General features: G+C 40.4%; 1 protein-coding gene across 1 annotated transcript; it reads left to right on the forward strand.

Annotated features, from left to right (window-relative positions):
* The first annotated feature begins 133,438 nt into the window (after nucleotides 1-133,438).
* Nucleotides 133,439-222,487, forward strand: Fam13a (family with sequence similarity 13 member A). Its single transcript, XM_051202768.1, has 18 exons — nucleotides 133,439-133,702; nucleotides 150,982-151,023; nucleotides 165,422-165,463; nucleotides 167,270-167,446; nucleotides 172,283-172,469; nucleotides 181,821-181,897; nucleotides 182,874-182,913; nucleotides 191,111-191,258; nucleotides 198,936-199,140; nucleotides 199,601-199,739; nucleotides 200,489-200,570; nucleotides 201,347-201,567; nucleotides 202,241-202,324; nucleotides 210,307-210,402; nucleotides 212,206-212,289; nucleotides 215,958-216,142; nucleotides 216,924-217,025; nucleotides 220,679-222,487. The coding sequence occupies exons 1-18, from the start codon at nucleotides 133,674-133,676 to the stop codon at nucleotides 220,803-220,805; spliced, it is 2,067 nt and encodes a 688-aa protein (XP_051058725.1). The 5' UTR covers nucleotides 133,439-133,673; the 3' UTR covers nucleotides 220,806-222,487.
* Nucleotides 222,488-238,071: the final 15,584 nt, after the last annotated feature.

Below are 238,071 nucleotides of genomic sequence, written 5' to 3' on the forward strand. Positions count from 1 at the left end.
ATGAGAACTGAAAGATGCTGTTACACAGTGGTTTGTACTCACACAGTCAATAAATGTCCCCCTTCCCCTATATACATGCCAGCATTTGTTGTTTCTTGTTTTTTTGTTTGTTTGTTTGTTTTCCATCTTAGTGTGTGTTTTAAAGCCTTCTACACACACACACACTCACACTCATCTCATATAGGATGAGATGAAATCTCAAAGAAGTTTTAATTTGTGCCTCACTGATACCTAAGGATGTTGGATGTTTTAAAAACTGTGTTATCCACTAAGACTCTGTATAACCTAGATATTAACCATCTATAAGGTGTATGGCTGGCAAATATTTGTCCCATTCTGTGGGCTGACTCTTCACTTAGGTGATGGTGTCCTTTGTTGTGAAGGAGATTTTTCATTTCCTGAGTTCCCATTTGTCAGTTGTTGGTTTTAATGCCCCGATACCATGGTCCTTTGAGAAAGGCATTTCCTGTGCCTTTAAGCTCTTTCTGGATTGTTTTGTTTGGGGGGGAGGGGTAGCTTGTTAGCTTGTTTGCTGCATATGGACTTGCTAGTGTGAACTTCCCTCTTGGCACATAAGTGCAGTAACCCACAGACTGTTGTCACCTTCATGAGTTCCTAGAGATGCTTTCTTCCATCTTATAATTTTTTTCAGTTGTCCACTGTCTCAATTTTCATTCATTTGTATCCTTTCTATTCGTCTTTTTGGTTTTATTTTTATTATTATTATTTTTATTTTACTGAGACTTGATTTGTGGCCTAAAATGTATCTAATCTAGAAAATATTCCATGTTCTGATGAGAGGTAGTTTCCCACTTTATTGTGTTGCCTTTCCTCTTAGCTACATTAATATTTGATTTATGTGTTTATATAGCTGTTTCATGAATGTGCATTTACAATTTTTCTATATTCTTTATGAATTTAACATGTTATTAATATGTAGTGAGTATTCTCTTAATTATAGAATATTTTTCTTCTGGTCTGAGTATACTGATCCCTTTCATTATTTTTGTTTGTTTGTTTGTTTGTTTAAATTGTGATTTTCAGTGTCTTTACTAGTGAAGATTTTGTGTGTGTGTGTGTGTGTGTGTGTGTGTGAGCGCATGTTTACTAGTGGGGCCTGTGTATGCTCATCAAGTATGCATAAACAAATACACACACACACACACACACACACACAGAGTCAATAGCTGAGTCATTTTTTTTAAATGTATTTGGCCTCTGTGTCTTTTGACTGATGAATTTAATGCATTTATAGTTAAGGGTGTTATTTATAATCTTTCTCTTATCATACTAAAATTGTTTTCTGCTTGTTTTTAATTTTGTTCCTTTACTTCTCTTTTATTATTTACCTTTGTGATTTTTGTGGTTTGTAATATCATGTTAAGATTTGCTTCTGTCTCTTTTGTTTACTTATCTTTCTAGAAAGTTTTGCATATTCATGTATTATCCTGAAGGTGATATCATATTTTTGCTTCTAATGTAATTAGTCCCTTAAGCATTGCTTGAATGCTTATGTTGCTGTGGTCCTGTTGAGAAAGGGATTTCCTGTGCATTTAAGTTTTTCTTGGTTGCTTTGTTTGGGGATATGGGTTGCTTGTTTGCTTGTTTGGGACATATGGACCCATGTTTGCCATAAGCCAGGCTGAAATCCCTCAATCCTTGCTTATTTGTGAGATACTTTATTTCATCTCCATTGCAGGAGGCTTTACTGGATAGTGTCCTTGTTTGCCATGTTTTGCTTTTAGGACTTTCAATATATGATCCTTCTCTCTTGGCTTCTTTCTAGTGAGAAATCTGTAAGCTGATAGACCAGACCATCTTTATATGTGATTTGACCCTTTCTCTTGCTGTTTCAAATTCAGGTTGTCTCAGTTAGGGTTTTTATTGCTGTAAAGAGATACCATGACCACAGTAATCTTATAAAGGAAAAACATTTAATTTGGATGGCTTACAATTTCAGAGGATTAGTCCATTATCATCAAGGCACTGGAGAAGTAGCTGAGAGTCCTGCATCTTGACTCAAAAGAAGTGGTCTGAGCACTGGATGTGGCTTGAGCATATGAGACCTCAAAGCCCACCTCCACAGAGAAACACTTCCTCCTACAAGGCCACACATCCTAATAATGCCACTCCCTTTGGGGGCCATTTTCTTTCTAACCACCACACAAGGTTTTTTGTTATTGTCATGTGGAGTTTTGTTTGTTTGTTTGAAGATTTCACATTTTAACTATAATATGCCTTACTCTGTTTTGGATAGATCTAGTTGGGTTTTTTTGAGTTTCTTGTGTCTAGAAGCCTATGCTCTTTGAGAATTTGAGAAGTTTTAAAATATTCTCACACAAAATGGAATTTCATGGTCATTATCCTTATCTTCCCTTTTTGGATTCCCATAGTAGAAATACCTAGTTGCTCATCAGTATCTCATGGATCTTACAGACTGTCCTGATGCTTTGAAATTCTTTTCTGTTTGTCATCTGACTAGGTTCATTCAAAAGACATGTGCTCAAGTTCACAATTCTTTCTTCAGCTTCATCTAGTCTTGTGTCCTTATAACATCTCTGCATCCATTGTCTTGTTGAATCTCCCTATGTTTATTACATTGGCACCTTTTTCAGGCATGTCTTGATCTCCTTTTACTAGGATTTGCTTCTGAAGAAGAGTTCTTTTCCTCTGAGGTGTCCATTTTCTGAAGACTTCTTGTGTGTGTTGGTGCCTGAACATCTGGTGTGAGTATGGAAGGGCTTTCATTACAAAAATTTTGTTTGTTTAGACTGGGTAGCAATTATGTAAAAACTCTCACTTTGGTTAGAAAAGAGGTCAGAAATGTAGTATCGCTGTCATTTCATCTTTGCCTGACATCAGCAATATCTTTGAGTAGCTAAGTAGTCTATACTTAAGCAGTATAAACTCGGTATAGCCTCTGCCTCACAAATGTGTAGAAGACATTTCCAGAACGCTCAGGGTGAATGCAGGAGAGCTTTAGCATATGAAGCCAATAGTCATGGTTTTCAAGTGAATGGAAATATAATGAAAGTAGTTATTTCATTTTGCAACTGACATAGATTTCAAGAGTAGGGACTCATATTCTACACATCTGACATTGACACTAAGACTTAATTCTGTTTTCTGGTCCCTTGGGGTAAACCATGTGACACTATAGATGTCAGTAACCATGGTCTCTGTATCACAGAATGTGTAGAAGACTTTCCCAGGATCCTCGGATAAGCACCTCTGATAAGGATCCCAGGATAAGCACCAGTGATACAAGCATCTGTGGCATTGTTAGTCTTGGATGTGTGGTTTAAGAACACAAAAGGGACCTACCTTTGTTCTTTGGAGTGCCTGGCATTGGAGCTAGTTCTTTAGCTCTCTAGCAGGAGTGCAGGTTATACAAGGGCTTATGACCATGGCTAGCCATGTCCCTGGAACACTGTGACACTGCTGAGGCATTTCCCAGATTGTTATGAGCAGTTTTCCCACCAGCCTGGTCCCACAGCCATGCCAGCCCCCAAATAACACACAGAGACACTGTATTAGATATAAAGTTGTTGGCCTGTTAATAGCATTTCTTATTGGCTAGCTCTGTTTTAAATATTAACCCATTTCTATTAATCTAAGTATTTCCATGTGGTCTTATCTTACCAGAGAGAGGGTCTGGTCATCTTCTCTCAAGTCCCTACATCTTGACTGTCCACTACTACCTCTCCCAGAATCCTCCTTTTTTCCTAGTCCTGCCTATCTTGTTTTCCTATTGGCCAATAGGGCTTTATTCATTTTGGTAGAAAAGCATGGATGAAACTGCATTCTGCACAGGCAGCTAAAGTAGAGACAGTCCTCAGCTCCTACAGAGCTGTGCTGGTGGACTCAAGCATATGGCTGTGTCAGCCGCTGGTTATTCAACTGCAGGAACATGAAAGGCTTGTTCATAGGCTCAAGGCCAGGGAGCTGGCTGCCGATAGCTAGGCACCGTGTCTTCTAACTACCTAGTAGCTTGCATTTGGGGGTTGTGTGAGAGCAATATGAACTCTTTCTCTGGAGTAGAGAGTTGTTGCTATGGACTGTCCAGCTCCCTGGAGTGGATGGAGCCTGTGGGGCCATGGAATTCTCCCGCCAAGTAGACTGTCCATCTGTTGGTGAGTTTTTTTTTTTTTTTTTTTTATGTCCCACTTTCCTTTTATGTAGGACTGCATCTCCTCCCACCAAGAAGCCCTATTAGAGCCAGTTGCTCTCTGTGGCTCCAAACTCTGTGTAAGGTCCCTGTCATTTTCTTGTTGGGTTCTGGATCTCTGCCTCCATCTATGAGTCATAAACCATTATTATTATTGTTATTTTTTGCTGTGTTTGCATTGTTTTTGTATGGCAGAGATGTCACAGGCCACCTCTGTTTATCTGTCTTAGAACTTACTACCTCTAAATATTATTATAAGAGATCATCTTTGGTTTTGCAATATTTTGTCAGAATTGATGCTAAAATTCATGTCGATTTTCGATATGTTATGTTCAGCACAGCCAAGTGGTATGTGTCCAAGGGAGAACAAAGCAATTTCAGACTGAAAATTCACAGAAGTAATGAGAGTGTTTGAATACTTTTTTTTTTCAAGGAGAGAGTAGTTCTAGAAATCTAAAACAGTGCTGGTGCTCACTAAATATTTGTGGAATTAAAGGAGTCATAAAGCATCCTACCCTATTATAACCTAATTATCTTACTCTTTTACTTTTTTATTGTTTATGTAGGGACTGTGGTGTGCACATGAGTGCAGGGCTCACAGAGGCTAGAAAAAGCCAATGGATCCCTCTGAGCAGGAGTTATTACAGGCTGTCCAACCTGGGTGCTAGGATCTAAACTCTCATCCTTCTCATGAGCAGGAAGTGCTCATGACAGCTGAACCATCTCTCCAGCACTGCTGGGACAAAACAAAACAACAATAAAATCCCAGCACTGCAATCAGCTGTTGCTTTGGCTGCTGAAACTGTTTGTCTGGAAAGACTTCCAAAGGCCTCTCTGCTTAGCTTTTGCTGACATGCGCATTAGACTCTTGGAAGAGTAGACCTATGGTCTACTCGCACATGCTTGTTTCTCCTAGCCAACGGCATACTTAACTGCACTAGTCTTACATTTTCTGTCCCTTTCATTTTACCATTTAGACTGCTTTCCCCTTCTGAATTCTTAGCTTTCTATCTTCATGTTACCTTCCAACCCTCTCTTTCCTTTTCTACTAAGCTAACCAAAACACTTTTAACATCCCTTTTACTTACTTCCTTTACACCCCATGTCCATCTCAGTGCTTTCTCTGGAGGGGGGGTAGTCCTGTTGTAAGCTCCCTGACACTGCTTGGCACCCAAGTCTTCCATAAACCCAGTTTTCCTTTCTCTGTTCTCCTACTTCATGATCCTGTGGCTTGACAGTCAAAAGTCTAATTCTCTTCAATTTTTATTCCGCTTCTCCTTGACCCAAACAGCGTAAAAAACATGTTTATTTTATTTTATTTATGATACCAAATCTCTTAATACAGCCCAGGCTAGCCTCAGATTCATAGTCCTCCTCTCTCATCTTCCTGAGTCCTGGGATTGTAGATAGTTATCATTATGCACTTCATCATGCACATCATCCTCCCTTCATTGTATTCTGTCTCTGTCACATACATCAAGATTTTACAAGTTCCGATGCTAGTCTCTATATTACTCAGACTTAAGTGACTGTAAGGAAATGCCTGCAGGAAAGTGGGGCTTTGCTTATGATTTTAGAGATGGCAGTCCAAAATCAAGTGGCCCCCACATCTTGGGCCTCTGACAAGGTGTGGTGTCATGGGGTGAATGTGGCACAGCAAACTTTTCACCTCACCAGTCAGAAAGCAAAAATGAGGCTAGAATCCCATAGTCCCTTTGGAGGAATGTCCAGCAAACCAAAGTCTCCTTCCTGGAGGGACCCGGCACCCTCCAATATTGCCTTGGAACCAAGCCTTTAACCATAGTCCTTTAAGAGACATGAGCATCCAAACTAGAGCAAGTCTTTAAGACCTCTTGAAGTAGAATGTGCCAATGAGAATACAGAATTACCATAAAAGTAAACTGTCCTGTCTCTATCTTTTTTTGTGTGACTGCATCAGAGTTTCTGAGGCTAGGTTCTTTATAATGAACAGTTCTAGGGGCTGAGAAGGTCAGCATTAAGGACCTGTTGTATTTCTAGGGCTGTTCTGATATGACATTGTAGGAGAGAAGGATGAGGGTCAGGGAGACTGAGAAAAGAGGGTGTGCACTTTTGAATGAACTCACTCCCACAATAATGGCACGAATCCATTCTCAGGTAATCATGGCCTCATCACCTCTTGAAGGCCTTACCTCACCACACCCTGCACAGTATCAAGTGGGTACATATTTCGACATGCAGTTGGGAAGGATAAACCTTAAAGAGGCTCTGATGGTCAAACTGCACTGGCTTAGGATTTATCGACACCCTTACTATCTCCTTAATCCATGTTTTAGCTCAAAGTTAAGGTCTCATCCTATACAAAGCTTTTCCTGCTGACCTGCCTGTCCTGAGCCTTTGTCAGCTGATTGAAGCAAGGATCTTGTTTCACATGATTACAGTCTTGAAATCTTACATATTAAATATAGTGATTAGAAAAAAATATTACTTGTTTCAGAAATTGTTTCAAAAGTAAGCACATACAGATACTTTACATCTTTACAAATGTTTGTTCATGCATGGCAACTGTTACTTGAATACAAAGTAATTAGGCTGATTATTGTGTGAGATAGTTGAGGCTCGTGGTGAAGGCTATCCCATCGCAGTGAGAGAGAGGCCAAGCTTGGTGATAAAAAAGGGAATGAAAACATAGAAACATAAAAAACAGTTTTGAGTATCAGGTACCGTGTGTTCAGCAGGTGTCCCTGAACGATACTGAAATGTGTTATGACCCTTTATAGGGGACCTGGGGAAGGTCTTTGGGTCACAGGAATGTGCATTCAAAGTGGGCTGAGAGAGTTTGAGGAAGCCATAGAAGACAGAAAAACTTCCCATGTTCATAGGTTGGTAGATTTGGCATTGCGACAATAGCCATCTGTCTGGGTACATTTTCTATTGCTGTGAAAAAGCAAGATGGCCACCACAACTCTTACAAAAAGCTGGGGCTTGCATACAGTTTCAGAGCTTTTGTCCGTTTTCATCATGATGGGGAGCAAGGCAGCCCGCAGGCAACCAAGGAACTGGAGAAGTAGCTAAGAGTTCTACATCTGGATCCACAGGTAGCAGCAAGAGAAAGACCTTGAGCCTGACTTGAGCATTTGACATAGTGCTGGAGAAGGAGCCAAGAGTTCTGTATCTGGATTGGCAGGTGCCAAGGAGAGAGAGACAATAGGCATGGTTTGAGGATTTGAAACCTTGAAGCTCACCCCCCCAATAACATACTACCTCCTAACTAAATATAAATTATTTGACATAATTTCCTTAAAAGACTCACCTGCTTTCACAATTCAGTTCTCGTGATAACCAGTGATATGGCCTTATTGATACTGTATTTCGATTTGGTGTCATTTACAGTTTCCTGCTTGACTGTGCCCCAAGTTGCACTCTGGAATTCCAAGTGTTTCTTCACGCATTGCAGCTAAACTAAAACTACTGTTGAGAAGAATGTAGACACAGCCTGAGTGCCCTGTGACTCCATGACAATGAGCTTTGATGTCTATTAGATTTATTTTCTTTTGAAGCAGGATACCCAGCTGGCTTCTAACTCAGTCTCTGCCTGACTACCAAGTTCTAGGAGTATAGGTGAATAACATCATACCCAGGCAGATTAATTCATTTCCTTATTATAAATTATTGGCTTTGGACTTGCCTGTTATCTAAAGTTTTGAGGTCAAGCCTGTGGGAAGTATTCTTGCTAGTAATGATGACAGACACCATGCAATGACCGCCTATGATTTAGTTTAATGCCTAGCAGTCACTTATAGGAATCTTAGTTCTAGAATGAGCTTTAATTTGTATAGGCAGTATAATCTCCATTTGGAAGAAGGTAATTCAGTGAACAGCCTGGAGTCCCAGCACTGGTCCATTCAAAATGGTTTGAAATTTAACTTGCCTTTTGTTACATGTAGTGGTATAGACAAGCTTTTGTGACTTAATGGACTAATTCCCTGTTGCTTCATAACAGCTACTCCAGAACTTAGTAACTTAAAAATTATTCATTAGTTTTCTCTTACAGTTTACTTGTGTGAAGAGTGTGCATGTAGGTTAGCTAGGTGCCTCTGGCTCAAAGTCTCAGGACGTCGTCGTCAAGGGGTTAACAAGAAGTTCAGTTATCTCAGTGCTGAAGTGGGCCTGAAAGGTTTGCTTTTGGATGGTACAGTCAAAGAGCTGGGAACTCAATCTTGACCTCTCATTTGGGCCTCTCCAAGTGGCTGCTTGTGTTCTTAAAACATGGTACTGGCATCCCCAAGAATGAACAACTCAAAAAAAAGAGATGGATGGTCTTTTGTCATCCTAGATCCAGAATCAAATACTTTCCATTGCTTTATCTTCAAGAAACAGGTCATTCATATGGTCTGCGTACAATCAAGAGGAAAACACAGTCCATATCTTGAAACAAGATGTGTCAAGGTTTCTGGACAATTGGACATTGCCACACTCTCCTTCCTGCTTAACAAGACAATTATGGATATAGTAAGGGTTATAGTAATAAAGGTCATGCGTGTTTAACAAATACTAAGCCAGCATATCTTAATCATGGTAGTCTATGAGAATTACCCGGGTCTCCATCACTGGTGAGGGGACAGGAGCACCTGAATATTTAAGTCAGTCTCTTTTGCCCAAACTTTTGTATCTGTCTTCTTCCACCTTTACTCATGCACCCTGGTTTCTTGGTTATGGAAAGACAGGCAATTCTGCATGAATCTGTCCACATTTTTATTTTCAAGCTTGAAAGTGCTGTCTTTTCTTGAGTCTAACTTCCTTATGTAAAATTAAAAATAAATATTTTTGTACTATAGACAATTACAGAAGAATAATTCTGACTAATTCTGGGAAAGAGGCAACAAAAGGAAAAGCAATAGATTTCAATTGGAGATATAAAATACTTTTAAAAAATGTTAATGAAATTCTATGTGGTCTTTAATAGTTGTCAGAGTTAGTAAATTACAGAAGATGGAATGAGCTTTTTCATAAATGTTTTGTGACTAATTTTTGGATCAGCTACCAAGTATAAAAAATTTTAACTTTTTGTATTATGTAATTTTAATGACTCTCTAAATCTACATATGTGTTGAAAGTTAACTCATTGAGTGATAAGTTGCTTTCAAGTTATTAAATTGAGGAAGATATTAGTTTGAGTACTTTATTGATCCCATAGAAAATTAGGACATTGTCCTACCAGTAAGTTTACAGTTCTGTTAGGAAAGTATAGCATATATGTTAAGGGTCATGATACACAAAACAAAGTATGAATAAAAGATAGAAATCATTTCTATTTGAGGTGACTGAAAGCAATTTAAGGGAGAAGATAGCAGACACTTAAGTTGGACCCAAGCAGTGGGCCCTCTGAACAGAGCAGTTTGCTTACAGACACTGTGTATGTGTGTGTGTGTGTGTGTGTGTGTGTGTGTGTGTGTGTGTGTGTGCGTGTGTGCGTGCATGCACGTATGTATGTATGTATATATGTATGTATGCACGTATACTTGTGTATGAGTATGTAGATATATATATACATATATATATATATATATAATGTGTCTGTGTGCATCTGTGTGAATGTAATTGCTTGTTTATATTTAAGTAAAATTATTACTTAAATTATCAAATAATATCTGCACCATCCTGGTATTGGGAGAATTACCTGAATTTATGAATTTTGAGATCAGTTTGGGCAATGTGGCAAGATTTTTTTATGGTGAATTATTTTTAATTAAATTTTTAACTGAAAATTCATATAATATATTCTGATCATGGTTTTCCCTTTCAGATCCTGCCCTCTCCCCTCCCATCTAATGCCAAACCTTCTCTCTTTCTCTAAGCACAGACACATACACACAGCCCATAAAAACAAACAAACAAACAAAAACCCAGAAACTATAACATACCTGCAGCAGACCAGTAAGATTAAAAAAATGCCCACACAAAGCAATATGAGATAAAAATCATTCAAAAACACCATTGAGTTTCTTTTGTTTGGCATCTCCTGCTGGGCCTAGGGCTTGCCCTTAAGTGTGGTTTGTATACCCAGTGAGACTCCATTGGAGAAAACTAAGTTTTTTTTTGTTTTTTGTTTTTGTTTTTTTTTTGTTTGTTTGTTTTTTTGTTTTGTTTTGTTTTGCAAGAGATTGACGGTTAGAAATCACATCCTGGTTAGGGATGGGAGCTCATGCCCACTCTCAGCTCTGGGACCCTGTCTGGCTCAATCCTGTTCAGGTCCTAGGCATGCATGCTGCCACAGCCTCTGTGATTTGACCTCAGAAAACAGAACAAATAAATCACACACAGTTTCCTTAAGAAGAACAAAAGAAAAAGATTTCTAAGAACATCAGCAAGCTTCTACTCCACCATTGGCAGTTCTGTGTCTTTCACAGAGAAGACTGGGTTAGCTGCAGCTTTTGGTATTTGTGTTCATTTGATAACATAGCACTGTATCTTGGTCACTTGCAGACATTACCTCATCACTTATATTAGCAGTTGCATGTGTCACTCACTGCAGTCTATTCCAGTGTACTTATAACATGGTTATAATCTATGTCGTTCTTATGTGAATACATGTGTGAGCTGTATTGTCTAATGTGGATATTTGTCTTGTTTTCTAATCCATACAAATTTTTGTAAACTTACTGATCTACCATTAATTACCTGTTTCCAAAATTAAGAAATGATCTCTCATTTCTTTGTTTCTGAAGAGAATCTTCATAAGCTGATTTCCCTCCTATTCCCATCTGGAATGTTCTGTGGGGCATCCCACATTCCCTCACCTCTTTGCTTTTTTGGACATACTATTTCCTGAAATACATTTTATTTATACATTTAACCTTTTCATTAAACATTCAGTGAATCTTCTTAGCTTGAGAAATTTTGCCTTTTGGTCTTTACATTTTTCTTTTTGAAAAATTTATCTTATGCTGTAGTTGTTTCCAATGTTTTAAATTCTGTTTCGGTAAAAATTTCTTCCACTGTGTTTTCCAGGCTGTTTTTTATTTGTTTGTTTTTTTTTTAATTTTAAGTTTTTCCTACTTATCTTAATTTCTATTTTTGAATTTTTTAAAAAATCATTTAATATATGAATACTGTATATAGATCATTACTAGCCCCTGCTTTCACATCCTCCTGTGTAACCCCCACTCCTCCTCAAACTATTGACTTCTACAGCACACACACACACACACACACACACACACACACACGCACGCACGCACACATACACACACACACTGTATGGATTAGAAAACTCTATGTGTGTGTGAAACTTCCTGCACCAGTTGGTATGGCAACTGGCTTTGTAATTATGCAGATAATATTTAGGCAACCACACTGTTGAGACTTTATGAATGTGGCTTCCCTGTCGTATGTAGAAGACACTGCCTTGCTACAGATGTCCTGGCCCTCTGGCTCTTTCTGCCCTTTCTTCCATGATGGTCCTTGAGCTTTAGGTATAGGGTTTGTATAAATAGAAGTTTCCTGTCCTGGTCTCCTGGTCCCAGATAAGCAACTCAGAGGATGAGTATGAATTACAAATGCTTGACCAACAACTCACACTTGTTACTAGCTAACTCTTACATTTCAATTAACACATATTTCCATGTATGCTTTGCCCCATGGCTGATGGCCTGTTATCTCATTTTCTTCATGTCCTGCTTGCTCCCCGACTGGCTGGAGTCTCTCTCTGACTCTGCCCCTTCATTCCAGCATTCTCTCTGTGTCTGGCTGTATCACCTGTCTTCCTGTCTGGCTACTGGCCTGTCAGCTTTCCATTAACCAGTGAGAATAACACATATATTCACTGGGTGCATAACGATTATTCCATAGCAGGGTTGCATTGCTGGTGTGTCAGTTGGGATTGACCATCCCATAGTCCGCTGTTCTCTGCATTTTCACCAGTTGTGAAATGGCTATCATCTGCTGCAAAGAGACGCTTCTTGGACGAAGAGTAAAAAACTGCACTTCTCTGTGGGTGTGAGGATGAGTATTTAGAATGCAGTTAGTAATTATGCCAGTTCATTTAAAGTGGACGTAACATGTTCTCCTTTAAGATCATGACCTCACTAGCCACAGGTAGTTGTCTCAGTTTACAGTAGCAGGCATGTGTCCATTTATACGATATATTACATTTATTGACTACATATGTTGAACCCCTTCACATCTCTGTATCTAACCAACTTGAGGATGATGCATAATCTCTTTGATAAATACTTGTATATGTTTTAGTTTTATTTTATTATTGAGAAAATTTACATCTATGTTCATCACGGATGCTGGACTATAGTTTTTTCTTTCTTGTTATATCCTTACTTGGTCTTGATCATATAGTAATACTGGATTCGTTGAAGGAATTTCAAAGTGGTCCTTCTCTTTCTAATTTTAGAATAAAATTTAAGATGCATTATTTGTATATTTCCACAGAAAGTCTGTTAGAATTCTGCTGTGGATCTATCTGGTCCTGGGTGTTTGCATTAGTCAGAAGAGTTTGTTTAGTTTTTGTTTGGTTTTGGTTTTTTTTTTCTTGTTTTTTTTTTAATGTTTAATAAATCACAAATAATGTATCACGACAACTGTGTGACTGTGTGTGTGTGTGTGTGTGTGTGTGTGTGTGTGTCTGTCTGTCTGTCTGTGTCTGTGTTTGGGTGGAATAGTCTGTAGATATCTCATAGGTCCATTTGATATATGATGCTATTTAATGATGTTTCTTGCTTTATTTTTCATGTAGATGACATGCTTATAGGAGAAAGCAGATTATTGAATCCATTTACCATTACTGAGTTAAAGTTATTCTCTATATTGAAGTTCATAGGGCACATTTTACTTATTATTTGGGAATTTCACATAATGCATCCCAATCGCCCTGACTTGCCAGTCCTCCAGGTCTGCCCTCCCACTCTTGTGGCCTTTCCCCCAAAAAATATTTTTTTAAAGTCCAATTTGTGTTGCTCATATAATCACTACAGCATGATCAAATTTCTGGTGGCCAGCTCCTTGAAGAAATGTGAGTCCTTCCACTCCTACCAGTAAACGTCTATTGTGGACAGCTACATGGCAACATCTTTATCATAATTTTTAAGAGCTCTCTTTGGTTCCTTCCTGTCTAGGTTATTACTTTTTTTTCAGGGGGGAGGGTGGGTGTCACAGAAGCCTTCTATGTCTCCTTTCTCAACTGTGAGTCTACAGTCATTGATACCACTGCAGAAGAAGCTTATTGTCCTTTACAGTCAGCTGGAGCATGGATCATAGACTCCACATGGCCTCAGTTGGCAACACAGAGTATTCACATCTACATGGCTCCCAGGGAAGTCATGCATGGTCTACAGTCATCAGCGTAGCTTCTGGCATCAGCATAGACCTCAGCAGGGTCTCCATGACTGTACAGAACATAGATATCAAAACAGTTCTCTCTCTGCTGCAGCTTGGGCCATAGATAGACCTTGACAGCAATGCAGACCACAGACATCTGCATGGCCTTCGGTAGCAACTCAGACCAGGGACATCAACATGACCTCAGGTGGCAGTAGAGGACATGCAGATCAACATGGCTTTAGTAGCTCAGGCCTCACACATTGATATGATCTCCTCTCTCCTCTGCCACTGTGTAACAGTTTGTTCCTCCATCTTTCCCACACATCCATTGCAAATTTGTTAGTCACAGTGGCATTGGAAACTGCAAAGTACAGTAAGGTACCAAGCAAACTCTCCAAGGAGGGAAGTAGCCAACAGTCTACCCAGCTACATTTTCTATGAGTCATGACAACAACTAGCATACAGTTCCTTGCACAAATACTCATTGCCACAAGTCATTGGTCTGGTGAAAGGCCTCTAGTCTTCTGGGAAACATAAACACCCAACTGAGACTTATTCTTGAATATCCCTTGTTTGCCCAGAGCAAGGTTATCTTGTGACTAGGTGAGGGGTGTGTGTGTGTGCAGGATCTGAGCTCCAGACCACCACAAATTTCCTCTAAGAGGCAAAGACCATCTTCCAAAAACCCAACACCAAACATGAGAAGTCTTCACTAATCTTGTTGGTTATCATTGTTCAAGAGACTCACAAAACCTATGCTATTATTCTTTGCTGTCAGCTCCCAGATGGGAGATATCCTTCTGTATATATGTTTCTCTAATTGGTTGATGAATAAAACACTGATTGGCCAGTAGCCAGGCAGGAAATATAGGCCGGGCTACCAGACAAGGAGAATTCTGGGGAGACTGAGAGGAACCACCAGGAGATACCATGCAGGTACCGGGAAGATAGGATGCACCAGGCATTCTCTGGTAAAATAAGGCCATGCAAAAATATATAGATTGATAGTTATGGGTTAATAATTAAGAGAGCTAGCCAGTAAGAAGCCTGAACCATGAGCAAAACAGTTTATAATTAATACAACCTTTGGTATATTCATTTGGAGCTGAAGGGCGGCGGGACCAGGCTGAACAGAAACTCCATCTACAGCTCTCCCCACCACACACACACACACACACACACACACACACACACACACACACACACACACAGAGTGGTAGTAGGTGTGTCCTTACTAATGACCACACCACACACTTCAGACATAGGTCCCAGAGGACCCAATGAAAGCTTCCTCTCTGGGGACTGGCTTTCATAGTACAGTAAGGTACCAAGCAAACTCTCCAAGGAAGGAAGTAGCCAACAGTCTACCCAGCTACATTTTCTATGAGTCATGACAACAACTAGCATACACAATTATAAAGGCCAGTTGTGTCTTCTTTAAACTCCTAAATTTTGTGTTGTAGTTTTCATCTATGTAATTCTCATTAGAGAACATTTCTATAGCGCTAGTGGGTTTAGAGGAATCCATAAGGTCTTGGCCTTTTATATTGTGTTTTTGCAATATGACCTGTGCATCTGATTTCTTTCACTGGTTTTGTCTGATGGGAGAGTCTGGCCTTCCGCAGACTGGGTAAATATGGAACTGTGTGAGCAAAGCTAGGCCTGGGAATATGGAGCCTGTTTGGGAAGTCTTGATTCATTGGGAACTCTCCAAGCAAGACCTATGCAGGAAATGAATGCCCAAAGCTAGGCCTGTGTGTGGAGATGGTGTGGTCAGGCAGAGTTCTTGGGAAAACTTACCAGGAAATATTTGGACAGGAGCGAGGCTCCTGGCTTGAGAGTAGCTGGCAAGGTTCTGGGGAGCTCATGAAATAAAGCTTGTGTGAGACCTGCTTATATTTAATTTTTTTGTGGTGCTGAAGCTTGAATCTCAACTGTGGTGTTAGGCAAGCACTCATACACTGATATTCCCTCGACCTTCAATCTTTATTTTTAATATCGCAAATGATCATATATTCCAAATAGTTCAGAAACTATTATTTCATAGCATTTTACTATTATCTTTTGAGGAAATAAGATCTTGTCACGGATTTTGTCTTTCATTCGTTAGTATTGTCTGTCTATGGGTTTCATTTTGCTTCATTACTTAAGGTGTGATAGCACCAGAGACTGGGTTTGTCTGTTGACTTTACTTGAGTAGGTTCACTGGGCTACTTCAGATGTCAGTGGATGAAAACATTTTCCTCTTTAGCAATTTCATTACTCACATTAGGAAAAGGAGAGTTATGCTTGCCAAAGGGCTCCTGTTTCTTTGTAGATTTTTTAACAGTTCACATGTTCATGCATATTCCTCATCCTAGCCTTTAATATTTGGTGTCCAAGGTGTCCAAGACTCCTTGGCTACTTCTAGGTCACTTTCTTCCTGAGACCATGTTTGCTGAGTTGTGCTGGCTGCAGGCTTCCTGAATAAGCAGACTTCCAGTCAATATCTTCCAGCTTCTCTGTAATTGGGTTCCACCTTCTCGGCTGCTTTTTTTAACCTTGGGTGCTTACATTTATAAAGTTCAATGAGCTCACCTGTGCCTTAGCCTGGAATTTTAATTTCTTGGTTACGTGAGAAGCCTAGTTGGAGGTGGTCACATGGCAGCAGCTCATGCCCATTGTATCCTGGGCCATATGAACTGTTTGCAGTTAACTCAGTGGGCCTGCCTTGCAGGGTTCATCCCTGTGCAAGTAATGCTGAATATTGGATATTAGCTCTGTCCCTTGGGCATCTGAGTCCTGCAGAAAGCAGAGGATGAGTTTCTTTTACTACACACCCATCTCATTGAGAATCGCTTTTCCTTTTGAAACTTGTCAACTCTCCAAAAATGGTTTTCTATGAAAAATTATAGTAATTGCCAAGTTTAACATTTTCTTTTTGTATGCAATACTAATTAAATATAGAAGCTGATTATTTTTCCTAGCTAAATATTAAACACGGAAAAGAATTAAAGGGCTGACATCTATATATCTGCTCCAAGGTACCAGACAGTCAGAAATGCATCGCCCACGGCAGCAGCATGACAGTTGGCTTGCTTCCATCCAGATCCATGTGACTGGAAAAACCCTATTGTTTTTATAACCCCTGGGCCTCTAAACTTCTAGATCCTGATAACCAGATGATGTGTTCTTTGCTGAGTACACATGTGCATCTTTAATCTCATTGTAATGACATTTGATCCTTTGACACCGTTCAGAGTAGGGGATGAGGTTATCTAAGCTCGGGAAGAGAAAGAGCACAGTTACTCCATGAAAGTGTGTGAGTACGTGATGTATGCACAGTGCTGTCTGTGTGTGTTGTTCACCTGCTGACTCCAACTTCAGTGGTGGTGTTCTCTTTATCTGTGGGCTCTCATTTCCTTTAAAAAGTATCCTGTTTCCATTGCATGGTATTTGAAAGGAAAGTAGATGTCCCCATCGATAACTGAAACAGTCTGTCATTTTAAAGGACAGTTCTGACTTCTTTTCCCCATGCTCAAGTTTAAGCCTGGTGAACATTGGGTTACTGCTAAGGCATAGATTATCCAACAAGAAATTGATATTCTTAAAGTGTATAATTCAGGGGCTGATAGTATACTTATAGAGTGTAATCATTACCATTATCGAATGCTTAAATATTTCCATGATCCTTGCTTGCTTGCTTGCTTGCTGGACACCTGTTTTGTTGGACATAGTCTATTACAGAATCCATAAACAATTTATGTTCCTTAAGGTAGAGTTGTGGTGTATGGCTAAATAATTCTGGGACTTACGGTTCAATTCATAGGGCACCAAATTCACTTCAGATTCCTTTGCAGCAAAGAATTTGAGCCTAGAAAATGACTGAAGGCAGTTTTGTTTATTTTGCTGAAATTTCATATTAGTTATACTTTGCCAATTTAATATAATTCTAGCATTATGGATAAAGTCAAATTGTGTTAGTTAGGCTATGGCCAATGTTATTCAAGATTAGCATATGGTCTTGAAGAAGGCTTTGCTTTCTACACATGTGATTGTCTTGTCCACCTTCCTATTCACTAATTTTTGACAGATATATAAGTTGTATTCTTTACCTGTTAAAAGTTGTGTTTTGAGCCTTGGTATTTGTTACCAATTTTGACATGTATGCTATTCAGAATTTTACATTTTCTTGTATATTTTTATCTCTGCCAACTATCCCCCCTGGAAAGTTTGTAGCACCCGTACAATTAATACTCTGACCTCATAGCATCACTGTGTGTGTGTGTGGGGGTGTTGCTGTTCAAGTCAGGACTGAAGGTACCGCTGCTTCCCCCCTGCCTCCTTTCATAGAAAATACATTCTTTTCTCATGCAATACATCCTGATTACAATTTCCCTTCCCTCTACTCCTCCCAGTTCCTCTCCCAACCCACCCAGATCCACTCCCTATCTGCCTATCAGTAGAAAAGAACAGGCTTCGAAGCGATAACAACCAAACAGAACAAAATAAAATATAATAAGATAAACCAGAACTATCCCATCGAAGTTGAACGAGGCAAGCAAAAGCAAAATAGCCCATGTGAAGGCACAAAAATCAGAACCTACTTATGCATTCACTTGGGGGGAGGGGTAGAAAATACTAAACTGAGAGCTATACTACATATGCAGAGGACCTGGTACAGACCTGTACAATCACAGCTCTAACTACAATATCATCATCAACTCCCTCCCCTCAGAGCTCAGGAAACCCTGTAGAAGAGGAGGAAGTAAAACGTGTGAGAGCCAACGAGATGGAGGACACAAGAACAAAGCCCTCTGAGTCAACTAAGCAAGGCTCACATGAACTCACAGAGATGGAGGCAGCAAGGTATCACTTAGTTCTTTTCAGACATGGCTCTCTTTTAAATTTATTTTTAATTTTACATACTAACTCAGTTCCTCTCCCTCCCCTTCTCCAACCTCCCACTTCCCACTCTTCCCACCCTCCCATCCATTTCTTAGATGGGGTAAGGCCTTCCTGGGGTAGTCAGCAAAGATTGGCATACCAAATTGAGGCAGAACCAATCCCTGTCCTCCCCATATGAAGGTTGAGCAAGGTATCCCATCATAGGGAGAAGGCTCCAAAAACACCAGTTCATGGCCCTAAGATAGGTCCTGGTGTCACTGCCAGCACCCTTCCCCAACAGTTCAAGTCACATAACCGTCACCCATATGTAGAGGGTCTAGTTCAGTCCCATGCGGGCTCCCCAGCTATTAATCTATAGTCTGTGAGCTCCCTCTAGCTCAGATCAGATCAGCTGTATCTGTGGTTTTCCTCATCATGATCTTGACCTCCCTTGTTCATATGATCCTTCCTCCCCATCTTCAACTGAACTTCAGGAGCTCAGCCCAGTTCTTGACTGTGGGTCACTGTATCTGCTTCCATTAGTTACTGAATGTATGTTCTATGATGACAGGGTAGTCACTAATCCGATAAAAGGGGAAGGTGCATTCTGACAGCCTCTGCACTATTGCTAGGAGTCTTGGCTTGAGTGATCCTAATAGATTCCTGCTAATTTCTCTAGCACCAGGTTTCTCCCTAACTCCATAATGGCTCCTTCTATCAAGATCTCTCCTTCATTGCTCCCCCCCTCAACTCCTCCCTCAATCTAGTCTTCTTGATCTCTCATGTTCCTATCCCCCATCTCCTCCCCGTTTAACCAGGAGGTCTTAACTATTTTCTGCTCTTCGGGCCATCCATGTGTGTCCTCTCATGATCCTCCTTTTTATCTAGCTTCTGTGGGGTTGTGAACTGTAGCCTGGTATCCTTTGCTTTACATCTATTACATACTGTGAGTACATGCCATGTTTGTTTTATTCGTGCTTTTCTGTGTCTAGACTTCCTCACTCAGGATGGTTTGGTTTTGGGGTTTTTTGTTTGTTTGTTTGTTTTTGTTTTTGTTTTGTTTTTTGTTCCACCGATTTGTCTGCAAATTTCAAAATGTCCTTGTTTTTTTTTTTTTTTTTAACAACTGAGTAATATTTCATTGTTTAAATGTACCTCATTTTCTGTATCCATTCTTGGGTTGAGGGGCATCTAGATTATTTCCATGTTCTGGCCATTCCCAATAATACTGCTATTTGAGGAAAAATTATCTGTGTGGTCCTTTGGGTATATGCCCAAGAATGATATTGCTGGATCTTAAGGTAGCATGATTCCCAATTTCCTGAGAATCCACCAAACAAGTTTGCAATAGAGGAGTCTTCCCCTAAATATAACACCAGTACCACAGATCTGAGAGCAACAGTCAACAAATGGAGTCTCATGAAACTGAGAAGCTTCTGTAAGGCAAAGGATACAGTCAATAAGACAAAACTGCAGCCCACAGAATGGAAAAATATCGTTACCAACCCCACATCTGCCAGAAGGTTGATCTCCTAAATATAGGAAGAACTCAAGAATCTAGTCACCAAAACACCAAATAACCCTGTTTAAGTACGGGGCACAGACATGGCTCTTGAGGACATGACAGTTTCTTCTCCAGGCAAAAGCTAGAGTATCAGTACTGGATAATCTGGTTATAAATGTACCTGTGCTTTTGGAGTGGGGATGTAGCTCAGTGGTAGCACTTAAAGGCTCTAGAAGGGTCTGAGTTCATTGCCAAACACTGAAAACAATACACGTTTGCAGTTTGAAAAATTTCCCCAGAACAAAATGATTTTTCAGTTCCATTAATAATTTTAAGGAATAAACTGTTATTGACTGATTTTATTAGTCATTTTATATAATCTTGTCCTTTGGAAACTTTGTTACAGTCATGGGTTGCAAATGTCCATAAGAACATCACTTCTCCTGTATAGGAGCACACTAACTCCTTTAACTTTGAGTGGCCCCTGTGTTGCCTCCATAAACTAATCATGTAAACAGGTGAGCCCATTAATGGGGCAGGAGTCACAGAGGGAAACTCTGTCCCATCCAAGGCAGCTGGCCTTTTGGTTCCTCTTTTTTTTTTGTGTGTGTGTGTGTCTATTTAGAAAGAAAAATTACTCACATTTTATTTCTTATTATATAGTTTGTACAACATTTTCTGTCCAAAGATTTTTTAATTAACTTATTTTCTTTATTGATTTCATGTTATACACCCAATTCTTCTCACCTCCCAGTCTCCCCATATTCTACCCTCACCCCTGCAGTACTCACCAAAAGAAAATTTAAAATAATCAAACCAAAACAAAACATAGCAAGTGAACAAACAAGCACAAGAATAAAAAAAATTTAAAAAATAATCCCTCTTTGCTTCTCCATCTTTCCTGCCTCTCCAACACCCCTTCATTGGTCCTGGTAGCATTGCGAGCAGTGTGTCACACAGCATACTCTTTTTACTAGTCAGCTTTACTAGCAAATACTCATTGTAATGAGTCATTGGTCTGGCTCAAGATCTCTAGCTTCTGACACACCTCTGCCATTGGATCCTCACCAAAACTCCTCTAAGACCACCCCAAGTCATGGAGATCCTACCAGTATCATTCCACAAGACCAATCTCTTCATGAGCTCTGGCAGTTCCTAGATGGGGCAGATGTTGGGTGTTACACACACATTCTTACATGCTTTTGTTAAAATAGTGTCTCTTCCCTAAAAACTATCCAAAACCTACAAAGTCATGTTTTATCATAAATGAATTAGGATACTCCTCCTGCACTACTGATTTTTTTTCTTATTTCATTGACTAGGGGAAACATCTCAAATGTTTTCACATGTGAGGCACTGTCAGGAGCCCTTCAGGCATAATAGTAATAATAACAAACTGCTAGGTGCCTTAACTCTAAGTTTGTGCTATCAGGTCACACTCCAGGAGTTTAAATTCAGCTTAGCTATTTAGTCACTGGTGAACATGGACAGATTAGCCAGGGCGAATCAGATTTCTTTTACTGTTTAACAGAGTACCACTAATATTATGCCTTAAGAGAATTAATTCATGAATAATCTGTGATTATAAACTTACAGAACAATATAATTGATTTTCTAGTTATAACTATTATGGATCCATCATTTTTGGTGATATGGAAAGGGTAAAATCCACAGCTTCAGAATGGCTATTCTAATTACACAGAGTTTCAATGAGCTATCTAAATTCTGGCGTCTGGGTAATCTTGGTGTGTGATTCTTTTTCAAAGGACTTTTAAAATAAGTTCACTAAGATTTTTGTTAGGTAATAAATTTATCATCTCCTTGCTCTGTAGGTAAGAAATGTGAGTTTAGTGGGCCCAGCTGCTTTCCCAATCCAAGTCTGACCAGGTTAAATTCAATGTAACTTCTGGTCTGGCCTATGCCTGGGGGAGAACCCTTTGTCTGATCCTTCTGGGTCTGCAGTTTAAGTTCCGTGCAGTTGTGAGGGTGAAGTCCATGCTTCCTTGGTGCCCTTTCAAAGTCAAGGCCAAAGACTGCTACTGTCAGGCTCATGCCCGACGTTCAGCCTCAGAGCCTGTCACCGTTCACTGTCCTGTCTACCACTTTAGCGGGTTTCCTAATCCGCTGTGTGTGTCCTAATGATGACAGGAAAAGCTGCTGTAGAGAATCGGACACAAGGACGGTAAATATGTTGGCTTTTATTCAAACTGGAGGCTCCACTTTCACCAAAGGCCTGTCTTTGTCTCTTGTGATGATAAATCTCAACTTCTCTCCATGATACCGCCATGCCTTCAAGACCAGTACCACTAGGGAAATTGTCAAGTTCATCTGCCAGCACCAAGTATGGCGTAGGCTTACTCTGGACCACAACAAAGTCTTGATACAGTCTGCCTCACTTTGCAATTCTCCACTTGCCTGCACCACTCTTGGCATTTTTATCTTCCAGGTTCCCACACTGCACACTGAGCTCTACGCACTCAGTGGCTTTACCAGCCCAAGGTTCAGATGCTATCACAAGCCTCTCACAAACACATGGTCAGTACGGTCACAGCAACACCCCACTTATGGTACCAATCTTGGTCTTACTGTGATGGTTTGACTAGAATGCCCCCCACAGGCCCATACATTTCAATACTTGGTTCCCAGTTAGTGGGACTCTTTGGAGAAAGGTTTACGAAGTGTGGCCTTATTGGAAGAGATGTGGTCTTGTTAGAAATTGACTTGGGGTCAATTTTGAGGTTTCAGACACCCATGCCAGGGCCAGTGCCTCTCTCTCTGTCTCTCTCTCTGTCTCTGTCTCTGTCTCTGTCTCTCTCTTTCCCTGCTGCCTGTGGATCATGATGCACAGATATCAGCTACTGGTCTAGCACAATGCCTGTCTGGTTTCTGCCATGATGTCATGGACTAACCCTTTGAAACTTTAAGCAAGCACCCAATTGTGTGTGTGTGTATGTGTGTGTGTTTAATAAGAGTTGCTTTGGTCATGGCATCTCTTCACAGCAATAGAAGAGTAACTAAGAAAATTAGGGTTACTAATGATGTGATAAAACATCATGACCTCAATCACCTTGTGGAGGAAAGAGTCTATTTACTCTTACAGCTTGCAGTCCATCATCCAGGAAATCAGGGCAGGAACCTGGAAGGGGGAGCTGATGCAGAGGCTATGGGGGAGTGCTGCTTACTGGCTTGGCTCCCTGTGGCTTGCCCAACCTCCTTTCATATATACCCCCCAGGATCACCTACCCAGGGGTGGCACCACCCACAATGTACTGGCCCTTCCCACATCAATCACTAACTGAGAAAATGTCCCACAGAAAAATCTGGTGGAGTCATTTATTAATTGAGATTTTTCTCTTCCCAAATGATTTTAGTCTGTGTGAAGTTGAAGCAAAAGATAGCCTTTACAATAACTATTATTTACATCTGCAAAGTCTGCTTAACACTTTTGGACTTGTTAATTATAACATGCTATCTAATTTCTATTCTAATTTAATATTAGGTATGAGTTTATCACATCCAAATATGTTAATATGCCTACAAAGCATATTGTGACTTCTAAAGTCCTTTAAATTTTCATCACTATCTTGATGCTCACCAAAAAAGCCTTGCTTTTTGGTTTTGGGGTTTTGTTTTTGTTTGTTTGTTTTGAATCTCTGACTTGCCATATTTCCCAGTTGACCTTGACTTCCTGCAGCCCAAACAGTTTTATCCTCTTGAGTATTTGAGACTATAGACATGCACCTCTTGCTTCAAATGAACCTTTTGTTATCATTTAAGTGCAATTTATAATCCAATTATTACATACTAGCTTCACCCAACTGCTTCTATAATTGAACTAGGTTTTTCCACTTTTCTTCAAAGTACAATTGAAAAATAGGTGTTATTTGTTCCTATGCTAATTTATCAGGGAAAAAAATGTGCTTTGTTGATTAGAACAGTTTCTTGATCAAATCTAGGACCTGAAAATGAGTGAAAATATTCAATATTTGTCCAAGACTGACTTAATTGTTTTAACACAATTATCTCTAATTGAATCCATTTTTCTGAAAATTATAAAACTTTTTGACTAAAAAATATTCCAGTGTGTATTTAAATCATGTTTTATCCATTCCTTTGTTTCTGGACACCTAGGTTGATTCCACAACTTAATTGTTGGAAGTAATACTGCCCATGGACATAGATGGGCACTATCTCTGATGAGCTGACTTCTAATGCTATGCTGAGCTCTGTTGTAAGTAGACCTTTTGGACTGAGAAACTTGTCAACATTTTAAAATATTTTATTTTAATGCATTTCTTCTTTGAGAATTTCATATGTGTATATAATCTATTTGGATTGCACTGACTCTCCACTCCTCCCTCTTATTGCTCTTGGTCTGACTCCTACTCCATTTCCCAGCTTCAAGTTCTTTTGTTTAATTCCCCACTGAGTACAGTGTGTGCTCCTTTGGCATACATTCATGTGTGTGAGGCCATCCATTGGAGTGTGGTCAACCTGCAAGCAACCACACCCTTAAAGAAAATTGTCTCTTCCTCGGTTAGCAGCCTTCATCTGTCAATGGACAACCCATCTAGGGTTGGGGGTTGTGATCTCCTCACCCCGTGATAGAATGTTGACAACCACAGCTGTCATGAGTTCATGAGTGCACATATCCTGTCATATCCAAGAGATGCTATTTCTTACAGAGACTCTGACCCCTGTCCCTTATCCTTTATGTTGCCTGACTTTAATGGGAGGGATGTGATATAAATGTCTCATTTGTGGCTAAGTACTCCACTGAGATTTATTCTTGGCACCTTGTCCAGTTGTGAGTTTCTGCGTTGACCACTGTCTGCTGCACAAAGAAACTTCTCTAATGAAGTCCGAGAGCTGCACTAACCTATTAACAGAGCTACCACTGTGGACAGGGGTCTGATATTGTGTCCAGCTAGCAAAATAATAGTTGTAGCTCCATAATAGTTGTAGCTCCACCCCTGAGGCCTGCGAGCTCCCCAACCATGGCGAGATTTACAGTATCAGACATGTGTTTTCTCCCATGGAAAGGACCTCAAATGCAATCAGAAATGAATAGTTATCTCTCTAACATTAGTCTCACTATTGCATCCATATCATTATCACAGTACAGAGGATTCACCACTGAGTAAAATCTGTTTATGTAACTTCTTGTTCTTTTGTTTTGTTTTTCTTCCCACTGCCTACATAGCACCTTTCAACACTATGAAAGCTAGCCAGCATAGAAACTTCCTTATTAGTGCCAATTGACTTCCTCAAGTCCTATTTCCTTCAGCAATAGGTCAAGTTCTACTGAGCAACCAAGGTCAGTTGCAGTAGCTTTCATTACATGAAGAGCTCTCTGGGATACTCCTAACCAACACCTCATGTGGAGGTATTCCATACCTGCTACTGGGGGTTTTATTTGACAATCTGTGGCCTCTCTGTAGTATAACTCCAACTTAATTGGGTTCATTTGCTTTTTATATTACACACACACACACACACACACACACACACACAGACACAGACACAGACACACACCACTCTTGAGAGCTTCTGTGAAGGTCACAGGATAAATTGTGAGAACATGTTCCTTCCTTCCATCATCTGGGAGCCAGGAACCAAAGACTGTCAGGCTTTGTAGCAGGTGTCTTTACCTGCTCAGCCATCTGGCCAGACAACTATTTTATATATGTGTGTAAAGCTTATAAAATAGATTTCCATATGGCCTTTTCAATAATCCGTGTTAATTATTCTCCTCCACACACCACCTCTGCCCTATCCTTTCCTCTGCCATAGTACCTGTGTTCTACTATTTCACTACTCTCCTTCCCTTAAGTTATTTCTTTCCATTTCCCCATGGTCCCCCCTTTTTTCTGCAGGGGCTCCAAATTAGACATTAAAACCAAAGATTCTATTCTAGGATCCACAAGTAAGGGCACGTGGCTCTTGTCATATGGTAGACCTGTTCCTGCTCACTTTTTGAGGAACCGCCACTCTGATTCTTTTAGCACCTGTACCCATTTGCACTTTGACCAGCAGTAAATGAGGGGTCTTCTTTCCCAGCATCCTTGCTAACATTTGTTGCCACTTTTCGTTATTATTTTCAGCTGTTCTGAGTAGAGTGAGAGGCGATCTCAAAGTAGTTTAATTTGCATTGATCTCAAAGTAGTTTAATTTTCATTGATCTCAAAGTAGTTTCATTTGCATTTCCCTGATTGCTAAGAATGTTGACTACTTCTTTAAATATTTCTTAGATAATTTTATTTCTTCTTTCGATGACTGTATTCAGATATATAGCCTGTCTCTAAATTGGGTTATTTATTTCTTGATGTTTAGTTTTTGAGTTCTTTGTATGTTCTAGACACTAATCCACTGTCAAGTATATAGCTGTCAGAAATTTTTTAACGTTATGTAACTAACATTTTCTTTGCAGTAAGGGGATTTTTCAATTTGCTGAGGTCACACTTGAAGACAGTTGTACATCCAGGACCCCCGTTTCAGCAAGTTCTTGCCTGAGCCTGTTTTACAAAGTGGACTCCCTGCTCTTTCCTCTAGATGTTTTAAGAGTTCCGGGCCTAGCACTGAAATCTTTGCTTCATTTGGAATTGATTTGTATGCAGGTTGATAGAGACCCAAGGGCCATCCCTCTACATGAATAGAGTAGTTTTTCCAGCATTTTTCTCTAATAGGAGTTTTGTGTCTTTAACAAAAATCAGATGGCTGTACTTGCATGAGCTTGTATGTGAGTCCTTTGTTTTAATTCACCAATCAATGTGGCTGTTACTATGCCAGCACTATGTGGCTTTTACTACTATAACTGTGCAGTAAAACTTGAAATCAGGAATGGCGATATATGCAGCAATGTTTTTATTGCTGGAATTGTTTTGGCTATCCCAGTTCTTTTTACTTCTATATGAGTATTTTTTTTAAAGATGTATTTACTTATTATGTATACTGTGTTCTGCCTGCATGTATATCTGCTTGCCAGAAGAGGGCACCAGATCTCATTATAGATAGTTGTGAGCCACTGTGTGGTTGCTGGGAATTGAACTCATAACTTTTCAAAGAGTAGCCAGTGCTCTTAACCTCTCACCCATCTCTCCAGCCCATCATATGACTTCTTAAATTTTGTTTTGTAGATGTTTTAATTGAAATAGATTTACAGTATTTCCCCCTCTATTTCATCCCTCCAGTCCCTCCGAGTCACCCTCCCTCAAAATCCATGTGCTCCTGCCTCAAGTAGATAGCCTCTTTATTTTACTGTATTGGTTACATACATGAATTTTTAAGATTTCTTTTTAATTTTCTGTGAAGAATTGCATTGGGCATTGCATTAAACCTGTACTTTGGTAGGATGTCTATTTTTGCAGTATTAAACCTGCCAATCCACGGACATAGGAAGTCTTTTCATCTCCTGATGTCTTCATTTTTTTTTTTTCTCCAGTATTTAAGGTTTTTAGTTCAGAGGTCCTTCCTTAGGCCTATTCCAAGTTATTTTGGGAGTCATTGTGAATGATATTATTTCCATAATTTCCTTCTCATTTTGTGTTTCTTTAATGTAAGACCACTTATTTGAGCATACTTTTGTATCCTACTACTTTGATGAATTAGTCTATCTGCTCTAAGAATTTCCTGGTGTAGTCTTTGTGGTCTCGCATGCATAAATCATCTGCAAATTCCTTTCATATTTGGTATCCCTTTTATTTCCACTTTTGAAGTCTTACTACTCTAACTAAGTCTTCAAGAACTGCGTTGAGTAGGAATTTCATGAGTAAACACCACCTTTTCTTTTTGTTTCTACCCACCCCTCCCTGGCATCCTTGTCTTCTTCCTGATCTTGGTGGAATGCTTCATGTTCGTCTCCATGTAACATGGTAATGGCTAATGCTTTGTCTTGGATACCTTGATTATACTAAGATATTTCTCTCCATCCACAACCTTTCTATCTATCTATCTATCTTTCTTTCTTTCTTTCTTTTTTTATAACACTTTTTAAATAAAATAAAGGTACCAAGTCAAAACAAAAGTAATCATATATTATATTATATTATATTATATTTCAGGAATAAACTATTTCCCACCTTCAACTTCTCATCTATCCTACACGCTTTTTTAAATTTTTTTTATTTAGAAGCAATCATATTTTAATATCAGTCTCCTAACCCCCATTCCCTCTCCCTCCCATCCTCCCTTATCCCCCACTGACACCCCCAACCCATACCCCACCCACTCCCCAAGGATAGTGAGGCCTTCCATGGGAGATTATCAGAGTCTGTCACATCATTTGGGGGAGGGCCTAGGCCCTCCTCCTTGTATCTGGGCTGAAATAGTACCCTTCCATAGGAAATGGGCTGCCAAAGTCCATTTGTGCACTAGGGATAAATACTGATTCCACCATTAGAGGTCTCATGGACTGCCCAGGCCTCCTAACTGGCACCCACATTCAGAGGGTTTGGTTCAGTCCAATGCTGTATCCCCAGCTTTAGAACTAGGGTCCTTGTGCTCTCATTAGGTCAAGTCAGCTATTTCTGTGGGTTTCTCTAGCATGGTTTTGACTGATTTGTTCATTCCTCCTCCCTCTCTACAACTGGAATTCAGGAGTTCAGCTCAGTGCTTAGCTGTGGGTGCCTGCTTCTGCTTCCATTAGCTACTGGATGAAGGCTCTAGAATAGTAATTAAAGTAGTCATCAATCTCATTATAGAGTAAGGGTATCAAAGGCAGCCTCTCCACTACTGCCTAGATTCTTAGTTGGGGTCATCTTTATGGAATTGTTTACTGAATCCATCTGATCCTGTGCTTTTTTTTTTAGTTATGAGGGGTTTGTTTTGTTTTGTTTTGTTATTTTTTATTTTTTGAGACATAATCTCACTATGTAGGCCTGCCTGGCTGTTGAGGAACTCTCTACAGATACCATATAGGCTTCAGACTAACAAGTCACTTGCCTCTGCCTCCTGAGTACTGGGAATAAGGTATGTTCCATCAGATCTAACGTAGCTGAGAAATCTTTAATTACTGCTCATTGGCTATTATGGATCTATTTAAATGATTTACTTATTCTTGTTATAATTTTGGTAAGTCATGTACCTAGAAATTCATTTCTTTTAGATTTTCCAATTTAGTGGAATATAAGAAAATTTAAACTATGTCCTTGTGGAAATTAGATGAAATTGGCCCCCATAATCTCATAATCTCATAGGGAGTGGCACTATTAGGAGATGTGGCTTTGTTGGAGTGGGTGTGGCCTTGTTGGAGGAAGTATGTCATTATAGGGGTGGGCTTTGTTTCATATACTCAGGATATTGCCCAGTGTGTCAGTTAACTTCCTGTTGCTTGCAAGATGTCACACTCTCAGCTCCAGCAACATGTCTGCCTACATACTACTATGCTCCCCTTCATGATCATAACGGACCGAACCTCTGAATCGAAAGTGAGCCACCCACCGTTAAATGTTTCCTTTGTAAGAATTATCATGGTCACGTTGTGTCTTCACAGCAATAGTAAATCCTAACTAGTGTTATAATAAAGTGTGTGGGGACGTTGGTGGATTCCATGGCAGAAGAGGGTGACCAAGGTGGAGGGACAAACATTCCAGGCAGACAGAGCACAAGTGTGAAGTGTTCTTTAGAAAGAGAAGATGGGGGAGAAAAAAGTAGATAAAGAGACACAGACACAGAGACAGAAAGGACAGAAGAAGAACAGTGGGAAAGAGAGAGATAAAGAAAGCAGGAAATAGAGAGAGAAAGAGAGCAGGAAATAGAGAGGGAAAGAGAATGGAAGTGGGAGGATCCTTTCTTTTAAAGAGCCAGGGTACATTCACCTGCCAAGCACAGGTGGGTGAGAGGCGGGGCCAGGTTTGCCCGGATTAAACACTAAGACAGTCCTTATGATTCTCTGAGTTTCCTTTGTATTTACTGAATTGTTCTTCCTTTCCACCTCTAATGTTACTACTCTGTATCTTCTCTTTCTTTTCTTTAACTTGGCTAAGGGCTTATCAATTTTGTTTATATTTTCATTGACTCATCGATTTTTTTGTATTTGTTTTCATTTCTGCCTAATGAATTTCTACCAGGAGATTGAATTTTCTTTGTCTACTGCTTTTGGTTTATTCTTGTTTTTCCAGTGTCCTGAGGTTCATCATGAGGCTATTTGAGATCTGTCTGGTAAGTTTAATTTTAATGGAGGCACTTAGAATTATGAACATCCTTTTATACATGCCTTCACCATATTTCATAGATTTGGATATGTTGTGTTTTCGTTTTCATCTAATTCTAGGAATGTTTTTATTTCCTTGATGTCTTCCTTGATACATTCATTCCATGATGTGTTGTTCAATCTCTATGAGTTCTAACACTTTTTGAAGTGTAAGTGACCACTCCTGGTGGTCAGATAGAATACAGGATGCTGTTACAATTTTCCTTTATTTTTTTTTTGAGACTTGCTGCTTCTTGGGATTCTTAATAATCGAGATTCTCACTGGGGCAGGATAGACGTTCGATGTAGCTTTAATTTGTTATCCACTAACATGATGAACTTTCATATTTTTATTGACCATTTGTACTCTAGCTGTTGAGAACTCTGCTCATTTGATTAGCCCATTTGATTAGATTGTTTTAGTTCTTGGTTATTTAGATTTCTGGGTTCTTTTTATCGTCTATATATGAATACTCTGCCAAATGTGTAATCTGCAGATTATGTCTTTACTCAGTTGTTTCCTTTGCTATACAGAAGCTTTTGAATTTAATGGAGTCTTCTCTCTCTCTCTCTCTCTCTCTCTCTCTCTCTCTCTCTCTCTCTCTCTCTCTCTCTCTGTGTGTGTGTGTGTGTGTGTGTTTGCAGGCATACATGTGCCAAGACATACAGGTGAAGGTCAGAGGACAACCTTGGATGTCAGGCCTCACTTCCCTGTTTGTTTGACATGGGTCTGTCTTTTGTTGCTCACCACTGTGTAACTCAGGCTAGCTGCTGCGTAAGTCTGTGAGGATTCTTTCTTCTCTGCCTTATCTAGTTATACAAAGCCTGGGATTAGAGACACATTCTAGTGCATGAAGCTTTATGTGGGTTCTGAATATTTGAACTTGAATCCTTGCATTTGGACAAGTGCTTCATCCACTGAGCCATATCCCTACCCCAGCCCCGTCCTTCATTCAGTCACGTTTTCCCGCACTGCCTATGTTTGTTCCCCCGATCTCACTTTGCCTCATGAAAAAAATTGAGCAATAACATGTGCTCGCACATAGGCATCCCGTCTGTAGGATTCCTGCAGGCTGTCAGAAAAGGTGCTGTTTGTCACATATCTCTGGAAACAGTACAAATTACAGACTTTCAGGGTGTTAGCACGTAATTAGTGTGAAATGAGGTGAGGATAAACGTTGTGCTAATAATTTAAGGTCTTTACTCTGAATATATTTGAACAGAGATTCAGGAGGAATAAATATTTCAAAATTGTGGGTGGAGTGCACACAGATGGCTCAGCAGGTGAATATGCCTCACAAGCCGAATAACCTGTATTCAATTTCCAGAACCCACATAAAGGTGGGGATAGAAATCTCATTCCATCACCAAGTTGTCCTCTGACTTCTTCATAAGGCCCATAGCATGTAGGCATGCATGTGCACATGTGTATACATGCACACACATACACATGCAAATAAATGTGTTGGTATGGCATTATTGAAAATATATGTATTTTGTATATATGTCTTCTTTGGATTTCATTTTCTGGTCAAAGCTAATCCAAAGACTCTAATCTGTGCATTAATCTAGTTGAATCAATGTTTTAATTTAATGTTTTAAGCTAAATTAAATCTCCTTGATGCCTGTGAAAGGGATAGATTGTGATTCTTCCCGTATTTGCTATGAAAAATTTATATTTTCTTTGAGATAACACTGAAGCTGGCAAACCAAATGCCAAGGAAATGGGGGATGCTTCTTTGGTTAGCCTGTGACTCTTGGCACATCACCAGACATTCTGGGCTTCATGCAAGATTATTAGACTTTTGTATGAGAATCACATACCAAATTCTGAACTTCAGTCACCCCTAGGCCACTCCTTGACTTTGTGAAACTGCAACAAATAAAACAGTAGAGAATGCTATTCTGCTACTAGCAAGAGATTGCTTTGAGAGAATGACGATTTAGGTGTTACTATACAAAGTCTCGGCTGAAAGGTAGCTTGAAATATTAGCATCCTGGCAGTCACACTCTTAGACATATACCCAAATGATCCACATCCATGCAACAAAGACATCTGTTTAACTATGTTCATAGCAGCATTATTTGTAATAGCAAGAACCTGGAAGCAACCTAGATGGCCCTCAACTGAATGGGTAAAGAAGATGTGGCACATTTACACAATGGAATACTATTCAGGGGGAAAAAAACCAATGGAATCTTGAAATTCGCAGGCAAATGGATGGAACTTGAAGAAACCATCCCGAGTGAGATAACCTAGTCACAAAAAGAGGAACATGGTATGCATTCACTCATATATGGATTTTAGATATAGATCAAAGGATCATCAGCCTATAATTCACACCACCAGAGGAGCTAGGATGCAAGTGGGAACCTAAGGGATTTATACAAGGTCCCTCACAGAAGGGGAAAGGAACACAATCTCCTGAACATATTGGTGGGGGAGGGGCATTGAGTGGAGAGGGAATTAGGAGAAAGAAAAGGGGAGGAGATGAGAACATGTGGGACCAGGAAGATTGAGTAGGGGGATGAATAGATGAGAGCAAGGAAAGAGATACCATAATAGAAGGAGCCATTATAGGTTTGAAGAGAAAACTGAATCTAGAGAAATGTCCAGAGACCTACAAGGATGACCCCAACTAACACTCTGAGCAACAGTGGAGAGGCTGCCTTAAATGCCCTTCCCCGATAATGAGATTGATAACTATCTTATATGCTATCCTAAAACCTTCATGTAGTAACTGTTGGAAATAGAAACAGAAACCCACAGCTAAACACTGAGCCAAACTCCTGGAATCCAGTTGCAGAGAAGGAGGAGTGATAAGAAAAGGAGTCAAGACCAGGCTACAGAAACCCACAGAGACAGCTGACCTGAACAAGGGGGAGTTCATGGACCCCAGACTGATAGCTGGGAAACCAGCATTGGACTGACTTAGACCCACTGAACATGGGTCTCAGTTAGAAGGTCTGGGTGGTCTAAGGGACCTCTGACAGTGGAACCAGGATGTATCCCTGGTGTGCGAAAGGACTTCAGGAACACATTCCCCATGGAGGTATACTCCCTTAATTTAGAGATAGGAGGGAGAGCCTAGGCCATACTCCAAATGACTTGACAGATTTTGATGGTCCCTCCTGGAAGGCCTCACCGTCTCTGTGCAGTTGGGGGGGTTGAGATGGGAGGGGGCTCCCAGGGGCCTGGGAGGATGGGAGGGAGAGGGAACTGGGATCAATATGTAAAATAAGAAAAATAAAATAATAATAATAATAAAACCTCAAAAACGGAATCAAGTTTTAAATCTCCAGAGAGAAGCAAAATTCCATAATGGGATTTTTAACTCAAGAAGACCCTTCACTTTCATGGGAAACAGAAACACATGATGCCAAAGATGTTTGTAAAAGGCTGAAAAGATTGTTGACATGAAGAATGTGTGAGCAGTCAGCAGCAGGAGTGAGGCTGGGGGCTTACAAGGAATCAAAAGCAAGAAAGAATCGCTGGGGCTCATTTCAGTAAAATATACAAACTAGAGCGCTAAAAAAAGATGCCCAAGCTGACTAAATCACAAATTTCCTTCAAGGTTTTGTGCAAGGAGACCTGATCACTGAGTTTATTGTTCTTCTTGATAACGCAGATAGGTTCCCCTATCAAAGTTCATTCAGCCAATAAAGAGATTCTTGTATTTTACAAACTTGAAGATATGTATGAGGTGGAAAACCCTGCTCTTAAGTTAAAACCTAACAATTTTGAGGAATAATGCACAAAAATGAGATTCCTTGAAATGGTTTTATAGATTGAATAAATCAATAAATTCTTAGACATAAAAAAATAAAATGCTCAAGACTGACCTCAGCTTCTATGGATTATTTTCCAGAATAAAATGTTGAAATGTTTTATTGTATCTGCATGATTTTTCACATCTGAAACATACTTGAGAAATGTTTTATTTTTCTATTTCTAGAAGTCATAAACAATGCTAAGGAAAAGAGCTGAAGGGACTCAAGTGCTGCCACAGGCGGCCACTACTGTCTGCTCAGGTCTTCTGCCAGATCTTAAGGAAAGAAGCTGAATATCACAGCCACAGCTGCATGGAGGTCCAGCTCCACCCTCAGCTTGGGCCATTTCTCTCCAGCGAGTCAGGGAAGCTCTCCTATTCATATCACCATGTTCTCTTTTCCATTGCTACTTCTTTACATGGGTGCAGTAGCATCATGCAACCTAAAAATTTAACCAACCTATAAAATACTCTCTCCCTCTCTCCCCTTCCCTCTCCTTCTCTCCCTCCTCTTCTCTGTCTCTCTCTTTCCCTCTTCCTTCCTCTATCTCCCTCCCTTTCTCTTCCCTCCCTCCCTCTCTCTTCCTCCCTCTCCCTCCTCTCTCTCACACACACATACACACACACACACACACACACACACACACACACACACACACACACACACATTCCTATGTGCAGATGAAATGTGATTTCTCCATTTCCTGATTCCTGATGGTTAGGCCAGCCTCCTGCTGCCACACTTTTTCTGCTATGATGGACTCTATTCCTCTGGAATTGTAAGCCAAAATAAACTCCTTTCTAATTGTCTCTTATCAGTGTATCTTATCACAGTGACAGAAAAATAACTAATACAAAATTGTAATACAAAACTGGTACTAAGGTGATGGGGTTATACATCTGATAAGCCCTACCTAAACTTTGAACTAAAAAAGCTACTGAATACTATACATAGAGGTTAACAGGTCATTTTTGTAGAATATTGGAAGGCAGATAGATTGCTGAGAGTAATGCAAATAGTGGATGTCTGAATCATAAAGTCTCAGAGAGAAACAAGAACCCTATTAGACACCATTCATGGGATATTTTGGTAAAGAATCACTGGGTTATGCCTACACCTTGAGAATTTACATGAAGCTGAATTTAAAAGTAATGGGCTGATTTATATGGTAGAGGAAATGTCAAGACAGTGTAACACATAAATCTGTGGCGTTCCTTTTACTGAGTGCTCACATGCAGATGTACAGTGAAAAGGAGCAACAAGTAGGCAGAAAGAAATTTTTTAAAAAGGCAAAATTTGGGAGGAAAAGTGCACTAGAGAAGTTGATGGGTAAGGTCAAGCTGAAAGAGTCCCTCGGTTCTGCATCGGAACCACACGAGAACTGCTTGAGGAGGAGAGGGATGTAGGAACTTATTGGAGAAGTTACATCACTGGAGGCAGGCACTGAGGGTACAAAAGATTCATGCCATTCCTATTGGTTCTCTGGGAAGCGATACTCAAACATATGGCCCATGGAGTAATTTTCACTGAAACCACTACAAGTACTATATGAAAGACACTGCTAAATTCTGATGCCAGCTTGAGATGGTGCCTGTCCTTTTGGGCCACAGTTGCAGCTGTAACTGGTGAAAACTTCCCTACATAGTTGATTCCCAAGATCAGGAAATGCCTTGGTCTATTTGTTCAAATTGGAGCCTTAGCTATGTGAGTTCTTGCCCCGAAGAACTTTCTCAGGTTACCTTGGCTCTGCTAACTTCCCAGACCAACCTGCAGTCACTGGAGTCTGATCTTATTTTATTTTTTAAATAGCTTTGGGAACTGTGAATCATCTTGATAGAAGCCAGAAACTGAGCAGGTGGCTGGCTCTGTGTTTACTGTGCTTTAGGGTTAATTACAAACTAACTTACTAAATGATGGAAAGAAACAAAAGACTATTGATCTTGAGCTCATTTCACTTTTTAGTTTTTGTTGCTTGATAATATTCTTGGCACTTTATATCAAATTCATTGTGTTCATTTTAATTAGTTTTCATAACTTAAAATCATCAATGCCTTTAATCTCTAATGAAAGAAAATTTCGCAATTGTTGCTAACATGTAAAGCGTTTTGATCCAATGACGTTTCCTGCCTTTGCTTGCTTTGTGGGTGTATGTGTGAATGAATGCTTCCTCTTGAACAAGCATTTCATTGCTAATCAGTAGCATTGCACATGTTCCTGGAGCTTAAAGAGATAATCAGTTGGAGACTGTGAATTCATTCTTCCACATTTACTTCTATCAAAGATGATACAAGTCACTTAGTGCCAGAACCAAAAATATTTTAATAGTTTGTTTTCTTCAGAAGGGTGTCTTGCCCAGTTGTCCAACCTAGCACCAGACTTGTGATCTCTCATCTGTCTTCTGACTGCAGGACTTATGGACTTATGAGCATATACCATGATAGTTGTTTTCAATTTAGAAATGACTGCAAAATTCTAATATATGCCATTGATGACATGCAATACATTATGTTCTTTGTTTCTAGAATCAGACTATTCATATTGAGTGTCATAAGAGGCATTTTCCCGCTTTATTCTTCATTTGCCAATTTCTTGGGAAAGACATTGTCTTCTGCCAGAGAACTCAGAAAGTTTTTTTTCTAGATTCCACTATTTCAACTTAGCTTTTTACTTCAGGTAAATAGGGCTGAAAACTTTAATATCTCTATGTCTTTTGTCTAATAAAACAATATTTTTCTCCATGTATATTTTTCATACTTATATTTTTATGACCTTAAATTTTAGAAGCTTTAAACAGTACATAAAATTATGAAGTATGGAATAAAAACATACAAAATTATATTAAATAACTTTAAGTTATTCATCTGTAACTTTTGTTTTTGTAACTTCAAAACTTTGCCTTTTGTAACCCAAAAAGAAGATATTGCGGTGTTATTGACAACCCAAAGCACCACAGGCTACTGGTTGCTCTCCACAAGGCCCTATTACTAAATATGCCACTTAAGTCATCAGACATGGAGAACTTGGGCTGGTGCTCCCTAACAACTTTACTCCTGGTGACTAGTTTTCATTGTTGTGGAGTGATGCATGCTACCACAGGAGAAAGTTGATCACCAATATTACCCAGTAACAAACCCTGCATCCTGAAGCAGTGATGTACCTGGTGAAATGGTCACACAATTGTTATGGGAGTATGCAAGCACTCCTTAAAATTGGATTTAAGACCCTCTCCATAAGATGGAACTCATACCTAGTACTGTTACTATCTCTCCCTCGGCTCCACCTAATGTTAGGCTGTGAGTCTCTACATCCGCTCCCATCAGCTGCCAGAGGAAGCCTCTTTAGAATGCAGTTGGGCTAGGCGCCAATCTATGAGCATACCAGAATACCATTAGGAATAATTTCGGTCTTTTTTGGCGGGGGTGGGGAGTGGGGGGTGGGGGGGATATCCAACTTCCCTTGTGTTTTTATTTGGCTCAGCATTTTTCTATTTGCTTGTTTTGTGTTACTCTGTTTCTTTTTATTTAATATAGTTTTTGTATGCCTGTTTGCATTCTAACGAGAGGGGTGGGGGAGAGAGAGGAAGAGAGAAAGAAGGAAGGGATGTAGATTTGTGTGGGTCAGAAAGTGGGGAGAAGCTTGGAGGGGTTGGGAGAGGGAAAAGCATAATATGAATATATTGTATGAAAAAATAGTATATTTTCAATTTTTAAGAAAGAAAATAAATACTAAAAAAAGCACAAAGCTGTAAATTTAGTTCATATTTTGGGCACAGTGAGAGATTAACAACAATAGGTATTTTATTACAAACATTATTATATTATTCTAGTCTAACTATGTCCCAATATACTGTAATGAAGGATTGTACTTTGAGCCTATTATTAAGGAAAGCAAAGGTTACCTGAATAGGAATGCTGAGATACTGAAATCAATAACTGAGGTGCTATCTAAGTAACTGATGGGCATATAATGTGTGTGGTGCTATATGCTGATCAAGGAGTAACCTATGTCCTGGGACACCATTCAAAATTTATGAACTGTATACTGTTAGAATTTTCCATTTAAAGCAACTAGACATCAAAACACCAAATAATCCAGTTTACAAATGGTGCTAAAGAGTATTTCCCACCAATACTAAACCTAAATGGACCATTCTTTATAAAAAGTCTGGTAGGGAGGCTACCATAAAAGAGTTAGCAATGGAATATAATGAGATGTGTGCATTATACGTACTTTTTCACACATGGAATCATTTCCTTTGTAATATTGAAGAAACAGTGATCCAGTCTCTGTAGCCACAGTGCTGTGATGTAGGGTTGGTAAAGTGTGTGACCTCTTCTCAGGAATGTACCACTCTAGGGACTAACCAGGCTTAGTGGTCTAGCACTGCTGACTGGGGCCAGAGTCAAACTTTCTTCAGACTTTCTTATCCTTTTAAAAATAATCCCCTGAGTCCTCCAGTCTCGGTGGGAATGTGGTGACTAAGCAATATCTGTTCAGTAGCTAGTGATCATCTGATGCAGTGCAGGCTCTAGCATGAATGCAAGATCCTTTAAGTGAGTTCTTACTGAGAGTGCCCAGAGCACATCAATACTGCTCGAACGACAGTCTGAAAACTTGCACATTTTGCTCTAAACATGTTCTCAGAGAGCTTGTGCACACTTGATATTGATTCTGTGTGTCAGTCTTTGGAGGAGAAAAGCCCAGAAGATTCTAGTAAAGGCTGACACGAGGCTTTCTTTGGGCTGCCAACCAGGATCCAAATAAAGACATGAAAACTTATTAGTTATGAATACTCAGCCTTAGCTTATGCTAATTTCTAGCTATTTATTTTTTAAACACAATTTAACCTGTTTCTCTTCATCTATGCTTTGCCTCTGAGCTTTTTCCCTTTCTTTTCTTCTTATGTCCTACTTTTTTGCTTTCTCTATGTCTGATTGACGGGCTGGCCCCTGGTGTCTCCCTGTTTTTCCCTCGTTCTTTTCCCTCTCATTCTTTCAAGCCCAGATTTTTCTTCCTACCTATTCTCTCTTCCCATCAGCCAGCCTATCCCTCTACTGCGTAACTAATGGCCATCCAGCTTTTTATTAGACTAACCAGGTGCTTTTGACAGGCAAGGTAAAACACATCTTTACATAATTAAACAAATGCAACCCACATGTACACAGCTAAAGTAATATTCTGCAACAAGGCTCTGTGGAATGAATAGATGTTAGATGGATTAAAAAATTGGCTACAAGTAATAAAATTACATATGGTATCCAACTTAGAATTGCTTGACTTCTGATTTTACAAATTTTTGACTTTGTATAAAAATGCATTCAGTACAAATCTGAAATTTGAATTTTGATTTCTTCTGAGCTAATTTTCAAGCAGCTGTATGATAAAGGTAAGCAAGTCTTCCTCTCTGTGGTAGTCATTAGCTTAGGTATATTCATAATTTTGGCCCACAAAATCAGATGATCTCATCACTTAATGAGGAGCATCTCTAATAAGCAGGAAGGCAAAGGACAGGCTGTCGTTTGCTTCCTCCTTTGCTGAGTTTCCTATGGGATACACATTGCCCTCAAGAAGACATTTTCTAAGCTGCTACCTGCTGAATGCTACACTATCACTCTAGTACTGTGCTGCCTGTAGAATTCACATCCTTTTTTGTGTGGCTCATGCAGGCTTTGACTTGGTTGTTTAGTACAATGACTTGATGACTGAAGAGAGTGTTCTTTGCAGACAAAAAGGGAAAAATTGCATTTTGGTAACTCCAGCTTTCTTAGTTTTTATTACCTTTAAAAGAATTTTGGTATGAAAGTAAAATTATCTTACTTACATATTGTGGTTGTCATCTATAACTTAAGAATGAAAACTTCAGTGCAATGTGTCTGTTGAAGAATAATCTGGAAAACACCTCTTGACTTAAATGACTTTCAACATCATCCAGGGATAACAAATTGAAAATGGAGGCATGAACACAACAAAGTGTGTAAACAGAGACACTTACATGAACTGTTTGTGAAATCTGGTGGCACTTTAGAGTCTCAACAGGATACAAGGCAGAGGTGTGTTGCACATTCATGAACTCCAGAATTATTGTCTAACCACCCCACACCTTGACTTTTACCATCGCCTTTGTTTTCTATGGAGAGATTCTTACACAAATTCAGACTTGAGGGCAAATTTCCCTCTCTCTCTCTCTCTCTCTCTCTCTCTCTCTCTCTCTCTCTCTCTCTCTCTGTCCCTCCCTCACTCCCTCCCTCTTTCTCTCCCCCCAAGTTTTCAAGATCCCTGAACTCCTAGTTAACCACTTTTGTAACTCACAAATGACTGCATGTTTCTGAAGTTCTATTTCCTACACGCTGATATATGAATTGGTTTTCATCATTAAGACTTTTAATATAATTTCATTTTCCTGTAATTTTGTTTTTGTAAATTTCAAATGTTATTTGAAATAAACCATGTGCCAAATCTTAGCCAGAGGTCCGTCCCAGCCTCAGGGAGTTAATAATCTAAGGGGTTGGGCGGGGGAGAGTATTACCATAAGGGAAGCACTGTATTTGAGACCAGTGTCACAGTGATGTTTAAGGTAGAGCCTCCCCTCCCCTTCTTTTAATTCCAGAGTTTAATACAAACTGTTTGATCATACTGACTCACTCCCCCAGTTGCTACCCAGAACAGCCCCTCCCTACACAACTCTGTGTCATTTCTTTGTCTTTTTTTCTTTCCCCCACTAAGACCAATTTGTGCTGACCAAATACTTTTGGATGTGTGACCTTGAACTGGTCATCTCACCAGGGGCTGCACTCTTAGAAAAAAAAAAAACTTTCTTTCCCTCTCCTCATAGCTAACAGTTGCCAATAACTCCATGGATGTGGAAAGAATATTGTGCTTGTTGGCACTGGCACTTGTTTTACTACTGTCTAATTAGATAACTCTGGGCAATTCACACATCTTCTCATCTTGTCTTTCTTGGGTTAAGAGGTGATAAATATGTCACTTCAAAGGGTACAAGCTTAATAATCTTACAAGGTTAATATTTTTTAATAATTGACTGAGCCTCATTTATTTAACAAGTGCTTACAGGCAATGCTTTATATGGCAGGCAATGCCTTATATGGGTGATATGGTATCAAGCTCCTGGGTGACCTTTTCTTGAGAATTCAGAAATGACCTTTCTCTGTGGGTGACATTTATACTGAGATGGAAGGTATGAGAAGTAGCAAAGAGCTCAAAGATGAGCAGGCTAGGAAACATCCCTCGTAACACATCAGCCAGGCTCGGGGTTCTACCTTTATTCCCTGTAAGCCCTAGGACTGTTTCCTTCTCTTTCTGAGCCTCAACTTTCGATCTGTACAATGAGAATAGTAACCTTGTCTTTATTGAGATGGGAGGAAGAATTGGTGTAACAAGAGATGTATATGCATTGAAAGCACTCTGCGTTCATTTGTTATTGTCTTTATTGAGATGGGAGGAAGAATTGGTGTAACATGAGATGTATATGCATTGAAAGCACTCTGCGTTCATTTGTTATTGTACTTTTCTCCCAGTAGAAAGAACAGAGTAAATGTTCTGCAGATACCTTGGCATGTTTCTGAGCAAAGTATTTTTGGATAATGGTAGGAATGCACATATATGCATGCTCCTGCCACTCTTCCAATCAGAAGTGCTCATATTTTTCCATTGCCACCTTTTACCAAAACCCCTCTGCAAATGTACTGGGTAGCATCTCTCAGAGCCAAGTTGTTTTCCTAAAGCCACTTAAGAAGTCCTTCTTGACTACTCCTACATGTAAGCTTATTGTCCCTTGTTAGAAAACAAGCAGGAACCTGAAATTAAGGTCTACGTTAATATCCCATATCTGACACTTAGAGACTGTTATCTAGACAAACTATTTTTATAAACCACATTTTTTATATTTAACATATGTATTATGAAAATTATCCTCAGAGATGGACTTTAAGGATAGAATCAGATAAGCTAATGTGGAAATTTATCAGTTAGCACTTATCTCTAATACTTTATATGCTTCGATAATATGACCTCTTGCGGACAGACTTTTTAGTTGAGTTTATCTCTGCTTAATTTCCTTACAAATATTTCATATATCTAAGATGTATGCAGTATCAACATGGGAGGGTGGTTATAGCTTTCAAACTTGTTCTTTAAGAATTCCTTACATGTTTTGTTTATATTCGTGCCCACAACTCTTCCAAGATCCAACCCCATTGCCTACTAGCCCAACATTGTCTCCCTTTTTAAGGTCAATTTATAGTACTCAGATACTCTTGGATGTGCAGCCTTCCACTGTAGCATAGTTGACTCTACCCCTAAGAAAGCCAAGCTCCCATTTCCATGCTAGGATTTGAGCAGTATTGGATTTGTACAGGTATTATACAAGCTGTCAGAACTTCTTGGAGTTCAAGTGTGTAGCTGAACTGCTGTGTCTACAGGACACTGTATCCTCACAGTCATCTACCCTTTTCACCACCTCTCTCTCAATGATCCCCACTTCATTGAAGGTCAAGATGTGGTATATATGTTCCATTTATAGCTGAATAGTCTACAGACTCTTATCCTCCACACCTTGGACAACTGTCCCTAAGTTAATCACCACCTACTGTAAGTAGAAATTTCTCAGGTGAGAGTTGAGAGTTACATTAATCTATGGGTATAATAATAAATCATTAAGAGTTGGTTTAATATTGTACCCACTTAGCAGAGTAATACTGAGAGATTTTTTTGCCCTTAGGGCTTATGATCTGTCTAGCCAAACATTCTTGGCTGGTAATGGTGTCAGGTAAGAGTTTCATTGTATGGAGTGGTACTGAAACCCAGATGGTGGTTGGTTATTCCTGTAATGTTCATGCACTGTTATACTAGTGAATATTTATTCTCATACAAGTCATTATTGTAGCTTGCAGGGGTAACAGCCAGGTAATTCCAATGATTACTTTTCCTCTCTGGTAGCATGCATAGCACCTTCTAGTTCTATAAATGCTAGCTAGTAGGGATGAAGCTCCCAGGAGAGCTCTAGCTTGATTTCTTCATGTTCTATCACTCAGGTGTGTAGAATCTTAAGCAGTGGGGGTCTTACCATCAAATTCTGGAGGACAGCCAGGAGATCTGACATTTCCCCTTGAAAGTTCCTTAGCAAATTCCTGATCTCTATGGATATTCCAAATGGAGAACGTGTATCTGAAGATTCAATGCTAACACCTACAAATGAGAGAAAATATGTGGCATTTGTCTTTCTGGGTCTGGATTATCTTACTTGAAAGGGTTGTATTAAGTTCCATCCATTTGAGTGAAAATTTCAAAATCCACTTTTCTTAATAACTGAATAGTATTCAATTATTTAAATATACCACATTTTCATATCCATTTATAACCTGATAGAAATCTAGGCTGCTTTCATTTCCTGGCAATTGTCAATAGAGCCTCAGTAAACAAGGATGAGCAATTATAGCTGTAGTTGAAAAGGGCAGGATTCTCATGGATATCAACAAGCCTTGGCATATCAAGTTGCAGTAAAACTAAGCGTATCCTCTCCTATTAAGACTGTATGAGGCAAACAGATAGGAGGAAAAGGTCTCAAAGTAGTCAGCAGGTCAGCAGAGTCAGAGGTAGCCCCTGCTCCCACTGTTAGGATCCCCACAAGAAGACCAAGTTACACAACTGTAGCATATGCACAGAGGGCCTAGACCCTGGTTAGCGGCTCAGTCTCTGTGAGCCCCTACAAGACCAAGTTAGTTGAGTCTGTGGGTGTTCCTTGATTCCTGCAATCCTCCAAACACCTGGCTCCTACAATCCTTCTCCCCCATCTTCCACAGGGCTTTGTAGGATTGCTTTATTTTCGACGTTAATTTCAAAGATTTTCATCATTCTTTCCTGTCTACTCTTGGGTTTGATGATTTTTCCTAAATCCTTCAGGTGCATCATTAAATTATTCGCTTATTATTTATTAATTTGTCATCTTGCAATTTTTTTGGCATAGGTGTCAGTGCTGTAAACTTTTTTCTTATGTCTTAATTCAGTGTGGGTCATACCTTTTGCTTATGTTTTAATTTTCATTCAATTCTAGGGATATTTTAATTTTCCTAATTTTTTTTCCTTTACTCATTTTGATTGTGTAGTGTAGTGGTTAGCACCTATTAGTGCTCATCCATGGAAAGGATCATTCCTCAGGTCTGGGAAATGAGCAGAATTAGTGGATAGAATCTAGTGTTTATACCTAGATAGTGGGGCAGGTGTGCTTGGTAGGGATGGATGGAGTTGGCTGTGGTGGGTGGAGTTGGTGGTGTGAATCCAGACTCCCAGACTAGAAATATACAGGTTAGGGGATTCAGTGAGCATGGATGGGTTATTGGCATATAGTTATCTTGGGTTCCTATGTAAAGAGGGACTGAAATGGAGAAGGAAGGAAAGCAAGTGATACACGGTGGTAAAGCAGGTTGTGGGGATTATAAATGGTTCTAATTTTTTTATATGACCCCACGCATACCTAACATGATTATAAGCATTCTTGTTGAATAAAACACATAATAATTTGATGATTCATCAACAAAGTTAATGCCATTCATTCCTCTTTTTAAAAAGCAATTACTTAAGTTTATCCTAGATTTAAATAATAAATTCACTGGGTTTGGAGAAAAGGCCAGAAATACAATGGGAAAGGACATAACTTTAAATAAAGGAGAGAATAGGAACTTTCAAAACCAATAAATTAGAAATTATTAAGCAGGCGATTCCCCTACTATTAAGAATGAAAAATGCACATTCCTCAGACATATACAGAAAAGAAATGGGGAAATGGGTTGATAATACCTGTGAAGTGTCCCAAGTGGGAAATAATGTTTTATTGTACAGAAGGTGATCATTCTAGTCTCTTCCATCTAAGTCAGAGCAAAAAAGAAAAACATAAAAAGCTGGGTTGTTCTTTTTTTTTTTTTCTTTTTTTTTTTTTAAACAAAGTCAGCTTTCTCCTCTTGCTATATGAAATCAGGGATTGTGGTGCTCTGCCCCACATGCTCACACCTTGTTAGGGTATAAATGGTGGTTCTTCACAAAGTTGGATTCTTTACAAGCTAATAGGAGTAAGAATTTCTTTGGACGATGACCTTTGTTTGCAAGTGGGTGATGTGGCCAGAGCTGAGTGCAGTTCTAACACCTATGGTATTTGAGGCCCTGGTGCTGCTGCTTTGTGTCAAAGATAGTGCAAGTCAGTTTTTATTATTCTTCTGTATTGGTCATTGGGCATAGAGACTTCGCAGGCTCCCACCTTTAGTCAACAGTTCTTTAGCTGATAAGCATTCTAGATCCTGGTCCCCTGGAAAACAGGCAGATGTGACCCTGAGAGTTGACTACAGAGTAGGGAGCAGACACTCCTACAGTTTCTGCCTACTTGGTGGCAGCATTGAGCAATGCTTAGAAATGAGATACCTGAGGAGAAGAAGCATAAAGCTTAGTGCTATTCAGTGTGAACTGACTTGCAGTCTCCAGAAGAATTTCCCTTCCATCACTGGGGCCCACCTCCTAACTCCAGAGGGGGCATTTCATTCCTCACCTGGGTTTGATTACTGTGATGGTTAGTTTTATGTTAACTTAACAATAACTATAGTCATTCCAGAGGAGGGAACCACAATTGAGAATTTTTTCTGTAAGATTGAACTACAGGCAATTCTCTTAATTAGTGATTGATAGCGGAGGGCTCAGTTGATTGTGGGCTGGTGGTCTTGGGTTTTATAAGAAATCAGTCTGAACAAGTCAGGGAGAGCAAGCCAGTAAGCAGCACCCCTCCATGGCCTCCAAATCAGCTCCGGACTCTAGGCTTTTGCTGTTTGAGTTTCTGTCTTGACTTCCTTCAGTGGTTATGTGGAAGCATAAGCTGCATAAACCCTTTCCTTCTCAAGTTGCTCCCAGTCATGATTTTTCACCACAGAAATGAAAACCCTAACTGAGACTATTGGTTTTTCCTAAATTGCAATAATATAGTATTTGTCTCACCAACTTCTTCCCGCTGTTCTGTCGGCATCTGTGCTGTGTTATATTAGCCAGAACCCTGAGCATTGTCGGGAAATCTCACTTAAAACTTTGAGAGAGAGAATTCCTGACCTTTCTGAGGGACTCACTCTGTCAAGGAGAACCAGATTCTGCACTAGTGCACATCTGATGGGGAAAAAAGAGGATTCCTCCGCCCTTAGTGGGCTTATGCCTTGTATAGGAAAATAGACAAAATCACCAAAACATGGCCATGGCAATAAGCCTGGTATTGGTACTTATTCGCTGCCAAGTACCATTTATCAATACATTATACGCATTAATTATCGAAACTTATAAATAAATATACAGAAGTAAGTTAAGTGTCACATAATATTGGATTAGTAACATAAGGAATCAAAATTTGAACTTGGGCAGATGGCTTGGTGTCTAAATCCTTGGTTCTGTACTGTAATTACAAAATGCTATAACATCTGCATTATAAAACACTAGGGCATGGTGCTGAGTTAGGGGATACAGAAGAGAAACCATGACAATTTTCTAGCACATTAAGTGTTTAGATCCTATGTAGTTGCTATAATACGTGTGTGCGTGTGTGTGTGTGTGTGTGTGTGTGTGTGCGCGCGCGCGCGCACTATGTCAGAGGTGCTTAACACGACAATTCTTACCTTGTGAACTTTTTTCCCTTGTGGTTCCTAAAAGAAGCGTTAATGTGAATAGAAGTCAAGACACACAAAACATAGTGAACACTGACTGATTCTCAGGGATTCTACATCCTAGAGTTTAGATAAGATGGCAAGGAGTTTCTGTTAGGCATACGTAGTGTAGCTGAACACCTTTAGGTGAAAGGACAGTCATGGTTCCTCTACAACTATAACCTTCAAGTATGGAGGGAAAAGGCCAGAGGCAAGTGAAGACAGGTGAAATGCTAGGCTTGGTGATGTTCGCTGGTGTTATGCAATGCATAGTTCCCAATATAGCTGGCCTTCAATGCGTGTAAGGAGTAAGAACCGACAAGTGATCTGTGAATTTTTTAATAGTGTAAGAAAAGGCCCACAAGAATTTAATATTTATTTTGGAATGTAGCTGTAGTAACTATGTGACCCAATTATTAGTTCTGTATCAAGTACTATCTGTTCTAGGAGGCCTTTTCAGCATCATCCTCACCAAACACAGAATTCTTCATCCTTCTCATGGAAGGACCTACTGTGCATTAGCTCATATCTGTCTTATAGAAATAGTTTATTAGATGTGATGCTGATATATCACTCTTACTCTCAACCCATAGAGTAATCTCTGGGCAGTGTACTCCCTTGCTTTTATGCTTAGTATTCCCTGAAGCATTTCCCACCTGCAAAGAAAATCATAGGTGTCTGGTAAATGTATGTTGGACTGAGTTGAGCCCACTTTTGCATATATGTTAAATTAATTCTTTTGAATGTTCCCAGTCCTTTGAAAGATATATAACTCTATGCTCTTATTGCATCCTGTTGCTTAACTTTGCTAGTAAATACTTTCATTTCTTGATGAGTGTTCAGGAAGTTTTTGTTTATCTTGAGTGGAAGCCAAAGCTGATGACATTTTTTGGCACGCAGGAAGTTGTTTACAGTTTCTTTCTCATTGGTACTATTGTGTAAAGGGACCTGCTTGGGGAGTGTACTGTACACCACACAGTTTATCCTAGGCATTAGTTTATTCAGTGGCACACCTATCAGCTGACCTACTTACCACTCAGATGGTTAGGTAAGCTATGCAAGTTTAAAATGCTCTTAGTATGGTGCCACGCGGCAGAGTTTAAGAGACAGTTCCCTTAATGAACAAGAAACTATACAATATGAGCTACATTTCTCAGTTTACATGTATGAATTGTATATATTAAGGAAATCCAGAATGACATTTTCATGCAGGTATGTACTGTGCACTGATCGGATCTATCCACCTCTTCCCCATCCGTCCATTCCTGGTTCTCATTTAAGGATTAATCTTAAGTAAAACTATTTTCATTTCAAATGGACATTCTCTGTATCATTTTACATGTGAGAACATGTGGTACTTGATTTTGGAATCTGGAATTTTTTTAACTTAGCAAATATCCTCCAGTCACATCCATTCACTGCAAGTGACAGGATTTCATGCTTCATGGTAACAATTACATTGTGGATAAACATTACATTTTCTTTCGTGTGTGTGTGTGTGTGTGTGTGTGTGTGTGTGTGTGTGTGTGTGTGTGTGTGTGTTTGGAGACCAGAGGACAATCTCAGCTGCCGTCTTCAGGAATTCTGTCCACACCCTTTAGACACAGGGTCTCTTTTAGTCTTAAGCTCACCAGTTAAACTAGATTGGTTACCCTGCAAGTCCTAGGAATGACCCTCCCCCACCTCTCCCTCCCCAGCACTGAGACTACAGTATGAGCCACCATATCTATCTTTTAACAGGACTTCTGGGAATTGAACTTAGGTCCTTAAGCTTGGTAAAGAGGCAAGCACTTTACCAAGTGAGCTATTTCCCCAACTCATGCATTTTCTTCTGTCAGTTGATAAGAACCTAAGCTGGAACTGGAGCTTTCAGGAGTGTTCAACCTTTTGGGATTGTAATATGCCATTGTCATATATAAATGTGTAGGGCCTTGTTCTTACCTGTCCCAAGCTATATGTGAACCATGGGCCATACCTTGGAAACCAATGGTTAGCTCCTGTGAACAGTGGTGCCATGTATGGACACTATTTCCTTTAGATATGTACCCAGAAGTGCAATCTCTGGATCATATGATAGATCCCCTTTCAGGTTTATTTGAGGAATTTCCTCTATATTCTCATTGGCATCATATAAGAATTTTAGGGGTCAACGATGTAGCCATGGTAGAGCACTGCTCTGCCATGCACAAGGTCATGGATTCAATTCCATGCACTGAAGAAAACGAAACAAATAAACAAAAGGAATGCCTTTTTCTCCACATTCTTGCCAGCTCTTGCAATTTTTTTTTTAATAATAACCATTCAAATTGGAAGGAGATAGTATTTCCTTGCTGTTTTGGTTTCCATATCTATAGTGGTATTTTTCATGCATTTGTTGACCATCTGTACGTATTCATTTGAGAAGTTTCTACTAAGATTATCTGCTTGTTTTTTAATTTTTTATTGGTTAACAGTTCCATCTATTTACATAACGATTTTTTCATTGTTTCCCCTCCTCATTCTCTTTTCTTCTACTCCTCCCTCTCCCACTGGAAGACTTCCTCTCAACAGGTCCTCACACTTTCACAGATTTTCTATGTGTGACCCACTGAGTTTTCTTGCCCAGGTGTGAGTAGGGAGTTAATTACTTGAGCAATGCCAACCTATCAGTGCTGATCAACTGAATAAAATGGCATTGCCTATATCAACAACCTTTAACTGCCAGTAGTCTTTCAGGGAGGGGTGGGGCCTAGTGGCACCTCCTCCATCAATAATTAAATGTGGATGGGGCCAACCATGAGTAGGTCTTGCATGGATAAGCACAGCTGCACTCAGTTCATGAGTGCCATGGGTGGATAATATCAAGGAGTCATCTTTTTGTTGTTCAACTCCCCATCCTGTGGTTTGTACATTCTTTCTACTCCCTCTTGCCCGATCTCTGGAAGGACTCATATGGCTGAGCATTCATTCAACCATCACTTATTCTTGTTATTTTGATGAGTTATGGGTTTCTGCTTCAACTGCCACACACAGCAATAGCACATTTAATGGAGACTGGTTACACCATTAATTTATGATATAAGCATGAGTGTAAAGAAGGAACTTTTACAATATATAACTCTTAGCAAAATATTTGTAGTCCCCCATCCTAAAATACACTATGTCTTGGTGGGCTGATGGCTAGATTTAAAGAACGAAGCATGAGTATTCTCCCTAGAGTGGGGTACAAAGCAAATCAGAAAATAGTTAACTCCACAAATGTACCACTATTGCCTGGCAAGTCAGCCATTAATTTAGGTAGCAGTATTTACAGCTGAATAAGGCTGTGGATGACTTTTCTCCATGAACAACCTTCATAGCACCTTCTGGCAATGTGAAGGCTAGCAAACAGGGAGAGAGCCCCCAGCTCATGTCCGACTTGACTTCTTTATGTTCTGTGACTAAGTGTGTGGTGTCTTCCACAGTAAAGTCGTATCTTATATTTCTGATCACAACCAAGAGCAATGACAATATCCTGTATTGTGACCAGTGTCTTTCAACCCCGCCTCCCCTGCAAAACAAGGTGTAGGTAGGCATTTCACACCCTGCACTGGAATTTTCACTTAACATCCTGTTGTTTCTGGGAGAAGCATTACCTATCCATGAAGGGTTCCTCTGTCTAAAGTCTTTTGTTTTTCTCTTGGATTATATTTTTTAATATGGTTAAGAAATAATAGGTTTACATGTTTTGTTTTGATTTTTTTAATATATTCTTACTTTTAGTTTCCCTTATCCTCCCAAGCCACCCTTCATTATACCTTCTCATTCTCCGTATTCCCTTTCCTGTCCAATGTGTTCTACTGTACCCCTCCCTTCTTCAAATGACACCTTTTTTCTCTTTCAGATCCTGTTTGTGCTCAAAGGACAGCTTGCTATTCTAAAAAATTTCATAATGTCTACTTGCTATTCTAAAACCCTCCTAGTACAGAGGAGAACTTGTGGCATTTACTGCTGTTGTGTCTGGGTTGCCTCAGTATGTTTTCTGATCCTTCCATATTCCTGCTGGTAAAATTTCACCGTGTATATATATATGTCACAGTTCATTATGTGTTCATCCATTGATAGAAATCTGGTCCGTTGCCTCTGTATTGTGAGCAGGGCCACAGTGAACATGAAAATGCAGGCATCTCTGTTGTAGGATATGGATATGCAGTGCACAGGAGTGCTGTGGTTGGGCTGTGTGGCATTTCCACTTTGTAACTTTTTAAGCAAACTACACTGATTTCCAAAGTGTCTGAATCAGCTTACATTCACATCAGCAGTGAACAAGCTTTCCCTTTTTTCCTCAACTGCACTATCATTGTAGTCATTTTTTTTATAATAACCATTCTGATTTGAGTAAGATTAAATCTTAAAATAGTTTTAATTTGCATTACTTCAGTGACTAAGGGCATTGAACACTTTTTAAGCATTATCAAGCATTTGTGTTTCATCTTTTCAGAACAGTTTTCAGTTCCCTAAAGTGTTTTTAAACTATTTGCTTATTTTCTTGACTTATTTTTTAAGCTCTTCCTCTTTTCCACACATGAATCATCTGCTAGATGTATTTCTATTTTTTCCCATTATATTGGCTTCCTCTTCTTACAATTAGTAGTTTCCTTTACAGTATATAGGCTTATTATTTTTATATGGCCCTACTCAGCAACTGTTGACCTTATTCCCAAACTATGGTGTCTTATCTTTATCTACTTTTCTTACTTTATTTTTTGATTAATTTTTGAGAGTTTCATATATAAATACTACATTTACAACTTTGTTATACCCCAAATCCTCCTGTGTTCTCCCACTTCCTCTCAGTGGGAGAGGACCCCCACTGACCTCTTCTTTAATTATATTGCATATGTGTATAATGTATACAACAATATACATATAAAGCTTATATATATCATATATGCTATATATGCCTTTTGAGTCCATTTAGTGTTTCTCATATGAACAAATGTTTAAGACTGGCCATTTGGGATTGAATGACTTATTGGGGACTCTTTCTGGGGAAAACAAAATCTTCTCTTGCTCAATATGCATTAATTATCTGTAGCTCTTCATCTAGGGATAAGGCCTTGTAAAATTTCCCCTGTTCACATTGGGATTTCCATTGGTGTTGTCATCATGCATGTCTTGTTTAGACAACCATGTTGTTGAGCTTCTTTGTCATGTCTAGAAGACCCTATATCACTAGATGTCATGGTCTTCTAGCTCATGATATTTCTACTCACTATTCTTCAGTGTACAATGGGTTATATTAAATAGTCAGAAACACCACAAGCATATGACTTAATGATGTAACTCAAGAGTTTGGAAAAAACAAAAACCGAAAAATAATAAAAGTCAGAGCCAAGAATAAAATCAATGCAAATTTAAAATAGAGTTGCGGGTGCATTCAATCAATCCTAAACATCTTGGGTAGTTATAAAATTAATAATTATGATGAAAACTACATTTTAAACTTACTTTTCAAGTTTTTATTTAATTAATTTGTATTTAAATTATAAACACTCTTACTTTACATAATGATCCCAGTTCCCTCTCCCTCCAGTCCTCCCACTCCCCCCATCATCTCCTCATCCCACCCCCCATCAACTCCTCAGGGAGGGTGAGGCCCCCCATGGGTCTGTCACATCATTTGGGGATGAAACAAGAAGAACCCTAAGAGAGACATACATGACTGGGAGGCAGTGATTAGACAGGAGTGCCGGGGGCCTAGCCGGCCTGCAGATATAGCCAAATCCATGAGCTCCAAGCTCGGTGAGAAACCCTGTCTTGAAACCTATGGTGGTGAAGTGTTGAAGAAGCACCTGGTGTCAACCTCTGACCTCTGTGTGGCACAGGATTATGTACACACAGAAAGACACCCTAGATTTTGTCACTAACACCACAGAAGAAAACAAAAACAGTGGAAGAGAAGTTGCGATTGTGTTTCACGAAGTTCTCTAGTAGTAAAGAGAAAAATCACAGGCTAGGGTTGCTAAGATGTATGCTAAGGCTAAATCTTCTATATTCAACATTGTGAAGAAAGAAAACAGCCTGGGTAGCTTTGTTACTGTATCTCAGGTTACAAAAGTTTAAATGGTAGCATACGGTAAAGACTTTGTTAAGATCAAAGACATAATACATTTGTTGTTGGGAAATATGAACAGGAAAAAATGTTCCAATTGATAGCAATCTGTTAGACTTCTGTGAAGATATGAGCAAAGGAGTAAAGCAATGGTCTAAATGTGGGTTTGTGTAATCATCAAGCCATTTACTATGAGTGGGAGGTAGTTACATAGATTCAAGAGTAACTGCACCGTAAACTTTAAAACATAGTGCAGAGGTTGTGCCTACCAGTGAAAAAACTTCTGTCACATTTTTGACAAAGTTGAGGAAGTTGGTCAGGAGAAAGGAATACATCTAATGTACATATGTTGTCATGAGAAAGTTGTGCTCTTTTGGAGACAGACACCCAATAGAACCCACTGGAAAAGGACAAAGGGGGTATCAGGCCACAAATATGAGTGAATGGAATACCTTTGGCACTGTGTGGCAGAGCTACCAGGCATGTGGTAAAGCCAGATGTTGAATGCAGATAGAAGAACCCATACTCTCTCAAAAATAAGAACAAAAAGTATCTATCCCAATTCTGGCAATGTGACCTAACAATATGGATGATAACTATCTTGTTTACCAAGTCATATTTATCACTGCTTTATCCTTGAAGTAAAATAAATTCTGAAAATGAAGAGTTGGCATTGACAGGACTATTCACAACAGAGTACATCTGACAACCCACACTTTTATCATATTGGAAGTGTCAATAGTGATGTTTGATTTTTACCTTTATCTTTATTTAGCTCTTTCAGTGGGAAAATATTCACATTGTCAAGGCCACATACATCTGCTTAATATTTGATCACTTTAATCAGCAGTTGGTATAGATTTTAATCTGAACATAATACAGAGCTTAGAATTATGGACTGATTCACTGTCATTGGTACATTGTCAGCTTGTCTAAGAGTGTCTCTCAACAGTTCTTACTGCTTGAATAAGCTTGGGGGAAGAGGGACCTAGTAAATTCAGTCAGTTTTGGGCTCTTCCTGAACCCATTGAGTTGTTTACTTCCTGAACTCAGGGTGGCATATTTTACCTCCCTTACCTCCCTTTAAATGCCCTGTATCTTAATGACCTTCCTTCCAAAGTGGAATATTTTATATGAGAGGAGATTGCTACACAGTACTTGGCTATACATCCTTAACAGGCCAGTTAAAGAATGAGAATGAGAGGCAATATTAAATTTGGCTATATCAAAGAGGACATAGTGGCCCAGTGTCCTCCACAGGTCCATAATTGGGGTCCTGATATGAGATGTTGTTTACATAATTTTGTGGTTTGCTTTTTTTCAAGATTTATTTTTCAATTTTTATTCATGTATGTGTGTTTGTGTCTCTGTGGGTGGTACCTGTGTAGGTCAGAAAAGGGTGGAGTTGGAGTTTTAGGTCATTGTGAGCTACCAGATGTGGGTGTTGGGAAACAAACTTGGGTCTTCTGGAAAATCAGCAAGTGATCTTGAGAGCTATGTTTAGCTAGAAGAGAAGAGGTATGCATAACTGAGCAGTCATGGTCAAGCTGTGGCCCGTGCACATCATTGACCTATCATTGTTTCAGTTCTAGTCTCTTTGGGCAAATAGATGACAAGTGATCAGTGCTATGAAGTCCCTTCCTGGGAGTCAAGTTTGTTATCTGGTTAGCACCAGGTTTTAGTTTTTTCCTTCTCTTGGCTTGAGATTCCTATGGAAATTCCTATTCCTTATTTTTTTTTAAAAAAAAAATATTACATTTATTTATTTGTGGGGGATGGGCACACAGGTGATATGTTGAGGTCAAAGGATGACTTAGATGAGGTAGTTCTCTTCTACCATGAGTTCTGGACATTTGACTACCATGGCCTGTCTGGGCAGCCACATTTACCTGCTAAGCCATCTCACTGGATAAAATTCCATTTTCTTAGCTGAAAGGGAACACAGTGTGTCCTCAGAATATTCTCACTCTTGCCAGGCTAGGTTAAATTTTTGATTCTTGTTCTACCATTTGAGACATCCTTCACAGCTGGATGAAGGCAACATTCTTCTGTCAGTTTCACAGGGATTTCCTCCCACACTCCCATTATAAAACAGACATATCCATAGATCTTTTTAAAACAAAGGTCTTTGGCTTGTGAGAGAATGGTGGAGAAGCAAACTGTGAGATCTGCATTTAGCCACCTGATGAGGACCTTCTGTCCCAGGGTAACAAGACTTCAGCAAATGCTCCTCCTGTTTAGAGCTGGCACTGCTCACAGTGATCACTGTTGTCATGTGAAATGTCTGAGACTTTCTAATCAGGTCTATTTTCTTTCTGTAATAATTCTCTTGCTGTATCTCTGCTTCCACTTTACAACGGTGAGAAGAAGAAAGCAGGTGGCACTTTTGAAAACATTATTTGGGAATTTGTTAAACCACATGCTATGCGAGCTCATCCTAGAGCTCTGCTTCTGTGTACCTGTTGATCACACTCTCCCGCGCTTCCTGCCTCCATCAGGTTGAAGCTGCCTTCCTCCACCTCTGACAGCACTCACCCCATTTCCTGCCCAGTCTGGAATCCATACAGTCCAGGCAGGGTCCACTCATAGCTTTCCCTAGGGCATCTCCTCTTGTGATCCAGTTCCAAAGCTGTTCTACTCTTTGAAGTACTCCTTAAGGAACTACCCCATGCTCACATAACAGGTTCTATTAATGTTTTCTAAGAAACTGCCACTAACACAGTGGCTTACTGTGACTCCCTGTGACTTTTCCTGGGGAGACATAAACAGAGATCCATTTACCATAGATAATTTGACATCAACATACCAAAGAGATTGTTCCACCCTAGTGCAGCTTAATGAAGGATTGAATTCATTACAACAATACAGGGGAGGGGTTACTTACTGGAGGGAGCACGGATGACTCAAGGGCAGCTCCGTCACTGAAAACCCTATCCCAGCACTGGTAGAAACCCATACCCCCCCCCAAAGGCTACAGACTGTGAGCTCCCTGAAATCTTCAGGCAGCAAGCCAAATCAGAGAGTCCCATCTCCCCTGCAATTTTTAATAACTTTGGAGAAGGGCCTTGAGTACTGCAGATAGCTGGTTGTCTGCCCAAGACGTCGGGCTTAGTCACTGAAACATGTAAATGTTGCTTTATATAATGGGGCGAAAGAGCCCATTTCTTTTTTCGAGAGCAATGAAGATTAGAAACTTGTGGGGAGAAGACTAATCTGGATTATTTTGGTGGACACTAAAGGCAATGAATTGTATTCTTATTAAAAGGATACTAACTAAGAAAATACACACAGAACAAGCCACATGAAGACAGGGCCCAGGGTCTAATGGTGTTGACTTTTATCAAAGATCTGTGTTTCACAACCATACCCAGGGATACTGGCCACTACGCTAAGTGAGGAGAATCTAAGACTCTGTTCTTATGGTAGCCCCTCACTGGTCTGCCCAGCTGATGTTTTTTAGCCTTTGATACTAGTAATGCTGGTTTTGTTCTTTTGATCTCTAAAACTAAAAGATGGTAAGTTCTCTTGTTTTAAGCCACCCAATATCTGGTAATTTGTCATATCAACTGTAGAAATATAGTACAAATGACAGTAAATGACTCTAAGGGGCTAGAAAGACGGCTCAGCGGTTAAGAGGACTTGCTGCCCTTTAGAGGATCCAGGTTCAATTCCCAGCACTCATATGATGCCTCACAGTCATCTGTAATTCCTGATTCTTCTGGCCACTACAGGCACAAGACACACAAGATACAAAAGCATACACACATGCAAACACACACACACACACATACACGCACATACACACACACCTTTATTGCATTTTAAATGATGTCTAAGTGTCACTTCTTAAATTTGTTTAAGGGTTTCTCAGTGAGACTCAATGCTTCCATAATGTTGCTGACTACTCATGGTTCTGCTTGTGAGTTTCCCAACTGTTATCATCTTGTTCTTCTGGATGTATTCTCTTTCCTAGGTTAGTAAGTATTCCTTACCTAGTCTAACAGTATATAATAATCCTATGTTGTGCAAATGCTATTAAATAAGACACTTGACCTTCTGATTTCTAGCTTGTATTTTACTTTGTTAATGGTGTATTCTGCTCTCAGACTTGCTTTAATGTATTTTTGTCATGAAAATTTTAAATACTGAAATGGGAGAGACATATAGTACAGTAGACCTTTCCATTTCCCATTATTCAACTTCAACAACAACTGGTGTTTTTTTCAAGAAGCAATATTTTTCCTTTAATTATAATTTTTAAAGATATATTTTGGTGTGTGTGTATGTGCGTGCATGCATGTATGCATGTACACACATATATCTATGCACATACATGGGGTTGTACATAACCATGCACTCACATTTAGAGGCCAAAGGCTGATGTTGGATGTCTTCCTCTATCCTTCTCTGCCATATTCCCCTGAACTGTAGCCTCTCACTGAGTCTGAAGCTCACCAGCTTGGCTTGACTGGCTGAATTCCTAGCGCCAGAATCTGCTGTCTCTGCCTGCATCGACTGAGGTTACAGGTATATTTGGACAGGCCCAGCTTTGTTTTCACGTGAGTTCTAGAGCTAGAAATGCAGGTCTTCAATTTGAAAGCAACTTCTCTTAACCACTGAGCCGTCTCCCAGCCCTCCCCCCCTTTTTTATTCTTTGACAATCTTATAAGTGTATATCATAATGGATGACCCTTGAGAACGTTAGGCTGAGGGAAATAAGACAGCCATGGGAGAGCGAACCGTGCAGAAATGTACCTGAATGATGTTTCCCACAGCTTGATAGGAGCAGAGAGTAGAACCTGGCTTCAGGAAGATGGCAACCCAGGGTTGCTAGTCAAGAAGTATAGAGTTTCAGTTATGAAAGATGAGTGAGTTCTAGAGAGATGGACTTGAGCTCATAATACCATACTATCCACTTAAAAACTCAAGGGTAGAAATCATCTCATTTGTTTGTAAGACAATAAAATGTATGACAAACAAAAAAAAGTACTAAAATAGAGCTCATTGAGCTTCCAGGAGTAGGAGAATAATCAAAGGTGTGAAGAGAAGGATGGGTTTAACTGAAGCCTTACTTAGGCTTCTCACAAAACCTATTGAGTGCAAGCAGGAGGCTGGTATGAGCAGTGAACGGTTTTTTTCATAGGCTGTCTAAGGCAAAGGGTTGTCCTAATGTCTATTTCTGCCCAGTTGTCACTAGTCAGTAGCTGCTGCAATCATCACGAGACTTCATCAGCCTCAGCACAGACAGCTCCTTTTAGGACCCAGAGCAAGAGTGAAGAAAGAGTTTCCCCTGGACACTTTCAGCTACACTTCTGCTACCATTCTCTGGGAACTACAGTTTCTATACCTACACACCTACCCCCCCCCCACACACACAATATCACATGACACTACACACACACACACACATACACACACCATGCACATACCATACACACACCACATAATACAACAAAAACAAAATACATACACAATACACACACAAAATATACACACATACCACACACTGTGCACAAACCACATTATATAACACTACACCACATCATATCACACTATACATACACACAACATACCACACAAAACTATACACCCAATATATACACACACAAAATGCACATACCACACCATATACATACCACATTACACTACGCACACATGTGTGCACATGTGCACACAGGCATATATACCAGGTTCTGTAGTGTTTAGTCACATTTACTTGACATAGTTATTCCAATTAAAATAATTTTGGATGGACCTCTTATAACTATACAATTTGGAGTAGTCTACAGTCTGAAGAAGTCTAAAAATATATGTTTCAGCTTTTGCTTGCATTTGATCTGTTATCTTTATTTTCTGAATCTGGAAAATGCTTTGCATGGTCAGTATAATAGTCATTCTTTGTTTCACTCATGATGAATTTTCTGTCCTTTCATTTTTATTGTGTTGTAGGCTTAAGGAATGAATGTAGTTAGAAACACATTTATTGTGCCAAACTAGAAGTTTGTGACTATATTTCTGAATAATCAAGTTAAGAAAAGCATTATTTTTCAAGTTAGACATTTAACTGTCATGACTTCATTTGTCTGGGTGCAAGACACCTCTTCAGTTTCTATTTAGAGACGATTAAGTCTAGAAATGACACTGTTCCCTGTTGTCACCTAAGAACTAACAATATCAACGAGTTGTGCTGAATCACAGAAAATTCGGCAGCAAAACTATGGTAAAAATGGTGGATAGGAGATTATAAGGAGAATGAAACAAATACAAGAAAACACTGGGTGTCTACTGCAAGCAACAGTGTTGTAGGTACAAGGAATGAACAACACTGAAAATTTCTATTCTTGTCAGTCTTCACCTAATGGGGAAACAAAACATAGCAGGCAGGTTTTAACATGCCATTATCAGTATGGGGACACGTGCCACGGAACATGTGTGGAGGTCAGAGGACATCTTTGTGAAGTCACTTCTGACCTTCCACCGTTATGTAGGTTCTAGAGATTGAAATCAGGTTGCCAGGCTTGCACAGCAGCTGAGTTACCTGCTGAGCCATCTTGCTCGCTCCAAACACATATTTCAAAAATAAAACGTGCAGTATGTGGAGGAAAACAGAACAGGAGTGCGCCTAGTGAGAGAATGGAATGTCACTTATTTATTTACTGAGTGATTAAAGTACTTCACTGATGGGGGACACTTGTGCAGACATGTGACCAAGGGGAAGGAATAAGCCACATAACTCTTGTAAGTAGAACATTCCAGATCAGAAGGAGCACACAGAGTCCTTGAGTGGAGGAGGGCCTGGCTTGTTTGGTGAGTGGTGATGAGAGGGCCAGTTTGGGCTGATTTCACTGAGTCAGGAGGAAGTAAAAGGAAGTTGGAACCCCGAAGAAACAGGGCCTCAGTCACGTCCATCCTGAGGACACGGCCGGGACTTTGACTCTGGGTGACGTCATTAGGTGGCATTGGGTACAATAATTCGATGAACTGACTCATGTATTGGAGATAACAATCTGACTACCAAGCTGGAGGGAAAGAAAAGTAAAAGCAGGGAGGCCCCTAGGGAATGTATCACAGGCTATGGCAAGGCGTGAGTTGTGTCAGTGGTTGTGGAGAGTGAGCTGCCTAAAGAGAGGTTGTGTTCGTGAAATGAGTGATTACAGCAGAGGAGAAGCCATAACCGAAGAAGAGGAAGTGGTTGATGAGTGGGAAAAGAGACTACCAAAGTTTTAGAAATCTCTTACAGATCCTGAATTTACCCTGAGGGTGGCAGCCGTGCAGGCAGACAAGGTGACAAACAGTCATAATTATTCATTTTCTGTATAAATGATGTGTCAATTATGTAATAAAGTTCATGGAGAGTCTCATATAGGTTTACAGACCATAAAGTAATCTATTATATTAGTAAACATCTGTCTAGAAGTGTCTGGCTGAGCATATCCTTGTTCTAAATAAGCCTCTCATGAGTTGTCCTCGTAGGCTAGTGTTGCTATAGTTCACATCTGCAGGAATCTTCCAGAGCACATATTATTCCAGAGCACATATTTGTCTGTGTGTCACTGACTACAAAATCTTTGTACTTTGCTGCTTTATTTGGTTATGGGAAGTCAGCAGTAGTCATTTTAAGCACAGGAGATCAATAAGTTGGGGAGTGGTAATCAATTATTAACTTTTGGGTTAAAAAATGAAATAGAGCCATAAAATACTCACACTGACTTTCTTGTGTGACATATAACACAACTCACAAAGCGGTCATTGAAAAATGCTCTGAGAAGAAACAAAATACTAGAATGAGCCCTGATTAGTGTACAAGAAAAACTCACCTGTTAATGTATCATGACAAGATTATCTACAGTATTCAGTATAACTCATAGAACCACAGTCAGCATACAAACTGATGCAGCTCATAAATTTCCTAAGCCATTCCTCATCTTTGTTTCTTGCTCAAAATCATTGCCTGTATCTCCATTTCATTTAATGTCACGCCTTAAGCACAATAGAATTCAATGAAAATTTACTTTCTTAATGCAAAACTAGTCACTTCAAAGCATATGAGTGGGTGCTGGGGATCCTCGGGCGTGGGGGGGGGGACTTGATTCACCAGAAGCTGATAGTGTGTAACAAACATGGTCAGTGAAGATGCAGAGGGACAACATCAAGAAAGGGGCTTTACATCACAGAAAATTCTTCTATTTCTATTATCTCATGTACTTATCATACAAGCACTGTGAAAAGGGGGCTCTGTGTTAGTTACTCTTTGATGCACACAAATACCCAACAAGGGGCAATTTAAGGAGAAAGGACTTAGTGTAACTCAGTTTCTTTGTGGAGAAGGTACTGCGTCTATGGCTCTGACTATGTAGCAGAAGCTTGTAGCATAGTTATTGCACTTCCAAGGAGCGGAGAGAGAGGACAAGAAGCAGAGCCAGCCAAAATCTCAAGGCCCGAATTCCAGCAACCTACCTCCTCTAACTGAGATCTGTAGTGAGATATCCACGCAGCCAGCACCTGCAGTGGTCACACCTGCCCGTTTGGTCACAGGTGCAGACAATGTGATAGAGAGTGGGTTTCAGGTCTGGGGTCCAGACAGGTGGCGCTCTTGTGTCTGGTGCGGTCACAGGGAGCAGCCTGTGTGGATCCTTAGCGTGGGAACCTGCAACGGCCATCTGCTTCGTGTGTAAGTGAAATCTCCCAGAAATAAATTATATTTAGTCTATATTGAGCCTAATCCCGTGAATCTTTATCCGTGCATCCATAGAGATCTACCTCCTAAAGGTCCCAAAACCATGTTACCAGCTAGGAATCAAGTGTTCAAACACATGGGCCTATGGAGACATTTTACACCCAAATTTGTACTTTCTCCCACTGGTCTCCATCAGCTCATGGATTCCGATAATGCAAAACACACTCAATGTGATTCCAAAAGTCCCAGAATATTATGCACTCAATATTGTTCATAAATTTAAAGTCTTCTAAGAGTCCAGGCAATCTCATCAAGTCTCTTGAGTTCCTGTAAGATCACAAAACTAGTAATGTACTTCCAATATACAATGACCATAGAACAAACATTCCTATGAGAGAGAGATAGAGAGAGAGAGAGAGAGAGAGAGAGAGAGAGAGAGAGAGAGAGAGAGAGAGAGAGAGAGAGAGGAGAGAAAGGATGGGAGCACAGTAAGGAAGATTGGGCCAAAATAAGATGGGAAACACCAAATCCCACAGCTCAGTTTTCAACATCTATGACTGATGAGGACATGAATGGGCTCCAGGAGTTGGGTAACTGCTTTTCCAGCACTGTTGCCTATGCATTTGTGGCCCCTCTATATGGCCAGATCCCCTAGATGCATGCAGCTTTTCTTGTGAACATCTTATGATTTTGGGTATCTCCGAGTTCTTGGTGTTAACACTGAAATTTAGGTTTCCCCTTGTCAGTTTCAGGCAATTGGCCTCCTTGCATGGATTGACACTCTGCCACACATGATCTTCTCTCGTTTCTGGTTATTTCACAAAGTTCCATGACCCTATCAGTCTTGCATCTTCTTAAATGTTCTTGTGCTTCCAGAGGAATTGCTTTCTGGCGGGCTGCATCGCAGCTTCCCTTGCAACAGTGAGTCACAGCTGCGAGCTATCACAGTAACAGAGTTGGTGGCACAGGACAAGTAGCTTCTTCTCCTGTGCCTCTACTTCTCTGAAGAAGTAGGAAGTAAAACAAAAGGAAGGGTGTCGATAAAATACTATCATGGGGACTGAAAGTCAGGTTGCTGAGGTGCAGTGGGATTGTCATGCATGAGACAGAGTTTATTCAGGGTTAAGGGCAGATGCTTAATATGAAACTAGTCATTTTAGCTGCTCTATTTCCAACACAGAGAGGCATATAGCATTCATCCATGGTTGTGCTTCTGTAAGAGGAATGGACTATGGAGAGTGGAAAATGAAATCAGGGGGTTTTAGAAAAAAAATCATTAAGTGTGAGTTTTTTGATGGTAGAAGTAAAAGCAGAAGCAAGCAGAAAATTTGTGGAAAATCAAAACTGGGATCTTATTTATTCATTTAGTTTTCCTGTCAACAATTAGGCTCCTACTGTGTGTAAGACCCTCTTCTGAGCCCTCTAGAGGTGGCCATGGACAAGACTGACAAAATCCTCAAGAATTAAGGACAGGCAGACAACAACTAAAATACTATATCAAAAGTTAGCTTTTATAAGGAATATGGGAAAATATGGAATGTGTGGGAAATCTTAAGTAGCAAGTGGGATGGGAGCAGTGCTGATTGACAGGCAGTGTGTCCTGAGCAAGAGCCTGTCTCCAGGAAAATTGAACAGAGCCTGGAGAAGGTGGGGCCCCAAGCAGAGAAGAGCTGTAGAGGCCATGTGCTAAGCAGATGAACAAAGAATGTTGTTTTCTTTTTTGATGTCATGTGTGGTTGAATAGTATGTCCATGGACTGGATAGTTTTATGTCAACTTGACATAAGCTTGAGTCATCTGAAAGGAGGGAACCTGAAGTATGGAAATGCTTTTATAACATCAGCTATATACAAGCCCGTAGGGCATTTCCTTAATTAGCAGTTGATGTGAGAGGGCTCAGCTCATTGTGGGTGGTGCCACCACTGGGCTTGTAGTCCTGGGTTCTATAAGAAAGCAGGCTGAACAAGCCATGGAGATTAAGCCAGTAGGCAGCACCCCTCCCCCCATGGCCTCTGCATCAGCTCCTGCCTCCTGGTTCCTGCCCGGTGTGAGTTCCTGTCCTGATTTTCTTCAGTGATGACCATTGATATGGAAGTGTAAACTAAATATGCCCTTTCATCCACAACTTGTTTTTGATCATGGTGTTTCATCACAGCAATGATAACCCTAACTAAGACAAGTCACATGAGCCATAATGAATAAGATTTTTTTCTTTCTTGATTATGTCTTTAATTGATGTCTTCGTGATATTGTGACATAACTGGCTTCAGCGAGTAGTTGATACACAAAGTTATTAGAGTATGCAGTCAATTTAGTCAAAAATCCCCTTTAGCCAGCCAGATCATTTGCTTTAATAAATATGAACAGGCTCTGGCTGATAGATTCATTTTCAGTTTAGCTCTCTACCCTCCAGTGCCCAGTACTGGAATGCCATCATAACAGGTCTCTATTAATATTGGCTAAATGACTTTTTAATGCCCATATACATTGTAACACCTAAAAGCACAGGGCATTCCCCTTAAAACCTTTTCAAAGAAGTGACTTTTAACGGAAGAATTTGATTCCTCTCTTTGTTCTGGGAATATGGGCATTTCTTGGAATGCTTTTATAAAGGACTTAAATACTATGTGCATAGCATAAAATTCACCCTTTTAAAGCATATGGCTCATTGGTTATTAGGATATTCTAAAAGTTGTGCAACCATCATGATTACCTAATTCTAGAAGATTTTTATCTCCCCTGAAAGAACCCTTATTCAGAACAAACCCATTAGTAGTCACCCCGTGTCCCTCTTTCTTCTAGCCCTGGGCAACCATTGATCTGTTTCCTGTCACTATGTATTTGCCTGTCCTGACATTTCGTATAAGTAGCCATCCCATATGTGTCCTTTGTCCTTCTTCATCCCTTATTGAGGTTGAATAATATCCATTGTGTGGTTCTACTATATTCTGTCTCTCCATTCATCGGTAGATGGACATTTGAATTGCTGCCACTTTTAGGCTTCTCTGAATAATGCTGCAATTAGTATTGTGTGTGACTTCACGTGTGGGAAAAAGTTAACAGTTCTCTTAAATATCTACAGGTGCAACTGTTAAAGCTGTAACTTTTTTTCTTAAAATATTTCATATTGAAATCTACACTTTAAAGACTTTTTCATTTGTAATTGCCGTGTGTGTGTGTGTGTGTGTGTGTGTGTGTGTGTGTGTGTGCGCGTGTGTGTGCAAATGCCCACAGAGTTCAAAAAAGATTATCAGATCCAGAACATCTGGAGCTGAAGTTACAGGCAGTTGTGAACCATCCAGTGTGAGTGCCTAAAATCCATTTCCATAATCTGCAAGCATAGCAGTTCTCTTAACTACTGAACCATCTCTCAAGCCCTGTCTGTGTGGTTTGTTTTATTTTGTTTTGCTTTAATACCTGACGGTGTTGCCCATTATTTACTTAGGCTATCAGTTGAGTTGTTTAATGTTTCTACAGAATAAGTGTGTGGCCTCAGCCATCAAGCAGCTAGGCCCCGTATCTTTGCCTTTGGAGGCTCCTGACCTGCTGCCTGAGTGAGGGACCACACTGTCTGGTAGCACTCTGGGGACAGGAGTGGGAAGCCCTGCAGTGCAGTGGAGTCCTGAGCAGCTTGCTTTTATGTCCACAAATACTGCTTCTTTCTAGAGGAATCCTGAAAATGTGAACATAACAGAATTCTGTGAGCTCATCTAATCCAGCCCCTGTATTATTGGCATTGAACTAGGTCCATGAGACTTAAGATGATTGCCCAAGTACCCACAGCTGCTTTGTTAGAGGTTTGGGTTGGTTGCCTGGGACTAGGCAGTTTACAAACCGACATGTGAAGCAGTTTTCTTGGCTCAGTGTTCTATCTCCCAAACATTTCTTTGCCTGTTTGTCTCAACTTCAAAATCATGAAAGAAAGATTAAAAATCCAATGGGTTATATCCTCAGATGAAAGCTTTAGAGTGCTTTTAGAGTCCCATAGGGGGAGATTGGTAGTCAGACTTATTAGACATGGAGTGATAATAGGGTTAACGACAAAATACTGGTATGTGCCCAACGAAAAACAATGGGCATATTTAAACACAGAGGCAATCTTAAACAAAGGTTAGCTGTTCCTACAGACTGCATTAGGTGCTATCAGGTCCAAAGGAAACTCCATTTCTCCAAATTCTGAAAGGCAGAAAGGACAAATGGCTATGTGTAGTGCCTGTTAATATTCCGAAACACATGCCTGCTTCCAGGTGCCAATACAGTACTTGTTACACATTTCAGAGTCCATGCACCCTAGTTCTTTTTAGCTCCTCCCCTGACCTAAACTCCCTCCAGCTCACAGGCTTCCCTCCCCAAAGTGACTCCTTCTCCTTATAGCCCTGCTATTCCCTCTCTCTCTCTCTCTCTCTCTCTCTCTCTCTCTCTCTCTCTCTCTCTCTCTCTCTCTCTCCCTGCTTCTCTCTTGACCATGTCCAGTCTACTGCCCAGGTTCAGTCTACTTCTTACTCTCTCTGCTCTGAATTCTTTCCAGATGCTTCTGGCTGTTCCCTTTCTCCTATTAACAATATAAACCTTCCTCTTCACCATACCATTACATACCATAGAGCGGTCATGTCAGTTTATGCTGCAAATGTGTTTCTTTTAATCATATTTGACCATTTACTTACCAATAAAGGGGGTTCAAAAACTAATCATAACTATTTTTTCCAATTTTAGTCAAATTGGGCGATGGATTATGTGTTTACTCACCTGGCCTTCCGAGATGCCCTGATGGGAATAATTTATCCTGTAAGTGTCAGTCAGAAGTGGGAATGGATTCATTCACTATTTCCAGTAAGTGACTTGCCACCAGCAGCTGTTGTAACTGCTAAGAACGGGTAGCACTACAGCATGCACTTGTTTCTAGACCTCAAAAATGTGCCCTTAAGTCCTTGTGTAAGGCTGTAAAGAGAAGAGTGGCAGCTAAGAGAATTGGCAGCTCTCTCTCTCTCTCTCTCTCTCTGTGTGTGTGTGTGTGTGTGTGTGTGTATGTGAGAGAGAGAGAGAGAGAGAGAGAGAGAGAGAGAGAGAGAGAGACTGGGAATATGCTGCTCTCAACAGGTGCTGGGACAGAACCCAGAACAAGGATCAGTGATGTTGGGCATGTCTCAATGTAATAGTGCACATGTGACTCAGAATCCAAATCCCTTGTCTCTAAAGTGGCTCACTTGTTGACTTAAACAAACAAACAACAAAAGTCCTTTCGGCTTTGAAACCTGAACTTAGTGGTTAAGTTGCTATATAGGAGATGGAGAGGGTGGTATGAAGGTAGTTAGGATGCAGGCCTTAAGGTTGTGCTGAACTATATTTGCACCTGAACTTGGGAACATTTTGTCATAGTAATATATTGTTCCCTTTAGAAGTAAATGAATGTAATGCCAACAAATTTTAATCATATTGGCAAGTCTGTAGACCAAAATTTGTTTGAAAAATCATGCCTGAGTGTACCATAAACTTGTGAAGGGAAGCTGGTGGTTTAGATGACTGGATTTTACGAAAGACGTAAGATTCCAAAATAAAAGTTATAGAGCAAATGAAAGAACTCCAACATCATTTCTCCTTAGCTTTATTGCCTGTAATATTACTTCTATTTTTCTATGTGAATTCAAAGGAAGAATGAAAAGAATCACATTTGGAAAACTTGCCCAAGTTCATGGTTACTCAGAAGCTAGGCTGTCCACTGTTGAGAAACACACATAAAATTGTCATTCTTCTTTAATGTGAAATAAATGGGTGGTAAATCTACCCACATCTATCTGTCTTGCTTTCTTATAACTTCTAATATTGTTTTCATAAATACTATTTTAATATGAAGCAAAGACAAGAATTTAGTAATTGTGGGAAAAATACTCAGATATTTCCCTCAGCTGGGGAATTAGTACATTTCAGCAGTTTGTTCAGTTACCTGAAAGACTATCTAGAGAAACATTACCCATAAATGGAGCTGTGCGGTAACAATTAACTATTGGTTTCCCAGCCTACAAGCATGTGAGCTGTCTGCGAAAGGAAGTCGTTGGGTATAGAGAAGTTGTTTGGGGATGATCCACACTTCACTTACCTGCTCTTAACCTCAGTGTAGTAAAATGGCAAAAAGGGGACTTCCTGGTTCCTCAGCCTAGTGCTGACTTCTGATGTAAATGATTCCTTTAGGAATGATCTCCCCTCCCCCATGCCCACCCAGGGCTGATTTTTGTCTCCCTTGTCTGGGAAAGATCAAGTCTGCTAGGTGGACACAGCTCTCTGGGAATGTTTTTTATCAAAAGGCAGAAAAAGGGAGATGTGAAAACTGTCTCCAAAAAACCAACATGTGTTGCATGGCTCCGTGGCCCATGGTGGGAGGCCCTCTGCTTAGCTCCTTGGAACCTCTAGCCCCAGCTTCCATTACTTGCTCTGAACATTCTATTTAGAAAATTTAGTCAAAGTTCTACTCAAAGGGGGAAAAAAAAATTCAAGACATACCTGTTAGTTTAGTTGTACTTCTTTTGGAAAACAATTCTCTTCTGCTTCCATGTGCTTTCTTTATCCAGAGGAAACTGCCTGAGGTAAACCTAGTTTTAGGCTACTACCAAACATGCCATAAATACACAAGATGTATTTTCCTTTCTAGGAAAAGTGAAATATTCTATTCTAATGTTTCATCTTCAAAATAGAAATAACTGAGCCAGCAAGCTAGCTCAGTAGGTCAACATCCACACACACAGGATGTGGCAAGTACAAGCCCCCGTAATAACTTCATTGAATTTCTTCATAGTTGTAAAGACAATAGATTATTAGTTGAAAATGTTTGAATGAATCTTAACAAGATAACAATGATTACAGGTATGTTAGACTAAAAAATCTAATGTATAAAATTGTACTAATTAAGAAAAATCCCAAGTACAAATTATTGTTCTATCAGCAAAAAGAAGAAAAAATCTTTTAATCCAAAAGCATGTCCTGAAAACATCATCGCTATCACTCAGAAAAGTTATCATATGAATTTGAAGTCCCTTGTTTAGATTATACTTAGTGGTTATATGTGATATTCCAGACTAGGCCCCGAGACATTTATACAGCTGGGTTCTTTTTTCCAGTTCCAAGACAAAATATTCTCTAAATTTTCTTGATTGACTAGCAGCAACATTAAAAGGAATTCTTGTCTCTTGATGTTAAGTACAAGTTGCAATAAATTATGGCTTTATTTTCAGAGACAAACCAAGTGGAATATTATGCCATGATATGAAATATCATGCCAATGTTTTATTTATGGCAGTGGCTCTTTTAAAATAAAAACATGCATTATAAATTTGATCAACTTTGATTTTCATCCTCTTGTTACCACCAAAGGCTGAGAGGATGAGAATGCAGAGTTTCACCCACCCCCTCAGGGGCTGCAGCACGTGGGGAGAGCAGTTGCCATGCCTCCACTGGGCAGCACAATAGTGCTGACCCTGTTAGTGGGGGCTGGAGGAGCTGGCCCTGAGGGTGTGAGAGTGGGAGATCTGGTACTGCCCCCCTCCTCTGCCATGTGGTGATGAGGGGCAAGGGAATGATGCCCTTCCCCCTGGCGCCTGCTATCTGTGGCAGGTGAGGGAGTTGACCCTCCTCCTTACCAGTTATAACTCTTGAGAAATCGGGCTAAGCACCTTGCCTGGACAGCACAGTGCAGCTGACCCTGTTGACCAGGGCACTGGTAAGCAGGCCCTGAGCACATGAGCGTGGTATATCTGGCCTTGCCCCTCACCTGTCATACAGTGGCCTGGGTGAGGGAGAGATTCCGCCTCCACCCCATCCTACCGGGCACCTCTCACCAGCTGTGGCAGTCAGGAGAGTGGCCCCTGCATCTCCCCTGGTGGTACAGACTTGGGTGAACCAGCCCTGAGGATATAAAATCAGGAGAACAAGCCCTGCCCTTGCTCCTTGCTGCATAGGGTGAAGTAGCCTGTGCTATGCTACAGAGCTCACCCTGGTGGGGAGGATGGGGAACAGCTGGTGGGCTATACAACTCTGCAACTACCCAGGCTCAGAACCAGGGCTGTGAGTTAGCCCACCGAACGTCCACCCCATCTGTGATCTTCTGCAGCATGTGAAGAGGCTGGTCCTGCAGATCCAAAGCTGCAGGATCTCCAAAACACAGGGCAACAATAGAATATCCAAGAGAAGTCCTATTGAACTCCCAGCATCAATAGTGTAGAATAAACCAGAGGCCTTGAACTAGACCAATGGCTCTTTGCAATGAACACTTATAAGTAAAGATGGACTAAAAGGTAAAATCTGTGTGACTCATTGTGTCACACTACAGCTCAAGACAAAATTTCTCTTTTCTTCTGTTTTCCTCTTTTTTTCTTTTCTCTTAAATTTTATTTTGGGGGGGAGGTTGCAAGGGTAGATAAGAAGGGACAGAGAGATGAATGGGATTGAGGTGTGTGCCGAAAAAGACACAAAGAATAAAAGTTGATAGAAGTGGCATTCATGAAAAGGGGACTTGAAAACCTGGTAAGTAGGAAGTTGCTATTCTTATCTACCCATGAGCCCTGCTCATATTGGAGTAGTCACGTCAAGGATCAAAACCCTAGATGGTGTGCGATATGTTAGAAATTGTTGCAAAGAATTCTGTCACTCTCATTAGATTAGCCTCATTTGTAAAATGTTAACCATGTGAGAAATGGATACTTAATATGCCCTTCATATACTCCTCCATCTGTCAATTTGCATGGTTTATAACTCAACTAATTCACCAAAGAAATTATTCTGCATTCATTCTTTAAGCTGTGGTTTGTGCCTTTGGATCTCTGTAGACGTACATGATGGCGTTTCACTTTACATGCTCAGTGTAGAGGTGAATTCAGCCTTCCGTAATTCACCGAAGCATGTGGGCACAGAGGACAGATATGGAACTAACTCTGTCACCAAGGCATTCATTTAGTTGGATTTTAAAAGCTAAAGCTGAGAACATCTCCAAAATATGGAGTATATTCATTCCAGAGTGACTGTGAGCTACAAAAAGGTTATGTGTCCTTGATATTAGTGTTACCCATTTGGCTGCCACCTCTGTCTTTCTCAGACATCTCTAGTTACAGCTTGCCTTGGACAACTAAGTATTTTTGATCCCTACATGGTTCAGAGATATAAAGTGACAATCAAGAAAAAGCCTGGAGTTGGTGGTGCATACCTTTAGTCCTGGCATTTGGGAGGCAGAGGTAGGTGGAACTCTGTGAGTTCGAGGCCAGCTTGGTCTAAAGAGCTAGTTCCAGGACAGGCTCCAGAGCAATACAGAGAAAGCTTGTCTTGGAAAAAAAGAAAAGAAAAAGAAAGAAAGGAAGGAAGGAAAGAAGGAAGGGAGAGAGAGAGAGAGAGAGAGAGAGAGAGAGAGAGAGAGAGAGGAAGGAAGGAAGGAAGGAAGGAAGGAAGGAAGAAAGAAAGAAAGAAAGAAAGGACATTTATGCATTGGCTCTGGTTTGTCTCATAATGTGAGCTATTTGTCCCCATATGTATTTCCTCTACCTCCAGTTGTCTTTACCCTTGGGCAATAAGAAGGATTGTATTTCTCTTCCTTCCTTCTTTCCTTCCTTCCTTCCTTCCTTCCTTCCTTCCTTCCTTCCAGGAAAATCTCCTTTTGGTTTAAGTTCAAAATGATAAAAAAGTACATATAGTACACAATATCACAGCTTACTGGATAGGCAATGACCCCAGAACAAGTCCAAGGACATGCTCATACAACTGCCATGTGTGGAATATTCCTTTACACTCTGTAAATACATGTCACTGTGAGTGGATTCATAGAGAAACTTACTGGTCAATATCTGGACAGAATAAGATTAAGCCGGAGAACCAGAAAAAGGACACTGGGAAGAAGAAGGGTGGAGTTAGAGGAGGCACCAGAGACATGGAAAAGAAACAGGAGATGCAAGATGAGAGGTAATGCCTTTTGCAGAGTAACAGAATTGGGTTAATTTAAGTTGTAGGAGCTAGTCAGTAATAAGCCTGAGATATCAGCCAAGCATTTATAATTAATATTAAGTCTCCATGTCAGTTATTTGTGAACTGGAAGGTAAGAAAGAAAAGTCCACCTATAGCCTTGTTCAATACTGTGCTACCTATGGATTCAAACAAGTCGAATAAGAGATAGAAGAAAATAATGGTTTCTTAAAGAGATATAGACAGCAAAGGCAAAGACACAGTTCCTGGTAACCTGGTATGATCATGATTATTAGAGGAGATGAATTATATCTCTGTTAGAAACAAACTCTCTGAATTACTCTGACAACTCATATTCAGTACTCACAGCATCAACTTTGAGAGAAGACCAGCAAATTGAGGCAAGAAGCTCACCTTCCCTCTTACGTGTCTTGGGTCTGCTGTGGCCTACGCTTTGCTCATGGAAGTATCATCTAATCAGGGTAATTGTCAAAATCACTCAGTGGAAAGATGAAGGGAAATAATAAGAATGGCCTGTTTCTTTCCTGACTTGGATCATTGGGTTAAAAGAGTGATAATAATGAAAATTTCAAGTACATGATAGTTGTAGATTCTGACCAGGCTTTTCTAGATGTGTCCTTCATGAAGCTGGAGAAGTAGACTGCCACGTATGTGTGTGCTGAGGGTGGTGCATGTTGACTTCATATCTGGTAGACAGGCTACATTTATTTCAGGGATTGTGAATTATTTCAGAAGGTTCTCTTCAATGATAAAATCAGCTCCCATGGGCATATTATCTCAAATATTTTTAAAATATTATTACTTACTACTAACAGAAACCAGAAATTAAAAATAATCTAGGATCATATGAACTTCTAGTGGCAATATAGCTTCATTTTCAATGAACAGATGATTAATTGAGTCACAGTAAGAATTTGTCCAAGTTATTCTAAAATTATTGTAAGTAGATATTTCTTGCATTTTGTGTTGCTTTTATCAACATAACCTTTTTGGTCTGCTTTTTCTACTTAATGATATTTCTACTTGATGTCTCATATACCAGCCTAGTTTATACACCTGCTCCCTTATATGACTGAAAATGACAGTAACAGAAATAGTAGTTATGACAGCTAACATGCTAAAATCCAGGCACTTGTAGTTACTCCATCACACTTATTATCATACCTAATATAGCTCAGATTTTTGTCATGATTGGTCATTTTGAGTATCTGTGGCAAGTTTTAATTTGCTTTTGACATGAAGAGACACTATATCATATGAGTTAATAATTTTTGAATTTGAAAGATTATTTCAAGGCATTATTACCTATAGCCAGACAAAGGAATGTAGACAGTTTTCTGAATAATTTTCAATAATGTTTTATCTCTGCTCCCTCAGATAATGTTTTTAAATGAAATTTATCATTTCTGTGCATGTTTAGCTACCTGCTATCCATGTTATTTATGTATGATGTATATATTAAAGTTCTACAAGTTAAAGGTTTGTAACAAAAGAATAATATGTAGGGCTTTTCCATCAACACTTTCTTCCTACGGACAATCATTGTAAATATGGACTCCAGCCCTGTGTACAACAACTAAACAAAGGAGCTCAGATCCTTTAATGACTTTGTGGAACAGACACTTATGTCAATTCTCATGAAGTCTAGGTCAACCAAGAAATAAACTATTGTGTGATGTAACTGAGATTTTTGGGTAATTTGTAACTTCATCACAATCTAGTCTACCATTATTAATACATGTGGACATCTTTTACATGTGTTTGTGTTTTCCATACATTTATTAAGTTTTGATCACATGGTTTATTAATCTGTGCACTGCCTTCTCTTATCACTTGCAATTTCACTGTTAGGTTGTTTGCTCTTATTAATATATAGTCATTTCAGTAGTTGTCTATTGTAGGTACTTCAAATAGTCCCATTTTATATTGAATTTAGTGCTTTTCATTTATTAAAGGTTTTTAAGATATAGTCAAATATATCAGTCTTTTGTTTTCATGCTTCCCAACATCTGTCCTAAAATAACTTCATCTACCTGGAACTAATTAACAAAATCTTTTGTTGTTTTTCAGATGTTTTTTCAGTCTTGTTTCCCAGTTGTACTTGTCTTAATCCACTTGGTCAAGTAAATGAAAGTTAATCATCACACATTATAGGAGTTCATCTTCTCCACACAATCTGAAATGTCATTTCTGACGTATCATTGGATTTTCCTACATCCATTCTAAGTTGTCTTATTTGGTGGCTTCAGGAGTGATGTCGACAGCACAGGTCTCTATTTTTGTTCACTGATGATACTATCTGGGCCATTTTGATATTTGGCTTTCATAGTTAAATATTGCCAAGTTTTATGAGAATATTTTTTTGACAGGGTCACATGTTGCCCAGCCTGGCCTCAAACTTGCTTTGTAGCTAAGGATACCTGATAGCCTCTACACACACCTGGACATCCCAGGTGCTGTGATTACAAGTGTGTATCATCATGCCCAGTTTATGTGATGCTGGTTATCAAATCCAGGGCCTCTTGCTCACTAAGCTGAGCGTCAGAGCTGACTAAAGAAAATTTATTTAAAATTGACATTGAATTATTGCAGTTACATAAGGATCAGGATAAACAAATAGGCCGAATAGATGTTTATTCAGAGAGAAATAACTTACAACCTAGACAGATGGACACCAGCAATGACACCAGCAAGTTCCACTGGATGCTCTCCTCTCCATGTCCCACCAGCAAGAGAGCATTCCCTGGCTCCTCCTCAGACCTCCTTCCACAGGTCACTTCAGCCCCTGGCTCCACCCCCAATGGGCGTGGTCAGTGCCACAGAAGGAGACAATGTGAATATCCCACTACATTGAACCAATAGGTTTATTTTTTATGAGAATTCACTTCTTATTCATAGCTCATGTCTAGCTCCTCACTTGCTCAACTCCTCTTCAATTCAGGTGTGTGTGTGTGTGTGTGTGTGTGTGTGTGTGTGTGTGTGTGTGTGCATGTGCATATGTGTGTATATTATGTATAATCATCATAATGCCCCAAGTAATTCACATTTTTAGATACTATAAATGAATTCTTGTTTTCAAACCTCATTGCTAATATTAGTCGTGAAAATTATTTGTTATTGATCTGATATCTGAAAACCTTGCTACACTTTCATACATTCTAATAGTTTGATTATCAGTTATCATTGACTTCATATGCAACTATTTATGTCATATGGGAATAAAGAACATTGTTTATTTTTAAGCTCTTATTATTTATATATTTACTTGTTTTTTCTTTCTTTCTTTTTTTTTTTTTTTTTTTTTTTTTTTTTTTTTGTCTATTTTGTTGATAATGCTTCCAGAAGATTGAGTACAAATGGTAACAACATAACATCTTTTCTTGCTTCCTGGTTGTTTTGGTTTTAAGAGTGAGGCTTTTAGATTTTTTTTTCTTTATTTCTGAAACTCTCACACATATACTCATTTCTCTGCCCCCATTTCCCTACTCAACCTCCTCCTAATAATCTCAATGTCCCCCTCTCAAAGTCATGTTTTCTTTTACTTCTAACTTATATATTGTGTTCAGTTAGTAGTGCCACCCACATGTGTACAGATACTTGTAGTGGCATCTTGCTTTGCCAGTGGTGGCCATATCCTGGGTGTGGCTTCTGGTGTGCAGACATGACTCCTTATAAGGAAGAGGAGGGGCTGGCTTGCTCATTTGGGTTATGTTGAGAGCATCAGCAGGGCTGAGACTGCATCTTCAGGGGCAGGAAGACTATTTGCTATTATTTGTTCAAGTGTTTCTATGATAAATACCTGTTTATCATTTATCTTGAGTCTTATGGACTCATTTAAACCCCGTCTTCAGATACTGCACCATCCTTTGTAGCATGGAAATCCTACCACTGGCCACACCAGCTGAAAGAACTGAGTCTTACTTCTCCAGCATCTGTCAACTGCCAACAGCTCTTCAGTAAGAGGCAGGACCTAAGAAGATCCTCTTCCATCTACCATCTACACTGGAAGTTTGGCAGGCTTGACGTTGGGCAGACCTTGTATAGAAAACTATGGCTGCTATAAGTTCAGAGTACAATAGCCATGCAATGTCCAGAAGGCTACATTTCTTATTATTTCCCCACCCTCCAGATCCTGTATTCCTTCCATCTCCTATTCTATAAGACTCTCTGAGCCTTTGGACGATGGGGATGATATGATGTTCTGTTTAAGTCTGAGCACACCAACTGTTAAATAGCCCAGATCTGTATGTATAGAAAGCACGCATATTTAGAAAGCTTGATAACAAAATGACCACTTAGCAAAAAAAAAAAAAAAAAAAAAAAAAAAAAAACAACAACAAAAACAAAAACAAAACCCCAAAACTAAAGAAAACAAACAAACAAACAAACAATATCAGGTTTTAATTAAGGCCTATGACTTCTTAGCCTTTTGGTTGCTTTGCCAGCATTATGATACCTGTCATGAAATTCTTTCCTATGTAATAGGCATCAAATTCAAAAGAAAACTGTTAGTTATGCCATAATAGCTGCATGACTATTGCACCAATAGGCACATCTTGCCTGTCACACTGGTACTGTGTCCTGCAATATATAGTAATGGGTAAGAATGTTAAAATCTTTTCTCTCCCAACAGCCTGCATAACATACTTTGGCACTATACTATAAAAGCTGGCCATCAAGGAGGAATAGTTCCAATGAGTTTGAGATTGACTTTTCTATGTCCTACAGAAAAAGTGTGTGATGTCATCATTCGGTTCTTATCATGTAGGTAGAGTGCGTAGCTAAGAGCAAAGTTTGGAAATGACTGGTACCAAGCAATGCCTTGCACTGCAAATTTCCTTTAGTATCTACACAAGAACTTTAAGTGAGATTATAATTGTCTGTGAAGATGTTCTCCCTCCTCAGGCCCTAGTAGACCTAAATAAATAAATGACTTAAGTATTTCCTGTATTTGGTGTGAAACTGTATAGCATCAATATAGGTGTGTCTTCACCATCTTACTGTGAGGATTATGACATCGACTATAGATAGTTCATATGTTTGTCTGAATGTCATATTCTACATCAGTGAAGATAATCAGACAGTTATGTTACAGTTTTGTCTTTTGTTGCAGAAGGTTTCTTAATGATTCTCTTTAACCTTGAATCAATTCTACATCATGGGAATATACCAGTTCTGGGCCTGAAATTGGTGCATATTTTATAAAACTTGAAAGCAGCTGGGTATTGGTGGCAAATGCCTTTAATCCCAGCACTTGGGAGGCAGAGGCAGGTGAATTTCTGTGAGTTTGCTAGCCTGGTCTACAGAGCTAGTTCCAAGACAAGCTCCAAAACAATACAGAGAAACCCTATCTCAAAAAAAAAAAAAAAAAAAAAAAAAGAATACTTGAAAGTTTTGCACAATGGTCCTTCATTTCTGTCTCTGAGACCTGTTAGGATTCGAATAGCCGTTCTTTCTGTATTTGTCAAAGTGTGCTCACAAAACAGTCTAGAATGAGACTTATGGGTTCATTTGCTTATATTTGATTCTCCATTTGTGTTGATATGTTGTTTTTTAATAAGTGGTTGGATTTATTTAGTAGTTGTAAGTATATTCATATTTTATACTCTGAATTTACTTTGGTAAATTATATTTTATAGGAAATTTATGTTTTAATTCACTTAAACATAAGAAATATGTCAGTGATTGTTCTGTTTCTAAAGCCATAATTCAGCCTTTTCAGAAGAGACCTTGGATGGGCCAACAAGATGGCTCAGTGGGTAAAGATGCTTGCCACCAAGTCTGGTGATCTGAGTTCAATCCCTGGGACTCACACCATGGAAGGAGAGAGTGGACTCCAGCAACTTGTCCTCTGACCTCAACATGCATACCACAATATACAATAAAAATAGTGTAAAAAATTTTAAGGAATTTTTACTGCATTTATGTATTTGTGTGTTTATTTACTTGTGGGGTTGGGTATGTATGTCATAGTGGGCTTGTGGAGGTCAGAGTAACAACTTCTGGGAATTAAATCTCTCTTTTTACCCTGTGGGTCCAGGGGATCAGTCTTAGTGACAAGCACCATTACCTACTAAGCCATCTGGACTGTCCTTGTTCTGTATTTTAAAACTGCATCTTTACTTAGTTACAAAATTTCTCATTTATAATATTGTACTGAGACAGCTAGATGATTCAGGGGGTAGGCTACTATCCTATGAGTTTTTCTTTCCTTCTTTTTTTGAGGGTCTTGATTAAAGACATTGGAAACATCTGTTTTCCTTTGTTCACATGTCTATATTTATGGTATGCATTATGGTCATATGGGAGGTAATTATATACTTGCACATGCACATGAGTCAACATGTATGTATAACCCAAATATTGATGTTGAGTGTTTTCCTTGATTGCTTTCCACCTTACATATTAATAGAAGGTCTCTTACTCATCCCAACCTATATATTATTGGTAGCCAACTTGTTCCATTTGTCTGCTGTCTCCAACTCCCATGTATTGGGAATACATGTGGGACACCATACTTATTTAGTGTTCACACGGTGTAAAGGGATTCTGAACTCCTATCCTCACATTTTCACAGTGTATTTATTGTTCAGTTTGTAAACTAAACATAAACTACAGTCACCTGAGGAGAGGTGGCTCAATTGAGAAAATGCCTCTATCTAATTGGCCTGTAGCAAGCCTGTAGGTTATGTCCGTGATTCACAATTGATGTGGGCTGTCCCAGCCCACTGTGGATGGTGCTCTCCCTGGGCAGGTGGTCCTAGAGAATGTAAGAAAACAAACTGGCTAAGCCAAAGAAAGCAAGCCAGTAACTCAATTGACTCGGCTGGTTTTCTCATCTCTGAGCTACCTTTGGGCTCAACATCCTGTTGATATGCAAACCAATCAGATGGTTGCTTTAATTCTTGCCTAACCTTAAATGGCTCCTTACCCTCCCTGGTCCAGGTTTCCCTTATGCTCTCTTCAGCCAGGATCAACCCCAATGGAAGTGTAACAAAAACCCCATAATATCACAGGACTAATATTTCTTAAAAGCTTATATCTTGGTTTTTTTACATCCTGATTCCGGTAGGTTGTAAGTCCCAGACAACAAGCTTCCGAGCATAATTCACTTCACAATTTCTACCATCTTTCAACTGTGCCATTAAGGTGAAAAATAAGAGAGAAAGCCTGTGCAGAGTTCACAGGCCCTTTACTATCTCAGCACAGAAGTGACACTTGTCCCTTTAGTGACACCCTGGAAGACAGTAGCATTCATGAGAAATTGGGAATCGTCACTCTCCTGCATGCCACTGAAATTAAATAAGAGCTGGACAATAAATAAAATTGTTGTTGTCACAGCTTACCTCATATTCACCAAATACAGCTTTTTCCCCCCTATCCCTCAATTCATGAAAAACCCACACTCAGCTCTCCTGCACACACACAAAGGTTAATTACCAAAGAATGAATCAATCAATACAAGTAGCTCGTGCTCCAGCATCTCTGGGTATGCATAAATATTTCCTCTTGGCCTAGACATGGCTTCCTTTGGTCTAAGAATAAAATTAAATTGCCTTCCCCTCCTTCTGTACACACACCCATATTCAGAGGGACAGCACAAGCACGTTGAGTCCTGATCTCACTCTAGCACATACTCCAGCGGAGCTGTTGGTTAGCCCAACTGATTTATGTGAACAAACCCATTCTCTTTTCTCTGGCCACTGTCGTTAACCCCTGAGAATCTCCTAGTTGCTGTTATTCCCTGAACGTGTGTAGAGAGGTGTGTCTTGCCCAAACTATGCAACTTGCCTCCCATTCCTGAAAGTTGGGTGACTCAGGCATTGTTCTGAGTCTTGAACAGCAAGGCATGTTTAGTCTGGCTAGTGCTTTTTGTGGTTGTGATCATGGCTGTGGTTTCAGGGAGGCTGGTGGTAAATTCCCTCAAAGACGTAAGATTGTAATCCACCGCTAACCTTTCTGCCTTCAGTCAGGCCCAGGTGCCAGTTATAATTCCCAAAGAAGTGTTCCTGCTCCCCACCTTCCAAGTCTCATGGGAATTGTCTCACCAGAGTTAATTACCCAGATTCGTATAATAGGGAATGCAAGGAAATGAAGTTCCCAAGCCTTGTGTCCCTGTGGTACAAGTATTCCAACCACGTGGGATATCAGATGGTGTGCTTACCCATAAAACTGATTAGAGCCACCTTGGTAGAGATGGGACTGAACTTGAACTTGTGAAATTATTCCTTGCTTATTTCATCTACTTTATTTGTAAGTCCTTATATTCTATCTTCTGCTTGCAAAGAATTCTTTTGAGTTTGCAAGTTTGGTTATTGGGTTCTTAATTTCATCTTCATTGCAGTTTGAGTCCTTTTCAATGTTTCTCTTTATTGAATTTCATTCTCAAGTCCTGTCTTGTGCTCATCATTTCCGTCAGCCTCTTGTTTGTGTTTTCTCAGGCATGACTCGGGTGTTTATTCTTCTTATGTTCTTTTTCCTTGACTTCATTGAGCTGTTTCTGTGTCTTCTTTAAACTTCTTAAATTCCTTGATGAAGTTTATAATTGTTCGTTTAAATTAAATATTCTGGAGTTTATCTAGGTACACTTCTATAGGACTGGCAGGTCATGAGGGAAGGAGAGACTGACTTGCTCTTTCATATTTTTTTGTGGTTTTATGGTAAAATCTGGGTTTATTGGACATCTCTTGTTGATTTTCTGTCTTTTAGGGACAGATCAGGTTGAAGCAGAAGAGAGAATTTGTGGGTCTTTTGGCCTAGAGATTGGAAATGGCTCTAGTAGAACAAAGTGAGGTGGGCAGAGGGTCTGGCTTGGTGTACAGGATGTGCATCTTGATCCAAGTCTGAAGTGTGGGGGTTGATCTGACTGAGTAGAGAGGGCAGATGTGATATGGAAGGAGATAGTGGGTGTGGATGTAGGTGCATTGGGTCCTGGTAGATGTCTAGAGGGAGGCTGCAGAGCATGCAGGGGTAGATAGACTAGTTCAGGCACTGGATGTAGGACCCAGGCTAGATCTGGTAGGATAGGGAGAATGTATAGATGGGATGGTCAGGCAGATTCGCTCTGAAATTAAATTCTTGAAAAGCAAGGTTGGGCTTAATGTGGTGGTCCCAGCCCTCAGGAGGCTGGGTTTGAGACTAGTCTGTCTCAAAAAAAAAAGAGGTAAAAATAGGATGGAGACAGATTTCAATTAGGCCAGCCTACTGAAAGAACAGGAACTCTTGTGTCAAACACGCATGAGTAGAAAAGTTGTGGATAGAAATACTAACTTTTGGAAGATAGGCTGCAGCCAGCTCACAGATGGACTTCATCACTAAAGTGACAAGACTTAGGGAACAATCAACTGGAAAGTAAAGAAAATGGTTTGCCCATCTTTGAGAAAAGATTTCAGAACAAGAAGGTGCACTTATAAGTGAGAAGACTTTATTTGTAAAGTTAATTTTAATTTACTATTTTTTTTCTGATGCAATGCCTAAGTGACATATGTTTGGCTTCAGAGTCACCTAAATGTAACTTTGCTGCCTGATGGAATGTGTCCTGAGTCACACACACAGCAGGCTGTGCTCTCTCTATTCTCTCACAGAAAAGAGGAATAATAATACATTGACAGAGTGGGGTGACACAACCATGTGCTATCTGCACACTAGACTAAAATGTCCTTCTCACGCTGCTTCACTAGACCCTCGCACACTGTAGGATAGAGTGGCATCTGTCTTCCCTTATTGGTTTGTTTAGACTCCAGTAACAAACACTCTCACCACCAAATGACTTCTGACAACTTTGTTCTTGTCCCTACCACCTGTCCAATTCAAAAACATTGGTCTCTGCTTACTAAGGTCACAGGGTCCCAGCAGCCCATAGCAAATGTGACCAGTTGCTATGCCAGGAGATAAAGAGAACTATCTGAACTAACATTGAGGATTAATGCTCTGACCTAAAAGTAACTCCAACACTTAGCCGAAAGCTCATCATTCAGAAGGCATCATAATGGCCACCTCAGCTATGAGGGAACAGGAAGTATAGCCAGAATGTACTTGGAAGGGCTACCTTACCAGTACTTGGTAAACGTAATTGGTTCTCTATTATAATTATAAGTGTAATAACAGAGGGCTTGAGTAAGTCGCTGAGACTGTACGAGCAGCAGAAGTTTTCACCTCATCTTAGCTTCTTGCCTGCAGTCCTGAATGTCCTAGCATGCCACATGCTCACAGCTGTGAGCATTACACCTGATGCATTTAAATGGTATTATACTACCTGGGACTTTAAGGCAGATGGGTGACTCAGTGAGGGTTTCCTTTTGTTCTTTCTTATTTTGCTTTTAACTTATAATTTAGAAGACTGCTCTATTTTGGGTGACAGATACTTTTCTCTGTAATAACCATGGAAGTCAGTGAGATCAGTAACTTTAAATAAATGATGTGTATCAAGTCATCTGATTGAACACAGCTTTGTATTCCCAGTATGCATTCCTAAACTATTTTGTATGTGAATGAGGTGGCTGACAGACACTATAGGACTGTATCAGGATAACCTTTCAACTAACATAGACTTTGTTGGAATAGGCTAGAGATTTAACACCTTACCTACAATGCGATTGTTGTTTTTTTTCTTCCTTTGTATTTTGGTTTTTTTCAAGACACCGTTTCTCTGTGTAGCACGGACTGTCCTAGAAATCACTCTGTATGTAGATCAAGTTGGACTCAGACTCACAGAGATCCACCCACCTGTCTCTGCCTCTAGCGTTCTGAGATTAAATGTGTGAACCATTCTAGCAAGAGCATGGGAGACAATGGTGTTAAGAGTGATTTCAACTATATGGAGCTGGCTCCAGAGGGTTCAGAGGAGAAGCATTCTAGTATCTCTAGTTGCCTAGAGATTATTCTTGTGATATATTTTGGTGAATAGTGTGGCTACTTTTTGCCCGTGTCCAGAGAATCTGAGGCTAAAGTGAAGACATTGGGATTAATTCTGCCGGCAGAAGAAATCTCAAACCGGCCTAGTACAGACTATCATGTTGTTATTAGTGGTAAATCTAATGAAGATTTACAATTAAAAGGAGCAAGGTAAAATCTGAAGAGAAAAGAAGCACCAGGAAGAGGAATGGAGCTAGGGCTGTGTTAAAAGAGATAAACAGATTAAGAAATGGGATACAGAGAGTGGAGATGCCAAGGCAGTATTCTACCAGCTAAGTTTCCAACTTGTGAAAAGGAAATAAGAAAAGCTTAGAGTCAGGTTGGTGGTATGTACCTTCATTACCAGCACATGGAAGGAAGAGGCTGGTGGATCTCTGGTTTTGAAGCCAACCTTGTCTATATAACAACTTCTAGAACAGCCAAACTCAGGCAGTGAAGGACAGAAAGCAAGGGGGCCATATTCCAGCCCCAGCAAGTAGCAGAACTTGGCAGCTCCAGCCTCATGTTTCTGGAGTTAAGGATAGAAGAAGAGGGCTGTAGAATTTGCCTCCACAGCTAAGAAAAACCATTGAGGCCAAGCGTGACTCAGGGGTGTCCCTTAATGGAGACCTAGAGAGGTCATTAGGCAAAGCTGTGAAGTTGAAGCCTAGATTTCCTCGGAGTTCCCAAGTTGTTAGACATGCCAGAATGATGGGATACTTTCCAAGGAAAGCTGCTAACAGAGAATGGAACCAGCCCAAGAGAGAGAAGTGTATTGTAGTCAAAAAAGCTGAATGGAGTTAGAGATCTGAAGAGTGCTTTGGTATCAGACACGAAGGTGCAGAATTTGGAATTTGCCCAGTTGGTTTTTGGTCTTGCTTTAGTCCAGTATTCCTCATTATGTTCTCTTTCCTATAGTATAGAACAGCAATGTATATCATGTGACATTATATGTTGGAAGTATATGGGTAATCTGCTTTTTTTATTGTGATTTTACAGGGATTTACAGTTAAAAGATTCCATGAATCTCAGAAGATACTATGAACTTTAGATTTTTAAATACATTTGAGACTGTTTTAGACTACAGGGAGTTTGAAGTTGGATTGAGTACATTTCTGAATTATGATATGGCTACAAATAAGCCTTTGGGGACCAGGAAGTAGAATGCGGTGGTTTGAAAGAAAGTGGCCCCCAGTAAGGCCCCGAATAAATGCTTAAGCCACACCCAGTGTCTCAGTCCACTTACTGTTGCCTGTATGTCAAAATGGAAAACTCTGAGCTACCTCTCCAGCACCGTGTCTGCCTGCACAAGTCCACATCTCACCATGATGATAATGGACTGAACCTCTGAAACTGTAAACCACCCCATTAAATGTTTTCCTTTGTAAGAGTTGCCGTGGCCCTGGTGTCTCTTTACAATAGAAACCCTAACCAAGACACATTTTACTAGTTTGTTCTTTTTGTTCATTGTTACAAATTTATTTAGTGTCTTCACTGTCAGCTGCAGATTTAGAATCTATTAGGTCCTCTAGAAACTTATAGAAATTTAGTTGCTAGAATATACCTATTATTAACCCAAATTATTGCTTATATTTAGGATATATACTAGAAACCAACATTGAGTGTCTGGGTTTATTTTGCATACCAAATACTAGTGAAATGAATTTTATTTTGAAACCATTTTTAACTTTATTTATTACTGTGTTACCTCCTCCTACCTTTGTGTGGACCCTAGATATAGAACACATGTCTTCAGGCTTGGATTGCAAGTACCATTACCCACAGAACCATCTTGCCGGCTGGGAAATCAAGTTTAAGTAAGAAAGCAAAGCTCTTCGTGTGGAATATAACAACTTATTTAAATTAATTTTTAAACAAATATACTTCCTGTTAGGAAATAAAAAGTTAATTAGTCATTATTTTTAAGAAAAGAAAAATTATTGGGATAATGCTCCATTTATTTTATCTAACTCCAACATCTGAATTAAATATTTTTATGGAGTCTAGGGAAAGCCCCAAGTTTCTTCAGTTAAAATATATCACTTTCTAGATGGATCAAGCTAGAAAGTTTCAAAGAAGACTGAATTTGTTCATTCAACCAAGTGCATTGAGAACGAGCACCTGAATGGATGGTCCCCCGCTCAGGCTCTTGTTATGTGTTGAGTTCAACACACAAAGGGTAAGCCTGAGATAAGAGTCAAGGAGATGGTGGAGGTAGACTGAGGAGGACTTTCTCAGTTAGACTGATACTCACAGATTTACATCTTACTAAATACAGTAGGAGAAGTATATGGTAGCACATGCTTGTGAATCTAGCACTGAAAAGGTTGAGACAGGAGGATTGTGAGTTAGAGGCTTGCAAGCCTGGGCTCCATTGGACGACACTTTAAAAGTGAGAAGACTTGTTTTAGGTAACCTCTATTATAACACTCAAATAACATAAAGAAAATGGACGGTAAAGAGACACAAACAAGTTTTTCCCCTTCTTAATGTTTTGTCTGATTTCCTATCTCTACAAATATGATTGGAAAAGACACACTGACACTTGACAGCATTTTCTTTTCTGATTCTTTTTGCCTATAATGTATAATTATCAACGTTTCTGTCAGTTCAAGCTTTGTAATAACAGTGATGACCAGGGCTGGAAAAATGTCTCAGTGGTTAAGAGCACTGACTGACTGCTCTTCCAGAGGACCCAGGTTCAATCCTCAGCCCCCACATGGCAGTTCACTACTGTCTGTAACTCCAGTTTCAGGAGATCCAAAACTTCCCATGTCAAAGCACTATTGCACATACAATTTAAAAAATAAAATAAAAAATAGTAATGACCTTTCTCATTGTTTCTCAGATGTTCTCAGTGTTACATTACCTACTCTAATGAGTGATGTGTGGCTAGTTTAAAGATTACAAATATTTTTGTATTCTTCAAACAATGCTAAATTTTTACTAAAAAAATTATAAAAATTATAGATCTGCTACAAAACGCAAGAAGTCGGTTGTACACATCCTCCCAAACATAAAATATTATAATTTAATCTTTGTTTCTGAGCAGAAGAAATACAACACCCTGACTTTTAAATTTTATATTATTACATGCAATGAACCTTCTTGTACTTCTGTATACTGGCTTACTATTTGTTTTCCTGTTTTGTAAAGCATATTTTTTGTTTGTTCAGGGATATGTCACTTCTTCAGCAAAAGGATCAACATTTTGTGAGATATATATATATATATATATATATATATATATATATATATATATCCTCCCTTTGATAATGTCATTTATTATGCATGAAACTTTCAGGGAAAAGAATGGAGAGTCAAAATATAACGTTTCTTGAAAAATGCAACGCTTATCACCATGAACTATTTTCTATAAAAATAATTCTATAAAAACCATCTCTATAGAGTTTGTTTTAAACTACTTTAAGTTGAAGAAAGCTTCAAAAGTAAAATAGTTTAATTTCATGTAATTTTTCCATATAGATCTCAGTAGCAATCTGTGTTCTTGCTTACAAAGCAGAATGGGTTAATTGTGCACTATAAACATTTACAGTGAAAGTATATGAATAAAGGGAGGACCAAGGATCTGGCTGTGAATCAGATTCATCTAACTGTGGCCAACATGAGTGCCTGGTGCTATGGCTTTGTGTGCAATTGTGTTCTCATACTGAACGGGCCAGTTTTTCATTCCTGATCCTTTGCATTTTATCCAGTGGTGATACTGTACTTTTAATAAACTGCTTTCCTCTTGCACTTGGCTTTCATCTCTGCTACTCTACTCATGTGCTGTGTAAATGCTAACTGTTCTATAAAGTAAAGAGGGGTGCACACTAACTTTCTTTAGAACCTAAGATGCATGATAAATTGAAATTGTCATAGCCTTGGTTTAAAATTAATCTTCCCTTTTGTAAGTTGGTACAATTCAACAGAATATAAACTAAATTATAGTTTATAGTGATTTCCTGGTTCTCTATACTCTGGGCATATCATGATTTTGCTTGTGTATTCTAAATAAGTTTCTATCCAGTGTTGGTCATTGTGGTTATTTCATGCTGAGTCATGTCTGTTTTATGTCTTTTATTTTTTGTTGACCTACATTAATTTATTTTTATGCTCATTGCATATGATGGTGCATGCCTTTGATCCCAGCATGTGGAACAAAGATGAACCTATCTCTGAGAGTTCAGGACCAGCCTGGTCAACATTGAGATCAAAGACTAGCTAGCTAGAGACATCCACAGCTACATTGTGAGACCCTACCCTTAAAAAAATCCCAATGTGTGTGTGCTTTCATGTATGTGTAAAAGAGTGATGGTGGGAGGATCATCTCAGACACCATATCAGCACCTGTCACTGGGCTCTGGGGCTGAATAACCATTTGGATGCTGAAGCTCAGGTACAAATGCAGACACATGTGGGCACAAGGTGGGAGAAGGAACTTGTGAGCTATTCAGATCGTAAACATTCTCCTAAGTGCAATGGGTAGCCATTGATAAATCTTAAATAAGAATAACTATTAGTAAATGTGCACTTAGAAAGTAAACCAGCTGATTCATTAGGAAAAGCTGTGCTGTGAGTGATGGCAGCATGGGAGTTGATTAGAAAGTAGTTGTGTTGTCCAGATAGTGATTTTTAAGGCTAGAAAGGATGGAGATGCAGGCAGATTTATTTGAGATGCACGCTGCTTGGGTTCCTTGTGTGGAAAACTGTGGCTGGAGGCCATGGAATCTAATGACTGGATCCTGCCTAGCCTACAGTTGCTGTAACTTTAGGTCAACATGTTGCAAATGAAGTTGTTTATTGAAGCTCATGGTCAGGTTGGTTCGGAGGTCAGAAAAAGAGGCAAAGATGGGCATAGTTAAGAATTACTGTCACATACAGATCAAACATCTCTGATGTGAGCATCTGAAATCTCCCAAAATATTAACTGTGTTGAGCACTGGCATGACACCACAAGTGGAAAATTCCACCACTGACCTCATGTGGCATGGGCAGTCAAGTGTGGGTGCATTAATTGTTTTGTGAAAAATTACCTTCATTCTATATAGGAGGAGGATATGGAACATAAGTGAATGGTATGATTAGTCTTCAGCCCCATCTGCAAGATTTCATTATGTATTTGAAATATTTTAAACTATGTAAAAATCCAAATGGTATGCACTCTAGTCATAGATATTTAGATTAACTGCAGTCTGCCTATAGGTAGAATTTGGAGTGTAAATCAGAAGTTGTACTCACTTCTGTGTCATGCTAAACAAAATATGGAGAAGATAGTAAATTACTGCTCAGCCTATGCTAATCTGTGAAGGGATTGCATGTGTATTACATAACTAAGATGGAAATTCTATTACATGCTGTAAAAGGACATATTGTACTGAGAATATCATGTTAGTCATTTATAGTATATCATCATGAGTCTGGGAAAATGGCAAGCAAGGAATCTACAGAAATTGTATGATTTTTTTTTATTCAGCTAAAGACTGAAAACTATAGGCTATAAAAAAGGGAAAGCTGGTGAATAATTTTAACCAGGTAATAAGATAATACAACCTTTAGCAACAAAGAAAGTGGATTTAAAAGGGAAAAATCTAAAATGATAATTGGGAGAGGAGATAAGCAAATACTATCAACACTGGTAAGTGTTAATAAAGCATGGACAGGTGAACCTCCATATCTGAATAGGTTGATCCTGCTTCCTCTAGGCAAGAGCAAAAGAAAATGGAACTTATTGGGAAATCTGGAAAGAGGACAAACTTACTTTGAAGGCATGTGCAGTGTGCAGACTTTTGGAGAAATAAGGCAGGGGGGCAATTCACTCATGAATTGCAAGACTGAGCAAAATGTTCTTCAAATAAGTGTTAGGGATGCTCGTGCACTGAACAAGCCTTGCCAGATATACCAGCTAGGTGTTCTGAATTTACCACAGTTCTGAAAGTTACTGGCCAGAGTTAGCATAAACCCATAGACTAAGGATTGAAGTCCCATGAGACCTAAGACACCGATCACAAGTTCAGGTTGTGACTTGCACGCACAGCCTGCTGGCCTACACCCAGGGTTTCCACACGCCTGTCCTGCCGCTTCAACAGTGATGCATGGTCCAGAACTCTGACATGCAATTCACTTTGCAGCAGCTGGCTGGAAGAAATGCAAAGGCCAAGATGATAATTGAGGTGGGCTGAAGAGTTTCCTTAACCTCTTCATGCGCCACTCAGCCATTTCTCCTTTGGATTTGTGAACCCTAAACTCTTAGAACTGCACTTTCTGACTTGTTTTTATTGATGTCTTACTAAGTAATCATGATTCACCCAACCACTGTGCTCTGATGACTAAACACAATCTCCATCCTGCTTTCCACTCCATGGAGTTTAAAGTCCTCATCCTCTGATTGCACAGTTGGTTCCAGTGGTGAGCCTAAGAATTCTTGGATTTTTAAAGATTTTATTTTCCCACTGGGCCTGTGAGGCAACTTGAAACAAGATAGTGAAGTTGATTTCACAAATGTATCAACAGCTGATTTCCCCCCCCCCCACACACACACCAGAAACTCAGAAGCTTTCACTAGCTTTCTTTTGTGTGTGCCATTACAGAACGTGACCTTGTTTATACACCACTTCTGCCAAACACTTAGCTTAGCCAGTGACCTTTAAATCCACAGTCCTGTTGCTTTGACATGCAGCCAAAGAAGCATGTGCTTACTCCAAAGTTAGTTTGAGATGTGTTTAGGTCAGATAAAATTTCAAACGAGAAATGTAATTCTACATGAAACCTTTGCTTTCATTATTACAACCTATTTAACAGCAAAGGAGATGTACTGGCACAAATGTCTGAAATCCTGGAAGTACCACAACTTCCCATTTTTTGCTTTGAATCCTGTGTCAACTTCATCTTTGTGTAACTGTTCTCACCCAGGTGACTATCGGGGGCTGCCATGACAATATAGCAGGAACTGGGAACTGAAGGACTCTGAAATGTTGCTGTATACTTAAGGCTGACGGGTTAATCTGCCTCTGTTCATGGGTGTTGGCTAAAGGCGTAGACTGCTGGGTCAGATTTGGACAGTTCACTAGTCACAACAACAGCAAAGTCTGGCACCTTCTGTGCTCTTACACTGACGGTGATTCAGAGAAGCCTGGGCCGCTCCAGTGGGACAAGCTGTACTACAGGAGGCAAACCTCACACTTGTGGAACCTGAATCTTTAACATCTATTGAGCATAGACTATCCACCGCTTCACAGGGAAATGCTATTTCTGTCTTTGAGTGCTGTTAGATAAATAAGTCTTTGCTCCTGATTGTTTAAGCTTAACTGAAAGGTAGACCAAGAAATAGTCAAAGGGGTATTAAACTGGCATGAACACAATAGAAGTGATGGTTTCCAATCAGGTAGAAGCATGCCAGGAGACTTCAGAGAGGCCTTGAGAGATTAGTGTCTGAAGTATATGGTGGTGGAAATTCAATATATATTTCCTTAACCTGTTTCTAGATCATACCAGGCTGTGAGCTATACTGCTAGCATAGATGGTTTGTTCAATGAATGAATAATTTATTTTCTCTTACTCTATTATCACATTGTATTCCAATTTCTACTTTTATAACTTCTTAAATACAACTTTATTTGATTCTCATCTTTGGATATATACTCAAGTAAAAGAAAAATATATATACTTTAGCCTTTTTTTCTGGCTCATGTTACTAAAATTCTGTAGTTTGGAGCTGAGGGTGTAGCTCATTGCTTGGAGTGTTTACCTAGCATCCACAAAGCCCTGAGTTTGATTCTCATCACCACCTAAAACTGGATGTGATGTGGTGGTATATGAAGTTGGGTGGGTAAGGAAGTAGGGGAAATCTAGAAGGAGTTGGGTAAAGGGAAGAATATGCTCAAAATATGTTGTATGAAAACGGCATAATAAAAAATTTAAAAATAAAATAAAACTGAAGTAAAAAGATGATCTTTTCTTCTACAGCTGGTTGTTAGGCACATGGCCTTGAAAATTTAGGACAGAACAAGACATCCAGTGCCTCCACTCAATGCATGCAGTTTCAAGCCACCTACAGAGAGCTGTGTCCCGTGAGAAGTGAGCAGAAGGATTCAATGGTTCAGCCTTTCCCAGGAGGACACGCTAGATGCAGGTACCTGAGCAGCTGCTGTGGTAGCAGACAGCGTGCAAAGTCACATCATTATTCATTAGTTTTTGTCAGTTTGACACAAACAAGACTTGACTGAAAAGAGAGCACCTCAGTTGAAAATGGCCTCCATCAGATTGGCCTCTAGTCATGTCCGTGGAGCATTTTGATTGATGATTGATGAGTGAGGACCCAATCCACTGTGGGTTTCACCACCTTTACGCAGGTGGCCCTGTGTGTTATAACACCAGCTGAACAAGCCATAAAAATCAGGCAGTGAGCAGTTTTCCTCCACAGCGTCTGCTACACCTCCTACTTGAATTCCTGCCCTTACCCCTTCAATGATGAACTGCAATCAGGGTACTCATACCAAATAATCCCCCTTCTCCCCCAAGTTGGTTTTGGTTACAGCATTTATGACAGCCACAGAAACCAAGCTAGAATGCATAGGCTACTTGACTCGCCTCTATGGCCACAGGAGGAGTCACCCTGTGATCTCTATGTAGGTCTGTGTTTAGGACACTGAGGCACAAGAAGGGTGTGGGGATTACAGATGCAACCAACACTTGCCAATCATTGGTAGGAAACATTTGTATTTAGTGGGCATCAGGGTTGGAAGATGAAGTAAGTGTATAATTTCTGGTGGTCTAGTGTGTTAACGAAGATTAGTGTTTAGAGTACTTCCCACCCAGGAAACTCACTGATGTCACACTACTCTTCCCTTCACAGCGTGGATGAAGTAATTGTTACAAAATGCTCTGAGGCCCAGATAATCATTTAGCACAGTCTACATTTATTTAATTGGTGGGCTACCACCTAGTTCTCCAGTCTCGACTCTTTCGACCACCTCCCATTCCCTTCTACACATGGTTGTTTCAGATTTCCTGTTGCTAAGCTATTTGTAATTTCTGTAATGTTTTCTAAGGCAGAACTTATTTTCTATGGCAGAACGTATAAATATTTCAAAACAACTTTATTCATAAACACTTCTTTTTTAATTTTCCATATCAATCCCAGTTCCTCCTCCCTCCCTCCCTCTTCTCTCTTCCCCCCTCATATGCCCCCGATCACCCTCCCCTTCCACCCCCCCCCACTCCACATGTAGGGTGATGCCTTCCAGGAGGGGTCATCTACATCTGTCAAGTCATTTGGAATAGGGACTAGGACTTCTCTCCTGTCTCTATGTTAAGGGAGTATCCCTCCATGGGGGATGTGCCGCCAAAGTCCTTTTGTGCACAAGAGATACATCCTGGTTCCACTGTATGAGGTTCCCTAGACTGCTCAGGCCTTCTAGCTGAGACCCATGTTCAAGGGTCAGTCCCATGCTGGATTCCCAGCTATCAGTCTGGGGCCCATTAGCTCCTCCTTGTTCAGGTCAGCTGTCTCTATGTGTTTTTGCAGTCTGCTCTTGTCCTTCCTGTCTGCATCTGGATTCCAGTTCAACTCAGTGTTTAGTTGTAGGTGTTTGCTTCTGTTTCCATCAGCTACTAGATGAGGGCTCTATGATGGTGGGTAAGTTAGTCTTCAGTCTCATTATCAGGAAAGGGCCTTTCCTCTGTTACTCAAATTGTTAGTTGGGGCAGTAAGTGGAGAGGGAACTAGGAGAAAGAGAAGGGGAGGAGAGGAAAGCACATGGGACCGGGAAGATTGAGTAAGGGGAGAAATAGATGAAAGAAAAAAGAGAGAGAGATCATAAAAGAGGGAGCCATTATAGGTTTGAAGAGAAAACTGAACCTAGAGAAATGTCCGGAGACCTACAAGACTGACCTCATAAACATTTCTTAATGCCTGTAATTTTTAAAAACAAATATTATGTTTATATGTTTTGCTCCTCTTGTGATGTAGTTCACATCTGTCTTCTTCCCCCTTAGGCAACAGGCCCCAGAGTGTAGAAACCAGGCTGATTTTTTTTTTCTGTATCTTTAGTGACTCACAGGCAGTATATGCTCAGTTAACACCTGGTGCTATTGAATGCTTTTCAAAACACCAGTGACAGTACGATACAGGAGTTACTGCCTCTAAATTATTGTCACTGCTCACATTCTAAACTGATTACTTATTAGCTGGCTAACCTTGAGCAAGCTCCTTAAACTCTTTATATTTGTTCTTCCATATAAGATAGGTTTTTAATGACTATTCCATAGACTTACTGTTTTAACTAAATGTGAGAAAAAAAGTCTAATGTTTAAACATTAGCCTACCATGCAGTAAGCACTGATGAACTGTTGTTGCAACTCTACTTGCATTGGACATAGAAGTCCAGGTATGTGTATCCTTGCTAGATCAGCCAGTTCCACAAGACTGTTACAGATTGGCACAAAACATTGTCACTTAGCATAAGCATATTGTCAAATTCAGAGAACGATATTTAAATTTAAGTCATCAGGATAGTGTAGTAATAAAGACTTGTCTTCCCAAGTTCTACACTCATTATTTCTATGAATTATTAAAGCTCTATCATTTATCATATGCCCAGTCTATTCCAAGCAGTAGTGATACATGAGTTATCCCACTAATTTCCCCAACAACTTAACGCTTAGGCATTTCGTTAAAGAGTTTAAGGCATTTGAGTCCAAGATGAACTGAGAGACTATGTCAAATCATTGGGTTACCAACAAGGAAGGAGAGTACAAAGCTGGTGTCTTCCCTAAGATGAGTATGTTACGAAGTGTTCGTTTATTTTTGCCTGTGAAATGCCTTCCAGTCTACTATGAATGTACATTCTCCAAAGTTATATCAAGCCATGCCTTTACTATCAGTACTCCTCTGTGATAGATCAGACCTCCTTGATGGAGGCCCTGAGACTCCAGACTCTGCATTTCCCAGAGGGCTTTGCAGACCTGAACTGTTTAGCTTCAGTTTGGCAAAAGGAAAACAAAGCATTCTGTCAACTTTCCTTGTTTAAAGTAGAACCTACTTTGAAAGAAAGCTTGGATTATAAATAGGTAACATTTATCTTGTCCTTTTCATCATTTTGGGGGCTGTCATGCTCACATAACATCATGATAAGTGCAGTCAGACAGCAGTGTGGTAGGATCTGTGCCCTCAGAAGGCATTTCAGGGACAGGACGGCATCCTTGAGAAGTGGTGAGCATCACCCCCCACCACCAGCACCACCACTGTGTACTTTCCACAATAGACTTACCTTAATCGCACTGAATGGCAGACAGATGGACTGGGAGAAAACTCACATTTGGGAAAATGTAGACAACTATATTTGTACTGAGAAGATAAAGGTAATCATTTTAAAACCACACAAATGTTATTCTCAAAAGATGTTTTAATGAACTTTTTAATTAGTGCTCAGGAAAAAAAAAAGGAATGTAGTTACGTTTTGGACATTTTATTTTGTTTCTTTTAAGCAAAATCTCATTCTAGCTTTATGCCATAATTTGTAGGTAAACCCATTCTCTATCAGCTATGTTTAAAGAAGCAAAGAGAATGAATACCTCGCTAATTAACAAATCCATGTTTATATTAAACGTATTGTATTGCCCATTTACTGATCACCTCCTTTGTGCAGGGGAGATAAAACTTGAGAGCTCACATTCCCAGATAGCTCACTATCACAAGAACATGTAAACAAGCCTTGACATGGCCAGGATAAGGAAGGCACTATCTCCAGCGACCCTAAGCCTGCCTGAGAGCACCTGAGATCCCCTCACAGATGAGCTCATGTCATTGTGGCTGTCTCATGCACTGGCAGTCCCCTTGATGTCTCCACAGGCCTCCATGTTTTCTCCCAGGTGAACAGCTGTCACCTCTTCCCTTTAGCTCTAAGCCATCCATCTTTTTCTGCACTCCTTGATGCCAGAATGATGATTTTGCTTCCTGTTTTACTAAAACTTCAAGGGGGTCAGGCCTTACCTCACCACCACTTCCCACCATCCACAGATTTCTCTTCTGCCATGTACCTAGCACGGACATGGAGTGTGCTTGCCTCCTTTTCAGGAATGGCTCTCCTCCCTCTGATCTACTGAGGGCTTTGTGTTCTCTATTTTCCCTAGCCCTTCCTCTTCTACTGGTTCATCCCTATTGACATAATATACACTGCCTTGCTTCTCAATCCATGGCCATGGGAGCTTGAAGCATCCAGTGATATTGCTTCCCATGTGAGTGTGCAGAGAAAGATGGATGCTGATGCTCAGCCTCTGCCTCCTTTTCCTTCGGTTCAAGACTCTAGCCCATGGGATGGTGCAGTTCAGAGTTCAGGTGGGTCTTCCAAAGTTAAAACAGTCGGGAACCATCTTCATAGATACACTCAGACATGTGATTCCCAATCTCATCAATAGACTATGAAATAAACCATTATACTAACACCAGGTAGCCTAAAATCTAATTTTGTCACTGTTAATTTGCATGTTACAGTTTCTGCAAATGGGATCATGACATGTGTCCTCAGTTCTTTCACTTAGCTCATTGATTTTTGAAGACTTATTTATGATAAGCTGTGCATTCATAGTTTGTTGATTTTTAGGGCTGAAAATATTCAGTATGTGTGTGTGTGTGTTCTGTGACATGCCTTTCCAGGATATGTTCAACCAAGGTATGCAGACTGTTTCTAGTTTGTATAATGTTCTACAATGTTTACATACAAGTCTTTATGTTGATGTGTGTTTCATGGATCATGTGCAAACTGATGTTGCTTTTTTGTTGAAATTCTACAGGATTCTTTCCTGTTTTTCTCTCTATCTTCCATCTATCCTTCTGTTTCCCTAGCTAGGTCTCATGTCTCCAAATGTCTCTAACTTATACACTTTGGAGTGCTCTGGGGCTCTAGAATTATTCATCATCTTGTCTCTATAAACATTCCCTCCCTAAAAGCTGGAGTAGGAGCCAAGACACAGCTTCACCCATTGCCTTCTTCGGAGATTCCCCTCTCAGGGAAAGCCAGAATTCCCGGGGTCCCCAGAGAAAAGAATTTCAGAATGAGTCAGTCTGAAGTGTTGTTAGCATTTATTAAGGAGTGGTGAAGGCCAGAAATAATGTACATGCCTTTGATCTCAGTCTTGAAGATAGAGGCAGATGGGACTCTGTGAATTTAAGGGAAGTCTGATCTACTTAGAGAGCTGCAGGGCAGCCAGAGCTGTATGGTTAGAGAGAAGGGGGTGAATGGGGTTTAACATGAATTTACTGCAGGCATTAATAGAAAGAGAAGTACTCCAGGAAAGGATAGTATATAGCCAAGTGAGTTTCTCAAGAGACAGAGGCAGCCTATTGTGCTTGGACTGTGGAAGTCACTCCTTTCTAGAGTGCCTGCCCAGCATGCATGAAGCCCTGGGTTCCACCCTCAGCACCACATAGATCAGGTATGATGGCTCATGCCTGTAACCTTAGTCCTCAGGAAATACAGTCTAGGGGATTAAAAGTTCAAGGTCAGCATTGTGCACATAGTGAGTCCAAGGCCATTGGAGCTACATGAGAACCTGTCCACAAGACAACACAAAAGAAAAAATAGAGAGCCTTGCTTACTTAGCAGTAGTCATATAAATGATTTTAGTGGCTTCTGGAGCCATACTACAGAAGGTTGCTAAAAAAACATTTTTCCTTTTTCTTCTTTCTTTAGTAAATATGCTAGCAGGGGCCCCAAGGCCCACCACAAAAGCTTACTGATAAGGCAAAGTCATAGGCACAAGGATTGCACAAAGGGGATAACACCTTTTTTTTTTTTTTTTTTTTTCTGTAAAGGAAATCTGTAGCCCTGTCTGTAAGATTTCTAGTAATTTTCAAAAGACTGGGGAAACAGTAAGAAAAGTCAGGCTCTACTCGAAGGCCATGCGTACCCAGGTCTTCTGCACAGTTCTTTACTATTTTAAATATTCTTATTTTAAATACCTGCATGTGGACATCGTATTGTCTCTGTGTAGGCTGCCTCACAGCCAACTTTAATTGTACGTGAATTCACTCCATTGTAAGCCAGTCTGAAAACTTCAGCTGATTTGGATGTAAGGCTCTCCATTGCTTTCCCGGCCATCTTACCTTCCTTTCTGTCCCTCACCAACTTGATCTTTAAATGCCATCTTCATATGACTGGCTCCTACATTCATGCTTTCTCAGTCCAAGCCTCTCAGCTCTTCTTGTTTGTTTTGTTTTCCCTTTTAGCACTGAACAACAAGCCCAGGTCCTAGCACATGCTAGGCAGGCATGCAACCAAACACAATCTCACATGCTTAGCATATCAGGGGTTAGTTACTTATTCTCTTTCTATAACAAGATGTTTGATAGAGAGCAACTTTGGGTCAGAAAGATTTATTTTGACATATAGTTTGAGAAACTTGAGTCCATCGTGGTCAGGAGCATTCGGCTGATTTTAACCTGTGAGTGGATCTTGAAGCAGAGAAATGAAAGTTGGAACTCATCGGAGTGTCTCTTCTCCTCTGTTGTGTGCATTCTGGGACCCCAGCTCCTGAAATGGTACCACCCACATTCAGAGTAGGTCTTCCGTTCCCAGTTTAATCTCTCTGGAAATTCCTCCAAAGATGCTCACAGTTATGTGTCTCTTAGGTGGCTTTAAATCCAGTCAAGCTAACAATGACCATTAACCTTCACTGTGTCCAAAGCAAAGCTCCTCATTCCCGCACCATCACCCACACTTCCTGATGTCTCTGCTTCCTGTATAATGTCAGGTGCATCCTTACACAGTACAACAGTCCTTTACTCTCACCTGCTCTGCACCTCAAACCAATCCAGGATCAAGTCCCGTGGCTCTCACTTTTAAGGTATATCCAGACTTTCTTCTCACTCCTCCGGTCAAAGTTGCCACCATTTCAGTTCCTTGCTAGCTGGCCTTCCCAAATACTAACTCTCTAAATTCTAAGCTCTTTTTATAGTGGAAGTCACAGCATCTCTGTTCAGCATCCTAGAGTTTCGTCTTCCCAGGACCCCTCACTTCTCACCCTGAACTGTTCCACTGTGCTTTCCTGGTGTCAGCTGTGGCTGTCATGCAGTCAGCCATGTGCTCTCCCAGGCAAGCCAAACAACCCCACTCTACAATACACAGCCCTCCATTGGCAGTGCTTTTTAGAGTTTGTTACCCTTGTTTTGGCAAGGAAAAGGGGGATTTTATGAACAACTTCCTGCTATCTCACTATATAACTTAGAGAAATTATTTCAGTTTTCTTGGCCCATGGACTTTGTTTCTTTTTTTTTTTTTTTTTAATTGATACAAAGCTGTTGGCCTGTTATTAGCATTTTTTATTGGCTAGCTCTGTCTTAAATACTAAACCATTTCTATTAATCTAAGTATTCCCACATGGTCTTATCTTACTGGGGAGAGGACCCAGCATTCTTCTCTCTCCTTCCTACATCTTGAATCTCCATGGATTTTATTTCTAAAAGAAGAATGCTTGTGGCCATATCCCCTAAATTACCTGTGACATCCCTGTAAATGTCCCCTCTTTCCTCCATCTGTAAAGTTGAATCATTTCAATAGTTGGCTATTTCTTAGGTCTCTACCTAGATTTTCACTCATAAATATGAAGCTTGTGTGACCAACTGGGTTTAACAATTCGGTTTTTATTTACTTTTTAAATTTAATATATATCTTCACAAATATCAAAGAAAAAAGTGTTTACTTCCTGACGTTTTATACCTTTGAGTCAGTTGCACACATATTCTAGCAACTTTTGGTTTTTTTTTTTTTTTTTTAATTCTCAGATTTATTACATGAGACTTGGAAGAGAATCAACTTGGGAACTTTTTTTAACCCCCAACAGCTATGGTTCAGCCCACCAGCTGCTCCTGATTGTCTACCTGGGTTCAGTGGCGTCTCCCTGAGCTAGTACTAAGATCCCATCACCCTGCATCTTCTCATTCTTTAAACTAGTGATAGTTGGATGTTATAATCTCCAATACAAATTGGGATAAACTAAAAACAAAATTTTGTATTACTAATGGAATCAAAATTGGTTAAAACACTATGTCTAGGTTCTTAGACCACTTGGGTCAAATCATGGCTTTTTGCTTCATGTTTTTCTTGAGGGAAGCTTTGAAGTTAAGAAGCTGAACAAACAACTCTCTAAAGTACAAAGCAGACTCCTGTCCATAATGATGAACAGCCTCACCCTACTCCATTGGCCAGTCACCTGTGAGAAGCACTGGGAGCTGGGACTTCCAGGAACGCACGCCCAGAACAGAAGGTGCCTGTAGGCCAGGCAGAGGGCAAGTGTGTTTTCCTGGCGTGTGGTCCTTCCTCAATACAGATTCTTCTCATTTTTCTGCCCCAGCTATTGGTTAGACAAGGTTTTGTTTTATTTTGATTTGGTTTAGGTTTTGGTTGCTATTTTATTTTTAGATTAGTAAACAAAGGAATGGATTTTAACATGAGATCCTTATACATTTGTTTTTGGTGTAAACTAACAGATTTTAGATCAAATATAAATGAAACTTCTAAGACCAAGAAATTTACATGTAAAATTAATGTGCTTTGTAATAAGCATCGCTTATTAAAATTTTCCATATTTCTCAGAGGAAAGGAGTTTGTAAGTTTGCTTTGCTTGGGGATTCACACATTCTTTCTCTATACTTGCTGCTTGCTGGGAGCTGATCTAAAAAGCAGGGCTGAACAAGTTAATGCAATAGCGCAATACCTGCACTGTAGTGCTGTACACATGGGGGGGGTGGTAATTAAAGGAGCCTCCATATGGACAGCCTTCCAACTGGGCACACAGTGAAGCTGGAACCCACTTGTAACGTATGGTTCTTTGTCCTGGCAAGTTTCCACTGCCCTTGAGAGCCCCAAATAAACACACAGATGCTATATTAATTATGAAACTGTTGGCTTGGGCTTGGGCTTCTTATTGGCCATCTCTGTCTTAATTATTAACTCATAACTACTAATCTATGTATTTCTACATGGTCTTATCTTACCAGAAAACACCTGACTCCTATCCTCAATTCCCAGGCTCACATGTGAATTCCTCCCTGCCTATACTTCCCAGAATTCTCCTCCTATGGTAGCCCCACCTCTCCTTCCCTCCTGGCCACTGGCCACACAGTGTTTTATTCACCAACTAATAAGAGAAACATATACAGGGTATCATCTCCCATCACTCACTGGTGCTTTTTTCAAGATGATTTTAATTTAAAAATTGTAAGCTTTCCATCAGTTTTCTAACAAGATTGAATTGATTTTATGCTGAAGTTCACAGTTGACCCTCAACCTTGTATCAGCATAAGATTTTAGTTTTAACTTTATTTAGCACTGATCCATTTTTACAATAGAAGGAAAAGTCAAGAAGTCCATAGCCCCCAAATTTCCTTAACATGTGTTAGAAATTTTCACAGAAAAACAATACAGACCACTAACCACTAACTACCACTAACCACTAACTAGCTAGCATCTTTCTGTTATGGTCAGAAATGGCATGTGACCTCTGGGGACAGTTGAAACTGCTCTGTGAGCAGCCTCACTTCTGAGGAGGTAAGTGAAACTTAACACCTTGGAGCAAAATGAAAGCTTTGGTTTCTGGTTTTGTATAGTTCTTTGGATTTGGCTTTTAGTTTTCCCGGTGGGAAGCACCCATCATTTTAATTCAGGCTGAATGGCTTTTCCGGCTCTCTGGTTATTTCACACCTCGCCCTGGATGAGTGGTGGGAGCAGCGGAGAGAAGGAAGAAATGCAGTTCTGTCCAGCAAGTATCAGAATTTGAACTCGTCTGCCTCATCCTTATCGCCCCACATGAGTGGGTGTAGTCTAGTTCTTTTCACTTTTAATAGTCTCTGTAGTACCTGCTAATGGCGTTAACGTCCAAGAAAGAACATTCTAGAAGCTACCATTTCAGAACACAGGCATTTTGTTGCTCAGTTCCTTGGAGTTCTTAGATATAAGCATAAGCACAACCTTTAAAAGACAGGTTTGGTGGTGCATGTCTTTAATCTCAGCACTTGGGAGGCAGAGGCAAGCGGGTCTCTGTGAGTTCGAGGTCAACCTGGTCTATAGAGTGAGTTCCAGGACAGCCAGAGCTACACAGATGAAAAAAAATTCTTGAAAGAAACCAGTAAGTAAATAAATAAATATGAAAACTGTTCGTTAACACTACCACTGTTTGTCATGGACAGATTTAAGTGAGGTTAGCATATATTAAGTGTGTGGTGCATTCTTAGATCTTTTGGTTTTGATCACATTAAATGATCAGGGTAAATCAGTGCCCTGTATCATGGCTCTATTTTCTTTTCATAGATTTTCCTTTTTATCCTAATAATAAAACATTGCTAAAGTTTTATAAACAAAGTTTAATAAGCAAAGGTAAAGTGAGGTTACATTCTAAGAGGGAATCAAAGACTGTCAGAGATTAAGAAACAAAAAAGGAAAGGCCTAAGTACAAACGACAAATGAAGAAGAGAGAATGGGAGTTTGTAGGAAGAAAAGGGAGGAAAATGCCAGTTCTCACAGGGCGGGGGATAGCATACCATGTCCAGAAATGCCACAATGCCATTTCTGGCCTGGAGAGACGGCTCAGTTTGAAAACATTTACCTCCCAAGGACCTGCGGCTGATTTATGGGGGAAGAAAAAGTTGGGTGTGGTGGTATGTACCTGTGACCTCAGCACTAGGGATCCCTGGGGCTCTGGGGACAGACAGACAGCTTTACCTGGATGATGAGTTCCAAGCAAGTGAGAGGCCCTGACTCAAAGGACAATAAATAAATAGGTAAGGAAACAAACGAACAAATAAGGATGGCTCCTGAGGTTGGCCTCTGGCCCCACACAAGCCTGTGAGTATATTGGCATGACATGTATACACATACAGAAACAGAAATGCCCTTTCCTCTTCCAATACAGCTATGTAACAAGTAACCAAACATGTAGAGTACCGTGAAGCTCTGACATGGAGGCCGGGGCTGTAGCAGCTCTGCCCCTTACTCAGGAAAATGAAGAATCCCTACTCTCTCTCTGCCCAGGTGTCTTTGTCTTTGATGGGTATCTTCGCTACTGCCAAATGAAACAGGTGAATTTGTGTAAAATTTCTGACAGCACACCTGACAAAATGAGCAGAGGTAGAGTGTTCACTAACACCTGCCTAAACAGTAGCAGTATCGGAACATGACAGAACGTTTTCTAGTTACACTCTCAAAGGACAATTGTTTTTGCTTCTGTGCCTGTAACACTTTGGACACTGGAGTAGTTCAGGTGCTATAATTAGATTTACTGTACGCCTGCGAAGACATGCGTGGAATGTACTCCTTTTAAAGTTCCTGGGATTGTTTGTGTTTTAGCTGTATACATACCTGATCTTTATCTCAGACAGCCGGTGTCCAAATTCTTACAGCCAAGTGTTTCTCAGACACTTTGTAGTTTATAGTTTTTGCTTTCAAGTTCAAAAGTAGGTGAATGACTCTGTGTGTGTGTGTGTGAGACTAAAATAAGGAAACAAAATGTAGTGTGAAGTAATGGATGTTAGCTAGGATCCATTGGAAACAAACCACAGCCTCGTTGGCCTTTAGCTTTACGTGGGGACTGAAAGGCCAGCGCTGGCTGGGCAGCTGCATGTGACAAGAGGCTCAAACAGTCTCAGAGACAGCAAGGTGCTCCCAGCGCTGTAAGCACACTTGATCTGGATGTCTGGATTTTGCCTACAATTGTGGTTTCCATTGCTCTTTTAGGAAAAGAAACAGAACTCTTTCCACTCCAAACTCAGAAAGCGGAACCTAAGTTCAGGTTCATCTGGAAATCCAGTTTGCCTGGTGTTCATCTGAGATATGTATATGTCACTCATGGCTATAGAAATGTTAAAAGCAAAAGCGTGTGTGTTCTCTAGGTATTACCTAGCTTAGAAGTTGGTGAGACCGTACTCTGCAGAGTTTAAGAGAATTCCAAGCCAGGCACGGTGGAAGACACTCATGATCCCATCCAACTGGAACACTGAGACAAAGAGCATCACTAGATCCCAGAAGCTAGAGGGCAGACTGGGTGACAGCGAGCCCTTTGTGGAAAAAAAGGAGGACACAGGGACTGACACTGCCCGCAAACATCTGCTGCTTTGCTTGTGGGCAACATTGTATTTCTTGACCTTTCTTTCCAGCATCGGCTTATGTTAGTCAGCCTTTACTGAGCGAAATTCCTGAGATATTCTAAAGAGTGGAGAGGTTGATCATGGAGCACGGTTTGGAGAGTTCAGTCCATGATCACTGGACCATTACTTCTCGGTACGTGATGACAGGAGTGTACAGAGAAGCAAAAGGTCAGTGTCCCACAATCCCCTTAGAGACCATCCCTCCGGTGACCTAAAACCTCACAGTAGATGCCACCTTGTAGAGGTTCCGCCATTTTCAATAAAAGCACAAAGCCAAGCCTTTGGTGGATGGTCCTTTGGGGCACATTCCAGATCCCAACTCTAGCAAAGCCTTTTCTTCCCAATTCTTTCCATTTGTGTCTTCATTCCTTCACCCCAGGTTACCAGTCTGATACACTATCGTCACCTCTCAGTGAATATTCTAAGAGGGGATTAACATGAGAAAGACTGTGTAGAATACTAAAGGGGGGTGGCCTACATACAGTCTGAAAATTCCCTTAGATGTCAGCTCCCCGCATTGCCTCTGCCGGTTAACCATATAATAACTCTGTGTGTATTTTCAGTTCTGAGCCTAACTTGATATTTTTTCTAAGATGTTATCAATACCAATTTTTCTAATTTGACTTTTCAGATCCCAAAGTCCAGAAGTCGAGTATCTAGTCAGACTGTGAGGATTCTGTACCTAGAGCTATGTGAGAGCATCCTTCAGCTCAGTCTGCAGCTAAGTTGTAAAAAGAATCCTGCTTGGATGATGGGACTTCAATAGAAGATGCTGATGCCCAGGTGGGCAAGTTTCCTTTATCTTCATGGTACAAATCTAATCATGTGCTCTGATATACCCACCCATGTGTCTAGATATTGTAATAAATGGTACAGCCAATGGAATAGGTATAAAGGAGTGAAAATATCTAAATACTTAAAGTCACTGTATGTGTTGAGAGTTTTCTAATAATTATAACATTTAAGAGATTGGGGCTTATTATTTTGTTCTTTTTTATTGAAAAGCATTTAATTAATAAAGCTACACTATAGCTAAAAGTTGAAGCATTCACTAAAACATTTGCTTTTGGATTTTCTATGAAAAGTAAAGTGTTCAGGAAGATATTAGGTGCACTTGAAAGCAGAAACCAGACTCATCACTGGAAACAACTCCAACACAATAACTTTAAATGTTGTTGGGGGTTATAATATTACACACTATACCTGAAAACAAATTTCTGTGATATGCTGGAAGGAAATGACAAGCAATTTTCATTTATTTAATATCATATGAATATGGGGATGGAGAAAGTGATCTACTAGTAAGGTATTTGCTCTGCAAGTATGAAGACTTGAGTTTGGATCCTCCTCACTCTTGTACAAAGCTGGGCATAGCAGTGTGCTTTTATATCCATAGTCTGAGAAATAGAAACAGGCAGATCTGTGGGCTCAACAGTTATCCAGCTTAGCCCATTGTAAGCCCCAGACCAAGGAAACACTGTTTCTCACAAAACAAGGTTGTTGGTTCCTGGGGAATGGCAGCCAGGTTTATTCTTTGGCTTCCACATGCATGCACAAATGTCCACACATATGGCTTACATAGAGAAAATTTGTCTTCTGTTATAATTTATAATGGACTTCTAAATGGAGAAAACTCCATGTAAGTATTAGCCTTCCTAGTTATTAAAAATGTTCAAACACTAAATCAGTAGATAGCATGGACTTAAGGAGTGTGGTGACACTAATAGGAGGTGTGGCCTTGTTAGAGGATGTGTGTTACTGTGGAGGCAAGCTCTGAGGTCTCATATATGCTCAATCCATGTCCAGTTTCTCAGTCCACTTTCTGTTGCCTGTGGGCTAAGATGTAGGATTCTCAGCTCCTTCTCCAGAACCATGTCTGCCTACATACCAGCACACCATACCATGATGATCGTGGACTAAACCTCTGAAAATGTAAGACACCCCAATTAAATATTTTTCCTTTATAAGAGTTGCCATTATCATGGTATCTCTTCGCAGCAATTAAAACCCTAACTAAGACAAGGAGCATCTGTCTTAGGTTGCCTTAAAGAAAAGCTGAAATTTGAGCTGAATCTTGGAAGATAATGACAATTTAAATAGAAAGAAAAAGACCAGAATACTTTTAAATAGGTCCAGCTATGGAGTGCAATGCTGTGGTAGCCTAGAGAAAGCTAAAAGAAAGAGAAAGTGGGTTGGCTAGAACCTTGACTTCTGCATTTAGTCCTCCATTTGCTAAGCAGATACTCTCCACAGACACTGTCTGGTTCCTGGAACTGCTTTACGGCAGATGTGACCACAGTGTTTGTGAAACCGGCATGCTAGTGGTAAAAACAATGAGGAAGCAGGCAGAAGATTGGCCTTGAGAAAGAGGAGAGTCCTGCTTTCAGAGTATCAAGAAATTATAGCAGGTCCATAAGAGATCAACTCAGTGATTATCGGAGTGTAAAGGAAGCTTTAGTCTAGTCAGGGGGCCTAGGCTGAAACACGAGGGGGGAACCAAATCTGTGAGGATGAGGGGACCACATTATAACAGATGAAGAGGAGATGGGACATGAGAAGCTAACCTTTACCCCATGGGTAGCAGGAAGCAGCAGAGTGTGAGCAGGCTAGGGCTGTGATTGGTGCTATGGAGATTTGATGGGTCAGGAAAGAATCTTCCATTGGTGTGTGGGTTATAGTGGAGGAGGCAGAGTGTGGAGGCAGTTACAATATTGCTTTTTCTAGTAAATATCAATCTTTGCCGAGATCTAATTAGGTGTGTGCCATTTCTAAAAATGTCGGACACTTGGGGAGACAGAAGAATAAGCATTCAGTGATTGCTATCCAAAATATGTTTGCTGGTAAAAACCATGTGATGATGTACCCCCATTAATCCCAGCATTCGGGAAGCAGAGGCAAGCAGATCTCAGTGAGTCCAAGGCCAGCCTGTTATATAGAGCAAGTTCCAGGTCAGCTGGATCTACACTGTGACACACTGTCTCAAAGATGAAACAAAACAAAGACTCATGGGCTCCTCTAGAGAAACTTAAAATACAGCTCACAATTGCGTTGCAGTGAAAGAGGCAGAGGAAGACACACCACGCAGAAGGACAGCGGCTAAAGGACACTTTCATTTGTTGCTTTTCTGTTTAGATTATTTGTTTTATTTTATGTGTGAATTTTGCCTGTGGGGCCTATGGAGGTCAGAAGAGGTCATTAGATCCCTTGCAACAGGAGTTAGGATGGCTGTGAACCACCATGTAAATGCTGGGAACTGAATCCCGGTCCTCTACAAGAGTTCGTAACCTCTTAGTCACAGCTCCAGCTCCCTGAAAAAGATTTTTCACTAAGGCTGATTGGATAAGCAGTAGATAAATAGAGATGAGTGTCCGTCCCTGGAGACAATTTGTAAGGTTCCATAGGGCATAAGGACAACATTAAAAGTGATAGTGGATTCCTACTATCTGGAGTTAGAATGCCAATGTATCTACAACATACCTGAGAGAGCAACTTTCAATGAGAAAATTTTACATGTTTTAGATGAATTGTAACACCAAGGAAGTGGAGTAGGTGGGTCTCTGTGACTTCTGGGTCAGACTAGTCTACACAGAGTTCTAGACAAGCCAGAACTACATAATGAGACCTTGCCTTGGTAAACAGAAGAATGACAGCTGGAGAGCTGACTGGGAGATTAAGAGTGCTTACTGCTTATTCAGAGGACCTGAGCCTGGTTCCCAGCCCCCAAAGGAAAGCAAACAATCACCTGTGAGTGCAGCTCCAGCAGATCCAGTGTTCTCCTTTGGCCTCTGTTAACCCCTTATCCACATATGGTGCGCATACACACACACACACACACACACACACACACACACACACGATAAATAAATACATAAGTAAATAAACCTAAAGCTATGCTTGGTGCCACATCCATTTCACTCAGTGAAAGAATTAGCCAACCTATCTAGAGCATCGCCTCAAAAGACGGAAGGATCCGTAAAGCACTGTTAAGGGGACTCTTTGTCCGGCAAGACACCATGAATGGCCAAAGCATTTCTAAGGACTAAGAACACAGGTGGAGGGAAAGTATTACTTTACCTCAAATTACCCCGCAGGGTTATGGTGGCAATGTCAGCATGTTACTGAAATACAACCAGATAGTTAGTCTGAATGAATAGAATAGAACGACAAATAAACTGTCAAAGGTATGACCACCTAACTTTTGACACAGGTGATAAAAACACGCAATAGAATAAAGAAAGTTTACACAACAGATTGTGCTGATAAAACTGAATATCCACTGCAGAAGAATTAAATTAATTTAAAATCATTTACACAAAAAATACATTCAAAATGAATAGGGGGCCTTAATATAAAGCCGGAACTACTAAAGGAAAATGTAGGGTATAATTTCAAGACATCAAGATAGACAAGAACTTTCTGAACAGAACCTCAGTAGCATGCAGACTAGCACCAAGTATCCACAAGTGAGACTACATGAAATGAAAGTATCTGCACAGAAGCCATCCGCAGAGCAAACAGCACTCACAATGGGAGAAAATCTTTACTGCAATACTTCAGACAGGAGGCTGATGCCCAGGATGTACAAAGAACTGTAGAAATTAAATAACACAGGAAATAAAGCTGTCAGTCAACAAAGCGATGAATGAAATGAATGGGCATTTTAGAAAAGAAGAAACACAAACGGCCAACAACTATTTTAAAAAGTGTTTGGCTACCTTAGTCATCAGGAGAATGCAAACTCTGACCACTTTGAGATGCGGCCTCACCCCAGTCAGCTGGCTGTCATCATAAAAGCTGGCAGCAGGGGCTTGAGAACTGGTCCAGGGAGGGTGAAATCACTGGCTGCTCTTCCACCCAGGTTTGGGTCCTAACAGCTACCCAGTGCTTTACAACATCTGGAACTCCAGTTCCAGTACACACATCTTCTTTTGCCCCCCAACACCAGGCACACACAGTATAGAGACAAGCATGCAGACAAAACACCTATGCACACAAAATAAAATTTAAAAATTAAAAACAAAGAGCTGAGTATTTAAATAAAGAAATGTGACAACAAATCTTACAGAGAATGTGTGTAAAGGGGACCCTTATTCACTGCTGGTGGGGATGTGAATTAAGATGTCCATTGTTGAAAGGAGTTTGGAGGTCCCTCAAAAAATTAACATCAAGTTACCAAATGGCCTCACTACTCCACTTGTGGGTGTATATGCAGATAATTTCACACCCTGCCAGAGAAGTATTTGCACTCCCATGTCATTGCTATTGTATTTGTTACAGCAAGGAAACAGACCAATCTAGACAACCACTAGCAAGTGAATGGATAATGCAAATGCAGCACATATACAAAGTGGAATATTATTCAACTGTCAAAAATGAAATTTGCAAGAAAATGGGAGGACTTAGGAAGTGCACCACAAGGGAGAAAGATATATAATATTCAGAAAGAAAAAGCACATGTGTCCTTCCTTATATATGGATCCTAGCCTATAATGTATACCTTCGTACTGGTAAACAGACACAAGTGTAAGAATAGTATAACATCTAGGAAAGGAACCAAGAAATGATATTTGGTGATGAGGAAGGATGGAGTGCAGTTAAAGCACACAAGTCGTGGAAGAGTTGAAAGCAAATTGTTCTAGTTTCAAATGTCTCATTGTTGGGGCGTTTCTGTCCCGGCTGGTCCCACTGCCATTTCCAGCCCCAAATGAACACACAAAGACTCACATTAATTATTACTAAACTGTTGGCCAGTGACTAGGGCTTCTTATTGGCTAGCTCTAATTATTAACTCATTTCTATTAATCTATGTAATTTCTACATGACTTTGTCTTATCGACGAAGGCCTGGCTTGCCCTACACTCCTGGGCTCCACATGGCAACTCTACTGGTGGGCCCCCTCTCCTACCTTTCCCAGAATTCTCCTCGTCCTAGTCCCGCCTATCTTCCTGCCTCATTGGCCAGACAGTGTTTTATTCATCAGCTAATAAGAGAAAAATATATACAAAAGGACTTCCCACATCTCATAGTTTTTTGTTTGGTTGGGTTTGGTTTGGTGGTTTGTTGCATAAAATGTAACATACAATGAAAGGTAAACCTTAAGGAACACTTCCTTGCTTCTCAATGGCCATTTCAACTGTACAAAGATTAAATTGAGGTAAAGAGATTGGGGGGCGGGGTACTGAGCAAGTGTTTGATTGACTGGCCACCCTAATCTAGTATGATTTTACTTGTGGGTTCATTACAATAAAGTGATTCCTATTTAAAAATGTCACACAATAAAGATACATTAACATAAAAAAGAATTGTTTTGTAATAAAGGTGCTACTAAAACTCACAGGAGAATGAATAGCATAGTTTTTAATTTTAATATTCATTTATATTATGTGTACGGGCATTTCTGTGCACCACGCATATGCTTGCTGCCAGCAGAGACCAGATGGGCATGTTGGATACCTTGAGGCAGGAGTTACAGAGAGTGCTGGGGATAAAACCCAGGCCCTCAGGAAGAGCAGCACAAGGCTCCCCCTTGTGTAGCTCCAGTCATGGGACATTTGCTGCTGCTAAATCAAAGCAGGGTCATCACAGTCCTCACTAAGCAAGGCCTTAGTGAGGGGGGGAGGCAGTTACAACAGAAACTAGACTGAGGGGTTAACTGCTGTGTTAAGGAAAAGACCATGTCAAACCTTACCAAGAGGAACTCCCTTGAAGATGGCTGAAATGCCAGCATAGCTGTAAGCGTTGTCAGCTGCAGGGGCAGGTGTCTTTGTTAGAGTTTGTCCCTACATGGGGTGTAACAGAGTCGAAGGGCAGGTGCTTCTGAAAGGTGATTCCTGAGGGAGAGGGAGAAAGGCTCTTTGTCTTCTCACCCTGGAGGGCTTCCAGCACAAACCTTCTTGAGCTATAATCAAATCTTACTGAGGTGATCAGTGTTCCAGAGGGACACAGGAACAGGAATAGAAACTTCTAGGTGGTGGGAGGTCACATACACGCACACACACACACACACACACACACACACACACACACACACTCCTGAGACTACTGCTCATAAAACAGGATTGGCCACTGTTCAACAGGATTAAAATGAGCTGTGTGGTTTAGGAACAACAAAGGCTTGTGTTTTTCCCTTCAAGATCAGAGATCTGAAGACACTGAACAATTAAGAAAAGTTTTGTTCTTGACTCTTACATAAAGATACCACACTGTACAGAGAAAATCATATGAAAAAAAAAAAGTCTGTGGTGATAACGTAGTAAATAGCAGCCTCGAAACACCCTTACTTATTTCAGATGTGTAAAAAAATGAACAATGCATTATTTTTATTTTCTTAAAACCCTTCCATTGTATTAATGGCTTCCAGTGCTCTGTGGGTCCTAAAATCTCTGTGGTTCATCGCCTTGCTTCCGCTTCTGCCCAAACCCTTCTCTTTTCTTTCCACCCTGATTCCGGTGCTCTCCAAGCCTCCGTCCTCGGCCCCTTGCTGGTCCTGCTGCATGCTGCCCCTCTTGTGGCACAGGATACTTCCAAACCAGTGTCTTGGGTTTCAGCTCAGCTACAGATCTCCAGTGCTGGGGGCACCTCCACCTTCGCATTTATGGCGTAGCCACCGTGCCCAGAATTCTCCCAGCTACCAGCCTCACACCATTCCTATCACCTGCCCCCAAAGCCTACTTGTGTTTCCTTTGAGGTGTCTCCAACATCCTTTTCCCATTTCCTCCTCATGACCTTAGGCCTAATTCAGGCCGCCATCACCTTGCATTCCCCGCCTCGCATCATCGTCTTGGTCCATTCGCTTTCTCCACACCGACTTTCCATGTGTCTGTCTGTTGCTCCTGACTCTACACAGGGTGTTTGCAGAGGACTGCCGGGCTAGCAAATGTATATTCCCAGCCCCTCAGAGAGTAAACCTTTCCCTGCTGTCCTTCTATAACCGGCCAATTCTAGGATGTACCTTCCCACTCCCTCTACCTTTGCAGACCCCGGAGTTTAAGTAGCTCACTCCTCATCAGCACTATGTATATTGTTGGTATGTATTAGCCTACATGAGACTTCTTGTCCTCTGCCCATCTTCCCAGTCCTCTTTCCCCTAACACACTCTGCTGCTGTGACCAATTACCCAAGATAACAGACTGAAAAGGAAGGAAGGTTCATTTCAAAGGTTTCCTCCCATGCTTTCATGGCCACATTTTGAGCCTTTGTTTGCACGGCACAGTAGGAAATGTGTACTCATCTCAGGAAAGCAAGAAGCACAAAGCCAGAGTCCCAGTATCTCCTTCCATGGCACACACTACCATCTAACTTCCTTCTACCCGGACCCCCTACTGGCAGTCCCCCACCCCGTATATACTGTAGACATAACCAATCCTGAACAACACACGGGCCACTTGGGAGCATTTGCTCCCTACTCTTCCCCCACACTATAGACACCACATACCCCAGACTTCCCAGGACTGTGTTTGTTTCAGACACCCCTGCCCTCTGCTGCCAAGATCCAATCGTTTATCAGATTTTATCCTGATATCCTCTCTGAACACTGTAATAACTTCTCTGAGCTGTATTGTTCTGCCAGGTCTGAGCTCTGAGTTTTGTTAGATAGCTCAGCAAAAAAAAGGATTTTTGGTCTGAAGAGTGACACTGGGTGAGGAAGCCATGATTCTGAGGTCATTGTGTTGACATATGTTTATGAAGTTAAGCAACTTATCCAAGATGACCTGTTTAGCTGACTGGCTTGGATCGACTATAGTCTTCTGATAACCTTACAATTTTTTCTTGCCAGTCTTCTACCTCCAGGTGCTTTATCCTTTTGTGTGTTTATCTGTGAGTCACCGAAGCACCCCTGTGTTTTCCTTCACCTGTGGCAGGAGCCACTGGCATATTCAGTATTGCTGCCAACTTAGTCATTATTGTTGTGATAACATTACACGAGTCCCATTGGATTTACATTGTTCTGCCAGAGAAAGTCACCACTTCCTTATCCCTCTATCTCATTGGCTTCTCAGAGACTGGACTGTGACTCTAAAACATAAGAAGTGTGTGTGGTTGCTTCCAACTTGTATTCCTTGGAAAGTGCTGACCCAGAGCAACCCTGCCCTGTGCACCTGGTGATACAAAGAAGGGCTGTGCCCTTCACTGCTCAAATTAATCCTGATGATAATGGACCAAACCTCTGAAACTGTAAACAAACCCCCAATTAAATACTCTCTTTCTTAATAGTTGCTGTGATAATGGTGTCTGTTCACAACAATCGAACATTGATTAAAACATAAAAAAGAACTTCAACATGATCATAGAAGAAAACTTCCCCTCACTAAAGGAAAGAGACACCCTTATAAACACAAGCAGCATACAAAACACCAAATAGAAAAGACCAGAAAAGAAAATTACCATGACATGTAATAGTTAAAACACTAAGTGTACATTACTAATAAAATGTATTAAAAGCTTTAAGAAAAAAAAAAACTACAAGTCACATATAAAGGGAAATTCATCAGAATAACAGGTGATTTCTCAATGGGATATTGAAAGCAAAAAGATCCAGAAACAATGCATTTTTAATACTAAAAGATTTTGATAGTCAACCTGAATTAATATATCCAGGAAAACATTTTCTGTGATTCAAATGGATTCTACCATATAAATAGAATATGTATGAATGTATGTATGCATATATATATATATATATATATATATATATATATATATATATATATTAAAACCAACATAAGGAAAATATAAGAAACATTATATTGGCCTGAAGAAAGGAATGGGCATAGCAGAGAGAATGTGGAGACAAATACAAAGCCATAATTATTAAAACACAAAATACCACTGAGAACACAAACAAAAATTGGCAATGCAAACACTACAACTAGCACACACATTTCACTAGCAACTTTAAATATCAATAGCCTCAGTCCCCCAATCGAAAGACACAGACCAAGAAAGGATTAAAAACCAAAACCCATCTGTCTGCTGCCTACCAGAAACACATGGACCAATCAGAACAGATGAGTGACCTGTCTGCTAGCTGAGTGGCCCCACTCCCTTGATTCATTTCCCAAAGACATATTCCACTACCCATCCCCTTCCACCTCACCACCTTACCAGTAGCCAGATCCCTGTCCCCAACTCTGGATGACTTCTGCTGCTCAGTTGCAGGCCACACCAGTCAAAAGAACAGAGGTGCTCTGGTGCACCAATGTTAAAGATAGCAAACAGAAGGCTAGCCCCCAGCTTGGACAGAGACTGGATCAGAGGTCACACTTGCCACCAGAAATCCAGACAACAAAGAAAGAACAGAAGACCAAAGAGAAAACAGAACAAACTGAACAAAGACAAATTCAGAAACCGGCATCTAGACTTATAATCACCCCAAATGCAGATGCCTAAAGGCCAGTGTAGAAATACCATCAACAACAGCCAGGGCAATATGAGATCCTAGCAAGACATGAATATTCCAACACAGCTAAAGCACAAGAAAATGACCTTTAAAACAACTTTTTAAAGATGATTAGAGGTCCTTAAAGAAGAAATGAAAAAAAAAATCCCTCAAAGAAATCAAGGAATAGACAAACAAAAAATTAGAGGAATCAACAAATCCCTTAAACAATGCCAAGAAAGCCAAGAATAAACAAATAGGTGAAAGAAACTGCCCAAGAACTGAAAATCAAAATAGAAGTGAAATGGAAAATCTGGGTAAGTGAACAGAAACTATAGATGCAAGCATAACTAACAGAATACAAGAGATGGAAGAGAGAATCTCAAACATTGAAGATACAATAGAAGAAATAGATTCATTTGTAAAGAAACTGTTAAATCTAATAAATTCCTAACACAAAACATCCAGGAAATCTGGGACACTATGAAAAGAGCAAACCTAAAAATAATAGAAATAGGAGAAGGAGAAAAGTCCCAGCTCAGAAACTTGCCACCAGAAATCCAGACAACAAAGACCAGAAGACCAAAGAGAAAACAGAAACCCACTGAACAAAGACAAATTCAGAAACCGGCTAGAAAATGTATTTAACAAAATTATAGAAGGAATTTTCATAACCTAAAGAAAGACATGCCATGTGGCTCTATGGTGCAATGGATAGCACATTGGACTTCTAGTGATGAAAAAGGACATGCCTATAAAGGTACAAGAAACTTTCAGAACACCAAATAGATTGGATCAGAATAGCAAGTCCCCACATAATAATCAAACCACTAAATAGATAAACAAAGAAAGAATATTTATAACTGCAAGGGTTAAAGAACAACTAACATATAAAGGTAGACCTATTAAAATCAAACCCAACTTTTCAACAGAGACTAGAATACAGAAGAGCTGGGCTGATGTCTTGAAGTCTCTAAGAGACCAGAGACGCCAGCCCTAACTACTATACCCAGCAAAACTTTCATTCACCATGGATAGAGAATTTTTTTATGACACATTCAAATTTAAATGATATCTATCCACAAATCCAGCTCTACAGAAGGTACTAGAAGGACATTTTACCCAAACACAAAAGACTATACCTTCTCAGCCCCTCGTGGAGCTTTCTCCAAAATTCATCACATACTCAGTAACAAAACAAATCTCAACAGATACAAGAAAAATGAAATAACCCCCTGCAACAGACCACCATGGATAATAGCAGGATATCAACAGCAACAGAAACAACAGAAAGCTTACAAACGCATGAAAATTTAACAACTCCATACTAAACAACTACTAGGTCAAGGCAGGAATCTAGAGAGAAATTAAAGACTTCTTTGAATGAAAATAAATGCACATCCAGGTGTTAGTGGCACACGCCTTTAATCTCAGTACTTGGAAGGCAGAGGCAAGTGGATCTCTGTGAGTTTGAGACTAGCCTGGTCTACAGAGCTAGTTCCAGGACAGGCTCCAAAGCAATACAGAAAAACCCTGTCTTGAAGAAAAAAAGAGATAAAAGAAAAGAAATGCACAACATTCCCAAATTTATAGGATACAATGAAAGCAGTGCTAAGAAGCAAGTTCAACGCACCAAGTGCCTTCATAAAGAAATTGCAAAGATATCAATAGCAACTTAATAGCACACCTCAAAGCTCTAGAATAAAAAGAAGCAAACGCACCGAAGAGGAGTAGAGGATAGGACATAATCAAACTAAGGGCTGAAATCAATAAAAGAGAAACAATACAAAGAATTGTTGAAGCAGAGAGTTGGTTCTCTGAGAAAATCAACAAGATAGGCAAACCCTTATCCAAACTAACTACAAGACAGAGAGAATCCAAATTAACAAAATCTGAATGTAGAGGGGGACATAACAAGAGAGAGCAATGAAATCCAAAGAATCATTAAGTCATACTAAAAATCTATATTCCACAAAATTGTAAAATTTAAAAGAAATGGACAATTTTCTTGACAGATACCAAAATTAAAACAAGATCAGATAAACAACTTAAATATATTTATAACCTCTAAGGAAATAGTAGCAGTATTTAGAAGAATCCCAACCAAAAGAATGCCAGGGCCAGATGGTTTTAGGACAAAATTCTACCAGTTTTCAAAGTAGACATAATACCAATACTCCTCAAATTATTCCACAAAATAGAAACAGAAGCAGCATTGCCATATTCATCTTAAAAGGCCACAGTTACCTGATACCCAAACCACACAAAGATACAACCAAGAAAGAGAATTACAGACCAGTTTCCCTCATGAACATTGATGCAAAAATATTTAATAAAATATTGGCAAACCGGATCCAAGAACATGTCAAAAAGATCATCCCAAAGATGCAGGGATGGTTCAACATATGAAAATCTGTCAATGTAATCCACCACATAGACAAACTGAAAGAAAAAACAACAATGGTCATTTCATTAGATGCTGAAAAAAGCCTTTGATTAAAATCAAATCCAAAAGCCCTTCATGATAAAAGTCCTAGAGAAATCAGTGATACAAGGGGCATACCTAAACATAATAAAGGAAATCTACAGCTAGTAGTCTATAGCTAAGATCAAATTAAATAAAGAGAAACTCAAAGCAATTCCACTAAAACCAGGAACAAAATAAGACTGTCCATTCTAGCCACATCTGTGGTGATATATTGTTTAGGTGATTTATTGCTTATGATCTAGTAAAGCTTTTCTGGATATCACAATGCAAAGCTAGCCACAGCCATAAAAGCTGGGCAGTGGTGACACACACCTTGCATCCCAAGACTTAAGAGACAGAAGTAGATGGATCTCTATAAGTTCAAGTCCACCCTGGGATATATGAGAGTGAGTCAGTCTAAAAGAAAAACAGGGTTCATGCCTTTAATGTAAGCACTAGAGAAAATATAAGGAGATCAATGCAGTCTCAGGAGCAGTCTGAGATTTAGTGAGAAGAAGTGCAGTCTGAAGATACAATTTGAGGTTTGGTAGATCACCCCTTCAGTTTGAACACTATTGGTAGAGGTGAGAACTCTCTGGTGGCTTGACTGCTTTACTTTTCTGATCTTCAGCTTGAACCCCAATATCTGTCTCTGAGTTCTTATTATTTGTGTTACACATATCTATTTGATCTAGTATTTAAAGATCTAGCTAGAGCAATAAGACAACTAAAGAAGATCACCAAGGGGATACAAATTGGAAAGGAAGAAGTCAAAGTATCACTCTTTGCAGATGATACAATAGTATATATGAGCAACCCCAAAAGCTCTATCAGGGAATGCCTATAGTTGATAAACCCCTTGAGTGAAGTGGCTGGATACATGATTAACAAAAAAAAAGTAAAAAATAAAAAATAACCACCTCAATTGCCCTCCTATGTACAAATGACAAAGCAAACTGAGAAAGAAATCAGGGAAACAACACGCTTCGCGATAGCCACAAATAGTATGAAATATCTTGAAGTAACTCTAACCAAGCAAGTGAAAGACCTATATGTCTCTGAAGAAGATATCAGAAGATGGAAAAATTTCCCAGGCTCATAGATGGATAGGATCGATATTAAAAACAGCCATCTTGTCAATAAACAATCTGCAGATTTAACACAATCCATCGAAATTCGAAATTCCAACATAATTCTTTAGAGACATTGGTAAAATAATGTTCGATATAGAAAAACAAACAAACAAAAAACCCGCATAGCTGATTCTTATACAATAGAACACTTGTGGGGAGTATCACCATCTCTGATTTCAAACTCCACTACACAATACAGGTTGATCAGTTGAATTGAATCAAAAACTCAGACATAAATCCACACACCTATGGTCACTTGATTTTTGATAAAGAAGCCAGAAATAAAATGGAAAAAAGAAAGCACCTTCAACAAATGGTGCTGATATGTAGAAGAATGTAAATAAATCTACCACCCTGTAGAAAATTCAAGTCCAAATGGATCAAAAACCTCAACATAAATCCAGATACATTTAGCCTAAGAGAAGAGAAAGTGGAAAATAGCCTTGAAAGCATTGGCACAGGAGACCACTTCCTGAACAGAACACCAATAGTGCAGACTCTAAAATCAACAAGATAGATATTGGACCTCATAAAACTAAACAACAAAAAAGCTTCTGTAAGGCAAAGGACATTGTCAGAAGGAAAAAAAGACAACCCACAAAATGAGAGATTTTTCACTAACTTCACATATGACAGAGGGATAATATCCAAAATAAATAAAGAACTCATGAAACTAGACATCAACAAACTAATCCAATGGGGGAAGGGGCTGGGGTGGAACAGGGCACAGATCTAAATAGAGAATTCCCAACAGAGGAATTGCAAATAGCCAAGAAACGAAGAAATGTTCAACATCATTAACCATCAGGGAAATGCAAATTAAAACAATTTAGGGTTTCCATTTTATACCTGTCAGAATGGCTAAAATCAAAAACATAAGTGACAGCTCATGCTGGTAAGGATGTGGAAAAGGAGAACACTCCTCCACTGCTGGTGGGAGTGCAAACTTGTACAGCCACTTTGGAATTCAATATGGCAGTTGCTCAGAAAATTGGGAATCGATCTTCCTTAAAACCCAGGCATACCACTCCTGGGCATATACCCAAAGGGTGCTCCATCCTACCATAAGGACACTTGCTCAACTTTGTTCATAGTAGCTTTATTCATAATAACCAGAAGCTGGAAAAAAAATAGATGTCCCTCATCCATTAATAAACAAAGTGTGGTACATTTACATAATAGAATATTACCCAGCTGTTAAAAACAATGCCATTATGAAATTTGCAGGCAAATGGATGGAACTTGAAAAAATCATCCTCACTGAGGTCACCCAGATCCAGAAAGACAAGAATGGTATGTACATATAATTGGGTATTAGCTGTAAAGTAGAAGATAATCATGTTGTGGTCCACAGAGCCAGAGCAGCTAAGAAACAAGGGGTAATTAAGGTAATAAGTATTTCTCTGGAAAGAGGAAATAAAATGGATTTCTCTGGTGGACTTCAGGTGGCTTGGTAGAAAACAGGAAGGATCAAGTTGGGGTAGAGGGGGAGAATACTGGGAGAAATACCTGGAATTGGGGAGAATCTTGAGGGCAAGGTGGAAACCTAGTGCAATCGAAACTCCATGGAATCTAAGAGAGTAACCCTTGCAAAGACTCCTAGCAATGGAGGACAGGAAACATGAACTGACCATCTTCTGTAACCTTGGGACACCAACATAGCCACAAAACCTTCAATCTACAGTGTGCCCTGCCTGCAGTGTTCTGATCAGAGTCTATCAAAATGCTCATCAAAGAGACCAGAAAGACTTCATCTTGCAAGTGATGAAGGCAGATGCAGAGTCCCATGGCCAACTATTAGGTGGAGTTCAGGAAGTCCTGCTGAGAGTGTGGGGAGGGGAGGCTTGGAAGAACCAAGGGAGTCAGAGATACCATGAGCACACAGCTCACAGAACCAATTGAGCAGGACTCCTGAGGGCACCTGTAGGGGTCTGACCTAGATCCTGTGCATATATATTATGGCTGAATAGCTTGGTGTTCTTGTGGAATTCCTAACAGTGAGAGCTTGGGCAGTCTCTAGCTCTTTTGCCTACTTATAAGACCTCTTCCTCCTACTGGGTTGCTTTGTACAGCCTTGATGTAATAGTATGTGCCCAGTATTATTGTAGCATGTTGTGCCATGTTTGGCTGATATCCCTGGGAGGCTTGCTCTTTTCTGAGACAAGAACAGGACGGGTCTGGAGAAGAGGGGAGGTTAGGGGAGAGACTTGGGGTGGGGAGGGAAAATTGGGACTAGGATGTAATATATAAGAGAGATATAAAAATAAAAATATAAAATCATAATGATGGCAAAGAAATCCAAGTGGTAGTGGCATATTGGTGAGATATAGGGAAATCTGAAGAAGGGAAGTGGGGTGGATATCATATGTCATTGTGAAAACGTATTAAATGCTCAAAAAATACCAAGTATATAATTTTTAAAAAGGAACACATCTTAGTTTTAAAGACAGGCACTGCCTTAGAGTAAAATGATGAACAAAAGCACTCCAATCCAACTGTGCAAATTAGTAGTTGGGGCAATAACGCAAGAGAAGGATATTAACGGGATACAAATGGGGAAGGGGACTCAAACTATCCCTATCTGCCAATGATATAACACTATATGTTAGAGGTACAAAAAAATCTACAATAAAATTTTAAGAAATAATAAACAAATATAGAAATGTGGCAACAAATAGAATCAACTTGGAAAAAATTACTGTTCTTTCTTTACAACAACAAACATACAGAGGGTGAGATCATGGACACACTCTCATTCATAATAGCCTCTATAATAAAAACTTTAAACCTCTAAAGACACTAAAAAATCCCATGCTCATGAATTGGTAGAATTAACATTGTAAAAAGTATGGGTCTACCAAAAGCTTCAGTGTAATATCAAAATCCCTATCTCACTCTTTGCAGAAATAGGACACATTGTATTTTTTTATTATAACCAATTTTTTAATTTTTTTATTTAATTTATTATTTTATATGTCAATCCCAGTTCCCTCTCCCTCCCTCCCTCCCTCCCTCCCTCCCTCCATCTCTCCCTCACTTTTACCCTCTCTGCCCTCTCACATGTACCCTAGCCACCCTCCCCTCCCATCCCCCCACCCCAATTCCATATGTAGGGCAATGCCATCAAGTTGGGGTCATGTAGATCTGACAGGTCATTTGAAGTAGGGACTAGGGCTTCTCTCCTGTCTCTAGGTTAAGGCAGTATCCCTCCATGGGGGATGTTAGAACAAACTATATTAAAATATATAAGGAACCACAAAATACTCCAGATAACCAAAATAATACTGAACAAAAAGAACAATGCTAGAGGAATTATCATTCCAGATCTTAAGATATATTATAGAACCACAATAATAAAAAAATAAATGTACTACTGGAACGAAAACAGACATTGAAAACAAAAATGTGAAAACACATAACTTTTGTCATCTAATATTTGACAAAATGCCAAAAACATGAACTAGAGTAAAGGAAGCGTCTTCAACAAATGTTCTGGTAAAACTTGATGTCCATATGCATAAGAATGAAATAAGACCTGTATCTATTATACCTTCGAGACAAAACTAACTCCAATTTTACAAAAGACATAAACCTAAAACACTGAAACTGCTAAAATCATAGGTCGCACCCTACATTGTAAAGCTGTAGGAAAGGACTTAGGAATAGGAATGTTTAAACTGTAGGAATAGAACTCAATTTACCACCCAAAATTAAGGCCAACAATTGCTAAGCAAGGCCTCATGAGATTGAAATGCTTCTACACAAGGATCATTCAACTGGATGAGTAGGAAGCCCACATAATGGGAAAGAATCTTTGCCAACTGATAGAGGTTTAATATCCAGAATACACAAAGAACTCAAAAACAACAACAACAAGAGTTTAAAATTTTAAAGTAAATTACCCCCCCCCAAAAAAAAAGAAATGAAAAGATGGCCCCGGGACCTGAACAGAGTTCTCAAAAGAAGGAAAAGGGGATTTTTTGAAAATGTTCACCAGCAATTAGGGAAACATAAATCAAAACAACTTTGAGATTTTTATCTTACCCCAGTCAGAATGACAAACATCAATAAACAATCAACAACAAATGTTGGAGGGGATTCAGGGAAAGGGGAACTCTCATTCACTGTTGATGGAATTGCAAACTGGTACATTCCCTACAGGAATCAGTGTGGAGAATTCTCAGAAAACTAAAAATCAATCTACCAAATGACCCAGATATACCACTCCCTGACATATGCCCAAAGGACTTCATATATTCTACTTGCTCAGGCATGTTCATTGCTGTTCTATTCACAATAGCTAGGAAATGGAAGCAACCTAAATGTTCTACAACTGACAAATGAATAATGAATACTTGGCACTTATACATTATGTAATAATATTCAGCATTAAAGAAAGAAAAATCATGATTTTTTTAGGTAAATAGATGGAAATGGAAAGAATGATATTGAGTGAAATAACCCAGACACAGAAAGTCAAATGTTCTATCTTATTAAAGGCTCCTAGCTCCAAATTTTCAGATGTGAATATTTCCTGTAGTAAAAGGGGACCATTGACTGCATGGGAGGATGGGGGGTGATTGTTGTACAAAACAGAAGAATAGCAAGGCACAAATATTGTGACCAGGGGAATGAGGAGAAGGTATTTCTTTAGGGAGATACATATAGAAGAAGGTAGTAGAAGAGTAAGGGGGAGAATCAGTATACAATTATCTGCTAGGAGGAAATAAAAAGGGGTGGGAACTCCCTTGGGAAGGACGATGGAATGAAATACAGGAGAAGGATGTAGGTAAAAATAATAGTATGGATGACTGAAAAAGCCATGAAGCATTTTGTAATTAATTATTTATCAAGAAACCTATAATGTACATAATTTGGTTTGTAAATGTATATGTATAGTTTTAGTGAACTTTCTTATCTGGGCCAAAAATGCCTCCTCCAAGAGCCAAAGATCTCCTAACAAAAATTCTAATATCCAACATGAAAATCTCTCTTTTAAGGCGTTGCCCAGGGATGTCTAAAAAACTCGCAAAACATAAAGCCTATTGCTGTTTCCTTTGGTCACCCCTCAGAGGTGGAAGGCAAGTCCCTGTTTCTGGAGACACCATGCATTTCAGAGACAGGTCCCAGTGGCTACTGAGATGAAACTGAGTTGAATGCCCTATTCCTAAGTACTAACTTTCATGATACCAGAATGTCTTCCAAAGGACAGAGGCAATCAAGAGTCCCACCCAGCTATAACACCTATGGGCCATATCAATTATTAGCATGACACAATAACCTTACGGGTGCAGTAGTGGCACACGTACCTTGGTAGTAACCAAAAGTTCTCTAGTTGGACTGAAGACCCATTCAACAAAAGGTATACCATGCCTGGTACTGGAAACCCACCCAGCTACCTTCTACACCACCATACTTTTCTAGCTTCCCTCTAGTATCAGCAGGCATCAATACTTACTCTCACTTGTAGTTGCATTTTCTTCTTGTCCCGGATCTCAAATTTGGAGCTCTTTCAGTGTTAAATTAAATTTAATTTAGTGAATATTCAATATTTTAATGTTAGCATTCTCTCTCCATCCTTCATGTTCAGCAGTATGGAATTATCAAATCAACTACAACAATTTATAATTTACTAAATAACAGCAGTTTTGTTTGATGATCAGTTGGCATATTTGTTGACATTATTGGAAGCACAAATAATTTTGTTTCTGTTTTTATATTGATATTTACTGTATTAGAACTTAAAACCAAATTATTTTAAATATTTGTTGATTCTGTTTTTAAATGAAAATAGCTACTTTAATTTAAATAATAATTTTGTAAACTATTTTCCAAAAGAAAGAAAACATGTTAGATATTTTTGCAGGAGTATTTAGTAGCTAATTATACAGAAGACATTAAATCCTTGTAATCTTTGGAAAGTCCCACTGCACATTCCTAGGCAAGTCACAGTGAACTCAGCAGGTAATATCCTTGCAGAACTGTGACAAACAGCTTTTACTCTAGGGGTTTCCTGAGCACTTGAAAGGAGTTTATGAATAATTGCTCTTTAGTGTAGGAGAAAGATATTGCAGAAGATCAAAAATCTCAAAGGAATGCATCATGAGACATGTTACAAAGTAGTATGCGTGACATGCTCTCATCTTTTCGGAAATAGTAGCAAAATACCTTAAATTGACCATCACAACCTCTTCCAAGTAGGTAGTTCAGTGATATTAAATGTATTCACACTGTCCTATTTTTGTAATTATACTTGGCTTTATTTTTAAGTTAACAGACAGAGAATCTACATACTAGTAATATAAGTGGTGGGGATGTGTTTGACCCATATCATCTTGTGTTTTTAAACATTTCTTCAATGAACACATACTGTAGAATTTATAAGATGAGAGGAAAATGTTTATTTTAAACTGAAGAAAACAAATATTTCAAGGAGGGAATGGCCGTACTCATCCTCCAGTGTGATCATGTCAATGGACAGATGAAGAGCTTCTGGGGAACTCCATTTGGGCTTCAACTATGGCTTCATCAAGACTTAATGAGGTTTTAGTTCCTGAATAGGGAAACTGAATGGGAACCAGAATGGGCCCCATGAGAGAATCTGGATTTTATTGTTGATTTTACATGAGAGGTATGGAGTGTGCCAGATTAGAAAAGATGCCTGAACAAAACATGCTGAATGGCCAGAGCGTGATGAGCCTGACTTCTTGAGAGGATGATGGTGTCCCGCTCATATGAAACAGAATTTGGATTTTATTCATAGGTAGTGAAGAGAAATCAAAGATTTTAGTTAGTGTTAATGTTAAGGTCAATTTTCTACAATTTAGACATAGAGGGAGAAAGACCAACCATCTGTAAAGCTAATTTGAAAAATAAATGCTTGAATGGGAAGGTTAAGCAGTAAGAAGGTAAATAGGGAGGAGACAGAAGTCAAAAGGAAGAGAATGAATGCTCCAGAGCAAAGGTAAAGAGAATGGGGTCTCATTCAAGCTTTCTTCTTGAGGAAGTATTCATTCATTCATACCCAGTGAGACCTCATTCCACAGTGTCTGTCTGTTTCATAGTAAAGTACTTTGAAGTCCTAGAATCTAGGAGGTACTGGGGTGTGTTAACTGGATTGGTTATGTTTTCAAGTTGTCTTTGTGAACTAGATGTTTGCAGAGTTACTTTTCAATGTAGCTTTTTTTTTTCTATTTGTTTTTTATGTTTAAGACATAAAATCTGATGTTCTCTTTATTTTAATAATTAATTAATATTAATGCCTAGATGAATAGCCAGTGGCTTCATTAGCTCTATTTCTTCATAAACCCAGTTTCTTTTCTAATCATCTGAATTTTTTCTGCTTTACATATTTACTCACTAAAATTCAATGAACAAAAGGGAATTATTTCATTGTGACACACACTAAAAAATAGCACAACTATTTAATACACTGGGTCCAATTTTCTGATGACTCAAGGGATATATGTAAAAATCAGATCATTTAAAATGAACTAGAGATTGAACATTTAAAGACTATGATCCCTTTCATGTAAAGTACCCTTGGTTTCACAAGTAGATATTATTTCCCCTTACTTTCCTTTAAAATACATTTTGGCTTTTCCATGTATCTGACTCTTTTGGAACCAAACACTGTGCTTTGTGTTTAAAAAAAAAAAAATCAGTTATTTTATTAGGCAGCATGTTGGCCTTGAGATTTTATGCTTGTATGAAACATCTCATGACTCAGAAACATACAGGAGCGGGAGCCAGCCCTCCCATTACCATACTGCATAACAGCACAGAAGCCATGCCCAGGCTTCTTCTCCTAGCAGAAATATCATTTAACAGGGTGAAGGTCCCTGGGAACTTGAAGCAGTGGACTCAGGTGTGGCAGCAGCTGCTGTGCGGGCCATAACTTACCCTGTGAAGGCAGAGTCACCATCATCTGGACTCAGGGGAGATGTGGAGTATCATGTCCAAGGAGTGTCGTTCCAAGAAAAACTGTGCTTGGAGCACTTATGTGTTGGCATTGCTCACTGACTGAGGCGCCGTCTGGCAAAACTGTGGATTTTTCCCAGAAAGCAGGGTAACGATTATATAAGTTGTCTCAAGGAATTTATTTTTAAGTGCTGTTAATGCATCCCTTGTGTTTTTTGTTTGTTTGTTTGCTTGCTTTTCCAGGATTCAAGTATCTTTATTTTCTCCTTAAAAATTTATACATAGAAGGCAGGAGAGGATATGGTGAAGTAGAGGAACATTATACTGACACAACGACCTGAAATTCTAGTCTGAGTTAAGGCCAACTTTAAACTGCCAACTGATGTCTCAAGAAATAACTGCAGCATGTCTGATTAAGGCCTGAAAGTGCCGAGTCTCATTATTAACTTCAAAAATGTAGGTAAATGGTTTTCAGAAAATTACTATGCACAGCTCTCAGGGATGCTAAAACACATAGGTAAAGGAGTCTGGGTTCTCTCCATGCCTGGTATAGAGAGCAGCTTGCTTTGGCAAGCAGTGTCTGCAGCTCACAACTGATAATGGTGTACAGAACATAGGAGGCGTAGGCACAAAGGCAGGCCACTTATTTCCATGTCCAATGTAGTACACAGTAGTTGTGGGCATTACAGAAGCTTTTCAGTTTCAGGAGGTCCCATAAATAAATTGTCAATCTCAGTGTCTATGCTACTGTCATTATGTTCAAGAAGTAGTCCCCTGTGCTAATTCGTTCAAGGGTTCCTCCCATTTACTCTTCTAAGAGGTTCAGTGTGGCTGGATATTTGTTGAGGTCTTTGATCCATTTGGACTTGAATTTTGTGCATGGTGATAGAATGGATCTATCTGCAGTCTTCTACACACCATTATCCAGTTGTGCCAGCACCATTTGTTGAGGATGCTTTCCTCCTTCCATTGTATAGTTTTAGCTTCTTTGTCAAAAATCAGATCTTTGTAGGTGTGTGTGTTAGTATCAGTGTTTTCAATTTGATTACATTGGTCTACCTGTCTGTTTTTGTGCCAATACCAAGTTGTTTCCATTACTGTAGATCTATGGTAGAGCTTGAAGTCAGGGTAATGCCTCCAGAAGTTCCTTTATTATACAGGGTTGTTTTGGCTATCCTGGGTTTTTGTTTGTTTGTTTTTGTTTTTTGTTTTTCCATATGAAGTTGAGTATTGTTCTTTCAAGGTCTGTGAAAAATTGTGCTGGGATTTTGATGGAGATTGCATTGAATCTGTAGATTACTTTTGGTAAAATTTTCATTTTTACTATGTTGATCCTAAGTATCCAAGAGCATGGGAGATTTTTCGATTTCCTGATATCTTCTTTAATTTCTTTCTTTAAAGACACAAAGTTCTTGCTATATACGTCTATCACTTGTTTGGTAAGTGTTACTCCAAGATACTTTATGTTGTTTGTGGCTATTGTAAAGGGTGTTGTTTGTCTGATTTCTTTCTCAGCCCCTTTATCATCTGTATATAGTAGGGCTACTGATGCTTTTTTGTTTGTTTGTTTGTTTGTTTTGTTTTTTGTTTTTGTTTTTAGTTAATCTTGTATCCTGCTAATTTGATGAATGTGTGTATCAGCTGTAGGAATTCCCTGGTAGAGTTTTTTGGATCACTTATGTAAACTATCATATCATCTGCAAATAGTGAAAGTTTGACTTCTTTCTAAATTATATCCCTTTGATCTCCTTTTGTTGTCTTATTGCTCTAGCAAGAATTTCAAATACAGTATTGAAGATATATGGAGAGATTGGATAGCCTTGTCTTGTTCCTGCTTTTAGAGGAATTGTATTGAGTTTCTCTCCATTTAGTTTGATGTTGGCTGTCAGTTTGCTGTATATTGCCTTTGTTATGTTTAGTTATTTTCCTGTTATCTCTGATCTCTCCAATACCTTAATCATGAAGGGGTGTTGAATTTTGTCGAAGGCTTTTTCAGCATAGGGAGATGGTTATGTGATTTTTCTTTCTTAGTTTATTTGTTTATATAAGACAAGTCACAGGCCACCTGACACTTCTATACAGTAATGTTTAAAGGGGGAATAACATTTTTAAAAATGAAAATAAGTACAAATGGGGCTGGAGAGATTGCCAACAGTTAATGTTTACTGCTTTTGCAGATGGCCCAAGTATTTTTTTCCCAGCACCCATATTAGGAAGCTCATAACTCTAGCTTCATGAGAACCCTACAATTTTGTCTTCCAAGGGCACTTGTACTCACATTCATACACCCACACTTGAGCACAAATATGTGCGTGCACGCACACACACACACAGAGAGAGAGAGAGAGAGAGACAGAGAGAGAGAAAGAGAGAGAGAGAGAGAGAGAGCATAGTGTTAACTCACAGTAGCAGAAGAGGTCATCTGTGGTCCTATGGATGTCTTTATATTGGGCCAGTCACTATAAGATTATATGACTTTTATTTTATATATTATCTATTCAATCATCTAAATATAAATTTCAAATCAGAAGTGAAGATCCATTATTTCCAATAGTTGTTTGATGAGGTGTGTGTAGGTAAGTTTAGTATGTGACTGTTTGGAAATGCTACATAATGGTGGAAAACTGTAAAAGTTGTCATTCAAATGCTGGGTTCATATCAGTCACTCACTAGCTAAAGCTAACAGGAATACCTCATTTCTCTGTCTATTATAATGAGCAAAGTGTAAGTTCTCAGTACATTCTAGTTACCTTCCTAATACCACCATTCTACCTCCTTGATGGGAGATGTCATTCTGTATATGTTTCTCATACTGGTTAATTATAAAGCACCATTGGCCAATAGGAAAGGAAGATAGGAGAGACAAGGAGGAAATAGGAAGGAGTAAGGAGGGGTCAAATGGAGAGCCCGGAGAGAGCAGTATACGGCAGCCAGCTCCGGGTAAAAAGACCACGTGAAAATACATAGATTAACACAAATGGGTTAATACTTAAGACAGAGCTAGCCGATAAGAAAGTAGTAACTGGCCAACAGTATAATATCAAATACAGAGTCTCTGTGTGTTATTTGGGGCTGGTGTGGCAACGGGACCAGACCGGGCGGCGGGTAGAAAAACAGTACTCCTTACAGCTCCTTTTTCCTTCCATCTTTTATTGGCATTTTGTTAATAACGGTGACGACGACGACGACGATGATGATGATGATGATGATGATGATGATTCTGCCCTGTGATCAGCTCCCAAACCCACTAGTGTCCCAATAGAAACTGAGAGAACTAGTGTCATAAGGGCCTTGTGCAACAAAGCCATCCACAGCTTCTAAATTACCCAAATAATATGTACCTCAAAATCTCAACTATGGCCTATATTTTAATCTCATGTCAAATTTGTTCCTTTATAAACACTAGGTGAGAATCTTGTGGAAGGCATTGCTTTTTAATTCATTGGTCAAATGCTAGTGTGTGAGGCACAACTCTCCCTGAGGAAAACTTCTTTACCAAACTGCCAATAAAGTAACTTATCTGAATATATCACTGTGTCATAGAAACTGTATCCGTCTGATTCTGAAATGATATTTGAAAACAAACTAATGTAGCCAAGAAATGTCCTTGGCTCCATGGTTGTTTTTAATTGATGTTGAAATTAAAGCAAATGTAGTCACATCATTTTTGGAACAATTGTTGATCTTGATAGCACAAGGACAAACACAGATATTACCAAATACTTGGAATCTTCTGAAAAACTTACAAAGGAAGAAAGAAAGGAAGAACGAAAGAAAGGAAGGAAGGAAGGAAGGAAGGAAGGAAGAAAGGATGGAAGAAAGGAAAGAAGGAATGAAGGAAGGGAGGAAGGGAGGGAGGGAGAAAGGAAGGAAAGAAGAAAGGAAGAAATTTGCCAGCCATGAAAAGTGTGGAGGAGCATCCTGGCAGTTTAAAGGAAGCTGGGTGGTAAGGGTGCTTGAGAGCATTAGAAGGTTTCACACAGCGTCTTATTATTCATCTCTGTCACTGAGCTACAGCATAGAACTCAGTTACTGTATTTCTTCTCCATTACTGATTGTCCTAAGGTTTTGTTTTGCTTTGTTTTAGCTTATGTTATCATTACAAAGAAAATGCTCAGATCCAGATGTCAACACTGCCTGATACCTTCAGTCTAACCAAAGGAGTTGTGCTTTAGACTATCTTGGAGACTTGATCACCCACCATTCACTCAGCACCTACTGAGTAAATGCTCCAGAAAAGGTAGAGTTCCTGACACTCCTTCTGAAACGAAGATGATATGTAGAGCCAAAGATTTACAAGACACTGTGGGGAAAGCGCCAATACCATTGCAATGAGTTCAGAGGCTCAAGAGACTTCTTCCAACTGAGCTGTGCATAAAGTATGAGTAGACATTTTCTAAGAGGGAATGCAACTGAAAGATCATCCCAGATGGGAGTGGAATGGAAGGGTGGTCCTAGCTAAAGGCGCATCACGAACGAGTGTTTAGGTAGAAAAGTTCAGAGCAAATTTGAAGAGAGCGACCCAGGTTTCACTGAAGCGTTTTCTGAGGAGGTATAGAAAGCTGACGTGAAAGAAACCTGATCAGCAGGGACTTCTAAATGCCAGATTAAAAGCACTGGGCTTTAAATAAGAGGTCGCTGTGAGCTGGATTCAGAAGCAGAATGAGTAACCTGTTTCGTCTGATGAGGGAATGTAGGCATTGGAGATTCAGTGAATAGAGGAAGAAAGAAGGTGATCGTGTTGGGACCACTGACACAAACAGCCTAATGAAGCCGAGCTCTCTGGGGTTTGCTTATATGGAGGAGTTAAGATGGTTATGGTTTTAACATGACTCGGAATAGTAACACTGATAAGGAGCAAAAGGAGGAGCAACTGGAAAGTGGGAGGGCCCAAATGTTTTCACTGGGGTGTTAATAAAGTTAGTGTGCACTTCTCCTCTGCCCCGCAGTAGTCTCTGTGCTTTACTTGTGGGGTTGCACTGCTTCCTCAAGCAGTCTCACAGCTACAAGACACCCCACCCCACCCGAGAGCTTGTAGAACCTACAAGGCCAGCAAAGAGGCCAGAATCCAATCCCTAGGGGCAGAATTCCAGGGCCCCATTTGTTGAATATACTGAATTATGTTGGGCTTGGAGGCAAGGGTAAAAGAGAAGGAGAAAACAAATGAAATGAGTAGACAAGGGTTATCGGTGAATTTTGAGAAATACCTGGAAAGACTATATAGAAGCACAAGAAGATCATATGTCCTTGGGGAGATGGGGACAAAGATGCAGTGCCAGAGACTTGGTGGCCTAGGAGATTGTTTTTAGGCTAAGGGACACTTGTTTATTCCAATTGGAAATGACAGACTTAAAGTATAGTAGACACCAGGCTTCTCCAGGAGAAAGTGCTAAAACCCAATAACCAGGTGAAAGAGATAAAGGAGATGCCAAGTGCCTCTCCTAACCACCACCACCACCACCCCAATTGCCTTTCTCTTTTTATTTGTCTCTGCCTCCAGAGGAGCTATGATGAGTGACCTCTTCTGGGGCAAGCTGTGATAAGACATGAGCAGGTCATAAATGGAGCCAAGACCAATGGCATTTGTTCCTGCTTGACGATCTTGAGTTTCTCAATTGGAAAGAGGTTGGTCTGTGACAAAACATGAAGATTGTGTCACAGGGGAAGAGCCAGCACAGCATGAGTCTCTAGCCTAACTAGTTGCCAGCAGTCTGTGAGTTTCTTTTGCATTATTTAGCAGTCTGGCATTAATCTGCTTGCAAGCAGACTTATAAGTGTGAAAGGGTAGAAGATTCTAGTGAACTCACTTTAAAACCCAGGAAGTACTTTTACTGCATTGCGTGCCATTGGGGTGCAGGTTGCCCTCTGCAGACACGCCTGAACAGTAGCAGCTGATCAGAGAGCTAGGTAAAAAGGCAGAGGTTGCAAGAGAGGCCCACGTGGGGAGGCCTTGAGGAGGAGATGCAGCCTTTGAGAATTTAGGGGGGACAACAGACTGAATGATGCCCTTGCCCCCTTCCTGTGCAGCCCTGAGCAGAGGGAGTTAGATGTCAGAAATACAAACAAGGAAAGTTGTTAAGCATATTTGGTAGAGAAGGAAGGAAAGGCTGTGCATAAGTGCTGACCATCACAAGTAATGCCTTCAAATAATTCAAAAAAGAAGTTATCATGCATAAATAGTGGAACTTGGGAAGGCTGTAGTCACTAAGTGCAGATGTGAGTAGATATTAAAAAAACAACTACTAACCACTATGTGATACTGGGGCCGGATGAATGGTGTTAGGAAGACAGTGCACCAGAAAAAAATATATGTGAAAGAGACTGTAAAACTACAAAATAAAATTAAAAAAAAAAAAAAAAGGTTAGTCCCCTTAGCCTTTGAGAATTAAGGGAACCGAGAGTGATTTTATTGGTTCCAAACAGAAACCCTTATTAGATTTCAGGATGGAACTAGAAGGAGAGAAAATGTCTGTCTAGCCATGGCTATACACTGATCTATCCTAGTTAAAATGGGGGAATGGATGTCTTCTATAATCTAGCACTATAATTAAATGATAGGCATATGGCTCTATGTGTGTGATTTCTTCCCTGCCTTTTGTTATTTGTAGAGGTTATTTCCTTCATGTCAAGGTTATTTTGATAATGTATAAAAACTCTTGCTAAAATATAAATGTTTCTATATGCACAAGTAATCCTAATTGATTATATGCCTTAAAAAGTTTCAATTGCTAAGATATAACACCATGAGAAAAAGTCAAGTTGGGGAGGAAAAGTTTTATTTGGCTTATACTTCCACATTGTATCTGTCATCAAAGGAAGCCAAGACAAGAATTCAAACAGGGCAGGAACCTGGAGGCAGGAGCTGATGCAGAAGCCAAGGAGGAGCACTTACTGGCTTGCTCATCATAACTTGCTTAGCCTTTCTTATAAACCCATGGAGACACCAGTGAGTGCACTCTTACAATGTTCAGTCTACAAAGAGTAGGATCAGCAAAGAGAAAATATTCCCTTCACACTTCAAAGTGAAGCAATGGTCAAGTGAGGCCTTTGACTTATGACCCCTAGAAAAGAAAGACCAGAAGAGCCAGAGATTCCTCCCAAGCCCAAGTCACCCCTGATGACCAGACATTCAACTGGCCTTGACTTTAAAAAGAAAATGATTAATTAGGTTCTCTAACCTGGTCTTCAACACCAAGCAGGGAAGTATAACCAGGATTAAAATGAGAAGTATGTTTAACAGTTCAAGAGACTTCAGTCCTCAGACATTAGACTTACCTATATGAAATACTATTTAGACAACTAATGAATGAAAAGAGAGAGACAAAGGAAGGAAGGAAGGAAGAAAGAATATAGATATAGGATATGACCAGATATTGGACATGACCTTGTCTCAGTTTGACATTAAAGTGCCTACCAGAAATGAAGAAAAATGCCAAAGACAAATGTAAAAGTAAGGTTCTTACCCACCATAAAACACTCTTTCTAGTGTGGTGTGTCCTTCTGCGCTCTAACCTGTCATGTTTCATGATTAAAAAAGGCATGGTGATTTGGATGAGAATACCCATGTAGGCTTATATACGTGAATGCTTGGTTCCCAGTTGGTGGAACTGTTTGAGAAGGATTGGGAGGTGTGGCCTTGTTGGAGGAGGTGTGTCACTAGGAGTGATTTTTGATATTTTAAAAACCCACACTCTGAACATGGGTCTCAGTTGGAAGGCCTGGGCAGTCTAAGGGACTTCTGACAGTGGAACCAGGATGTATCCCTGGTGCACAAAAGGACTTTAGGAGCACATTCCCCATGGAGGGATACTCCCTTAACCCAGAGGCAGGAGGGAGGGCCTAGTCCCTACTCCAAATGACTTGACAGATTTTGTTGATCCCTCCTGGAGGGCATCACCCTACACGTGGAGTTGTGGGGGTATGGGATGGAAGGGTGGTTAAGGGGCATGGGGGGGTTGTTTTGAGTGTGTGTGTTTTTTTTGTTTTTTTGTGGTTTTTTTTTTTTTTTTGCTGTGAAGAAACGTCATGACCATGGAAACTCTTATAAAGGAAACATTTAATTGGGGCTGGCCTATAGTTTCAGAGGTTTAGTCCATTATCCTCATTACAGAAAGCATAGCAGCACACAGGCAAACATGGTGCTGGAGAGGTAGCTGAGAGTTCTACATCACAGGAAGTGAACTTAGTTACACACTGGGCATAGCTTGAGCATGTGAGACCTCAAAGTCTGCCCCCACAGTGACACAGTTCCTCCAACAAGGCCATAACTACTCCAACTTGTCTGTACCTTCTAGTCGCTCCAAACATTTAAACATATGCATCTGTGACGGTCATATCACACCTGTGAATTGCAATTATTTTCCTAGAAATAACATCCTATTGCTCCTGAAGAAGTAAGAGGAGCTGGAGAGATGGCTCTGCAGTTAAGAGCACGTGCTACTATTGTGCGGGACACAGGTTTGGTTCCCAGCACCCACATAGACTCACAGGCATCTGTAACTCCAGTTCCAGAGGATCCTATGCCCCGTTCTGTCCTCCTCAGGGGAGGAAAACATATATACTTGTAAAATACAAATTTTAAAGGATTATAAAAGATAATAATTAACAAACATTTAGAAGACCTAATGGAAAACTAGCTTTGGGTTAGCTGTAAAAATAGAATAATAATAGAACAAGAAACAAGTCTCTCCAAAGGAGAGTTGATATTTTGGATAGAAAAAAAAATTGCAAATAGCTACATTCAGTTCATATGAATGAAATGTTCAAACAACAAACTCAAGAGCCGTCCAAGTAGACATTTTGATCTCTTGAGAACCTGAGCCCTGTTAGGGCACTGTGTCCTCCTCCCCTTGTGTGATGTCACCAGAGACTGCTCACAGCCCAGTGTAAACAAGCATCTGAGGAAGAAAGTGTGGGTAGGGCAAGGGTCCAGGTGTGCCTTACTTCCAGAAAACTCTTAGGCCGTCTCTGGCTAGTATTTGGGTATTTTTACTTTATTTTTATTCTTTTAGGAAAACAAGGTTAAGTCCAATTCTTCCCTTGGGTCACGAAAATGCTTAGTTTAGAGACTCTGCCTGTCCTTGACAATGCATTTCATTGCTGTCCTCCTTGCACACTGAACCAGGCAGGACTGGGCTCCGACGCAGTTATTGGTTGTTCTTCACAGACTGACAGGCTTGTCTGAAACCGCTCAGAGGAAAAGTTTCAGGTTACTGGGGCTTGCCAAGCCCACTGAGGAAGGAGCCCAGAGGAGCGGGGTGGGGACAGGAGGAGGAGCGGGAGGAGCAGGAGCGGGAGGAGCAGCAGGAGGAGGAGCAGCCTTTCACACTCCGCTGCTCCTCCTCTGATTGGCTCCGGGTTTCAGCTGCTTCGCTGGAACAAAAGGTCAAAGTGGACTGCAGTGTAAATGTGGAGGCAGCCGATAAATATCCTTGCCTGCAGTTGGAGGTGGAGAGGCAGCGTCAGCTGCAGCAGGTTGTGGGCTCCGCGGGTCCTGCACACCGGGCTTGGCTGGAAGACACTGGGGGATCCCGTGCAGATTCGCACACGAGGATGGCTTGTGAAATCATGCCGCTGAGAAGGTAGTGTTCGCTGCTTATGCTGTTTGGTATTTTCTGAGCAGTGTATCACAGTACTTGGCCAGTGCTCGGCATCATTAGGAACAGACTGCAAGCAGTCTTCACCGTGCTTTTTTCTTTGACCAGACAATAACATTTAAATAGCACACTGCTCTTTCACTGACACTTTTGTCCAGTTAGTTGTGATTATTGAGTTCAGTTATATCCTTCTTTTAATGGAAGTGTATTTAAGATAATACCTCTGCAACTCGAAGCAAAGCAGATTTGCGTTAGAATGGAACAGGCTTCTCAGCTCTCCAGGCTGCGAGATCACGTCAGTGGGCTCAATAGATGTGTCTGATTATCTGTTCTCTAGGCAAAGGCTTTCTCTCTTCAGGTAAATTGTAATCATGGGAATAAAGGTTGAGGACAATGTCTCTCCTTGAATAATTCTAGGCAGGTTTATTTTATCCAAATGACGCTGAAGCAAAGCAAAACAAAAACCGCTGTGTAAGATTGAGTACAAGGTTCTGTTGGGGACTGTGATGAGGGGGTCTCTGAGTCCCATGGAAGTAAAGAACCTGAACTGTAACAGCCCTGCCTGTTAGGAAGCACGCCGCTGGTGATGTAGACCGGAGTACTGTGTTCTGGGGTGTTAGTGGAAGTTACCAGAATGATGCCTGAGCCCTGTCCCCACAGAAAGTCCGAGTTGGTCAAGGTCACAGTTCATGGTTTAAACACTTACTTTTGCTAATCAGATGGTCAATTACTTTATGGACAGCGACATTCGACTTCATAGAAATGTTTCATTTATAATTTTCTATGTAAAATGATATTTTGCAAACTCAAACAAGGACAATTTATTGAATAGAAAACCTAGACAACTGTATTTTTCTTTTTTAAAAAAAAATCATGCTACATGATGAAATTTTGTTTTGTTTTGTTTTGTTTTTAATTGTAAGAAGGTTCCTACAGACTGACTATGGGGAGAGCTAGTGTGGTCATTTTCCTTTTGCTCTCCTGATGTGTCTACTGCAATAGTACCTTGATGGGGTGTTCAGAGTTCTTTTCCAGAAAAGTCACACTTTAATATAGAAGGAAGTGCTATGTGAAGGAATCTGTGTTTCTATAGTAATTCTGTAGCAAAATCCGCATGCTTGAAATTTCTCAGACAACAAAACTATTGTACACTTTCCAGAGTTTAAATAATGTTCAATTTCAAAGTTGGGAACTTCTGTCTTTCTAATGATGTCAGTCCTGTAGAGTTCTACACGGGTTGTGTTTTAGAGAAAAAAAAAAAGTATTGCTCTTACTAAACTCTGTTGTAGCTGCTTGTCAATAGAAAGCCTGCTATGAAGACTTAAGAAGAGCAATGTGCTCTCCTGAAAATTATTTTACGTTGTTGGTCACTATAGTGAACCTAGGGCTACCTAAATTTGCATTCAAGAATGCTGAGTCATGACTTTTGTCCTGCAGGCACTGCACACCAGCTCCCTGTGCAGTCCAAGTCCCACCACTTCCAAGTGCAGGGTCTTGGTCTGATTGATTCCCTGGCAATCTCCACTTCCAGTTTATGTCTGCTTTTGATTATAAACTTCCTGAAGGAAATGACCAGGTGTATGATGGGGCTTTCTGCACAAAGATCCCTTGTGAGCATAAGCATTTATTCAGACACCTTTATGATCCCGCAGAGTGTTTCTTCGGCTCAGGGCTCAACATTTCTGGCTAATTTACTCCATGTTTGTTACACAAATGATAACCATTCCCATCCTGTAGAATCCTGCCATGTTTCAGAGTACCAGAGTGCTAGAAACTGATGAGATAAATAGCTAAAAGATTAGCTTTAAATAGCAAGTAAAGAAATTCATGCTGAATATTTGCACTGAAAATACTGGTGCAAATTCTAGTTAATGATTATAGCTTGTAGAAAACTATTGACAGTTGGTCCATGTAGTAATCTGACACTATACTGCCCAACATTGCCACATAGCATATTTAATATCATGGCCTTATGAAAGGTTTTTTTTTTTTTTTTTCAGTTTTGCCTGTTTCAACAAAACTTACAACATTGTTTAATGTTTCCTCTCTGATCAAGCACTATTGCTCTGCCACTGATCATGAGGTACCTGAGACACCAGTTCTGCTGTCCCACAGAAGTAAGGATGCAGAAGCATTACCAGACAATTGCAATGCCTTGTGGTAAATTCTGTAACACACAGCATGATTAGGGTAATAACAGATGCACCCAGATGGATACACTTTACCCTGTGTTTTATTCACCCTCATCTACGTGGCAGATATTATTAGAGAGTACACATGTACTGTAATGTCGACCTAACTTATAATTTTCACAGATGACATTTTAGCCTTCCTTCACATATGGTGCAAAGGTGTTGAAGATATTTTGTTACTGCTAATCTCCACTGAGATAAGAATGCACATAAAGTTAAAAAGTAAGAATGATGTAAAACACCTTGGTCCTCTTTCCAGTCTTGTATTGTCTGTGAACTTTCCATATAGGCTTGACTCTTGCAAATGCATGGGTGCCAGTGAAAACTCTGCAGAGGTTCTTGTTGGAGTTCTCTTCCTTTGTAAAGTGAACATTTCTAACAGTTTATTTCAAATGACTCAAATTAAAAATGGAATCTTATTAAATAGTATAAAAGAATCCAATGGTCTCATAGTTTTACTTTTTAGAGACTTTATTTTTGTTTTAATCATGTCAGTGAGGAGGTATGCATATGCCTTTAGAGGTCAGAAAAGGTCATCAGATCCCCTGGAGCTGGAGTTACAGGTGATTATGAGCTAATAACTGAACTCCACTCCTCTGCAACCTTTCCCCAAGTTATGTGTAAAAATTCTAAAATATTTACATAATCCTTACAGTTCTTGATAAAACAGCATGCTTTCTAGCCTTTCTTGGTCTGTAAAGGCTCCCTGGAATAAATAATATAAGTGGAGAAATTAAAGTGAAGAACTGTGTTAAGAATGGAAGACAAAGTAAGACTTTTACCTGTGGAGACTAATGAGACTACATTCTATCAGCTCCCAGGTCAGCTGATAGCTCAGCTCGCTGTGTGATTGAATTCTATTTGTATTACTTTCCCTGAAGCATGTGACTTTGTAAGTGAGGCTCTCTACAGAGATACTTCTGCAGATAGGCCTGCTGTAGTAGACCGGGATACACAGGCTTTATCTCAGATCATGACAAAACTTAGTCAGAGCAGTGCTTTGATTTGCTAGATTCACTTTCCAGGAACATCTAACTCAGCTTATCTCCACGAAGGGTAATGTGGAAGGCAAAACTTTGAGGGCTAGGGATCAGTTTAGCTTCCTCTTTTAAGTGTACTGGCATCTGCATGCTCAGGAAAACATCCAGTTTGTGTCTGTGCTCATTTACTAAGTGAGAAGCAGAGGCTGATAATGTGTATGTGAACTTCTTTTCATCAAGAAAATTATAACTAGTATGTACTCTTGAATATTAATCATGTAATGGTAACAGAGTAACTCCAAATTCAGTGTACTTCAAAGAAGACTTAGAGCAGCATGATTAATTAGCATGTGCTGATGATTTAATAACTAAAATTTATGAAACTTCCAATCAGCAGGCATCACCCTCCCTGTGCGGTGGAGGGGGATGGGATGGGGGGGTATTGGGGACATGGGAGGGAGGGGCGGAGAGGGAACTGGGATTGATATGTATAATATAATCAAAAGGATAGATTTTTAAAAATACCCTTCAGCAAACACATCCGGGTGATAATGGGATGACATCTGTAATCCCTGGTGAAAACCTAGGTCACGTGGTCGCTCCTGAGCTGCTGTGTGGTGTTAGAGAGCCCCCTGCTGCTTGTGGACATGATGCCTCACTTGTTGGATGGTATTACTCACAGCCTGACAGCAGGAGGAGTTAAAAGCTATCCCTCTTCAGACCTATGTGGGTTGTATTTCTGAACCTCCCTTGTTGACAATGTGCTCTTTATTTGATAGTGATAAACCTATGAGGAAACAAGACCTCTGTGAACTCTACTTTTGTTGTGGCATGCCTCCCTTACCCGTAGAGCAAAAATGTTTGCCAATTACTCATCTAAAGAAGGCAACTTGGCCAGGCATAGTGGTACATGCCTTTAGTCCTAGCACTTGGGAGGTAGAAGCAGGATGATCTCTGTGAGTTCGAGGCTAGCCTGGTCTACGTAGTGAGTAAGAGTAAGAGTAAGAACTTTTGACCTTTTCTCAAAAATACAAAAGAAAAAAAAATGGTAATCTGAGCTAAAGCAAGGGTACTTTGTTTCAAGGAGCACTGAGAAGGTGGAGGGGTCCCGTATTTAGTGCTTGAAGTTGTGCAAGTACAAGAACCCGAGTTAGACCCCTCAACACGCATGTTAAAGCAGGGCGTGGCTGCGTGTACATGTGACCCCAGCACTGGATGACAAAGACAGGCAAATCCGGAGAACCCATGGCCAGCCAGTTTAACTGAAAAACACTATACTGCCCAACACTGCCACACAGCATATTTAATATCATGTATGGCCATACGAGAGGCATTCTTTTCAGTTTTGCCTGTTCAAACAAAACTTACAACATTGTTTAACGTTTTCTCTCTGATCAAACACTACAGTGGTCACGAGGTAATTGAGACATCAGTTCTGCTGTCCCACAGAAGTACGGAAACATTACCAGACAATTGCAATGCCTTGTGGTAAATTCTGACTTCTGTGCACATGCACACCTTCTCTCTCTCTCTCTCTCTCTCTCTCTCTCTCTCTCTCTCTCTCTCTCTGTCTATTTCTCTCTCTTTCACACACACACACAACATAAATCTAAATTCCTTGGGACACAAAACCTTTTCACCCTGTTTCATTCCTGTGCCCATATATTTGTATGTGACAATGAGAGTCAGCTGCCAAATAGTCTGTATTAGATAGAAATTTCCAAATGCATTACTTAGTTTTCCCTTAAGAAGAACTAGAAAATATTTAAGGGGATTAAAAATAAGTTTCAGTTGGGTTTATTTATGTACCACTTGCATATCATACAATTTACCCATTGGAAGCATGAGATTTAATAGCTTTCAGCATATTTGCAGAGGTGTGCATCAGTTGTAGACATTTCATCACCTAGAAAGAGACTTAGTGTTTAGTTTCAACCTCATCCCCAAGCTAGGTGTGTACCTCTCTTCTCTGGACTTACAAACAGAATGCTATGGTTATATCCCATGTAGCATCTTCTTATTGGCGTCTTTTCCTTCCTATAGTATTTTCAAATTGTATTCACATTATGGCAGGTACTAGTTCTTACTTGCTCTTTACAGCTTAATAATATTCAAGTTTATGAACATATCAAATTTTGGTATTCGTCTCTTAGTTCATGGACCTTTCGTCTTTCTTCTCTTAACATTTAAATACTTATTTTTATTTTTATTTATTTTTGCTATTTTGTAATTTTATACATTGTATAATGAATTTTAGACATACGCAGAAAGAGCTTTGGAGAATTCTAAACATATGGCCTCAACTTTAGAGCCAAAGAAATCCTTAGGGGTTGTCTAAATCTCTTTCATTTCTCATGTGGCTAAACTCAAACCCCTGGAAACAAAATAGTTGCCTAGTCATGTAAAATTCCTACCCAGATATCTAAATAGAAACCATTTATATACAAAGTTGATGATCATGTTGTGTGTGGTGGGGGATTAACAGCAGAGTTGAGGACAAGATGTTGTTATTCAAAAAAGAAACCCACTACCCAATAAAAAGAAGTGACATGCTCACCTTGTTCCCAGAAGTGTGGAGGTCTATGCAATAGGCACGCACTATACCAGAGACTGAAAGTGGCCAGAGATGACCCCTGTGGAGGCATGAAGTAAGTGCTAACCAAACAGTTGAATTGGAGACCATAGGCAATATTGGTAGAAACAATGGAACACTGTTCTCCACATAATTCCAAAGGGTTTCCATTAGAAATGACAGATATATTCTTATGCCAAAATATTGCAAATAATGTATTTGGTTAATTGGGCTATACAGGTATAGTAAAAAGGAAAAGCAATTTGGAAGGTTATCTCTATTAGAATGCCCCGGTATTTTACCTGAGAAATAAGGAAGTCATTTTAGCTCACTTCCTACAACTATTATAACCATTGATTTAGGAAAAACAAAAGTATTAAGCTTATCAAAATCTGAAGTTGTCCTCTAGTTCTTTCTGTGTTAAAATGGGTAAACTTGTTTTATGGCCAGCCATTTGTGAATATTTCTCCTTGGCTATGTTTTAATCTGGGGCACTTAGATTTCCTCATTCCTAGTACAGCAGTACTGTTTTGTGTTGGGAAAGATGCTTTGCCATCTACACGGGCAATCAGTTACAGACCAGGAGACTCAGGTGTCTTACATTCAGCCTTCATTCATTGTCAATGGACACACCAAACAGGGTTCCTACTTCCAAATTGCATGAAGTGCTTTCAGAGAGCACAACCTGATAGGGATACACTGAGGGACATTATAGCAGATGAACTTTGTTGGGACCAAGTATGCACTCATACATTTAAAAGTTTTGAGTGACTCTCTTGAGCTCTGTGTTTTTCTGCTACAAAATTGCCCATATATCTCCAAATTTAATATTCCCTCCAAATTCCACTTTGTCACCTTAAGATTACACTCTAAAACCAGTTTGGTTTCCTCCATAAATTCCAGATTTTTAATTATTATTGCCGAACCATCAAATACTGGATCCCAGGAACCAAAATAACCACTTCTTAGCCAATCTTCCCAAAGCCAAGTTATTTAGTCTCAGCTTGCTAAAAGATGTGGGAGTGGGATAGTGGGCATGGTGTACTGTAACTGTAGTTAAAAACAAGATAAATGGAAGCCTCGGAAGACTGTTTTTTATTAGAGTACCTATGTAGCTCAGTAGAAAGAGAGAAGGCCTGGACAGATTTGCTCAAGTCCCATCACAACACAACACAACACAACACAACACAACACAACACAAATGGCTTTGCAAAGGCAGTCAGCAAAGTGAAGAGGCAGCAGAGTATTACTGCATGGCCACGGTGAAAATAAGCCCTGAAGCAAAACTGGAAGTCACACTCTGACCAGAACAGACCACTCACACACTCACACACTCACACACACACACACACGCGTTCGCGTGCTGCACACACTCATACTCACACACACTGCACACACACACACGCTGTACACATTCACTCACACACTGCACAGACCACTCATACACTCATACACACACACACTCTCACACACATACACACACACTCACACATATACTCACACACTCACTCACACACTCACTCACACACTCACTCACACACACGATGCACACACTCACTCACACGCTGCACACACATACACTCACTCACGCGCTGCACACACACTCATACACACTCACATGCACACACTCACACACACTCACTCACACGCTGCACACACACTCACACACACTCACATGCACATACTCTCACACACTCACACACACTCACATGCACATACTCTCACACACTCACACTCACTCACACGTTGCACACACTCACACACATTCACACACTCACACTCATACACTCACTCACACACACGATGCACACACTCACATGCACATACTCTCACACACTCACACTCACTCACACTCACACACTCACTCACACACACGATGCACACACTCACACACATTCACACACTCACACTCACTCACACTCATACACTCACTCACACACACGATGCACACACTCACATGCACATACTCGCACATACTGCACACACTCACACACTCACACACTGCACACACACACACGATGCACACACACACACACGGTGTACACATTCACACACACACTCACATGCTGCACACACTCACACACACGGTGTACACACACTCACGCACTCACACACACACTGCACTGTTTGTCTAAGTGGCCTGTACTTTCTTCCACCTCTTGGATTTAACTAAACTTGAGTGCCCTTCTCCCATTGGTACCACTGCCCCAGTTCACGGCTGCTCACAGTACTCACTGTTCCCCATCACAGCACCGCATTGTATCCCCGGGCCTCCCAAGCCCGTTGTGTGACCATCCCGTTGAATCGTTCTCCACCCAGACATCCTCTTTCCCCCTATAATGCCTGTGTGGCCCTTGGAATTCGGTGTGCCTTATCTCCCAGTTCTCACTAAACCTGCCAGACTACACAGTGATGTGGAGACCGAGGGTTAGAGACAGACTGTGCTGGCAGCATCTCTCCTTCACAGCTAATTAGCCTTCCTTGAACATGTTTATCTCACTTGAAACATCTGATTGCTAATACTTTCCTCTGAGGATGTCCGGGGAGTGAAGGAGACAGTGTGTATAAACAAAATCTTGGCCTGCGGTGAGTTTTCCAGCCAGCAGTAGTTGCCCATTCCTGTCTGTGAGTTCTGGGAGGGTTGCCATCATATGTTACTAGCCTGTGCATCATTGGTACTTGTCAGTGGTTCTAGAAAGTAGCAGGCACTCAGGAAGTCTTTGAAAATGAGCACCTGTGCGGGTCAGTGCAGAGCCCAAACTCCCAGAGCTGCTTGCAGTGGCCTTGAGCCCAGGGCAGAATCACAGCAGAGCCTCCAGTTTCCTGAGCAGTCCCCACCAGGAGGGGGGGAGCCCTGGGAGGTGAGGGAAGATGATTGGCAGCGCCTTCTGTACATTTGCCATTGTCCCCAAAACTCGGGCAGGCAGAATTATAGTGTGTGAGAGATTACATACCAGTTAAAACAAAGCCCTGTTAGCAAAGCACTGAAATGGTGTAACAATAGCACATGTTGGAAGAAGTTACTCTTGCCTTCTCCCCTCTGAGGATGTCTACTTACATGTCTGTTTTAGTGACTAGAGTTGAGTATATTAATATATAACTTAATGACTAATGCTCCAAAAATATTTTCCTGTCAACTAAGCTCAACTGTGGCAAAAGAAAGCTGCTCCTGAGTTTTGCATTCTAATTTACTGTCCCACTGAGGGGATTTCTATTATTATTACAGAATTACCAGTGCCATCACTTTCCTGTACAAAGCATCAACAGCACATGAGATCTAGCTGCCTTGAAAATAACTTAAAAAAAAAATACAAGAATTTCTTTAAGTTTCAAACAACCTTTGGATCTTTAGTGAGGTCAAATAGCTTTCTTTTCCTGTTCTCAAGCCAGAACAAACATTGGCAAGGCTATATTCAAACATCACCTTGCCTGAACATAGCCTCTTCTGGGTTCTGTACACACCACAGAGTAGTGTTTACATTACAGGTGTACTGACAGGACTCCCACCTCTAATTGTGCAGTTGGAGAAAAGACATTATTTTCTTTTCCTTAAATAAGTATGGAAGAAAACTCAGACTATAGTTGCAACCACATTTAACTTTGGAATAGAAAAGAACAAAGTCACTTAAAGTCATCAACATACAGATCCCTTCACATGTTCTAATTGTCTAAATTCATCTCACAACTGATCAACAACTGTGCATTTTTTAAAATATTTAACTATGACATTGTGTGAACACTCACAAAATCTTGATTCTGTTTCTGTTCAGCTGCCATTTACTGAGCACATGCAGTATGTTAGGTACCTAGCTAGGGCTAGGCGTGGGGCACTTAGACATCCCCATAGCCAGACAAGCTTGAGCCCTGCTGTGCACTCAGCACACTCACCCAGCTGTGAACAGTGTCTGGGAACCTGGATCTGAAGAAGCAACTCCCTTCCAGGGTCCCAGATCAGAAAGCACCCATCAAGCCCAGAGGTGCGGGTGAGAAGGAGGAACAATGTGTGCCAGAGGAGAGGGTTATAGACAGAGACATGCTATTGCAGAAGCATAGAGGGCTAAGGCGCGGAGGGGGACAGTGTGCCAGGTTTCAGCTTTTGGAGTTTACCCCAAATGCAGTGGGGAAGCAGAATAGGCTGAGGGTGAATTAGCATGCCCAGCAGGGACTGAGGATTGCACTATGGAAGAGTGTTGCAGAGAAACTGGAAGGTCCAGAAGCAAGAGACAACATGGAGAGGCTTTCGGAGGGAGAGTGCATGGAGTCTGGTGACTGAATCAAGATGCAGGAAAGGGATAAACTTTGAAGAGGACATTTGGCTTGTTAATGCGATGTAAATACTATAACAAGAGTGAGTGTTCCTTTTGTGCTGTGGCTTTTTTAACAAGTCTTATTAAGCCAGGACTCTGCAAGAAAACACAGTGTCTAACCAGTTAGCAGGTGGTGGAGGAAGAGAAACTTAGCTCTCCACTCCTGGATAAGAATTCCACCCCCATTCCCCACTCAGTTTCTTAGACACTGCAAGCTGTTCATCAAACAACCAGAGCTGAACAGATTATTTGGGTAGAACTGGAATAGAATGAGATAATTCTTAGTTCCTTATCAAAGTAATAAATAGTTCTTTGGTTTATTTATTTTTTTAAAACCACGAAATCTTATGTTGCCCAGGCTGGCCTCAAGCTCCTTATGCGGCAGAGGTCTTGAGCAGCTGCTCCTCCTGACTGATGGGATTGCAGGCATGAGTCAGCACACTATGCAAGTGTGGGGGCTCAACCCAGAGCATGGAAAATGCAAGCACTCTACCAACTAAGCCACTTTCCAGCCTGGATATAGAAGACAGTACAAGTTATAAAGAATGGTGCAGTCGTCGAATAAGAAGTTCCTAAGAAGCATGCAGAAGGGTCTCCTTCACAGGCCCCTGAAATATGGTCCTCACAGTTGCCCATGCCCTCAAGGGAGACTATTGGAGAGACTTGGGGACATCTTGTCAGTTCTCTTGGCCTTCCAGAACTGTGTTATTTTGTCCACCACCAGGCATGTATGGAACAGTTTTGCTTTTCTCTCCCTCCATAGTCAGCCAACAGGTTCTGTTTTGGTTTTTTGGCTCATGGTGGCTCTAGATGAAGGGCTGACAAAGAAAGTGACTTCCTTCATGAGCAGATCTTAATTCAGGAGCCTTCCCTGAGTGCATCTTACAGTACCCATGGGAACACAGCACTTGTTAAAAAAGCCACAGCACTTAAAACCCTGTTTCTATACTCAATGCCCTCACCTGCCAGCGTTCGCAAGGCCGGTTAACAGGTCAGGGTTCTCATTTTGTATACATCGATTTTATGTTTATACAACTGTTATACAGATGGAAACTATCCAAGCAAAATAAGAGCAATGTGGTGACATTTGTGCTAGTGTTTGTATGTGAGGAAACCTATGAAAGTAGCCCACTAGAGTGAGAGCCTAGGCAGAGTTTTCAGCACATGTTTGGAAATGAAATCCGATGTCCACTAATTCCCCCATGGACAGCTGATCTTGTCTTGAGAGCATATCCTTTTGCAGCATTGGGCATGGTTGGGTTCAGGAGAATTTGAAAACAAACAAGGAAACAAAAATAACAAACACGTTACTCAGTGTATAGGTTTGTGACGACTGATGTAAGAAAGTATCACCGCTCCCGCCCCCCCCACCCCCCCACCCCCCTCTCACCCCCCCCCACCCTGCACCAGAGCTTATGCATTGTCTCAGGTTCCATCTGCTCTGCACACCGGGACTTTGCTGGCCATTCTCTCTGCAGGAGTGAGGCAGTGGTGTGAACTAGGTCCCCCTTCCTCTTAGCAGCAGAAACATCCCACACCATGCTCTCAAGTGCTTGTGTGTCCATTCAAGTTTCCCTTTCTTCATAATGACACAGTCACACTGATTCAAGGCTTAGTGGCTATGTCTCAACTCGCTGAACTCTTAAAGGCCCACTTTCTAAACTCGGTCACATCCTGAAGTTCAGGAACATTGAACTTCCCTGTGTATTTGCCAGGCAATGAGTTACACACATACACCTAAAAGGATGTTCAAGATTTCCACCCACAGTAAAGAAACTTGTAGATATTCCTCTGGCTTAGCTAAGTGGTAAAGAGCTTGCTGAGGTCAGGCAGTCTAGGTTCAGATGGAGTACCACCAGAGAGGGAAAAGGAAGGGGAGGGGAAAGGGAGAGGAGGGAGGGAGGAACAAGGGGGGAGGGGGAAGAAGAAGAAAATAGTAGATAGGCTGTCCTTAACTCTTGGAAAGTCATTTGTTTCTCTGTTTTGCTGGACAAATAACACCTTTCAGGTTGGTTAAGCTCTTTCATGTTAGCATTTCTTTGGGCAGAGAGAGCCAATTTGCTATAAAGGAAGGTAATTTGTGTTCTTATGGGCTGCCTGTAGCATTCCTAGTTACAAACACCGGAAGAAAGCTGTAAAGCCACTGCTTGAGCATATAAGAAAGGTTTGTAACTGCTCCTCAGATTACAGCCACAACCGTTTAGCTACGAGCTGATTGAAAATTTTTACACTCATTTTCCAGAAAGCATAGGGATTTGTGTGTCTTTAGGTTGTTTGTTTTCTGTTCCTGAATGGGACCAACCCCAAAACATAAACAGCAGACCAACACAGGACATCTCACAGCCTAGTTGTCATGGCTTGTGGTCAGTGGCCATACGTGAACAAACTGAGGCCACTCAGGTACGTGCAGCACTTCTGGACAGGACATGGGGGACTAGCATTTCTTCCCTGGAGTAGCACTTTGTGCCATGCCCATCATGTGGAGGGGACATCTAAGATCCTGAGAGATTTGCTTAGTTCTCTGCTTTCACTTCCTCGTTTCCTCTTACAGCCCTTAGATTTTTTTTCTTTTTTTTAAGTCCTCACAGATGGCCTTCCTCATTTCTAGAAAGAGTAGAGCCCCATTCTTTGCATTTGCCAATTTTTCTATAGTTTTTAGTACCCAAGAAACACTTCAAAAATCTCCTGCTTTAACTTAATTGAAACTCCATTTAAAGAGTGAAGATGAATATGCAGTTTATATTAATTTTTTTTTAGTAATCAGCCACTTTAAGGGATTAGAAAGTAGAATTAATTGGATTGTGAGAACACTGGGAAAATACATTGAATGGAATAGCAGTTTGGAGACACACTGGGTACCTTATTCTGGGAGTTCTTTCAACAGTTTTTTAATTTTGATTGGGTTTATTGTTTGTGTTTATTTGTTTCACATGTGAAACACCATGCTTTTTCTGTTCCGAGTTAGTTGTGGTCTATTGATCTGCATAGGCATTGCCTTGTGTGGGTCCAAAGCTCATGGCTCGATTCCCAGGGCAGGTGCCATTTATGTATACAGCTTATCAATGCCAAGCATATTGAGAGTTCAGAAGAGTCTGCCAACATCCTGATTTCTAAGCTGTTGCCGCTTCCGTCGTAGCTTCTTAGATGTGGGCTCTTGGGGTCTGTGCTAAACATTCTTCCCACACGCACTCCGGCACCTCATATCCGGGGGAGAACAGTAAGCATCCCGTTGTGTTACATGAACAGCAGAAGAAAAGCAAGTGAATCCCAAACTGTTTCGTTTGTCACTGGTATAGTCTTAGAGCCCAGCTTTCTTCTTCATCCACAGTGGTGTATGTGTCTGTTCTTAAAGCTTAAAAGTGAATCGGAATTCTAAGTTTAGAATTCAGGCAAAGGACTACACTTAATTTAGAACTTAAGTGAAGTCATTCACTGTCTTTGGACATGACTAAGATTGTCAGAAAATGAACACCATCAAGGCTTTATCTAAGTAGTTTGGAGCCAGGAACAAAAGCCTACTTGTTTTGACAACTATATAGAAATGATGATCTTTCTAATGTTTCCTATTCTGAACTCTAAATTTTAGGAAACGGTTCATTTTTCTCAATGCTGTTAAAAAGAACTATCCTGGATGATTGTTTTTTGTTTGTTTGTTTTACTTAGAATGAGTACAAAAATCAGGGTAGCTTGAAACTTCTGTCAAAATTGTTCTACTATTAATGAAAACTTGGGAGTCACATATTGGGATAAAACCTTGATAGATCCAAGGATCAGAGTGATGATCAGCTAATACTGCCTCTCTGTGCTTCCCGGATCAAAAAAGCCCTCGAAATCTCCAAATCCCTACCTACTACTTCCTGTGTGTCACCTGGCTGTTTGGGTCCTCTGTACCTGTCTAGTTAATTCCCATCAGCTAGTCACTGACTCTGCCCCCTATTCAAGGTTAATTTTATTAGTAGTCTCAGAGTGCCAGTGCAAACAAATATCCTGCAACAGTAGCTAATTTTTCCTCATTAATTCATTTAAAATCAGTGCTTTAGTTGTTTTAATTGTATACCTTTGTCAACAATCATATAACTATGTCCAAAGCAAGTGTACTTTTAAGAAAAGAAAAAGAAGAAATATGTCCATTATTTATCCAATTTGATTTATTTACCCTCATTTTCTTTTCATATATTTTTGTTCCATGAATGCATTGCATTATAGTCAATGCTAATTATCCATAAAATGTAATATATAAAGTCTGTTCCACTTTACTTAAATTCCTAGACTTTCTTTTTCTCTTTTAGAACACTTAAAACTGATAAAATGACAGTCTAAATTTTTAGTTTCTGACTCTGTGCCTCATTGATGGATTTACTTTGTGCCAACACAGCCTGAAAAGATATTTGCTTATCACCAAAACCTGTATTTCCTTCAAGAGATATTCTTGAACTGTCCTGGTGGCCCACACCTTTAATCCCAGTGCTAGGCAGACACACAACCAACCAACCCACATCCCTGACCTGTGACAAATTATTTTGATCAAGTAAAATCAGTTAGAAGACAATAAACAACCAAGACAGTATCGGGTATAAAAATAAGTTGTACTCACCACTGGTTAATGTTAGTGATGTGGGAATATTGAGAATATTGGGGTGCCTTTGAGGAGACCAGGGTCTTTCTCAAAAGCCAGAATCCCAGAAAGTAGAATGACTACCAAAGTGGCCCCAACCCGTGGAGGCCAGGCTCTTATCTAGAGAATTCAAAGGGTGAACCTTGAGAACCACAGAGGGTAAGTTAAGTTTTAGGGAGAAGTTTATTGTACTATTCCCTTAAGAGAAAGTGAAGACAGGGCTCAGCAAGGGTCCCTGAAGGGTGGGACAGTATCAAGCAGCTAGTTCTGGGAAGCTTTTCTGCTTTTTTTTTTTTTTCGGGGTGGGTGGGGGGGGTTCATGACAGGATTTCTCTGTGTAGCTCTAGCTCTCTTGTAGATCAGACTGGCTTCAAACTCACAGAGATCCTCCCGGCTCTGCCTCCCGAGTGCTGTGATTAAAGGCATGTGCCACCACCACCCAGCCTGGAGACCTTGTTAAAGAACTTTCTGTACATAGTGGGTTGAAGTATAGGGGGGATGAGCTAGTCTGTCCGGGCGCCCCAGGCGGAGATGTTCAGTGCCTCTGCCCAGTTTCCGTCGAATTCTCATGTGCAACTTCCAGCCAGGAGAAAAGACAGGAAGCCAGGGACTAGCATGCCCACCCCCCACCAAGGGCATTTCTGCGCTGCTGCCCTGGGGTCTCTGCCCTGCATGACCAGTTTCCATCTCCTATTCTTACCACTGCCTGGATGAGTTATGTTTGAGCCTACTTTTCCGGATAAATGAGAGCAAGGACCAAATACAGGGAGAATCTCTGTGAGGAGCCAAAGGCAAGAAGTGGTTTATTCCATTTATCTGGGAGACTGCTTCTGTTTGCAACAAAGAACTGTAGCACTCACCCACCCAAAAAAAAAAAAAAAAAAGTAGTGGAAGGCACAGGACACCCTTGTTCAGAACTCTGTACCGTCTGGCAATGTGGCCCAGCACAGCTGAGAATGTGGCCCCCCAAAAAAAAAAAAACATACCCTCCCTTAAAGGGGAGTTTTTCTGTGATTGGCATTTTAGCCCCATCGCATTATTCTCAAGAGAACTTACCACCCCTCAGTACTTTAAAAAATACATGACTAATTTAATGGCCACAAAATACATTGTGCTATGCATGTTAATTCACTTCAACTTGTTTCATGTTAGTGTTAAGGAATCCTGATCTAAGAAACACAGCCCTCACTTCACAACATGAGGCAATATTCCTCTCCTGTAACTTGAAATCAGCACAAGTTTATACTGGTAAGCTTTATTGGCACAATGTTGGCCATAATAGCTCTTTGATATGGAGGCCTTGATTAGAGAACAAATACATTTTGTCAAATGTTTTCTAGGAGGACTTTGAAGTTAAACATGTAAGTTTCTTGTGTGAAGTTAGCTCCCTGTAAAACCACTGCTCCAGATGGTTTCATTGCAGTCAACCTGAATGTATCCCAGATGTAGATCCCCCTAACTCTTATACATGCTAGCTGAATGGTACCTGCATTACCCTTAGCCCATCCACAATAGTCCACAATGAAGCGATCCATCACCCCTCAAGTGGGAAGGAAGTTCATAACTAATTTATGCCTGTGTATGTATATGCATATGAGCGTAAAACACCAGGATACTATGAATGATAGTATGGTTGACAACATCGGCAATGAAATAGCTGAACAAGATTAAAATGGCAGAGCAAAAAATTATAGGAGATTTAAAAAGAGTGTGTCAAATGGTACATGGCCTGTCCTAGCTGAACTATAACATTTTTTCAACTCTTAAGACAAGTGTGTATGTCAGAGGGAGAAAGAAGAAGGGAGGGAGGGAGGGACAGAGACAGAGACAGGGAGATCACATCATTGTAGTAAGATCTTGTTGAATTTCAGGTCAATATTGACACTGAAATCAAACAATTCCATTTTCATGAATGATGCTTAAGAAAACAAGTAAGCAGGAGAGACTCACTTTATGCATTTATAATAAAAAGTAGTTTATTAGAAGAAAACCTGTTAAGGAAAATTCTAGCATGTATTTTACATTTAAAAATTAAATGCCATTATATTAAGCTTCCTGTTTTTTTTTTTTTTTTTCCATTTTGTTTAAGGAACTTAAACTGTGCTGAGAATTTTCTTTACATCTGCTCCTGGTACCCACATCAGGTTATACTTAGTAGAACAAATATCATGAGATTTGCCTCAGGGGTGTGCTTTTCACTGCTAGAAAATCACTCTTGAAGTAGCCCACATTAACTTTACTTTTGCAATTAACTTTGTTCAAAAAAAAAAATGTGTCTCCAATAATTTATAGGGGTTTTGTGTAATACAAGCGTGTTTGAATAAACTTTCTGGACAATCTAGTAAAAAGCTGCTTCTTGAAATATGGCATAAATTACTTTTGTTTTAGGCTTATCTGAGAATACTTCTGATAGGCTGGCTTCATTGAAGAAGTAGTTAATGTTGGCTAGGTCCCAGGGAGAGTCTTTTGTCAGCTTGAATAAATTACAAGATCAGCAGTAATGTGTCACAATTTGTGACAGGTAGAACAGAATTTTAGTAAAATTTACATGTTCTATTAATAGAAATTATATTAACCCACAATTTGTTTTTCTTTTAGCTCGCAGGAAGATGAAAGACCTTTGTCACCTTTCTATCTGAGGTATTTCTTTATTTATCTTGTCTTATTGTGGTCTGCTATAGGACATAGAGGCAAGCTGAAGTTCCTTTGTGTTTTCTTCTCTTTCCTTTGAGACAGTCTCATATCCTGGATTAGCCTGGAGCTTACTAAGAAGCTGAAGATAACTTTGAACTTTTGACCCTCCTGCCTTTACCTCTGGTGTTCCAAGATTGCAAACCTTCACTACCACAGTTGGTTTTGTGCAGTGCTTGTGATACTGTTTTAAATGTTTAATATAATTGGAAAGGCTGGAATGAGACATTTTATTTCAAATTCAGAATGTAGTTCCCGAAATTGCTTGATACTAAGGCAGTAACCTAAGTAAAAAGCCTAACCAGGCACCACTTGTCATTAACATACACAAGGCGCTGGGCTAAGTCCTGGCACACAGAGATCTGTGTCTGTGCATGCATGCGTGCATGTGTGCATATGTGTGTGTGTGTGCGCGCGCACGCGTGCACACACACATATGCCCGTGCATATACAGTTCCCAGCACCCTGACTTGGATTGTGCTAGTTCATTTTCTGTGGACATTGGGATCTTTCATGCTCTCTGTGTGTGAACATTGGGATGTTTTATGCTCTCTGTGTGTGGACATTGGGATGTTTTATGCTTTCTGTGTGTGGACATTGGGATGTTTCATGCTCTCTGTGTGTGGACATTGGGATGTTTTATGCTTTCTGTGTGTGGACATTGGGATGTTTCATGCTCTCTGTGTGAGACACCTGATGAGATTTAGAACCAGATCTTCCTTATTGCAATTCTTTCCTAAGTACCCTCCTACTTCAAAATGCTAGAAGGGTGGTTCTCAACCTTCCTAATGCTGTGACCTGCAACCATAAAATTATTCGCATTGCCACTTCTTAACTGCAATTTTGCTACTGCTATGAATCATAACATAAATATATGATATTCATGGTATCTAAAATACAACACGTGTGAAGGGGTTGATTGACTCCTAAAGGGGTTGCAGTGCACAGGTTGAGAACCACTGTGCTAGACTATCATACAACCACATAAACTAAAAATGTTGAGCTCTTTAGTCTTGCCTCAGTTTCTAAGTCTACTTTTTGAAGGAAATGCCAGGATATAGAATACATAATTTGTATATTTACTTATTATTTACTTACTCTTAATCTAACTCATTGCAACCATCACAGAGTTAGATTTAGATGTTATTTCAGTAATTTAGAAATGTGTCACAGAATGCCAGGGCACAGCTGAGTAATTGCTTTCCCCAGTGCTCTGCCCTTCAACACACTGTGCGCCAGGGTTCCTGTTAGGGCAGTCCACCAGCACCTGATCTTTTCTTTCCTTTTCATCCAAGCGGAATCTGCATATTCTGATCATGGCTAATCTCAGCTGTGCAGTCACTGTGGACATACGGCGGCATCACCCTAGAGTCCGTAGTGACTCTGAGAATCATATGTAAACGTGGGTGGAAATGCAAACAAGCCATTGCTGGCTAGTAAGGGAAGTTAAGCTTTACAGGGCACAGGACTGGATCACTCGATCATACCACCTGTGAACAGCTTTTTTCTGACCATCTTAATTTTGTTGCCCTGATTGACAGCAACCTGTGTTTTATGTAGTGTTGAATTTTATTTTTATGCTTACTATATTTAAGGTAGATGGCAAAAATGGGTTTATGTCTTCAAAGAAATATATACTGGTGTTTTGCAGTATGAAATTAACTTTTTTTCTCATTGCCTGGACTGTAATATTTCCATGGTACTATCTGTAAAAAGAAATTATAGACTGGTAGAATGAACATAAAATAAGGGGGTTGGGTTATGGCTCAGTGGCTAAGAGCACTGGCTGCTCTTCCAGAGGACCTGAGTCCTATTCCAGAAACTGCGTGGTAGTTACAAGAGCCTGTAGTCCAGCTCCAGGGGCTGGGATGCCCACTTCTGAATGTCCAGAGCAGCAGACACTGAACACAGTCATACATACATGAAGGCAAAACATCTACACATATAAAATAAAGTTTAAAAAATCCATAATAAAAATTTTACAAAGTAAATTAAGGTTAAAAAAAAGTTCATTGTGTATTTACTGGACTTTGGATGCAAGCTACTTGCTCTATTTAATATCAGGGTCATAACCACTAAAATGTGAGGACATTGGGAATAAAGAATGAATTTGCAGAAGGATAGGTCAGCAGGTAAGAGCCCTTACTGCTCTTTCTGAGAACCTGAGTTCAGTTCCCATAGCCCACAACAAGTGGTTCACAACGTCCTGTAACTCTATCAGGGGATCTCATGCCTTCTTCTGACCTTCTTGGACAAACACACACACACACACACACACACACACACACACACACACACACACACGTAACAAAAACTCAAGCATTCACCCTCGTACAAGTCTCCATTCACAGCAGAAAAAGAAAGGCTAGCAGCAAGCACTGTTTTCAGATAATGGAAGTTCAGAGTAAGTGGAGCTGTTGTTTCACAGAAACACAAATAGTAATCATTTAACCTGTAATTACAACTCCAAAAATAGGTTGGTTGTTTTTTTGTTTTGTTTTGTTCTGAGTAACATTATATAATAGTCTCAAAAATAATATAAGAACTAGTTTGGTGCAAGTTTATCTTAGCAATTTTTTTTATTTCTCACATGATATTAAATTACTGGGAAAACACGAACCCATCCCCATAATCATTTGCCTGGCTAGTCTGAGGTAGACTTTCTTGCTATTCTGTCATAATGTATTTAAGTAGGAGAAAAAAAGACTGTTAATTACTATTAATCACTTCTGGGTACTTTTAACTAGACAAGTGACATGTCTGCTGATGAACACTTTATAACTAAATGCACATTTTTGTGTTATGTCTAATGAGTGAATAGTTCTTAACTGATTCTAATGTATTTTCATGTTTCTACAACTTGCATTTTTTATCATTTTATTAATTGAGTCCTTTGATTCATTTCCCAAAACAGAGTTATTAAGACTCACAAAGTCCTCACTGACTTTTTAAGATGATGACACATATATGCATACACACACACACACACACACACACACACACACACACATTTCTTTACATTCAAAGTAGTATTTTGTCTGTAGAAAGAAAAAAATGGATTGAGAGCTGCAACCTGCTGCTTTCCCAAATAGTAATACTGAGTACTGAATGCTCTATACTATACTTTGATGATTTTGATTTGCTAGATTTTTCTTAAGGGGAGGAAGGACCGACTGCAAATGAGGCATATCTGCTGAGACAGATACTCAGCATCAGTAAGGAGCCAGGCAGAGTTGTTGGGATGAACAACCGGTCAGTAGTAGGTTTAATTCTAGATCATAAAGCGGAATAGACAACTCAGGAGGCTGCAGTCTGAGAGACTGCCCGTGCATATACAAGATGGGTCAGGACAGAGGGAAGGCAGAGAGAGCAGCCCTCTGGTCTCAACAGAAGAGACTCAAAGGGAGGGAGCAGATGGTCCGTCAAGGGAGATCACAAAGGTACCTAGCCCCTGGTTGCTCAGCTGGTGAGGCAGGAGTGTGGATGTAGGGCCTAGACACTAATGGGGGCCTCGGGGTCTAGGTGTGGCTGGAGGAGAGGGCAGTGCACAGGAGCAGGAACCAAAAGGGGCTCACGTTCATCACCATGCTTCGCTGCCATGGGATAGACATTCTCCCTCTGTGACTTGCAGTTAGTTCTCTTCACGGTCACACTGTGCCCTGTATTTCTCTCCTGGGCATTTCAGTTGCTTCAGACCTTTCTGCAATAAGGCAAGCCAGTTAGACACCAGTACCCACACCCTGGGTCTGAGTAAATACCTTCTGGGGTAAGAGTTCGGTGTCCACTGCAGTCCCTCCTTAGCCTGCCTAACCCTGCAGAGAGCCCAGCTGGTGTGTCTTTCTTTGAACGGGAAGGAAACAGTAACTACAGAGCAACACCTGCTACCACCATGTGTCAAGTGCAGCTAAGTAGCTCAGATAGTGGGTGTCATTGTTCCTCAGATTACTCCCTTGGGATTAACCAGCTCTGGTGAAACAATTAAGGAAATGAAAGCGAAGCAAAACTTCGGTAAGCCCTCGACTAAACAAACACATGCCTGTGCACGTTACCCAAGGAACATTCTTGGCGAGCACATCTGCACTCCGTTCTCTTTCTGATTCTAGCCTGCTATCCAAAAACAGGAACCCCCAACTCAATTGATCAGATTAACATCAAAGGCAACGTGCCCTTGATGTTCTTCCATGCCCCGCTCTGCCTGTTGCTGTCTGCATTCTTCCTCCTGGCATCTGATCAGATCGGGTTGGGATCTGCTAGTTACGTTTCCATTTGTCCAAGTTCTCAGTGTCTACAATCTTGGCTTTGTTTGGGCTTCTGAAGCTGATTTCCACCAGAACCAGGTCTCTGCCCCTCCATGTTCTCATCTGCCCCTGTTCCCACTCCACCTGCTTTCAAGCTGCTGGTGCTCATCCAATCAGATTTTACGCTTGGGTCCCAAACAAATTCCTGAGTCTGAGCTCTGTGCCTGAGGGCCTGCCAAGCTGTAGCCAGTCTTACGGAGCTGTCCCCAGCCACATGGCTTCTCAGGCTTGCCCCTGTTTTGCAAACTGAACCCATCTTCTGGTAAGGGCCCAGTTCTTGGTAGTTTCCTGATTGATGCTCTGTTAAAACTCTGGAGTTGACAGTTTTTACATTTCAGCCCAAGTTTTAACATGGTACCACCCAAAACTGAATTTCTATTGAGTAAGTTAGAGTTGCATAAGTCAGGCTCAGGGTTCCACCTGTCTTCTAATTGTCCCGAGAGGGTATTTGATAGATTTAGTTACCCGTTAGTTGTTTGAGATGCAAGATCATTCTTTATGATTTTGTCCATTTTTAATTGCTAGTGCCTTAGACCTAACATTTTAAGTAATGTTCTGAACTTCTGAGTTAACATTGAAAATCTCTAGCATTGAAGAAATCCAAGTTAAAATTTTACCTGAGGTTGGATATGTTGGCTAGTGGGGAAAAGTTCAAAGCCCTGGGATTACCATAAACAAGGAAATATCTAAAAATTATATCATACAACTCATATCTTTATATGTAGAAAACTTTAAAAACATCTCTACATAGTTTTTGTCTTCTGGCAGAGGGGATACCATCTTAAACAATTTATGCTATAACTTTGATTTTTGAAATTTTTTTCATTATGTTTCTTTAATTTTAAACTTGGGTTTTAATTAGTTTGAATTTTTTGTCTTTGATAGTTTTTGCTAAAGTCCCTCTTTATCAGCCAGGTGTGGCAGTACACTTTTAATCCCACCACCCAGGGAGCAAAGGCAGTTAGTTGGATCTCTGTAAGTTCCAGGACAGCCTGGTCTACACAGTGAGTTCCAAGATAGCCAGAGCTACACAGTGAGACCCTGTCTTCAAACAAATAAGTGGATTATCATGAAAGGATTTAAAGAAGTGTATGCCACAGATATTTTATTTGTGACTAAGTTTGTTTCAGGCTATATATATTTAATTATTTAACCAGATGAGAAACCAAGTGTGTTTGGATAGTTTGGAGCACAAATAACTATTTTTTAATATATAAATATTTTCTTCCTTACCCCTCTTGACAGGAATAGTGTTTCTAAGCTGAAGGGGCAACTGTGAAGTTCAGCTGGTGTGTGTGTGTGTGTGTGTGCGCGCGCGCGCATGTGTGTGTAATATAAATAGCATAATATTCACTAATCACTAATCATTTTAATTACTTTTGATATTTTGTGAAATACACAGAAGTTAAAATTTGCCATTTTCATCATTTTAAATGAATGATTCATGAATCCTGATGTTGGACACGTGCCACTGCTATCCATCACTAGAAACTACAGAGCTTATAAGACTGAATTCTGTGTCCATTGATAATTAATTCCTCATTGCCCCCCCCTCAACCCCAGCCCTTGGCAGCCATCATTCTGTCTTTGTCTCATGTCTTTGATGCTCTAGACATCTCACCTAAGTGGAGCCATGCAGAAGTTATCCTTTTGTGGTTGTTGTTTCCCTTGGATGGTGCCCTCAAGGCTCATGTAGCATGTGTTAGAAACCCGGTGTTTTCAAAGGTCCCAAGGATTGAACTCAGGTCATCAGGCTTGTTGGCAAGTGCCTTTACCAGTTGAGCTATCTTACTGGCCTAAGTGGCTTCTATCTTTGGCTATTGTAAATGATGTAGCTGGTGAACATGTTGTTAAAATTGCCAGCTCCTTCACTTCAGTTCTATTAAATATATACCTAAAAGTAGAACTGTTAGACTTATTCTGTAGGTATTCCCATACTATTTGGCATACATGCAACAGCAATTTACATTTCTAATAATTACATATTAGAGTTTCGATTTTTCCATCCTCACCAATTGTTAATTTTTGTTTCTGATAATATCAACCCCTATAGAATCTAAATCATATGTAGAATCGGTTGTCTAGTTTGGAAATTTTCATGTGCAGACCTAGCTGTAGACCAACCTATAAGTATGACCGAAGATGAGAAATTGCAATGCTGTTTAACAGTTTTCAGAAACTTGGTCTTGTGTCCTTGATATATGAGTATCGTTGCTTTAACTCTTGGCATAATAAGAAATAAGTATAGGATCTAGGCTCCATTTTCTCAATGGTAATGAAAATATTAGTCACTGGGCTTGTGTTTGGACTCTACTGAGAAAGATCAATCATATAAAACTTTAATGCTTCTCTGACTTGGCTTTTCCTTGGCATGATAAAGCAAAGGAATTTTTTCCTCATTAAAGATGACCCATTCTGCCTAAATCTCTTTCCATTTTGTCCTTCTTGTCTATGGCTTCATATTGACTTCTCTCTGTAAGAACTTCAGGTTGGAATAAAATAAAAGCCTGTAGTTAATCAGGTGGCTGACTACCCTCACTGATATAGCTATCCCCAATTTCTTCCTTAAATTGTAGGAATGTCAGAAAAGCTATAAACGTAGAGCCAGTGTTCAAAGAAAACCAGGGTGTCAAAGTTTAATGTGCACCTTGAAATCTCCATGTTCCATCTCTGGTCAAGATAGCCAGGGGAAAAAAAAAGGCATTTGGAAGAGGGCAGAATTGGAGTTCTTTTATTATCTGCTTCACTGACCAGAAAAACAGGCAGCATTGCCCAAATGGAGCAGAGACTAAAGTCTTCACAATAGAGTTGTGCATTCATTTTCACCTCTCTGTCACTAACAGCTTCTTAATTTCACTATCTATTCAAAACTAGAATACATAGTATACAAAACAATGGGAAGGAGAGAGGATACCCCTGGGATGTTGGGTGCTTAATGAAAGCATTTGTAAAAGGCCTCAAAGCAGGGGGATTATTGGATTTAGTGTGTGCTTCAAAGTATATGCTGCACAAAAGCAAACTGTGTGTGTGTGTGTGTGTGTGTGTGTGTGTGTGTGTGTGTGTGTGTGTGATTTTCCAGTTTACTCTTAACAGCAGAGCAAACAAACAAGCCTGCCTGAGAAAGCTTAGCAAATTGTCCTAGGGCACAGCAGAAGCATTTGCCCACAACTGCTTGGACTATGTCATAAACTAAGAACTAATCAGCTCACCCAGGTTACTTGTAAATGTCTTGATTCCTTCTTGCCCCATAAGAACTCTTTAACAAAAAGAAACGATTTGGGATTTACAAAACAAAACTACACATTAAAGGAAAACATGATATCCCCTGAAAATTTGATATAAAAGCATTTTTTTTTTTTTTGCTGGAAAAGTAATATTGTTAATCTTCTCAAAAGATTTTCAAGGATCTGACCAAGGTCTTTGAAATATTAGTAAGAATCTACTGGGAACACACATTTAGGTCTGAGATGGAAGACAAAGAGTTCTAGAAGTACAGTGACATTAAAACTTTAGTTAAATTGGCATCACAAGCGCACTAAAAACCTGTGAGACGCACTAGAGAGCAGATACTTCTTAAAATTAAGTGTAAGACACCACCTAGTAGATATCCTGGTTCTCTGGCTCTTGCAACCTTTCTAACCCTCTTTCATAATTTTCCTTGAGCCTTAGGTGTAATGGTTGCATCATAGATACATCTACTGGAGCTGGGCTTCCCATGGTCATTTCTTCTTAGCATTTTGATCAGTAGGATATTTAGATCTCAATTAGTCTCCATTTGTTGCAAAAAGTTTTGGGTTTTTTGTTTTGTTTTGTCTTTTTTGTTATTTTTGTTGTCGTTGTTATTGGTGTTGTTTTTGGAGGGGTGAAAGCTATACTTTCCTGTGGATATAAGATAAGTATTTAGAATACACTTTAGGAAATTAGTGGTATTACGTTCTCCTCTAAGTCTAATACCTTTCCAGCCCTGGGAAATTGACTAGGTTTACAGTACTAGACATTAGTTCTCCACTCTTCAGCAGGATCTTACAATCTATGAGACAGCTGTTGGTTACCCTCACAATAAAAGCACCACTATTGCACTACAGGAGATATCTTGCTGGGCTGGCCAAGCTGCGCCCATGAAATCTCAACAGTGTGGTCGCCTAAACAAGACCTCAGTTGACATGCCAATGTGGACAGGGGAAATTTCACAAGATCCGGCCCCTCGATGAATAGCTACAGATAGTCAACAGCTGCTGAGAAAGGAAGGATTGTTTTTTTGTAGGATTGAGCTTCCTGATGAGTTATCCAGTCCCAAATGATCAGCCCTAAACAAGTGTAGGAGCAACAGTAAATGGAGATCCACTTCCTCTTCTGATCCCCCCTGGGCACTAGGCACACATGTAGTGTATATACAGGCAAATAATCATACACATAAAGTTAAATAAAGAAATCTTTAAAATTGAAAAAGAAGAGGTTGTGAAGTTGAGAGGAAGTTGAGTCATGGGAGGAGTTGGCAGGGGAAGGAGAGGGGTGGAAATGATGTAAATACAGTAATCATGTATGAAAGTTTCAACAAAAAAAAGGCCAGAGAGACGGCTCAGTGGTTTAGAGTAGCTGCTGCTCTTGCAGAGGACTGGGGTTCAGTCCCCAGTACCTCCCCTTACCTCTGTGGGCTCCTGCATTCATGTAATGCATGTGCATACATTAGGGCACACATGCGCACACACACAAAGTCCATATGAAATGGACATTTTCTTTTAAATTTTCAAAAACATAAGCTAAAATTTAAAAGTCAAGTATATGATGAAGAAATTTGAGAAGTTCTTCCAGGATGAAAAAGAAAAGGATAAAAATTAAAACTACAAAAGAAGTAACATTAGAAGTGATGGTTATAGCTGAAACCTCTAGGATTCTAAGAAAGGAACCATTATTATTGGCAACTGAAGAGAAATCATATACTTAGCCTGCTCCTTGAGAGGCACATCAAAGGACAAATGTACCAGGTACTATGCAGATGTGAACGATACAAGCTAGTATGTGTCAAATAGCATGACTTCAGAGCATGCAAATGTAAATTCTTATATCAACAAGCAAACTTTCAAATGCATATGAATGTGGAGGCTGTACAGACAGAAAGATGTCAGTGACAAAATTTATAAAGAGACAGCAAGAAAACAAAGACACAGATCCCAACCCTGCCCCTGCAAATGGCTCCAGTATGCACAGTAATCATGCTGTTGCTTGTTCTTTGCGAAAGATCTCACCTTTGAAGCATTTTGGTAATATAGTCTAATGGAATAACTATTAGTAGGTATGTTTCCAGAATTTTCTGGAATTAGCAAATGATTTGAGAATAGCGCACACCTTTAATGAGGACATTAAGATGTCAGACAGACTACAAAGAGTGGAGCCAACTTCAATGAACAGCAGCTTTCAATCCTTAAAATGGACCCAGTATCTATATGACCTGACTGTTACATTTAATACTTTTGCTTAATAAATGACCTACGATAAAACCTAAAAAAAAAAAAAAATCTGATTTTTTTTTTTAAAGGCACAGATACATTAAATATCTAAAACTTAGAACTCTTAAGAATCCCCAAAAGATCCGGGCAGTGGTAACACATGCCTTTAATCCCAGCACTCGGGAGGCAGAGGTGGCTGGATCTCTATGAGTTTGTGGCCAGTCTGTAGTTAGGACTGGCTATTCCACCTAAGAGGACATGAGAGAATACACAACACATGCCCTTTCAAAGTATCTTTATCTAGCTTTGTAGATTTGAAGCTCTTTGTGTATGTGTTTTCTTTTTCTTTAAACCAAGAGCTCTAATAAAAGACTCTCTTGTCAAAAGATGTGCACATCTCAGCACATGCAAAATCTAGGAACCAGTGTGAAAAGCACAATTAGCTTAAGAAAATGTAGTTTGGCGTCTGCTAACAGAAAAATACTAAAGCAGTGTAAAGTGCACTGTAGAGCATGCATCAGCTCGTATGCTTCGAGTCTAGGTTAATAAATGATTGTACCAACAGAACATGCAGATACATCATCACTAACAGTAGCCATGGTAACAAAACTGCCTATAGTGCTAGGACTACACATGAGCTTACTTCTTTCAGCTTCTAGCATTTGCTCTATCAAAAATCAGGAAGTGGGCCATTTCATATGCCATTTACACTGTTTAAGGAATTTTCTTAATGTGTTAGTTAAGGGCTCTGAATAAATATTAATTCCTGTTTTAATACAGAGAATTTAAAAGCCTCATGAAATGAAAATATTTTGTGATACTTTAACTTTATTGCTCAAATGCATTTTAGTTTATATCAATAAAGAAAAATACTTCACTATACTTTAACTTTATTGCTCAAATCAATGTCTTATATCAATGTCTTTAATGTAGTCCTTGAATGAACCATAGTTTTAAAAGCAGTCCTTGTTGCTGTCATTAAGCTTTCTTATAGATTTTGTACTGGTGGCTGCTAAGCACATCCCATGGAATTGTAGAGGTGGCTGGATACTTGACCACAACCACTTTGGTTTTTAATAAAACTGCTTGACTGTTAATTATGCCATAAAACTAACCAACTGTAGTTCTAGTCTTTCATAACAACTTGAATTTGGGAGGCAATAAACTTGAATCTGAGACAGTTTTACTAAGTTTTAGAGCTAAACAGATCCTAGCCAAGCCTTTTATTTTCTGTGTGAAGACACCAGCCCAAAGCAGCCTAGCTAACCAGTGGCCTGCCTATGATTTCCTCCAGTTTCCAGAGCCAAGACCAGAACCTTGCATTTTCTGATTCTCAATGGAAAATATGCTCTCCCTTCATTTACTTAAAATCATGTGCAAGCTACATAAATTAGAAATTCTGTATTCCATTTAAAAAATAAATCATGAAATTGTCATATCTTTTTGTAAAAGAAAAAGAAAAAAATGAAGATGATGTAACTATTTGGTTTTGTACATTTGTTCATTCACTTTTGTACCCTGAAGAGAAATCCCTATGACTGACTCAGATGGCTCAAGTCATTTATGTTATGAAGAAGATCTTAACTGATTTTCATTCACTAAGATTAGCATAAACTAGGCATGGTGACACACACTTTTGATCCCAGTACTCTGGAGGCAGAGGCAGGGAGGAGACCTCTGTTAATTAGAAGCCAACCTGGTCTAGAAAGCAAGTTCTAGGACAGCCAAGGCTACATAGAAAGAACATGACTCAAAAAACAAAGGAAAGAACAACAGAAAAGTTGCCATATTATGCCATAAATGTTGTTTACAACATTTGAAATAGTTATTACCTAAATAATTGAAGTTCTAAAGAATGTTAGAGCAAGGATTAAGAACCTTGCTTCTCAGTGTATCTTTTAGTGACCAACAATAAATAGCATGGGATTGACTGAGGAATATATGAAATCTGCAGAGTCTGGTTAATGCTGTAGCTCAATGGTAGAGCTTTTGCCCAATTCTGTAAAGCAGATCTTAGCTCAGTCTTCCCTTAGATTTGATGAATCATCTGTGCTAACAAGGACATGGGTCAGTCCTGTGTGTTTTATGGCTCTAATGCACCTATTTAGAGAGTTACAAATGTCATAACCTGACCCTTTGGTTTGGTGGCTTTTTATTCCTCACAATTTGCTTCTCCTTACCCTGAGACAAAAACAAAGGAACATAAAAATACCAGTTTGGAGTCAGCAAAGTAGCTCAATGGAAGGGCACCACCTAGCTTGTGTCAGACCATTTATTTTATCCCCAACACCACAAAGCAAACAAGCAAATGCATCCTCTACTTTTATAGATGAAGAGAATAATACAAAGAACCAAGTATATGAGAGAGGAAAGGGAATACATCTCCTTCTGGGGCCAGCAGCCAGACTGGTTGGTGGCCTGTCCTTGGAATGTTCTTTAGCATTTAGCTCATCTGATTCTTTGCTTTTCTAAGTCTTCCCTAGTCATTATTCAGTCCTTTCTGGTTCCCCAAACTGAGATTGTGTAACTGTATTGAGGAGCATAGGAGTTAATTATACAGTGTTGGATTTATGGAGGACTAGCCACAAAACATCCCTGGAGGGACTGCCTGTTCCAGTTCAGGACAGAGACAGCAAGAGTTTCTTGTTGGCCACGGAGCCTGGGAACCACTGTGACAACAGGCGCTGTGGCCAAAAGGCAAAGTCAGATGCCAAGCCTTCACCTCTACGTGCAAACATACCCCAGTGTACGTGATAATGAGCTCAAGTTCAGAGTTGAAACCTTCTGAACTCTGTGCTCATCTGTGTCTCATCTCCAGAGCAATGGTTAGGCTGTCTAACCTATTCACTGAAGACAAGAAAGACAACACACACACCTAGGTCCACTATGAGCTAAAGGAGAGAAATGCATGCATAAAGCACTTAGCACAGTATCTGTGAGAGTTCAGAACTTTCACTTATGTATGTGTGTATTTATTTGTTCTTAGTTTTCTTTTGCACAAATGGTTTGGGGTTTTTCCTATCTTTGGGCATAAGTTAGAACTGTACCTCAACTGATGAAAACTGCCTGTGGATGAAATATAATTATTGACCCCTTCTGGGATAAAGATTTCCACACCTAACATGGTGGTGGCAGTGGTGATGGTGGTGGTGGTGGTGATGATGATGGTGGTGGTGGTGGTGGTAGCAGTGGTGGTGATGGTGATGGTCGTATGATGGTGGTTATGGTGGTGGTGATGGTGATGGTGATGGTGGTGGTGGTGGTGGTATGATGGTGGTGGCGATGGTGATGGTGGTATGATGGTGGTTATGGTGGTGGTGATGGTGATGGTGATGGTGGTGGTGGTGGTATGATGGTGGTGGCGATGGTGATGGTGGTATGATGGTGGTATGATGGTGGTGGTGATGGTGATGGTGATGGTGGTATGATGGTGGTATGATGGTGGTGGTGATGGTGATGGTGATGGTGGTGTGGTATGATGGTGGTGGCGATGGTGATGGTGGTGGTGATGGTGATGGTGATGGTGGTGTGGTATGATGGTGGTGGCGATGGTGATGGTGGTATGATGGTGGTATGATGGTGGTGGCGATGGTGATGGTGATGGTGGTGGTAGCAGTGGTGGTGGTGAGGGATAGAATCCTCCAAGTGGTAGGTCCTGACATGAAGGCTCTGAAATGTATTATTACATAGGAGCAGCACCTAGCTGATTGCGAAGCAATCATGAATGGTTGAAATGACACCAGATGAATTAGTATTTAGGTCAGTTGAAACAGCCACTGGTAGTGATCTCTAGTCACTTCATCTTCTTCCTGTGTACTCTGCCAAGTAGGAAGAGAAAAGAGAGAGGCCATTATATAAAACCTGGCTTGATAGACTTAAAAATCTGCTCAATGTTTGACTTTCTTTTGGGGAATAGAAATGTAAATCTTGACTAAGCATGAGGTTGGGGTGGAGGGCCGTGAGAAATAGTGACAAATACTTTTAGATAGGTGAAGGTGGACCTGCGCCTGTGAGCATGGCGTTCTCCCAGGCAGGAGGGGACTCTGATGGGTGATATGGAATAGTTGTTTTAATTATTCCAAAAAGCCTTTTTAGAAGCTAGAAAAGGTTCAGCCACTTTACTAAATCGTTTGTTACAGTGAAGTACCACAGAGCTTAACAGCTTCCATCTTGAAGAGTGTAGACAGAAAAATGTGTCCGTGGAAAAGACAAGTTGGGAATGGTTATGTAGGAATCAGTGCCAGCTCCTAGTCCCCTGTGGACCCTCCTGACCTCATGAATTCTGAGCAGTTTTAGAAACATACCTATGTTTGCAGGCCAGGAACAGGAGGTGACAGGCAGTCAGTCGGCAGCAATCACACTATTGCTACAAAGAAGGTCACAAGTCCTGACTGCAGCATCAGGCTTAGACCTACAAGGTGCTTTCTAGGTGTGTGTTGGGAAGAATAAGCCTCTGTGTGTGGCAGTGGAAGGAAGGATGCCCTGCCCTGGTTGGTGATCATCAAGGATCCCTTGGGACCTGGTGTTCCCCTTCAGATGCTGGTTCGCCATCTCTGACCCTTCCGCCAACCTGATTTCCTTTCTCTCTGCTTCTTTTCACAGTACTCACGTATCCCAAGTCAGCAATGTTTCAACAACTGGAGAGTAAGTTGTTTTCATATTTTGCAGCTCTTTATGCCTTTTCACATTTATTAACGAGGAAAAAAATAAGCAGTTCTAATGTTGTATAGAACTGGAAGGTTGTAACAAGTCTTTCTCTGTCCCACAAGCCAACTCCCTAATCACCACATGGGGATTACATAATTACAAAAGCTTGGCTAATAGCTTAGGCTTGTTTGTAACTAGCTCTTATAATGTAAATTAACCCATATCTTTTCATCTACATTCTTTTGTGTGGTCTGGCTACCTTTATTCTGTACCATGCTGCTCCCTCTGTGTGTCTTCATGTCTCACCCTTCTTCCCAGCATCCTCTCTGCCTAGAAATTGGAAATTCAGCTTTTTATTAAACCAATGAGAGTGACACATCTTCACAATATTCAAAAAGATTATTCCACCACAAAAGATAAAGATAGGAAGCAAGCAGTGATTTTTTTAAGCTGTTCATGTCCAGAAAGTAGATATGTATGTGACTACATGCAATCACCCTCTGCATTTGAAACTACCAAATAGGTTCCTTGTTATTTTCCACTATGTGTACTAGGTATACTGTGTAACCCAGGCTGGCCTTTAACTCACAATCCTGCCTGTGCCCCAGTGCTAGTATTATAGATGTGTGTGCCACTATGCCTGGCACTATTAGCTTTCATCAGAAACAATGTCAGGTTCAGTTAATGTTTACAAAGCCTTCTCTGTTCCCTGGAGGCATCTTGTCGTGGAGAATGTAAGTAAAGCCATTAACCCTGGCTTTTCTTCCCACTATACTCATTTTACTGAGATTACAATTATTGAATACCCATAATGTGCCATCCACAGTGTTAAGTGTGTGACAGGGAATGAGCCTTGACCCTGCCTTTGAGGAGTTTTGTGGACCTTTTATTTTTTGTTGTTACAGGGATGTAGAAAAGAAAGCGAAGTTTTGGTGGCACTCAGAGTTTAAACTAGATGGCAGATGATTACTTAGATGCCCTGAAAGATTCTGCCTCTGTAAAACTGACACACAGGGTTTCCAAGAGCGGGACAGGACAGTGTCTGTGGGAAAACGATAGCATTTGTGTCTCACAGTGCACTGCTTTGGCCCTTTGTGCGTAACACACAAACACACACACACACACACACACACATAGGCGCGCGCGTCCAGGTTTAACAAAGTAAATCTGCTCTTCTGATCTGAATAGCATATTTTGGGATGTGTTTGTGTGAACCCAGTTTTAATTTTACAAATCACCGTTTGATTAGAAATGTGGGAGTATTGTGCTGTGCTTTTGAGTTGTAATTGTCTGGTAAGCTGGGGTGGGTTCCCCACCCCCCAAACAGTATTGATCCCTACATAACTTTATCTTAATGAGATTCTAGATGTGTAGCAGATATTCTGAAATATCTGTGCCTGTTTACTTTGTAAATCAGACTGTCATCTTCTGCAGAACCAATAAGAAATTGGGAGGAATCATGCTTTGTAAAGATACTCGATTGTTACTCTATAGTGACAACTTTTCTACCTTACCTTAAATGGCCCGTATTTCCCAACTGCCTCACAGTTGTTGCTAGATCTGCTTTGAACATTTCGGTCATTACAGACTCACAAAATGAGACAAACCAGCTGGTGTGATTTAACTCAATTTTTAAGTGCAATATGCGAATATTTTAGATTAACATACCATTCTGCCTTTGTTCATGAAATACTAAAGGCCTTCAGTGGGAAACAGAGATACTTCTGAAATATGGGCATATTCTAAAGGAAATCATTGGTAATCTTGATGGCTGCATTAACCTGGTGGTCTGTTTTTAACTAGACTCTTAGAAAGAACCATCAGGTCAGCAGTAGAAGAGCATCTTTTCGATGCCAACAGCTCTGGAGATCAAAGTTCAGAAGACTCAGAAACTGGACCATCGTCAGCATCTTCCACACCCACCAGGCATCAGGGGCATCAACTTAAGAAGCAGGATGATGTTTGGCATGGTGGAGACAAGTAAGCGGTCATCGGCTCTTACTACTCAAGTTTTCTCTTTCTGTTTTAAGTCAGTCGCTGTATTACAGACACACCTGAACCTCTCATTTCAATGTCTAGATTAAAACTTTACAAATTTTGACTATGGCCACTCTAAGTTTAGCCAGCATTCCTATGTGACTTACCATCTCTGTTTCATCTAGACATCTGGTATTTTGTGGGAAGCCATGTCTTGATTTATATATTTTATAACTTCCTATTGAATAAATTATTTAGAGAAATCCTGGCCAGAGGATTTTTCTTCCATACAAATTAACATGAAGTCGATTTATTAAATCAACATGAAATGTATTTATTAAATCAACATGAAGTTAGCCTCTTAGTCAACAGAGTTCCCTTTATTAAATACTGGTGCATCCCTGCAATAACTCTAACACTTGTTTCTGTTCTGGTATTTTATTTTAAAGTAGAACTTTTTAATCAAAAGAAGAATCATCTTACCCACTGACTTTAGTTTAAGAATTGTGTTAGAATTTCAGCCCAAAGTAGATTTGTAACTATGAGATCTCAGAACTAAAATTCCTTATCCAACGATTCAAAATATTATTTGGAGAATTATTAGGTCTAGATTTAGTCAGTACCATGCACAAATTTTGTATAAAAGCTGTATATCTATAACAAATTTAATATTCAAAACTAACTTTATTTTAAAACATAGTTTTAAGTGAAAAATGATGCTGCATACCTTTAACCCCAGCCCTTGGGAGGTAGAGGCTAGAGGAACAGGAGTTTTCAAAGCCAATCTCGGCTACACAGAGATTTTTAAGGCCAGTCTGGACCACATGAAACCCTGTCTCAAAAATAGATAAATAATAACACAGAGGGTTTTTGTTTTGTTTTAGAATTTTGTTAGAACTTGTAGACGAATGTTTCTGTCCCAAATGGTCCTGCAGCCCTTCAGTTCCAAATGAACACACAGTGGCTTATATTAATTATGAACAGTTTAGCCGATGTATATTCACAGCATACAGATGGACATCCCCCCCATCAGAACTGGTAGAAAGAGTAGTTGTGGTATTTCCTTAAAAAGTAGAAAACTTGCAGTACCAGAAATGTTCATATTTGAAATCAGCCACTGATGGGTTTATACAAAACCTTTAGCAGCATAATTCATTTGTACTCTGTCTGTTTTATTATGACACAAGTACAATTTGTTCATTAACATAATACCCTCTGCTTTGGCATTTTTAAAAATGCCTTTAAAGCTTCCTGACAGCCTGCTTTCCGCCCTCTCTCTTTTTTGGACAGCGGATGAATTTGTGGGGTGGGAAGTGGTGGCTTAGCAAGAAGGTATTAGCGGCATCAATGATGGTGGCAGGTAACAGGCCTGGGTGGTTAGGCCAACAATGAGGAGGGGCCAGATGGGGTCAAGAAATGCAAACCACAAGCTAACCTCTCCCTCTGAGGGAGCTTGGTGAAGTTAGTTTCCGAAGCCCATAGATATGTTTTGCACGTGTTATCTTGACTAGTTTCAGTTAGCAACATCAGCAGAACGGGCAATGGTGGAGCCTGCCAGTTGAAGGCTGCCCGTGGGACTCTAACCTTACTTTTTCACCTCTCACATCACCATCACTATGCATTCTGGTCCCTATCTCGATCTTGTTAGAGCTGGGCAAAAGAGTCTTGGGATACAAATATTTATGTTCTCCCAGGGTACCATGTATGGCAACCATACAGAACTTACTTACAACACTCTTTCTTGGGCACCTGGTCCTTTTTTTTTTTTTTTTTTTTTTTTTTTTTTTTTCTCCTTGCTTGTATTATCCATCCAACTGAGAGACATCTGCCTATCTCAAATGACATGCTAGGCCATGGTCTTGCTGGACAGGACTTCTCCAGCTTCCAGGACACACTGAGGAACAAGGTTATTATCTCTCATGCTCCCAGAGCTATGATTTTTACCTGGTTCAACTTTTTACCACATACTGTAGTCTCTGATGGCCACCCTAGTCCCCAGTGGGTCCTCCTGACCCCTTCGCTCACATACCTGTGTCATCCCTTTCAGCTTGGTCTTTTCCCTGTCCTCACCTTTTTGCTTTGCATACTTTCTAGCTGCACCTCTCCTCCAATCTCAGAACTTCCTTTTGCCTTCCTCCTTCTTGTGATGACTTCAGAATGCTTGGCCCTCTCAGATAATCCCAGTAGAGCCATGAATATTTTATAAATTGTGAGAACATGAAGACTAGTCATTATAGCATGTAGGGAGTGTATCCCTACAGTTTAATTATAACTAATTAAAGCAATTTACCTAAGATTTTCATCAGGTTTTACTTTTTTAAAAAGGCACAATGAATCTAGGCCTTGTAAGATTTTACTCAAAAGGCACAATGAATCTAGACCTTGTAAGATTTTACTCAAAACTGTGAGTCTCACAGAATAGTTATAAAGTGTTCCAAGGAAATCTATTTATTTTATTATGTTACTTTGTATCTCATTACTTACAGCTGTGACAGGTAATCATTATCCCTAGTCAGTGATTGGTTGTAGGTGGAGTCTATTGAGGCAATTGTAACTTTTTATATAAGTATCACTGAAGGGAGACAAAGACTAACTATGAATCCTTCACTTTGGTGCAAATGATTTGTTGTAAAATTTACAATAAAAAAAAACAAACTCAAGTAATTGTTTGCTATAATAAAGCATAAATATTTAAGGAGTATATTTAGTATATAAAAAGTTTCAATCTAATTTGTTTGCTTAAATAATCTGCTGGCTGCCAGGTAAATAGAATATATATATATATATGTATGTATGTATGTATATATGTGTATATGTATGTATGTATGTGTATATGTATGTATGTATATGTATATGTATATACATATATATATATTTTATTATTATTTTTAAAAAGTAATTTAAATCTTCCAGAGAACAATGACCTGAAAACTTAATGCCAGTATTTATTATATAATTATTATATTTAAGTCTTTCTGTAAAGCAAAAAGGAAGGCATGCTCAATTGCAGGAATAATAAATATCAGGATTGTTAAAATATTACATATGCATGAAGGAGGAAGAAAGAAATCCAGGGGAAAAGATCCCAGTAACTAAAAGGAAAGGCTGGGAGTTCTAAGTCCAAGTATAATCAAATCGTGTGAAATAAGACAGCAATGTGATGTGCCTTTGGGAAAGGAGAGGGTTCCTGAGCTCCAAACCCTCACTAACACTGAGGCTGACACACACTGGTGGGGATGCTAGGGAAGACCTCCCTTTGGGGAGCTGACACAGCTTGTCCTGCTTATTTGTTCATTGTTCCAAAGGACTAAAGTATCAACTTTCCATTTGATTTTTAAACTGTTTGTCAGTTTCTGTATTAGTGTGCTTGGCTCCTACAACAAAGTACATAGTCGATTGTCCTAAACAACAGTGTTTATTTGTTCACAGATCTAGGAGCTAGCAGGTCCATTGCAAGGTATAGGCAGGGCTGGTTTTAGGTACGATCACTGTCCTGGGCCTGACAGGACTATCCTCACACTGTCCTCATGTGACCATCCTTCTTTGTGTGCTCTCCTGATGACTCTTAAAATGGACAGCACTCACATCGGGTGTCCTGCCCTAATGACCTCCATTAGACTGAATTATTTCTGAGAGGCCTTTCGTTCACCATGAAGGTTTATCTGGCACCAGAGTATTGACACAGGGATTATGAGGGGACACAGCTGAGTCTATATGGAGCACAATAGGACCTCCAGCAAAAATTATAATTGACACATAGTAGTTTGGGGAAATATGCAGAGTAATAAGAAGACAGAATTTGAAGGATGAAACTTATTTGGGATTTGCAACCAAGCTCCTGAAGCCATCTGCAGAAGACACCATGCAGGAGTGTAATGCCTGCATGCTAGACACTGCCAGCTTTACAGTCTCTCTTCAATTAGTTTGTCTGTAGAAACACCAGCTCACAAATAATGACATAGCAACTTATTGTTAATTATGAAAGCTTAACCTACAGTTTCGACTTGCCCCGCTATCTCTTGTAACTTAAATTACCGCATTTCTTTCCGTCTAAGTTCTCTTGTGTGGCTCAGTCACCTCACTGTGTACTGCCATCTTGCTTCCTCTGCATCTGACTGACGAACTGCCTTTCTTCATCCCGGAGCTCTGTCTGTCGAAAAGTCCTGTCTGTACTTCCTACCTAGCTATTGGCTGTTTAGCTTTTTATTTAAACCAATCATAATACACGTCTTCACACAGTATAAAGGAATATTGCACAACAGTTTGTCCTTAAGGGGTTTCTGATAAGTGTGCATACATCCTCACACAATTTTAACACATATGCATATTCTACATTCTAAAATGACCAAATTATACAGTACTAAAAATATCTAATGATAATAAAACTTTGAAAATATGAGAGTGGTTTTTAATTCATAATTGCTGTTCCATTTTAATCTAAGGGTGTGAATTTATTGCAGAATAAGTGTGGTAAGCTGACAGTGAAATATGATATCTACTCTTGGATGTCAAATTAATTTATTTCCCCATGCAAGGTTTAGGGTGAGGGAATTACACTAACTCAGCCGTGCTATGAGTCTCAATCATTTCTGCCTTGCCAAGCCATGGTGGTCTGTTAATAGTTTAATTTGATCCATGACATAGACTAAAACCAAACTTTGCTAAACCATTAATTTTGTGAAAACTTCTTATAGAAGTGTTTAAAATACTAATGTTTGAAAGAACAAATGAATCAAAGCCCATGATTATGAAATTCCTGTGTGACATGATATAGTGACTATATTATAAAGTGTCCCCTTCACATTTTAAAATAAGATTAAGCTCTTTTTTTTTATTCAGGGAACTTATCAATAAGGAGAATATTCTCTATGGCTTCAGCAACTGTGATGAGTGTGTTTTGAATAGCCAGGAAGCAGAAAGATTTCCGGATGATGCTTGTGATTATGTCGGGGAAAGAAGTAATCCCAAGCGTCAGAAATCCAGTTCCAGACTTACAGATCTCAGTGAAAATCATGATGGGCTCCTGGTAAGTGGGGATTTTAGTAATTTCTTTACTTTAGCCTGAAAAAAAAAATCTCTCTTTCTTAATTAGAAAAAAAAGGAGTTTCACAAGATTATAGGAGTTCTCAGAAAGACCCCCAACCCAGAAAGTACATCCATTTCATGCACTTGTGTTTCTCTTTAGTAAATGTAGTGATTAAGGCAGAGAAATACAGCTTTCTGCCCGAAGTTGGACAGGGCAACCCAATAGGAAGAAAAATGTCCCACAAGCAGGCAAAAGAGTCAGAGACAGTCCCCACTCCCACTGTTAGGAATCCTACAAGAACATCAAGCTACTCAGCCTAAACATACTTGCAGAGGATCTAGGTCAGACCCTTACAGGCTTCCTGATCTCTGTGAACTCCCATGAGTCCTTGTCAGTTGATTGTGTGGGTCATGTTCCTGTGGTGTTCCTGACCCCTCTGGTTCTTCTGGAACCTACCTCCTCCTCCCTCCACATGGCTCCTGAGGTCTGCCCAATGTTTGGCTGTGGGACTTCAAGAACCATTCATTTCTTAAGACACATGCCTGAACACTGAAATTCCTTGTTGTGATTGGCTTTTTGGTGTGTAAAAGAACTTGCCCCTCCCCAGTCACCAGCTTCTACATTCAAGGACTGTGCATATCACATTTATATACAAACGAGCTCAGTAAACTTCATTGCAATTAATAATTTAAATCCTGCCAGCAAACTTGGCAGGTAAACTTACTTCTCTACAAAGTGATGCTATTCTCAAAGACCTTTACTGGTTTTCCTGTTCCATGAATTTTAAAGTTTTGTTGTTATTGTCTTTAACTATGTGTAGGTGTGTGTTTCCTAGTGTGGTATGTACATGCGAGTGCAGGTGCCTGTGGAAGCCAGAGGCATCAGATCACCTGGAGATGGAATTTCTGACAGTTGTGAGCTGCCTGATGTGGCTGCAAGGATTTGAACCTAGGTCCTTAGGAAGAGCAGTAAATGCTCCTAATGAGCTATCTCTTCAGTCCCCCCCCCCCCGCTTTTTTTTTTTTTTTTTTAAACTGTGTCTCGATATCTAGTTCTGGCTGGCCTGGAGCTGGCTCTGTGGCTCTGTAAACCAGGCTGACCTGAAACTCACAGAGGTCTACCTGCTTCTGCCTCCCAAGTGTTTCCATGAATTTAAAAAATCTAGCATTCAAGGGAAATGTGTGCAAAGAGCAGGGAGTACGACAGTGAGTCACGTTTCTCCTCACGCTTGCATGTGTGTTAACTTCACTTCTCCAACTTCATTTCCCCGTCCCAATTCAAGGTTTTTATGCTTGGGGTGTGTGTGGGGGAGGGGGAGTATTTGTTTTTATACAAAGTCTAAAAGAAAAAAAAAAAGGAAATAACTAGATCCCTTATGTATGCCAGAAGAGAGACTAGATCTTCAGGATGCAGAAATAAGGAAAACAGGGAAATTGCTACTTTCGTGGAGCTTAAAGTCTAGTGGGAGGAAAAATCAAAATAAATAAGTAAAGCACTAAGTGTAAGCCCATGGTAATCGCAGGAAAGAAAGTGGAAGTAACAGGAATTTTGGAAAAGAGGGTGAAAGCTTTTAATGCCGGCTGAGACGAGGATCTCCCATCAGACACGTATCTTCAGAAATGAGTGTATCTTCCCACTTCTCGTTGGTAACAGCTCACACACTCAAGACACAGTTCCCAGTGAGAGAGCCGATGAGCTAAACTCGTGTTTTTAAAAAGGGATTCAAACTAAAAAGTATATTCTTTCCAAGCTAGAAAGCCAAGCTTCAGGCTTTTAATCACCATAAATCTCTCTGGCAGTGGCGAGAGAAGACCTCCCTGGGAATTCAACGTTGCTTATAAAACACAAAGGTAATTAAACAGGCCATCTACGAGAAACTGCAGGGCGAAGACCCCACAGTCCAAGGACTTGTGGAAGCCCATTATGGTAAAAAGATCGCAGATCTTCTTGAAAGGCCATGGGGATGGGAGCGCAGATTAACTGATTCTCAGACATCATTAGGAAGATTGACTTTACTATGGGTAAGATGAGAAGCCAGCTGAGTGTTCTTTGATCAGAGCTGTGGATTACTTACATTTGGTGTTACTTCTAAATTGAACAGGGACACACATGATCAAGGGCAGAAGCCGGAGCAAGAGTGAGATGCTCTGGCCATAATCCTGGCCTGTGATAACAGCTTGAACTGTGATGACACCAGAGGCAGCCACCAGCCCTGCAGGAGATTGGTGCTGCCAATTTATGAGGCGATGAAGACAGAAGTCTGGAGGAATGATAACCTAGGTTGCCTTCAGGGTGTGTTAAGATTGAGTTCCCTGTTAGCTGTGGAAAAGGGGCTATCAGAAAGGCAATTGGCTTTCTGGACCTGAAGGTCAGACAAAGTGCCTGGGCTAGAGACACATGTGATGGCCATCAAAATTAGAGATAACTTAAAGACAGTACATTGAAAAAGATAACCAGGGAGGGAGTGTGGATGAAAAAGTGACCCAGATAATGACATTGAGACACACTAACACTTAGAGAACGGGAAAATAGCCCATAAAAGAGGCTTAATAACAAACAGCCACGAAAGAGAGGAGAAAGAAGCCAGTTTGGTGTCTTAGGAACGGAGCATCTTAAGGAGGAGTCACTGCGAGGCCAGGAGCAGACTGAGTCTGACCATTTGAATTCACAATGTAAAGCTCACTGTTTCTCATAAGAAGAGAAATACTGGGAGAGCAGATGTTCCCACGAGAAACAGAGAGCATCTGCAGGTGGGTAGCACTTAGAGGCTACCCGACCCTGAGGAGCAGCCAGAGAGGACAACCAGGCCCTCCCAGGCTTGGGGTCCACACAGCAGGACTCTCTTTCTTTGGCTTCTCTGGAATGTGGTGACACAGAGATCATTAGGGTCTAGGGAACAGGTCACTCAAAGACAGAAAGCAGGGGCAGTGAGCTGCCAGTCAGTTATTAGGTTGCTCCATATCGTCCCCTAGTGACGCATTTCCCTCCCTCCTTGGATGTAGCTCTGCCTGTTCCCTTAGTTTCTTTCAGGATAAAAGATAACCTCTTTATTTAAAGAACTGTGTTTTAACTATTTTCCTTATTCTAATCTAAAAGAAATCTTAAGTTTCAAGCCACTTAATTTTTTCTTTTCTTTTTCTTTTCTTTTTTTTCTTGTTTTTTTTTTGGGGGGGGGTTGTTTTGTTTTGTTTTGTTTTTTTGTTTTGCCTGACAAGTGGTTTTTTATGTTTGTGTTCTAATTCTGTTGTTAACCTATATAAGGTTTAAAAAATTCTTTGGAAAATCACTCTACTGAACAACCTCCCCACCCTGTACTCTTTATCCCCCAAAAATGTCCTCTCTAGAACACAGTCTAACAGTATAACTAGAGAGCCACCAATGACTCACACGTTTTCCTTTTAAACATAGGGAAAAGCTTGTATATTAGTTCACTCATCATAAATCCAGCCAAAATCATGGAGAGTTAGAAGCAACTTTATTGTTTAGAAATATATGATAAAGAAACAAGTAATGTAATGTAAATATTAGAAATTATGGTTAAGAAGACCAATAAAATGGAAAATTCTTGATAATTTATTTGAAGCGCTTTATAATTTTAATCCTTCCAGTAAATAATCATTAACTGTCTTTCACTCTAAATACAAAGGCATGAATTACAGGTGCTTGAATACTCAGATCATAAGTGAGAGAGCAGTAATTCCAGTATAGGGTCTCTCATTAAAAGTAAGCTGTAGAGTAGTGTGTATTCTTGTGTGTTTGTGTGTGTGTGTGTGTGTGTGTGTGTGTGTGTGTGTGTGTGTGTGTGTGAAGAATTCATTCCTAGGAAAAAGACTGAAAGAGAATGCTTACCTAAAGTTAGGCATGATATTATGTAATAGAAATAATTATTACTCTTTTCTTTATTTTCTCAATACATCTTATTAGAATATATAATTCTATGGTAAACACTATGTTGAGAGTATTAAAAGCAATCTCCAGGATATGTCATCTTTGTGAACAGCGGCCACCTAATGTCTGAAATCTCAGTTGAGGCTCACAAGAGGAGAATGGGTCTTGCTGTTATTTAAATCGTAATTGCAGTGTTACCGTCACCGGTTTCTTGCAAGGCAAGTGAGATGGGTAGTAAATCTCAGGGCTAAAGCACTTGGCTCTCACGTAAAAGGCTGAAGGTTCAATCCCCAGCACTGCTAAAACAAATGGCCATGGGTAGGCATGTGTGTTATGAAGCTTTAGTTACTATTTATGTAAAATAAGGAGATTATTATATCTTTTGGCTTTTTGTGAACTAAATGCAAATAAATATGCTAAAGTATAGGGAAAAGGGAACACAGAGAAGGTTTTAGCTTCAAATTGTCTCCTGTATTCAGATGCCTAGTCCCTCACATCTGTTTAAATTCAAATAGTTCAGCCATCTACCCTGGGCCGTCCTTTACCTGCCCAGCCCTGTAGACACATTTTACCCACATGTTCCACAGAAACCCAGTTTTCTATGCTATGAACTAACAACCCTTTAAGACATTTCTGCCATGGTCTACTGTAGCCTGTGCTTGGCCCATGGTCTCTTTGTCTCTTGGTCTTTTTGCAACACCGATCTCCTTGTCCTCTCCAAGACTGTTTACTTCTCTGCTGGAGCCCCACTGGCTCACCATCCTAAGTCGGATGTAAGTGTCCTAAGTTGGATGTAAGTGTGGCGAAAATCTTGACATCTCTCTGTCAGAGCCTTTCTTATGATCTAAGGTTTCAGCAGTCTCTAGAGATGATTCCAAGTCAGGTTTGCCTCACATAACACCTAAAGTCAGCAAGGTAAAAAGCAGCTCTTCTGCTCTGTGATGCCTTTGACCTTGGCTGTCCATCCTATGCAGACTCATCACATTCTCTTTAGTTGTTCTAAGCCCTTTCCGTTTCCTTATCTTCAGCCCTCCCTCCAACTTTCTAATTGTCAAACGTAGTTTACTATGTTCAAAATATCTTGATTCCTGGTCCAGCAATATGGTTTTGCTGCCAAGCCTGACTATCTTAGTCCAGTTCCAGGGACCTACATAATGGAAGTAAAGAACTGACGCCAGCAAGTTGCCCTTTGACCTCCACATATACATCTTGGCAAGCTTATGCCTCATCCCATACACACACACTCATGCACCTTAAAATAAAAAGTCATTTGAAAAGAAACTATTTTGAATCCTTTCCCGTTCTGTCTTGCCATTGCGTGGCTGATACCTTTATCTAATTAGTTTGGAGTCAAAACAGTCAACTAGCATGTCTGCACACCTCCACCCTGCCCCCACTAGACCATCCATCCCATCTGCTGCTGCAAAACAAATCACCCACCTACAGACAGTGCTTTTAAACTTGATCTCGGGTTCAGCATAATACAGCAAGAGATCCTGTCCAAATTTTCTGTGCACTGCCAAGTGTGAACATGTCTGCCACAGTGAAACACTGACATAATCACACAAGTCTCCAACGAGCACTACTGTGGGTACTGAGGACATAAATGGTGGCCAAGACAGGCATACACGTTCTGCCTACTGAAGTTTGTGTTCTCAGAGGGTGAGGTGGGTGCCAGGCGAAGGGCTGATACTGAAGAGAGGGCCAGCAGGACAGGCCTCATTACAAATGGCACTGATACAGGGACCTAGGAGCAGAGGGAATAAGCTCTTGGCTTCCCTAGCACAGTCATATCCAGGCATAAGGAACAGCAGCCTTCTCTTTTGAATGATGCAAATAAGCCTGGACTGAGAAGGGAGTGTGACAGATGATGATGATGTCAGATATGTAGGAGGAACTCCTGCCACTTGAGGCTTTGTGACCAACTTTGAGACTTTGAATACGATGAGAGGCCACCAGAGGAAGTCCTTTTTCGTCATACCTTAGGGAAGGATCAGACTTTTAAGAAGAGCTTTGCATGTCACGTGACCCCTGTGGGTAAGTCATTTTCAGTGGTGTTACCATTGTGATTGTTCCATAAAAGGAAACAAGATGCAAGAAGAGACACAGCTGGCAATTGATGGAGACAGAATTTAAAGCCTAAGCTCCTAACCCATACCATCATCCTAACCATACACTTTACTGTCTCTCTTTGTTGCAACTCCTTGATGGAGTCAAGGATGTCAACTCAGAATGCTAGACAAGTAAGCCAAACCATGACCTTATTTTCTACTGTTTATTTGACAGAGATCTTTTAGTGAGCTGATAAGGTTACTGTGAACATTAATCAGATTTGCTTTCCAAAGGGCCTTTTGGCACAGTAGGTTAAAAATATGTCGATGAATAAATGCTGTTTAATTTGTTGCCTTTGTTTATTTTCATTAGGCAAGTAACTGTACATCTTTGATGTAGAAATTTTTTAGTTCAAAAGAATTCGGGTCAAAATTTCAAGAGTGAATCTACTGGACTTAGAAATAAGCAAGCACATTTAGTCTTCATTTAAGAATGACTTACTCTGTGCTCAGTTCCCCGAGTTATAGTTATTTTTAGAAGGCTTTAACCATAGCTAAGCATGGTGGCACATGCCTGTGATGTCTATAATCCCAGTACCTGGAAGGCTGATGCAGGAAAATCTTGACACTGTCTAGGAGAGAGGACGCAGAGGCAAGAGAAAGCATTGACTGCATTCACAGTGGCAGGAAAAATCCTTACAAACATGCCTCATGATACACATTAAGCTCACTTAGCCTGAAATATCTACTATTCTAAATATGGTTCCTACTCATAGTCTGTTCTAATTATTATGAAGGTTAATGTCAGGTGCTGGAGGAAAGGTAGGTTCTTAACCCCACTGCCTTTTATGGATGTTTTCAACTTGGATATGATTATAAATATAACCTTCAAGTCTAAATGAACAAATGCCTTGATACAGCCAGCTTTGGGCTAGAGATTATTTTAAATCCCTCTCTGTCCAGTATTGGAGTTGCAAACTAGACTCAAAACCTTAAACACTAGAGGACAAAATGACTTTGTCTTCAAAAGCTGTATGTGCCAACAGAGCTTTTTAGAGGACAAGGGCAAAAAAAACCCTTTGAATAAATGTGTCACCCTGAAGGTCATGGTAGTGATGCCAGTCAAAACAAGTCTATGAGTCCAACCTTGAGTTCAAGAAAGGAGATTGTGATATGGTCTCATTAGTAAAGGGTCGGTGGCAGGTTTAAATTCCTTTTTTATTACTTTTGTACATTTTATGTTTTAGTGCTTAAAATACATAGGCTAGGGCCAGCAGGATGGATCAACAGGTATAATGACCTGGAAACCTGAGTTTGATCCCTGGATCCCAAAAGATGGCAGGAGAAAAGTGGCCCCATAGAATTGTTCTCTGAATCCACAGTCGTTCAGGCATACATGCACCCACAGCTCATGCATACAAACAAAACGAATTACTGATATCTTAAAGAGGCATCATCAAGAGCTCACTAGTTCTTCCAATCCGCATCCTTTTCTTCCAGCCATGAAGTAGCCATATGCCCAATATCAGCACATATCATGCCTCCCCGGCTGAGATGTAAGAAGTGATATGTGTGCCTTCCAGGCCTGACTGGTAAAATCTCCCCTTTGCTCCCTCCTCCTTGAGCTGGAAGGAAGGAGATATCTCCTAGAGCATACCTGGAGCTCTGTGCTGAAGATGGCAGCTGTTTTGGGCTCCTGTAATACTTCAGGAATACACCACAAGCCCCGCCCCCTCCAGCTCCTTGAGTCATTGAGTTTGGACTTCATTCACTGTAGCACACTGGTCATCACTCATGCTGAGCTTGCTGGGCACTGGGAGTGCAGTGGCTAATGTCATCCACACAGACCACTGATCTTACCCTCATCACTTTCATAGTTTGCCTGCCCCAGACACACTTTGTCACAGTGTTTGTAATACCTCTGTTTCTGCCCTGGGTCCTGAATAGGAAAGTTAAACATTAATTGCCAAAACACAGAATGCAGAAGCCAATGAATTCTTTCTGTATTTAACGGTACACAAAGGAAGGGGATCTTAGGTTTGTATGTAAACAGGGCAAGATTTGCTTGAAAGTCAGAACTTACTACCTGATTTTTCAGATGGAAGGGAAGCTTTAGCTGAAACTCAAGGGTGGCACTAAGGAGAAACTGCTCAGATTTCTTGTGATGTGGCCATGATTCTTTCCTCCTCCTCCTTCTTAATGAAGAACGGGGTTGTACTGTGGTGTCTTTCTCCATCGCCCTCCTTCCCTTTTGCCTTCCCACCCTCCACCCTGATGTCACATGAGACCTTTCACCCTTCCTCTACACTTTCTTCACACTCCTTGTCCTCCTCTTTCTATCTAGTTTCAAAATTGGTACCCACTCCCTTAACTCTGACTTGTTAGACACACAAACATTAAAATCTAGGGTCCTCATATACAAGAGAAGAGGCATTTGTGTCTTTCTGAGACTGTTTAATGTAATCATAATTTTATTTTTGTTAACAAATGGCTAAAATTCCATTGTGTCTAATCCACATTCTCATTATACATTCTTGTGGATGTACATCTATGTGGATGGACATCTATGCTGGCTTCATTCCCTTGTAGCACTGGATAGTACATCAATACACATGGATGTATAAGTGTCTCTATGGTAGGATGTGGAGTGCTTTAGGTATATGCCCTGTCATGGTATAGAGCTGGGTCACATGATAGTTCTACTTTTAATTCTTTGAGAAACTTCTAGACTAATTTCCATTGTGGATTCACTAGTTTATACTCCCCTAATAACAGATAAGAAATGCAAAGAACACTTCTTTTTTTACGCAGGCAATTGAATCCAGGGCCTTCTCTACTGCTAAGCTACATGCCAAACCCAAGAGATGAACTTTGGACCAAATTGATTGATAATCAGACCACTTTACTCATTATTGCCTATTGTTTACTCAAGGTCATATTAGAATTATATTCCATAACAGTAATAAATAAAGCTGGGTGTGAAGGCACACAACTGTATCCTAGCACTTTCAAGATGGAGGCATCCTACATTACATGAGACTCTGTCTTAAGCAACAACAAAGACCAAACAGAAAAGGGTATTAAATGGCAGTGACTGTTACATCAGTTCTTATTAGATTCAAGATCATTCCCCTATTGTATTTCTAAACCATCATGATTTTCTGGCAACCTGAGTTTTGCATTTTAGCCATAAAGCTTTTTTTTTTTTTTTTTTTTTTTTAGCTGTCAGCTGTCTATGTTAAAGGGATGATAGAACCCAATATACTTTTATGCCAATTAATCATGATTTTAACAGTGTGTCCCTATCCATTTTTTTTTCATTTTTTCTGACTTTTATATTTTAAAGGAAGGAGGATATGCTGTTGAATTTTTCTCCCCTTCCCCATAGCAAACAACATTTGTTGTGTTACAGACCATGGAAAGTCTTAGTTGCATGCCACCGCTTGAAAAATCTGCATCTGAAGCTGTTGAACTGAGGTCCAATGAAAGGTAATCTTAGAATTTTCTTCTCACTCTACTCCAAGGCCTTGAAAAGATTTCTTTCACTAAATACTATGTTAGTTGTAAGAACTAAAATATGAGTACAAAGAAAGGTTTGTGTTTGGCCAGCACTATTTATTACAAACAGAGTATTTGACATAAAGACTCTATTACTATGGCTAATAATCACATCCATGTGTAGTTTTCTTATAGCTTTTTTTTCCACATGCATTATTTTTAAAGTATAATATTTTCCAGGTGGTGGTGGTACACACCTTTAATCCCAGCACTTGGGAGGCAGAGGCAGGTGAATCTCTGAGTTTGAGGCCAGCCTGATCTACAGACTAAGTTCCAGGACGGCCAGGGCTACACAGAGAGATCCTGTCTCGAAAAACCAAGATATAATATTTGAAACAATTATTTGAAATTTACATAAAATCTATTTTGTTCATATTCAACTTCTCTCCTCCAACTTCTCCAGATCCACCCCTCTCCCTTACCCATCCAACTTCAAGTTCACCTTTTAAAATAAGACAGACAAAGCCAAGTGTGTTGTCTAAACACTCTTGGGTGTGGGAACTGCCCTGGAGTGTGGGTCACACCCTTAAATCAAACTGACTCTTCCTTTTCTAGCAACTATCAAATGCCAATAGCACCTCAGCTAGTGTCAGGACTCATGCCCCCCACCCACCCACAAACACACACCTTTCACCCCCCATGTCCCCACCAATGTTGGGATTTTGTCTGTCTTGAGCGTGTACAGACATAGAAAATGCTATGAGTCCACATGTGCTGCTATACTCATAAATTAGTGCATCTCTAGGCTGTCTATTAAATCTTAATTTTCTGTTCTATTTTGTTTTTGAATTTTATAAGAATTCGGTTTAAAGATACTCTGGCCACTTTTAAAAGAAAGTCATAATATGAATGGATAAAAGATTGTAGACTAAATGGACAATTTGTGTATTTTTCTTGTTGTTGACAGCACAGAAAACGGAGGAGGTGGCGACACTCAGCGCTATGAGGTAAGTAGCTAAGTGAAATGTGAGGGGCGGGGCCTCATAAGTAGCTAAGTGAAGTGTGAGGGGCGGGGCCTCGTAAGTAGCTAAGTGAAGTGTGTGAGGGACTGGACCTCGTTCTTGAGTGTTCATTAGAGCCAGTGAAGTAACTGGCAGGACTGTGATTAGAATGGAGGGTAGATTGTTTTACTTCTTGTAAAAATTGTAATAGATAGTGATTCTTCCTGGGTTTCCTATTTTAAAAAAACAAAAGCTAAGCAACTGTTTTGATGTTTCTATAACTTGATGCATCTCTTAAGTGTATGAAACACATAAGTAGTAACATCTGTCACAAGAATTGCCCCATTCGTTTTCAAATGAACGTGAATTCGTTTTAAGTTACTTACTGGGGTTCCTTTTGTTTCAGATTCAGTAAGAAACGGAGTGAAAAACTCCACTTCCCTAATGTATGTGTGCCCAAGTTTCGCTCCTTTGCCTGCCTTTGCAAATAGCTTCATGGTGGCGCCATACTGATTCAAGTGCTCATTTTCTCCTGTGCCCATTTCTAGTTCAATTTGGTGCCTCAATTTTAAAATCATGTCTGTATATTATATACTTTCTAATTTTGAATTCTTCCGGCTCCAGTGTCAATTTCAGTGTTTATGGAGAAAATTAAAGCTTTTCTCAAAATATTGTTAAATGTGGATATATTACTAATATAGAGAAAATGGTCTCTATAGCTGACTAGTTCTTAATGCTTGCTGAAGGCTGACCTAATTTATTAACCAAATTATTCAACAATGTCCATTAAATTCTTCACATTAAATTCACATATTCTATGCTAGGAATGGGTACTTAATGACAGCCAGAGTCACTGCCCCCAGAGAGCTTTGAGTCTAGCAGATTAAGAATCTAAAAGCCATACCAGGTGAAAGTAAATGGTATAGCTGAGCTCTAGAACATGTGTCATGTATAAGACTTGATCTCTACCAGTATTTAAAAAAAAAACAAAAAACGAAAAACAAAAAAGTAAGGAATCTGAAAATTTAGCATCTCTCTCCTTAGGAAAGTGCACACTCACACGAAACCATTGTAAATTAAAGGACACACACACACAGACATATTTCTTCTACTCAGGTCTTGTTATGTATGCTTCTCCATCAACCTAGATAGAGAGCTGGACAGGGCTCATGCCTGTATCCGAACCCAGGAGGCTAATGCAGGAAGAATGATGGTCTGGCTTCATAGCAAAACTGTCCCCTTCAAAAATAAGCCATGGAGAGACTGTGCCATCTTCTTTTTTGAACTGAAGCTTCTGCTTCTGAGACAATTACTTCATGTCTTATTTTCAGCTCAAGTATCCACAGGCCCAAAACAAGAGGCTGCCATGCTTCCCTTATCTCTAGGGACTGTGCCAGCGACCATGTCTCTCTCTTCCCTGCCATCTCCCTAGACTCACAGGAAGCCCTTTGACACTGGACATAAGCTTAAAGCTTGCCAGCCTCCTGGAGATGTCTTCTTATCTGTTCTGGGATAACATGGAATAGAACAGTCTTGTCAATGAACTTCATGATAGTAAATTATAATCCCAAATGGCATGCAAAACCACAGTTGCCTTCCTATGTCTCTGGGTCACAGCACAATCTTTGGGGAAGATCTTAAATTCTTCTCCTGAGTGACAGGTCCTCTTCTGACATGTGTTATGCATATCTAGCACCAATCAGCAACCAGCTCCCTGCTGGTACTCTGTAAGCATTCACTATTAATAAACATCGCCATCATAACCACTTCAGATAGGAGAAGAAATTAGTTGGTGAGTTCAAACCGAGGCTAAGGTCTGTCGGTCCTCCTGCATCATAGCTCCACCAATGGAGAAAAAGACACAACTTCACATAACTGGAATTATGTCTGTTTTGATGGGATATTTTGTTGCTATTTATTAAAGATGGGGGGGTTCCATTTTCAACATACTTTGCCTTGTTTCAGTACGATGCAATTTCACATATATCATTTCCTAAAACTTCTGAAACAATAGTAGTATTTCCATCTCAGAGATGAAAAGTCTACGCTTTGTCCCACCTTTCTAGAATTCTGAATAACTATTATTTGTTCTGTTTCAAGTCTTCTTTAGCATCGGGTTGAAATGCCAGAACATGTATGCCCACAATGAATTCGTTTTGCAATTTCATTTTCCAGTAACAGGATTTTGTTCCCACTGATATTTGCCTTTAAAGGTCTTTGAGGTCAGGTGGTGGTGGCACATGCCTTTAATCCCAGCATTTGGAAGGCAGAGCCAGGCAAAGCTCAGAGTTCAAGGCCAGACTGGTCTCACTCTAAGGTGAGATTCGGGACAGCCAGAGCTACACAAAGAACCCCTGTCTTGAAAATCAAGCAGATGAAAACAACAAATGAGAGGTTTTGTGGAAACTGTCAGCCAGATATGAGATTGGGAAGGTGCTTTTGTGACTAGAGTTCTGTCAGAATGAGGGACACTGACTCTCAGCCTCAAAGTTGCTCCTTATTGTAGGGACAGACAGGCAGGCAGAAACGTGTAAGTCTGTTTCTTAATGTCAAAATGCAGACACGACAGTGATTTTGTTTTTTTCAAATATCATTTGGCAGCTTTAAACATAGCTCATACCAAAGCCTGTGTTGAATATCATCATAACCTTGCACCTTTATTGCATGCCTTTAAATTTTTATTTTAATTATGCAACTAAACTTACCCAAAAGGAGGGTCTCTGAGAGTTCCAGATAGGTACTGATCACCAAGAGTTACACATCTCTTTCTTCTGAGGTTTGAATTAAAATTTACTTAAGGACACAATAAAAAAAGTTGAGTCACTTCAAAAATGCTACAAATGAAAGTAGTTTCTCCAGACAGGCCTTGGAGAGGTTGGCACCTTAATAAAGTATCTCCCTTGAGCTGTATGAATGGAAGAGACTTACAGAAGAGGTAGCAAGTATTTCATGATACATGCAGCCTAGAACGCTTGTTCTTTCCTTCTGAAACTCATTGAAATCCACGGGAACTGAAAGAGAAAGCACCCATGACACGCATGTCCACCTTCTAAAATGTTTAACTGAGATACATTTTCAGACCTGTGCTTACTATGGGGTTGCCCTACACACGGGAGCCTCCTGTAAGCTAAGTGTTTCTCTTGAAAGGTTTAGTTTTATCATTTTAACTCTACGTCTGCATGTAGGTATATATGCCTGTGAGTACAGATGCCCATGAAGGCCAGAGGCATCAGATCTCCCCAAGAGCTGGAATTACAAATAGCTGTTAAGTGCCGGTGGGGTGCTAGAAGCTGAACTTAGGGTCTCTGTGAGAATAGTAAGCACTCGTAAGCACTGAACCATCTCTGCAGCCCCAAGCAAGGCATTTTCTATTGTGAAAATGTTACACTTCACATAAAACCTTATTCAAACAGTAAACTTATGAATCTCTTTGCCGTGGAAGTAAGAGAAGCAAGAATTATTGACTGTAGAAGAGCAGTGCCTATCTGAAAGAGAATTCTATTTCAGGATTTTAGGTTAATGAAATGTTCAGTTCTTTCAAGACATTGTTATGTTCTTCATGCCTTCTAAGCCCACTGATTACGAGTGATTAGAAGCATGCCTCTGATAACAAACAGGACATTCATCATAAAAGGCCATTCCCCCTTTCTTTTTCTTTCTTTTTTTTTTTTTTTTTCTTTTTTGCCTCCTGCTTCCAAAAAAAAAAAAAAAAAAAAAAAAAAAAAAAAAAAGTAAGCAAATAAAGGAAGGAAAAGGAAAAGAGGAGAAAATTTGAGGCTTGCCACACAAGACTGAGAGTTGATTGTCCCACTGTGTCAAGCCCAAGCTCTCCCTGACCCTGATAAACAGAACAGACAGTGCTCACCACAAGCCACTGGAGCTTGTGACACTTCCTAACCTTGGGGATGTGTTGTGTCTACACTCCTTTATTATCAGACAAACAGTGAATGCTTCCTGTGGCCTGTTAATATTGGCTTTGCCTGGGAAGACTGCATTGCCCAGCAGCCTCTAGTGTTGTCATTCCTCATCATACTAAGTCCTCGGCCACAACTCCAAATCCTGCCCAGGGAAAGAGGAGGAATGGCACATAAGTTCTCCTGTCACCGGAAGCCAAGGAAGTGGGCAGAGCAGAGAAAACAGGCCGGGTGCAAGTCTCAACAGTGATGAGAGACTTAAGTTAAAGGCCTAGACCTGCATATACAATGCCACCTAAGACCAGGCCTGGACCTGCATATACAATGTCACCTAAGACCCAGGCCTGGACCTGCATATACAATGCCACCTAAGACCAGGCCTGGACCTGCATATACAATGCCACCCAGGGGAGACAGGCCTGGACCTGCATATACAATGCCACCTAAGACCCAGGCCTGGACCTGCATATACAATGCCACCCAGGGGAGACAGGCCTGGACCTGCATATACAATGCCACCTAAGACCCAGGGGAGACAGGCTGCCTATGTTGGTTCTCTGATAGCCTTTCCTTCTCCTTTGTTAACTTCTGCGGCACCAGCACTCAGACCTTCACTGTTTCTCTTCCACGTGGAATTCTACACCTTACAAACTTGTGAATTCTCCATGCTACCCATTCAATAAACATTTGCCCAGTGAATGGGGACAGGAGTCGGGGGGAGAAACAGAAATCTCTTTACCCTTACTGTGGGTGATCTGTTTGCGTATGTTTTCCATGTATTCCTCACAACAACCTTAAGATGCTCAGTCCAGTCTTAGAAAAAGGGACGCTAAGGCTCAGAGAGGCTGGCTCACAGGTCTTGACAAAGCAGTGCTGCTATTTAAACTCGGGTCTCTGCCTCCAGAACCTACCCTTCTCTGCCTACTATATTGGATCCTCAATAAGCCACCCCCTATTCCATTGAGCAAAGATTCGTGGTGTTGCCATGTGAGACAGCATTTTGAGGTTCAGTGTCTTCCACATCAAAGTAGGAAGGATTTCTGAATTGAAAGTTGTGCAGTTAATTTACTTTTGATTTAACTGAAGATACTAGATACGTAAATAACGAAAGTTTAAACTAAAAATATTTTGATATTTGGGGCTGCCCTGGACATTGTTAACCCGAATGATCAAAGGGGACAAACAGATAAGCAAATAGGCAGCATTCGCCATGGCTGTGGTAAACTTCCTAGAGAGAATGGCCCACCGGGCAAGGTGTCTCCAGCAAGGTACCCACGGGAAGGAAGAGCAGTTTCTCTTCTTGCATGTGGCTATAGAGCCTAAGCAGCTACTGAGCAGCAACCCTCCATCACTACCCACTCCTGTGCAGTAGCCCATTGGGCAGCCCTAGGCCAGGAGAACACATGCGCTTCCTAGAGCAATTGGGCCAGGAATTAGGACTCAGGGTGCTAAGACCAGAGCCATGTGAAACAACAACCTCAGGGATGGATCGGTGCCCAGCAAGGCAGAGCCAAGTTGTACATGAGTTCCACTGAAACAGGACGTGCTTGCTGTGCAAGCTGGGAGAGGTGGAGGGAAGAGGGAAGCGTCCACTGCTGTTCCAAGAATCAGCTTCAGTTAACCTAGGTCTTGCTGTGCACTGAGTGGTACCCACCCCAGGGTTTCAGGTGCAGTGGCTGCTTGCTATTCCTAAGCCATATAAAAACCAGCAAGGCCTCATTGAACAAAGTCCCATATGCTCACTTCTACCTTCCTGAAACGACAGCCAGTTCCTCACTTCCTTCACACCTTTGTGTGCATCATTATGGGAAAGAGGCCATCCCCGTCGTCCACTCAATATAAAGTAAGACACCTCATCCACTGTCACTATCTTTCCTTGTTTTGTCTCCATAGAGCTAATGATGCGTTTGTTTTTAAAAACTTTTAGTGACTTACTTACTTTGATTTTATATGTAAGGGTATTTTAGCACAAAAGTATGTCTGTGTACTATGTGTATGGAGTACCCGTAGAGGCCAGAGAAGTTCAGATCCCCTTTAACTGGAGTTACAGGCAGATGCTGAGAATGCAACCTGGGCCCTCTACAAAAGCAACACTGCTCTTAACCACTGAGTTGGCCAACACCATTGTACACTTAATTGTGCTGGGCTTAGCCCAGCGTATGGCGCCTTCCAGCCTTGCCTCTGCATCTGGCCCTTCAGTCCTCTGCCTTCCCCCTTCTCAACCCTGAGGATGGCACCTTGGAACCCCTTCTGTGACTGTGGCCATGCTTTGCTTGCCTTCACGCCAGCCCGCATTTTCCTTCTAGGTGACGCCTCCCCTCTTCTGCAGCTTTTCCCTCACCTGCTGCTTCTCATCAACGACGAACACACTGATAGCTCTGTTTGCTGATTTCTTTTTTCGTGATGCATAAAATGTGTCCCATCTTTTGATGTAGTGGATGCAGTGCGTTTTACCTGAAATCCAGTCACACGCGCTTTGTCTCCTAGTCCCCTCGCTAGCGGTTTGAGGGCCTGGCATTTTACTCAGTGGCTTCTGCATGGTGTCCTATAACAACAGAAATAATAGTGGCTTCTGTCCAGCTGTCTCTCTTTCTGTTGTAGGCTTTAGACTTCAATTCTCATCTCTCAGATCATCACAGAACTTTACAAGATTGTTAAGATACACTCATTTGCTATACACATGTTCCATTTCTCTGTCTTATACATTTATAGTCACACAAACTTACATGTTCACACTCAACTTTTGACTGGTTGTCCCTAGTAATACTAAAATGTCTAAAAGCCGAGTAGCAGATTGAACCTTTCAACCCTGGTCCATTTAAACTCAAAGAACAAATTATTTTTGTAATATGACTGTTTCCCAATGGACCGTCAACAAGCTTGGACTACCCTAGAGTATAAGCTTGCCGTGGTGTTTTCATGTAATGCTGCTACTTGCCACGACCTTGTTGGAGTTTCGTTGTGTTCTCAATGTGAAGAAAGTGCCAGTCTTTGTGCTGCACTCAGTAGAAACAGAATAGTAAAAAAAAAAAAAAAAAAGCAGTGAGCATTCCCCTGGTGATCTCAAAGTGGGACGGACAGCTACTAAAAGGAACCGAAAGTCCTAAATGGCTCTTTATTTTAAGGATAACAACATCTCCTACATTAGTGAATTCACTTATGATTTCCAGATGTTCTTGGGCCTTTTTTTTCCAATTAATAATAGGATAACTAAAAATAAATGTTCATTTACCCCAAAGAAAATATTTTGTACAGATCTGTGCTACTTGAAAAGTATGTTTTTCAGTGAAACAATTTAAGTGCAGTAATTTATGATTTCAAAAAGTACAAATCAGCTTCATTTACAGTATGCCGAGAGGACAAGCTAAAAGGACAATTTTGATGCACAAGGATTAATTTAAGTGCTATTTTAAACACATGCACAGAAGTGTTTAGCTGAAATAGCTGCCTGCCATCAGATGTCCTAGCCAGGGGTAGGTGCTGTCAATGTGCAATGCAGCTTCTGTACTCAAGGTAGGGAAATGAACAGAAAACAGCTGACAATTGCATATTTGTGAGATATAAGTTACAAATCACCAACTTGCCAGCTCTTACTTTTTACTGGGAGGGGAAGATTGTTCTGCCTGTAATCTTGGCTTGTTTTCAGGGTCTAGTCCTCACTGCTAGCTGAGATGAAACACCAAACCCATGCCATTAGAATTTGCGCAACTATGTTTTAATACCCAGAGCGCCTCCATAAATAGTCTGTTCTCCCCACACTCAGGAGAAAACAGCCCCGTTTAATTGATCTAAGCCCAAGGGCTCAGAGGAGTATGGTGTCCCCAGCTTCTGCTCCTGCCCTTGCAGGAATGTTTACCTAAGCAGCAAAGACAGTGCTTGCCAGACACACCATGTTGCCACCGCAGCCTTAGCAACCGTGGCCAGCTTTTTGTTGTTGTTTACCATCTGGTGGGCCATGCTCCTTTAAGAAACATCAACTCCTTTTCCTCCTTCTCGGCCTCAGTCAGTAATCACTCAAGACTTGTCAGCTGCCTGAAGTCATTTGGAGGAGCAGCCCAAAGAAATCATCTTGCCTCACCACCAACCCCCAAGAAGAAAAGTTAAAGCTGGCAGATGGACTGTGGCTTTTTGCATGAGAGTAGCCAGATAGTGCCCAGGGGGCATCAAGCCCTGGTTTTTATTTCTGCAATGGGAGTGTTAGCAGCTGTGGCTTGGGAGGTTACATTCAGAAGGCGTGGAATCGCTGAGGTGAACAGCAGACATTAGGGGACATTGTGCTGTAATTGCAGAGCCCTGCAATGAAGATTCAGGAGCACCCTAGTATATCGGACACCAAACAGCAGAGGAATCAAGATGCTGGTGATCAGCAGGAGAGCTTTGTTCCTGAAATGCCCCAGTTGGACCTGACAGCATTGTGCGATGAGAAGAGCTGGGAAGGTAGGTGATCATCTGCCATTGGGGTGGTTTTGTGTTGAAAAAGCAGTATGGGTAAGTACATACAAGGCATGTGACCGCACGCCTGTGCGGATGAGAGTTAAGAGCTATGCATGCAGAAGAAACTGGGTTTCTATAAAAAAAAAAAAAAATGACTGAAAATCCTGTACGAGGCAGCATAGGAACATGCTGTGTTTACTGTTGCCAAGGGTAGCTGCAAGAAAGGAGAATATGCATGCTCTTTGTCCTACTGTCTCCTTGCAGTACATTTTAACCCCCAACAGTACTGCCCCTGCTTATGGTATGCTACAGAGAACTAGCCACACATTACCTCACCCACTACCCCTTGCCTCCGCTGCCCCCTGCTACCTACCGGGCTCCCTTCTACATATCTCCCCGCCGTAAGCCTCCCAGATTTCTCCAGGAAGATTTGTTTTTCTTTGCTTTTCTTCTATCCTTTAATGAATGCATTAAAAAAGAAATCATGTTAACATACCAGTGGGAACACTGAATGAAAGTACTTCTTTGCTGAAAGCCCATGACACGGTTTTAGATGTTTCATTTCTCCGCCCCCCCCCCCCCCGAGACTTCTGGTGAAAACATTAGGAATTTACTTTGAGGAAGAAGTTAGCTTTATCAAAGCTATGTCAGAGAGGGCCCTCCAGCAGTCCCATCACAGTGTCCTCTTTATCCCTCTGTCTATACCCAAACCCATGTCAGCGCTCTGTAGAGTGAGTTTCTGAAGGCCACAGCTAGGAAAAAAAATGGGTTCCTGGCTTCAGAGCAGCAGCGTAACTTAACCTAATGACTTAGCAGAGAGTCACAACTATGAAAATCATCCCCACTAGTGTTTGTGTTCCCTGAGTTCCATACCCACTCCTCCTTCTTCATCTAATGATCCATCTGAAAAGCCCACATACTGAAAGGCTGACCTAGTTATTGTCCTGGCATGCAGGGCTTTGAGAGGGAACAGACTGTTTTATTTCCATTTTCCCCTCTTGTAATCTAAGAAACACGTTCTGGTTATTTTCATATAATTAGGCAGCAGATCTGGAGTTTTGTCAGATCATTCCCGCTCAAAATATTCAGAGAACAAAAGAGGGCATGGTTGATTTGCTTCATGTTAAATTTAACTAATCTATTTCTGGATATCAATTAGTTTATCATTCTTTTTTGTTCATATGTGTCTTTTTAATCTATAAATTCACAACAACCTGCCTTCTCTATGCCCAGAAGTCTTAGAGAGGTCACTGTTGCCTAAATAAGAGCAAAGGCAAACATAAATAAATGTGAGTTTCAGTGATACAGTCTATCTTATAGCCCTTAAATAAAAAGAAGAAATTGGAGCCAGAATTCAAATGAGCTGCAGTCGCTTCCTGCTCCTCTACTAAAATGGACTGCACTTAGTTTGATTATTTCTCTTGGTTAATCATAAATTTAAATTTCTCTCTCAACACGCATACCAAAAATAAAGCTAAACATGCCCTCCAGAGTGGTTAGAAGCCAATTTAGAGATTCTTAGTAACCATTCCATAAGCTAAAGAATTTTTCTGCAGAGAATAAAAAATGTGAAGGGGCCAGCATCTTCCTCAGAAGGCTGGGCAGGATGTTTTCTAAAAGGTTATTGGGGAAAATACACTTTATAGTCTGCCTGCCTTGGACATGAGACTGTTGGTAAATTGCTGCAATGATTCTTTTTTTTTTTTTTCCATTCCATTTGCATTTGTTGTTGAACTTCTACATCTTTAAAATCTGCAGGGATTTATTTTTCAAGGTCACTTTGGTTATTGCTCTCAGTAACCTTTTTAAAATTACTTATTTTAATTTCCAAATTGCTTTGTAACAGGTGCATGGCCATAAGCATAGTCAAAATGAAGGAACCAATGTAAAGCTAAATTAAATGACAATAAATTTGATGGCTAGAAAATCATCTTCTGTATAGCTTCAGTAAGAAATGCAAAGGTGTTCTTCTAGTAGCAAACGACTCTGCACTAATTTAAGTTGTGCATGCTAAAGCAAGGCAAGAATATCTAAAGAAAGAGGCAACGATCACCATTAAAGATCAACATCCACACTCAGCCACCAGCACCCCCAAAGCCCCTGTGTAGAAGGATACTCTGGATTTGCGTGCCTGCCCCCTGGCCTGTGTCACTGGGCACAGTCTGATGTGGAGCCAGGAAGAGTCAGCTGATTTAGGGTGGCATGAATGGACGTGGTGAGAGCCCCTGCAATGTGCCTGAGAAGTAATGTTCTTTAAGTTCTTAAGCTTGGGATCAGGGGAACAATGAAAGGGATTGAAACAGTAAGTAGATTCCATAGTCTACAGAGAGGAACCTTTGAAAAGTGAACATAGGGTCCATCTCCTCCTGCTTGTTGGTGTGTAATCAACCATGCCTTCACATTTTAAGGCACATTATATATAATCTGTCATGCTGTTATACTCTTTGGTGTTAGGGTTTCAGCTCTCCATCGTTAAGTGGATACACAAATCAAAGGCACTGTTCTGATATTGAAAGGTGATTAGAATTGTGAAATCAAAATATTTTTAAGTTCCATGCATGCTGGTTCACCAGAGATGTAAACACATTGCTGTACTTCATGTACCCTGAAATTAGGAATATAGAGCACTCTGACCTCAGGATGGTAGCTCACACTTGTAATCCCAATGTAAGGAGGACTGGACTGGGGCAGCAGAATCACCACAACTTTGGGGCCAGCCTGTGCCACTGAATGAGACTCTATAGCACAGGCTGGCCTTAAATTCAACTTCCCCCTACCTCAGCTTTCCAAGTGCTGGGATAACAGTTGTGGACCACCACAAACTGCTAACAGGACATTTTTTTTTAAAAGTCAGGGAATGCTTAAGTTTTCTCACTTATTATTTACAATGAGCAAAAACTTGGGAGAGGAATTCTTATGAAGAGGGGCTGGTGGATAAGAGCATTTGTCACCAAGTCTGATGACCTGAGTTCAGTCCCCAGAACTTACACTATAGAAGTAGAAAACCAACTCCCAAAGTTGTCCTCTGTCCTCTACATATGCACCGCTACAGCACACATAAACACAATCAAATCAGTTCATCCATGCTTGCAAAAAAAAAAAAAAAAAGTGTTTTAAATGAATCATGGAGAAGCCAGTGGTTGTTAAAAGTTCTCCAGTGGAACCCTCCCATCATACAATCAAGAAAGCCAAGTATCTCCTAACCTCTAGCTCATACCCAAGCCATGCTAATCAGACATCCCATCAAATAAGGAGGATAAGAAGCTAAGTCTTGGGTTCAAGTCCTGGCCCTGCTGCTTGACCATCTCTGTGGGCAAGGTGTAAAATCAACAGCAAATAATAATACATAATAAATATAACCATTGTTTAGCAAGGCTTAAATGAGCTAATATCTGCTCTCTTCCATATCCTATGGGCACCATGTAAATATTAGTGCTTTTCTCTTCCACAAATATCTATATACTTTTGGGGGAGATCCAGCAGACACTTTGTATGAAATTCTCAAATAATTAATAATTTTTTAAGGAAGAAAACTCAACACAAACAAGGCAGTCCCTCCATATATCTGCTAAATGCTGCCCATCCACACTAAGTTCAGCTCTTTCATTTGTAGTAAGCTAGATCCTGGATTGGAAAATTCTGGTAAGGTCTTGATAGCTTTCACTGAGGCATGTGAAGAATAAAAGACCAGTAACGTGTACATTAGTAACTGATTGAGAAACTATATGTAGCTAGGCAGTGGTGGCACACTCTTAATGCAAGCACTGGCGTGGCAGAGTCAGGCAGATCTCTGTGAGTTCAAAGCCAGCCTAGTCTACAGAGAGAGCTCCAAGACAGCCAAGGCTACACAGAAAATCCCTCTCTGGGAAAAACAAGCAAACAAACAAAAGAAACTATATGTAAAAGCATTGTCCTTGTTGATTGAACTTGTTGGCCCTACTCTGATCAATAGTTTAAGAAAACCTACTGAGGACCTGCTTGATAACTTCGCAGGTAGAAGCAAAACAGATGCATAAACCTTAAAAATTAAGTCTGGTCTTCATAGAGCTGACTGCTAAAGTTTCTTATGAATCTGATAGTTGCAAGACTTCTTGAACAGTATAGTAAGACTATCATTTTAGAACATGAAAAAGAACTTATGGAAGTAATTCTCTCATTGTGTTCTATGTACAAGCATGTCTTTAACAGCTGAGGAGAGTTTTGTGACATTGTGCCTAAGCACTGATGGCTCTAAATTGCATAGCTGGAACATATCATCTCCCTTGGTTTTGTCCAGATTTCTTATAAGTAAGTCATTCCAATAGCCAATTGCTTTTATATAGCCAATGGCTCCAGCCAGACAACAGAGTGCAACTATCTTAATGCCCTGCCATTGCTCAGAGGTGAAGTCCTTCCTGTGATGGGTTGATTTCCTTTCATGCCCCTGAGGACTGCGGTGTCTGAATTAGGACTCCTCAGAAACTATTCTTATCACGTAAGACAGCAGGAACACAGATCTTATACTTGTTATTTCTGTTAACCTGCTATGATGTCAAATGATGTGAATGGATGAATTTTAATAAAAAAAAAAAACTGGCATGATTATATCTGGAGTTCATTGTGAGTGTACCAAAGTGACTTTTATTTGAAAATGAAAAGGGCTCATTTTATGTCCTGCTGTGGGAGAAGAATCCAGAGTGAAACCTTGCATCTTTTCTGTTGTCCCTTTGAATATTTTTCTTGCAATATCCTTGTTTCAGTGTTCTAGAGTTACTGAATAAACCTAAAATACTTTATAAGCAGCTGTTAGAAATGGCTGGTGATACATCCTCAAAACTAGCTCTCTATAGAGCCATGTAATTACATATACTATGCTTCACCCTACTCGGGCCAGTTTCCTGGCTTTGTAATTGGGTAAATACTAACACATGTAAACTAGAATATTTCAGACTAAAATGTGGATCTGGCTAGATTGAGTCTTTGGTATATGAGATACATACTACATCGGTTTGCGATTTTCTTCATGGGGTCCTTTAATCTGAGACTATGCAGAGGGAGAAAAGGACACTCACATAAGTGATCCATGTACAGAAGCGGGGGACTCTCTATTTCCGTCCCAGCTGCAGACCAATGGTGCCGCAGTCCTCTTTATTTTCTTAAAGCTAAAATTTAGAATAACTTTACATCTCTAATCTTTCGATAATGGACTAATCTAACCCTACATTTGTACTTTAGTGGAAAAATGCTAGAATTTCCTCAGCCATCTTATTTCCTATTCAATATTGGTGATTCTAGGAAAGAATGTATATTTGGATTTTCTGTTTGCTTGTTTTTGTTTGTTTGCTTTGTTGATTGCTCCAGGACAGAGACACAAAATAAAGCTGTGTTAAACAAGAGAATGGATAGATGGCTTCAGGTTAGCTCCTAAGCACCATTCTCAACGAAATGGTTGAAGAGTCAAAGATGTTTTCATTTAAAAAAAATGTATTCAGCTGGATCAAAATTCAATTGAGGGTGTCAGGATCAAAAGTAAGACCTTTCAAAGTGTATTTCTTTTTCTTGATGAATAGAAATGCTCATGTAACTAGCATGCTCTCGTGCAAGTCAGGATCAAAAGTAAGACCTTTCAAAGTGTATTTCTTTTTCTTGATGAATAGAAATGCTCATGTAACTAGCATGCTCTCGTGCAAGTGTCAACACCATCCTTTGTTATACCAAAGCTTCACATCCCTGCTAGCAGCTCTCCCACCTGTCAAGTGATGGCCAGCTGCATGGCTGATTAGGCTGACTTAACCCTCTCCCAGTCTGCGCTGAGTTGATTTTTGACCTAGGAAATAGAAGATTCGGCCTGGTCAGCTTAACACTCTCATCTTCAACAACTTAATACCAATGTTTATATTTCCCCCAGAGATTCCCTTTTCCTGGCTCTCTCCTTTCCTGGGTCTTTTCATCCTCATGTTGGTAGAGCTGCTGCATCCTAGACCTGCTACTTAGCTGGCACAGACTGGTACCGTTAGTCCAAAGAATGAGATGTTTGTCTCCATGCTTAGCCACGTGCATTGCTCCATGTTTTGAGCCTCAATGAGCAAGACTTTTTTCCCTTGAACATTTTTATTTTTCAAAATAAAGTTATCTATGTTCCAAGATAACTTGAGTTCCTTTAAACTTTTCAAACCTTGTTCGTTATGATTTAGTACTTCAGGTGACTGTGCTTATCTTTCCTGTTTTGCTGTGACATCTTCCTGAGTTTCAGGCAGCCATCACTGATTTCATACAAGAAGGCAGACCCACTCTTCCCATTGACGAGGAGCTTGGGCTTAACTTCTTCAAATCCCAGTAGCCTCGTCTCTCAGCGGCCTGAGATCAGAAGTTCTCAAACTTTACGACCATGAGAGCACTTGAGGCATTTGGGCAGCTTTTAAGTATGTGCACACTGGTGTGTGTGCATGTAGATGTACATGTGCATGCATGTTTGTTAGCCTGCTTGTCAGTCATGTCTGGACACTCACTTAAATCCACTGTCTATAATATACTGGGGTGTTTAAGAATCTATATCATGATGCTTGTTACCTGCTTCCCTGTACCAAAACTGTACATGTACCAAAACTGAGAGGTTTTAAGAACTCAACTAAACTGGTTCTGACATTCTAGGATTTGTAATCTTGTCTTACTAGATACAAAGCTTAAGCACATCTATTCCATATAGCTGCATGTGTCTTCAAGCTTCATAGTTGAATGGACAACTATGTGTTCTCTGATTCAAAGTCTAGAAATCTCAGAATCTAAGGGCATGGCAAGTATTAACTAGCCTTATTGGGATCACTAAATGGCAAGTGCATTTGAAGCTTTTAATGAAGAGTATAACACATGGAAAATAGTGTGCTATGCAAGATCTACTTTCCAATCTTTTAGTTATAGTTTTGAAGCTTTTCTTAATATGTATTTCTATTGCCCGAGGCAGGGGGTGTGATGCTCCTGTGCCACAGTGAACACATGGAGCTTAGAGAACAACTTGGGGGAGTTGGTTCTTCCTTCCACCATGGGGATTCCAGGCATCAAATCCTAAAATTACAAGTGCAAAGCACAGGGAAAAGCATGCTAATCCTGTGTGCTAGGCAGAGAGGAACATGGATAACTATGCTAATCCTAGATAGAGGTACAGAGAAAAGCATGTTAATCCCATGTACTGTGCAGAGAAGCACGGGGAAAAGTGTGCTAGTCCTGTGTACTAGACAGAGACACAAGGAGAACTGTGTTGATCCCATGTGCTGGGCAAAGGCATAGAGAGAAGGCTTACCCATTGACCCTGGTTAAAGAGGATCTCACAAGTCTAACATGTCTCCTTAACTGTCAAATTTGCCATAGGGTGCGTGCACCTTCCCTGGCACTCATTGCTCTTTTGGCGGTGCTCCGGATTGGAAAGGTTGCCCTCCCCTGTTGTGGAAACTGGAATTCTACACAATTATACACCTTACAGGCTGTTCCTTGGGGACAAATTTTGGAAGGAAGTAAGAACGGAGACAAAGGCAGGTGGTAGGCAAGAGGTAGAGCGGCGATATCAGTTAGACATAGTGTGTACTCTGGACCGAGGCTCTGAAGTGAGAAGGCACTCAGAGGGTAGTTACCTGAAGCATTCAGGAAACCTGGGTGGTGAAGCTCTCCAGAACAGTGTTCACCTCTTAAAACATGTCTGTTTTCCAGAGCCCATCCCTTCCTGGCAGCAAGAGAATGTGGACTCTGATGAAGCTCGCCTCTCCCCACAGGCAGGGCGCCTGATTCACCAGCTTCTGGATGAAGACAGCGACCCCATGCTGTCCCCCAGGTTCTATGCCTATGGGCAGAGCAGGCAGTACCTGGATGACACGGAAGTGCCTCCTTCTCCCCCCAATTCCCATTCCTTCATGAGGTATGTTCTCTGCTGTTGATAAGCCACTTCACCAGCCACATGACAGATGGAACGGCTAGCCCATGGATGCCCAGCCCTTTTGTAGAAATTAAGTCAGGAATCTGTGGAGAGACACACCTGAAACTCTCCATCCTTGTACACAAGCTGTGGCCCAACTGCAGATCTCTTTTTGAATTCCAATTAGTGCCTCCTTTCAAAAGCTCTGTCAAATGTAACATTCAGGGTTAGAGTCAGTTTCAGATTGCTCTGATAATGTAAGTGGAAGTGGGTGAAACACGGACCTATTTAATGGGTGGCACACACGGAACACCAAGTCAGCAAAGGCACCCATCCAACTGGTTTTATGAAAGGGGAGAGGATGTTTCCACCCCTCTGTGCCAAGTTCTCTCACACCGCACAGCCCCTCCCTGTAACTGCTGGCTGTCTACAGGGCTGCTAACCCCGGCCATGCTCTTCGCAGGCGGAGAAGTTCTTCCCTTGGGTCCTACGATGATGAGCAAGAGGACCTGACACCTGTGCAGCTCACCCGAAGGATCCAGACCCTGAAAAAGAAGATCCGCAAGTTTGAGGACAGGTTTGAAGAGGAGAGGAAGTACAGAGTGAGTTCTCCATGGGGATCTCCGAACCCCAGCACATTCTTTCAGCATGTAGAGCAGTGGCTCTCAACCTGTGGGTCATGACCCCTTGGGGACCACATATCAGATACCCTGCATATCAGACATTTACATCATGATGCATAACAGTAGCAAACTTTCAGTTATGAAGTGACAATGAAATTATTGTATGGTTGGGGTCCCCACCGTGGGAGGAACTGTATTAAAGTGTTGCAGCATTAGGAAAGTTGAGAACCATTGATGTAGAAGATGGCAAAAGCTGATAAAAGAAGGGGATCTTATTTGTTGAGCTAAAATTTGATTCAAGATTATGTCTACAGTTTCCTCCTTGTGGCTCCTTCCACTATTGGCCTGCCTTAGTTTCCCTTATTGACCTGCCTTAGTTTCCCTTATTGGCTTGTCTTAATTTCCCTTATTGGCCTGCCTTAGTTTCCCTTATTGGCCTGCCTTAGTTTCCCTTATTGGCTTGTCTTAATTTCCCTTATTGGCCTGCCTTAGTTTCCCAGGCCAATGACAAGAGAGCATTTTTCATGGCGGTTACAGTATAAGCCGGCAAACTCCTTCACTTTCTGCTCCATGAGCCTCGTAAGCTGAAGCATACAAATAACAGAAAAGGGGATTTGAACCTCACAGGAATCCATGACCATAAAGGTCCAGTATTTTGCTCTTGAGGAAATCTGTGAGAGTATCAGAAATAAGCAATAATATATTTACTCTAGACTTTCCTTTCTCAGCCTTCCCACAGTGACAAAGCAGCCAACCCAGAGGTTCTGAAGTGGACAAATGACTTGGCCAAATTCCGGAAACAGCTTAAAGGTTAGTGGAGTTGTAGACCTACTGCCAAGCCTGCTGTGCAATAAACCAGGAGCCCAATGCCTTGGGTCCTGTTGAGTGTCACCATTGGGGTATCCCAGGCCTGAAGACACTTCCCAGTTCTCCCAGTTCCTTATAGGACACCATCCCAAGACTTTTTAGAGTCTCAAATCAATCAAACCAAACCGGATAAGATTTGAATTCCTCAACGTGTCTTCATTTCCACACACTTCTCCTAGAAGGAGAAGTGCTTCAGTACTTTGAAAAACAACCGTTTGATCTAAAGATGCTGGAGAGTTAGAAAGCATCTCCCTAGAGATGAATCTGAAAAGGGTGAGGGCCCTTTCCTCCAGACAGCTTGCTGTACTTAGGGGTTAGTCACAGAAACAACTAAATGGAACAACTGGAATGGGGTATGTAGGCTGGATGACAAACAGTGGTCAGGGGCTGGTTTTCAATCATTGCATCTATATACACCAAGGGGATGCGTTTGAAACCATCCATTTCTGAAATCAGACCCCAAGCCTATGTAGCCAAAAATCAGATACTAACAGCCAACACTTTCCCAGGAATTAGAGTTTGGGAAATATCTCTGAAGATCCAGGAAGAGCCTATTAGTTTGGTGTCTGTAATGATCCAGGGATTTTTCTCTTACTCTATAATTCAATACTCTCTGAAAAAAAATTATGGCTAAGAAGTTATTGACATGACAGTTAAAGTAATCTGGGTTCAGCAAACCTCAGACTCGTGTATGTCTGTTTCCAAATCTAATTGCCTAGAGTCAAAACTAAAGATCTCTGAAGAGGACCTCGCCCCCAGGACACGGCAACGAAGCAACACACTCCCCAAGAGCTTTGGTTCCCAGCTAGAAAAAGAAGATGAGAAGAAGCAAGAACTAGTAGATAAAGCCATCAGGCCCAGCGTTGAAGCTACACTGGAATGTATTCAGAGGAAGCTCCAGGAGAAGAGAGTGGAGTCCAGCCGTCCTGAGGACATTAAGGTGTGATGCTGTTATAGTGCCTGGGGGGAGCAGCCCATCCTAAGCCAATGCAGCCAACACAGTGAGAACAGGTCATGCAGATTGGTGTTGATGCCTTTGCTCAACTCACTTTCCAACCAGGACATTCTTTCCTTTGCCCTCCCCTGGCATTACAACATTAAACCCAGTGAAAAGTGGGTAGAGGACAAGGGACAGGGCATGTAGCATGAAACCCTACAAAGACAATGATACCTTTTTAATCTTCCCACATATGTAAGGAAGCATACAAAAAGCTGTAATGTTTCACCTTTGGGTACTTTGGTTTCTGACTACTAATTGCAAGCAGATTACTCTATTGACTCTACTGTAGAATGTACATGACTTGACTCACTAGTAGAAGGATTATTCACAAACCTTTAGGAGCATGTAGCCAATAACTGCTGTTATTGTTGGATCCATTAATCTCAGCCCATGTCTTCAGAGGGCCTTTCCTGCCACATGGGTATTCCAGGTAGCTGATGCCAACGGTGCTGAGCACTCTGTGTTGCTGGCAGGAGGTCAAGAGGCTCTCATTCCTATGTGAGCTTTGGACAGAGCATTGTAGCCCTTTCTTTGGGTGAGCCTGACAAACCAAAGGTGGAATGTGCAAAAGTGTTTTTCCCATGTTTCATTTCTCACTGCTGTGTTTACACAGGATATGACCAAGGACCAGATTGCTAATGAGAAAGTAGCTCTGCAGAAAGCCCTTCTCTACTACGAAAGCATCCACGGGAGGCCGGTATGTGATGGGCCAAACCTTCTCAGGAGGGTTGCTTGTCTGGTTTTGGAAAGTTTCCACAATTTGGTGCCATCCAGAAAGTAGGGCCCCTAATACATGCCTTTTCTTTTTGTTTTCTTTTGAAGGCTTGGCCAATAGTGTTCTTTCTGTTAGGTATTAGAACTTAATTGAATTCCAACAAAAGTAAGTCTGCAACTAAACTCAAATTGTTAGGGTTCCATTGAAAGGGGAGAGAGGCAAAGGATGTAGGGGAGAGTATATAGAGAGTGCATACAATTGTGAAGTAAGAAGGCCTTCTGCCCAAGTCAGCCCTGTAAGCTGCAGATGACTCTAAGCTTCCATAGCCACATTATAAAGGGATTAAACTTGAATGATATATCATTAAGTAGTTACTCTGCACTGCAGGGCATAGCCAGTATGTGTAAAGAATTTCTGTCCATGTGTAGAACTCAAAGTGTTAAATGCAAACTTCAGCTTTGCCTTGTTATCATATCAGAAAGCATCTGAGGTGGCTCGGTATTTAGCAACAGGTTTCTTGCTAACTATAGTGAAGCCATAGTGAGGCAAGCTTCTGCTCTCTTCCCTGGGGGATTTAGACATGCTTGTTGTTTACTACTCTTCATAATCTTCTTTTCAGATAGTTGGCAAGAAAAAAGAATTAAACAAAAGCAGCAATTCCTATAGGCAAGTATGAGGAAGTTTAGATTGACCAATTTAAGAAGCCCACAAATACAGGGCTCTTCCTCTACTCTTTCCTATTAATTTAATGGAAAAATGGGATTAATTAAATATTTTCTTCTAAATGATGCTGTCTCTTCAATACAGAAGCTTCCACGATAACACATTAAACTCCATTTTAAACATGGCACAGAATTAAGCCAGGTTCTTCAGGAGCCAGGCAAGCCCTCTACCACAGGAATATCTCTCCAATCATGGGTTTTGTGGGTGAGGATTCTAGGTGTTGTTTACCTAATAGTTAACCTAACCCTCAGTGACTGGCACAAAACTTGTCACACAGTGATATCCACAGAAGGTATCCAGGCGTGCTCCATTGCATTTTAGTTCTCAATATATATCAGATTTTGTTGTTATTGTTTGCTTTATTTTAAATTCTGGCACTTGTGCTGATTCATTTTGCTGGATTGTTCCTGCGGTGGAAAAATACTAGAACTCTGGGATAATGTTCATGTTTCAGCCAAGTTTGGTTTCAGATTTTTTTTTTTTAAGGCACTGAACCAAGTAGCAAGTGCTCCAGAGTTCAAAGATTGTGAAATTTTGTCCTTCTGCATTGGAGTACTCGGGCAGAGAACACCTTTGCCTCTGGAGCTCAGAACTCCAAGAGTGGAACTTGTGGCCACCAGAGGGCCTCCGGGACACTGTTTTTCCCTTGCAATGATTCTAGCTGGAATATTGAGAGTCCTTCAAGGGCTTCCTGGGCCTTGCCTCCCATCCCAGTGAGCCAGCACACAGCTGCATGCTCAGCACATGAAGCCTCCTTGTTGGCTCACTGGTTTGAGTGGTGGAGGGTTTTTGTTGCTGTTGCTTTGCTCGTGGCTTTAAGTTTAAGATTTTCATTCCATCTGCACCTCATTCCACAGTGCAGACACTGCGAGCCTCAGAATTGTAAGAACTCAGCTTGGCAGAGACCTGGGGCTGCTTATGTAACCTCTTGAACTCCTAGTACTTCGTTGATAGATCTCTGTTATGGGCTGTCTGTCGGGGCAGGGAAAAGGGATTGTAGACACATAGAGACATTTATACATATATCGACCCATAAGCTCAAGCAGAGAATGGGAAACAGTAGCTTTAGGGTGGCAGAGTAAATGACGGTTCTCGCTGCCACTACACTCACGTGTTCTACTCTCTCCTGCCTGCTATGACATGAGATGATCACAGTGAGGGAAAGAGTGTACTCTTCCTGCCTGCCTGTGGCTAAGAATACAAAGTGTTAGCTCTTTATCTTGCCTGGTTCCCTTTCAGATAGATCAAGACTCAAGCATCTCACAAGGCAGAGAACTCGGATGCCAGGACTCTCTGCCTCTCTCTGGGACACAATGCTCTAACCTCCTCAGGAGAATAAAGCAAACTTCCCTTGATAGATGGCCAATCTGAAAATCAAAGCAAACTTTTATTTCTTACAACGAAGCCCAAACACGAGTACACAAAAGAATATGCTGAGCTGTCATTCTAAGTCCTTTTATCTCATAAAGTAGACATTCAGAACTCGTGGCTTTTTCTAAGTCTGCAAATTCCAATTTAACCAGGCCATTAACCATCAAGATAATAGCCAAACAGTCACATGTGCCACAGCTCTCAGCAAAGATGTTTGCTTAAACCGAGCACGCTGTAGATGGACATGTACAGCATACAACAAGTGGGCCTATCATTCCCTTTGAGCTATTATTAAAGTGTGTCCCTTGCAACAAGAGTATTGGATGTCTTCAAAAATGATGTCACAGAAAAATATAACAAATAATTGAAACCCCCTCTCTGCATATCACCATTCATAATACATGTCCAGGGGTTGAAAAGAGGTTGTTTGCCCAGTGCTTCTGGCTTCTTCTTCATTATTTCCTTCACTGGTATATTTTAAATCTATGTTTTAAAACATGTTGACTAACACAGCATTGAGTATAGCCAATGTCTTAGCTAGGGTTTTTATTGCTGTAAAGAGACACCACCTCTTAAAAAGAAAGCATTTAATTGGGGTGGCTTGCTTCCAGTTTCAGAGGTTTAGTCCATTGTCATCGTGGCAGGGAATGTGGCAGCGTGCAGGCAGACCTGGTGCTGGAGCTGGGAGTCCGACATCTTGACTCAGAGACAACAGAAGTCGACTGGCTGTCATGCAAGTGAGGCTTGAGAAAAGAGACCTCAAAGTCTGCCCTCACAGTGACACACTTCCTCCAACAAGGCTACACCTCCTAATAGCACTGCTCTCTTGGGGCCATTTTCTTTCAAACCTCCACAGCCAAGTAAATATTTAAAGTATGCATTAATATCTAAACACTAGCCTCTGCTTAGCCGTTATTTTGGATTTTCTTCTCTTTACACAGACATCCTACGATTCTTAACTTATAAAAGAGTTACCATTTTCTAAATCAATGGGTGCAGAGTGGAAGAGTTAGTAGAATCCGTGGTCCCGCTGCTAGAGCCTGCTTCATTGGGCCCTGCCATATTTGTGAATAGAGAGAAACTTGGGCTGGGAGTCAGTACATCAGCTCTGGTGCTTTGGGGAATCATGAACCTCTGTCATGCTCAGACAAGGCTTGCGTAGCTCTAAGACCCTATGGCTCTAACTTTGTCTTTATCATCAAAGTAAAAAAGTCACTTGTTTTACCATTCACCTTTACTTCCAGGGAACATCAGTCAAATGGTGTGGAAAGTTTTGTTTGAGGTTAAGAGAAAACTCTCACAACATAAAGGCAGGCACATTGGGCTGTGCAAGCTTTATGATTTCTACCCGGAACTTGCCTCTAGTGAAATGAAACCAGCTATTGGATAAGTGTCTCCTGTGAGCTTTAAAGTACCTGACTCTTACAGCGTGATCAAAAGCAGGGTAGTGAGTGAACAGTAGAACTGTCTCCATGTCACATTGAGAGCAGAATGGGAATGCTGCTGGGCCCGACCTTCTTGTCTTGTGCTTATTTGTTTTGTTTTAAGACAGGTTCTCACTATGTAGCCCTGGAACTTTCTATGTAGACTAGGATAGCCTTGAACTCACAGAGATCCACCTGCCTCTGCCTCCTGAGTTTTGGAATTAAAGGCATGTGCCACCACACAAGCTAGGGTTGTTTTGCTTTGTTGTAAGAAACACATCTTAGTGAGAACTCTGTTTCCACACACTGCAAAGCCATTCATCTCTACTACTTAAATGTAAATTAAGACTTTGAAAGAGGGGAGAAAGGGCTTTGAAGAGATAGCATATGCATGTTTGGCCTACTCATTTTCAAGTAATTTTGAGTCATCAACTATTTTCTGAACTGACCTCTTCAGTGTCCCATCAGAAAGTAATGCGCAGAGAATTTTGATGGCCAGTATGTTTGGTATATGCCGAGGAGTGTGGTGAACAGGCCATAACTTCATTCATGTTGCCCTTGCCTGCCATCACAGCTCAAGTGTTTTCCATATAATAGGTGTTTGGTGGTAACAGTAAGATGTGCTATTTTATATGAAATGACTCCTGAGTTTGCCTTACTGCCCTGATGGTCATTTTTAATGAAGTGACTGATTTTAAAATTCCATTTCATATGGCACAGTCTAGAAACATGTCAACAACCCTTAAAACTGATAAAGAGGTGAAATGAAAGATTGTTGTTGTTGTTATTATATTGTTATTATTATTATTGCTAAAAGCAAGAAATCTATAATATTTTTGTAGTGCCCTCTTAGTTGGTAAAATTTATCCAAAGTGATTTACTGTTGATCATGTTCAGAAAGACAAATTCGAAAGCTACATAGGACAACCTATTTATATAATTCCAGAAGTGTGTTTGAAGTTGAATCTTCCAAAGACTGGGAGAAATCATAAAGCTGCATGTCTTGTGCCACTCCATACCTGAGAAACTCTTGCTTTCTCATGCATGGAATAGAATGTAAAAGCCCAGCATCCAAATCTAAATATACTTTACCTCATTTTTACATTGAGGTACCAAAAGAAATACATGCACACCTATATTTTGGAGATACCTAGATAAGTTTGAAATAGTCATTCACTAACATTGCAAGTATATATAGAATGTTTCCATTGGATGAAGTACTAAAATACCTCTCAGGATATGAAAACATAAGCCCCCACATTCATAAGGCTATATTGCAAACCAGGAGATAACATGTATGAACAATTATGATAGAATGTAAAAGTGAACCAGGCATGGTGGCTCAAGCCTTTGATCCCAGCACTTAGGAGGCAGAGGCAGGTGAATATCTGTGCTTTCAAGGCCAGCCTGGTCTATAAGTGAGTTCCAAGACAGTGAAACCCTGTCTTAAAAAAGAACAAAACAAAACAAAATTGTAAAAGGGTTGGAAATTTGAAGGCATTAAGTACAGGGTTCACTGTCTTCGGATTTCCAACTTAGGGAGGAAAAGATTTATTTCATCTTATGACCTACAGTCTATCATGAGGGGCAGTCAGGGCAGGAACTCAAATAGGGCAGGAACCTGGAGATAGGAGGCCACGGAGGAGTGCTGCTTACTGGCTTGTTCATCCTGGCTTCTTCAGCTTGCTCTCTTATAGCATCGGGGACCACCTTCTCAGGGGGCGGTGTTGCCCACAATGGGTTGGCCCTCCCACGTCAATCATCGGTTAAGAAAATGCACCATGGGCCAATCTGGTGAGGGCATTTTCTCAACTGAGGTTCTCTTTTCCCCAATGACCATGGTTTGTGTTAAGCTGACATGAAAGTAGCCAGCACACATGGTGATGTGGATGGAGGACAGGATCATTCTTTCAGGGTGGGGCACAAGGAAAGAGGGCTGCACTGAGATGGCTTCTGATGTGCAACTTCCAAACAAAGAAGAAAGCCCCTTCCTTGCAGAGGGAATCACTGAATGAGGCACTAGATAACCTAGTCTCTTTCTGGAGTTTGTAGTACAATGGAGTGGGGAGAAATCATAAATGACTAAGGGTTTCAAATCCTATACAAGGAAACTGGACTGGATTCCTTCTTGCTGCATAGGTATTTTGAACAGTGTGCCAGATGAAGGAACTGAAAATGAATCATTCAATGGATTCTAGCAACAGAAGTTCCCTTGAATACTCTCTGTCTGCCAGAATTATACTTTTAAGAGGGGGCAGTTTCCTGTGGAAGAAATGCACCCAAATAGGTCGATTAGAGTTCCAGGTGATAAGCATTATAAAAGAAAACACTTACCTTCTTTCTCGCACCATTTGGAGATTTGGAACCTTGAGTTTCTTGAATGTTTTTTACATTTACTTATTTATTGGGAGGAGGCACAACACAGCAGATAGAGAGAGGTCAGAAGACAGCTCATGGGAGTCAGTTTCTCCTTCTACCATGTGGGTTCTGGATGGCAAGCTCGGGTCATCAGGCTTGGCAAACATGCAACTTTACCCTTAAGGACTTTTTTATTGTTTTGTTTTGGGTTTTCAGGGTAGAGGAATTAAATTTTTGTTACGAGTTTTCTCGCCAGCCTGGTCCCACAGCCCCACTAGCCCCAAATAATACATAGAGATGTTGTATTAGATATAATGTCATTGGTCTGTTACTAGCATTTCTTATTGGCTAGCTCTGTCTTAAATATTAACCAATTTCTATCAATCTACGTATTTCCACATGGTATTATCTTACCAGAGAGAGGATCGGGAATTCTGTTCTCTTGATCCTACATTTTGAATCTCCTCCTCCCTCTCCCCAAAACCTCCTTGTCTCCTAGTCCCACCTATCTTGCTTTCCTATTGGCCAACAGTGCTTTATTCATTAACCAATTAGAGAAACATATTTACAGAATGACATCTCCCATCATCTCTTTTCAGTCTAAAATAAAAAAAGGGGGGAGGCTAACCTTAACATAGTAAGATATATACCAAAGAATTACCAAATAAGAATCACAGTTAACAATATTTAATCCATTAACATTTAGCAAGATTTAAGGAAAATAATTTATCATCTAATCTATCTTTGTGAGTCTAAAGTCCTAAATGTAACTTATCTTTAATCCTAACTAAGGAAAACTATAACCATAATAATCTGTCTTCAACTCCATCAAAGACCACAGAAGGATAATATATAAACTCTAGAAATGACAAAGACAACTCACTGTCTGGTCAGTCACCCGAAGTTCTTCTGTAATGTTCCATCTTCAGCCTATAGGCCATGGTGTGTCTGTCAGACTCCTCAGCAAAGCAGGAAACTTTAAACTGTCCACCTTATTGGCAGTTTGTTAGTCATTTTTCTCTGTATCCTGCAGACTGTCTGGCAGACTCTTCCATGAAGCAGGAACCTTGTAGCAATGGCTATCTTGTATCAGTAGTCACTTTCCTGTGGGTCCTGCATGTTCAGTTTATACAGCATAAAGTCAAACAGTCCAGACAAGAGCAGTATCTTGCCCAAATGTCTGGTCTTGCCATATTGGAAGTAAACTCCATAACAAGTTTCTTCGATGTCCATCTTCCTTTCTGACACAGATGGTGTTGCCAGGAGCAGTTATGTCTCATTGTCAAGAGAAACCCTAAACCATTTTAAATGCTATATTCTGTAGGTCTTTGAAATGTCTGAAGAATGCCCATTCGTCTCAAATACATCTCTGTATAACTAGAAATCCTAACTAACTTAACTATAAGTTTTGACTATTACAGGTAAAACCTAACTAAAGTTTTGACTATTATAGGTAACTATCTAAAATCTGTAACTATCTAAAATCTGTACTAAATTATACATTTTTAAATGAGCTATATAAACACAATACCTAAACAAGAGGTGAAATATACATATCACAAAATAGACCTTAAATTGTATCAAATTTTATTTACTTATTTTTATGTGCATGGGTAATTTGCCTGCATGTATGTCTGTGCACCTGCACGCATGTATGTGCATGCATACCTGGAGCCCACAGAGGCCAGAAGAGGGTATTGGATCTCCAGAAGTAGTTACAGATGCTCTGTGAGTTCTGGGAAGCTAGGGATTGTACCTGGGTCCTCTGGAAGAGCGGTTAGTGTCTTTAACCACTGAGCCATCTCTACAGCCATCTCTAAACCTACAGTAGCAGTTTTAGAATTACCACAGTGGACTAAGAACATAGCACATTATTCAGGTCTAGGAAGTGTACTAGTGGGGTGATTTCCACTGACCTGCAGTGAAAATCTACAGTATTTTTATTTGTTGACTAAACATTATTATCCATTTAAGTAAGTTTTGTTAAGTTGTATCGTTTTGGGGGCCACAAAAGTTCAAAGCATGCTGGGACATGGGGCAGCATGGCCTGGGAGCTGACATCTCATTTGTCCTGGTCTTGCTTTTCAGGTGACAAAGACTGAGCGTCAGATTATGAAGCCTCTGTATGATAGGTACCGACTGGTGAAACAGATCCTGTCCAGGGCCAGCACTGTCCCTATCATTGTGAGTGCATTTGTTCTCTTTCTGTTGGCAGCCCCTGGCTGTGCTAAGAGGGGCTCTCTTTGTTAGATTTCAACCACTGCTGTGATGAACACATGACCAGAAAAGCAACTTGGGGAAGAAAGGATTTATTTCAGCTTATAGTTATATAGTCTGTCATAAAGAAAAATCAGGGAAGGGACTCAAAGGAGGAACCTGAAGGCAGGAATTGATACAGAGGCCAAGGTGGAACACTGCTTATTGGCTTGTTTTACATGGCTTATTCAACCTGTTTTCTTATGCAACCTAGGACCACCTGCCTAGGGGTAGTGCTTCCCACAGTGGACTGGGATGTCCCACATCAATCAAGAAAATGCATTGCAGATATGTTCCAGGCCAATCTAATGGGAGCGTTTTCTCAGTTGAGGCTAGCTCTTCTCAGGTGACCGTAGATTGTGCCAAATTGACCAAAACTAATCAACACAGGGCCCTAACCATACTATTATTGTGAGTATAACCCTCCGTTTCTATTGGAGGAACCCCACTTATGTATAGAGATAGCATCTTAACTTTCATTCTCATTAAAGGTCAAGCTTTAATAGTTGAACCAGCCATTTATATCCATGTCTTGCCTTACAGACTTGATCATATATACCTTCCTCTGGCACTCCTAGGCCAACACCTAAACCCATTCCTTAGAGTACAAGAGATAGGGATGGACCTTCTCCATGCTGTTCAGTCCAAAGAGTGCCTCTCTGGCTTCTGTCTGGTATAGTCTCTCCCCATTCACTGAGGGAGCAGTCTCTAAGAACTTGACTCAAGGAGGACCCTCTAAAGAGAAGGTCCTTGTTTTGTAGGTTATGGGGGTGGAGAGGGAGTGGAAGGTCAGGGCTGGCAGAGGCTAGTACTTGCCTACCATGGCCAGCATCCTGAGGTATGACTGCTATTGGCTCCTGGGTTTGATCTTGTCCAGTGAGAATAGCAGCTCATCTCTGGCTGTGGGAAGTATTTTAACACTGACAACCTTTCCTTAGCCAGCTTGGGAATCCCCTCCCCTGGTTAGATATTGGTAGGATATGAATGCCTGTCCAGCTCTGAGAGAAGCATTGCCTGATCCAGTGTCCTTGGCCACTGTCACAACTTTGGATTGATAGCACTCCTAAAAGGCTTACTCTCTTTAGCTGCTACTATTATCTAAGGCTTCGTTAAATCTTGTTCGTTTCTTTGTTTCTAGACCTAGAGTATGCTCTCACATTTCTTTTCATAGTGCACTTGTTTTTATGCATGGGAGACAATCCAGAGAAACTGGACAGGTGTAATTAGAGAGTGTTACTGTTCTGCAAATACCCTACAGAATAAACTAACAAATAAAATGACTTAATGTAAGGACACATTGTCTCTCCACTGTTAAGAACACTTGGGTTCCTAAATAGGGTGAATGTACAATAGAGAAATTCAATGACCTTCATGTGCTTGCTTGACCTTGAACTACTGTCCTTTGCTAATTACAGTTAGGTGTAGTTGCTGGGGCTGGGGAGGAGGGTGTGGGGTTAAGTGCCTTTCTTGGGGGATTCCTGAGAGTTTGACTTAAAAAGCTTGCGCATTCTTAACTCCACTCTGTCCTCTGATTTGTATTTGTGGGCTCTGAAGGGAGGATCCACTTGAAAAAGAACTTTGTATTAGGTTTTTGAGGGGCTTTTGGTGGGAAGTGGTGATAAAACATAGTTAAAATACAGTAGTGAATACTGGTATGATCGAATAGTCTGAGAGCTATAAGGCAGGGAAAAGTGGTTCATAATATAACCTATTCGTCAATGCTTGTCACAGGGATCCCCCTCCAGCAAACGGAGAAGCCCTTTACTGCAGCCAATTATTGAGGGTGAAACTGCTTCCTTCTTCAAGGAGATAAAGGTAAAGAGCTTGGTGCTAACACTACCCTGCTAACCCCACTGGAGTGACAGTCCTTAGACAGTGGTCCTAAGACAGTTGTGAACATTCATGGCCTTCTTCTACTATAGCTTTGCTGGTTCCCCAAGTTTTCTTCCATTCTCCTCTTTGTTATCTTGTTCTGTTTTGCTTTCTGTTTTTACTTCGATCACAGAGACTGTTTTTTTTTTTTCCTCCTCACCTTGTGTTTTGTTTTGTTTTGTTTTTAAATCATGATTACTTTTTAGAAGTTATTTAGGGCCAAAGAGGAAAAGTAAACCCAAAGCAGAAGTGAGTTTTAAGAGTCCTGCCTGTCATATTTTTGTGACATTCTAAGGTGACAATGGTCATTTATTTCCCGTGGTTAGAAATGATTATCTCAGAATAATCTATTGAGGGTGATCAATTGAAAACTTCATTTCCTTGCTTGAGCTAAGGTATCCCACAGTACAATTTTAATGTATTAGACAGATGGTGCTGGATAATCACATTACTAAATAGGATGGGATTATGAGTGCAGTACTGGAACATAAGGGCTAGTGTGCTATATTATATCTTTAAAATTACAGCTATTTTCTTACAATACGATTTGATATCGGTGAAAGGCAACACGCTTTATCCATCTGGTAGTTTTACAGATGAACTGAATCTTGGTAATTGAGCAAATTTTGATAGTTTGTATATGAAAATTAGCATAATTTTCTCAGCAGCTTATAATGGACTTAATACCAGGTAAAAACATGCTCTTGAATACAGGCAAGATGTGACACTTAGTAATTGCCTCATTAGATAAATGGTAGCTACCTTAATAATGCTCCTCTTGGACAATGACACTCTATCCATTCCTACTCTTTAGCAAAATTTTTAGAAGGATATTTTGTCTGTGGCTTATTGCCCACTGACTTATATCATGGTCAAAATTGCAAGTAATTTCCCAATGGTTACATTGCTTTTGTAGATACTGCTGTCTTTTGGTTCATTTTTTTCCTAGTTAGACATGGTTATTAACATGCTCTTGATAACACATAGTAGTCCTAATCCAGTTTAGCGTGTTTGGAGATAAAGCAAAAGACCAAGTCTAAGTGGTTCTGGTTATACTTGCTTTTTGGAAGAAACCAACTTGTATGAAATAGCACCAGCTCATGTTCTGAAGGTTCTGAAGAACTTCAGCACACAGTAGGCCCAGAGAACTTTCCCATCCACTGCAGGACCCCTGTAAAATGTGATAGACTAGGGTTCGCTTCTCAAGGCAGACACTTTAAGAGCAGCAGGAGGCCAAGGCCGTGTTGTCCCATGAGCTGAGTAACAAGAAAAGCTAACCCTCACCTGTTTTCTAACCAGCTCTAATGACTAAATAGAACCCAGTTACGTAACATTTTAGAATGTGTTGTTTTGATAAATGTAAAATAGTTACAGTGAAAACTGGTGGTTTTGTAGCTGGTACGGCTCATTACATTCTACACACACACTCTGGAAAGCCAACGAAGACACATATGGCTTCTTCCCTTTACAGCTCCTCACAAAATTAGAGTCACATGCCATTTCCTCCCACCCTGCTCTTTGCCTTAGAAACCTTTTCTCCAAGTTCTTACGGCTCCTTGTGGAATGTGGGTTTCAGGCCCTTCAGCAGCTACTGGCTCTGCTGTAACACACAGGTCAGTTTATCTGTGTCTCCCTGGAGCTAGTTTTATGCTAGCTATGTTTTAGCCAGGATAGTAGATCCAGAACCAGGTCGTTACTTGATGGCGGATGTCCAATTCTCAGCCCTGGATCAGGGTAACTGCTGTGGGAAGTTTCCTGGAACTCCTGGTCTCTACACATTGCTACCATCCTCTCTCTAGTTGTGACAGCCAAAAATGACTGTAGGTATTGCACATACCTAGGGGATACAGTCACACCATTGAGTGTTATGTCTGTGGTCCACCTTTTTGTGATTCCCATTGTGCTGAGAGATCCTGTGATCCCATGATACTTGTCTGTAGATCTCTCACTGGCTGTGTGTCCAGATTTTCCATCCTGTGATCCCATGATACTTGTCTGTAGATCTCTCACTGGCTGTGTGTCCAGATTTTCCATCCTGTGATCCCATGATACTTGTCTGTAGATCTCTCACTGGCTGTGTGTCCAGATTTTCCTTTTCCTAACCTACTTATTGAACCTTGAGCTTTCCAAGTGCTTTTTATACTGTCATAAAGCTGTATGACGTAATCTAAATACAGATTCTGTATTCTAGAAAACTAGGTGTCCCTGTCCACTCTGTCATGGATGCATGTGGGGATTTCACCCTTTATGTCACCATCTAAGTAACTAATAATTGTTGACTGGTGATTTCAGATAAAAATCCTGCTATGGACTTTTCCTTTCAGGTTCATGTCACTGTTGTAGCGTCTTGGCTGAAACTTTGATAGTCACCTTTCCTTTTGTTGAATCTGTGCACCTTGTTCTTTATCAAAATCCAGATATCACATCGGTTCTATCAAAAATAAGGAAAACTGGTTTAAAGTAGCCAGTGCCAGCGCTAGGGGACTGATCACTGGTTCTTTCCCCAAATATGCATGATTAGAAGACAGTACTAAGTATCTACCATTTCAACATCTAATTTTTGGTATGTAATTCTCCCCATGATTTTCCAAGGCCACCGAGAGTAGTTTTATTAGGTTCATCTGACAAAATATCAGAGTGCTTCAAATTCTCTCCAGCCTTTGGAATATAATTAGGAGGACTTTTGAGATTTTATTTACATGGGTGTTTACCTGAATGTGTGTCTGTGCACTGTGTGTGTATGTGTGTGTGTGTGCGCACGCATGTGTGTGTGTGTGTGTGTGTGTGTGTGTGTGTGCTGTCTTAGGCCAGAAGAAGTCAAAGGATCTCCTGTGACTGAAGTTACAGACTACAGACAGTTGTGAGCTAAGATTCGTGTACTAGGAATTGAACCCGAGTCCTCTGGAAGAACAACCAGTACTCTTGACCTCAGAGCTGTCTCTCCAGCCCATCAGTAGAACTCTAGGGAAAGGAAATCTTACTTTCTTATTTGTTTCTCTCCTTGGTAACCCTTTCCAGCTGTAAAATGCTCCTTCACAGCTTTCTTTTCAATCTGAATTGATAGACTGGGTACCAGACATTTATTCTACACAGTTTTTGGCCAAGCTCTGAAGCAGGAGTGTACAATTCCAAGGGCTGCTGGGGTCTTCCGGGCAGTTCTCCTTCATCTTCCTCATCCGGGGGTGGTGAAGGAGGAGAGGGAGGCTCCCAGGTATCGCCTGCCAGCTGCGTCTCACCAGGTTCCAGGCATATGCTTCTCAGTTAAGTTTTGTAAAACTTGCATGGGGAGACCTGTTACTTCCACTTACCAAAGGAAACTTGAAAATTTTTTATTTGAAAATCAAGTGTTGCTGGAAGTTGTACAACAATTTAAATAGAAGAGAATAGTGAATCTTTGTTTCCTTGGGCCAAGCAGAGATTAAAGGCACAACTGCCTCCTGGCTTCATCCAGCTTTGCCTTCCACGCGTAGTCCTGGTGCTGCCGTTTTAATGCAGATAGAGGAGAAACCATGTGAATGTGGTTAGTTAGGTGATTTTTGAAAGACACTTGTAAAATTAATGGAAGTGTACTCCAAAGACATGCTCAGAGTTTTATTGCCATGTTTGTCCAGGAACAAGAGGAGGGGTCAGAAGATGACAGCGCCACAAAGCCAGACTTCACTGTCACTCTGAAAACAGACTGCTTTCTGGACCAACTCGAAGATGATGCTGATGGATTTATTTCACCAATGGATGACAAAATGCCATCAAAATGCAGCCAGGACTCAGGCCTTTCAAACCTCCACTCTGCTTCAATGTACGTGGTTTGGGCAGCGGCACTAAAGAGTAGGGGCAAATAACAATGTAAATGTTGGTTTTGGACAAAAAGCCACAAATGGCTAGCCAGGGTGTGTGCAAATAGAGAAGATAATGATTTAAAATAAAGAGATGGGCCTAGTGCCTAAACACAAGGGTAAATGAGCTTGAAGCGAGCCTGGGCTACAGAGTGAATCCCTGGTCAGCTCAGAACTTCAGAGCACAACCTCACCTAGAAAGAGGGAGAGCAGGGGGAGGAGGGAGGGAGGGAGGGAGGGAGGGAGGGAGGGAGGGAGGGAAGGAGGGAGGGAGGGAAGGAGGGAGGGAGGGAGGGAGGGAGGGAGGGAGGGAGGGAGAGAAATGGGGAAATACACTGTGTACATTTATCAGTTTTCTCATATGTTTTCCCAGATTGTTTGAGGAGGTTTTGAGATCTTGCTTGAACAAGCAAAAGGTCTCTGAATGACAGTGTCTCTGTCCACCATAACTCATCATTTAAAAACTGAGTACAGGCATCACTTTGTTCTTTCCAAATACACAAACACACACACACACACACACACACACACACACACAGCACTGTAGGATTTCATAAGATCTAATAATTCATAAATAGCAGGATCCCCTAGAAACCCCTTCTTTCAGAATGTGAACATTCAAGAGAAAGCACCCACAATGACTTTTAAATTGCTTTCTTTCTTCATGACTCCTATCCAATCATATGCTCGGTACATCTATGACAACTCATATTTAACTGTTTTGAAATTTATATTCCTTCTTAGACCCGAACTCTTGGAATACCTCCAGGAAATGAGAGAAGAAAAGAAAATGATTCGAAAGAAACTTCATGATTTTGAGGACAATTTTTTCAGACAAAATGGGAGGTATGTGTGTGTCTCTATCCCTCTTTTCCTCATCACCGAATCCATATTCCAGGCCCTCTGTTTCTGACTCATCTATGGAGTGTTTCCAAAGCGGGCACTTTGCTACATTCTCCCTGTAACGGGATCCCTCAGGGTTATGCCAGGGATCCTCAAAAATGACTAGCGAGACCTGACACTTGAAGAAATCCTTCTCAAACAGAGTGCAGGACCTCCACGGACTCTGCTGATACGCAAAAGTAGCCTGTCCCATTTGGTTCTCAGCTAAAACAAGTAGCTGGAGCTGAATTGCACACTCACAGCATTGAGTTTGTTTTCCTCCGGGAGCAAGGAGGAGGAAAGTGGTAATGGCACTTAACCACAGCGTAAAATCCAAAGTTGGACTGGGGATGTGGCTTGGTTTGTACCAAGTCCTGGGTTCACTCAGGGCGCTACAAAAACAAGAACGGAGACGATAGCTGCCAAGTTTGAATGAAAGCCATATATGAGGGACAGTTAGGAACGCATCTGCCTGGTGATGCTTCATCCAAGTGAGTTTTAAGTGTAATTGAATTTTCTGTTTATTAACTTTGCCGGGGAAGTGTTTGTCACAGAGCCTTCCTCACATCACATTGGGAGCTCAGGCACAAGACCACAAGTAGATCTGTATCTCTCGCATGGAATTATGTTCCAGCAGCTTAAACTGGCTTTACAATAATCCAAATTAAGTAAACCGTATGCAGTTTCTTTGAAGTATTTTCATGTCCTAGAGTGTGAGGAAATAAAAGAATTATAACAATCAATGGTGACAATGGGATTGTGTTATATCCCAGTGCAGTTAAAATATTACATAAATTTATTTTTAGGGTTTCTAACTTGGATCTACTGTGTAATTTCTTTTCTCAAGCTTTTTACATTTTTATACCTAAATGTTTGTTTTTCCCCTGTATTACAGACTATTTAGAATGTGGATAAACAGACAAAAGAAGTAATTCCTAAAATGATAATAATAAGTAACATACGTCAATTCAATATTAATTGTTAATTTGAAGAAAATATGCCTTCCATTTTCACATTATTCTTCTCACATAAAATTCTATATATGAACTATATTATTGTGGAGCCCACAGAAGGTTTAAGAATGTATAAATTGCATTGATGCCACATTGATGGAGGGGTGGGGAGAGGCTGTTTATCTTGGGGTAGCTTAAATCAAGAGTGAGCCCAAATTTGAATTCTCCATTTCTCCCCTTGTGTCTTCCTTCTGTCCCTAATAAAAGGCTTTCCTCTATATTTATTGAATATCACATAAAAATATGGCTTGAGAAAAGGATGAGGAATCACTGAACTTAATTTTTGTTTTACCAGAGTTTACCAGAGAAGAATTTACTTTATGAACCATAATGACCCAGGATAGCACTCTATCCACAAACAAACATTATCAACCTATGTCTGCATATTACTGTCAACATTTATGGTAGATACTTGTTTTCCTTAAGTTTGCTTTCAACCTATTGGCTGCTTTCAGTAAGTGATTTCCAAAACACATACACACACACACACACACACACACACACACACACACACACTCACACACACACACACACTCACACACACAGTGTTCTGAATTTGAAGGAAGAATACATAATTTAATATTAAATATATGCCTTTAGTGTATCTCATAAAAGCTGGTTATGTGGGAAGTGCAAGGCTCAGTTAGATTAGTTACATTATTTTCTTAAGGGGGAGGTAAACTTAAAACAGGCTGAATTCACAGTAGGGTAACAGATTGAGGGCAGAGTTTTAAATGGTCTCTGGAACACCATTAACTTGTTGCAAATCTGGCAAAAGTTCAATTTCTGAAGGCCAGAGACATTTAGAGAAAGCTATTTCCACAATAAATGGTAAATGGTAGAAATTGATTCAAGTTTGGAGCTGTGGGTGCCTAATAATATCATAGCATCTAGCCTACTTCCCATCTTGAGAGTGAGAAACCCTCCACGATGGTGACTTGGTGGCAGATATTTGTCTTAATCCTCTATCCTACCTTCTGCTAAGGAGCCATTTAGAATCCTTCGACAAAGCAAGGCAGACAAGAATAAAATCAGCTTCATTTGTTAAGGAAGGTTCCTTCTGCCCGCTTTGCCCATTTTTACCTTGTAATGAGGTGACAAGGAATCATGGATGGTTGAATGGTAGCTACATATATTTCATAGTGACTGCTATGTTGGAGCAGTCACTCTTCCAGGAATGTCACTGCCTGGCCTGATTACAACATACAAGAATGTAGACAGTAGCTCCTTTTGATCAAGTTGTTCTGAGAGTTGTATTAGACTATGGATATAAAGTACTGTATTGGACTTCAGAGTAAGCTTTAAGCCAATACTAGTGCGTATAATTTGCATATAAAATTATCTAATAAACTGCAAAGACTTAGCACTACATGACAGGTTGCTAAATTCCAAAAGTCTCTAAGGAGGAATATGACTGTTCTTGACATATCTACAAATTGAGGGTGTGCTGATTGGAAATGTAATTGGGTAAGCAGTTAAAAGTAGTTGCTGCCTTGCAGAAGACTCAGGTCAGGTTCCCAGAACTCACGTGGCAGCTCATTTTCATCCATAATTCCAGCTGTAGGAGATCCAGCTTCCTCTCTGGGCCTCTGTAAGTACTGCACATGCCAGTTGTACACTTGTGTGTATATATTCATACAGGCAAAAACACTCATGCATATAAAGTAAAAATAAATAAACCTTAGAAAGAGACATGTAATGGTTCATTAGGTGAAAGATATAAAATGAGAAAGTATGAAGAATTGTGTACTTTAGTTTTATGTAAGCTTGATACGAGCTAGAGCCATTTGAGAACCTCAGCTGAGGAATGCCCCCACCAGACTTCTAAGCAAGCTTGTAGTGCATTTCCTTGATTGGTCATTGGTGTGAGAGGGAGGGCCTGAAGCAATCGCACAAGCTACCCCTGGGCTGGAGATCCTGGGTGTTATAAGAAATCAGGGTGAGCAAGCCATGGGAGCAAGCCACTAAGCAGCAATCCTCCACAACTGGCCTTTTCTTCCTTTCCTGCCTCTAGATTCCTGCCTTTCATTCCTACCTGATTTCCCTTCATGACGGGCTGAATGAAACCTTTCCTTGTCAAGTTGCTTTTGGTCATCATGTTTTATCACAGCAATAGAAACCCTAAGAGAGTAAAGAATGAATAAAATATTTCTGTTTGCCAGGCACACACTTAATCCTAATACTTGAGAGGCAGAAGCAGGCAGATCTCTGTGAGGTTGAGAGCAGGTTCCTGGACAGCCAGGGCTGTTACACAGAGAAACACTGTCTTGAAAAACAAAAACAAAATCTGTTTATTCTGATTAAACTATTACTGTGAAATCATACTTAACAATCAGCATAAAATTCCTGCGCTCCTTAGTAGTTTATGATCTTCTATTAGATCCTAAATTAACTTTATAGGCCCTCAAGTTCCATGGTTCCTCCAGAGTAAAACACTTTCCACTTGCCTAAATCCAGCCCATCTAGATACAAAGACCCAGTTACCAACAGTGATTCTGCAGGTTGATAGAATATGTAGTTTCCTAATGGTAATTCCTGATGCATGCTGACCTGTAGAACAGGTAGAGAGTGATCCGCACCCCCTCTTTCCTTTGTTTCCTCTAGAAATGTCCAGAAGGAAGACCGTACTCCCATGGCAGAGGAATACAACGAATACAAGCACATAAAGGCAAAGCTACGGCTGCTGGAGGTGCTTATCAGCAAAAGAGATGCTGATTCCAAGTCCATGTGAAGGATGACGGCTTTCCCAGGAAAGAGATAGCTCTGGAAGGCAGCCTTGGAGCTGTGTCTTCAAAGCAGGCAATCTCCTGCCTCTGAGCTGTCAGATTGGCTCCTGCTTCAGATGCCTACCTTAGAAACTGCCTGCATGGAAGACGACTGTGTGACCTGACTTAGGGATTTTATAATGGGACAGTCAAGACTCCTACGTATCAACACACCTGCATTAGGAACTTCACTGACCCATGTCAGTGATGCAGTAATGAGACACACCACCAGACACCCCCATCCACAGATCACTTCCTGTTCTTCCCTGACAACCGAGAAACACGAGGCCATTCTAAAGCTGTGGCAAACGCAAGCTCAGGACTTCCCTGGCAGAGCCTGCTTGTTGTGGAGGTCCGTGCTGTCCCTGGCCCCACCACATGGTGACCGTGCATTGCACTGGCATACTATTTGCTGCCTTGGCCATTTCCCCAAGCTGTACTCACTCACTCCCATCAATCCATTTCCCGTTAGCTCTCAGGTAGACGGAAGCTGACCCTGCCTGAGGCGGCAGGGCAGTGCTTTCTTTGACGCACTCTCTCGGCTGACAGACTTTAAGTCCCTGCCTCAGACACGAGTATGCTGAGGACAGCGACTACAGAAGTAGCTATGCAGATGTTCTTTTCAAATCAGGTGACAGCTGAAGAGCCTGGAAACTCTTCAAGACACTGACTGCACTTTCCAGTCTCAGACGTTGATGTTGAACACAAAATGAGGCCAGTGTTCCTATGATAACCTGTTTGGGGCTCAATTTTGTTGTTGCACTAGCCAAACAAAGGGGTCTTACTTAATTTTTAGACTAGGTATAGAATAGCACGGGAGAGAGGAGTCTGTATCAGGCTCCCGGACTTCCCAGAGTTTAATTTTTCTACGAAAGTTAACCTGCACTAAAATCCCTAACTGAATGGGTAAGAAGATATAGCCCTCGGAGCTCAGTTCATTCTCAAGGCAGAATCTAGATCACAGTTTTCAAGATGGTACATGAACAAAACGGTGTGTGGCCAATTTTGATGCTCTCTTCCCCCCTCCCCCCCCAGAATCTATGTCACAAAGCTGTCTATATTAGACATTTTGGAGGGACCACGGAACTTACGACACCCAATCATTCATCTCTGTGTGCTCGCTGTCACTCGATGATGCGTTGTTTCTTTTCATCTACTACGTCTGTCTGAAGAATGCTGGCTTGGTTTTGCAGGCACCTGCACCTTGCCTCTGGAAGACTGCAGCATAGGCTGGACAGGCAGCAGGGAGGCCCTGTTCTGTTTCGAGAGTCTCCTTCTCCAGGGTACAGTGTGAAGGAGGAGAATGGAAATGTTATCACCAGTTGCAATGGTAAAACCGATCTGGGGTTCTCCAGTCAGACGGTTTTCAACACTGCTCTCCTCACTGGAGCTCTGTCACCCCGAGACTCTCAGTAATGGGGGTGGGGTGGGGAATTCCTTCTTTCAGTTTTGCTTTTATGAATAGTCACATAGAAGCATGAGCTACGTGTTGGAAATACTCTTGTTTTTCTCCACATACTTCAAGATGTTACATAAACCTACAAATTTCAATATACATAAAAAAATGTAGCTTGATGTTCTTTGCTCTGCCGTTTACATTTGCTATGATTTCCAGAAGCTATATGATAAATAAAATTATGTAATGTAGGATTGTTTTCTATTTTTGAAGCCTGAACATCAATCAGTCACATGACCAAAAATTGTATTTTTAAAAAGGAAATCCACATCTAGTCTATAATTTTTAAATACTTATTCTCTTAAGTAAACTGTAGAATAACTCAAATCAGTACCAGTGAAGGTTTAAAGCACATGGGCTCAGAAATATTGTTTTGAAAAAAAAATATATTAGAGATTTTTTTTTAAGCTGCATATAAATGAGAAGGTACTAGATGTTTTGAAATCATTGTTTGCACCAAAGGTGAACTAAAAGACTTATCAGGGCTCCCACTCAGCTTTATGTGATCAATAAAATACCAAGTTATTAGAAAATAAATCATGTATGGAATATCATGGTTTCCTTCATAATTTCTAATCTGTTTTCCTCATAAAATGGAGCCTGAATGAAGGTGGAAGCTGTGTTTATACCAGGTCTTCTCTGCAGGCACATTACTCAGTGGTTTCTGGCTCTGCTAGAAGTGTGGGGGGGGGGGGACAGGTTTCCATGGCAACTGGCTCTGAGGCTCTGTGGCTCTGTGGCTCCAAGCACCAGAGGCACCATCTTAATTGGCTTCACACAAACAAAATGCTGTAGGCTAGGGATTCTCTTTGCTCTCTTGGGAACAGGGATGTATATTAGTGCATAGCAACAAAAATATCAAGGGTTATGTAAGATTAAGCTTGACTATATGATCATGAGGAATAATGGGGTGGCAAAGGCAAGTGATATTCATAATACTTGCTTTTCTTGTGTAAGTCTGCAGTAAACATGGTTTTGTAACTAAGTATGACGTCATTACAGCATTTCATCTTTACTTTCTAAGACTGGTGGTACAATGTTTTTGATAAAGTCTTGCTTTGAAGTTCTAAAAACTTTTGCAGATGCTTTTGCACAAGATCAGTGATCTCCATGAAAGATCAAGTCAGATTTCAAATTAAAAAGCTAGGGTTGTTTTTTGTTTTGTTTTGCTTGTCTTCGCTGTGAATACTAGGTTTCTCCCCCTTAGTTAGGGCTTTGAGTCAAAAAATTATTATTCACTACGGAGTTGCTATCAGTCCTGACTGTGGGTAGCAGAGAGCAATTTTCACATTGTCTCTTTCTGATGCAACACTTACACAGCAGGAAAAGCTTCTTGCAGACTGCATCTGTTCTCCTCATCTAGACTGGGAAGAATCCAACCAGTCTGTGCCTATTTCCAAAATGCACCAGGAAATGTCCTGGGGCTACCAATCTTAAGAGCCCTGAGGCCTGACTAAACGTGAGCTGGTTGAGCTTGGAGTTTGTTGTGAGGTAAAGACTCAGAATGAAAGAACAATAAATGATTACCATACCCCATCTGAAGCCTAAAGAAAACAGGGTGCAGCAGCCATCATACATTTACAAGGAATGTCGCATATTTAAATGTGATTTTCAAACCACATCTAAGGTGATATTTTTCTGCTGCAGACCATATGTGTGCCACAGAAGGCTCTCTGGAAAACTAATTGAAGTCTAAGTTTTGTTTGTTTCTGTGGATGTTTTTCCCAACACTCAAATCGCATCCTGAATTTTCTTCCCCTGGTGTGGCAACGTGGACTCTGTGCTGAGCTCATTGCTCATATGATAACTCCGCAGTATCCACTTGGAAAAAGCAGTAAGGATCCTGAATGTTGGAGCCACATTTCCCCTAAAGTGCATGTATGTTTGGCAGAATCTAGAATGGGTTTTAATTTCTTCCATTGACATAACTTTGTCCTGTTGACCCTAAGAACATTTTCTCAAAAACTAGTCAACATGTTTTTCAAATTGCTATATTTACCCTGTTGTGCACCCCAGCATGGTTAGAAATTCTAGCCAACATGGGATGTTCCAAAGAAGAGTGATAAATACATACCTAACCCTAAGCATGTCACTGGCCACTGCCCCATGATCATATTACATATCTGGATATGGACCAAGACAAGAATTGTAGATGTGTATGTGAAGGGGGGAAATCTAGGCACATTTACAATTTCATATTATTTTGAAGGTTCATGCCTCTAAAAAAGTTTCATCACTTTTCTCAGAATGGGGCCAGCCATGGTCAAGTGCATGGCCCAAGGCATTAGTCTGTTGACAGATCTAATCCTTCATTTGAAAGCATGAAAATAGCAGTGATTAAAAGGTTTCTAATATGGGCCCAAAGCAATATTTATATAAAATATAAGCAGAAAATATTTAAATTACCAATGTCCTTTTAAAAAAAAATCAAAACTGAACGCAAACCGTGATGATGGACAATTTTTATGACTGCATTTTGTATTAAAGAATAAAGTTTTTTTAACTATAGAAGCTCTGGAGTTTGTGTCAGCATCACGTGACTGAGCTACAGCTGGATCGTGACCTTTCCCTTCTTGTAGGATCCAGTGCTGGCTCACTTGAGCACTTCCAAAGCCTCATGGGGATTAGGTTTTTGCTCCATCTCCAGAGAAGGAGGGCATTGCAAGGTGAAGCCAGCTGTGCACATGTATGTGTGGTAGTCAGGGTTGAAACTAGGAAAGCAGGTTGCACTTTCTACCAGCTGCCTTTAAATCACTCGTACCAAAGCTGAGGAGTGCATCAGCAAAGACCTCAATCAGAGTTCTCTTTAGTTAAGTTGTACATTTCTAAAAAGTCTACGAGGCCACCTTAGGTGCATATTTTTTTTGGCATTTGCTGTCCTGAAATTAAACAAGGACAGTACATGTTTAGAGAAAAAAACATTGCAGCTGTGTGACGAGAGCAGCTCAGCCTTCAGAGTCACCTGTCAGGCCAGTGCCACATAGCACCTGCTCCATGAAGGATAGCCTCAAGTGTAGACACAGGACTCCAGCACTATGGCTGAGGGGACACAGTGCTCCGGCGGTAGAAGCTATGCTAATGGCCTTCGAACTGCTTCTGTTGTATGTACTCCAAGTGACTGAAAATTGTTTGGGTTGGAAGAGCTTCGTCCTATTGCTCAAGTGTGAGTGACTTCCGGGTACACAGATGATTTTTAGTTCCAACCTTCCCAAACGGAAGTCCACCTAGAGTACTTCAGTTTTTCTGACAAGGGGTCCAAGTCATACATTTGGAAGAAGAGGCAGGTGGCACTTAGTGAGCCTGTTTCCTTCAAGACTTTGATGTTGCTTTGTCTGTGCACACATGTGTTATATGTGGTATACACTTTGTTACACTTGTAACAATGAAGGACACTGTGTTCACATGAACAGAGGGCAGAATAGGATAGGATACTGGAAACTTCCTGGCATTCTCCACCTTATTACCTTCACATAAGGTCTCTAAATCAATGGTTCTCAACCTTGGGGGTTGAACAACCGGACCCTTTCACAGGGACCACCCAAAGCCATCATAAAACACAGGTATTTAAACTATAATTCATAAGAGAAGCAAGATTGCAGTTATAAAGTAGCAACAAAAACAATATATGGTTGGGGGTCACTACAACACAAGGAACTGTATTAAAGGGTTATAACATTAGGAAGGGTGAGAACCACTGCTCTAGATGAACTGCAAGCTCAAAGGGCCTGGGACCTTTTGTGATCTGCCTGTCTCCACCTCTCAATGGTAGGGTTATGGAAATGCATGGTCATTCCCAGCTGTTTATGTGGGAGATGGAGATCCAAACTCAGATGTGACACGCTGAGATAAATACTGGGGTTCAAGCTGAAGATCAGGAGGCAAAACAGCCGAGCCACTAGCTCAGGCCGAAAGAGCTGAGTCATGCACAAGCTCTTCACCAAGTCTCAAACTTCTGCTTCTCCTCATCATGGCTGGAGAATGAAAGCCTCGTACTGAATACTGAAGACCCTGCTTCTATCTTCTATACCCCTCTAGTGCGGCGATTCAAGGTGTGTGATCTGTTACTCTTTTAGACTGATTCAATCTCGTGTATCCCTGGGTAGCCTTGAACTCAGAGAGATCCATCTGTCTCTTAATCCTGAGTCCTAGCATTAAAGGTGTGTACCATCACCTCCTAGTTCCTAGCTACTGGGATTAAAGGTGCTGGCTATCTATAGCTTGAGACTGACTTTGCTTTTCTGAATCCCCAGGCAAGCTTTAATAAATCACAAGTAGTATATCACTACCCTCTGACCCTCATGCTTACAGAGCAAGCATTGTGCCCATGGAGGTGATGCAGCTTCTTTTGAGGGAGTACAAAGTTGTGAGTTCGGATTCACACTGGTCTACAAGTTGGTCAGGTGCCAGAAGCGTTCGGATGTGCACCCTGTCCTCTGCCCCAGCCATGTAGTTCTTTTGCTTCTCATCCTATAGAAGTTTGTACAGCCGGCAGCCTGAACAGAATGTTGCAGTGAGACCTACCAGTGATGAGAGGGCCCACCAGGGAAGGGATGCGAGACCTCAGTGGCTTCGTCGTGGCTTCTCTGGAATGGATTCAGCATCTTGTAAGACAAAATTTACCAGTGTAAGATCTAAACTGGGTCAGCTCGCCAAGGCTGAACTTCCACAGTAGAATCTTATACCCACTAAGCCAAGTCAAAATTCCCAAGTGCATTTCAGAGTCCTGGCATGTGGAAGGGGGCGGGGGAGGGATTTGGCAGGACCTGGAGGTGCTGACAGCTTGATTCTCACTTTCTTCTCCAGCAACAAGGCTTATCACGAGGGCAGCATGGCACAAAACTCGGTGAGAAACAAATCCCTTGGATCACTCAGACTCCCGGCAAAGCTTGTGTGTCTTTAAATCATACGCTGCTATGAATTCTGAAATGCAGGCTCTTTTACATGCTTGAACTTAATTTCTCAAAAGCCATTCAAAGATATGCATCAATCCTTAGACCATCCTTCTGGGCCTGCAGCTCTGAGTATGACTCGGTAAGGCATTTTGAGACACTGACATTTCTCTTTAACTGCACTGGCCAGCACTATATTTTAGGCATGGTGAGGGTAGGGAGAGTGGCTGCAGATGAGACAATGCTTCTCTGGACAGACATGTGCCTGGGCTACTGGGTTGCCACATCGCCAAGGGCTTTCAGGGTGAGTGCTGCAACACAGAAAGGGTCTCAGGATTCAGGGTCTCAGAATGGGCTGTGTATGAATGCTTTTCTGCTTGCTACCACGTGATTTGGAGTGCAGACTTATGCTGTGCATCTAAAGAAACGTGGTTCCACAACTAATCCAACCTCCTACGTAACAAGACAGGGCCCACTGGCCAACAGCCGGAACCAAGCAGGTGTACAATCTGGGCACAGTATTTATCCTCTCAGAGGCTCTGTTTCTCCATAGGAAAAAGTGCAAATAATTGCAGTACTTGCTTTATAGGTTCTTGTAGGCTCAATGTTGTGTCGGCATTGAAATAAAGAACGATTCTCCGGTCCAGAAACACACTCTGATGTCTTTCAGAACAGGCACTGTGCTCCCTAAGATCATTCTCCATCCCACCCCATCACCTCCCCCCCTTTCCACGTTTGCACATGTCAGAAACAGAATATGACTCCACCACTTTAAGTATGAGTCAGTGCTAATAAGATAAGTAAGAATTGTGTGCGGGAATGTGTGCGCAAGTTTGTGTTTATGTGTGCATGCCCACGTGTTTGAGTGTGTGTGAGCATTGTACATGTGTGTGCATGTGTTGTATGTGGACATGTGTGTGTGTGTGTGGTCATGTGTGTGCATAAGTGCATGTGTGCACATGTGTACATGCATATGTGTGTGTAGGCCAGAGGTTAACTTCAGGATGTGAAGATGAGTAAGATTTCATGGAAACAGTTAACCTATTCTGTTGGGGGAAAAAAATAAATTGTGTCTATCAATATTCTCAAACATCTCGGCTGCTTTCTCAGAAGGATTACTGCTTGCTAAATTCCCTCACAGGGTAGGGAAAACCCTCTAAGTATACTTCTCCCTAAAACATTTTGGGAGGTCCAGATCTGTTCAGACATCAGAAGAATGCACTGGGATGGCCACTGATATCAGTGTGGAAACAAGCGCCTGAGTCTGGTGTGAAGGCAAAGCGCAAAGCATAACCTTTGAATTCATTTCTGGATGACTTGGATGACCTCAAGTTTATCTCGAGGTGTATTTTTAAACTTAAAACTAAATGTACCCTAGGGAGGGGGAGGTGCTAAATTCCACAGCCTGTGTCCGTGACTGAGTAGGGGAAAGTGCTTGGGGTCCTCCCATTTTTTCACCATATGAAGGAAGAACCAGCTAGAACCATGACTGCCCGAGCCAGCATCAGGGCAGATTCCAGACTCAAATTATTCCTCAATGTTTGTCCCTTCCCACCACTACAATTACCTCAGAAATTTAGAAGCCCCAAGTCTCTACACTGACAGTGACTTGAACTTGCAAGTCCTTCAGTTTTGAATGTTCAGGGACAAAAGGTCAAGAGATCTATTTTTAACAAGAGGATTTGGCTGTGTCCAGCCAGCCCTGCAGGACATGGAGGTAGAACCTACTTGGCCCTTGCTGTTGGCTTCCATCCTGGAGAACACAGTCCTCGGAGGACGCAACAGGGAATGGGCTTATTTACAATATGCTTCTGCGATCATTTTCTCCTAACCTGAAAGAAAAGGGGGCCTCGAAAGACCAGCCTGGTTATTAGTGTCTGGCTCCATCCTAGGGGTATATTTTAATTCTTAGTTCAGTTAGTCAGGAAGTTTAACACCAGTGGGAACTGAATCCATAATTATCATAAATTGTGCCTAACTCCCATGGGATTAGATGGAGGAAAATCAGCTTTCAAGAGATCTGAAGAGCATGTGATTATTTACTCTGCCAAGCACCCAGTCACCCTAGTGGGGGGGGTGCGGGGGAGCAGCTGACTTCTGAGTTAACTTCACTGGTGCTACAATAACTAAAGAGCGCACATCCCCCTCATCCTGGGGGAGACAAAGTGCAGGTAAGAAAGCCTGCATGGCCCAGAGTGGGGGGACAAGGCCTCTGCCCACCCCTCAGTGGAACTTCTTCCAGTACCGGTCCTGCTGCAGGAGCTGGCGTCTTCCTGCTCAAGGAAAGACTGGATAGGTGCTACCAGCATCCACACTTAGTCAAGAGCAACGAGGGCTCCACCGGCGCCCTACTGGCAGCACCATTGTACAAACTTAAAAGCCAGAGACCAGCGTCTACGAGTCCCTTCCAGGGCTGCTCTCTTGCAGGGTTTAGTCATTTCTCTTTTCCAACAATTTGGACTGGAAAGGCACAATGGTGTGCTCTGTGTCACTTCCAACTGAAAATGGTGAGCTTGAGTTAAAGGGAGAATCGTCACCTTTTCTAAAGATGCAGCAGTTGAGGAACCTGCCTGACTCCATTTTGAGGGCAGGAGCCGTTATGCTGTATTTTAAAAAATAAGTTTCTATTTACGGTGAGAGTTGAGTTGCTCTCGGTTTCCTGGGACCTGACCGTTTCCAACCCACGACCTTGACTTGTTTTTGAGAATACCCTGACTCTCTCTGACCCCTCCCTGACCCCCTGTAATCACATGGTGACCACATGATGTTTTTAAAAACATTTTTTATACTTCTTTATTGCACCATTGTCTCCCCTCTGTAAAACTACTTGTGATTTTCCTCCTTACAATGGGGCCCTAGAGGTGGATCTGGGGCTGCTCACTTTCACCTGACTTAGGAGGCAATTGCTGGCCAGCTCTTGGGTGCACCCCAATTTAAAAAGGAATCAAGTTTGCTTCCAATTTGGCTAAAATTGCGATAGTGGTCTTATTCTTGCCACGGGGACTAACAGGATCTGGTGTTTCAGCCCTTCCCCTATCACAAGCAACAAAATAACAGAAATAGAGCAAACTGTTCAATGTCAATTACCTCAACTCCTCAACAGACGCATGCACAGATGGGATCAGAAAATAGGACCCACCTTTTCATTGTCTCCAAGAAACACTCCTCATGACCAATGACATGACAGCTATCACTGAAGGTAAAGGAGGAAAAAACAGAGTATTCTAATATCTGAATAGTCTTCAAATAAAAACTAATCAGACAATATAAGGAAGGATGCTTCATAGTCACAAAATAAATAAATAAATAAATAAATAAATCCCCAAACAGGATACTACAATTGTAAACATATCTGTGATGTTTTATGTCAACTTGATACAAACTAGAGTCATCACAGAGGACAAGTAGCCTTAATTGAGAAGATGCCTCCATAAGATCTGGCTAGAAGGTGTTTTCTTAATTAGTGATTGATGGAGGAGGGCCCAGCCCATTGTGGGTGGTGCCATCTGTGGGATGGTGTGTAAGGAGTACGGTTTTTCTGCCTGCCACTGGTCTGGTCCTGCCTCCGCGGCAGCCCCAATTAACACACAGAGACTCTGTATTAGATATAATTCTGTTGGCCAGTTACTTGTTTCTTATAGGCTAGCTCTGTCTTAAGTATTAACCCATTTCTGCTGATGTATGTATTTTTCTTACTGGGGAGCCAGCCAGCATTCTGCTTTCTACCGACTCTCCATCTTGGTTCCTCCTTCCTACTTCCTCTTTCCTCCTTGTCTCCTAGTCCCTCCTATCTTCCTTTCCTATTGGCCAACAGTGCTTTATTCATTAACCAGTATGAGAAACATATACAGAATGACATCTCCCATCATTGGTGGTCCTGGGTTCTACAAGAAAACGGGCTGACTGAGCAAACAATAATGAGAAAGACAATGAGTGACATCCCTCCCATCCCATGGTCTCTGCATCAGCCCCTGTCTCCAGGTCCCTGCCCTCCATGAATTTATGCCCTCACTGCTTTGATGATGAACTGTCACATGGAACTGTGGGCAGAATGAACCACTTCCTCTCCAAGTTGCTTTTGGTCATGCTGTTTCATCACAGCAATAGTAACCCTAACTGACAGATTGACCCTAGTACAGTGGTAAAGGGTGACTCACCAATAGACAGATCATCTGGGGGGGGGGGGATGAAATTAGAAACTCTGGAGTTAAATGATATCATAAATCAAATGGATCTAACAGACATTTACAGAACAATCTACCCAAACACCAAGAATTCACTTTCTTCTTAGCAGACCATGGGACTTTCTCCAAAATTAATCACATATTAGGTCACAAACCAATCTGGAAAATCTGAATAACAACTGCATGTACTCTGACTCCAGAGGAAAAGAGCTAAATATGAAAAACAGGAATGGCAGAATGTACAAAAATTCATGGGCCGAATGAAAATTTGGCCAAGGGGGAAGCGAAGAAGGAAATTAAAAATTTCCTAGAATGGAATGAAAATGCAAACACACCATACCGAAATCTATGGGACACAACAAGTGCAGTGCTAAAACGAGCATCTACAGCACCAAGTATCTACATCACAACATCTGAAGGCATCTCACACTAGTAACATGATGATGCACCTAAAGGCCTTGGAAAATCAAAAACAAACACTGTAGATGGCAAAAGATAGTAAAAATCAGGGCTGAAATTAATGAAAACAATAAGCTAATAAAAATGAGAAAAACAATGCTAAGAGTTGGTTCTTTGAAAAGACTGCTAAACCTTAGGCAAATTCTTGACAGTCCAAATTAATAAAATCAGAGGTGAGCAGGGAGACACTACAATAGATACTGAACAACTCAGGGAATTATAAAAATACACTTTAAAAAACAATGTCCCACTAAACTAAAAAGTCTAAGAGAAATTGAATTTTTTGATATACATGACCTACTAAAATTAAATTAATGTGAAGAAAATAATTTGCATAGACTCATAACTATCAATGAGAAACAATAATTGAAAGTCACTCAACTTAAAAAAAAAAAAAAAGAACAAGGACTAGATAGATACAGCACTGAATTCTACTACACCTTCAGAGAAGAACTAACAATACTCCTAATACTCATACAATAGAAAGGGAAGGAATATTTCCAAATTCTTTATATGATACCAGACTCAGGCAAAGTTCTAAAAGGAAAGAAAAGAAAAGGGAAGGAAAAGAAAGGGAATAAAAGAAAGGAAGTGATGCCCAGCATCTAAGGTGAACATGAATACAAACTCTTAATAAAATACTTGAAAACAAAATTCAAGAGCAAATAAAAACTATTGTCCACCGCGATTAAGTCAGCTTTATGCTCCTGAGATACAGGTGGTTCAACATCTGTAAATCAGTAACTAAACCCACCACATAAACATACTCAGACATAAAAACACATGATCAACTCATTAGGATGTAGAAAAGGCTTTTGACAAAATACAGCACACTTTCATGATAAAAGTTCCAGCCAGGCTAAGGATATAGGCAACAGACCTCCATACAATATGGAAACACACAACTTCACAGTCAATATCATGCTAAGTGGGGGGGGGAGAACTTCCTCTAAAATCAGGAACAAAACAAGGGTGCCCATGCTTTCTCCATTTCTGTTCAACATAGTATAAGTTAGAGTAATAAAACAACAGGAGATTTAAAGAGAAAAGGAAGAAGTCTAAGGTTCCTTATTTTAGATAAGAAAATTCTATACTAAAAAAGACCTACAAAATCCCAACAGAAAACTCCTACAGCTATAAAGTAGCAGAATACAAAATTAACATGCAAAAATCAGTAGCTTTACCATATTCAAATAACAGCCTCAAAAGGTATCTTGGATTAAGTAACTAAGGAATCGAAAGGCTTGTATAATAAAAATACTTTGTGACACTGAAGAAAGAAATTAAAAAAGATACCAGCATGGATTATTAGGAACAATAGTCCTGAACAATAAAAGAACTGTTGGAGTTATCATCGTCTCTGGTTTTAAGTTATATTTTGGAGGAGTAATAATATAAAACAGCATGGTACTGGCATAAAAAGATCAGACACATTGATCAGTGCAGACATAAGCCAAAACTAATACTGGACAAATCATAGTGTCTTCAAATTATTCTGGTCAAGTCAGATAGCTGTAAGTTGATGGGGGATGTCCTTCTTTATGCTGTGAATGTATGTTTCTCTTATTGGTTGATGAATGAAACTGTTTTGGTCAATGGACAGGCAGAACTTAGCTAGGCAGGAATTCTAAACAAAGAGGCAGGGGAAGAAAGACAAAGGGCCATCGATATGCAGCCACCTGGGAGGCAGGATCCTAGGGCATCATTAGGTTAGCCACACCCATGTGGAGATACACAGATTAATAGTAATGGGTTAATTATTAAGAGACAGCTAGCCAGTAAGAAGCCTACACCAATGGCCAAACAATTATAAATACATAGTAAGTCTCTTAGTGGTTACTTCTTAAATGGCCATGGGACTCAGTGGGTGTAGGGAAAACAGCTCAATGGGACCAAGATGATGGAGAAAAATCTCCTTCTACAGTAAGTGGGGGAACAAAAGCTCTCACCTACCAACCTGCACAAAACCCAACTCCAAATGGATCAAAGACCTCAACAAAAGACCCGATACCCCAAATCTGATAGAGAAACAGAGTACACTTGAACTCACTGGCACAGGGAAGGACTTTCTGAAGAGAGAAACATATGCACCAGAGCAACAACTGACAAACAGGAGCCCATGAAACGACAAGCATCTGGACAGCAAAGGACACCATCATTCAAGGGAAGCTGCAAAATACAGAATGAGAAGAATCTTCACTAGCTATGGATCATGTACAGACAGAGGGCTTGGTCTAGAAAACACAAAGAACTAAAATAAGCTAACATCAAAAATAAGGCATGGAAGTAAACATAGGGCTCTCAAATTTTGAAATGTGAATGACTGAGAAACAGTTTCTAATATTTAATATCCTTAGCCATCAAGGAAATGCAAATTAAAACTACTTTGAGATGTTATCTTACCCTTGTCAGAATTGCTGAGTTAGACAAAAAAAAAAAAAAAAAAAAAAAAAAAAAACAAATAATAACAAATTCTGTTGTGGATGTGGGGAAAAGGGGACACTAATTCATGGCTGGTAGGAGTACAAATTGGTACAGCTCCTATGGAAATCAGTAAAAAGTTTCAGAGAGAGAGAGAGAGAATGAGGAGAATATCCATCTACCAGTTAATCCAGCTATACTACTCTTGGGCATATGCCCTAAGGACTGTACATCTTATTATAAAGATACTTGCTCATTCATATCAATTGATGCTTTATTCCTAATAGGCAATGGAAACAGCCTAGATGTCCATCAACTCATGAATGGATAACAATTTATGCAATGGAGTATTAGCTTTTAAGATAAATGAAACTTGGAGGTAAATGGATGGAGTCAGGGGCAGGAAATCCTCCTGAGTAATGTAGCCTGGACCGAGAAAAACAAGCATGACATTTCCTCTCCTATGTGGATGTTGGCTTTAAATCTTTAAGTATGTGTACTTCACTTGGAATATACCTAGAGGTTAAGAACCCAGTAAGAGGTCATGGGAAAAGACATATGAAATAGAGTTACCCTATAACATGACACAATATTCAACCAGATAACACACACAAAAAAAAAATCCCAGAAACGTGAATGGGTTATCTTTGAGTTATTAGCCCGTGGGATCACTTTGATCCCCCCAAACATAACAGGCTATTGCCAAAAGTCTTAGCTACCCTTCAGAACTTGATAGGAAGAACCTATTGTGAAATCATCATTTGAGTCTTAGAACATGGGCAAATCAAGCTGTACTGACCTAAAGTCTCATCCCTACTGGGTACTTTCATAGTGCTGAAAGGTGCTATGCATGTTACTGGGAAAGATAATCATCATTCCTACCCAGCTATGAACCTGCAAGCTATAATAATAACTGTTCTGGTAAGATCTGCCTACTGGTACAGTGCCATGGATATTACAGGAGTAACCACGAGATGGAACCCATATATGGCACTGTTGATGGGGCCAAGAACCTGTGGTTGGTTAAGCTGTAGGGCCTAGGGTAGAACCTACTATTATTACTCTGATAGATAGTATTAGAACTCCTAATGGCTCAGAGCTATGCGCACTGGTAAGTGCATCCCTCAACCCTCATCGAAGAACCTTCTTTCTGTAGATGGTGATTTACATAGAGACCCACAACTAGTGATGTGCAGAAAATAAAAGCTATTTCTCATTCTTCAGCCCTAAACGAGATGTCTATATTATACCCATCCTCTCAAGACTCAGGGATCATTCTGGAAGATAGATCGTAAGAGCCAGGAGTGTTAGATGACAACAACTAAACCAGACATAATGGGACAGATGTACACATACACTAACTGGGATAGTGACAGCACAAGACCTGTGTCCAAGTTCAAACTAGGTACCCCATCCTTAGCTGAGAAGCCATTGACACTTGATAGCTTCTTTGATAGGAAGAGTCAATCTTCGTTAAGTGGATGATCACTCCCCAGGGCAGGTGCACCCAAACGTATCTGAGCAACACAAAATTGCACTCCATGGCTTTAAAAGAAAAGAAATGGAAAGCTAAGTGGGTAGGGAAGAGAGGTAGATCTGGGAAAACTGTGATCAAAATGCATTGAATAAAATTCTCAAAGAATTAATGACCATGTTTTTAAAGCAAAACCAAGAAAATCTACTTGAGGATGAAATGTTTCAGACACATATTAGCTGGGCTGTGCCCTGGGAGGTCCCTGAAGTGTCAGTGTGAGAACTTAACATTGCTTTCCTTATCTCTTGAGGTCCTCCAAGAAGGTGACCTCTACTGGAGAAATATTATGTGCTGTGCATGTTCCCTGGATACAGGTTTTGTCATTGTTTGTTTTCTTTTTTAAAGGTAAAATGATTAAAAGTTAACCTCCAAAAGTTTTCAAAAGGCATTTTTTCCTCAAATATCTTTAGCTACTTAACCCATGAATAAATAATAAGTATGTTTTCAGCCGGTTCCATCTGCGAGCCTGTAGAGTTATTATTTAGAAGGATAATAATCTCAATCTACTTTTACCAGCTTTGGCAATGTAAAACCTGAATGTTGAAGTCCAAAATGTATTAGAGCTCATGACATAAATGTGTATCAGGAAAAAGATGTCGCATGAATGCAATGATCTAAAAATTCAAAAAATTAAAAACACAAAAATTACTGAAGAAATAAATTGTGCAATAAAAATTGAAACAGCTTGCCTACTTATGTTCTAAATTAACTGAGCACCTAAATGTTCACTGAATGAAACTTAGAGCTAAAATGTTTCTGTTCTCATTATTTATATTTCATTTTTTAGTGTGTGTCTGTGTGTGTGTGTGTCTATAGGCGTATACATGCCATGTCCCACAAATAGAGGTCAAAGGACAACTTTCAGAGGTTGGTTCTTTCTGTCCACCAGGTGGGTCCTGGGACTGAATCAGGTTGTCAGGCATGGTGGCAAGTACTATTACCCAGTGAGCCATCTCACCAATCATTATTTTTAAACCATCTACTTAACTCTGTCAAAACAATACATCATACTGTGTAAAATTTATTGAAAATACTTCCTTGCTGGGCTCCACACACAGATTGTGCATGCAGGCTAATACTTATTAGCATGCGATGACCAAGTCTGTCTCACATCAGTGTCCCCTTCCCTTTCTGCACTATTTAAATGCCCATTTCCATCTCCACTGCCATTCCCATTCCTCTGTATCTCATCATCCACATCTCACATTTCCCAAGTTCATGTCATATCACTCTAGTTCTGGATTCTTGAACACATCGCATAGAGCCACTCCTAACAGCTGACTCCTAACTCTGGGTCCTGTGGTCCTCCTGGCCTCTCAGTTCTGTTTGTTATTATTATTCTCTTTCCTCCACTCACACTCTCCCAGGCTCTTCCCTAAGTATTCTCCTATGTTTGTGTATTTGCTAACTCATGTCCCTCTCTGGGAAATGTCTTTTTGAAGATTAACAACCTTCACCACCCCCATTTCTCCCCATCGATTTCCTATTCACTTGTAGAGTTCTTGGCTCCACCTCCTTTTGGCAGGAATCACTCAATCCCTGAGCTGGAAGACCTAATGCTTCCATGGAAAGCACACCATCCATCCCACAAGTACAGTACAAAACCATTTTAAGTTAAAACACCAAATTTATTGGATAATATTGAACTATATGCACACACATAGAAAATAAACCTTTCATATAATTGTGTATCTTTTTTTTAAATGTATTTATAAGGACTTGAAAACTACCAATTTAGTAATTGGAGTAACTTTTAAAAACAAAAAGAAAAAGCAAAAATCTACATTCCTTCCATCAAGACTCGATGCTGCATCACAATCTATATGTAATTCATTTTATATAAATAAATCTCTTCTCTAGCTGCTACATATTTAAAATTAGCATTACATGAGATCTTTGATCATGTAGGATTTTCTTATCGAATGATGAGCAGTTAAAACATGTCAATTTTGAGACACATGTATTTGACTTAAACATAATTCCCCTGCTGAAATCCCACCTAAATGAACATTTCAAATGTGATAAACAAAAACTCTATCATAAAGAGTATCTTCATACTTTAACAGTTAGAGACAGAAGTTAAAAAAAAAATCTTACAAAATTAAAAAAAAAAAAAAAAAAAAAAAGACAGCATGCATCCACTAGCAGGAGGGAGAGGAGAATTGACTCAAGTAGCAAACACAAGGAAGAATAAGAGAGCAAAGGAAAGGACGGGTTGGGGAACATAGGAAAGAAAAGGTAAGAAAGAGAAAGCAATAGATATAAAGTAATAAAGGAAGGGACAGAAGT

Source organism: Phodopus roborovskii, unplaced genomic scaffold (genome assembly GCF_943737965.1).
Source record: "Phodopus roborovskii unplaced genomic scaffold, PHOROB, whole genome shotgun sequence".
Classification (NCBI taxonomy): Eukaryota; Metazoa; Chordata; class Mammalia; order Rodentia; family Cricetidae; genus Phodopus; species Phodopus roborovskii.

Bases quoted from the DNA above. Each gene is read 5' to 3' on its own strand.
- Fam13a (XM_051202768.1), top strand. From the start codon at position 133,674: ATGGCTTGTGAAATCATGCCGCTGAGAAG. The intron at 172,470-181,820 runs GTAAGTGGGGAT...GTTGTGTTACAG, and splicing joins AAAATCATGATGGGCTCCTG to ACCATGGAAAGTCTTAGTTG. The intron at 217,026-220,678 runs GTATGTGTGTGT...TGTTTCCTCTAG, and splicing joins TTTTTCAGACAAAATGGGAG to AAATGTCCAGAAGGAAGACC.